Source organism: Pan paniscus, chromosome 8 (genome assembly GCF_029289425.2).
Source record: "Pan paniscus chromosome 8, NHGRI_mPanPan1-v2.0_pri, whole genome shotgun sequence".
Lineage (NCBI taxonomy): Eukaryota > Metazoa > Chordata > Mammalia > Primates > Hominidae > Pan > Pan paniscus.
The window spans coordinates 14,916,269-15,204,626 of NC_073257.2; the positions used below are offsets into that span (position 1 = coordinate 14,916,269).

General features: G+C 39.5%; 2 long non-coding RNA genes across 3 annotated transcripts; one reads left to right on the top strand and one right to left on the bottom strand.

Moving 5' to 3' along the window:
- Positions 1-48,137: 48,137 nt before the first annotated feature.
- Positions 48,138-104,587, bottom strand: LOC134731082 (uncharacterized). Its single transcript, XR_010113149.1, has 4 exons — positions 104,557-104,587; positions 103,428-103,485; positions 49,173-49,236; positions 48,138-48,836 (listed from the first exon to the last, which is right to left on the bottom strand). It is a non-coding gene; the product is annotated as an uncharacterized LOC134731082 (long non-coding RNA).
- A 327-nt stretch (positions 104,588-104,914) lies between these two features.
- LOC134731083 (uncharacterized) lies at positions 104,915-222,475 on the top strand. 2 transcript variants are annotated; one of them, XR_010113151.1, is made up of 6 exons: positions 104,915-105,051; positions 163,756-163,872; positions 170,485-170,576; positions 174,146-174,215; positions 219,226-219,383; positions 221,421-222,475. It is a non-coding gene; the product is annotated as an uncharacterized LOC134731083 (long non-coding RNA). The 2 variants fall into 2 exon arrangements; XR_010113150.1 differs by lacking the exon at positions 163,756-163,872 and having other exon boundaries at positions 174,146-174,271.
- Positions 222,476-288,358: the final 65,883 nt, after the last annotated feature.

A 288,358-nucleotide genomic window follows, 5' to 3' on the forward strand; every position in this document is an offset into this window, starting at 1 on the left:
TAAAGACCCCCAAACCCAACAACAACTACTTTTATGCTTAGGTTCCATAAAAAATGGACAGCTGTGTAGAAATGTGTTTGGACAAAAGGCTGTAACCTAGCCATAACAAAGTTGAATGACGTGAGGTCAGGAGTTCGAGACCAGCCTGGCCAACATGACGAAACCCCGTCTCTACTAAAAATGCAAAAATTAGCCGGGTGTTGTGGCGGGCACCTGTAGTCCCAGCTACTAAGGAGGAGGCAGGGGAATTGCTTAAACCCAGGAGGTGGAGGTTGCAGTGAGCCAAGATAGCACCACTGCACTCCAGCCTGGGCGACAGAGTGAGACTCCGTGTCAAAACAACTATCCAAACAAATAAACAAATACCAAAGTGAAGGGAAACCCAGCAAGGACTGCCTGTTCTGGGTCTTCTTGACCTCTTTGTATGTGTTCCTTACTCCCAGGGACAGGGCAGGACTCCTCTGGAATGATGGTCTTCAAAGGAGAGGGTTAAGGGAGAAGGCGACCTTCTAGGTGCCATGGCAGATGGATGTGTTTGGGGAGCCAGGGGACTGACTGTGGTAGCCACCTCCAGGATGACCTGCAGTCACCCTCATCTCCTGGTATTGACGCATGTGTTTGAGCCCCTCCAACATTTAACCAGGGCTGCTGTGTGTGAACAATATAATATGGTGGAGGTGACCATGCCTGACTTCTAGAGCTAGGACACGAAGGCATTGCAGCGAATCCTGCGGCCTCTTGGATCATGTATTCTGAAGGAAGCCAGTCACATGTGAGGACACTCAACAGCTTTGTGTGCAGCCCACACAGAGAGAAATTGAGGTCTCCAACCAATGAGCCTTTTTCATTGGATACCGTGAATGTCGTGGTTTGCAGACTCTCATCCTCTGGAGAACTCTGTTGTCTTGTTAAGCAGATACTTTCCAGCCTTTAGGCTCAGGTCAGTCATCAGAGCTTCCAGTGTGTTGTTACACATCTTTGCTGCTTTCCTTTTACATCCTAAACTCTCCAGGCTCTTCCTCCGACTCCATGGACAGAAGGCAGCAGGTTTCTGTTAGAAACCCTCACCGTGCTGCTCTATGACAAAAGCCACCCGGGGCGAACTTGGGTGTAAGAAAGAAAAAAAACCGCTAGGAAACTGCCCAGCGTTCTTTGCTTCACAATTGTGGATTCCCCTCAACACCAGCCTGCCTGGTCCTTAGGTAATTGTGTTTGTAAAAATGTTTTTCAGTAGCTTCTGAAGTAGCCTCTCATTCCCACTTGCTATAATCAGTTGTCCAGGATAATCACTGAAGATGTAAATCCAACCGTGAAAATCTCTCTAAAATATCTGTGACGCTCCATACTACCCTAAATAATATTACAACTGCTTACCATAGCCCCACATTTTAAAGAACCCATTTATAGCTCTGAGCAGGTCTTTACTACTCCTGTCTTCTTAACCACATCATAGCCACGTGACTTTCTCTGTTTTTCACATGAAAATGCCTCAGTGCTATTTTGCTCTCTCAGAAAGGTTTTTTTCTGAGCTTTTCTGTGGCCGTTTCCTTCTACTCACTTTTCATGTCTCCAAAGACCTTCTCTCAGCCCCATGTGTGAATTCCTTCTCCCTCCTCACTGACTGTATCTCATCCTTTTATCCATTCACACATTTATGGCTTTTTGAAACGACTTTATTGTTTTTAACTTAAAACATTCCTATCATATGCTTCTTCCATTAAAATTTAAACTTAATGGCTCCAGGTCTGAGAAACACAGAAGATTAGATTGTCAAGTCAGATTTCCACAGATCTGATTTAGCAAGTATCACCTTTACTATAGAGGCAAGCTGATGTCTGGGATCTGCAGCTGACCTCTGCAAAAGTGTTCTCACCCAGCTAACCAGACCACCTTGCTCTCACCCAGCTAACCAGGTCACCTCGCCCTCACCCAGATAACCAGGGCACCTCACCCTCACCCAGCTAACCAGCCTACCTCACCCTCACCCAACTAACCAGCCCAACTCTCCCTCACCCAGCTAACCAGCCCAACTCTCCCCCACCCAGCTAACCAGCCCACCTCGCCCTCACCCAGCTAACCAGCCCACCTCGCCCTCACCCAGCTAACCAGCCCACCTCGCCCTCACCCAGCTAACCAGCCCACCTCGCCCTCACCCAGCTAACCAGCCCACCTCGCCCTCACCCAGCTAACCGGCCCACCTCGCCCTCACCCAGCTAACCGGCCCACCTCGCCCTCACCCAGCTAACCGGCCCAACTCTCCCTCACCCAGCTAACCGGCCCAACTCTCCCTCACCCAGCTAACCGGCCCAACTCTCCCTCACCCAGCTAACCAGTCAACCTCACCCTCACCCAGCTAACCAGGCCAACTCTCCCTCATCCAGTTAACTGGCCCGCCTCGCCCTCACCCAGATAACCAGGCCACCTCGCCCTCACTCAGCTAACCAGGCCACCATGCCCTCACCCAGATAACCAGGTAACCTCACCCTCACCCAGCTAAATAGGACACCACACCCTCACCCAGATAACCAGGCCACCTTTGGCCTGAAATATCTCTAGTTCTAGACTCAGACAGTTACAAACTTACATAATATTTCCTAGGGAGACATGCCCCATTAATATAGAATTCTAGATGTGTCTATTATAAAAAACACTAGACAATCAAGCATTTTCTGCTAAAAGCACTCCATGGACAAGAAAATGGAAAATGACCCTAAAGAATAGCTTTCTTTGAACAAACTCCTCTGACAACTCCACACACAACCATTAGCATAATAACAGCTCTGAGAATTATGTCCCCCAAGTTTTAAAGCTCTGTGATTCAGGCTTCTAGAAACCTATTTAATCTCTGAATCCTTCTTTATAACACTGATTTAGAAGACTCAAGGTCTCCTACAGCTACCCAAAGTAATAAGAGGTGAGAGCTCACTATTCTAGCCTTTAAAGTCAGGGTGACGATATAACTCACTTACATTGTGAGTGAGAGGGGCACTGTTGCTGGTTATGTCGGGAAAACAGGCGGAAATGTACACTACCCAGGATAACACCCAAGTACGCTCGCTTCGTCTAAAGTAAATGAAAGCAGCAATATGTTTATTTTTAAGCAGTAATATCTAAATATTTCTACCCACATCAGCCCCTAAATTATATATGTTTATATATTATATATATTATATATATTTATATATATATGTATGTGTGTGCGTGCGTGTGTGTGTGTGCATATATATATATATATATATATATGCATTCTGTGAAAATAAATTTGGAAATACCAAAAAGCCTAGAGCTGTTTCAGCTGACAGATCAGCCCACGTTTTTGTTAGAAACATGAGTGCAGTGCAGGAGACAATGAGGAAGAATACAGCTTTGTTTGGTGGAAGCACAACATCGGGGCTCAGTAATCTCTCCTTTATTGTGTGTCTGAGTTGGAACGTCTGGATAATAATTTAGCCTAAGCCACCAGAAAGAGATGGAGACTTATATAAATCATACAGCTCTGAGTATACTGCTTGCTAAACAAATACCAACAGAAAGAATAATGTTTGCCTAATGGTGGTGAAATGTCACACGAAATGTGTGCTCAGCAAAGCAATCACCCTCAGCCTGCACAGAATGATCCGGAAAGCATGATACTCAAGGGTGTCGGGGGTCTTCTCTTCCTTTGATCTTCCTGTGTGAGAGAGAGCTTTTTTTTTTGGATGGAGGTGAAGCATTTTTTCTTGCTTTTACATCTAGATTAGTGTTTGTGCGGAAAAAAGTGATAAAAGATGAATTCAAAGACAAGGAAAAAAAGATGAAAGTAAGGAATAAAACAAGAAAGAAAAAGAAAGAAAGAGACAGAACCTTTGGATTAATGGAAATGGATTTCTTTTAAATAACTATTGTCATTACTCACTAGAATATAGGCCCTCACCACTCCATCCCCCTTGCTCCTGTTCACCCGTCACAGTGCCTCGGACACAATATGTACTCACAGATTACCGACGGGGAGAGGCAGAGAAGAAATTAAGACGTTCTAGAAAAATTAAAATAAAACACACCAGAGGTTGTGTCTCAAATATTAGCAACGGTACCATAGTATTTTCTGAGTAGATCTTTAGTTCAGTTCTTCATACTTTCTTTTCTAACTACAAATTTAAAAATGGAAAATACATCATCTGTTTTCTAGCATTTTCTCTAAAGTATGTCTTAAATTGATTTATTTGGAGATTAATATAAAAAGAGACAAGCGTTCTCCTTAGAATCACCATCTATGTTACAAATGGTGTGTATTTTATAACAATACCACTAGGTTCAATTAGTAGCTCATTTACATTAATATCTTAAAATTTTATCTGGAATATTTATAGTATTTTTTTAGATAACGAAGTCTATTTTGTTTTGCCATTTAGGTCACCTTTTAATCTTTAACTTGTAGTTGTATCTGGAGATATTTTCTGAGCTGTCATCTTAAGATATGAGCAAGAAGCATAATGTCTAATGTGGTTGACATTTCAATCTGAATTTGACTATTTTGTATGAATGATGAGCATATTGTTTTCAAGTAAACGATAACTTTTTATGGAAGAGGGCATTGTGTTACTATATAAGAATAAAATAAAATATTCTCTTTCTTCAAGCATCTTAGAATTATATAAACCACATGTGAAGAGATGTTAGATAACATGAAAGTTTTACTAAACATGCAACATTATTAAATGCTAAATGATAGCGTAGCATAAATTTGTAGCATGGAGCTAATATTTCACAGTTTATCTAGGAATTATCTCCGGAGAGTATGAAGTGTCTTAATGTCTGTCAAAAATATAACTGATGTTGGAAAATATGTTTGTTTACAAGTAAGTTGTGTGTGTCAAGGCATTTTGTAGGTTTGTCATTTGATAGAGGAACTCTTTGAATTGGTGGGAGGTACAATTCCCTAGTCTTCTAAAACTGGTTCTTGTTTTCTATGTCCTGGGCTTGAATAATGAGATATAGAGGCAGCACTTTCACAATGATTATGGAGAAGTGTGGAGGAGCCGACCCCAGCTCCTGAGAGTCTGTGCTAGAACAGCCTTCTCAGGTGCTCTGATTGAACCAAGTGACAACGGTGCAAGAGGGCATAGTGACAAGGTCTGTCCTGAGCCATTGTGGATGGCACTTTATGGCTTACAAGTGTCTTCAGGTGACACAGCCTAAAAATTCTTGAAAACGGGTCAAAGTGGAGAGAATGGGAGGATGAGAACCAGTGCTTTCCCCATCCCGTGCATCAACACTGCTATTCCTTGAATCTTTAAGAAGAACAGACAAAGTAGTAAAGTGAACACATCAAGGAACACTCCCGGCTCTAGATAGGCTTCTCATAAACCTTTGTTTAATAGTCTATTTTAACCAACTGAAGAGAAACAAACAAATAAATCATGGGGCCAGTGTGTGGCTCATGCCTGTTATCCCAGAACTTTGGGAAGCTGAGGCAGGAGGACCCCTTGAGCTCATGCATTTGAGACAAGCCTGGGCAACATAGGAAGAATCCATTTCTACAAAAAAATTTTTAAAAATAGCGGGGTGTGGTGGCATGCAGCTGTCATCCCAGCTACGTGGGAGGCTGAAGTGGGAGGATCACTTGAGCCAGTGGTAGAGGCTGCAGTGAGCCATGATGCATCCAGTGCACTCCAGCATCGGTGACAGAGTGAGGCCCTGTCTCAAATAAAATAAAATAAAATAAAATAAAAAGGAGAAGTTTCTTTCAATGTATAGCAAACACAAACATCAAAGTACAGTGGGTGGTATTAGGGTGTTTACAGAGGAGTTGCTTCTGCTGCAAGATAGACAAGAACTAAAGGTGGAAAGGAAGCAAGCTCCTGAAAGAGGACAGGTGCGGGGACATCCAAGACTCTCAGATTCTACGTCATTCCCTGCAGGCGTGGGGACTCTCAGATTCTATGTCATTTCCTGCAGGCGCAGAGACATCCGGGACTCTCAGATTCTACGTCATTCCCTGCAGGCACGGGGACATCTGGGACTCTCAGATTCTAAGTCATACTCCACATCTCACAGCAGGAGGAGACTGATTCTGGAGAGATTACCCAAACTGCTCAAGCAACCCACTCAATCTGCAACTGAGTGGGGTCTAAAGCTCAGGGCTTTCCACTCCTCATTCTGTATTCGTTCTTCCACCAGCACTTACTGTCTCTCCAGTGACTCAATGCTTGGGCCCAGATTAACACCTCAGGAAGGTTATGTACCTTGCTATGAGTTACAAGTACTGGAGGATAGCGCAGGTGCATTATACCAGTCTGATGTGAGGTAAATACGTGGTATCAGTGAAGGTTTATGGACAGTAAAATTAGGAGTGTTTGAAATACAGATGTTCTTGGACTTATGAAGGGGTTATGTCCCAATAAATTCATCCTAAGTTGGCAATATTGTCAGTAAGAAACGCATTCAATACACTTAATCTATGGAACATTACAGCTTAGCCTGGCTTACCTTAAATGTCCTCAGAGCACTTACCTTAGGCTGCAGTTGGGCAAAATCATCCAACACTACTACCTAGTTTCAGAAGGTTTTGCATAATTAAACAGCTATGTCTGGGAGTAACATCATGAGAAGCAGGCCCCTTAGGCTCTGAATTTAGATCAATGACAATTAGAAGACCTAACTCTTAAGGATAAGGGCTAAAAAGGGTTTAACTCTTATTTGTTTGTTTATTCTTTTTTTTCTTAAGACAAATGTTTTTTAGAACAAAAGGCGTAGGTTCTTCAGCAAATACGGGCATTTGTGTGTTACAATTCCTTAAACTCTGTGTGTATGTTCTATGGTTTTTGTTCATATGATGTATTTCATTAAAATACTTTTTAAAAGCAACTGACTTTTTTTTCTGAACATAGCACTATTTTTCAAATCGCGTGTTTTAACAGTGCCATAATCCCAGGAGGAAAGTGCTATTTGCAGCACCTGCCGAGCCGGGGGTCCTCAGGCACTGGGTTGATGTATTTACTAAACCCAGAAACAGACATCTTTTGATGTAAGATGAAAGAGGTTAGCCCACATCGTGATAAATGTTAATGTCTCAAACTATTTATAAACAAGAAAATGCCAGGGCTCCTATATGGCAGTCCAGGCAAAAGAGCCTAAAGAATATTTGAGATAAACACAGCAGGTGTTTATCTAATGACTCGTCTTGCCCCAGGGTCACTGAAGAAAGGGCTCCCATTGCAGCCAGGGTGGTGGAAAGCCTGGGGCACAGCGTCAATGGCAATTGGGGTACTGGCTGCACCGCAACACTGCATAAGCCCATGGCCTCGGTGAGCTTCCTCTCACTCAACAGCAAAACCGCCATCACAAGTAGACTCTGCTTCTCAAGCCATTAGCCAGTGCCTAGCACAGAGTGAGGACTCAAAAAATGCTGACTACCCGGTCAGGAATTATTTGCTGAAACACCACTGAGATCTATATTGCATCTTATTGGAAACAACATCATCACATTAAACATATAGGAGGATTTTAGAAACATTCTCTTGTGCAAAACGCCACTCTATTTGAGTAAGTTAAAACACATAAATTGTCAGAATATTATATTGACTGTAAGATATTTATGGTATCAGGAGGGCACAGCAGTTTAGGAGGCAGGATGGCAACGTACGTCCTCATGGAGAGAAACGTGAATGGACTTCAAGGGGATTTCTGGATTCGGATTAGCAGAGGAGACCGTCGAGAGCAGATTGGGGGAGGAGCTGCAGCTGGATTGCAGACTTTCCTTTTTCGTCATTGGATGTGTGGATTTGGATCAGTGCAGACTGGAACGCTCAGATCCACAACCAGTCTAGAGAGGTCCATTTCAGGCCCTGGGGCAGGGCACACAGAGAGACTGTTCATGTGACTCAGACACGCTCCACTCTTAGCACTTACAAAGCTCCGAGTATTTCAGAGATGAGATGCAATTTATGCCCAGTAGAAAGGACATGGTGGCTACCGTTCTCTCAGGGTCTAGAGCCAAAGTCCAGAGCCCTCAGGTTACATTTCCAGAGTCATTTCCAAAGTAAATTTCTGATAGGATTCTTGCTGTAGGATGACATCACAGGAACTCAACAAGGTAATTTCTGATAGCATAAACCCAGGAAGTTAGGCATAGAGACAGAAAGGAATGAGAGACAGCAAGAAGGTCACTGAATGAAATAAGCCAGATTCCAGCTGAGACCCCTCATCTTTTATATATTTGCTATGCTGGGTTTTAATCCCCAGGTTCATGGCCTGTGGTAGCTATACTTAGTCTAAATTGTGTGTGTGTATGTGTTTGTGTTTGTGTGTGTGTGTGTTTGTGTGTCTTTCCTGAATTTCTAGGGAGAAATGCTCTCATGGTCCCAGGCTCAAGAGAATGTTGGGCTCCTCTTAAAATTTTAATTACTCACTTAATCTTTCAGTTGAGAGTAATTTTTAGTGTCTCCTAGGTGTGGGGCACCTCTAGGATAGAAGTCCTGTTGGGTTAAAGGAAAGAACAAGTTACATGGGCAGATTTTAACTCCAGGGACTTCAGTGAAGATGATTTCATAAATGCTCACGCCTTCCAATAAATAATTGTGTAAGTATTTTTGAACATGAAAAATCTACTATATAGTTCACCATAGAGCATTTTCTGTAAGCTATAGAGTGAAAAGGGAAAGATTTTTTATCCATATCACTAAAGACATTACATTAATGAGAAGACTAAAGGAATGCTTATTGTTTGAAATGTCACCTACGGTGAAGCCTGTGTCCCTGTGTGAAATGGTATAATGTGTATGGATGACGCATTGGACATTGATGTAAGTTAAAACAAATGCAAAATCATAGGATATCAGGGGGTAAGTTGACCTTATACACTATCTAATTCAAATTTCTAAATCAAGACAAACACAAATTGAGGGAATGTATCACCAATAGACATGTCAAGCAAGGGATGTTAGAAAACATTCTTCAGAAACAAAGAAAAAGTTATAGTTCAGAAACCCAAATCTACACAAAGAAAGGAAGAGCATGAGAGAATAAACAAAGATAAACTGAAATCTTTTATATGTCTTTTCTTAGTTGATCTAACAGGTAGCAGTTACTTTAAATAACAAGGAGAGCAACGCTGTTAAAGGATGAGCATGAGGAATTGGGAATGTTCTGTTCTAAGGCACATGCACAGCCCATGAAATGGCGCAGGGTTATTTGAAAGAGCACTTGGACTTATTGTAAATGTATACTGCACATTCAAGGGCAACCACTAAAAATAATTTTTTGAAAAAAGCATAGTTGATATACTAAAAGTAAACAAAAATACAATCGTATAAAATAAAACCAGAGAAGGCAGAAAATGAGTGGAAGGCAAAAAAAAAAAAAAAAAGAAATAATAAGATTAACAAATAGAAAACAGTAACAGATGTGGTAGGTGTTATTCAGACTACATCAATAATGAGTTTAAATGTTAATGGTCAGAGTACTCCATAGATGAACGGGACTTCAGGGGCCCTTCTGACCCTGGAGGGACTGCCCCTTCCAGAGTTAGTTAATTCCCACATATAGCAAACAACCTGCCTGTAAGTGTGCTTGTCATTAGCAAACTGACCAATCCCGAGTCGAAATCCCCAACCACAGGCTCTCATGCTCAGCCCCACCATACCTTGCCCTAGTTACCCCAGGGCACATTTAGTTTTTCCAGTTTGCTTAAATATTTGGACATTTACACTTGGCATACATTTAATTCATAAATATAATATTGTAAATTTAAGATTTCAAAAAACTGTTAACTTGATTTTGAAGATACATTGAAATTGAAAATATACAAATATTATAAATGCCTAGCATTTAATAAAAAAATTAGGAAACTATAAAATGAAAATATAAGCCCCAAACAGGACAAAACACCAGCCACTAGGAACCGACGTAGAAATTATAGAAACCATGAAGTCAGCACATGTGCACTTTAAAGTAACTGCTGCAACTGTCATCAAATATTAAAAGAACGTTTTTTAAAAGTTATTTTAATCTAGCAATTGTCAACGAGATACCATGCAATAAAAATAACTCAGATAAATTTAAGATGCCGAATTCCTGGAATTCAACTCTTAAAAAATTCAACTCTTAAAAAAAATAACAGGGAGAAATATAGCTTAGATACATGTTACATAATCTGTTGATTTACAAATACAAATACATGTGTCCAATAAATAAGCATATTAATCCTCAATATTATTTAAGAATTTTTGGCAAAATTCTAATGATATCACATATTTGCAATATTTGGTAATTCTTAGGTCACCCAGATGTCATAATATTTTGATATAAATATATTTATTTTCACCTTATGTTTGATAACTGAATCTACATAAAGAAATCAGAGTTCATGATGTTGTTCTAATACTTTTGAATTTTTTATATCCAAATGCCGGTTTCAACTTTCAATCTTCCAGATGTATTACTTCAGATTCTCCTTGCCCAAAGTTAAGACTGTTAGTCTCAACTAACGTGATTCCAAATTTCATCACACCAGTCAAGGAGTTCTCAGCCATTGCCCACAGAAGCACTGTGGAACTACCCTGAAATATCCCATTCTTGCTGGTGATAATTTTCTTTTTGATGACAATAACTTAATCAACGTAACGAATCCTCCCCATAAAATAAATTTGTTCAACAACTAGAGACTTTTATGTGACCAGGAATCTTACATGTGTTTCTGTATTCTGAAGAGTTGGATGAAAACATATTGTGTGAAATATTCAGCAAACTAGGATCGAAGAGGAAGAATAATTCCTCCACGTTCCTGGCTTCAGTTAGATTTAGTCCACATTTTATTTATTTTGAGATGAAGTCTCGCTCTGTCGCCCAGGCTGGAGAGCAATGGTGCCATCTCGGCTCACTGCAACCTCTGCCTCTCTGGTTCAAGCGATTCTCCTGCCTCAGCCTCCCAAAAAGTAGCTGGGATTACAGGCGCGTGCCACCACGCCCGGCTAATTTTTGTATTTCTAGTAGAGACGGGGTTTCACTGTGTTAGTCAGGATTGTCTTGATCTCCTGACCTCATGATCCGCCCACCTTGGCCTCCCAGTGGCTAATTTGTCTATTTTTGTAGAGACAGGGTTTCGCCATGTTGGCCAGGCTGGTCTCGAACTCCTGACTTCAGGTGACCCACCTGCCTCGGCCTCCCAAAGTGCTGGGATTACAGGCGTGACCCACCGTGCCCAGCTTACTCCACATTTTAAAAAGATTTTGGATTCAAGATGTATATACTTGGTCTTAGTTCCTGATTCTCCCAACAAGATCTGAAACAGATGTTCTTAAATAGTTTTTTCATATTTAACTCTGTTGTGAAAATGTTTAAGTTTAAATATATACTGAATATAATTTAAAATTTCAGACACTGACGTTACTGAAATAGTATCTTACATTACAAAGCTGTAAGGAAACTACATTATCTTTTAATGTGTAATGTGATGATATGTTAAGGGAATGGGTAAATATTAAATTCAATAATTTATATATTTTTAAAATATATTAAGGGAAAGCGATATGAGATTAAAAGTTTATAAGGCTAATACTTTTTCTCAAATTGAGAAATCAGATTTCCTCAGAGGTCCATAGAAAATGAAAAATAACTTTTTTTACTTGTATTTTATGTACATTTGGTAAATAAATATGCTTCAATTCATGCCTCCATGGCTCATCAAACTATTAATTTAAAATATACTACAGCTGCATATTGGAATAACAGCAAATTTTAGAATTATTCAGAAGATAGTTTTGCCATGGTCAAGATTATTTATAAAATTAAGGTGCATAAAACAATTTAAAATATTTTGGGCCGTTGATATAATTGACGATAGTATGGGTGATACAAAATAAATCTTTGAAAAACTGCTGCACTAGATGGGAAGTTATTTCTCTGGAGATTGTAGCTCAGGTGTGTGTCAATAACTTCAAGTTTCAGTCGCAGAACACAGCTGAGACAAAGATGGGCAAGTGTGTGTGCACGTGAGAGAGTGTGAGTGTGCATGTGTGCACATGTGTGGGAGAGTGTGTGAGTGCACACCTATACCTGTCTGTGCGTATGTGGCAAGGGTGCACAAGTATGCATGTGTGTGCATCTGTGAGACTGTGTGGTGTGCACGTGAGTGTGATCACACACACGTGTGACTGTGTGTGTGTATAAGTGTGTGAGTATATACATGTGCACCTGGGTGTGTGTGTGTGTGATTGTGTGTGAGAGTGTGTTAGTTATGAGTGTCTGACAATAGGCAGCAGGGGAGGTATGGAGAAGATGATTGTAAATACATCTGAAAGCATCATGCTCACTCAAACATTTATTTACTTATTTATTTTTTTATTTTTTGAGACGGGATTTCGCTCTTGTTGCCCAGGCTGGAGTGCAATGGCTGATCTCGGCTCACTGCAACCTCAGCCTCCCGAGTAGCTGGGATTACAGGCACCAGCCACCACGCCCAGCTAAGTTTTGTGTTTTTGTAGAGACAACATTTTCACCATGTTGGCCAGGCTGGTCTTGAACTCCTGACCTCAGGTGATCCACCTGCCTCGGCCTCCCAAAGTGCTGGAATTACAGGCGTGAGCCACTGTGCCCGGCCTGTATCCCATCTTCAAAGGCTCTTTGGAAGCAACACGACACCAGCAGCACAGACAGACCATGTCACTCGGCTCTGCGTTAGGACTTCAGGATCGCGGCAGTCTCATCATTGTGGGTGGGCGAGGGGACAGGGAGTACCCATGGCCTGGACAGCTGATGGCAGGACTTGAGGGTGAATGATAATGCTCAGACAGCATCTTCTTTGATACAGAATTCTTGGGCCGATTCTTCTCAGCCGAGTTAATGCTTTTCCCCTTGGCCTGGAGAATACTCGCCAGCTGCGCTTGTGGCTGCAGCTTACGCTGAGATAACTCTGCCACGAAATATCTCGCTTTTATTATTTTCGCATCGCTCTACTATATCGATTTTGGAAATAAATCATTCTATTTAGAGCATTATGTATTTATTTATTTATTTATTTATTTTTTGAGACGGAATCTCTTTCGTTACCCAGGCTGGAGTGCAATGGCGTGATCTTGGCTCACTGCAACCTCCGCCTCCCAGGTTCAAGCGATTCTCCTGCCTCAGCCTCCCGTGTATCTGGGATTACAGGCATGCACCACCACGCCCGGTTAATTTTGTATTTTTAGTAGAGATGGGGTTTCTCGATGTTGGTCAGTTTGGTCTTGAACTCCCGACCTCGGATGATCCGCCCACCTCAGCCTCACAAAGTGCTGGGATTACAGGCATGAGTCACCGTGCCCGGCTTATATTCTATTTTTAGTAGTGGTATTTCCATTTACAAAACATAGTAATGCTCGATCACTGAAAATATCAAACCCTGGAAAACGGAGCATTGCTACGCGTGATGTTAACATGGTTCTCCAACAGTTGTTGGCGGAAGATTCATTTGATGAATCCGTTTTTTCCGACTTGGATGATTCTGATCATTCAGACGATTCTGATGTCAGTTCTCTTTAGAAATAACTCCAAGTGCAGTTTTTATATTTTGTTTTCGCACTGAAAATTAGTCAGATATGCTTCAGCCTCAGAGCATGTTTATGTAAAATTAAATGAGCGCTGGCAGAGAGCTGCACTTTTTTTTTTTTTTTTTTTTTTTTTACTAACAGGAAATTAAAAAGTTATCAAGGGGAAGCCTGTCCCATCTACATTCATAATTCCAAAGACACCTGTGCATTCCGCTGCCTGTGTAAAGTACACACCATCAATCTTTGTGGATTTACTCTTGCATGTTTGGTATACACAATTTTATTGGACCAGTTCCAATCTCAGAAACGGGAAAGTATGCTAAAGCAATAATTTTCTACAGTCGCTGATAGTCGTTATCACCTGGGGCTCTTTTTTAATAAATGCTGGTATCTGGACCACATCTCATGCTTCGGTTTCACGCGTCTGTGTGAGGTCCCGGCATTAGAACTTTAAAACTTAAGCAAGTGTGTTTTAAGAGGTTGCCAGGGGATGGGGGAGCCACAACTCTAGGAATTCTAACTCATGCTTTGGATTCTCTTGTATTGACAACCATATCTCAAACCACTCTGTCTTGCTTCCAGAGGTCTTACCATTGTCTTCCATTTTTTAACAGTGGCTATTCAATATTTTCCCTACTCCCTGTGTTTGTAATGAATGTTTTCCCTACTCTGTGTTAGTAATGTAAAATACCCCTTCCTTACAATAAAAATTGTTCTTATTTTCTCAGGGTTCTTGGAAGTTGAAATTCTGTTGGGGCTTTGGGGCCATGCTACCTGCTTCTCTTCCTCCCGGATGTCCGTGACTTATCCACCTATATTGCTCATCAATGCCTTCTCCTTGACTCTGCGTGGATTGTGCCTCCTTACTACCTACCCGTTAAGGCAATCTATCCTTATTTTGAGCAAAGAGACTTAACGTCAATTCTTCGTGGAATAAATAATTCTTTTGTCTGGAGTCTTCCTTCCCATCTGTGTTATTATCTTCCAAATGTGGCTTTATCCTATTCATGACCCAAGAGTTCATTTTCCCCGACTACGGTAGGCAGCTAAGCTTCTTCCACATTTGTGCCAATTTGTTCAATTCAACTTCAATGAATGAGGCCATGACCAGGTGTGTCCAAGACATGGCAGTGGGAAGCACATCACACAAGCTCACGAAGAGCTACAGATGGTACCATGGCAGCTGAATAATGCTGCAAAATAGAGGGGCTCTGCTTATGAAAATGAAAGGCTTTGTAAGTCTCAGTTTCCAGCAGAGAAGAACATCAAGGCGCCATATTCCAGTCTGTGCTATTGTTTTTAAAAAACTCATGGATGGACAATATTTCTTAGTTAGGCAGTTAGACAAAATGGCTAGGTGTCTGTGTTAATTTCCATGTATTTGCAAAACTATGTGCACCAATTTACAAACTTCTCGTGTATGCATATGGAAACCTACAGAATGAGAGGCTGTTTGTAGCCTGTTTCTCTTCCTTCTCATTTTTCTCTTCTTCACATGCAACTCTTAGCCAGCCATAAAAAATGAAATGCGGTTAAACCTAACAGTTGAACAAGTTGAAATTGTTTAAAAATATTGAGGTCAAATAATTATATTTCAAACAGATTAAAATCTCTATGAAATGAGGCTATATAAGAACTACGAACCTCAGAACCTCATTTTTAATTCACACTATGGAATTCTAAAGTTAACTGTATCTGTTATCTGCTTTGTTCCACGATGTTAAAAATCTAGGATTTTTATGATTGCCAGCAAAATATTTTTCTCTGGTAATGCAAGAAAGCGGGATGAGGAACAATAAGTTAGGGAATTGAATTGGCATAATTCCCAATTTAATAACACAAATGTCTAGGGACATAAGAACTTATAGAATTTTGTCAGGTTGAGATTTATTTTCAATATAAAGAGAAAAGTAGTCCAGTGCAAATAACAGAATATTGTAAAATGAGAAATTAAATCATTTTACAAGATGCAGAATATATTTATGTTTTCTACTTTGCAGTTGGACAATAAAAGAACATTATCTCAATAATGTTAATGTATTTTATTTCTAATCTATCTGATGACCAAACTCTAACCTAACAAACGTATTTTTATTCAACTAGTGAAATTCAAATCAGCTATATCTGTTCATTGTTTTATCTCATTTTAAGTTTCTTAATCCTTTTGGTGTTTAGGAAAAAAAAGTGCAGGTGGCTGCCAGCACTCATTAAAGTTTACATAAACATGCTCTGAGGCTGCAGCCAATCTGACTGATTTTCAATGTGAAAATAAAATATAAAAACTGTTCTTGGAGTTATTTCTAAACAGAACTCACATCAGAACCATCAGAATTGTCTATGTCAGAAAAATCGAATTCATCAAATGAATCTTCAGGCAATGACTGTTCAAGAAGGATGTTAACATCCACGTAAGAATGCTACGTTTTCTAGTTTTCTAGGATTTGACATGTTCAGTGATCAAGAATGACTGTACTTTGTGAACGGAAATATCGCTACTAAAAAAAGAATGCTATAAACAGAATGACGTCTTCTGTTTCCAAAGTCGATATACTAGAGTGATGCAAAAATAATAATAAAACCTAGGTATTTCATGGCAAAGTTATCTCGGGGTACACGCTGCAGCTGCAAGTGCCCTGGTGAGTATTCTCCGAGAAAACTGGTAAAGGGTTAAAAGGTTTAGCAGTGAATGATCTAGCTTAAGCCAAGTGGGCTTATGCTTTCAACATCCATAGCATGGCCAGTTGCCATCAGTTATCCAAGTCACAACTGGGGTGGCATAGAAGCCAACTCACATCAGCGAGCTTCCAAGGGACAAGGTGGCTGTTCCCTGTGACTCTACCCTCATTGATTTGGAGGGATCATATTCAATTTTCTTTCAGAATTTGCCTTATGCATAATGTGACTCCTTGGCGTCTATTGAAGCCCAAATCCCTTGCTCTCCATATTTGCTCATTCAATTAATCAAAACAAAACAAAACAAAAAGGCAAAAGAAAACTTTAACTAAAAAATACTTTGCATTCCAATTTTAGAAATAAAAAAATTTTTTGAAAAATGTCCACTTCCCAAAATGTTAATTTACGTTTTAAAATATAAATGCTGAGAAAGCAAAAAATTGCCCTTAATTTATACAAATTATTTGTGTATGGAAATGGTGTAACAGATACATTTCCTTTTCTTATAGTTCGGCTTTGCAGTTGGACGATAAAAGAACACTTTCTTATGGTGGAGGAAGAGAATAAAAATATGCCATGAATAATATTAATATTTCCTGTTAGCCCTGATTTTATATGACTGGCTAAATACTATCTAGTTAATTGCCTCCTGATTTCCCAGGAATACATTTTATATTTTTTTATATACAAGAAGTGGACATTTCTCAAATATGTATATATTTGCTTTGCTGCATTGCTTTGCTGATTATTTCCTATCGCTAAAGTGATCAAGTAGTAAAATTCACACTTGACAATTTCTGGGACCCCATACTCATGGCTTTAACTTATCTTAGAAGTGGTGAATTGCAATGCCTTCCAATGGGGGCTACTAGGGAGTCCTAAAGGGAGAGGCGCCTACTCAACAGCAACCAGGCGTTGGCATGCAGGAATGGGTGCCACGTCATCCAGAAAATTGATGTCTAAGTGAATCTCTCAACTTCACACGTGCGTGATATCCTCATGTGATCCAAATGGACCCATCTGAAATATTGAATCTGGGCAGTGGCCTTGCAGATTGCAACCCCTGCAAATAAGGCTGAAGTTTCAGAACGTCAGATCACTCCTTGTTCAAATTGTTCAAATTAAAACAGACTCAACGGGTTTATTGGGGAAGATCTCTACTTGCACCAATTCCACAGGAGAAAACGTACCTCTAGGGAGGATTTTAAGGCTGGAAACCCTCCTCTTCCATATTCATGCAGTGGCTGTAACACTGTGGATTCTCTCATAAAAAGGTGGAAACTCTTCTCCACCTGTTGCATCCAGGTTGGTGAAGTGAGTCACAGTAGCCAGACAAACATGACCTAGCGTGGTTTCAAAAGCACACTGGAGCCTTCCATCACTGTTCTTAGAACCCCACTACTGCCTTGGGAAGCGCCCTGGGCTAACCTGCTGGGTGATGATATACGTGTGGCCCCATCATCTCTTCACCCTAAAAGACAGCCTTCCAAACACCAGATATGCGACTGCAGTCACCTAGATAATCCTGTTGCCAGGGGATGCTCCAGCTATCCACAGGTGCATGAGGGAGCCCAGATGTTTCCAGCCGAACTGGCCAAAGCCCTGTGAACTTCCCGGCTGACAGACAAAATTTTGAGCTAAAGGAAAGGTTGCTGTCTTAAGCCACTGAGATATGGGAGTGTGGGGTATTTTAACGCAACAAAAGCTGCAGGTGCTTCAAAATCCTAATGTAAAGCCACATCCAGAGTGCAGAAGAAACAGGCATGAGGGGTAAAGGGTGGTTGCAGAAAGTGCTTTTAGTAGGGTCCTTTCTCTCCATCACAGCATCCTCAGTTGGTTGTTGTCATGGGTTTCCCCTTTGAGGCGAAAAAAAAAAATCAAAATCGCCCAATCAAAATTTGTCAGCTCTGTTCTGGGATAGTCAAGTATAAACGGGACTCAAATCTGGCTGGCTGGGGCTTTGGTGGTGCTAGCTTTAGGTGAAACGTATAAACCGTAGCTGAAAATGTAGCCCTCTCTCTGGGAATTAGTGTTACCGTCCTTGCTAGGTGACAACAATTGGAAATACGAGTCTACAGGGAAAAGCAATGAGGAAACCTATGTGTCTAAAATGTAAAAGATAAAATAAAATTGTACAACTTACCACAGAGAAAACAAAAAAACAGAAACAGATCAAGAAAATATAAGAAAGCTTTAAATATCCCAAAGTGATGAGATAATATTGGTAACATGAAATTTTAAAAAATAATTATAAAGAAAAAAATCCCAATTATGGAAACTACTGGATAGCAAATGCCGAACAGTGGAGATAAGCTTATCAGGGATAATTGTACTGAACAGCACAATAGATGCAGATTCCAAATGGATTTTCGAGCCGGAAGCTCTGTGGGGCCCAGCTCTGCTCCTGGCTTCCGGCCCCTGAGCTCGTGAGCTCCGTGGGAGCCTCACCTGCTCCTCCTTTCCTGAGGGTCTATTGACAGGTTCACCTTCTGGGCCTCCTGCCATGTCTTATGCTTCTGACACATTCTTTGAGATGCTAACATTATTGCATTTTGTCTGCAGTGTGTAGAGGAGAGGTTGGCATTAGCTGTGACTTCCCACACGATTCCCAGCTCCGTCTTCACCAAATGTGCAGCCTGACCCTGAACCCTAGAAAACTGCGCTGGCATTTCCAACAAGCAGGCCACCTTCCAATTCTGTCTTGCTGCCAAATCAAACATAAATATTACCAGGATAAATAAATAACTAAATAATTTTTAAAAATAGGATTGGGGGCCACACGCAGTCGCTTACGCCTGTAATCCCAGCACTTTGGGAGGCCGAGGCGGGCTGATCATGAGGTCAGGAGATGGAGACCACCCTGGCCAACCTGGTGAAACCCCGTATCTACTAAAAATAGAATAAAAAATAGCCAGGCATGGAGGCATGTGCCTGCAGTCCCAGTTACCGAGGAGGCTGAGGCAGGAGAATCACTTGAACTCGGGAGGTGGAGGCTGCAGTGAGCCAAGATCCTGCCACTGCACTCCAGCCTGGGTTTCACAGAAACTTGATACAGTCTTATAACAATTTAAAAGCAAGAAAGATTAGTTTATATTCCAATTAATCTTCCCCATTTCCACATCAATATAGCAATTACGTTATGAGTACATGTCAAGGGATTTCTAGTATCTCCAAGATGTACACAGTAAGAAATTAATCATGGAACATCACTTAGTATATGGGGTAATTTTTTCACAAATAATAAAAGTCATTCCTTGTTTTCCAGTCGGTGTCTCAACATGATGTTAACTGCAGACTTTAATACACTTAGAGCTGAAAAGTGCTTCCTTGACCAAAGTGTGCTTAGCAAAATGTAATTTAATAATAGTGCTCTGATTCTGGCTTTAAAAAAGTGTTTTAGAGCAGATGACATTGAAACAACAGAGCTGTTTAAAAGTCTAATTGATCTCTTAAATTGTTTAGAAAAACAAATTCAAAGGAATAAAGTGTATTTCTGCTTAAAATAAATGGAAAAACTGAATCACAAGTGAACTGCACCAAAAACAATAGAAATCAAAGAAAATATGCAGGTTTTATAACTTTTTAAAAATGCCTTTAAGTCAGAAATCCTAAGTTATTGAAAATTTTACTGTGTCATTTATTTTCAAAATTTTGTTATTTAATTGACAAATAATAATTGTTCATATTCATGGGGTACACAGTGACGTTTCCATACCTATAGTGATTAGACCAGAGTCATTAGCCCACCATCGTCTCAAAATTGATCATGTCTTTGTATTGGGAACATTCAGTATTCTCCTTCTGGCTATCTGAAACCATATATTATTGTTAACTATAGTCATCCTACAGTAGTATAGAAACAAGAACTTCCTCCCGTCCAGCTGAAATTTGTATCATTTAACACATCTCTCCCTATCCCTCCACTTCCCCTCCCCTTCCCAGGCTCTGGTATCTTCTGTTCTAATTTTTTTTTTTTTTTTTTTAGAGTGTCATGGAAACCTCAGCTATGGGGAGAATAGAGAGCTACCTGATGTGTATCTTCAGTGTTCCCAGAGTCCTTTATCCAGACTCTTCCCAGATTAGTGTGCATTTCTCTTGATGTTATTTATCAGTGTCTCCCAGGCCTGCTACTCCCCATGCCCAACCACACATCATGCAAACACTTTGAAGCCACAGTTTGGCTGAATATTGTTATGCTCAGAGTAGGAGAATTGTACCCGAATGTAAGCATTATTCTATAGGATGGGTTATCCTCTTCATACATTTTGAATATATTTTGGGTTTTATTGCTAAAGAACATGAAATCAGCTGATGGCCTCTGCTGAGTATGTCCTCCAAATTAATCCACTACATGTTCAAGACTGTCTCTTGATGCACATGGAAATCCAGGTATCATGCCTTTCCAAAGACATTTTCCTTCACTAGAATTGCTTTTAGTAACTTGTTAGTTATTTTTTACCCTTTTCTCTGAAAGCAGTTCATACAGTTTTTGAAGTATTCCTCAGTCAAAATGTGTAAATGCCTGTGAGCTGAAATAAGTTCTATAGAGAGATGTTACTGATTCTGCTAATAAACGAATTACTCAAGCACTTAACATTTAGAAGTGAGGTATATCTTCATGGCTTTCACGACATTAATTATTTCATATTCTTATTTTCAGTCCCAAGTAGGCCCTGTTATCTGAGTTTCTGTCTGTAAGTGCGCTGTTAAGGTTAAAAAAAAACTGACAGTCCTGGTCATATCTTAAAACTCCTCTTCCATACACAAATATGGTGACTCAGATGTGAGACTTTAGAAACGAAATCCTGCCCCATCAGCTCTCTTCCTTGGGTTCTTCACCGAGAAATTTAAATTCTCATTTGTGAAATCCTGACCAGAAAGAATTTATGACAGTTCTAGCCTCTTTAACATATTGATCCAGCTTGTAGGTTCAGTTTATCTTTGAAAATGATCATTGACCAGACATTCTACACAGTGGTTCAAAATAACATGTAGAGAAAGGACTGTTATTATCTCATAAAGACATGCATTATTCAACCCAGTCCTTTTAAAATAGCTGTTTTAAGCTCACATTAATTGACATTCCAATAAGGCAAGGAACAAAGGTTGGATTCTTTGGGTTAAGATAGCACTGCCTTGTAATATAAAATATGCATATAAAAACACTTGGTCTGTGGAATATATTTCCTAATTTCATCCTAAAAAACACATTGATGACACTTTCAATGTAGGATTAATGATATTATAATGCTTATTATTGATTTGCATAATGAGCGATGCAATGAGCATTAATGATTTTTCCATTACATTCCAAATAAAAATGTTCCTCCAGTAATAGAAAGTCTCCTTGATGAATGAGTGACCTGCATTTCAGTGAGGACTGAAACTGAATCCTATACATTTTTACCTTCTTCTCCCATTAGGCTTCAGGATGAAGCAACCAAGCTTGACGACATCAAAGAAATGATTCTAAATCAAGCATGAAGAATTTGCCAAGGAGGGATTGCCTGTTGAGGGAGGTTTTGAAAGTTCTTTACTGGAAATATGAATAAATGAAGTTAATTTCAATGGCAAAAGATGGTTATTATAAAACTAATACGTGTTGTGTGTTGAGTAATAGCTCCCCGAGGATATGTCTATGTTCTCATACTCAGACCTTGTGAATGTGACCTTCTTTGGAAAAAAGGGTTTTTGCAGATGCTCAGGACCTTGAGATGAGTAAGATCCTCCTGGATTACATGGGTGGACCCTAAATCCAGTGACAAGTACAAGTATCCTCATAAAAGTCAGAAGAGGAGAAGACATGAGCACACAAAGAGAGAAGGAAATATAACCATGGACGTGAAGATTGGAGTATGCTCCTAAATGGTCAGGAACCACGGGACTCACCAGAGGCTGGAAGAGGCAGGGAAGGATCCTTCCCTAAAGCCAGTGGAGAGAATGTAGGATTTCCACAAGATCTTCTGGGACGTGGTGCCCAGACCTTGGAGGAAAAGTACATGGAAACAAATAAAATAATTTGGTTGTGCCAGTGCATTTGGGAGATTTAATTCAGAAGATGCATTCACCAGACTGATCAGGAAAAGCAAAAGACCAGTATTTGCCTGGAAGCAAAAGTAATACTGTCACAAAGGCTGATATTCTTATCCTGCAAAGCCCCACATATTCTCTTGTATGGGAATCCCTACAGGAGAAACCAGATGGAAATCAAACATTGTTTGTTGAGCATGAAATCAGAACTAAAGGGTTTAGTTAGCCAATTTTATTATTTAATAGCACTGATATGGTTTGGCTGTGTCCCCACCCAAATCTCATCTTGAATTCCCACGTGTTTGGGGAAGGACCCGGTGGGAGGTAATTGAATCAAAGGGCAGGTCTTTCCCATGCTGTTCTCGTGATAGTGAATAAGTCTCATGAGATCTGGTGGTTTTATAAGTGGGAGTTTTCCTGTAAATGCACTCTCTCTTTTCCTGCTGCCATCCATCTCCTTTTTGCCTTCTGCCATGATTGTGAGGCCTCCCCACCCACATGGAACTGTAAGTCCCATAAACCTTTTTATCTGTATAAATTAGCCAGTCTCGGGTATGTCTTTATTAGCAGCATGAAAACGGACTAATACAATCACTGAAGCTAAATAGCCTAAACATCTATTCCCTGATAGAGATTTTATTGTCAATAAGATAGAATATTAAAAATCTACTTTTTAAGCCTCCCTTTTTTGATGTCACTGGGAGTGTTTGCTTGTGCACATCTTTTCACTTGTTTTTCTCTTATTTGGAACCCTGATAAGTCTAGCTCGTCTAGCAGCCCACTCATAGTTTTTAAGTGACTATTTTTTTCTGCTCTAATCCATTAGAAGTTGTTTTGAGGTTAACTGTCAGAGGGCATTTTCCCCCAATTACCCACTTCTGCTGCTAGCTCACTGCAAATCCTTGTTGGTTAGCAAGCTGCAATTCTGGCTGCCAAGGTGTGTACATGCCTATGACATTACGCTTATCTTTACCTATCTATAATCCAAATCCAGACTCTCAAAACTTTGTAGATAAAATTAAATTGGATGGCACAGGTAACTGACCTTTAGATAAAGCTATCTGAAAGAATTTCAGTTAGATGTGACAAAATAAGAACATAAAAATGTAAGGCTTCTCCAGAGAGAGATAGCTGATAAATGCTTAGAAAAGCAACTTCTTTTCTAAAATTATTCACTGTGTTATCAAAAGAAAAATTATCACATATTAAGCCAAATATGCTTTCTGAACATTTCCTACTTTGAAAGAAGAACTATATCTTACCAGAAAAAAAAAAAAAACTGCAACTGGAACATAGTCTGTGCCATTCACTGGAGACATTTAAAACCTTATTCATAAAAGGCCAAATATTAACAACGTGATAAAAACTGAAAATTAAGTTTTTGTTTTCATAGAACATTGTTGGCTGCAGTATTTACTACATTGTGGCTCTGTAATTATTCCGAATTTACCATATAAAAGATTTTCATTTATAGCTTTAGGATGAAGTGACTACTTAGCATGCATACAAATGGAAAATTCCAGCTTCTGCTATTCTAATGCCTTTTACTGATGAAAATGTAATTCTTATTTTTAGATTTTAGAAGATGGAAACTGTAGTCAGAAAAAAGTTGCTAGACTGCATTTGCTGTTCCACATAAATTAAATGATATCGCATTTATTCCTCAGGTAAATTGGTTTTCACAAGTATATACCAGCATATCAGACACCAGACCCTATTTCCCCCCACATATAATCTATTTTTGGTGACATTTTCCATCAATGATTAGGCATAGGGCCACAGATCTGTTAAATTATTAAATCACAGTGTACTAATGCAGGATCTCCTTAAAAAATTGTCATAGAATTTTTCTTCCTCCAAAGTAGTAGATCAGACAAAATGAGCTGGATTTTCTGAAAATGCATTTAATTCTGAAGCCTGACTTACAGGCTAAGAAGTGCATATACTCAGGGCACACACTTCAGTCTAGACTTAGAATGTATTTTTCAGGGTTGCATTTCTTAAGGACTAGAATCTATTGAAGCCAACTCTGGCATGTTACTTTTTAAAAGAAGGCTGTCCTGGCTCAAATGTCTGCTGGTTGTCTCTGTCACACAGCATGCTTCATCCTCCTTAGGACCAAATGGGTAGCTCAAGTATGTCTTTCTCATAGTGATGAATGCTGTGAAGAGAAAAAGCAAATACAATTGCACAAACACTTTCCCAGCATCTTCTTGCATCATATTGGCCTGGCCAAAGTGAGTCTTGGAACTGAGGCCAGGTGGAAGGTGGAACATCACTGCAATGTTCTGGGGGAAAGGGCGAACATTCTTGGAAGGGGACCAGATTTTTTTCAATCTGTGATAGTCAATGTTCTACCCATAATTCTCACTGTCTTCCCACTTTAAAAACATGCTTAAATCCATCACTAGGATCTTCTCACGTCGCCTCCCATGTTGAGTTTCATTTTGTCCAGGGTCCTGTGACCTGTTTTACATTCATGTTTCTCTCTTCTTCAGCTTGAGAACTGTGAACTAAAGAGACAATGATTTGCCTCTGAAACACAAAATGTACCTAGTGAGAGAGAGACGGATTCCCTGCAATGAACACTTTCACATGAAAAAGGAAAGCAATGATAAATAGCCGTTTCTGGTCCATAGCGATTCTGAAATCTGTTGAGTAAATGCTGCGAATCCTCTTTCACCTGGGGGCAAGGATTGTTTCTGCCTTCTGATAGAGCTTCCTTCACTCTTCTGTAAATACACTGGAAAAAGCACCTTCTATACAGCTTTCTACCATGGAAAGTTTTGGGTCCAGAAACTGTCGTATATTTTAGTCATTTTAATCTGCTGTTTTCTATAGCTTTTGCGAGAGCAACCAATTTAAGAAATAAGCAGTCAAATGAACAAAAAACTAAAAAGTCATGTATAATTTTTGTTTCAGATTTTAGTTTCCTTCTTGCACCAAAAGCCTTCTGTGTGTATGTATGTGTGCATGTGTGTGTATGTGCGTGTGTGTTTGTGTGTGTGCGTGTGTGTGTGCATATGTGTGTGTGCGTGTGCATCTGTGTCAATGCTTTACTTTCTAGACATGAATAAGACCTACCGTGGGTAGGTCAGGCTGCTATGGAACAATAAAATTAAATTTTTAGAACCTCTTTTTTCTTTTTTTTTAAGATTCAGCTAGGAATACCTTACTAGGCATCAGCTTGGTTTGTTTTTTTCAGATGACTTAACGATAAAGATATTTGGTTTTATTTTTACCTTGAGGCCATTTTAATGTGACACAATTTTCTTTGCTAGAGAGGAAGAGAAAGAAAAACATATTTACTTTCTAACCCACGGAAATCCCAGAATTTCTGAAATTTATGTAATAGTTTATTTGAATTATGCCTCAAAATTGGCTATTTCATTATTTATTTCATGTCTCTCCCGATGTTCAGTCATATATGCAGCTACTAAGAGACAGGAGATACTTTCATCCATATACTTACAGGTTCTCCTCTACAAACCCAAAGAGCCAGGAGGTGTGTGTGTGTCTGTGTGTGTGTGTGTGTGTGTGTGTGTATTTTAAATATATATACTTAAATGTTCTAAGTGACTATACGCAATGTTTTGAGTTTGTTTTCTAAATCTTCTCAAGTATTTAACTAGGGTTATTATTTTCTAAACTGTCTATAACATTTTCCTTGCCATTTTCCAACATTATATTAGGTTTTTTTTTTAATCACTTTTAACTTCCAACCACCACTTTGTCCCAAAACAAATGTCAAAATCTTAGATTTTCGTTAGGAAAGCACTGAGGTGTGATAGCATGATTGCTGATCTATTAATTGCCACAGTAGTACTGCATGAGAAACAACCATAAAACTTCTGACACAAGACACATAAATGTCTGCGGAGGTCACAAGCGTGCAAGCTGGCATTCTGGCTGTGGGCGGTGGGTGGCACGTTTGATTCCTGCAAGGCTTGCCCGTGCTCTCTGGAAGTTGACAGCTGAATGTCTGATGGGTCCATTGGATTGACATTGACAACTCAAATCCACTGTCTTCTCTCATCCTCTTCCTGGGATCTGTGGGCTAGTCTCAGGACGTCCTTCTTGTGGCAGTGACAGGGCAAGACCAGCAAGGTCAGACATCATTACACTCACACTTCTCCAGCTCTAGCCTGCATCACTTTGCTAACATTCCCTTCGCCAAAATGAGTTAAGTGTCCAGCTTAAGATCAGATTAGGATACCTCTGAAAGCCTCATGAGAAAGAGTGATAATGCTGGAAAAGAGGAAAAATAAGGGCCAATTTGGGAATCTATTACATAGTGAATGTCAGCTTCCAGTTTCTAAGTAAAGGTAAATTTCAGAACATTATTATGGTCCAGAGAGATGGAGTACAACAGACTAATATATGATGAAAGTGAATACACACACTTCGGAATGCGCAAATCAGTTTCAGAAATATGAGGCCTCCGCTATACAAGAATCGTGTACGAGTAAAACATTAAATCAAGGTCTGAAGAGTATAATGGATCCTTAAAAAATAGTATATTTTTCCTTTCATTATAGAGGAAGAACATTCTATTCATTCTTCCCTACTGCCTCATTCACAAAAGAGGGAAAAGGCCATCACACACACCAGAAGAAAACACTGCAACAGAAGTTTGAAAACAAACTCCGGAGGAACGGGAACAACTCTTATGTAGTTCATCTGGGGCCAAGTGTAGGGATTTGTGTCTAGTGAGAAGACTGAGCAACACTGTCTAGAAACATGGATTGCTTGATGGTGTTTCTTAAATTTCCAGATATTTTGACAATCTTTCACGAGTGGCACATCCACCGCAAGTGTATTATTCAAGCATATAGTCATACATGGACAAAGAATTTCTATTAATTAGGAATTACACTCATGTGCTCTGCTGATTAAGAGCAAGACCAGCGCCTCTCCAAGTGTGTCTTCCAAGCGTCCCCCGAAGATAGAATAAAATTAAATTAAACAGAAGCACCTCAAGAAGCAAGATATGAAAACATGAGTTTGTGTTAAATCTCTTGTTTTATATCAATCAAGCATGAACACTTCTGCTCTACATACACTCAAGTGTACAAACACACCACATGCTTTCTTCCCACATCTACATAGAAGACTGATGACCAGTGACAAGCACTGCATTTGAATCTCTTGTTTTATATCAATCATGCATGAACACTCCTGCTCTACTTACACTCAAGTGTACAAAAACACCGCATGCTTTCTTCCAATGTCTACAAAGAAGACTGATGACCAGTGACAAGCACTGCATTCATGCTTTGTGTTCCTCTATTTCTGGACACGAGGTAGCCGAGACAGGGATGTTTGAAGGTAAATATAGGAAAATACATAAATATATTTAAATTTATCAATCAGTAATTTTGCACACTTTATGGCTATAAATTGAAAAATAAAATTAAGAAAATTAAATGTATCTATAGTCCTAACACCAAAAATAGTCACTGTAGATATTTTATTGTGTATCATTTGAATATTATTTCTATGAATATATATATGCACTTCCAAACAAGAGAAGTGATGGTATTTTCTATCTATAAAATCTTTCAAAACTATATTTTAACTGGGTGGTAAATAATATCATACTCATCTTACAACATTGAGGTCTTTCTTTTTAAACCTTTATATCTCTCTTTTTTTAAATAATATTATTGCTTAGTTATATTTTTAGGTAGAAAATTTATTAACATGTCACAATTTGCTACTTTTGTGAATAATTTATATCAGTTTAAAATAATTAATATTTGACTGATTTTTGCTTTTCACTGTTAGCCCTTCTCTTTATTTTTCAATAAAAGATCTTTTTTTTGGCTTAAAGATGGAGAAGAAAGTATCCAAGGCAAGTGTTTTGTGAAAAGTCAAGTGGAAAAAGCTAGCAAAAGATGCGCCAGGATCGTATAGCAGTTCTTACAAGGCACCGCCAAATGCCCTGCTCTCTGGAAGCCTATAATACCAATTTCAGCTCTAAAGTCTCATCCTGCTCTGATTTCTGGCACAGTTCATTTGCTGCATCACTTCCTTGACACCTGAAGCAGGCCTGTGTCCGCTGTTGCTGCCGTCCCTCCCATAGGTCCTCCCTGGGACCAACTATGATTCCTGAGGAAAGCATGGGGGCCCTTGAAGCCCAGTGATGGAGCTCAGACCCTGTAGCCCCACCGCCTGCACTATGATTCCTGAGGAAAGCATGGGGATCCTTGAAGCCCAGTGATGGAGCTCAGACCCTGTAGCCCACACCACCTGCTCATGAACTCGGCCGCTACACTTGGACAGGAGCCCTGGGCATGCTACCCATCCTCTACATGGCTCATGGCCTGTCCCTGAACAATGAGTGAATAACAAAACCTTCCTAACAGGGTTGCCTGGAGGTTTGCAGGAGGTGATACGTGTGAAGTGTTCAGCACAGGGCCTGACACACGTCCAGTGTTGGACATGTTCTGCATTTTCATGATGAAAGAAGGTAGGATGTGCATGGCCTCATGCCTCTACTTTATCTGAGCGGATTAACTGGCTCTCCTCATCACTGGCTCCTGTGCTGGCTGCTAGATCTGCATGTGCTGGCTGCTAGATCTGCATGTGTTGCCCATCGTGGTTGTTAGCTCACTCTCAGTGCATGTGCAGATAGATGTGATAAGTCTTGAACCTTTATTCTTCCCATGAGGTTTTTAACTATCCCTGCATTCTCTTTCCTATCTCTCCTTCTACATTTCCCCATCCCTGTCCTCTTTCTGTTCTTTCCTTCTTTCATCTCCTTTCCTCCTTTCACTCACACATACACATCCATGATGAGCTCAGGCGAATTGGACTCTGCTTTGTCCCCACTCTGAGTTGTTGCTTATTGAGTCTCTCCTTCTGTGCTCAGCTAACATTAACAGCGCCTTTGTCAACCTCTCATTTTAGAAATAACCTTGCCTCTTACCAAAAATCTGATGCAGAAGCCACAGCTAGAGGGGACAGACTGTGGCTCATTTTGGTTTGCTGCAATGTCTCAAAGGACATTGTTATCTACTCTAAGAGCTTCAGTTTTCATCTACTGCCTAAAAGTGCACTCGGTAATTGCATGTGAAGCATCTGACAAAATCAACTCATTGCAAAAATGCTTTGCAAACTAGATATACAAGAGAATCTCCTCAACCTGACATAGCCCATCTGTGAAAATCCCACAGCTAACATCATAACCGAGGGTAAAAGACTTGAATGCTTTCTGCCTAGGACTGGGGAAGAACACGAGAAGTCTGTTCTATTTCTATTTGAGATTGTACTGAAGGCTGTAGCTGACATAATGAAGCAAGATGATATATAAAAGGTATGAGTCAGAAGTGAAGAAGCAAAACTGTCTCTTATTAGAGATGATGTGGCTCTGTATGTAGAAATCTCAAGGTACTTAAAAAGGTTATTAGAACTAATAAGTGAGCTTAGCAATGCTATGGAATACAAGGTCGATGTGCCAAAATTAGTTGTGTATTTCTATACACAGCAAGAGCAATTGAAAACTGAAATGTTTCAAGAGTGCCATCTAAAATATCAGTTAAAACAGAAACAAGTGACACTTAGTACTAATTTAACAAAATATGAGCAAGATCAGAAAAGCACAAAACATCATTGAGGGAATTAAATACATATGTTTTCATGAACTAAATGACTCAGAATAGTTAAGAAGCCTATTCTGTTCAATTTAATCTAAAAATTCAATAAAATTTCAATAGAAGCTTCACTAGTTTTTGCTTGTATAAATTTATACAAATATTTAAAATGCAATTTTAATTTAATATAAATTAAATTTAAAAATACATTTTAAATATATGAGGACATTCAGAATGACCGAGAATATTCAAAATCATTTTTAATAGCACAGGTAGAATACTAATGTTATTTCATTCAAGACTGATAATAACCCTACAGTAATCAAGCTAATGTATTATTGGGAGGAAACAGGTATATAGATGAGAGATAGACTAATAAACATTGAAGAGAGAGGAAGGTCCAGAAATAGATCCACACTTCCATTATATACTGTTTTTTGACAAAGAGGCCAAGTTAATTCAATGGAAAAAGGATAATTGTTTAGCAACTGATATTAGAAACACATATTTGTATGATGGAAAAATATTAGAAACACATATTTGTATGAGGGAGAAATAGCCTCTATCCTTATCTCATGTCATACAAGAAAACTAACTCAAAACTTAACAACCTCAGTATTAAAGTTGAAACTATGAAATGTATATGACTATATTGTTCATTATGGTGATTGCTAGCCACATGTAATTATTATACATTGAAAATACGGCTAAGTCCTACTTAAGATATACTAAAGGAGTAAAATGCACACCAGACATCAAAGGCTTAGTACTAAAAATGTTGAATAGCTTTTTAATAAACTTTATATTGATTCTATGTTGGAATAATATTATTTTGGATGTGTTAGATTCGATAAAATACTTTATTGAAATGAATTTTCCTCTTTCTTTTTACTCATTTAATGTGGCTACTGAAAAATTTTAAATGGCATATGTAGCTCACATTGTATTGTCGTTGGACAACATTGAGCTAGAAGAAAACTTAGGAAAAAGTTTTACAGCCTTGGGTTAGGAAAATATTTCTTGAATAAGGCATGAAATAAATTATAAGATGGCTTGATAAATGAGACTTCATCAAAATTTAAGTTTTCTAATCTTTAAAAGATATAGTTAAGAAAACAAGAAGGCAGTTAACAGACTAGAAAAAAATATGTGCAAGACACATATCAGAAAAAATAAACTTGTTTCTGGGAAATATAAGAAGTCATAACTCAAGAATAAGTAGATATCCAAAACTATTTAAAAATGAACAAACTGTGTGAACATACCCTTCAAATAAGAAGAGATATGAATGGCCCATAAGGCCTTGGAAGGCTCCTCAGCTCCATTAATTGTCAGGAATCTGTATTAAAATCATGGTGAGAAACCACTGCACACCCACTGAAATGGTGGACATGAAGAAGACTATCAATGTCCAGTGTTGGTGGGAGTATGGGGCAAGTGGAACTCTCCTGGGTTGCTGATGGGATTATAAAATGATACAGCCACTTTAAAACTTTTGGACATCGTATTATGAAGTTAAACCTAAGCTTACATATAGTAAAACTCAGAAATCCCACCTCTATGTATTTGCCCCAAAGAAATGAAAACATAAGTTCACGCAAACACATATACTCGAGTGTTTATAGCATTTTTGTTCATAATAGCCAGCACCTGGGAACAGCAAATGCCCGTCAACAAGGTCCTGGGTAAAAAAATTGTGTTGTTTTCCTACAATGGAAAAACGATCAATAATAAACAGGACTGAGGTATTGCAGCCTGCAGCAACATCGATGGATCACAGAAATATTTTTCTGAACGAGCAGACCCTGACACAAAAACAACCACACTAAACGGTACTGTGGGCAGGAAACTTTAGACAGGGCATGAAATCTATTCTGACAGCAAGTGTGGCAGTGTTTCCCTGGGCCCTGTGCTGGTGGTGGTTTGCAGGAAAAACACACAAGTGCTCTTTGTGGGCCAATGGAAACATCCTACCTCTTGAGTATGATGGTGGTCACACAAGGGCATCTATTTGTCAACACTCATCAAGGTGTACCCTTAAAGTGGCGCATGTCCTTGTATGCAGAACATACCTCAAAAAACCTAAAACAAATAGCAGGGCATGGCAAAATCATTTCCTTTAAAAGAAAAAGGAACAATTTTATACATTGATGTAGACTTTTGATGTGCAATTTAAACTCATAAGGAATGTCCTTGGTACCTCCATTTTACTGATAGCCAACTGAGAGACATCAGGACGTGGCCAAAGACTAGAAATTTCAGAGTCAGGCTCGGCATCTGGTCTTGGAGAGCACGTGTTCAATCCCAATCACACAGCCTCCCACAGTGACCTTGAGAGTCAGGCATAATGAGAGGCTGTGTAACTGCCAGTCTGTTTCCACGTCAGGGTCTGGGGTAGCCATGGATGGTGATTAGAAAGGCCAGTGCACTGTGGCCTACTTCCAAAGAATTGTGCACACTGTTAAATTCAGTCATAGAAGATATGTTATTAAATTGTAAGTCAGAGAGCTTTGTTTTCACAGATGTTTCTTACCACTGATTCATCAGGAAAAGACACTAAAAATATAAATAATACAGTTGCTTAAGTAGAGGAATACAGCCTCTGAGAGATGCGTAGGAGAAAGAGAGAAAGAAAAAGAAAGAAAGAAAGAGAGAGAGAGAAGAAAGAAAGAGAGAAGGAAAGAAAGAAGAAAGAAAGAAAGAAAGAAGAAAGAAAGAAAGAGAAAAAGAAAAAAGAAAGAAAGAAAGAGAGAGAGAGACAGAGAGTGAGGGAGGGAGGGAGGAAGGAAGGAGAGAAGAAAGAAAAAGAAAGAAAGAGAGAGAAAGGGAAAGCAGGAGAGAGAGAGAAAGGGAGAAGGAGAGAGAGAAAGAAAAAGAAAAAAGAGGAAGAAAGAAAATAAGGAAGGAGGGAAAGAGGGAGGGAAGGAAAAACGGAGGGAAGGGAGGGAGGGAGGGAAGGAAAGATGGAGGGAAGGAAGGGAGGGAGAGAAAGAGGACTGACAAACCTTCACACCGTAATTTATGTAATTTCACACAGTAGCTTGAAAACACTGAGGGGATTATTTGTTACCTGGTGGTTTGGCTCCTACGTAAACTCACTTCTACATATTTTTCTTCTTTACGAATACCATGGGGCCCCAAATCATGACCAAGAAAAACAAGAATCTGTCTCGCCTGAAGCCTACTGATGCAGATAAACATGAAGCCTTGTCTTGACATAGACTGACAGGTCTGTATGTGATGCAACCAGGAACCAGGACTCCATAGCAGCAAGATTTGACCCCATCTTACCCCATCACACTGGCCATGTGAGGCCACATCACACCCCAGCAGCCATCAGAACACCAGCGGCTCCCTAGCTGATGTGGAACAAGACAAACACACAGACAGACAAATGTGTTGTCACGTTTGAGAAGGGCAAAATAAATAGTCTTTTGTTCTTTTATTAACATGGAAGTTAAAATGAAGATCCAAAGAGAATGTAAACCAATATATAGTTTCAAAATGCCACTCAACAGAAATATGTATCTTTGAAAAAAGTACTTTCTATAAAAGAGCAAAATCTTACAAATTGTATTCTAAATATAGACACTAGAAGTTGGCTTTTTAAAATGTACTGAAGATGGTATATGATGTTGCAATTTCTTCAGAAACAGAAAATTAAATATTGATGCCCAATCAATAGATAATGCGCCTAAGGTGACAAGTTAAGTGATTTCAAATTGGACTTTAGACAATAATACAAAGTCCTCCTAAAGTCCTTGTTCAGTTGGCTCTAAGTACAGCATTTGTTAAAAATGGTTTTCATTTTGTAGTTTAGTGAAAAATCAAATATTTGATCCAGATCTTAGAATGCTTTTCTTGAAAGAGTTGAACTTTTTAACTTTAAAGATAAATCCATGCCCCTTTTCTTCCTTGAAGTATCAGTTTTCTGGGAGTGGTACCCAGTATGGACCATGCATACGCACGGTAGAGCACAGACATAGATCTACAAATGAGGTGTGCATCTGTGATTAACACCAGGTTCCATCTGGAAATGAATACAGCACATTAACAAATAAAATCATCTCCTGGCTCCGAAGGTCATCATTTTATAAAAGGGCTCTGAAATAGAAAGTTCTTCATCATTTTATTTTTTTTCAAACCTACAGGGATTCTGAAAATGATTCTTGCGTGCGTGTGTGTGTGTGTGTGTGTGTGTTGTTTTTATGAGCTGTGCCCCAGATCTGTATTTGCAACTGCCATTAAAATATTCAGTCATCTGTGTAAAAACAAAGAATCATGTGTTATATCCCAGAGGGAACCCCAAATTGTCACTGTCACATGAGTACAAACTGATGTTTGGCATCCACCGTATCCAAAAGGAGCAAAACTTACAACAGTAGCAATGAAGATAATAAAACTGATTTGAGTTCAACAAACGGGACAAATTTTAGGTACTTATTGGTTGGGGAAGAGTCAACTTACAGCCCTCGTAACCAGACTTTAACACATGGGTAAATGTGTAGGTTAAGAAAGAAAAGGGGTTAATTTACAGCTTCATTCAGAGAAATGCAATTGTAGAAAAATTTTATAGATACATATCTATGGTTATGTATATGTGTATGTACATGCATATATGTATACCTGTATGTGTGTACATGCAGTATGTATATGCGTGTATATATAGTGTATTTTTACCTATATATTTTGTATATGAGCACATAACACATAGTAACAGAATAAAAGTTAGAAACGAATGCTGAGCCCATGGATAGCAGCAGACAGTTGTCCTGTGTGATTTGCCTTTGTAGAGAACATAGACCCTGAGTAATATGAGATACTGAGACAAAGAGGGGGCTGGGGAGAGAATGGTGACCAGCTATGCTGAGCCACCATCTGAAGAAGAAAATGGGTGCCATGAGAAAGAGTCATCTTAAATATTCTCCTTGTTTCCCACCACCTTCTTGTCAATATTTCTGTGTCTTGCTTGAGTGGTGTCCATCAACGGAAAGGCCCGCAGAGCCCTGCTGAGCTGCCCTTTCGAGGAAAGCAACCAACTTGCTCATCATGGCTTCCCCTCCCCACTGGGTCTCCCTAGGGACTCAGGACTTGCTTGTTCACCCCCACAATCACATACGCCAATTTCTGGCAATAAATCTTTTTTTTTTTTTTTTTGAGATGAAGTCTCACTCTGTCGCCCTGGCTGGAGAGCAGTGGTGCAATCTCGGCAATCTTGGCTCACTGCAACCTCCACCTCCCGGTTTCAAGCAATTCTCCTGCCTCAGCCTCCCAAGTAGCTGGAATTACAGGCACCTGCCACCAGCCTGGCTAATTTTTTTGTTATTTTTAGTACAGACGGGGTTTCACCATGTAGGCCAGGGTGGTCTCGAACTCCTGACCTCAAGTGATCCACCCACCTCAGCCTTCCAAAGTGCTGGGAATACAGGCATGAGTCACTGCGCCCTGCCTGAACTTCTTAATATAGATCCCCTACTGGATCTGCTACCGTGGTTGAATCCTGACTGATGCATGCCTCTTTTGGGAAGCGGTAAAGAATCATAGTTCTACCAAAGAACAGCTGCCTTCATCATTTATTGTACAAGGTGACTATGAAGTTAGATTCCTGTTAGGTTAAATTAAAAATCATTTTTTATAAAACTGCAATTAAGTCTAAATTTTAACCTTTTGAAGTTTTCGAAGGCTGAGTATGTGCAAAGATATTTAATATCATATTTATGGTATTTTATATCACATTATGTGGTGAAGAAAAACAACTGCCTTAATTAGGAGTTAGGAGTCCAAGATCACTTTACTTCTTAGTGGGATAACCGGGTAACAGCCACCTCCGTTACTTACATTAGGCTACCTGATTGGGAAATATGATGCCTTGTGGCGCTGATTATACCATACAACGCATATGGGCATGTTTTATAAACAACAAACTCCTTGCTAACACGATGTGAATCAGGAGCTTGCCTGTAGGTTCCTGAGCCTAGAAGCTGTCCTGGAAATGTTCTTATTTTCAGCAGAGTGGGTTCTGCCTTGGGATGTCACTGCAGAAAGGAGACAGCCTCCTAGAGAAGCATGGAATGCAAGCTACTTTAGAAACCCATTAGAAGGCCGGACTCAATGGCTCATGCCTGTAATCTCAGCACTTTTGGAGGCTGAGGCGGGCGGGTCATGAGGTCAGGAGTTCGAGGCCAGCCTGACCAACATGGCAAAAACCCATCTCTACTAAAAATACAAAAATTAGCCGGGTGTGGTGCTGCGTGCCTGTAATCCCAGCTATTCAGGAGGCTGAGGCAGGTGAATTGCTTGAACCTGGGAGGCGGAGGTTGCAGTGAGCCAAGATCACACCACTGCACTGCAGCCTGGGAGACACAGCAAGACTGTCTCAAAAAAAAAAAAAAAAAAGAAAGAAAGAAAGAAAAAAAAGAAACCCATTAGATAGGAAACAATAGAAACAACGCAAAATAAAACAAAACAAAACACTGCTTGCCAGGTGTAACAATTTCAGCCCTACCATTTCCAGCTTTTCATATTCTTCAGCCATTGTTTACCATTTTCCACCTGCAATCTTGACTGAGCCCCCGGCTGAGTATTCCTCTAAATGACTCCTGCTTCACAGCCCTCATAGCGTATGTGCCTCTGACTTACTTTTAGGCTCTATCTCTCCTTAATATTGTCTGACATTTTCAGCTATTAAGCTCCTGGAACTTTTGAATTCTCCGCTTGACCCATCCAAAACTTCAAACGGACCATCAGCAGCAGTTGGAATTTCATGTTTCCATGTGATTTGTCCCAGAAACTGCCTCAAACGTTGAGCCTTCTCAAGTTGTTCAGTGCCAACTGAGAGCCGAGATTCTCTTCTCCATTAGCGATAGGGGATTGCACCCCAGGAGACGGGACTTTGGTTAATATGAGGGTTGTATGTCACTTTCTATCCAGGATGAGCTTAGAATTGTTCTGAAAATGCCTTTGCTTTTGCTTTTTCAGGTAGTGGGTGGAGGAAGGCTCTTGTTCTTTGTTGTCCTTGCTCTGCTGTAACTCAGATTCTAGCCCCAGTACTCACTTTCTTCACAGAAGATTAAATGCACCCTCTGTGGGCTACTTCTGCCCCTTTTATGAGTAAAATTGTCATCTGTGCACTCCACACTCCTGCGTTTACTCTCCAGTCTGGATCTGTTCCTAATCCCCAGACACGTGTCTAACTGACTAGTGGTCATCGCCCCTGTCCCGTGGGCTCCTCCAATTCAGTGCATGGAAACTAGGCTCACATCTTTCTCGAAGCCACTCATCTCAGTAAACGGGTGAGCATTATCCAGTTTCCCGAGACAGTGGTTCTGACCTTGTCAGGGATTCCTCCTGCCCGACCTCATATTTAAGCATCCGGATCTGAACGTCCAGGGTGGACTTAGCTCAGCAACCTGACATGTAAGACTTGATCTATTGTCCCTCAGCTCTCACAATTTCTTACTTCTTCCAGTTCCTGAAAATAGTACTCTGCATTTTGGCCAAAGTGAATAATTTCCAGTTCCCCAGCACACAATCAGGTAAGAAACAGAGAGCAGGATGTCCAGAAGATGATACCCCAGCTTCACGTTTGTCTGGAGTGAAGCTTGCACGTCATTCAACGGATCCCAGCCTCAGGTTCGTCATGGGAATATAAAACCAGATTAGATGATCTCTAAGGTGTGCTCTGGCTCAAACTGTAATCATATTTTAACAGAACTAAAGAAAAGATACGGTGCTCAACTTTTAAAATTAGTAGATAAATTTTTGGATTACCAATTGTACATTGGCTTACAGAACTTTGAATCATCAGATTTCAGTTCCAAAATATCTTACTTCCAGGCCTCATGTGTGTGTTTTGAAATAAAACACTATAAATGATATAAAGAATGATGTAAAAGGCTTTCATCTGAGAACATACATAAGTAGTCACAAAAGCTATCACCCAATATACATATGAATCGTTTCTGAAAATACAAATAAAATATTATTTGTCTATTTTATGAATAATGACTGTAATTATACACAGTTGCTTCTCTTTTAGCCATTACTATATTTTCTTAAACCATGTATTTTCTCATTTTGCTTAATAATTCTATCAATTATGTAAGTGCTATCCACTGTTATATTGTACAGTGGTACCATCTTCTACTTGAATTATCTCAATGGCTAACAAGGCCATAAGTTTCTAAAATATTCTCAGGACTAAATCTGCTTCTGGGAACTTAACATGACAAGTCTATATAGATGAAATAAATGCTCCAGACTCTAATTGTATATTATGTATACAAAAAGTAATATATATTTTATATATAAGACATATCTAATATAAAATGAGAGTCTAGGACATAGTCTAGAAGTATATATTATAATATATACTTTTATATTATATAATATATTATAATATATACTTTTATATTATATAATATATTATAATATATACTTCTATATTATATAATATATAATGTATAATAATTACATAGAAATTATATATATCATGTGTGATTATATAGATACGTAATTATATATTATATAATATAATATAAAATATATATTTGTGCAGACACACAATATAGATAGTAATCAAATAGATGCATATATGCACATAAAATATATATGGGAATCCCCTATAATAACTATGATTTTTATTTCACATTTAATTCATCCAAATCCCTGTTAATATATAGATTTTGGTCCTATTGTATTAACTAGCTAACATGAATGAAATTATGTATAATTTAAAATATCTGGGCGCGGTGGCTCATGCCTGTAATCCCAGCATTTTGGGAGGCCGGGCAGGCGGATCACCTGAGGTTAGGAGTTTGAGACCAGCCTGGCCAACATGGTGAAACCCCGTCTCTACTAAAAGTACAAAAAAATTAGCCAGGCATGCTGGCAGGTGCCTGTAATCACAGTTACTCTGGAGACTGAGGCAGGAAAATCCCTTGAACCTGGGAGGTGGAGGTGCAGTGAGCCAAGATCTCATTACTGCACTCCAGCCTGGGAGACAGAACGAGACTCCATCTCAATAATAATAATAATCTTTTGAGAAAATGCTACATAGAATGTGTACGTTTTGGTAAGTGGATGGTGGTTGGGAACACTGGATGTGAGGATGGCTGGGGAAGACACTCCCTAGAAGCAGTAAAGTGAACGAAAGAGAAACTCCCATGAACCCACCTCCCATCTCCATCAAGTGCACCACGCCTTTCTCCGCAGGGGGCAGAAGCCCATGCTGGTGCACCTGTTGCTCCTTCCACTACGGAGGTCGACACATGACCACCTTCTTGCTTGGATACTTTTTGTCATCCTGAGGGTCTCACCCCAAGAATATATTCTCCAGCATTCCTGCCTCTCCTGCCCACAGCAGACGTCTCTTCAAGTACCCATTTCACTATAGGGACACCACCGTGAGTTCACTCAAGAGCACATCTACCTGCAGGATTTGGTTATGCTTTAAAAGAAAAAGTTTTTGTATTGTTACAAGAACACTTGACATGGCTTCTGCCTTCTTAGATTTCTGAGGGTGTAGCACAGTATTTTTGACCGTAGACTGTGTTGTACAGCAGCAGGTCTCTAGAACGTATCCATCTTGCATGGCTGAAGCTTATACCCATTGATTAGCAACCCCTCATTCCCCCTCCTATTAGCCCCCTGGCAACCACTATTCTGCTCTCCGATTCTATGAGTTTGACAATTATGTATCTTATATAAAAGGAATTTCCTCTAAAAGTATACATTTTAATCCAACTACATGCAAAATAAGAACGCAAATAAATGCATTCTTTTCTTCCTTTTTTTTGAGTCTGTGAGACAAAACTTCATCTTCCAGAGGCCATACATGAAAATCAAGGAAAAGTAAAATCAACTCATCAGAACCTGATCGATGTTATGATGTTACGTATGTTACTGATGTTACATATGTAACAAGAATTTGGAAAATTGTGACTCATTCTACAGAGATAGTTACAAGTTAAAATATCCCACTTATTTACAGAAACATACAGTAAAGAATATACTTAATGTCCTTGGGAAGACAGTGCGATAGAAAGAAATACACAGCAGATGAGTGCTCAGATTTGAAAAAAAAAATTATAAAGAAAAAAAGACTAGTAATCTGATTTAAAATTTATCAGCACAGAAATGCAATGCATCTTAGAAGAGACTCAGTACAACTAATTAAAATTAATTCGATTGCAATTATTGAGTAGTATAGGAAGAACAAGGGGAACATTTTAGTCAGCATTTCCAAAAATATCATAAAACTTTCATGATATTCACATGCTGATGTTGAATGTGGTATGTATACAGTGGCCACTGAAGAGAACATCAAATTGACTTTTTATGTAAGAAATTGGATAAAGAACAGGAATCAAGTAAATCCAAAGTGTAATTTTCTCATGAACATGAATTGATGGGATGTGTTCGGGTCAAATATAATGTGTGTCGTTATACAGCTGAGGCAGGAATCTGACATTTCTTTGGCCCTGCTATAAAATTTAAAGTGACATGCTTTTATTTTCCTCTGGGACTGCGGCTACGATTCTCAGATGAGAAGTGGCCTCAGCTGGCACGGTTTAAATGGAAATACATGTGGATAATAACCATAGACTATAAAGCACTGCTGGCCAACCAGGAATCAAATTAAGGGTAAGTAAAAGCTTTGTTTGTATTTATTTTGCTTTTAAACCTTTCCAGAGATTTGATTATATGTTATTAGCATGAAGATTCATTGAATATGAACCCAGGAGACAAAATAGTATATTTAGCTTGAAGACTCTTCCTGAGGGGGTGTGTGTGCCTTGTTTGCATGTGCCTATGTGTTTGCCTGTGCACATCAATCTTTCTTTCTATGTGTGCAAGAATAAGAAGAGAACACTGACTTCTTTGTCCAGATCTCTTCAGTAGGGAACAAACCTTATCTAGGACCCAGGACAATGGCTTTTTAAACTTACTTTAATCCACTTCCCTTCGGGAAGGCATGAAAGGAATACTGTACTTTCAGTATGAACCCAGCATCGAAGTCTTGGAGCAAGCCTCTCAGGGGTCTTAATTAACAATCATGTATCTAAAAACAGTTGATGGTTTTCAGGATTGCCGGGAAATAACACCCCCTGGCATTTCCTGCCTGAGAACTTCCTCACCATTTCCAGTTCATGGGTGTGAAGCCTTTGGTGAACTGTCAGTCATGGAAAGGAGTTGGGGGGTGGGGGAAACGAGTGGACCCTTGACTGGATGTCCTCTTCACGCATACTGTACGATTTACGTTCTGTAGTGCACCGGTGGTGAGTCAGGCTTACCCCCATGGTAAAGACAGGGAAGCAGACACAGATGAAAGTGTAATTCACCTAGACCAGGGCAGCTACATCATTTGAGCCCTGAACTATGCAAGGTCAAAGGACGTGTTTCTCATACCACCCTTTGTTTATAGTCTCATAAATGTATGTGATTCAGGTTTCCACCGAATCTTAGCAGTGAATAGCGCTTGAATGCTCCAAGACACATTTTTAGTTGTTTTGTAACAAATGTCATTTTCCCATTGACAGAAATAAACAACACTGAGATATTTTCCCCATGGGTAGGATTCACATCAGAGACTATCACTTGGTCGGGAAGTTTATTCATCGTGCAATTCCACGAAGAGCCAAGTCATCTGCCGTTGTCATAGATGAGGAAGTGGAGCTGTGAGCACTGCCTGGCTTGCTGTCTGACAGATTTGGTGGTCCCCATGTGGTCCCTGCAGCAAGACGGCTTTCAGGCATGCACCACTGGCAGCTCCATGGGACATCAAGCAGTTCCCATTTATGCGCTGATGTCCTCCAAAGTTTCCTGACTTCAAACATCTGTATGTCGAGGCACTTTTGCAAATGAGGAAGAAAAACAAAAGAACAACAACAAAAAACTCTTGACTTAGGGAAAACTCATGAATATTTCCAAAATGAAAACCTCTTTGCTTTATCTTGGAAAATATCGTGCAGAATACAGCCATGATCAAATTTTTGGAAGAACTGTTTCTTAGAATCATAGTTAGCAGGAACCTGCTAGAACAGAAATATATGCCATCCTCTTCAGACTCTGCCATTTAACAAAGAAGACGTTCCATTGTTAAAAGTCTTTCACTGTTACTTCTTCCTTTGAGGAGGTTTACGTCTACATTTTCCCCTGCGTTACTTATTTTTCCCTTTGTTCTTCCACATATGTAACATCAGTTAGTGAATCCCACTGGGACACCAGTGTCACCCTTGTCCTCTGTTGTACAGATCTTCCTGTCAAATATTCTGAGTTTCCTCAATTTTCCCACATGGGATTTTGTTCCCAATGCTGGCATTCTAATCTCTGCCTTTTGCTCCTTCTCTGCATCCATTTGTAAGTACATTTCTTACACAAAGGCACCTGTGTTAGAACAGAAGTTTAGAAGTAATCCAACCTGCACCAAGACCTTATTAACCATGAAATAACCTTGATCTGAACACAATGCACTCATTGGCACAAAGCAAAGGGGTAAAAACCCTTTTTATGTGTCACTTTTTAAGGCCCGGATTGTGTTTAATTACAAACTTTTTGGTATTTTTCTTACAAATTCTTATGTCAAAAATAATTATCTTCTTATACAAATTAGGTTTTGAAATTAATTAAATGTAGCAATTTCAGTAAATGTCTATTAGTGTTCACCTTTAAAACATTACTACCTCAATTAATAAAAATAATTTAAAAATATGTTTCTCTTCCCAATATATATTTCATTCTATTTAGTAGCAAAATGACATATGATGGCAGAATTTGGTTGCTGTATCCAAAATTCTATATTTTCTGGTTGTTTCATCAACTATTCATCTTCTAAATCTGCATAACTGTGTTATTATGACTTTTAACTTAAGGAATTCTGATGTATTTAGATACGGTAGCTCCCCAATTACAACCCTGTAAGCCTTTTTTGTAACACACATGTTTCTATAACCTCTCTCTCATGCATCCCCCATCCTCTACAACTGAGATTCCTTACAGGCACCCTTGTATCCCGTTTGCTGCTATTAATTTACAAAGCCACTCATTAATCCTTGACAAAAGAGCTGTCGACTCACCTTTAATATTCACCTCCCTAGACTAGCACATAATTCAACTCTGCCCTTAACTCTGTCAATGGCAGTAAATTAAACTAAGAAACTTTCAGTGGGGCTTTAAGTCCCTTCTCTGTTAAGAAGAGACAGTGGTGGATGGGATCCTTGGAGAAAACTGGCCTCGTCACATTTTGCTGCGGCGGACAGAGGACTGGAGGACCATCACAGGTACAGGGCTATTGGCCGTCACGTGATGTAGCTGAAGTTCATTTCTAGTGCCCTAGTCTTCCATCCAGATTATCCCTCCAATTATAAAACTTTTTAAATTGTTTTAGAAAGTAATTATCCAGGTTTCCTCATTGTAATGCCTCTATGTGAATTCATTCCACCGTCAAAACCTACTCATCCAGTTATCAACTATGTAACAGCCCACTCTGAAAAAAATGATAGTAAAATCTGGCAGGTGTCATGTTCAATTTAATAGCTGTCTTCGACTTTTTGTTGAGTTTTACTCACTGAAGGTGAATAATAAGAAAAGTACTTTAGACAAGAACACTTTGTTAGTCACTTATTTTAAAAATTATTTTGACATTTGCTTTCTATTTTTGCACATTTTCCAAGTAACAGGTCATTTGAGTAAGGTAGACAAATACGGAAACAGAAACACAAAGTTTGAAAAGAATCAAATCCCACTAACTTTGTAAAGATCCACTTTGGGAGGCCAAGGCAGAAGGATCGCTTGAAGCTAGGAATTTGAGACCAGCCTGGGCAACAATGTGAGATCCCATCTCTACAGAAAATAAAAAATTTAGCTGGTGTGGTGGTGCACTACTATGGTCCCAGCTACTTTGGAGACTGAAGTGGGAGGATTGCTTGAGCCCAGGAGGTTGAGGCTGCAGTGAGCTGTGATCATGCCACTGCACTCCAGCCTGGGTGACAGAACAAGCAAAGCCTTGTGTAAAAACAACAACAACAACAAAAAAAATCATCCGCATCTTAAGTGCAGACTTACAAAAGAGATACTTAGCATTTCTGGATGGATGAGACCAAGGGAAAAGAGGTCAGGCTGTGTGGGTTGCTATTGAGGTAGAAGTGTTTTGTTCCTGTAGGAAAACAAAATAAGTTCCTTGAGACACACTTGCTACTCCACCTCCCAGGTTCCAGTGATTCTCCTGCCTCAGTCTCCCGAGTAGCTGGGATTACAGGTACACACCATCATGCCCGGCTAATTTTTGTATTTTTGGTAGAGATAGGGTTTCATCATGTTGGCCAGGCTGGTCTCAAATTCCTGGCCTCAAGTGATCAGCCCACCTCAGCCTCCCAAAGTGCTGGGATTACGGGCACGAGCCACCATGCCTGGCCTGAAAACAGACATTTAAAACATGAACAGCTATAGGGATTTGTGGGACAATAACAAAAGAGCTGGCCTTCCTATCACCAGAGTCCCAGAGGGAGAAGAGAAGGCAAGTGAGACTTAATATAACATTTCAGAGAATAATTGCTGGAAATCCCCCCACAATTTAGCAAAAGATATAAACCAACAGATTCAAGGAGCTGAGTAAAACCCCAACAAGATACCCATGCTATGACACATTCATAATAAAACTCCTAAAACTAAAAGCAAAGAAAAAAATTGATAACATCCAGAAAGAAAAGAAACGACGCATTGCTGATAGAAGTCCCGTTAGATTGACAGCCGACCTCTCAACTGAGACCCTGAAGGCTCAAAGGATGCGCCACAAGGTACTTCAAGCACTGAAACCAAAGACCTGTCAAATAAATTCTCTATCCAGTGAAAACACACTTCAAGAAATGAAGGGGAAATGCAGATGTTCTCCAACAAGGAAAACAAAGAGGAATTGTTACTAACGAGCTCACCCTTGAAGAATGGCTAAAGGAGCTTCTCCACACAGAAAGGAAATAACTGGAGAAAACCTGGAATCTTGTTAGCAACAACAACAGAGAGCACTAGAATGATCAAAAATCGAGGCCAATATAATAAACTGTATCCTTCACGTAAGTTTCTCAAATCATATCTGATGGTAGAAGCACAAATTCTAACATTATGTGATGTGACAATCAATATGTAAATATGGAGAGGAAATACATACGGCAATTATATGTAAAACATGGGGACGTAAAGGGATGTAAATGAACATAAGATTTCTATATGTCACATTAAGTGGTGGAATGTTGATATCAGTGGCCTGTGTTAGTTAAACACAGGTACTGTGTTTACTTAACCTAGAGCACTAAGAAAATTATGTGAAATTCTACACTCAAAATATTATGAGTAAATCAAGATGAAATCTAATCTTTCAAACTTCTGACCTCTTTAAGATTTTTCATTAAAATAAGTTATTTAAAAAGTGAATACATTTGAAGTTCAGCAAATTAGAGAGAGCAGAGGGGTCACAGTGTGGCAGGAAGAGAGAAAGAGGTGGACAGAGAGAACTGATTTTGCTCAAGCGATTCTCCTGCCTCAGCCTCCTGAGTAGCTGAGATTACAGGCATATGCCACCACGCCCAGATAATTTTTACATTTTTAGTAGTAACAGGGTTTCACCATGTTTGCCAGGCTGGTCTTAAACCCCTGACCTCAGGTGATCCACACCCCTCAGCCTCCCAAAGTTCTGGAATTACAGGCGTGAGCCAAGGCACTCGGCAGGAATCTTTAACCCCTTTTTTTACACCTCTTAATTCACCAAATCTTGTTACTTCTACCTCAGTGAAATAATTCATATCTGCCTCCACCTTTACCAAAGTTTAGGTGAAGAAAGGAGATACTAGCTCCAACGTGACGTTACCTGGAATTGACGCATTTAAAGCAGAATTTCTCTCCCCTAGTTACAGTCTCATCTCCATCACGCCAGGTTGCCCATTGTCCTTAGTGATTACTTTCTTCTCCCTCCAAGTGTTCTCTAAGGGATTATAGATAAGTCATTGATACTCAACATGGGCTTAAAGGAATGGGTCATGTCTCTCAGGTGCTTTTGAATTAAAAGCGTTATTGCTCGCTTTTGCATGAAAGACTGCTTTCCCTTGTATAAGTTTTAGTTAACTGAAAAGAAACTGGAATGAGATTTTGGGTTTAGCAGAAATTCTGTTTTATTCACTAAAGGCACAACAACACTATACAGAGTCAACTCCTGCACCTGTGAGCTGCCTCTGTGCATAACAGTGAGACTTCCACTTCAACAGCAGGCAAGCAACAAGAAGACCTTGCCAGGGAGGTCAGCAATCACCTGCCAGGTACGGCAGCTCACACCTGTCATCCACAGCTCTTTGGAGGCCGAGGCAGGAGCATCGCTTGAGGCCAGGAGTTCAAGACCAGCCTGGGCAACATTGTGAGTCTCTGTCTCCACACACACACACACACACACACACACACACACAATTAAAAATATAAAGAGCAGGGTGTGATGGCTTGTGTTTGTAGTCCCAGCTACTTGGGAGGCTGGAGGTGGGAGGATTGCTTGAGCCCAGAAGATGGAGGTTGCAGTGAGCTGTGATCTAAGATCCCAACACTGCACTCACTCCAGCCTGGGTGGCAGAATGAGTCTCTGTCTCTAAAACAAATAAATAAATTTAATTTAATTTACATAAAAAACTACCAACCCCCTTCCTTTCACCACGCCCTATGAAATTGCGATGCAATTGTTGTATAGTCCCAATTAATACCATTCTATGTCCCACAGGGAAGAAGCAGGCATGTTCTTCTCCACAATAGTATGCAGGTATAACAGATGTGGCAGCTAGAGAAAGGCATAGAAGAGGAGGGAGCAAACTAAGAAATCCAACGTTCACAGGTGACACTCTCCAGCTTCCCCTTTCACGTACAATATGACATATGCCTTTCTGCAAGACAGAACTTCATCTCCTTTGGGGAAAATATGGCAAGTCGCCTGTTCTGTTTGACTAGACCTTGATCCCAAGAAAAAGACACCTCTGCGACCAGGTCCCTGGAGAAGCTGTGTGAAGCCCGCCGTGTGGTCATGCCCACCCGTCACCCTCCCCACGCCCTCGCCTGCAATTCATTTCTGGATTTCCAAGGACATTTGGGCTTCAAGGCAGATGGCTCATAGTTCTCCTTATTAGTACATTTGTATGAATCAGACCATGGGGACCATTTTAAGTTTAAAAAATACACGAGGACAACTTATTTCTTCCATAATTGTAAAAGTCCCCCCAAAAGAATATAAAATTTGAGTAAGTCCAAAAAAAAAAAGACCGTGTTGTTTTGTTTTTTTGTTTTTCTTTTTCGTTTTTTTTTTTTTTTTTTCATGGCACAGTAGGCTGAAATATTGTTCTCCAAGCCTGTCTAAAAACCATCTGTCTTTCTTGGGCATGTGACCTTCTTCTGTTTATCATCCATAGTTGTTTAAAGCCCTGACTGTGGAAAGTCTGCTGTTAATTTTTAGAAAATGAAAGAGTTGTCCATTTTGTATAGACTTGGAAATAATTTTTGTCCAGTAGAGAATGTGATCCCCGAAGTTCTGGTGCTATTGCTGTGCAGTGTGTGAACTAGTTTTCTTTCTATCTAATTTAGCAAGCCCATTTCATCACTCTCATTTGGTAACTGACTGGGGGCATAGCCGTGTCTCGTGTTCTTCTCGGAACAAGCTTTTCATCCTGCTGGGCCCCTCGATAGCTGCCCCATAAATCTTTAACATATGTTCATTATAAATTCCTCTGAGGATTCTATTCTTCCAGTTTTGAAAATTACACATAGACAAAACAAGATAGAGAATATGCTAATTTTAAAATACATTTTCTCCATTAATCAAGTTTGCACTGTTGGGAAAACACTGTTCTGTGTCATAAATATTTTACCTAATTTTTACACGATACTTAGAGTATAGGGGCTTATTTAAGATTTGAGGGTGGTTATGATTTAAACGATTTATGCACAGAGAAAATAGACACACAATTTTCAGTTGAGTCTTCCATTTTGAGAAAAACTCCCAGGAAGACTGGCTTCTAATTCCCAATAGTTTATTCTCTCACTCGAACACTTTAAACCTTGTACAATGGCACCATTTTTTTTTTTTTGGTACTTACAATTAATGTTATTTCTCTCCCATTCTATTTTTATTTCCTTACAGAGTCAATGAAAGCAAAAAGTAGAGGTTTATTAAGCCAACTCAATGGCATTATGCCCCCAGGAAATCCAGTAGGTCAAGTGCTATAAATTATGGCCTTTTACATTGCATGAGTACCATGAAGATAAATGAGGATGCTAATGCATGACACCGAAAGAAGAAAAGGACACATTTCATTCCGAGTTTTTGTTCTACCGTTTATTTTTTATATCTTTGGGTAAAGGTAACATTCCATTACCTACGAGCAAATACTTTATACTACACCTTTAGCTATTTCTCCCATATAAATGACAAAATTGCCAATTCCAGAATATTGACACAAACTTTATAACACTGGACAGTCTTTCTGGCAATCTAAAAAATGAGAAATAAAAGCCCCAAATATTAAATTGATTTTCTGTGCATTTACGTATCACATATTAGAAAAATAAATGGTTATGACAGTCTCTGAAAATCCTCCTCAGTGTTTCTCATACACATTTGTAAATGCTAGTGTGTTTTCTAACTGTATTTACAGCTCTTTCGTGCCCATCTCTCCAATTCTACCAGGTAATGTACTTGGTCTTTTTTTTTTTTCTTTCTTTAACATTGTAAGTTTGTGAAGCAGGATGAAGGGAGTCCAGGTTTCTATTTCTGTACTTGTGCTCCCTAGAAGGAACAGAGTTTGGAGGACTGTAAAAGAAAAGTGGAGGTAAAAGTGTTTCCTCCAGATTGGAAGGAGATGCCTGAGGTGCAAGGGAGGAGCAGCAGGAGTGGTCAGTTGGATCATATCACAGCAGGTGCATTTCACTTTCCTGTAGCCTCATCGTCCTAGCAATGGCTCAGCATTCCAAGCATGGAAGCTGCAGAGGAGAGTAGAGGGACCCTGGATGGGATTTCCTGCAAGAAGAGAGGACACAGCAGTCTCGATGCCTCCACCTACCAGTGCCATGGGAACAACTAAGATGCTGGCACCATGGCATGTCACCAGAGGGGATTACAAGAATGATTGGAACAAAACATTATGAACTTCAGCAAGATTGTGGCTTGAAATACAGATTAAATTACATTATAAAAATATAAATTTAATGTGTATGGCACAATTGCTGTACAGATATTGGATAAGGTGTGGTTGTGATTACTTATTTTTGTAGAATGAGAATGTTTGTACTGTCATTGTCCTAATCATTATGATGAAGAATCTGTTTGGAAACAAGTGAGGTTTGTATTCACAACCTGCATGCCTTTGACTGATGTTTCTCTCCAGGACTCTCACATCAGCTTCATTATCCCTGAACGCCTGTCAGAAGGTGAAGGCTGAGGTCACTATTTGTTTCACCATTTATATTATTTTAATGAAGATCTGAAATAACACCATGACTATCACTATAAAGATAACTCACAAAACAAACAAACAAAATAAATCAGGACATAGAGCATTTTGAACCTTGGGATCAGGTGTGGGAGAATGTTGTGTCTAACAGTGTCAGTCTGAACTTGTTTTTAAGTTCCTAATGTCCAAAGTAATTGAACATGTGTGTGTCAGGGGTCAAGTCCATCACATGGTTAAACTGCGCTAGTGGACTGGGGATATAAATGAAATATGCTTTCACAGTCAAGAACATACCCCATGGCTCCAGCTTTTTTCCCCCTGAATTCTTTTAGATTTCACCTCCAGTCTACAACAAGCCAAGAACTTGTCTCTTCCCTTCTGAAATTTCTTTCAGAATCAGTTTCTATGAAAGCAATAACAGTGCCTGCATACACACACACACACAAACATACACACAGCCCACACACACACGTCAATACACAGGTACACAGTATCACTCACACATAGTCATGTTTCCCGAGGAAAAAAAAGTGAATGCTATATAGTCAAGTAGAAAGAATACTGTTAAAAGGCAAGCAAAAAACTGATTACCTTTTATCTGGGATATTCCTTCTTATATAATATTAACAGTGGGTTCTGAGTCCTTCCCTTCTGCGTCAGTTAGTTAAAATCCTGCTGACTTTATTCCCGTCTAAATTAGTACCATCCACTGGCCATTCTGTGCTTTCAGATTTTTTTAATGTGTATTTTTAATAAAATGATATTTATAATTCAGAACTCAGGTCATTGTGACCCTTTCCTTGCAATCTAAAATAAGATCTATAATTTTGTTTTGGAAGCATGTAGATAAGGCATTAGAAGTAAGGCATTTGTTGTACTGAAACCAAACTCCTAAAAGACACATTCCAGTAGTTACTTCAAATGGTTAGTCCCACCCACCATCCCTCTCCATTTCTCACTCTGATGATTTGCTGAACAGGGGTGACCCTCCCGTCTACCACAGTGAGGCCCTCAGTGGAGAATATCCATGTGTGTGCGTATCCTGAGCCAAATGATCACTAAGAGCCAGTTTCATGACTGTTTCCTAAGAGAATGTTGTCTAAGATTATTTTATTATCTATTACTTAGATACAGCCAAAATTCAGTGTTAAACCTGGAAATATAGTACTAGGAAAATATAGGACTCTTCTCTCAATGCCTAGTAGAAATGCACACACTGCATGTATATTCAAGCAATACATAAGTAAAATCATTCAAACCACTCTTTATATTATTTATGTTTCTGTTTGTTTCCAAAATTGTGAAAATGCGAAATATCAAGCTATTGGCCCAAATTCTACATCTTAACTGAAATGTAGAATTACATCTCAAATAAATATAATTTTATTGGTGGTTATGCCATGACATGCTTATGCACTCTATGCTGGATGTTTAAACTAACCAGATATACATTGTGAAAGTAAATCTTATAATTATTTCCATAATTCTAATATATAATTCTTATCACAAGTACATGATTGCTGGGTCTAAATCAAATAATAATTTTTATGCTCTTGATACCTGCTGGCAAGTTGCTTTCTTAAATGACTAACCAATTTATATTCCTCCAAGATTTCTGTGAGAAAACCTATGATTTTTGGGTCCACTTGACCACTCTGTGGCTTTTCCTATTGTAGTTTTCTATTGAAGGTTATTCTCATTGACTTCTTTTTATTTTATATTTTATGATGCACTCAATGAAAGCTGCTCCACACCAAATGCACAGCTTAATACATTTTATTTAAACAAATACCCGCATAACAACAACTCTGTGGTGCAAACACCACAGAGGTAGGAGGCCACCACCTTTGCGGGCTTTTCCACTGGCATTTTCTACAGTCTCCTTAACATTAACGCAATTTGTGATTTTATAAAAATCTCCTCATTCTCCTTGGTAGCTTTAAGATAAAATAATGCATTTCTAAATAAAATTACACCTGTTTCTTGAATTTCAAACACATACTATTCAAGAATATTTCCTCTCTTTAAAATGTCAATATAATGTACTATATTGATCGATTTTTAAATGTTAGGCAAACTTGATTTTTTGAAATAAATTTAATTTGGTTGTTATGTATTGTACTTTTTGCATATTGCTGAATTTAGTTTGCAAATATTGTGTTCAGAATTTTTGCATCTATAATTATTAGTGAAATTGATAACTTCTATATATTCTTTTGTGTTTTGATACAAAGCTGTTCATTTCTCTATTTTTTTAAGTTTATGGTACATTTGTTTTATTTCTGTAAAATATTTGTTTGAATTTGCTGGTGAATCAAGCTAAACATGGAGTTTTGGGGGGAAAATATTTTTAAAAATATAATGTCTATTTGTTGGAAACAAAATTACTGATATTTCTTATTTCTACTTGCATAATTTAGTAGTTATTTAATTTTCTAAGAATTTGTCTATTTGATCTACATGTTGAAAAGTAATGGCAAAATCTTGCTCATGATATTCTTTGTTTTCTTTTAAAAGTCTGTAGGATTTGTAGTGATGACTCTTTTTTATTTCCTTTCTATGCTCGGCTTCCACGAGTTTAACTGTGTGTATTCTATAGTTTTTAAGAGCAATGTATATATCTAAAGTAAGGTTTTATGTACTAAACATATTTTGCAAATGTTCTATATCCTTGCTAAGATTTTTTTCTTGCCTTTTTCTATCATTTAGACAGGTATGTAATATTTCTCACTCTAATTGTAAATATAATTTTTTGAGATTATAAAACATTTTGCTTAATATGTTATCAGAATAAGTAATGTGGCACATAATAATTTAGAATTATTCTATTTTTCTGATGAGTTGTAATTTTTATTTTTATAATGCATGTCTTTTTAATACAGATAATGTTTTATCTCCTCTATTGGTAGATTTTAATATCAGCTCTCTGGAGATCAGTGTTTTTGCCCTTTTCTTTTGATTTTCTTGCATCTTAATATTTTTAAATATGCTTCTTTTTAACAGTCTATTATTGGGTTTTGCATTTTTTTAAACATCCAGAATAGCCATTTTGAGTTATAATTGAAGGATCGTGTCCATTTTTTAAAATAAACTTTATTTTTTAGAAAAGCTTAGATTTACAGAAGAATTAAGAAGACAGTACAGAAAGTTCTTGTGTACCCCATCCTAAGCATTTCTGTTTTTAACGTCTTATCTCAGTATGATACACTGATACAATTAAAAAATCAGTCTTGATACATTATTAACTAATGTCCAGGCTTTATTCAGATTTATTTAGTTTTTGCACATATGTATTTTCTGTTCAAGATCCTATATGGCAGGCCACATTATATTCCATTGTCATGTCTCTCAATCTCCTCGTGGTTGTGATAGTTTCTTAGACTTTCCTTGTTTCCTCAAAACCTTTACAGTTTTGAGGAGTTCTGATCATGGTTCTAGAACATTCCTCAACTGAGATTTGTCACATATGTTTCTCATGATTAAACTGAGGTTATATGTTCTGACAGGAAGACTAGAGAGGATTAGTGTCATTTTATCACATCGCATCACATATAATATGTGCTATCAACATAACTTAGCACTTCCAATGTCTGCCTGGACTACCTGGCTGAGGTAGCATTTCAGGTTTTTCTGCTGTAAAGATTATTTGTTTCACAATTTCTGTACAGCCTTCTTTAGAAATAGGTTGCTTTATATAGTCCACATTTAAGGAATAGGATGTTACGTCTCAGCTTTTTAGAATAAAGTGTCTATATAAATTATTTAGAATACCAGATTCTTTTTTTCTGGTACTACAAGACGCTCTAGGGTCACCTGATATGTTTCTTGCCCTCTTCCTGGGATATCTAGGTATTTTTTTTGAAGAGCAGCATCAGAACCAAGATCTGGACACTGAGTGAGCTCCTTGCAACTGAGGTGTCCTTGACTTTGAGCCCTTTCACCTGACATAGCAAGAAAAAATATATGTGCACTAACCTGTGACTATGTACATACCTATAATTAGTTCTATGTAAAACTGTCTGTAACAATATTAACATTAACAATATTAAGCTGAAATTTCTATTCTGATCTTACAAACCCTAACCCATAACATGGAGCCTTCTAGACTTTTCCTCTTGCTCATCTGGAACCTCCACTCAAACAGGGGGAAATCAGGTCCCGCCACTCACACCCTTTTATCTAAATGTTTACTAAGTGAGTCAAGGTGGTTCGTGCTGTAGCCTCGGATCCCAGCACTTAGGGAGGCTGAGGTGGAAGGATTGCTTATACCTAGGAGTTCAAGATCAGACTGGGCAACACAGTGAGACCCTGTATCTACAAAAAAAAGAGAAGAGAAAATATTAGCCAGGCATGGTGGTGCATGCCTATAGTCCCAGCTACTTGGGAGGTTGAGGTGGGAGGATTGCTTGAGCCTAAGAGTTCAAGGCTGCTATGATCCATGATTGCACCACTGCAGTCCAGCCCTCTGGGCAACAGAGTGAGAACCTATCTATCTCTAAAATACATACACACATGTTTACTACTGCATTTGCTTTTAATGCAATGACTGATATCTGTAAGATTAAATTTACTGTATTACAACACTTTTTCTATTCTTTACCCTTTCCATTTTTCTCTTTTCTTTCATGTATTTAAATTGATTTAGTTTTATAATTTTTTATTACATAAATGTAAAAATATACAAACATTTATTGCTTTTCAATGGTTGCCCTAGAAATTGCATCACACATCTTAACCTATATTTATTTTATATTAATTGTTACTTTTCTCTTTTTTCCCAGAGCAAGACCCTTCAAACAAAACATTTAAATTATTTCCCTTCCATAATATATGCTACAGTTGTTAGATATCTAATTCTCTCATACACTTTGAAACCGAAAACATTTTAACTCTTGCTATATACTGTTGATATTTGTTTAAATTTATACATGTAAATTGTATTTTTTTATTGATCACTATTTTTCTCTCAAATCTCTAACTATCTGACCATCCCTTCTACTGGAAGAACAACCAACATCCAGTTCAGGAGTCTCAGTGCCAAAGTCTTTGGCTTTCTCTAAACTTATCCTCCCTGAAGAACACAACTATTTTCATTTTGTTTTGTTTCATTTTATACTTATTATTATATTTGTTAGGGTTCTCCAGAGTAATAGAAAAAAGTAGAAGACATATATATCTTCTACATATACATATATAGAAAGAGAGGAAAGTGAGAGACATATATATAGATAGATACACACATAGGCACACACACACATATATATGAAGTGAGAGAGAGAAAGAATTATAATATATAGTATTATAATACCTACATATATAAGGAATTGGCTCATGTGACTATGGAGGCTGGAAAGTCCAAATCTCTGGTGTGAACTGGCAGGTGATAGACCCAGGGAAGGAGAAAGTGCAGTTTCCTTCTGAAGGCCAGAAGCCCAGAGACCCAGGAAAGAGTCGATGTTGTATGCTGGCAAAATTCACTCTTGCTTGGGGGAGGTCAGTCTTTGTTCTACTCGGGCCTTCAGTTGATTGGATGTGGCCCACCCACATTGGGGAGGGCTATCTACCTACTCAAAGTCCACTGACTTAAATGTTAACCTCATCCAAAGACATTTTCATAGAAACATCCAGAATAATATGAAACCACATATCTTAGTACCCCAGGGTCTGGTCAAGTTCACATGTAATATCAACCACAACAAAATATAACATTATTTTTTCTGGAAAGATGATCTTTTTTGCAAGAAATCTATTAGGTTGATGCAAAAGTGATGGTGGTTTTTGCCATTACTTTTAATGTCAAAAATCGCAATCGGTTTTGCATCAACCTAATATTTACCAATAAAAACTTGGAATAGACTCTTTTTTTGATTACTATTGTCAGCAAAATGTAAACTATTTCACAACAATTGAGTGAATACCCAACTGATTTCAATATCTCTAATACTGCCATCATCAGGAAATTTAAAACCGCATTCATTCCTTCTTACAAGTGTAGACCTAAGGAGGGTGCATGCAAAGTAGGCAGAACCCAGGATAATTCAACATAATTTAGGGGCTGCCTGCAGTGAAAGTCATTTTGCACTAAGAACCGACTCTTTTGGGAGTAGCATCTGCTCCTCCAAGCCCTGATGGAAAGCCCTTTCTCCTGCGGACAGCAGCAGTGTGCTGAGTCCATGAGTGACGACGATGAAGGCAGTCCACATCCCTCCCTTCAGGTACATCCTTCCACTGCATTGCTGCCCCAAGCAAGAGAAGAAGGGCGATGACTCCTTTCTGTTGATCTCACCTCTATCTCTACTACACACTCAAAGCACAGGGTTCAACCAACTATCACAACCCGGAAAAAAAAAAAAAAAAAGCAGGTTTTGAATAAGAACATCTTAAAGTCTCGCGCGGGGTGGTATGGGAGTTCCATGCAGAGATAAAGGGAATATGGCAGAGGGGGAATATTGGGAAAATACGTCCCCCACATTGAGGATGGAGGAAATGTTTCTTGTTTTGTTTGTTTTATTTAATCACAGAATCTGGGGCACATCTCTAATAGATTCATTTGTCATTGTAATTCATGACAGCAGGCTTAAGACTTGAAAGAACTCCTCAAATTTACCTTCCTTTATTGTAACCAAACTATTTTTTATAAGACTAATATCTTCAGTGTGAAGCCATGTAAAAGGATGTCTTGGAAACCATATAAAGTGGATTTACTTCCTTGTAGCTTTAGCAAGCCATTCAAAAAAGTAATTGATAAGATTGCGTGAACTAAAGGTTAAAAACAATTGGGATTTTTCAGAATGATATATTCAATTTTGTATGCAACTATTACAATGTATTTATTTTTATCTTTTATATCTCTACTAGTCACTCTGTTCAGAAGGAATTATTTGGTTATCATGCAGCACATATTAAAAGGTACTGTGACTACAAATTCCCTATATATACATCTATATATATAATCAATATATATTCAATTTTTTGTTTTTGAGATGGGGTTCCACTCTTGTGGCCTAGGCTGGAGTGCAATGGCATAATCTAAGCTCACTGAAACCCCCGCCTCCCAGGTTCAAGCGATTCTCCTGCCTCAACCTCCCATGTAGCTGGGATTACAGGCACCCGCCATCATGACCAGCTAGTTTTTGTATTTCTAGTAGAGATGGGGTTTCGCCATGTTGCCCAAGCTAGTCTCGAACTCCTGACCTCAGGTGATCTGCCGGCCTCAGTCTCTCAAAGTGCTGGGATTACAGGCGTGAGCCGCTGTACCCTGCCTATATATTCACTTTAAATATTACGATAATTAAGAAAAGAATAGATTTATATTTCCTACAGAGACTATACTTTTAGTATAGTCTCCACTGCCATTCTGTCAATGCATGCATGCTCAATATTGTATCTGGGAAGTGTTTCACAGTATGGGGTGGTGGAAGCCAGGTTCGTAGCTAGTGTCTATTTTTCATGGGATAAGGACCCTCACCATGCGAGAGCTAAAGTTACCAACTTGGTATCAACTGACTTGAAATCTTGGAATTTTACAACTGTATTCACATTCAGGTGCCAGGCTAGAGCTGGCCCCAGCACAGCACTGGTATCTTTCTCCCTACCTGAATCTCTGTCCAGATATTGTCCTTTGCCTTTCTGTCCTTTCATTACATTAACTAATTAATTAATTGTGAAAACCAGACTCTTCTGAAGAACTCCACAATGTAGCTGGAAAATAATACTGACCTGTATGAAACAGAGACTGAAGTTGTAAGAGTTAGACAAAAGAAGAGAATATGAAATATGGAAAGTCAGTGCAATTGATAATAGCAGCGATATGATTCACCATTTCTAGGGCTCCTTCCTGGCACAGTGCCAAGTGCCCTACTCTTCTTACCTCATTTAATCCTCAAAACAGTCCTAACAGAATCATTCTATTATCAGACCTACTTTGCAGTTAAGAAAACTGATGCTTAGTAAAGTGAAGTAACTTTTCCAAGCTCACACATGGCAAATCCATTTACTTTCAAATGTCTTATACAGGTGAGAACTTCTTTGACTTTACAGATGGGTGAGGTAACTGTGGTTGAAATAGCCTGAGAAGAATATGTGGATAAGAAGGGCCTTGGATTATGAGTGAGACTTGAAATTCAAAATAAGTACAGTTGACCCTCGAACAGCGTGGGCATTAGGGGCGCTGCGCCAATCCCCTGCACAGTCAAAAGTCTGAATATAACACTGGAGTCCCCAAAACCGAACTACAAACAGCTACTGTTCATGTTACTGCTAACATAAACAGTTGACTAACACGTGTTGTATATTAAATGTCTCATATGCAGTATTCTTACAATATGGTAAGCTAGAGAAAAGAAAAGGTAATTAAGAAAATCATAAGGAAGAGAAAATATATTTGCTATTCATTAACTGGTAGTGAAACCTCATGAAAGTCTTCATTCTTGTCTTCACGTGGAGCAAGCAGAGGAGGAAAAGGAGAGGCTGGTTTCGCTGTTTCAGAGGTGGCAGAGGTGGAAGAGGTGGAGGGGGAAGAGGAGAGGCAGGCACACTCAGGATAATTTCCATTGGAAAAAAAAGGATAAGTGGACCCTCAAAGTTCAAACCCATATTGTTCAAGAGTCAACTTTATATACAATTAAGAGAGAAAGAAATGTCTCTTATTACATAAGTATTATATTGACAGTCTTTCTATTACTTTTTTACAATAACTATATCATTATCCTCATTTTAGAAAAGAAGTTAAATAATTAATCCAATGTTAAATAATTATGTTGTTAAGCTGTGACTTCAGATTCTTAGTGAAGGTTAAACATGTGTTCTAAACACCATGCCTCCACTCCTGGTAGCTCTCTCTGGGGTCCAAGACAAACAGGCTTTCTTACCCATGACATAAGTTCACAAGTTTCACATCATTTTGCTAGAGCACTTTCAGAGATCAAGTATTGCTGTACTTACTGTCAGCTCCCTATAGCCTTTTTAAAAAATTCACTTCAAACCAACAGTTTCTTGGAAGAAAAGAGTCAGAAACTCAGGGAAGCAGGTGAACAGAGAGTAAAAGGACAACAGAAGTTCCAGAGAAATTGAGCAACAGGCCCAGGGTCACACAGGTGGTAAATCACAGAGCACAGATAGGAACTCCTGCACCACAACAGCATTAATTCTCTTAACCACCATACTGTTTTGTACCTCAAAAATTCTATGTGTAATTTCACTAAGTTTAAATGTCACATGTCTGAATTAGCAAAATGTCGCCAAAAGTAATTGAAATGTATTTCTCGCCTTCATCTTCAATATTTACTTCTTATTCCCAACTGTTTCTTTCCAACTTACTTTCCTCTAACGTTCCAACAAACACACAAAAACAGTGCAAAATTTGTTTTTTTTAAAAGTAAAATAAAACAGGGAGAGAGTTTCTCTCCCTGTTGCAGAAGGAAGAGAAAAGTAATTGCCAGGAGAAGTATGTTTAGGTAAGAAAAAGATAAAAATTTGGCGCCTTAGCTCCCGTGTGGGTAGAGCAGCAGCGCAAGAGAGCTTTGTTATACACCGAAGTCCAGGTGAGAGTGCCACAGCTGTCTTGCTAATGCACCTGCAGGATCAGGGAAGATACAGAGACATACTCACAAGCCATGAGCTGCTAAGCAATCGGGAACCCTGCAGAGGAAGCCCTTTCAAATGGGAAGTCAACTGCCAAATGATCAGGAGGTGTGAAAGGAAGAACCAATCACAAAAGAAAAACAGAAGGCAACCTTCCACCTGTACCAACAGGTAGCCCACACATTTCATCCGACTTCAACTGGAATCACACAAAGCTGCCGAGGGAAGGAGAGCAAATATATTTGTTAAAATGTCATTTTCCTTAGCTGCAAAAAATTGGAAATAGAGTTGAACGTATTTCCTCTATCACTCCCTCTTGAAATTGTCTGATTTTCTCATTATAATTTGTTACAGATGCTGCTTTAGATCTCTGCATAGAAATGTGCAATTTCTTTATGTATTTCATGATACCATCTTTTGAAATAAAAAGGAAAATGCTCTATACTCTCTATCTGAAGTGAACCATTTTTTGCCTGTGCAATGCTAACGGCGGGAAGCATGCATAAGAAGAGCATTGGGCATTTTGAAATAAAATGCACCTAGCCTTGAAAACTGTGTTCATCCATTTCACAAGTGCCAGACTGGGCTGATTACTGGGGATTGGCTGGGAAATGCCACCATAACTATTCTTTGTTTTCATGGGAGCTTGGAGACTAGCAGGAAAGACATACTTTAAAGAAGTAATTGCAACCCACTGTACAGAAAGCGTGCTGACAGGGGCCCATGTGGTAATTCGGGAGCAAGAAACAAACAGCCCACTGGCATGTGGATGCCGTGGGAGGAGAGGCACCCTGAGGAGGGGGCACGCACTCTGAAACTCCTCCATTAACTGCATGGAAGCAGAGCCAGGGTGGCCTCCGCAGAGGGATGATACGTGGGAAACAAGGAGAAATTAAGGCAGGGTTGAAGAGGTTATGAATTTTTTCCCAAGAGAAAGAAGCAGGAAATTTGTGAAGGAATTTAAGCACAAAAATGATTTAAAATTTCTATGGAAAGATTTTGACAGTTATGTGGAGAATATACTAGGATAGATCCTAGGAGACCAGCTAGAAGCGTGGAAGTGCTTCAGATAAGAAGTGAAAATAAATTGGACTGGGAGAGGGACAGTAAGATTGGACAGAAGTGAATCACTTTTAAATTAAGATTTAATAAAAACCATGAATATAAAGAATCTGCATAGTACTAAGTCAACAAATGTTTCCCTCTTGATAAATAGCAACTTAGATATATTAATACTAACGGCTAATAAATTTTGAGCAAATAGTCTATGCCAGGTATTGTACTAAACAATATTGCATGTTTGGGTTTAACTTCACTATTACATATTATACAAATAAGAAACTCTTCCTTGGGGTGGGTAGGTAAAATGTCCTATTCAACTCAGCTTGTAACGTGGAAAGGAGCTTGAGTAGGATCCACACATCCTTGAGCTTCCATGCCACATCTATTCTCCCCAAACTCTGGGTGCTCCTCCAATTCCTCAGGCAGCTCAGTAAGTTATTCAGAGTGATTCTGAATAACCAAGATAGTATTTATTGCTTACATTATTTCTATTTAAAATATCATTTCAAATCAATAGTTGTTAGAATAAACAATGTCTAAACATACTACCCTGTCTGTATTCAAATATTTAAAAACATTATCAGTTGAAAGAAAAAGATATTGTTCATAATGAGGCTCCAGCTGGTTAAGTCTATGTGTAATAAAAGGAAGTACAGAAAAAGAGTGGAAATTTTCATTTTTTTGGTAACATCTAATTTATCGATGAGTTTTTTTGTTATTTTGTGGTTTTGGTATATCTTTTAAATTTACTTGATCCAAGATCAGAAAGATTTGCTCTATATGCTCTCTTCTAGGAGTTTTATAGTTTGAGCTCCTATATTTAGCTATGTGGTCCATTTCAAGTTCATTTGTGTATGTAGTGTGAGGTAGGGGTCCACAGTCATTCTTTTGCATACAATGTTCAGTTCTCCCAACACCACTGGTTGGAAAGATTAACTTTAACCAGTGAATCATCTTGGTACCCTGGTCAAAAATTAATTGACCTTCAATATAAGGATTCATTCATGGATTCTCAATTCTATTCATTGATCTTCTATATTTCTATCCTTAGCTAGTATAACACTGTTGCAATTATTGTGTCTTTGTAGTAAGTTTTGATATAGAAAATTACAAGTCACCCAATTTTGTTCTTTTTCTTCAAGAATGTTTTGGCTGTTCAATGTTCCTTGCATTTCTATATACTTTTTAATATCAATTTGTCAATTTCTGCAAAATAGGTAACCAGAATTTTGATAGAGATTTTGTTCAATCTGCACATCAATTTCAGTTCCATGTATTGTCTTTCTATTCATGTGCATGATATGCCATTTTGTTTACTTAGAAGTTTCTTACATTCTTTGAACAATGTTGTTGAGCTTTCAGTATACAAGCCTTATACTTCTTTCATTGAATTTATTTCTAAGTACTTTATTCTAATGCTATTTTAAATGAAGTCATTTTCTTAATTGTATTTTTGTATTATTCATTGCTAGTGTATAGAAATACCATTGATATTTGTATATTGATGCTTCTTGCTGCATTGCTGAACTCTTTTATTAGTTCTAATGGTTTTTATGGGATTCCTGAGAATCTTCATTGTACAAGTTCATGTCATATGCAAGGAGAGTTTTACTGCTATTTTTTCAATGTAGATGACTTTATTTATTTTCTTGCTTAATCTCCCTGCCTAGAACGTCCTACACAATGTTGAATTGAAATAGGGAGACTGGAAATCTTGTCTTTTTTAATTGTCTTAAGAAAAAAAATCATCCATAATAATCTATTATGTGTGATGTAAGCTGTGGGTTTTCTGAACATATCCTTTATAAGGTTGAAAGGTTTCCTTTTATTTCTAGTTTGCTGAATGTTTACATCATGAATGAGTGGTGAATCATTCCAAATGATTTTTCTTCATGAATTGAGATAATCCTGTGATTTACTTCTTTACTGTAGCAGCATTGCCTAACGTATTTATTGATTTTTTTGTAATTCAAACCAACTTTTCACTCCTGATGTATATCGTACTTGGTCATGGTATACAATCTTTTATAATTGTATGTTGTCGGATTCAGTTTGAGGACTTTTGTATCTATTGATCCTAAGAGACATTGTTCTGCAGTATTACGTTCTCATGATGGCTTTAGCTGGGTTTTTGTCATAAAGTAATACTGGCATCAGAAAATAAGTTGAAAAGTCCTGTCAACTCTATTATTTGGAAAAATTGAGAAGGAATAGTGTTAATTCTTTATTGTATGTTTGGTAGAATTTACCACTGAGACCACTTGGAACTTAGATTTGTGTATGTGTAAAATGATTTTATTTACTAATTCCATCTTTTCACTTGTTATGATTTTTTCAGATTTTCTGTTTCTTCTTGAGCCAGTTTCAATAGTTTGGGTCTTTCTGGAAATTTGTTCTTCCTGAGAATATACCTAGCTTTTTGAAAGAGAGCTTTTCATAATATTCCCTTATATATTTTTTAAAATTTCTGTAATGTCTGTAGTGATGTTCCCTTTTCCATTCTTGGTTATGGAAATATGAGTCTTTTTTTCTTGTCAGTATAATTACATTTTGTCCATTAAAAAAATCCTTCAAAATACCCTTTTGGTTTTGTTAACTTTTTTTTTTTTCCTATTTCCTATTTCATTTAGTCAGCTGTAATCACTATTATTTCCTTCTTTCTGCTTGCTTTTCATTTAGATTGCTCTTGTTTTCTAGTTTCTTAAGGTAACTAGATGAGCGTCTGGGTCCTTCTTTTCCCTGGGTCTTTCCTAGGAACATACACAAACTTGCACATGCATACAACCTTCTACTTCCCAAATAATATGTGTCAGATATTCATTAGGTTATTGGCATGAAATGTTTTTTTTTTAATGTAGCTGTTTACAGCTCTACATTTTCATTTAAACACTGCTTTAGCTGCTTAATGTAGGTTTGCATATGTCATGCTTTTGTTTTTATGCACTTTGAAGTATTTCATAATTTATCTGGTGACTTCTTCTATGATCTCTTGCTTATTTAGGAGTCTGTGGTTTATTTTTTACATAGTTGTGGGTTTTGCAAATTTCCTTCTGTAGTTTATGTCTGATTTTGTTTCTCTGTGATCAGCAAACATACTTTGTGTGATACTCATTCCTTTAAATTTATGAAGTCCTGTTTTATGACATATTGTATATTTATTCAGGAGAATGTTTCCTGTGTACTTCAAAAGAATGAAAATTCTGCCTTTCGTGGTAGAGTGTCATGGAAATGTCTCTTAGACAGAACTGGTTTTTAATGTTCAAATCTTCTACATTCTTATTAATTTTCTGCCCAGTTATTTTATTCATTATTGAGTTTTTAAGTCTCTATTATTGTTAAATTTTGTATTGGTTCCTAAAATTCTTTCCATTTTGTTTCATATATTTCGGAGTTCCTTTGTTAAGTAAATACTGTTCATAATTGTTATAATTTTCTGATGCATTGATCCTGAAAGATACATGATATCCTTCTTTATCACATCTAAAATTTTTGTCTTAAAATCTGTTTTGCCAAATATTAGGATTAGCTGCCAGAGCTATCTTTTGGTTACAAGGTTTATTGTGTTATCACTTCCATCCTTTTATTTTTAACCTATTTCTCTCTTTGAATTTATACTGTATTTTTTATAGACTGTATATAGTTGGATTAAAATTTTACTCTTTTTTCCATTTTCTGCCATTTATTTGCATAATTAATTCATTCGCATTTAATATAACTACTGACATGAGAGAATTTGTATCTGCCATTGTACTATTTTTTATTTTTCTTAGTGACTTTGTTGTTGTTGCATTGTTCTTTTACTCCTTGATTACAGAATTCTTTTGTACTAAATATATATTTTCTAGTGCTCCTTTTTATTTCCTCATAGTTTCTTTTACTGTATTTCACCCAGGTTTCCAATCAGCATTTTAACTTAACACAGTCTAGTTCTGATTAACATTATATTAATTTCAACGGTTTTCAAAAACTGTTCTTTAATATACCTCTGTTCTCATCCTTTGCTTTTGTGTTCTTTTTGTCATCCAAATTACATATTTATACATTATATCTCCAACAACACCGTAGTATGATTATTACTTTATGCAATTGTCTTTTAAACAGATAGAAGGCTTTCCTGAAAATTGGACTTTTGTAAGACTGTATTGTAACAATTCTTCATATTCCTCCCCAAAATTTGTTTTATTGTTAGGAGTTTTGTTTGCCTTTTGATTTTGTGTTTCTTGTTGATGACTTTGTGTTTATTTACTTTTCTGAAATAATTTTGTAGCTTTTATGTTCCCAAGAGTGTGCCATTAATGTTTCTGGCCAAATGTTTGTTTTTTTTAAGTTGTCCATTTTTATTTTTAAGTCTGGCTTCCCAGGGTTCACCTGGTTTAGTATAATTAAGTAGTCCTCCAAAGATTGATCAGAACATTTTCTTAAACATCTCCACTGTTTGTCTTCTACCTTTGGCCAAGAGGATCTGTGTGGCAAGGTATACCTCAAGCATCAGAAGGATTACGAGACAGACTTTGCTTTCATAACTGCTTGGCCAGAGCCTCACGGTGAGCCAGAGAAGAGTGTCTGAGTCCTTCTCCTCCCTAGGTCTTTCCTCGGCACATACACAAACTTGCACAAACACACAGCCTTCTAGTTCCCAAAGAATGTGCCTCAGATGTTCAAAGCTCTCTATGCTCACATAGTTCTCCAAGAATTAAAAAAAATCCAGCCAAGTTCTGGATTGTCCCAACTGAAATGACAGCCTCATGCAGCTGCAATATGGTGAGCAGCTTGCCACTGTATTGGTAACACTCTAGGATTAAGGTCTTTTTATTCACGGAACTTAGCTCTGAGTCTGATAAAATAACCAGAAAGTACTAACAAATCTGAGTCTCAGCTGATTATGAATGTGAAATAAAGCAAACATCAAACAAATGGCACACATCTTTTATTACAGCTCTTCTGTATTATGAGACTAATTCACATTCTCATAATTTTTGTTGCTCTCTGTTTGCTCTGCTTTTATGAACTCTATATGTTTATCATATGTTTTATTATCTCTTGCGCTTGTTGCATACGATAGAAGATAATTGCTTTATAAAAAAAAACACACAGGCTTGTAATTGATACAAAAATATCTGCTGACCTGGTAAAAGAAAGAAAGGCAGAATTAGGACACAGATAGGCAAGCTGTTGCGGTCGTCTCACAGCTGCTTTTTCTTTTTTTTACTGTCAGTCTCACCTACTTTTTCATTTTTCAAAACTTTCCTTATACTTTAAAGCATATTTTGATGGCTTTCGATTGTTATCTTTTACGTAATTCTTTCACAACAATTGTCTTTAAAATTTATATTATCACCAAATGCTTAAATGGAAGAAAGCCTTTTACTCCTGAAATGATGGTGAGTAACTTTGATTTTGCATAATTCACCAGCTATTGTGGTTGTAATATTGTAATGAATGTGAGGTTTACTAATGGCCAAACAGCTGAACAGCTTCATCATCTCACTTTCTAAGACTGCATTTTAGATGACTCAGGTTGTGTCACTTAGAGGCTGCTGTGCCATGTGCTATTTGGAGGTGAAAGCTTGGGAACAATTAAAAAGCAAAAGAATACCTTTTGGATCCTTTTGTTCTCCCGTTGTGTCCCATTCTAATTCAAAGCATACACATGGTCCTGTAATGAATGTCCTTGTTCTAAAATTGCTCTCATTAATTTTCCATCTCTCTGTTTCCCTTTGAATGACTCATTGTACTACAGGAAAATTTTTACTCATGGTGCCTGTCAAAGTCTGCTTACCAACCCTCCTCTCATAACTCAGATGTATGTATTACTTATACAGAAACAAGTAAACTTAGCCTCAATCAAAACTGCTGTCTTCTCAGGACACCATATTAACTTCTGTTCCCACATCTTGGATGGTGCTTTTCCTCTATCCTGGAAATTAATCTTACCTATCAAAGAAAGAGTACTTAAAGTTCAAGTCAAGCCTCACAGAGGAAGAGTCTATCATATTTTACCAAACACATCTGCCTCTTTATCTTAAATTTTTTTAAAAATATTTAATTTACCTATTCAGTAGGATTATTATTTCTAATTCTTAATTTGGAATTACCAAGTCATTTGTGAGTTGAAGCTATCTTAGATTTACACCAGTTCATTTTCTAGGTTGGTACTATTTAAAACTGCTCATCACATTAAAAGATATAACTCACATATGTTATATTAAATGAAATCATGATGCTCTATAACATTTTTGTTTCTTTAAATACAGTTTTATTTTAGAATAGTTGTTTTAGTTATAGAACTATTGTGAAGAAAAAGCATCCATGTAATCTACACCCATTTTCCCTTACTGATAGAGTGTATTAGCATGACATATTTCCCGCAATTAATGAACCAGTATCGATACAGCCTCATTAACTGAATTCTGCACATTATTCAGATTTTCTCAGATTTCTACATAATATCTCTTTTCTGTTCCATAATCCCAAGAATATCACATTCCATTTAATTGTCATGGCTCCTAGTCTCTGATTGGCTACAATGGTTTCTCAGTCTTTCCTTGTTTTGAAAGGCCATGATAATTATGAGCAGTTGTGGCTAGATTTTGCAGAATGTAGCTGATATTTTTCTCACAATCAGATTATGTGTGTTTTGTAGGAAGATGGCAGAGATAAGGCACTCCTCTTGTGACACCACCATGAAGTCACTGTTGATGTTGAACTTGATTACCTGGCAGAGGTCCTGTTTGTCAAGCTTTTCCCCTGCAGGGTTATTCATTTTTCCCCCTTTCAATACTGAGCTCTTTGGGAAGAAGCCACTGTCCACAGCCACAGGTAATTATACTTCACCTCCTTGACAGTGGGGTATCAAATAATATGTGGAATTCTTCTGCAAAGAAGATTTGTCTCTTCTCCATTTACTTATTCTTCTTATTTATATAAGTGTGGATTTATATATATTAATTTTATATTTTGCATTAAAATTCAATCATACTAATGCATATATTTTGTTGTTCAAGTTGTTCAAGCTTTGCCCATTGAGATATTCTTGGTTAACTCTTGTGACCCTTTGACACACCCCATCACTGTGTGTGTGTGTGTATGTGTGTGTGCATGTGTAGCACTTTTCTACTTTCTGATATTACCAGATGCTCTAGACTTGTCTTGTACATTTCCTACCCTGGTCCTAGAATCAGCCATTTTGCCAGTAAGTCATGTTATGCAGAATGGAATTAGAAACCATATTTTAAGACTTAGTGTGCTCATTGCTACTGGGAAATCATTACTTCTAGATTCTCTTGGCAGACAGAGAAAAAGAAGACATGTGTAAATAGACTTATCTATAAATATTTCTGGATATAATCATTTGTATCTGTAGTAAGATAAACATGCATTTGTAGTAATGTCTCTAAGTCTAATCTGTTTCAACCTGGGTCACTCTAGCTTCCTCTCCTCGCTTATCTGTAATCTCCTCACTCTAATAGTGGGAAAAGTGGCCCCTGTCATCCACCATTCATTTAGTTAATTGTTCAATTCCAGTGAACATGTAGAGTGGTTTCAGAATTTGTCAACTTGTTTCCTGTAGGTAAAAACTTTATCAATTAAAAGATCTTTTTTTTTAATGTACAATTCCTTTAGCCTTTAGTCTTGCATCCCACTCATCTCCAAATCATTCAGCTCAACATTTCCATGCGACCTTCCTTAGCAAGATGGTCTCCTTTGTTGATGATGCAGTTATATATTTTTGTCACATTCTGTTTTTTATCCTGAGATCTCCCAACCGCCTAAATATCCATTTAAAAATGCATACTTAAGGTTTTCTCTTTGTGCTCTAAAGATCTGAGTTTTGACAAGTGCATTCTGTCATACCTCTACCATTGCAGTATCAGAGAGCAGTTTGACCACCCTGAGAATATCCTGCATGCTTTCCCTGTTCACTCATCATCCCACAGAAACCTGACGTCCAATGACCTTTTTACCATCCTTATGGTATTATTTTCCAAAATGTCCTATCAAGGGGCTCAGAAAGAGATGGTGCTATTTCAGACTAGTGACTTTCACTCAGAAATTTGCATTAAAGAGTATTCATATGTCTGCATAGCTTGACAGTTTATTTTTATTCCTGTGTAGTAGTTCCTCTTACACCACTACTTAATTATCCACTTCACAGTTTGTTTAGTTATTATCCTACTGAAGGACATCTTGTTTGACACTAGTTTTTGATGATTATAAATAATGATGCAATAAGTATTTGCGTGCAGGCTTTTGTGTAGACACACTTCTTCAAATCAGTTGGCTGAAACCTTGGAAGATGATTGGTGTTCATATGTTGCACCAATAGTAAAAGTAAGCTTTGTACAAATTTTCCAAAGTTTTCCAAACTGAATATACCATTTTTTTCCTTCCACCAGAAATTAATGAGAATTTATGTTGCTCCAAATCCTCTCCAGCAATCGTATTGTCAGTCTTGGCAATTTAGCCATTCCAATAGGTGTGTGGTGAACTATTGCTGTTTAATTTGCATTTCCTAAATAACACATTATGTTGAACATCTTTTCATATGCTTATTTGCCACCTCTCTATCTTTCTATCTTTGGTGAGGTGTTCAGATTTTTTGCTCATTTTTATATTAGAATTTTTTTAACTGCTGGGTTTTAAGTCTTTGTACATTTTACATTTTTACATACAAATCTATCACATAAATGTTTTGCAAATATTTCATCCAACTCTAAAGCTTGTCTTATCATTTTCTTAACAATGCCTTCCACAGAGTATAAGTTTTCAATTTTAATAGTGTACATTCAAATTTTTTAATAGGTCACTAATTTGGTATTTTATCTAAAAACTCATTCTCATAGGATATAGGAATATAACATTTTTACATCTGTCCTTTTACCTTATCGAGAGAGATAGAACAGATCCAATTCTTCTTCTACGAACCAGCCTTAAGGTAGAAACAGTAAGACATCATGGTTCCCGCCTCACTGTTTTATTAGTTTGCTGCAAAAGTTAATCGTGGTTTTTGTCATTACTTTTAATAGCAAAAATCAATCCTTTTTATCCTTATTTTTTTATGTATGAAATGAGTTTCCTGGCTCCCATAGATCCTACTGTTTCCTCCAACCCTCTTAACACTATCTAAAGTCCAGGTTCCATCTCCTAGTGAGAATACTTTACAGGAGACTGTGAAACCCAAAAGGAGTGAATGTTGATGGGGGTCGGTCCTGACCCTTCCCAGTGAGGAAGTGACCACCCCTACTGTTAAGATCATGTTAAGATCATTGACTCCTCAATGCTCTCCTGTGTTGTTCTCCAAGAATTTCTCTGAGCTGAGCTGTTTGCCCTGCTTATGCCCCCACCACAAAGGCAGCTGTATCCAATGGGTACCTTGTCCTGTGGTCTTGGGACAACTCGAGAGGTCCATGCCAGCCGACTTCGTCACATTCAACTTGTTCTTTCACTTGGATCTGCTTTCCTCCCTCCTTTTCAAGTTTGTTCCTTAGAATACTCCCTGGCACATGTCCTCCAAGTAAATCACTGCTTCAGAGTCTGCTTCTTTTTTTTTTTTTTTTTTTTTTTTTGAGATAGAGTCTCGCTCTGTCGCCCAGGCTGGAGTACAGTGGCATGATCTTGCCTCACAGCAACTTCCGCCTCCCAGGTTCCAGTGATTCTCATGCCTCGGCCTCCCGTGTAGCTGGGATTACAGGCACCTGCCCCCACGCCCAGCTAGGTTTTTGTATTTTTAGTAGACACGGGTTTTCATCATGTTGTCCAGGCAGGTCTTGAACTCCTGACCTCAAGTGATCTGGCCGCCTCGGCCTCCCAGAGTGCTGGGATTATGGGCATGAGCCACCATGCCCAGCCCAGAGTCTATTTCTTATGACGCATCCACACGACCATGAAAAGCACAAAAATACACCGAAGAGTGAACTGCCATCATGAACTGCTCCTGGCTGCACATACAATGTGCTTGTCACAAACACTACAGTTCTGCTCTCAATAAACTCACATTCTACTGAGAAGGCTGCATAACCACACAAAAATGAGTACAGTTAGAATAAGAACAGAAAACCATGCAACATAGGGAGAAATTACGATATAGTGGCTTAAAAGCAGGCATTTTGGCCATTTAAGTTAATTCAACTTATTCTTATTTTAATTAGATTTAAACACATGTTGAAGTTTGTGCTTTAGTACAGAGATCAGTCATTGTCAGAACTCTCAAAGTTCTTAAATTACGTATATATGGATTTTATCTGATGAGAACAAAGTAATGCACTAGTAGGTAACACCATGGCTTTCTCAAATCTCGTCAATCTCACTTTTTCTTCCATCAAAGGTTGAGGTATCAAATTCTGCGGGGATGCTGAGTTGTTCACACATAGATAACCAGGCAGCATTCACCTTGAGTCCACCGGCCCCTACCCTGGGGCCTCTATCATGACCCTGAGGAGTGGTTCACCTGTGGGGATTATTTTATATTTAGACCTGAAATTCTGGCTCAGCCAAGGAGCTTTGACCAATGGGGGATGGGAGGCATTGGATAAATAGTTTACCCTTCTTTCATGCATGCACCATCCTGAGGCACCTGCCAGGTCATCTATGGAAGTGAGCACGTAGTCACACATAGCCCCTTAGGGGAGCATCCCTGTCCTAGCCCTCCCTCATTACCTGAGTCTCCTTCCTGGCCTGTTCCCCTTGCTCCCTGGATCTCATTCTTGAATGTGTTATTTGCACTGAGCTAGTGTCTCAGGTTTACGTTCGTCATGAGGAACTCGACTAAGCAACGTGTTACAAATTACAGGAATCAAGGAAGCTTCCTGAAAAGTCTTGGTCAAAAGGATATTTCACACATGGAGAGATGCATACATAATGCAACTTCCACTCACCTCTTCATCCCTGGCTCCCTCACTGCCCCTGGGACTCTGTTATTCTGTTGGTGAAATAAAAAAAAGAAAAGGAAAAAACCTTGCTTGTTTTTTACCTTTTGTTTTGGTTTTGCTTTTTACCATCGAAGACCTGTTTTGTAAGGAGCATCAACCCCACATAATTCATCTGTTGTAATCATATATTTATCACAGCAATGCTGCCTTTCCTCTTGATAACTTGTTTGTATTTCCTCTTTTTCCCCTCCTGCTGCTATTTTATTTTCTATAAAAGCAAGAGTGTTAGTGTTTTTATTTTTTTGAATTTGTTTTTTTCTTATGAGGTTCTGTTTTTATTTTCTTTTCTCTGCTGGAGCAAGTAGATCATCTCTGTTCTGCCGGACTAATTCCAAGCTGTCATTCTCTCTACCTCCAGCAGGTACCTCCTGCCAAGCCAAGAGCTGAGAAATCAAATTTTCTCAGCCATTGATTAGACCCAATTAACTATGGAGATCAGTATCGGTTATGAAGATGGCTGAAATGAATGGAATAGGTTAGTTGTGGACCAGTCTTCCAGCACATATAGACACAGATGAAACTGAAATAAAGTTTGATATTATTTGAGCTGGTTAAATGCTCTGAATGAGCAAAAGAAGTGTAAAGAGTTTCTATCCTTTTCTTGTCATAATACTATCATTTTATAACTATAGAATTCACACATGAGAGATTCAGAATTAAATGTTCTTATATGTGATGATTGGGTTAAAAGGAAATCATTACATACAAGAAATACCATGTTCAAATAAAAATTACAATTCAGAAAAATCTTTGGAAAGACACTTGTATTAAGGGCTACCATTCACTGGGGAATATCCACGTTACAGGCAATGAATACATGGCAAGAGATATAGAGATGAGACATATGGATAGAAATATAGATGTAGATATAGATATGTCCTCATTTATATCTATTTTGCAAAACTTTTTCTTACCTAACATGTTCAAATACAGAATATGATTATTGTCCATTTTGCCATTGAGGAAATTGAAAAGACATAAGGAAGAGGAGTTGAGTAACACATTGAAATTCCTTGGCTTAACTCACAGCAGAACACACTGAAATTCCTCGGCTTAATTCACAGCAGACTCACATGTGAACCCAGGCTTATGACCTCAGCACCAATTCACTGTAGCTTTCCAACTTTTAAGTAATATTATCCACTTCTTCAGTGACTAATGTTAACTGTTTTATGTGCTTTAATTCTATGAAGAAGGATATTCCAAGGTAAACATTATCTCACCATTTGACACATAAGGTACCTGAAGCTCTAAGATGCTAAGTCACTATCATGATCCTTCAGATGATGGATAAAGGAGGTGGCCCCTGCACCAGGCATGTCTCGCATTGCAGCCTGGAGTCTAAACTGTTCCACTCTGCTGCTGCTGTGCAATGCAGTACCAGTGTGCCCTCAGCCTCAGCCTCCCTCCATCTGTCTTGCCCTGGGAAGGCCGGATGTTGCTTCAGAGCCACCTGCATCTGCCCTTGTTATCCCCAAAGCTGGATGCTGAGCATTCTAGCCTTTCATCTGTCCAACATCAGTGAATTTTGTGTATGATCTTTCTGTGTTGTTCTTAGAGCAGATAAGTGCACGTGTTCCCTGGTGACAGGAGGCAGCACTAAGTCTCTTTTGGAAGAGACATTTCTCCTAGGAGTCGAGCTGACAATCCCAAGAACTATGCTAAGTAACAATACATCTGTGTGTGTGGTGGCCAAAGTGACTCCAAAGAAGGAGCTGTGTGTGTCACTGTCACAGTCGTGTTGAAAGCATATTGAGACAGCTGTGTTCAGATGAGAGGGTTTTCAGGTGTGGCTGCCGTGGCCAATGGCCTTTGTTCTCTACATATTTAGAAAGTGATGCCCTGAGTTAGAGTTGATGGGAGAACATTACACTTGACTTGCAAATGAACTAGACAACTTTGAGAAGCAGGTTGAGGCAGAAGGAAGAGATGATTCTTTAAACACAGAAGACTGATTATTAAGGCCAGATCCAGCTGTATGTCACGTGGAGAGATAAGCATTCTTTTCATGTTCCTCTGTTAATCTTTCTCAGACAAAGCATAGTCACTGCTGCCCCTGAAGCCACACTCTCTCTTGGGCACATTTCCTTCAATCCTGGGGGTACCAAGGTGTTAATAAATTATTATGTTTGATATTTATCCCTCCTACATGGCAGGTTTGTATTTGAACTAGGAGCTTCCAGAAAACAGAAAACAACTTGCTCAACAAATAAGAAGTGGATGTCTCCTATGAACTGAGCCCTCTCCTGATGCTGGGGAGGAGCTGTTGAGTGGCCCAAGCAGAATAGTCCCTAATAGTAAGGAGTTGATATTCTGCTGTAAACACTAAGCATTGAGGGTAAAGAAACCTCCTCAAGCAGGGAGGTAAAGATAATTTTATAAGTACAAGATCCTCAAATCATTCCTTGAAACTGTTTGCCTTTCATGCCCATGTAGACCTGGCCATAAGATTTATTTAAATACATTAATAATCAGACTCTAATAACTCAGGATCAGGAACATTGATGTGCTTTTTAAAAAAATTGGTCGCCATTCACAATACAGTGGCTTCTGAGGGCAGACAGACCTGGGTGGTGTCTCCTGTAGTGCTGAATGAGCTCCTTCCAGAACCTGTCATAAAAATTTCGGGATTAAAGCATCCCATTCCATCAGAAAGTCTCCCTCTAAATTACCACAGACTTGCATTTTACTCAATAAAACCTCTCCCCAATTCTGCCCACGTAGCTGGAAAGGCAGACGATGGCTGTGCTATATCATTATGTTCCTCCGGCTTCTGCCAACTCAAACGATTACAGGCAATTCTAAAACTTTCTGTCCTATTGTTCTGATAGGTCTGGAAATAAATTTAGAAATTCATTATGAGCATCAGTGCTCACATTCACATCTTTTTAACTGAGAAAACAAAGCACCCTCTCCTCCCGCTTTATAAAGAGAATTTGGGATTTGGAAAATGCTGAAAAATTAATGTTATTCCTAATTCCATATGCATATCCACACTTGTAAAACAATTGCATCCTTTTAATGTCAGACCATAAATTGCTTGGGATGTTATTTGATCTGCCTTCCATTTGTCAGCCAAGAAAATCATCTCATAAGATATGGGAAACTGTCCAATCTAAACACGTTTTACTTATACTTATACAGACCTGCCCCTTTTCAGAATCAATTCAAAGTGCCTTAAAACCAAAGGTTTGTATTTTGGAGCAATTATACATAAGCCAACTATAAACTGGATGTACTTGGTATGATAAGACTCTAAATTTGTCTCTGGGTTTCTTACAAATGAAGCAAAAAGAAAACCACTGTCACCTTACAGAAAAAGAAGGCACCCTTCCTTTTAGGAAGTAAACAAAGTTTTTTTCTAGCCTCAGACGTAAAACCAAATCTATTTCACCATCAAGACTTAGTATAGTAAACATCATTTTCGTAGTAGGCACATTTATAAACATTTTTCTCTTTCTTAGAAACATTAAAAAAAAAGTAAAACACTTTTTAAAATAATCCGTTAGTTAAAATATCTAATAATCCGTTAGTTAGATATTTACTAATTCAAATTCACTAAGTTAAGTTAGCAAGGTTCTCAGTAAGAACTTTGTTGTATTTATTCAGAATTTGTGCTAAATGAATAAATTGTAGCTGCTTTGCCACATGGACCACACAAAGGGTAAATAAGTGAGATGATGAATATGTTAATTTGCTTCACAATAGTAACCACTTTAATATCTTTATGTTCCTCATAACATCACATTTTATACCTTAAATTATGCAAAATAAAATTTATTTAAAAATAAAGAAATCAGAATGAAACAAAACCACAAAATACATAAGATGTGCATATACCTTTCTATAGACAATTAGTTTTGGAATGAAGAATGTGATTAATAATATTTTTAATCAAAAATGAGTCTTCTACTATGATCCACTGAGACAATCAAGCATTGTATCATAATTTTATCAATAGATTTGATATTAAGAATAGGATAGCACAGAATATTTAATTATCAAGACCACTTTAGATACATCAAAACAGTAAAATCTGGCTAGCTAAATTCAGTGAATTTGAATTAGTAAATGTTTATGTAACAGGTTCTTTTAAAAAAAGTTTTGCTTCTTTAATATTTTCAAGAAAGAGAAAGAATATTTAAAAATGTATCTACTAAATAAATGATCATTACTATACTAAGTATTGATGGTACAAATTTGAATTAAATATGGAAACTTATTTCCTGGGCCTTCTAGAGTAGAAGAGAAGATGAGTGAAATACAATGAATGAAATAAAAATGACAAAGGATAAAAGTGACATCAGAGAAAGATAGAATCAGAGAACTTCACAGAACATTGTTAAAGTATTAAACATTAAAAAAGGAAAGAAGTGGTAGTGAACATCAAAGATACTGATTCAATCACAGTATCATTATTAAGGAAGCCAGGAGCAAAAACCATTCTGAGATACAAGAAAGTGTATTTAAATTGTACCCATTTGAGTCGTGTCCTGTATGTATATACGCATACATGTGTTTGCATTTGTGTTATTTTCACTGCTTCTTTGGCTCATAAGTTATTTTCTAACTGATTCTGCTTGATTTGTTTGGTAAAGCTTTCACTTTATGCCAGCAAGAGGTTCAAATACGTCCAAATCTCTCAAAGATTTTTCAAATCTCTTCCAGGGTGGTTATGAGGGCTCAGGGTCTGCACGTTAGATTATTCAGGTGAGGGGTGTGTGTGTGTGTATGTGTGTGTGTGTGAGAGAGAGAGAGAGAGAGGTGGGACTGAATACAGAAAGAGACAGAACCCATTATTCTATATATACTGTTGCCACAAGCAAAAAACCATCACATCTCATTTCCCCTGTGATTATAGATTATAGTTTTTATATTATAACTATAAAGAAGAATTATCTAGTTGCTCTAGCCACTATACCTACTTCTTCACCCACCATTTCCTTTGACCTCACCTTAATCAGATTTTTGCACTCATAATTCTATGAATCCACTGTGTTTGGAGTCATCAATAGTTTTTATCCTTCTGTATTAGTCCGCTCTCATGCTATTAATAAAGACATACCCTAGACTGGATAATTTCTAAAGGAAAGCTATTTAATGGACTCATAGTTCCACATGGCTAGGGAAGCCTCACAATCATGGTGGAAGACCAAGGAAGAGCAAAGTCACCTCTTACAGGGTGGCAGGCAAGAGAGCTTGTGCAAGGGAACTCCCGTTTATAAAACCATCAGACCTCGTGACACTCACCATCGCGAGAACAGCATGGGAAAAACCCGCTCCCGTGACTCAATGACCTCCCATCAGGTCCCTCTCACGACACGTGGGGATTATTACAATTCAAGGTGAGATTTGGGTGGGGACACAGCCGAACCATATCACTTTCCAAAGAGAACGATCCGCCTTTGGTCTTCATGTTATTTGGCCTCTCCACTGCTCAGTGTGTCATACCTGCTCTTCCCTCACCTGGCTGCCAGGGTGTGCATCTCCACTGAGCTGAGTGTTTCAGACCTGCTCTTCGCTCACCTGGCTGCCAGGGTATGGCACAACCCAGCGTTTTCCTACACCAATGACTTCCCCCTCCCACCTGCTTTGCTGGTTCCCCTGTAAATATTATTGTATCCCAGGGTTTATTTCTGGGCCCTCTTTGCATCATCCGTATCTTCCTATACCACCTCAGGCAGATCCATGACTTCATGCAGCAATTCAGTAAGACAACTAGCAAATATATTTTTGTAGCTTCACTCTTTCCCCTGAGTCTACTGTATGGGTGATCGGGAGTGTTATCGAGTGGTCTGGAAAGGGGAGATGAAAAGTCAAACTTGATCCACATCTGACCTGGATCATACAGCCAGAAGGAGTGCCCTCGGGGGGACGTGGTATCGTTTTCTACTTCATAACTGAGTAATGAGGTCAAAATAAGTAATTTTCCACCCACTGAAAGTCCATCATTGTAGCTGACCTTTCAACCTTTGCTGCTAAACCCAGCACCCCGTGATGTTGAATGTTCTTTATTCCCAAAGTGACTTCACTGAGTGCCCGGCTTCGGTTTTTTTGTTTCCTTGTTTTCACATAGCTAACAACGTGTCATGTTCTTAATTCCTGGAGTGACCGAAGCTTGGGGGTTTTGGTTGTTTGATTTTACACAGTCCATGATCTTATTAAACCATTCATCAAAACACAGAAACCCAGATCCAGGCCCAGCATTCTGGACCCTACGTCCCTTAAGCTCATTGAGAGTTTCATTTACTGTATCAAAATCAGCATGGACCACTGAGAAAGCTTCCTGTACTTTGGGATCTGTGTGGATTATGTTTAAAAATATTTGTAAAAGATACAGCCCCTGCTGCCCAGACACTCGATATGAGTGCTGTGGGAATAGAGTTTGAACTCCACCATCAACTCTGTAACTGTGAGTAGAAAAGGGGCCAAGCCATGACATTGTAGATTTGGGAACCCAGGAGCCCTGTGTGGGTAGAGCAAAGGCATCTGGTCGAGTTAGGGTGCAGGAAGACGCAGAAAGAGGTTTTTGGAGACATGGGGCCAGACTCTTCTGTAGCAACTGAGGCTCCAATTAATACTCAAGCAGGGTTAGAGTTAGGGTTAAACAGAACTAGGCAGATGGTTTATGAGGGTGGAAAGCAGTGGAGATTGGGGTGGGAGGATCAGTCTGTGGGGGAGCAGCCTGTGGGTGTTGGAGGGTCACTGACTTCCCAAGGGGTCAGGAAGAAGAAGGGCAGTGGCCCAGTAAGAAAGGAATGGGTCCTGGATTAGACCCAGACTCTTGTCTCCACACTGGAACTCTCTGCACTCAGGCAAGAGAATTAATTACCTGAGCTTTTTTTTTCTTCTTTTTTTTTTAATTTATACTATGACACTTTTATTTCCTAATTTTCTGGCTTGCTGTAAGTTTCCCAGCATTAGTAAGGAACATTCCTGGAGCACCAGAGACTCACAAGATCTGCCTCTTCGTGGCTTCACGTGGCGCTCAGGCCTGTCTTCTCTCCTGGCTCTCCCTGCTGGCCCTCCTGCCTGCGTGTTCCCTTCCCACAAACCCCATGCCCTTCTCATTGTTCTGTTCTGTTCTGTTCTCCTTCTCGTTTGTCCTTTTCCTAGTGTCGTTTTTCTTTCAGTTCATCACCCTCTCTCTTCCCTGGACCATCAGTCACCATAAAGGCATGGCCTCAAGTGACCAAATGAAAGCTGATTGTTATGTTGTTATTTTTAACCTGAAATAAACCAAAAGAAGGAAGAAGGCAAAACCCGTGTTCTATGTCAGGAAGTCAGCCGGGCAATTCTCAGATGTCTCATTTAAGACCTCATTTAATGAAAACACATCTCAAGGGTAGTTTTGAATATGTCAGTGTTTGGGGTTTTAGGAACTTGAGGAAGGCCAGGTGGCTCACAGATGGAGAGCACTCCAGTTCTGCAGGCCGTAAGGACAGAATTTCCCCTGTGGGCCGATGGACAGAAGACGAGGGGGGCTGGTCCTGGATTGAGGTCTGTGCTTCACTGTGTTTTTCTCAGTGCGAAGTTGGAACACAAGAGAATGAGTGAAACTTATAATCGTGAACGATATAATTTACTGCGCAGGCACCGCCCAAGTTATGACTGGGAATTACGAAGCTCAGTCAGGAGGAACAGATTCTATCTTCTCTGACTCATTGTTTCATCTGGGACGGAGGCTGATGAGAAAATAGGTCCCGTTGTTTTTTTTGCAGGACATGGTACTCTCGGTTTTGAAATAGGGAGAGAACTTAATTTCATTGCCAGTTTTGCATTTTACCTGCCTATTCATTGCGATGCTCATTTAGAAACCTACTGTTTCCTTGGCAACTGCTCTTTTCTTTTCCTTCCATTGTGTCTTATTAGTTAACACACTGTTAAAACTGTGTTAAAGGAAAATTATAATTTTTAACAATTTATCTTGTTTAGCAATAACCTGACCATTGTCGTCATTCTCTCCACAGTTAACATACAGCCACGTGGCAGAGATAAATGATAAACCACGCTGACGATAATCTTAGGAGGTAAGTGGTCGGCAGAGTGAAAAATCACTGCACGGGAATCTAGCAAGATTTTTTTCAGACGTCTCTGGGGGTGTTGAAAAGGCCATGAGGTGTCCAGGCTCCTGGTACACCATGAAGTAATTTCCAGGGCTTGCTTGGCCATGGGTGAGACAAAGCCAGAAGGAGAGAGAGAATTATGGGCCTCTGGGCTATTCAGACTCAACATCTTGGAAACCTGAGGCCCAGGGCCCAGCAGGCCTCTCACTGAATATGACCTGGAACTATTTGGCTGTCCCCAATTCATTATCCAATGTCTGTCTCTCCAGATGGCATGACCTCTGCACCTGCTCCCAGTGGCCTCAGGGGTGCAGGGCAGAGGGTTCACTCAGCTCTGCATCTTCAGCTCACACCAGGAGGCCTTCCCTAGTGAATAACACACAAATACCAGGGATGCCTTCCAAGGGGCTGGCAGGTGGCTGCCTTTGTGTTCCATGTTTACTGGGTCTGACTTTCAGCCTGTGGCCCCGGCTGGCTTTTGAAGCACTGTTTGTGGCACCCAGCCGTCCATAACACAGCTAAGATCTGCCTGCTCACATCACATTGCACATGGGCGTTTGCTGTGATGAGAAGTCATTGCATGTTTCCAAGCAGCCATTCTCAATTTCAGGTGGCATTCGTTCCTGATGTTTTGGTAGGGAACAAAGAAGGAAGTGTTAAAAGAAAAACTTCAGCCAAATTAAATTTAAAGGGGTTTAATTGAGCAATGAACGGTTCCTGAATTGGACAGCCCAATTGGACCCCTGAATTGGACAGCAGATTCAGAGAGACTCCAGGAGCCTGAATTTAAATTAAGTTCTAAAATGAGACTTAGGTTGACTATTATGAGCAGTTTGATGGTATTCCCACAAAAATTCATTAGTACTTGTTTACAAGTAGATTTCTTTTAATTTTTTATTTTGAAATAATTATAGATTCAATTCACAGAATGTTGCAAAGAAAATGCACAGGGAGATCCCATGTCTTTTTTTTTTTTTTTTTTTTTTTTTTGAGATGGAGTTTTGCTCTTTTGCCCAAGCTGGAGTGAAATCTCCTGATCTTGGCTCACTGCAACCTCCGCCTTCTGGTTTCAAGCAATTCTCCTGCCTCAGCCTCCTAAGTAGCTGGGATTACAGGCACCCGCTGCCATGCCTGGTTAATTTTTGTATTTTTAGTAGAGACGGGGTTTCACCATGTTGGCCAGGCTGCTCTCGAAATCCTGATCTCATGATTCACCCGCCTTGGCCTCCAAAAGTACTAGGATTACAGGCATGAGCCACTGCGCCTGGTCAATTCCGTGTCTTTTTGACTCAATTTTCCCCAACAGACAATGGTGATATTATACATAACTATAATACAGCCTCAGAACCAGAAACTTGACATGGATAGAATCCTTGGCGCTTACTCAGATTGTATTAGTTTTATACACACTGGTTTGGTGTGTGTGTAGATTTATGCAGTGCTACTCCACGAGCAGATTCATGCCACCACCTCCACAATCAGTACACAGAACGGCTCCATCACCAGGAGGTTCCCGTTGTGGTCACACCCCCTCCACCCCATTGCTAACCCAGACATCCACTAATCTGTCTGCATCTCCACAATTTTCTAGTTTCAAATATTATATAAATGGAAACATAGGATATGCAACATTTGGAGATCAGCTTTCTTTGTTCAGCATAACTTCCTTGAGATCCTCCCAAGATGTTTGTACCACAGTTGGTTTTAACCCTCCTTCCCCTGAAGGACATTTCTGGGGTTTTCATTTTCTAGCTCTTATACATAGAGTTGCTATGAACATTCAAGTGCAGGATTTAGTGTGAGAGTGATTTCTGGGTCATATGTTAAGTACGTGTTTAGTTTTAGAAGAAACTGCCAAAATATATTCTGCATACTTCACCATTCCACATTCCTCCCAGCAATACGAGTGACTCAATGTATCAGTATCTTCTCCAGCATTTAAAATCATCACCATTTTTTAAATTTTAGCCATTATGTCAGGTCTTTAGTGATATCTGATTGTTATTTTAATTTGTGTTTCTCTATTTTTCTGTGTGCTTACTCTCCACCTGTGTATGCTTTTCAGTGAAATGTCTGTTCATATCTTTTGTCCATTTTCTAGTTGGAATGTTTCTGTTTTACCTTTGAGTTCTTAGAGTTCTTCATAAATCTTAGGTCCAAGGTCTTTGTCAGATGGGTATTTTGCAAGTATTTTCCCTAGTCTATAGCTTGACGTTTTGTCCTTTGCACAAGATCTTTCTCAGGGAAAAAGCTTTTGATTTTGATGAGGTCCAAATCATCAATCTTCTTTTTTACAGATAATGCTTTCGGTGTCAAGCTTTGCATAGCCTGAGGTCCCAAAGTTTTCTTCTGTGTGTGTGCTTTTCCCTAAAAGTGTTATAGCTGCAAGTGTTACATTTAAATCCATGACTCATTTTGAGTTGATTTTTGTAAAAGGTGCGAAACTCAGCTCAAGGTTCTTTTCTTTTATTTTTTATTTTGCCTATTTTTGTCTAATGCTCCAGCACCCATGTGCTGAAAGGTTTTCTTTCACTGAATTTACTTTATGCCTCTGTCGATAATCAATTGGGCATATATCCTTTTATCTGTTCAGTTGGATGTGTGTTTTTGACTTGCATTCATAAATTTCTTCTATAGTTATTTTTCTATCCAAGCCTACCATTCCTTGAGTCCATTTTAGGAATTAATATTTTTCCAGGAAATTGATCATTTCACTTAGCATTTTTAAAATTTACACACAGGAAAATTCAATCTTTGTAGCATATATTCATATGAGTTTAGACAATGTATAAAATTTATGTAAACAGCACAATCAAAATGTAGAAGCTGGGCACAGTGGCTCACAACCTGTAATCCCAGTATTTTAGGAGGCCAAGGCAGGAGGATCATTGGAAGCCAGAAGTTCAAGGTCAGCCTAGGAAACATAGCGAGAGATCCTGTCTCTACAGTTTTTTTTTTTTTAATTAGCCAGGAGTGGTGGTGAATGCCTGTAGTCCCAGTGACTTGGGAGGCTGAGGCAGGAGGATCACTTGAGCCTATAAGTAAGTTCAAGGCTGCAGTGAGCTATGATGGCACCACTGCATTCCAGCCTAGGCATCAGTGAGTCCCTGTCTCTAAAAAAAAACAAAATGAACTATGTAGAAAAGTTCCGTTAATCTCCCCAAAATTTTCCTGGTGCAGCTCCTTTGTAGTGAAGCCTTCCCTCAAGTAGTCTGCTTTTCTTTTTTATAATTCTGCCTTTTCCCTAATGTCACATAAATGGATTGTAAACATACAACTTTTTAGTTTTTCTTTCACTTAGCAAAATGCATTCAAGATCCAACCATGCTGCTTCACAGATCACTAGTTCATTCTTCTATATCGCCAAGTAGGATTCCACCGTGTGGATGTGCCACAGTGGATGTGACAGACATTTGGGTTATTTCGAGTATTTGGCCATTATCAATAAAGCTGCTAAAAACATTCATGTACACAGGTTTTTGAGAGCACATAAGTTTCACATCTCTTCAATAACCATCTAACAGTGGGATGACTGTGCCGTATGTTAAGAACATGTTTAAATTTATAGCAAATGAACCCACAGTTTTCCAAAGGTCCTATTCAATTGTCCACTCCAGCAGAATTAAAGAGAGTTCTCGTTCCCCGCGCCCTGGCCAGCACTCAGTCTGTGCTCCACTGTCTGAACACTGTTATTTCATGTGTTTTGCAGGTGTGTTTATGGTAGAAGGTGGCTCTCTACTATTCCATCATGATCAGAAGCAGAAATTTCAGTCTCCTGCTCCTTATCTTATATCATCAAACTCTCTGTTCCCCCTGCTCCCACCATCTGTGGGGGTCCCTGTGTCACTTCCACTTCATCCCATTATGCAAGTGACCCCATTTCACACATTTTTGTACAATCTGTTGGTCTCCATGAAAGAGTGTAGCTCTTGACTTACTATATTTTCATTGATGCTCTTATCTTAATTCTCAACAGGAATTCCTCCTCACTATTCTATTTCTTTTGCATCCCTCAAAAAACTTGTCACCAAATAGTGTTGACTTTTCCATCAGAACTTACCCAGACTGGGACCAGTTCTCACAATTTCCATTGCCCCAACACTCAGGCACATCTCATTCTTCTCCGTCTATGTTTTCATGGCAGCCTTCCTGCTGGTCTCCCACCTCCACAGCTGACTTCTCACAGGATTCTCAGCACAGGAGCAGAAGAGTCACCCACACCACTGCTCAAACCCTGTGTGGCTTCCCACCTAACTCCCTAAAAGCCAATGCCCTTCCAGTGGCTGAAGGCCCTGCATGCGAGGGGCCAAATGGCCATTCCGGGCTTTGCGTTGTCTCAGGTGACTGTCCTCATTCTTGGCTCTGCCCTGGCCACGCTCACAACCTAACATCCCTGTCACTAAACACTCATCTTCCCCTGCTGTCTATTGTTTCCTTTTTCTGAGAAGGCCTTCCCTCAGACATCTCTCCTTCATCCCTCCTGCTGTAGGACAGCTCTTACCTACACAACGAGGCTTCGCTTGGCCACCAGATTGAAAATGACACAGGGGCTTCACTTGGCCACCATATTGAAAATGACACAGAGGCTTCACTTGGCCACCATATTGAAAATGACACAGAGGCTTCACTTGGCCACCATATTGAAAATGACACAGAGTCCTCACTTGGCCACCATATTGAAAATGACACAGAGGCTTCACTTGGCCACCATATTGAACATGACAGAGTCATCACTTGGCCACTATGTTGAAAAAGCCACTGCATCTCTTCTGTTGGTCTCTATCCCATTTCTCTGCTTCATTCATTATTCTTCATAGCATGTGATGCTAGCCAATACATTCATTGTGTTTTTTATATAGATATATAAATATATCTACATAAACACATCTATTAGTATTACAATACTGAGCTATTAGTATTAGTTATAATATACTAATATAACTAGTATTGGTAATAGTATTAGTTAAATTATGGTAATATGTAGTAGTACTATAAATACATTACATAAATATACCTACATATTTATATAAATATATTATATCATATAGAATATTAATAGTATATTGTTATTCATAATGCATTCATATATATTAGTTAAGTATTATAAAATGTAGCATTATATATATTAATTTATATGTATGATATAATACTAAATATAATCTCCTATATAATACCATATAATTTAATTATCTAAAAATATGTAGTACTATATTTTTAAATTTTAAATATCATTTAAAATATTTTTCCAATTCAATGAAGTGGTAATTTGTAGAAACAGGTCCTCTCAAATCTCCACTTTGTTCACTCCACTTATTATCAAACTTGTCATTAGATTTCTTATATTTTTTTCCCAAGTTCAACCTGAGAGTAAGCTTATTATTTACATTCTTTCTCTTGGAACTTACCTCCTTTAAAAATTTTATTTCTCAACTGTGAGTTGTATCTTCAAGCAGATTGCTGTCTGATTCAGTTTATTAAAAGAACCACAGAAAAATAGCACATTATATTTCCATGGTTTATATCTTATTTCATAAGCTGTTCTCATGTGTCATTATAAAATACTGAACCTATTACTTACATAAGCCAGGAACTATAAATAAACTATGGCGAAAGAGAAGATATTAACTGACAAACCTAAAAGGAAAATCTCATCTTTGATGTGTTCTCCTGAAGAAAAATACAGATATTTAAAATGCTATTAAACACAATAGTACACACTGAGTATGCAGACAAAAAGAATACAAGATTACCAAAAATGAAAAATTGACACACTAAACTTTGTATAATTTGAACATACATGTTAATAGCTCAGAAAGCTTCAAATTTCATAAAATTTAGAGCAAAAAAGTTGAGAAGAAACTATATTATGATAAAAATGATTTTGTAACTATGCTGCATTGAATAGTGTCCCTCAAATATTCACCCAGAATTTGTAAACGTGACCTTATTCAGAAACGGAGTCTTTTCAGATTAATTTAAGTTAAGGCATATTTGTCCTTGGCGTAAGATGAAGCTTAATCTAAGGGCTGGTGTCCTTTAAGAAGATAAAAGGCAATGGCCTGGCACGGTAGCTCATGCCTGCAATACCAGCACTTTGGGAGGCCGAGGCAGGTGCATCACCTGAGGTCAGGAGTTCAAGATCAGCCTGATCAACACGGAGAAACCCCGTCTCTACTAAAAATACAAAATAGCCGGGTGTGGTGGCACATGCGTGTAATCCCAGCTACTCAGGAGGCTGAGGCAGGAGAATCGCTTGAACCCCAGAGGCAAATGTTGCCATGAGCCAAGATGGTGCCACTGCACTCCAGCCTGGGCAACAAGAGCAAAACTCTGTCTTAAAAAAAAAAGAAGAAGAAAAAGATAAAAGACAAGCACACAGGAGTGAGGCCATGGAGGATGGAGGCAGAGACGAGAGCAAGACATCTACAAGCCAGAGAATACCAGGGTCCTCAGAAACCCCAGAAGCCAGCAGAGACAGGCTGTGATGCTGCCTAGAGCCTTCAGAAGGAGCGTTGTCCAGCAGCGTCTTGATTTCAGATTTCTGGCTCCCAGAAAATGAGGAGATAAATTTTTGCTGTTTTAACCCCCCAGTTTGTGCTAATTTGTTAAAGCAGCCACAGGATAATAATACGGTTAGTTATCTTTTCAAGTTACTATATAACTCATTAAGGGAAAATATTAAAAGAAAAAAAAAGGAGACACGAATAGGTAAAGGGTTGGTTACTGAAAGACTTCTGGGATCTAAGAGTGGAATTTATGTGAAGATCTCATTCCAGGGCAGGCTTCCAAGTCTTGAGTTCAAGGAGCCTGTGATTGTGTATGCTGGATTTCAGGGACCATGCCCTGGAATTTCAAGCACAAAGGTGTAGAAAAGGGGGTTACATCTCCAGGGAACAGCCTTGGAGCACGTCTGAGAAAACTGGGAAGTGAGTCCAGGTCTCCCAAGTCGACTGTTTTACCTGTAAGTCGCTCCCCCAAACTGTAGAAGTCAAAAATTCCTGAACTTGTGGAACCTGTGAGCTACACGTTAGTCCATGCTCCTTATTTTACTCTGAGAGGACCGAGCTCCCTGTGCCGCTTCCAGAACACCTGCTTCATCTGCTTTATCCTAAATGGGGAATTTACGCAATTCCACACCCATTGACAATGTGCTCGTCTTCTAAGGGTGAGGTGAAAATGAGTAGTCAAAAGTTAAATGCAAAGCTTGGAACCTCCTAGATAAAAAAATAAAATAAAAATACAAATCCTGGCATTTGGGAATTTGGAAAAGGTGTGGACTTAGCTATTGATTCAATGACAGTGCGAGGAGGAAGCCAAGTTCACCATCAGTGGTTAAATGGCTCAAATGCAAAGGCTGTGATGAAGGGACTGTGTGGAGGGGTGGGCACGGTTAGGGGGAGAAACAAGGAATGAGTGCCTGGCAAAGGTGAGACGCAGCCACCACTCTCAGGGATGGAAGCCCAGGGCGGGCAGGAGGTTCCTTGCAGCCTATAAGGTAGAACCATAGAAAAGTCACTGCCCAGAGAGAGCTTTGGCCATGTGACCCCAAGACATGGTGTCCAAACAGAGAAGATGCGTGGGGATGCCTCTGCCACCTCACTTCCCAGGCTTGCCTGGCTTCTGTTGGTCCTCCCACTGGCTCAGCCATCATGACTCCAGCCGACCATGAGCCCAGACACACAATCTGTGGGATTCAGCCTCCCTGGCTTCACAACATGATAGAGAAGTAAAGAGAATGAATCCAAAAGAGCAAATCGGAGAAGCTGCTGCTACATGTGCAGTCATTTACTCCAGCGACATCTAAATAAACTCCCAAAGGTCCGTGTTTACCATCAGCCTCCTCCAGAGCCAGGACTGGATCTTCATCCTATTTGTGACCACGGGGCCCTGCAGCGTTTCTCACAAGCAATAACAGTATATAACAGCATAGTGAACATGAACAGAATGCCAAAGGCTATGCTAAGTGCATTATCTACTACACCTTGTTGTCTTTGTTTTTTTGTTTGTTTGTTTGTTTTTGTTTTTTTGAGACGGAGTCTCACTCTGTTGCCCAGGCTGGAGTGCAGCGGCGTGGTCTCGACTCACTGCAGCGTCTGCCTCCTGGGTTCAAGCGATTCTCGTGCCTCAGCCTCCTGAGTAGCTGGGATTACAGTTGCCCACCACCACACCCAGCTAATTTTTTGTATTTTCAGTAGAGACAGGGTTTCACCATGCTGGCCAGGCTGGTCATGAACATCTTTGGTTTTATAAGTAGATACTATAGTATTTATTATATATGAACATATTCTGAAATATAATATTCAGAAAAAAATTTGCTAGATGCCAGGTGTTTTTGGAAGTCTACACTCTTCAATACAGTAGCCAGGAGCAACACGTGGCGTCTGAGCCCTGAAATGCAGCCAACTCTAAGTTAAAATGTGCTGAAAGTGCCTAACCCAACCTGGGTTTTAAAGACTATGAAGAAAAGAATGGAAAATAGTTTATTATATTTTATATGGGTTACATTTTTAAATTATGATGTATACATCATGTGAAAATTTTAAAAAATTGATAAAATTAACTTTACCCATTTTTTTTCATGTTTTCATGTGGCTACTAGAAAGCCTGAAGTTAAATCTCTGGCTGACCTTCTTGGCCTGTACCATGTTTCTAGGACAAAGCTGCTGAGTGCTTTCCATGGATGTCAAGAGGCAGAAACTGGACTTGAATTGAGATCTTCTCACTGGAAAACCCACAGCAGAATCACCATGTTATGTTGCCTACATTGTTAATGAAAGAGTGAATGAGAACACATTCACCATCCTGAGATCCTGCCCTGTCCAAGGCACTAGAGCAGGCACTTTATCTACAATGCTCAGAGCAATCCTGCAACATAGATATTATTATATCCACTTGGTAGATGAAAAATACAATTTGGATGTAACATACTCTCAGCTGCAAAGCCAGCAGGTAGTTAACCAAACCGCAAACCTAATGCAGACTCCAGAACCCACTATCTTTAGCACAATGTTTTATGACCTTCTTGGTATTAATGTTCTAAAAAACAGGGGCAAATGTTGAAATCTCAGAGATGAAAATGAACGGCGTGTTTCTGAATATACTTAACACGCTACATTCTAGAGATGTTTAATAACTTATTCTATAATGGGGCATGATTAGCACTAGGCAGAATTTCTCATCCACGAATTTGTAGATTAAGAAATATTAATAAGGAAATCTGCATGATAAATAGCATGATGTGAAATACTCAGTTTATCATCAATCACTGAGTATTCACAATGTATGAGAAGCATCCATCATTCAGCTAAAAGAAGCTCGCACAAATACCTGCTCATGAACACAGCAATCCCTAATACTAGATATGCTTAATTCTCTATCACAAGAGACAATAAACGGTCCATGGGAAAGACCAAGGGGACGATCTCACAGCACGATTTTTTCACTGATTACACATCAGAAAGCTGTAAGGGACTATGATTTATGTAGGAAGCATAAGACATAATTAAGTCATTTAAAATCATCATCTATATACAGGAATTAAAAATTACACACAGAAATTAATATACACGAAGAAAATACTGGAAATAGCCTTCCCTATGATACGCTACTATTAGCAGTATAATATTGAAGTGAATTTTGCTTTCTGTTTCTCAGGATTTCTACTTTCTTTATGTTGTTATCAGTTTATTTTCCTATGAATGCTTTCTGTTTGCCCACAGTCTTTGTGTGCCCAGGATAGAAATGGTATCCACAATAGAAGTCCTTTCCAGAAATACTTTTTCTTTTTTTTAAATAACAAGGGATATTTCTATTAAAGTGTTGTCCAATTAAAATATATATATATATACTGATTCTTAATTTTAGAACCAAAGAAATCCATTATTTGTGGACAAATTTTAGAGCCTATAAGATGTTTTAGTACAAATTTCTTTTATGTGTGAGAGAGAGGCACACAGTAATATCACTGTAAATTTAATTTTGATTTTTATGATGACAATGAAAGAAACCTACTTGGGGAACATAGTTTTGTAATATTGCAAAGGTGGAATAGGAAGGAGGATAAGGTGAAATGGCATCGTTTGAAAACTTAGGGAAAAACCATCTTAAATTCCATACTTGCAACAATAGACATAATATCATAAAATATTTCTGGTAAATCTTAGAACGTTTTTATAGCTCATCACTCAAATTAAGCCAAAAACTTTACGGAAACAGATGTTGAGTTCAGAACAGTTGGTTGCTCAGTGCTAGATTCATGCTGGATCCTAAATGTGTACATTCTAAGCTGGTTTTGTCGATGGGAGGCGGTAAAAACAATGACCATTTTATCTGCCCTGGGTTTTGCAATATCAGAACTTGTGCTTAATCACCTTCCATCCCTCCAGAGATGACATCCTCAGTAGGAAATAGAGTAACAGAAATCATTTCCTCTCTCCTTTTTCCTTCTGTAAAGCATATGGCTAATCTATCCTGTGAAAACTCCAATTTATTTTAGCATTCATGAAACTTCATGACTAATTTCCTGAGCCAAACTATAATTACTTTAATTCTACTCTGCTGGAGAGAATTTGAAAACAGGACTTCTTTAGAAGAAAATTAACTTACATAATGAGAGAAGAGATAAATCATATTAACTCTAATTAAAGTATATTAACATTTTGGTTGCATATGAATAAAAATCAGACACAATGAAAGCAGGTTTCTCATAAAGAGTCAATTTATGGAGATTTATGAAGATTTTAGAAACTTGCAAAATTTCATTACTTAACATCTCTATTAAGATCTTTACAAGCATGCATAATGAAAAGCCTAATAAAAGATTTAATAAATGGACTTTTGCTTAAAGTCACACTGATTCAGTGCAAGCAAAGGTTTTAAACCCCTCATGGAGATTAAAATGATAATTGTCAATTTAAAAAATACATATGCTTTCCACGTGGTGAGAAGTGGAGAGTTAGAACATCAGAAAGTCAGAAAAGTATTCTTAGCCAATGTCAGTAATTCCACGGCTTTGCTTCATATCCCAAGACTGTGATGATTACCTCCGTCTTCCATATTATGTTATCTAGTACATCATAGATGACATATTACCTACAGGTAACATATTAACTGTAAATAATAGACTACAGATGACATATTAACTGTAGATACCACAATAACTACAGAGTCCTGGAAAAAAATATGAATGTTTCTTTACCGTGAAACCATATTTCAAATGCTCCTGTTTCACCTCAATACAAGATATTTAGCTCTGTCTCTATGTGTAGAACAAAAGTCTAACACAAATAGTAGACTTCCAGGTAAGCTTACTTAAGTTTAACTTGAGAGTGAAAAGAATTAATTTTTCTTCCAAAATGCTGTTTCTCCAAGGGTATACAATGAAACTGCTCAATGATTGAATTTTCAGTATTGCTCCTGAGTGGCTCGTAAGGTAGACGCTCTCAAACTATGTTGCAGAAAACCGCTTTGCCTGTGAAGGTGCACAGTGAGCAGCAGGAACTGTGTGTCTAATTCGGAGATGAGATTTGCAGCCACATTAGCCACAGTGCTCTCTGATTTCCAGCAAAGCATGTGTGCCTTTTGACGCCATTCAGAGCCACCACACCCCACTGGCCACCACACTTTCACCCTTCACTGCTGGGGTCCCCATGGCCATAAACACTCTAAGCAAGTCTCCTGTTCTGTCATTCACACCACAAGCTGCTTACAGCTGCCTTTTTTTAACAATTGTCAAATAACATGACATTACGTCATCAAGCATTTAAACCTCGATGCCTTATAGAAAACAGTTACGCTCCTGCTGCAAAAAAATATGAATTTGTAGATTATCAAATAATATGGATACAGATTTTAATAGAGAAAATTCCAGACTAAAGACTGTGGAAATGTATTCCAGTTTTACCATCTATACATCAGTAATTTGGTATTAAAAACAAAGGTTTGTTCATATCGTATTTAGTTATTCTTTTGCAGAGCTAAACATGACACTGCTGTTAACAGACACACTCTCATTTCTACATTCATCATCTCTCACACTCCTTGAAAATATTTATTGAACTGCATTTTAAAACAACTCTGAATTGTATTTCTGTACGTACAAAGAGTGAAGAAAGCAGAAAATGAAATTTTCAAAGAACTCAGAGAATAAATGGCAATTTAAAAGCAAAGAGAAGGAGGGCCGGGCACGGTGGCCTGCGCTTGTAATCCCAGCACTTTGGGAGGCTGAGGTGGGTGAATCACCTGAGGTCAGTAGTTCGAGACCAGCCTGGCCAACATGGTGAAACCCCATCTCTACTAAAAGTACAAAAAATTAGCCAGGTGTGGTGGCATGCGCCTGTAATCCCAGCTACTTGGGAGGCTGAGGCACAAGAGTCACTGCAGAGATTGCAGTGAGCCAAGACTGCACTACTGAACTCCAGCCTGGATGACAGGGGTGAGATTCCATCTTAAAAAAAAAAAAAAAAAAGAAAAGAAAAAAGCAAAGATAAGGAAAATATAATTGTAAAAGGAAAACAAGAAAAAATAATGATCAAAGGCTTTCTCATAGTGTGGAGGAAAAAATTCCTAAGCACAATAATACAGTAAACTGATTATAATTCTGGGTTGAATATATATTTTAAATGATATGTTGTAAATACTTAACTGAGATGTTCATAAATGAGAGGGGAAAAGGTAGGAAACCCCAGGGGTAAGAAATGAACAGAGATGAGGTTTCCCCAAGAAGGTTCCCGGTGTGGATAAGCTTCCTCAGGATAGGACTGCAGGGATCTGGGGCAGCGCCTTCTCAGGGCGCAGGGTCTGCATGTGGACAGAAGCAGGAGACCTGAAGCCCCAGCAGCTGTGCCCTGATGTTTCATGGCTTCCTCTGTCCAGTCTCACGCAGAGTTGAGACCTGAAAACACACAGCCAATGTGCCATGAAGAAAACCTCAAAATACGAACTTGTTTTAAAATGATCCTGGGTTTGCACTTCACACACGTAAAGGCAAATACTTGAGAGAAATGTGGTTCAACCAACAATCCCAGTGTTCCCTAAGATAAAGCACAATTGAACAAGGACTTAATATAAACTCTCTCTCGAACACACACACACAGAATCACACACCTACTCACATACACACATGAACTCACACACACACTGTCACACACACACACCTGCACATGCGCGCACATACAGACTCATCCACTCACACACACACATGCACTCACACGCATAATCTCCACTCACCAGCATAGCCATAAGCAAACACACACTCTCATACACATGCACTCACACACTCACACCCACCACACATGCGCACACACAGTCACACACCCACTCACATACACACATGCATTCACACACGGAATCCCACACACACACACATGCATACACAAACACACACATGTATACACACTCACACACACACACTCAGGAAAACAAGGCAGCATAAGCATGAGCTGGAAAACGAAACAACCCAAAAAACAGATGTAGAAAAGGACATGGGGCCTCTGAGATTCAGACAGTAAACTGCACAAATTATAAAGACAAGATTGAGATGCTTAACTATCAAATTAGAAAATGTCATTTATCAAAGACAAAAAGAAAGTGTGCTGTATCTTGTTTAGGAACCAGTGTTAAGTCTCCTAAGATAAACAATGTTCTTGTATACTATGTTCTAAAAGTTTTAACATTTGTCATTCATATTTGATTGTTTAAGTTACTTGGAATTGATTTTTATGTAAGGGGTATTGAAACCTAATTTTGAATTTTTATATGTATAAGCAAGCTATCTTTGTAATTTGATCATCGTAAGAGTTTTAAAAATAACACCGTGACAAATATATATATTTTTTATTACTAACATTTTGTTTGTATTTATTTATTTTAGAGACATACTCCCACTGTTGTTGTCCAGACTGGAGTGCAGTAGCACAATCATAGCTCACTGCAGTGTTTTTATTTTTATTTTTATTTATTTTTTATTATTGTACTTTAAGTTTTAGGGTATATGTGCACAATGTACAGGTTTGTTACATATGTATACATGTGCCATGTTGGTGTGCTGCACCCATTAACTCCTCATTTAGCATTAGGTATATCTCCTAATGCTATCCCTCCCCCCGCACCCCACCCCACAACAGTCCCCAGAGTGTGATGTTCCCCTTCCTGTGTCCATGTGTTCTCATTGTTCAATTCCCATCTATGAGTGAGAACATGTGGTGTTTGGTTTTTTGTCCTTGTGACAGTTTGCTGAGAATGATGGTTTCCAGTTTCATCCATGTCCCTACAAAGGACATGAACTCTTCATTTTTATGGCTGCATAGTATTCCATGGTGTATATGTGCCACATTTTCTTAATCCAGTCTATCGTTGTTGGACATTTGGGTTGGTTCCAAGTCTTTGCTATTGTGAATAGTGCCACAATAAACATATGTGTGCATGTGTCTTTATAGCAGCATGATTTATAATCCTTTAGGTACATACCCAGTAATGGGATGGCTGGGTCAAATGGTATTTCTAGTTCTGGATCCCTGAGGAATCGCCACACTGACTTCCACAATGGTTGAACTAGTTTACAGTCCCACCAACAATGTAAAAGTGTTCCTATTCCTCCACATCCTCTCCAGCACCTGTTGTTTCCTGACTTTTTAATGATCGCCATTCTAACTGGTGTGAGATGGTATCTCATTGTGGTTTTGATTTGCATTTCTCTGATGGCCAGTGATGATGAGCATTTTTTCATGTGTTTTTTGGCTGCATGAATGTCTTCTTTTGAGAAGTGTCTGTTCATGTCCTTCGCCCACTTTTTGATGGGGTTGTTTGTTTTTTTCTTGTAAATTTGTTGGAGTTCATTGTAGATTCTGGATATTAGCCCTTTGTCAGATGAGTAGGTTGTGAAAATTTTCTCCCATTCTGTAGGTTGTCTGTTCACTCTGATGGTAGTTTCTTTTGCTGTGCAGAAGCTCTTTAGTTTAATTAGATCCCATTGGTCAATTTTGGCTTTTGTTGCCATTGCTTTTGGTGTTATAGACATGAAGTCCTTGCCCATGCCTATGTCCTGAATGGTATTGCCTAGGTTTTCTTCTAGGGTTTTTATGGTTTTAGATCTAACATATAAGTCTTTAGTCTATCTTGAATTAATTTTTGTATAAGGTGTAAGGAAGGGATCCAGTTTCAGCTTTCTACATATGGCTAGCCAGTTTTCCCAGCACCATTTATTAAATAGGGAATCCTTTCCCCATTGCTTGTTTTTCTCAGGTTTGTCAAAGATCAGATGGTTGTAGATATGCGGCATTATTTCTGAGGGCTCACTTCTGTTCCATTGATCTATATCTCTGTTTTGGTACCAGTACCATGCTGTTTTGGTTACTGTAGCCTTGTAGTATAGTTTGAAGTCAGGTAGCATGATGCCTCTGGCTTTGTTCTTTTGGCTTAGGATTGACTTGGCGATGCGGGCTCTTTTTTGGTTCCATATGAACTTTAAAGTAGTTTTTTCCAATTCTGTGAAGAAAGTCATTGGTAGCTTGATAGGGATGGCATTGAATCTATAAATTACCTTGGGCAGTATGGCCATTTTCACGATATTGATTCTTCCTACCCATGAGCATGGAATGTTCTTCCATTTGTTTGTATCCTCTTTTATTTCATTGAGCAGTGGTTTGTAGTTCTCCTTGAAGAGGTCCTTTATTTTTAACCTTATTTTCTATGTAGTTAGAATGCTTAAGGATTCCTATATTTGCAGTACCAAGAAGGAAAATGAAAAAGCACCAGACAGATTATAAAAATAATAGAGGAATCCTATAAGGATTAGATTTACCATGAGTGCAAAGTGGATTTTTCTGGGTAGAGAACTTTTCAAAAGATTAAAAAAAAAAAGACCCTGTTTTGTAATCAAGGTCAGGTTTTCTCTGAGATCAGGGAGTCAGTAAGTTCTGTGCAGCAAGAGCTTTTTCTTACTCAAATGTAAAACCATAGTGTCTTATGCAGTGCTTGGAATGTACTAGCTATGCTACAATTATAAGTTGAACAAATGAAGAAATGACCTGGTTGCCATCCCATGTTCTTAAAGGTATTGAAATGTCCTCACTGATGATGTTGAAGGGCTCTGGATCTAGGTGTGGGTATGGAGATCACTCCATTGGTATTGACAGGGTGGTTTTCCATGGCCTCCCTGCTACAGCATTAGGGACAGCGTTAGGGAAGAGAGTCCCCCGGGTGCACTGTCTGCCCGTGTGCCAGTGGCTCATGTGAAGACAGAGGCAGTGAGATTGAGGACGGCAGAGGCAGCCCATGGACACCCTGACTGGCAGTTGCTTTTATATCTGGCTAATGTTAACTCTTGCTGTTAATAATTCCTGTGTAATACCATGCAGCAGGAAATAGATGTAATCTTAGAGAGACAAACATACCCACGGTGCAATTATTTCCCATAAGCATGTGTGTGTGTGTGTGTGTGTGTGTGTGTGTGTGTGTGTGTGTGTAAACCTCCAAAGAAATTTATCATTAGCTGTCACTTGTTTACTTTCCATGAAAGGTGTTTCTTCCATGAACTAATTTGTCAAAACCATGCCAAGTGTCACCATGTGCCTCAGGGAGGTCTTAGACCACCCAAGCCAAAAAGGGGGACTAGCAATGTTTATGTTCTTATTCTTGAGGTGAAGATTGGCACATTGAACCAATGAGACAGACAGGACTCTGTCTATTCATATTGATAATATCGTTAATGAAAATATAAATGTTCTTATATGCCATATTTTTCTTTTCATATGAGATTATTACAATAACTGTGGAAACTGAAAGTTGTATGTAAGTCAGAAACAAGCATTTCTGCCTCCAGTTTTAATGTGAGAAATACAAACAACTAAAGTGTTAAAGCAGAAACGTTTCAATTTTCTCATTGATATATGCTGTGTTTTGTTGCTCACAGATACTAAATAGTTCAAAAAGCTACTGAAAAATTATTATAATTGGTTTCTTGGGTCTCTAAACTATATTCATTGGCTTGTCAACCATTTTCACAGTTGAGTGATTTCAAGAGTATATCTGCAATTTTGCCTGCTATTTGTTATTTTTGGAATATATGTTCTATTTTTACTTCCTAGAATAAGTAACAGGACATGTATAAGGTCACAATTAAGTATGGAAGTACCCATAGTTAGATCCTGCAATTTATGTTGTGACAAATCTTTCTAATTACAAGCTTGGAAATACCCACACAGGTTACATCTACACACACAAAAAAATGCAAACGTATTTTCTTTGTCAAAATGTTTGGTATATTTACTGAGTGCATTTTCAAATGACCCCTGACACTTCTGGTAAAAAATGCTTCTATTTTGAGAGGGTTTTTGCAAAGTACACTTTTCTTTGATATCATATAAATGACCCTTCTGAAGTAACATTGAGTCAAAAACTTACCCAGTGAATTAAAATTATAAAATTACTACTTTCTCAGCAAAGTGCTGGATGAGTAACTTTAATTTTCTGAGTCTTTGGCAAGCATGTGACTGCATTAAAGAAGTCATCAATCTTTTTACCGATGACTCAGTGCAGTTCTCACTTCCATGAGGTCCATCCAGTGCCCTCCTGGAAGGCTGATATTCATTTACCCTTCCCCACGCCTTCCCCTGGGTGCCTTCGCTTACACCCTTTAGCGGGCTTATTTTGTGACAGTGGCCAGGGATAGGAGCTGAAGACAGTGGCTTCCATATTCTCATCACAGATCTGTGGGGGCCCCTTTACCAGGTGACTCAGAGGAAGGGCGTCTGCTTTCCTCACGTTTCTCTCACCTTAAATCCAAACAACCCTCATGATACTTCACAGATATGGAAAAGATAATCCATTTTTTTAGGAATTTTAATGAATTTTGCTGTTAAGGAATTGAATATACCCAAGGAAACTGAGCCAAACTGCAACTCTGACCCAAAGTTCAGCTGACCTGGTCTCCAAACTGAAATCTGAATGAAAGCTTTCCTTCCATTTTATTATACTACCAAGAAAGACAGTAATTTCTGCCCTCAAAAACATCAACATAGCGTAGACAAAACCCGATGTATTTTTTAAATACATGGAAACGAAGCAAAGACAGATATTTTTCTGGACCAAACCCGAGCCCACCCATTTTTTATTACTTTCTTGGATTCAAATCTAGCCGGTTAAACCCCCACCTTGTGAAAAAGGACACAGATGGTGTGTATCCAATTCCCTGCTTCAGTTTTCCTGTAGAGCTTCCCCTAAATGGGGAGTGTGACTGGGATGCCTCTGTATGTCTGTGTTTGTTTTCTATTGCTGTGTAACCAATTACCACCATTGTAGAAGCTTAGGCTACATGCAATATACTTTCCCACAGTTCTGTCCATGATCGAGCTGGGCCCTGTGCTCTTGTCTCCCCTGGCTGCAGTCAAGGTGTCAGCCGGCCTGTTTCTTTCTGGAGCTAGGTGGTCGCATTCACGTTCAGCTGGTTGTCGGCAGAATCACTGCCTTTCATCTGTGGGGCCGAGGCCACTGCCCTCTCGCTGGCTCAGCAACGGTCCCATGTCAGCTCTCAGAGGACACCCAGCTCCGTGCCACATGGGCTCCTCCATGTGTCCCCCTTGTTTCCAATTCCTTTTTCAGGAAGGGTGCAGTCCCATCCAGAGACTCACCGATGAGGTTGGTGAGACTAAGACAATCTCCCTTTTGATGAACTGAATAGTAGCCTACTCATGACAGTGACATTCCATGATATTCACAACCTCAGGCTGCACACAGCACAGGGGACTACACAGAACGTGAACCCAGGAGTAGGAAGCCTGGGGGCGTCTGACTGGGATGCCTCTGTCAGGCCTTTGCCCACCTCAGTGTCAGTGTGGGATGTGCTGAGATGTGGCTTTCCTTTTTTTTTTTTTTTGAGATGGAGTTTTGCTCTTGTTGCCCAGGCTGGAGTGCAGTGGCACGATTTGGGTTCACTGCAACCTCCGCCTCCCGGGTTCAAGCAATTCTCCTGTCTCAGCCTCCCTAGTAGCTGGGATTACAGGCGCCCACCACCACGCCCAGCTGATTTTTGTACTTTTAGTAGAGATGGGGTTTCACCATGTTGGCCAGGCTGGTCTCAAACTCCTGACCTCAGGTGATCCACGCACCTTGGCCTGCCAAAGTGCGGGGATTTGAGGTGTAGCCAGTGTGCCCGGCTGCGGCTTTCCTTTTATGTGATGACCATCTATTGGCTTCTGTACCCCAAAATTCTGGGACTAGGAGATTATTCTTTGGGACTACAATATTCAAGAACTAGAACTCAACACCAGTCAGACTAATGAATATGTTGGACTCTATTCTTCCCCAAAACATCTAACCTTAGTCTAAAAACATCAGAACACTCCCAGCTGAGGGGACATTCTACAAAACACCTGACCAACCCTCCTCAAAACTGTTAAGGTCATGGAAGACAAAAAAAGTAAAACAAATATATATTGGGTTTTATATATATATTAGACTAGATTATAATATATAATATGTATTAGATTTTTTTTTACTTTTCTTGTCTTCCATGACCTTAATAGTTTTAGAAGCATTGGTCAGGTGTTTTGTAGAATGTGTATATATATATATATATACACACACACACACACATACACACACACACACTGCCACAGCCAAGAGGATGCTAGAGAGCCAAGATGATTAACTATAATGTGGAAGAGAGAGGGAAGATGAAGCTATAACTCAGAAAATCTGAATACCACAGATATTTCGATAATAATAAATAACAAAGTATTCATCTTTGTAGAACACAACACTATTCAGTAATTGTAAGAAATGTGCTATACCAAAGAAGGATACTCACAGTAGAAATAGCTGAATGTGAGATTCACGGAAACTCTCTGTCCTTTCACCTTTTTGGTAAATGTAAGACTGTCCTACATTAGGAAGTGTATTTAGGAAGGCTGTGTTGGAGTTGTGGGCTTAGAGGTGGCAGGTGTGAGAGACCTGGAGAAAGGCTGGAAGCTGACAGGAGAATTGTGCAGGGGTCGGGGGCTGAGAAAACATATCAATTACTTTTTTTTTTTCTTTTTTTGAGATGGAGTCTTGCTCTGTCGCCAGGCTGGAGTGCAGTGGCACCATCTCGGCTCACTGCAACCTCCGCCTCCTGGGCTCAAGCAATTCTCCTGCCTAAGCCTCCCAAGTAGCTGGGACTACAGGCGTGTGCCACCACGCCCACCAATTTTTTTTTTTTTTTTTTTTTGTATTTTTAGTAGAGACGGGGTTTCTCCATGTTGGCCAGGCTGGTCTCGATCCCTTGACCTCAGGTGATCCACCTGCCTCGGCCTCCCAATGTGCTAGAACTATGGGCATGAGCCACCACACCCGGCCAATAAGTTTTTAAAATTAAGGAATGGATTTATTTCTTCAATCGTGTTTATTTCATCTTAAATATGTGCACTGAAACAAGTTTTTGAGGATTAGAAAATCCAAGACGGATTTTCATCCATACAACAGCCCAGGGTGGGAACTCTTTTGGATGCTGAGAATATACTCGCCCCAAAGGGAAGTGGCTCTGAGCCACAAGCGCACACTTGGCGTTAATTCCACTCACTGACCCCTTGGTTCCCCGCTGCAGAGAGATGATTTAAGGTTCCTGGAAGGTCACAGAGGTCTGTTCTTTTGCACCCTATCAGCAGACAGCTTGCCTGCTTAAACTATTCGAATAAGTAGAAGACGATGGAAACAGGGAAAGGGGCATATGTTTATCTGAAAGTCATTGGTGTCCCTACTCAAAGTCTTAGTGGCATCAAAGCAGACCTGTGTTTCCTAGAATATCACTCAAAATTGCCAAATCAACCTTTAACAAAATGCCAAAGTTTGTTCCTCTAGATACAGAATGTTGTAGGGTCTCCCTTAGTCAATTAACATTGTTTTATCTGTCAGTTATCACTGATTCTGAGTTGATGAGCACATTCTTGCAGTCTCATTTCTGCTTATCATCGCATACTCTTGTTGAATTATTCTGAACTCACACGCATTTTGAAAGGCAAGACACATTGATTTCCTCATTATGTCAGGAAATGGCAAGTTAAGCAAATTTCTAAACCCTTTCAAACACCAAGGTCTGTTCAGAAGTGATAAGACAAGACACTGCGTGGAAGCTGGTGAGTTTTTGTATAGAAATGGTCCTCAGCGGAAGCATTTTTGTCTTGGAAATGTGTCCTCTCTCCATAACGCAGTAGGAGGGACTGGATGAGGAGACAATTTAAGGGCTAATTCGCTTCTAACATTTCTTAGCATTTTCACACTATGAAAGATGTGGGGAGAGGGCTTCCTGCTTCATTGTTTTACAATTGTTTTCTCCGCACAATTTTTCTAACCTCCTTATAAAGATTACTGCAATACAAAACAAATTAGGCCCATTAACCACAGATGCATGATGACAAAAGCAAAAGTCACATCAGGATTTTTAATCCACTATTAAATATATAAGGTGCTGAAAATGTAAAAACTAGTCATTGCTTAAAACCTGAAGAATAGGAGATTGCCAAGGAAAAAAGATGATAGTTTGACTCGAAAGGTTTCCACAGGCCACTGCCAGACATTAAATCACACAAGGGCACTTTACCGAACAGGAATGACAGAAGTTGGTAAGAAAAAAAATAAGGAGAATAATAACAGTATCTTGGAAAAGTATACATTAAAAGGGCAGCCACCGGCTATCTGAAAGGTCAGAGGAATAAAAGAGGGTCTTCTGAGAATCACTGGTTTCAGAGTGGTAAGTGGAATTCTCCACAGCACAGGAAGTGGAAGGATTTTCATTCACGTTTGAAGGTTCTTTTGACATTTTCATTAACTGCAAAAAACACACATAACCTAATCTATACTGATTTGATTAATAAGTAGGAGAACACAGTACATTAAATGCTCATTTAAATGTTACAATTAAGCAGTACACAAAACATTGATTTTATTGCATCCTGGTGCTTTAAAAAAATTCTGCAAGTTTGTAAATGAGCAGGGACCATGGTCACTCATTTATATTTCTTCTGAGTCAGAAAATAGTGAAAACACCGATAAAGGAAGGCAGTGAGTTCCTAAAGAATTTTACAACGTTTTAATTCAATTTAACTTAATAACTCTGAGTTAATGATAGAGTCAATATTCTCCTACCTAAATACGAGAGCTTGGACTGGATGACTTCACAGTAGTGTTTGTTCTGTTGTTTCAACCTAAGCCTGTGATACCAGGTCCAGGACCATCATTTCGCCCTCTATTTTCTAATTAATGTAGTGCAACAATCAAGAAGTACAGGAAAGATAAACAACCTGAGAAATTTCACTCACTGTCATTGGTACTGAAATCCACATTGCAAGGATAGAGAGAGATTTGTGCAAGGTGCAGGGATGAGTAGCAATGGCAGCATTATACTTGTTTATGGGAAGGACGGGGGGCAATGGAAAAGCAAGCCAATAAATCTAACATGTAATCAAGCATCTGGCTAAGGACCAGTCCAGGGCAAAAGAAAGAGAGATGGGCATAGCACGTGACACTCGCATAGTCTCTTCACACATCTTATCAGATTGTGACTCAATTGCTGTACTAATCCCTCGTCCACAGTTGACGAAAAAGATGAACAGAGGGTTAAACGCGTTAACCAAGCTTGCATAGTCAGTAACCTTACAGCTAAGACTCAAACCCAGGTTTTCTGACTCTGAATTCAAAAACTCACAGACCAATGCCAGGGGCAACCAGATCTACATGTGATTTTAATGGGTTATTTTTAGGACATTATAAGGAATTTGCTAAGAAATTTTATTCTGAGATTTGGAAAATCAAGCCCTACCACAGTTTAAACACAATGGTCACAATTTAAATATATTTTAAAATTCATGTGTTCCAGTTTAGGGCTTTGTTTTCAATCATTTTTTTCTTAATTTTTGATTTAAAACAAGCTGTCTAAAGTTAATGGAACTCCTTATTCTGTGCCTTAAATAAGATGGGAGTTCCCTGAGAAAAGAAATGGAAGTTCTTAGCCCGGCAGCTCCGTTCAATACCGTGGAAGTCACGTGGATTCCAACACCCGCGGTCTTTCCCTTGGCTTTCAGGTGTATTTCTCCTCTAAGGATAGATTACAACAAAAGTCATAGGAAAGGAAATTTAATTTTTTCTGCAGACTGAGCTAAGCCAAAAAGATGTGTGACATGCTCTTGTACATTTTTCCCTTCTCTAAGGTAACTTGTAAAGGACCCTATTTTGTCAGATCACCTATATGTATTTCAACATTCCGTGATATTGCCTTGTCCTTCTTCATAAGCTTATAGGAATCCTTGAAAGTGGAATTCGTGATGTCCATCAGTGACTTCAGGGTTCGTGGAGCAAACGCTATGGTAGCACCGGGAAGAACAGTGGGTGAGAGAGGTGACCCCAAAGTTCAGGAATATTGCTTCTGACCCCACTTCCTCAGCTAGCACGTCTGGTGTGTCACAGCAGAGTCCAGCAAAGGTAACCAACAACAAACGGAAAACTAGACACAGTTGCCTGGAATAAATACTAAATGTAAGAACAAACAAAATCTGTAGCTGCTTGTCTGTTTAACAGTATAAGCCAATGAGAGATTGTAAACTCAGGGAACCACCTCCAGTGCACACACGTTCAGACGCACACAGGCTTACACACACACACACTCACACAGGCTCAGACACACATTTGCTCAAACACACACACACTCAAACACACACATGCTCACACACACGCACTCAGACACACAAGCTCAAACACACGCCCAAATATACATACCCACCCAAGCTCAAACACACTCACACACTAAAACACACAGGCTCACACACACACACACACACAAACACACAGTAAAATACACAGGCTCAAACACACACACTCTCACATACACACTAAAACACACAGGCTCAAACACACACACACTCTCTCTCAAACGTATACACCCTCAAACGCACTGGAGCTACGTTATTTGAGCAAGCATTTTAGGCCCCAGACCATGATTTAAGTATAAATTCAGTGCCTTCTTTTCTGAATTATGCTCATTTCAACGTAATATAATCTTTACTTATTTCAAATACAAAAAAAATCACTCTTCTCTGGAACTAAAGGAAACACAAAGTACAATCGCCCCACTCTTCATGTAACGCTGTGAAAGAATCCTGCTCATCAGAACGAATTCTAACAGGTCGCTGAATGTGAAGCTCACCTCACCAACACAGCGCGGTTTCCTCCCTCGCCATCCTTCCTCGTGGTCGCGCACCCGGCTCACCTCACCAACAAAGCGCGGTTTCCTCCCTGGCAATACTTCCTCGGGATCGTGCACCCGTTTCACCTCACCAACAAAGCGCCGTTTCCCGTTTCACCTCACCAACAAAGAGCGGTTTCCTCCCTCGCCAGACTTCCTCATGGTCGCGCACCCGTTTCACCTCACCAACAAAGCGCGGTTTCCTCCCTGGCAATACTTCCTCGGGATCGTGCACCCGTTTCACCTCACCAACACAGCGCGGTTTCCTCCCTCGCCATCCTTCCTCACAGTCGCGCACCCGGCTCACCTCACCAACAAAGCGCGGTTTCCTCCTTCGCCCTTCTTCCTCGGGATCGTGCACGCGGTTCACCTCACCATCAAAGCGCGGTTTCCTTCCTCACCAACCTTCCTCATGGTCGCGCACCCGGCTCACCTCAAGAACAAAGCGCGGTTTCCTCCCTCGCCATCCTTCCTCATGGTCGCGCACCCGTTTCACCTCACCAACAAAGCGCGGTTTCCTCCCTCGCCATCCTTCCTCATGGTCGCGCACCCGTTTCACCTCAAGAACAAAGCGCGGTTTCCTCCCTCGCCATCCTTCCTCGTGGTCGCGCACCGGTTTCACCTCACCAACAAAGCGCGGTTTCCTCCCTCGCCATCCTTCCTCGTGGTCGCGCACCCGTTTCACCTCACCAACAAAGCGCGGTTTCCTCCCTCGCCATCCTTCCTCGTGGTCGCGCACCCGTTTCACCTCACCAACAAAGCGCGGTTTCCTCCCTCGCCAACCTTCCTCGTGGTCGCGCACCCGTTTCACCTCACCAACAAAGCGCGGTTTCCTCCCTCGCAAACCTTCCTCACGGTCGCGCACCCGTTTCACCTCACCAACAAAGCGCGGTTTCCTCCCTCGCCATCCTTCCTCGTGGTCGTGCACCCGGCTCACCTCACCAACAAAGCGCGGTTTCCTCCCTCGCCATCCTTCCTCGTGGTCGTGCACCCGGCTCACCTCACCAACAAAGCGCGGTTTCCTCCCTCACCAACCTTCCTCATGGTCGCGCACCCGTTTCACCTCAAGAACAAAGCGCGGTTTCCTCCCTCGCCATCCTTCCTCATGGTCGCGCACCCGGCTCACCTCAAGAACAAAGCGCGGTTTCCTCCCTCGCCATCCTTCCTCATGGTCGCGCACCCGTTTCACCTCACCAACAAAGCGCGGTTTCCTCCCTCGCCAACCTTCCTCACGGTCGCGCACCCGTTTCACCTCACCAACAAAGCGCGGTTTCCTCCCTCACCAACCTTCCTCACGGTCGCGCACCCGGCTCACCTCACCAACAAAGCGCGGTTTCCTCCCTCACCAACCTTCCTCACGGTCGCGCACCCGTTTCACCTCACCAACAAAGCGCGGTTTCCTCCCTCGCCATCCTTCCTCACAGTCGCGCACCCGGCTCACCTCACCAACAAAGCGCGGTTTCCTCCCTCGCCATCCTTCCTCACGGTCGCGCACCCGGCTCACCTCACCAACAAAGCGCGGTTTCCTCCCTCACCAACCTTCCTCATGGTCGCGCACCCGTTTCACCTCAAGAACAAAGCGCGGTTTCCTCCCTCGCCATCCTTCCTCATGGTCGCGCACCCGGCTCACCTCAAGAACAAAGCGCGGTTTCCTCCCTCGCCATCCTTCCTCATGGTCGCGCACCCGTTTCACCTCACCAACAAAGCGCGGTTTCCTCCCTCACCAACCTTCCTCATGGTCGCGCACCCGTTTCACCTCAAGAACAAAGCGCGGTTTCCTCCCTCGCCATCCTTCCTCATGGTCGCGCACCCGGCTCACCTCAAGAACAAAGCGCGGTTTCCTCCCTCGCCATCCTTCCTCATGGTCGTGCACCCGGTTGGATTTCACAGTCATGGAAGTTCTGCTTTAAAATCCGTTTCTGAAGAAGTGTTAATGGTATTGTATCTCACCATATCTTTTTTCTTCTTTATATGATATTGGTTTTTAAATTATAACTCCTGGTGTATAATGAGATAAATTCACCAAAGCCTGGTTCGTGCCCCACAATGCCTTCGTCACTTGGGCAACTGAGCCTTCTGTTAAGCAGGGAGCTCGCAAGCCAGCTCTTTCCGTGTTGCCTGTGTTACGTCCTGAGAAAGGCTTATATACGTGTGGTCCTTAATCAGTGGTGAAGTAATAATGAAAAAGAAGTGCCCATTACGAAGCGCCTTCTATGTGTATGACATAGTATTTCACCACCCTCAATTGGCCAATGTTTCTGAAAAATAAAAAATATTATATGTATTTTACTAATAAGGAATCTAAGAATCTGCGACTAGAAATCAAGTGTCCTGGTTGGACCCTTTCCACGTTGTGCAAAGGGTTTTGGTGAGGGCTGAATGCTTCGTGGGCTCTTTCTGCTTAACCACACCCTATGTATTAAAAGAAAAACAGTGGTCTTGCCTCAGAATGGTAATTTTCAAATACTTTCAGTAATTGAAACTTTTGCTTTTTATTAATGTAAACAGAATGAAATTTTTTTAAATGAGTATATATTTTGGAAAGGATCCTTACTCAGAGACCCTGCTTCAATAATTTTAGAGAAACTTAGGTTTTCAATGCCAAAAAGAAGAAAAAGAAAGACAAGCTTAAGAATACTGTCAGACTAATGCATTTGCCTGACGTGTGTGTATGTATAAATACGCGCATATATAATTTGCCTAACTACCAACAAAATCTTTAGAGGTGAAGATAGAATGATGCGTTTCAAAATTTCATGATACCTAAAATGCCTTCCTAATTTTTTGTTTTTTATTAGTTTTTTTTTCAACTACAAAAGATCTCAATCATGATAAACTGCTTGCTAGACCTGGTTTTCTGTCGTTGTCACCTATAAGCAAGACAAATAAAACCCTGTTAAAAAAGCATTGGAAAACAAATATCTAAATAAACAATAGGTAAATGCTATCTGAAGGTCTGTATGTCAGTGGTTATATGAAGGTGATTAGAATCACTTCATTAAAATATTTTTATACATTTGGGAAAACAAATAAAAACCAAATATGCCTGGGAAAATGTTTCTTGATGCATGCCGCAAAATATTTATTTGCCCAGAATATTTATATGGATGATCTGAGAAATAAATATGGGTTACTTATTTTTCCGTGACTGTGTCAAGGATAAGAAAAGATTAGATTACTAAGTAAAAAAAAAAAACAAAAACCTTTTCCTAGTGAAAATGTCAGAGCTTATAAGATAAGAATAAAGCAATTCTTTATTTTAGGCAAAATACGTATTTCAGTTGAAAATAACACAATAGCTATCATACAAGGGATGGGAAAACACATTTTGGTAGTGTGCATTAAACCAATTCCTTAGAGGAATGGTAGCTCAGGCATTCACTGCTAAGGGATATAGAAAATAATCTATAACTCCACTGCAAGCACAGAAAAGGGCTCGTTACTCATTCTCAGCATGAGGATTGCAAAACACTAGGCAAGATTCCCTGGGGGCAGGTTGGCAGACACTCTGAACAGGACACAGCCTGGGGACAGGTTGGCAGACCCTCTGACCAGGACACACCCTGGGGACAGGTTGGCAGACCCTCTGACCAGGACACACCCTGGGGACAGGTTGGCAGACCATCTGAACAGGACACACCTTGGCGATAGGTTGGCAGACCCTCTGAACAGGACACAGGCAGACCCTCTGAAAAGTAGACCTCTGAACAGGACACACCCTGGAAACAGGTTGGCAGACCCTCTGAACAGCACGCAGATGGGCCCTCTAAACAGTAGACCCTCTGAACAGTACACAAGTGGACCCTCTGAACAGTACACAAGTGGACCCTCTGAACAGTACACAGGTGGACCCTCTGAACACTGAACAGTACACAGGTGAGACATGGACATTAGCGCTCTGCCCTCAAGCACCACCTGTCTGGGAAGCACATCCCTCGCACATATCCAAGAAGAGGACCCCGCTGAGGCTGCAGGGTTCTGCCTGCAAAAGGTTTGAGCAAAATAATTATGCAAATGGTTTATTGGTATATTCCGTGGCTGTGTGCTCCCCGTGTGGTTCAAAGTAAAGCTTTCACTTTGGTGTTAAAGATCCCATATGCCAGAATAGATCAGATTCTCCGTATGTTTAACCCAGCAGGTCATTAAGCTGGAGATCCTGATTTGTCAGCAGTCATTCCTCTATCCAGGGCCTCTCGGGCACCTGCTTATCAGTTTGCTATTGATCTGAACGGAAAGTAATTTAAGCAAAGAATTGTCTTCACCTCTGAAATAGGGCAAAGCTGAGAAGAAATAGAAATACAATCACATTTAGGAATGCGGCAAATCCACTTCTCTTATTTCCCTTCCAACTCCTGTTAGAGCATTAACATCCTGTGAAGAGCAAGAAATAGAAGCTAGATTAGCTAAATTATTTCCTCTTTTTTGCAGAAAAGGAGCTTGAAAAAAATATTCTTAAAGACGCCCTGATGAATTTTTATTATCATTCTCCCTCTCTGTCTTTGCTGATAATCATTCTCTTCTGAATAGTTACACTGAAAACTTTTGCAATAAAATTCAAATTAGTTATATAATTAGAGTCAATTATGTTAAAGGGGGAAGAGGGACTTCAATTTGCAGCTTTTAATTCTAGAGTTCTCCAAATAGTAATTGACACAGAATACAAACAATTCCAATCATGGAAATTAGAATGAGTACCCTCACCTGTCCCTGACGTGAACGGAAATTGGCAGGAGCAGCGCACACAGAATAGTAAAAGACTGTCCTCGATTGTAAATGGACGAGGTCCCGCAGAAGACTGAAATCTTGGGCCCAGCCCCACTTTTTCTATAACACATTCCAGGCTGCTTCAAGGCACAGAAATAAACCATGACGCTAGAATGCTGCCTTCATAAGGCTTTTCCACAGTCTCCTCATAATGCACATTTTTATTGAACTCACGGTGCATAGAACTCATGCCAGCTGTCTGTCCATTTCTCTCCATATGTGATTTGGATTGACCTTATTCTTGGTTCCATATTGCCATTTAAAAATGTGCTGTTACTGAATTTCTCAGAAATCAATCTGGTTACCCCAACTTGCTGTCGTGCTATTAAGGCGTTCTCACCTTAGCCTTGCTTGGATATTGAGCACTATGCTTTGAAAACTAATAGGTCGATCATAATTTTAATTTAATTTTATTTTATTATTATAGGTGTTATAAGGCGTGGACATTTTGTTCTGAATTTCATATCATTTCTAAATTTGTTTTCTGGCTTTTCACCTCTTGACCTGAGTACAGCCTCCTTGAGAAAAGGTTCAGGTTGCACTGCAGAACCAGGGGCCTGGTGGAGCAGATAATACAACTGGTTGACCTACTTTGTCATGGCATTCTGAACACCATCTCAAAGACCAGTGGTACTAAAATCTTAGTTACCTTGACATAGCCGATGAGTTAAGAATGCAATGATTTTAAGGTGCTTTAAAAAAATAGGCTGACAAAACCAGTTCAATCAGTGAAATAGGTAAGGCTCATTTTTGTTCCATAATTTAGTTTCTCTCCTTCTTTTTTAAAAAGAAAACTAGGTCAGCAAAATTGTGGAAGTGTTGTATAATAATCACTACAAATCACTTAGAGTTCTGGTTCAAGGGGTTTTAACCTGGTAATAAATTATCCTTCTGAGATGAGACTCAGAGTTAATTATGTCCATTACTCTAATTTTATTTCATATCTAGAGGGGAACTAAGGAGAAGAGATCACAAATAACTCACTACCAAAAGCAGCTACATTTTCCCTTTATTATACTAAAAATATTCTAAATGGACCACACCATCCCCAACAGTGGGCCTTTCATTTTATGCTGAACAAAGAACCAAAAAATTGACTGATAGGAGAGCTGAGAAGTAATTTTTCTATCTGTGACATCCATGAAAACCACACCGTGTCATCATTGCTCCTCCCAGGCCATTAAGTAAGAATCTGTCCTTCCCAGCCAGGCACTTTATACTAAACCTGGGATGGTGGGCTCCCTATCCAACGACTTGGGCTGTAACACAGGGAAAGCCTAATTATTAATCAATCCAAATTCTCCCTGAAGTTGTAGGTAGCTCACCAAATCATAATCAAGTAAGCCTGATCAGAAATTCAGACAAAAAATACCTGTATCCTTTACGGAAAAATCAACCTAAATATCTATGCTGTCTCTACAATGAAATGGAGTTTCTGAGCAATTACTCTATGAACCTCAAGTACTTCAGTCATTAAGAAGATATGATTATAAGTCTGTACTTACTTGTGATGGAAATGTAACTTGACTATTTTAGAATAATTTCTAAGCACTCAGCCTTAAAAACAGATGGCTTCTTAGATAGAATTTCTCATTGCTCAACAAGAATGCTTGAAGTTGTTATATAGTTCCTTAGCATTTAGGGTAATAAATGTACATGCTAGCTAGGTGCAGTGGCTCATGCCTGAAATCCAACACTTTGGGGGCAGGAGGATTGCTTGAGGCCAGGAGTTCAAAACCAGCCTGAGCAACGTAGAGAAACCCTTTTTCTACAAAATAATAATAATAACAATAAATTAGTTAGGTGTGGTCACGTGCCTGTGGTCCAAGCTACTCAGGAGGCTGAGGTGGGAGGACTGCTTGAGCCCAGGAGGTTGAGGCTGCAGTGAGCTGGGATTGTACCAGTGTACTTTCGTCTGAGTGACAGAGCAAGACCCTGTCATGGTAAATAAATAACTAAATACATAAAAGTAAACATTCATGCTATATATGCTGCTGTTTTGCAGTAGAGAACATATACTGTAAAATATACAAAATTTGAAATTTTTCTATGGGACATGTTACTTTTTTCAAAGATGTTAACATTTATGTCTGCCAAACTTAATCCCTCTTTTTCTGTATTCTTATTTCTTGAAAGATTAGACCAAATCTTCTCTTCTGTGCTGTGATCAACTAAAAAATAAGCCTGTAATGCCTTCATATGAAATTTGAAGATATATGTATATGAAGCATACAGGTCATTCTTACTCCAGCTAAGCTCTCCCACAAGAACTCTGTTTTTGAGGGGCACAAACATCAGATAATCTGAGCCGTGGGCCCCCAGCTCCCTTGAGCATATCTAGATATGGGTCATTCTAGTGGGAAGGTTTGCCGAATTATCCTGACTGGGTATGTTTTACACAAAGTAGCTCTGAAATTTTTCTCTAATCACTGCCCCCCAAATTGTTAAGTAAATCTCTCTTTTGTGCCTGGTAGCATGCCCTGTGATACCACCTTACCCAAGTGGCAGTACTTCCTGTGAATTGGTCAGTAAAAAGGAGCCTGGATGTTTCCACACTGATGGTTGCCAAGCCAGGGAGTGAGATGCCAGGTCCCCTTGCCTTGGGCCTGCTGTAGTGTGAGCAGCTAGGACAGGGCCCCCTCCTCCATCATCCCTCTGAAGGGGAGGAAAGCCTCTCACTCTTATTTTGGATGCTCCCGGGGACATCTCAGGCTTTCTCCCTCCTCTGCTACTGTCTTCTTCCCTAGACCTTGATTCTGTGTTTGCCGAGGGAGATACATTGATTGTGGGACCTCCAGTTCGTTTGACTCTTTATGCTTAAGGGCATAGGTGGCATCAGATTTTGTCTTTACAAGCTGTGTGTTTCATCCTCAATTTTGAAACCAAACTGACTATTCCAGGGCACTAAGAAAAGACCCACCCATGCAGAACATCATTGAAAGCAAGACTAGCAAGTCTGTTTATGTCTTACAAAGCGCCCAACTTGAGATTGCAGAACAGGGTTACCTCAGCAAATAAAAGAATAAAAGAATAAACAATTATATTAGCGGAGATTGCAGAACAGGGTTACCTCAGCAAATAAAAGAATAAGCAGTCATATTAGCAGAGATTGCAGAACAGTATTACCTCAGCAAATAAAAGAATAAGTAATTATATTAGCTTAGCTAATATAATTATGGCTGAAGTTTGCTTTAGCAATATAATGTTATATATAATGTTATATGTAACGTTATATATGTTGTGTTTCTATATAATATATATTAGCTAATAATTTGGGTACTTGCAAATTTGTTATAAACTAATTTGTTATATATAATAAATTAGCTTATAACAAATACATATAGTTATATATTATATATATTAGCTTACAACAAATTTGCAAATATACAGATAATAAAATATATTATTATTTATATATAAAATTTGCAATCATCCAGAGTTGCTTAAACAATTAGGTAAAAGATAGATGGAAACTCTGTAATAGATGGGTCAGACTGACAACACTTTAAACCACTGATCATTAGTTGATCACAATGAAAATAGAACAACTGGAAATTTTTTTCAGAGCATAAGTAAAAAATGAACTTCATACAAGAAAGATATTTAAGAAACATGCTAACCAAGTGAAAATTGTTTTGATATAGAATATTAAAAAATTATTTACTTTAAGTGTGAGGATAGTATTGTAGTTATGCTTATTTTAAAAAGCACTAATCTATTAGAAATACTAAATAATTATGGAAGAAATGATGGCTGAAGTTTGCTTTAAAATATTAAAATAAATAAAAAACAATGAACGTGTTATAAAAGAAGAAACAAGATTTGTGAATATTGATAATTACTGAAGTTAGATAATGGGAACATTACATTATTTTTTTAATTCTGCCATTTTTCTAGAGATCTCCACATGTCACTTCTTTTGTTTGCTTTGTCGGTCACTGTGGACCCCACTGATAACTCTTAGGCTTGACTCTGGCATTGTCTTTATTATCTAAACATGTTTCCAGTATTTTCATACTGTGCTCTTATGCAAAGCTGCCAAATCAGAGGTTAGCAGGTCTCGGTCTTGGCCTCTGGCAATCTTAGCAGGGTTTCCAATGGGTTTGTTGTGTGCAAAGTACCAACGATCATCCTTGGTCCCATAAATCATTAGCCACTCCTGAATTCCCACTAGAAAGCACAGAGCCACATAACACCTCTTCTGGATGCCCATCAGGACAATACTTGGGTCTCATTCGGAGGCTTCGTCCTGTGTGCTGGCTCAGATGAAAAGGGAGAGTGGAGTGAATCTTGGACTGATGATTGTAATCCACCATTTAAGCAGCCACTGCAGAGTCTCCAGGGAAAGAAAGGCTGTGTCTCTGCGGCAGAGGTTTGGGCTACATCTGCTGACTCAGAGGGTCCAGGGGAATCCGGGAGTTTGAGGGTATCATCCATCCCTTATTTCAGGGTTCTATTCATTCCCTATGAGATAGAAGACTCACAGCAGGACAGCTGTCAATGGAGCTTCCTTATATAGCCACGGCTCCTATAACCACATCTTGAGCCTTATTTTCAGCAGTCTTCCCTCAGCTGTAGGAGAGAATTGTTTAATTGCTGTTTGGAGACCTTCTGGCACTTACAAAATATGCTGAGCCAACCTCAGGAATGATGACTCACTGACCCATAGTGAACTTGGAAATTGCTGTACAGAATACCACAGATGCACAACTTAAACTCAAAAGCATATTTCTCAATCCTGGAAGCTAGAACTCCAGGACCCAGGTGTCATCAGAGTTGGTTCCTGGTGAGGTCTTGCTGTCTGGCTTACAGGGGGCCACATACTCACTGTGTCATATTCACTCACACACACCTGGCTGTACCTGTTTCTTCTCTATGTGTACAAAGAGAGAGACAGAGAGAGAGATCCAATGCCTCGTCTTATAAGGGCACCAGTTCTATAGGCCTAGCGAGGGCCCCACCCTTAATATCTCATTGAGCCTTCATCACCTCCTTAAAGGCCTCATCTCCAAATACAGCCACATTGGGAGTTAGGGCTTCAACATTTAAATTTGGTGGGACAGAATTTACCCCATATCAGACGGGATATAAGCAGACTGAACATTAGAAAGATTTTTACTTGAAGGAAAATAATAAGGGGAAAATAGATCTAGAAGATTGGAAAATCAGTAAGGGAGCTATTAAGAGATTCCACATACGATGTACTGGAACCATGGTCTGAACACTGATTAGAGTTATGTAAAAACATTCTGAGGAGATATTTAACAGGAATTAGTGAGTGATTTCGTGTGCAGAGTTGGGAGAAAGCTGAGCTATATGAGATGACCGTGAACCCTTCCATGAGGCCCTTGGTGTGCCAGGGTGAGCGATACAGAACAGCTGAGCCATACGAGATGACCACAGACTCTTCCATCAGGCCTTCGGTGTACCACGGTGAGCAGTAAGGAGCAGGTGAAGGAGGACATATTAAAGAGAAAAGAGGTGTAGTTCTAGGCATGTGTAAGTAAAAACGGAAACACAGGCGTGTACTTAAAAAGGGTTTGAAGGTCCAACTATGCAGAGAGGTCCTTGCGGGGAACTGGAGAAGCAGAAGAAAGGGAAGGAAAATCGAACATCTCAGGGTGGAGGAAAGGTTGCGGCTGACAAGCACGCAAGTGAAGGCCACCAGCAACCATTCAAACCACTTCCCCTCATGTGGGAGACACAGCAGTGGTTCTGTAATCTGGAGCTGGGACTTGGAAGAGGAGGTACAGTTCTTCTGTAACTTGATCCATTGTGATCTGCTGTCTCCTGAAAACTGGCTGACAGTGCACAGAACCAGGGCTTACCCTGCAAACGCCCGTATTTGATGCTAGAATGTTTGAGTGCAAGCCTATCTCTGTAGAAGTGAGCACTATGCTGTGATAAAATGTGTGTACCTGGGGTTTTGGAGGAAAAAAAAAAAGGCAGAATACACCCATCGCTATTCCAAGGCAGCAAAGAAATTGTGACAGCTTAAAACAGATACACACAAAAAATCTATTTTGTTTCTCTAATGGATCTAACGAGAGTGATGGTAGCAACAGCCAGGTAAGGTGAATGGAGATTTAAACATAAGTTCATTTTAATCTGCATACTTAATGTTTCAATCAAAATGTCCCATAATTAAACTTTTAAATAGTTCATACTCTGCAAGAAAAGCTAAGAAAAGGGGAGATGGAACCCTGTAATATTCAATGAAATAAATTAACCTCTGAGGAAATTCATCTAAAAACTCACACTGATAGAGATGCTACATTAGTTTTGAGATGCCTGTGGAATAGTCAGAGGAGATATGTATCAGCCCTTTCTCACACTGCTATGAAGAAATACCTGAGACTGGGTAATTTATAAAGAAAAGAGGTTTAATTGACTCACAGTTCCGCATGGCTGGGGAGGCCTCAGGAAACTTACAATCATGGCAGAAGGCAAAGGAGTGGCAGGCACCTTCTTCACACAGCAGCAGGAAGGAGTGAGTACAAGCAGGGGAAATGACAAATGCTTATCAAACCATCAGATCTCATGAGACTAGCTCACTCTTACAAGACCAGCAATGGGGAAACCACCCCCATGATCCAATTACCTCCACCTGGTCCTGCCCTTGACATGTGGGGATTATGGGGATTGCAGTTCAAGGTGAGATATGGGTGGGGACACAGAGTAAAACTGTATCAAGATACATATATACATTCATATATATTAATACATATATACATATATATTGTGTGTGTGTGTGTGTGTGTGTGTATTCTCTATCTACCTATCATTTAAAAAATCAAGCTAGAAAAAATATTCTTCTGAGTCAACCCTAAGATGCTTGTTCTCTGCAGCTCTGGGTAATGATGACGCTGCCCAGAGATGAGAATGCATCCAGGAAAACAGGAAGAGGCCAAAGTGAATCTCAGAGAAACTAAGCACATAAATCTCAGGACATATTACAACACTGAAAGGAATTATATTCCAAAAATAAGGTTATTGATCTAAAATTATTTTTATTAGTTTTCAAATTTACATGATGAAAATGTATAATATTTTAAAACAGAAAAAAAAAGTCAATGAGAGAAATTCAGGCAGAGGAGAACTTACCAAAAAATGCAAAACACAAACTAAAACCCAGTAAGAATGTTCTTAGTCACCCATGAGCTTCTGGCCATACATCATGAGGAACAGACAACAATTTTATGCTAAAATCAAATCTTTCTAATACCATAGTCAATATTGTCAGATCAATTTGGTGGTATTATTAAAACAATTACAATAACAAAATTGAAGGTCTCTTGGGCACTCTATAACATCAATCAAATATGATGACTTCTCTTTAAATCACCATTCAATAGCCTTTTAAGTATATTGATTTGAAGCATTTTATCAATGCTATTAGCATCAATGGTAATAACAACCATTGATTATGTACGTCACATTTGCTACCATAAGCACTAAAGTTTTTCTATTTATTATCTCTAATTCATACAAGAATTTTCAAGATGAGAAATGTTTTTCTTATTTTAAATATTTAAAAAATAAGGCTCAGATTAATTAAGTAACTTGGTTAAAGGCACGCAGTAAATGTTGGATTTGTATTGTGAATGCAGGTTAACCTGTTCCAATGAAAGAAATTTTTTTCCTATTTAGGAGCTCTTTTACAAACATAGTTAACTGATTTTTGAAAGAAAATCTCTGAGAATAGTTTAAATATGTATGAACCTTAATTAGTGCATAGTACCTAGTAGTACCATTGGGAAAGTAAGGGTTTCTTTTTTACATAACAGGACAAGAAAATTATTGTCATAGAAAAAAACCAAGCACTGGGTTTTATAACATATCTATGTAATTCTTCCTCTTTTTCTGCCTGCTTTGTGAAGAAAATGACATAAGCAAATGTGCTCACACACACATAAGCACAGCTTTTTCCAAGATAGAGATTCTGTCCTCTTGTTCTAATTTGGGATATTATAAAAATTGAACCAGAACTTTTGTTCTAATTTGGGATATTACAACAATTAAACCAGAGAAACATAGCTGAACATAAAACTGAAACAGAAGTGAAGATCATGCTGTCTGTTACATAAACTTCACTTTCAATCCTAGATCAATGCATTGAGAGAGAGAGTCAAATATTTATCTCTGAAAAATGCAAGAGGAGGAAAGGAAGGAGCTGGAAGGGTGATGTCCACACATCTTGCCATGGCACCTCTGCCTGTTAGAAGACCTTTGGGTTTCACCATTTTTTTCTTTTCATCCTAGGTCATTCTCTTCAGCACAAATGGTTGGGTCATACAAAGAAGCTACACAAATAAGAAGGGACATGTGGGAGTTCCTTGATTATTCATATCTCCCAGAACATTATTAGTTGCCTTTTATATGCAGACAAAGTAGTAGGTGTGGTGCAGGTGTATTGAGGAGGAGTGGGGGTTGTAGGTGTGGAGGTGGCTGGTGTGGTACAGGTGTACTGAAGAGCTGTGGTGGTAGCAGGTGTGGAGGTGGTAGGTGTGGTACAGGTGTTTTGAGGAGGCGTGTAGGTGGCAGGTGTGCAGGTGTTTTGAGGAGGTGTGGAGGTGACAGGTGTACAGGCGTATTGAAGAGCTGTGGTGGTAGCAGATATGGAGGTGGCATCTGTAGTGCAGGTGTTTTGAGTTGGCGTGGAGGTGGCAGTTGTGGTGCAGGTATTTTAAGGAGGTGTGCAGGTGGCAGGTGTGGTGCAGGTGTGGTGGTCATGGGTGTGGTGAAGGTGTGGTGGTTAGCCCAAACATCTTGTAGCATTAAAAAATCCATGAGGTAATGAATATACACACACTGTGAGCAGGGCATGACACAGGGGCACAGCCGAACCTCTTGACTCAGACAATGAATTTTGATTAAAAGACACAAATTGTCAAAGTGAATTTAAAAAAGGACCAGTATAGTTTGAAGTCAGGTAGTGTGATGCCTCCAGCTTTGTTCTTTTGGCTTAGGATTGACTTGGTGATGCGGGCTCTTTTTTGGTTCCATATGAACTTTAAAGTAGTTTTTTCCAATTCTGTGAAGAAAGTCATTGGTAGCTTGATGGGGATGGCATTGAATCTGTAAATTACCTTGGGCAGTATGGCCATTTTCACGATTTTGATTCTTCCTACCCATGAGCATGGAATGTTCTTCCATTTGTTTGTATCCTCTTTTATTTCCTTGAGCAGTGGTTTGTAGTTCTCCTTGAAGAGGTCCTTCACATCCCTTGTAAGTTGGATTCCTAGGTATTTTATTCTCTTTGAAGTGATTGTGAATGGGAGTTCACTCATGATTTGGCTCTCTGTTTGTCTGTTGTTGGTGTATAAGAATGCTTGTGATTTTTGTACATTGATTTTGTATCCTGAGACTTTGCTGAAGTTGCTTATCAGCTTAAGGAGATTTTGGGCTGAGACAATGGGGTTTTCTAGATATACAATCATGTCATCTGCAAACAGGGACAATTTGACTTCCTCTTTTCCTAATTGAATACCCTTTATTTCCTTCTCCTGCCTAATTGCCCTGGCCAGAACTTCCAACACTATGTTGAATAGGAGTGGTGAGAGAGGGCATCCCTGTCTTGTGCCAGTTTTCGAAGGGAATGCTTCCAGTTTTTGCCCATTCAGTATGATATTGGCTGTGGGTTTGTCATAGATAGCTCTTATTATTTTGAAATACGTCTCATCAATGCCTAATTTATTGAGAGTGTTTAGCATGAAGGGTCACTATACTACAAGGCTACAGTAACCAAAACAGGATGGTACTGGTACCAAAACAGAGATATAGATCAATGGAACAGAACAGAGCCCTCAGAAATAACGCCACATACCTACAACTGTCTGATCTTTGACAAACCTGAGAAAAACAAGAAATGGGGAAAGGATTCCCTATTTAATAAATGGCGCTGGGAAAACTGGCTAGCCATATGTAGAAAGCTGAAACTGGATCCCTTCCTTACACCTTATACAAAAATCAATTCAAGATGGATTAAAGATTTAAACGTTAGACCTAAAACCATAAAAACCCTAGAAGAAAACCTAGGCATTACCATTCAGGACATAGGCATGGGCAAGGACTTCATGTCCAAAACACCAAAAGCAATGGCAACAAAAGACAAAATTGACAAATGGGATCTAATTAAACTAAAGAGCTTCTGCACAGCAAAAGAAACTACCATCAGAGTGAACAGGCAACCTACAAAATGGGAGAAAATTTTGGCAACCTACTCATCTGACAAAGGGCTAATATCCAGAATCTACAATGAACTCCAACAAATTTACAAGAAAAAAACAAACAACCCCATCAAAAAGTGGGCGAAGGACATGAACAGACACTTCTCAAAAGAAGACATTTATGCAGCCAAAAAACACATGAAAAAATGCTCATCATCACTGGCCATCAGAGAAATGCAAATCAAAACCACTATGAGATACCATCTCACACCAGTTAGAATGGCAATCATTAAAAAGTCAGGAAACAACAGGTGCTGGAGAGGATGTGGAGAAATAGGAACACTTTTACACTGTTGGTGGGACTGTAAACTAGTTCAACCATTGTGGAAGTCAGTGTGGTGATTCCTCAGGGATTTAGAACTAGAAATACCATTTGACCCAGCCATCCCATTACTGGGTATATACCCAAAGGACTATAAATCATGCTGCTATAAAGACACATGCACACGTATGTTTATTGCGGCATTATTCACAATAGCAAAGACTTGGAACCAACCCAAATGTCCAACAATGATAGACTGGATTAAGAAAATGTGGCACATATACACCATGGAATACTATGCAGCCATAAAAAATGATGAGTTCATGTCCTTTGTAGGGACATGGATGAAATTGGAAATCATCATTCTCAGTAAACTATCGCAAGAACAAAAAACCAAACACCGCATATTCTCACTCATAGGTGGGAATGGAACAATGAGATCACATGGACACAGGAAGGGGAATATCACACTCTGAGGACTGTGGTGGGGTGGGGGGAGGGGGGAGGGATAGCACTGGGAGATATACTTAATGCTAGATGACGAGTTAGTGGGTGCAGCGCACCAGCATGGCACATGTATACATATGTAACTAACCTGCACAATGTGCACATGTACCCTAAAACTTAAATAAATAATAATAATAATAATAAAATAAATAAATAAAATAAAAGATAAAAAAGGACTAAATGATATGCTATCTAAAAGACTTCCACTGGAATATAAAGAATTATATCAGTTAACAGTAAAGTGATAAAGATATACCATCGTAACCCTAATCAAAAGAAAGCTGGAGGAACTATGTTAATTTCACACAGAGCCAACTTCAGAGCAAGGAAAATGAACATGGATAAAGCACAGCACTACATAATAATAAAGGGGTCAACTTTTCAAAAAGACATAAAAATCCTTAAATTGTAGGCACCTAAGCACAGAGCACCAAAATGCATAAGGCAAAATCTCAAAGAACTACAACAAGAAATAGATGGATCCACTACAATAGCTGGAGACTGCAGCAGTCCACTATCAGAGATGGGCAGAGCCCACAGGCAGGAATTCAGGAAAGACACAGATGAGAACTCAGCAGCACCATCAAGTAATGGGACATTATGGTGACTTCATCCAACCACAGCAGAATACACACTCTTCTCAGGACCACCTGGAATATTCACCAAGATAAGCCATATTCTGGGACATAAAACAAACAATTTAAAAAACTCATGTAAGATGTATTTTCAGACCAGAATGGAATTAAAGTACAAGTCAATAACAGTGAGATAACTGGAAAATTCCTAAATATTTAGAAACTAAACAGAGTAACTCCTATGGGTCAAAGCAGAAGTCTCAAGATAAATTAAAATATATGTGATCTAAATTATTAAAGAAAAACTTACATAAATGTGTGGCAGTGATCAGAAGAAAATGTTTAGTATGAAATGTATACATTAGAAAATAATAAAGATCTAAAATCAATAACCTAAGGTTCAACCTTAGGGAACTAAGGAAAGAAGACCAATTTAAAGCTAAGGTACTTGGAAGAAAAAGTAACAAAAATTATAACAGAAGCCAATAAAATTGAAAGTAGAAAAACAATACAGAAAATCAAAGAAAACAAAAGCTGGAAGGCCAGGCATGGTGACTCGAACCTGCAACCCCTGTGCTTTGGGAGGCCGAGACAGGGGATCACTAGAGGTCAAGAGTTTGAGGCATCATTGAGCTGTGATCTTGACACTGCACTCCAGCCTGGGTGAAAGAACGAGATCCTGTCTCAGAAAAAAAAAAAAAAAAAAAAACTGGTTGTTTGAAAAGATCATTAAAATCAATGAACCTCTACCTAGACTCACAAGAAAAGAGGGAGAATTACCAATGGTAAATTACCAACGTAAAAATGAAAATGGGGCCATCACTACTGATCTCATGGCCCTTAAAAGGAAAATAAAGGTAGACCACAAACAATTTTCTGCCCACAATTTTGATAACTTACATAAAATAGGCCAATTCCTTGAACGACAATCAACCAAAACTCACCCAAAGAGAAACAGACAATGTGAATAGACCAATATATATTAATGAATTGAATTAATAATTAATAATCTTCCAAAAGAGAAAACACCAGGCCCAGATGGTTTTACTGGTGAATTCTACCAAAGATTTAATATAGAAATAATTCCAGTACTGAACAATTTCTTCCAGAAATTTGGGAAAACAGATGGAACACGTTCTAACTTATTCTATGAGGCAAGCATTATCCTGATGTCAAAATCAGTTACACAATGCAAGAAAAGCTAAATCCACACTGGCATCACTCTTGACCATAGATGCAAATAATCAGAAATATATTAGCAAAATGAACCCAACAATGCATAAAAATAATTAGAAACCTTAAAAAAGTAGCATTTACTAGCCATGTGAGCCTAGTTTAAAATTTGAAAATAGTCAGTGTAATCCATCACATCACGCAGCTAAAGAGGAAAAATCATTTTTCTCAGTTGCAAAAAGAGATACACCTAAAAACATTTGTGACTATTGAAGTGGCATTTCAAATGATTCTGAGTTTCTGGGTTGCTGAAACAAAGAGACATGAACACATCTGATTTGTTATGTGATAGACTTATGATAAAAAGAAGAACGAGGATGAATTTTTTGTCTTCATAATATGTTATAATTAGAAATGATTTAAAATATAAATTTTTTAACATCGATCCAAGTTGAATTTTTATTTCCTTTTGTAGCTAAATCATATTATATTTGATAAGAAATAGAACCCCTTAATAGAAGGAGAAACTATAGATGCAGCCTGTTATATAATAATCAAGAAAGACTCAATGATATTAAATCAGCATCATTGCTTTTAAGCTTGAATTAGCTTTTATTTTACAAATGTATATAAAGAAGAATATGCAGCCATAATATTAATTATTACAGATAGTAAGTAGGGCCTTCATGCTTAGAAAATCTTTACTTTCATCCTATGGAAAATGGAAGCCTTTCTGGGACAATATTTTCCTCTTTGTTTCAGTCACTAGAAAACCCAGAGTCCATCCTAAAATTCAACTTTAATAGTCATGGAAAACCTCATGATGTATTTTAATGAACCAACTTCTCCTTATGTTAATTTTACTATTATATTGATTTTTCAGGCAGTCTTGAATGAAGGTTTCCTTACTGTTCTAACAAGTGTTGAAATAATTTTTTTCTTTAACAGAACTCAAAAAATACTATCATCAAAATAATAACTCAAAAACAGATGCCATTTAACAGTCATAGTGACATTAATTCTGTGGATGAAGCATGAGATTAGAAGTTACATCATTTATTTTCTCTTACACTGCAATGTGATTTCTGCTAACATTAATTGTTACAACATTTTTTTCTCTTCAAACCTTTTGTTGTTCCTCCTCCTCCTCATCTCTCGCCTTGGTTTTCTGCTTCTGCATCAAAGAGGCCATGTCCTTCTCCATCGTATGACAAACAATGTTTCCTGAAATAATACTCTGGCTGGTGTCACAGGGCTTTCTCACAGGTGTCTTCCCTCCCATATGCTTTCTGAAAGAGTAATTTTTTTTTATTTATTCAACTTAAGTTTGTTAATATTTAGTTTTCCACAGAGGAGAAAGCAAAGTTCTCTTGTCTCTGCACCATGTCTACAAGTCTAGAGGTAGAATCCCTCCCTAAGACAGGCCACATCAGATGGCCACTGCTCTGCTGGTTAAAACGATGCACTTCTGGCTCCCCTACTTTTATTTTTGATGGTTCCCATCATGTAATCTATTTACCTTGCAGAATCAGAGCACATCTTTTAAGAATACATTAAACAGCAACATTCCCATACCTGAAACCTTTCCATTCTAGCTGCCTGAGACTCCATCCTTGTCAGTCTCTCTAAATTTATCTTCGATCCTGCACTCTTTGTTCAGGAGACTCCACACACACTGCCTATCTCCTCCTCTCTTCCTCCTCCTTCTCCCATCTTCCTCCTCCCCCTCCCATCCCCCTCCTTCTTTCCATTGTCCCTCCCCCTGCCTCCTTCCTTATCCTGCTTCTTGTATTCTGGTAAGAACACTAAACTTGAAGTCTGCCCTATTAACGGATCTTTAAGTGTACAGTATTATTAGCTGCGGGCATGGTGCACAGCAGATCTCTAGAACTTATGCATCTTCTATTCCTGAAACTTTATACCTTTGAACAGAAATGCCTCAGTCCACCTCCTCTCAGTCACTGCCAAGCACCGTGCTACTCTCTGAATCTAACTTCTTTAGAAACCTCATATAAGTGAGATTATGCAGTATTTATCTTTCTGTGTCTTGCTGAGTCACATCTTGCAGGTTCATCCATGTTGTCCCACATGGCAGGATTCCCTTCTTTTTTAAAGCTGAATAATATTCCATCGCATACACACACACACACACATACACACAGACACTGCATTTTCTTCATCCATCAATGGACACTTAAGTTGTTTCCATATCTTGGCTATTATGGATTATGCTGCAATAAATAAAGAAGAACAGATATTTCTTCAAGATCCTGACTTCAGTTCTTCTGGATACACCCCCAGAAATGAAGTGAGATTGCTGAATCGTATAATAGCTCTATTTTTAATTTTTTGAGGCACTGCCTTACTGTCTTTCACAGTGGCTGAGTCATTTTGTGCACAACGTTCCGATTTTTCTTCATCCTCCTCATCGACATTTGTTATCTTTTGTTTTCTGATAATAGCCATTATTCCTAGAAAAATGTAGGAGAAAAGTGTCATGACATTGGTCTTGACAATTTCTTGAATATGATATCAAAAGCACAGGCAACAAAAACAAATGCAAAAGCAAAGTAAAACTACATCAAACTACAAAGTTTCTGCACAGCAGAGAAAACAATTCATAGAGTGAAAAGCTAACCTACAAAATGGCAGAAAATACTTGCAAACCATACAGCTGATAAGGGGACAATGTCCAAACACATGAGGATCTCCTAAAACTCAATAGCAGAATCATCATCATCATCATTATCATCGTCATCATCTTACTTGAAAATGGGCAAATGGCCTGAACAGACGTTTCTCCAAAGAAGACATACACATGTCCAGCAGGTATAAGAAAAGCTGCACAACATCACTCATCGTCAGGGAAATGCAAATCACAGCCGCAATCAGGACACCCCCACAGCTTCTCAAACACAGCAGGGCTCCTCCCTCTCAGTGGCACCAGTGCTTGGTCTCCTCTGAGAGGCCCCCTTACCCCAGGCCCATCCTCCCCACCCCCAACGGCCGACCAGTTCTTTCTCTTCCTGTAAGTCTCTGTTTAGCTTTCATGTCCTGGCTTTTCCTAACCTCTTAGTCTATGGTTTTATTTTTACCCCTGATTTTATTCCTTCATAACACTCATTTAAAAAATACATTTTTAAATTGATTTTCCTCATATCACACTAATCTTCCACTGGACTATAAGACCTCTTAGAACAGAGACTGTGTCTCTCCTGTTCACATTGTGTCCACAGCCCTGACACTCTTTCTCATACACAGCAGGTGCTAAATATATGCTTTTTAAGACTAATGTAGCCCAAAATTTTGTAGCCCACATGAGAGAATGGGAGATTGGAATTGCTCTCTTCTGCTTCGTTATTTCAAGAGTCACATGATTTAATCATGATTCACAGCAGGCACACATTAAGTCACCTAAGCAGTTTGTGATTGAGAGCAAAGATTTTGGAAACTGGTTTCCTGGGCACGTGAAAGTTCTCAGAGTACCTTAGGAACTGCTGCAGAAAAGGGTGGAACATGGTGAGGAGGTGTCGGCGGCAGGACTCTGAGCCCAATCTCTGCTTTTAACCAATCAGTGTCAGATGTCGTGACCTTACATCTCCAGATTCTACTTGAGTTTTCATGTGGAAGAGGAAGAGGAGGAAGAAGAAGAAGAAGAGGGGGGGAGGAGAAGAAATGTGCTGCTACCAAAAAAAGTCCTTAAAAATTCAAATCTAGACAAATTGAAGTTGATGATTAAGGATGCTTTCATCACTTCATGTGCGTGTTCATGAAGTGAGACGCAGCACTGGGTAATTCAGTTTTAACTAGAATATTAAATATATTAATAATTAAGATTTGGGGCATGAGTTAAACTATGCTGTATGCTTTTCAGCTTAACCTACATGTGCAGATTGATGCGTACCAGCTACGGCAGAGCTTAAACACTTGTTGGATATATTGCAGCTCATCACAGATCACACTCTAGGGCTGAAAGCAAATTAGTGACGCCCACTCTTAGATCTCTTGTCTGGCGCTTGGATAATGGTGGTTGCCAGGGGAAGAGGTTTCCTTAGCAACGGTGGGGCCTGGGAGGACCTCACTCATTCTGTCAGCTTTGAAGAGCTTAATATCCAGTTACCTAATATCCAAACATACAAGGGTCTCCTAAAACTCAATAGCAACATAATAATAATGATAATAATAATAAACTGGACTTGAAAACAGGCAAAGGGCTTGAATAGACATTTCTCTAAAGAAGACATATACATGGCCAACAGGTATAGGAAAAGTTACCCTGATGTATTGTATGCATTGTTGGCAGAAGTGTTTTATCTACCTGTCTGTCATGTGGGAATGATCTGATAATTCTACCAGAAAAGAAAATACAAATGACCTTTAAAATACCAAGGTTGCTGAAAGAGTCAGCAAGATATAATTTCTCATTAAAATCACCCTCATCGCACCATCATGGCATCACTTGACTTAGAAGTGGCTTCTAGCAGTTCACGTAAACAGAGAACTTGGTTCTCCTAGGCCATGGGGGCTGTTGTCCTTAGACAAAATTATCAGGTTCTGGATCATAAGTTGACCTCCACTAAACCACTTGAATAGGCCTGAGATAATTCTTACATTCAGGGTTTAATGCTGCCCAATGTCTGAGAATGTAAGGGCTCATCAAAGAAGGCACAGGGCTGAGATCAGGGAAAATATATGACTGTCTCGGTCATCAACTATACCTTCCTAAAGTTCAAATAGTGTCTTCAGAAACTCTTTAGTGCCATTGGTAAAGTCTATTCATGTACGGTCAATCGAATAATTGCATCTTAAGTAGTGCACAGTCAAAAAAATCCATATAGAAAATTTATTTTGAGGAAGATCAATGATGACTGCTTATTGTAAGTGTTTCAAAGTTATCAGAAAAGCAGAATTCATTTCAACAGAGGACAAAGCTGCAAGTGAGGCTCTGAGAAGTTTCCAGAAGAATGATCTGCAGAATAGAATGGACTGCATGACTGTGTCCCAGGACAGAGCCGTGGACGATGCATGAAACATTCAGCACCATGGAGGGAAGATGAGTATGGAAATCAGGAGACAGTCTCACAATGGAAACGAATGATGTGAGCCTGCTAACGTTGATTGAGAAATTCCATTGATTGGGCGAGACAAGGACGGATGCCTGAATAAAGGAGCTGGCATAATCGGAGGAGCAGAATGTACTAGGAAGGTGTTAGAAAAGAAATCTCCAGCTCTGTCAGAAAACTTGCTAAGTCATTCTCTCTCCATGGCCCTTTCATCAAATCAACAGATAGCAAAGAGGTAATGAAGACAGAAAACATCAAAAGCCGCCTGAAGGAATTGCTGGTGAGTGTCAGGAAGCCGCTAGAGACACCAAGAATGCTCCCCAAGATTTTACATCTGGAATTAAGTCATTAGTTATTTAACTATGTCAAAGGGGCTGAAGGAAAAATCTTTGCTTAAGTATAATAATAATAGAAAAGTAAAGAACAATTCTCTAGTTATTATTAATATTTGATTAGGGAAAAAAATCCCTGGGCTGGAAATCAATAGTCCAAGATCAGCCACTAATTACCTGTCTGGCCTTGAGTAAAATACTTAATATTTCTTGGCATCAGCTTTCCCCTGTATAAAAGGTGTCTGGCAATTTTCAACCTGACCTCTAGGGAACTGCCCGGGATGCCCAAGCACAGGGGAAGCTGGAGGCAGAATTAGCACTAAAGGGTGATGCAGAACCCCACCCGTACTCCCCAACACCCACATCCACACCTTATCCGGGTGACACCCACATCCACACCTTATCCGGGTGACACCCACACCCACACCTTATCCGGGTGACACCCACACCCACACCTTATCCGGGTGACACCCACACCCACACCTTATACAGGTGATACCCACACCCACACCTTATACAGGTGATATCCACACCCACACCTTATACAGGCGATACCCACATCCACACCTTATCCAGGCGACACCCACATCCACACCTTATCTGGGTGACACCCACACCCACACCTTATCCGGGCGACACCCACACCCACACCTTATACAGGCGACACCCACACCCACACCTTATCCAGGCAACACCCACCTCCACACCTTATCCAGGCCACACCCAGACCCACACCCACACCTTATCTGGGCGACACCCACACCCACACCTTATCCAGGTGACACCCACACCCACACCTTATACAGGCGACACCCCCACCCACACCTTATCCAGGCAACACCCACACCCACACCTTATCCAGGCAACACCCACCTCCACACCTTATCTGGGCGACACCCACACCCACACCCACACCTTATCTGGGCGACACCCACACCCACACCTTATCTGGGCGACACCCACACCCACACCTTATACAGGCGACACTCACACCCACATCCACACCTTATCCAGGCGACACCCACACCCACACCTTATCCAGGTGACACCCACGTCCACACCTTATCAGGCGACACCCACATCCACACATTATCTGGGTGACACCCATGTCCCACCTTATCCAGGTGACATCCATACCCACACCTTATCCAGGTGACACCCACGTCCACACCTTATCCAGGCGACACCCACCTCCACACCTTATCTGGGTGACACTCACATCCACACCTTATCCAGGTGAGTTCTTTGCCAAGTCTTCTGCTTTTCTGTGGGCTAGATTTTCTTAAAGAAGTGACCTTGCTAAAAAAAATATATATTTGAAAAGTAATGAATTTGACTCCTCACAACTAACACACCATAGATTCAGTCCCATTTTCATAAGCAGACGCTAACTGTGCTCTAAATGAAAATATAACTCCCAAAACCTGATCTTCCATTGTATAGACACATACTCTTTCACCGTTAGGAGAATGTGGCAAAAGAATTCAACTGGTATTTTCCCACTATCATTACAATGTATTGAGCTATGTTTTTTAAATAAAATAAATTATTCTAACAGTGGATATGCAAAGTATCAATAATCATAGACAACTTTGTACCAGTAACAGGTTTTAAGTCTATCCCTCTCCTTTGTCCCCTCCTCCCCCTCCTCGCTTTGCCCCCAGGACTGATGTCAACACTTACTCCTTTGCCTCAGTGTGTTTTTTATTTTCCTGAATCACTGCAACTCCCAGAGTATTCTTCCAGGTTCCAACTTTCTTATTTTAGCATTTAAAACAATTGTCATTCTTCTTTTCCATTTAAGCCTCATCACTTTGCTCAGAATCACCATAAAATATGCTTTCTTTATTTTTGCTGTAACTCTCCAACCTAGAATAGCTATGGTGGTCACTGTGGCTCACCAAGTATTTATAAATTTTGGCCTTCCTGGCCATGCCATAATTGCATTCTGTGATCTCTTGCGATTGGGAGGTGCCACGTGATTAATCTTACCTAACAAATTGTGAGCAGAAATAATTGCATGTCATTTTGAGCATGAAGCATTTAGTTGCTGGTGTGAAGCTCTCCAGAGGTCTATTTCCTTCTGGCAAAGTGACCTTCAGTGTCTAAGGTGGTAGCTGCGCTGACAGCTTGGGTTCTTGAGAAACTCCAATAAACACAGCCCCCAGCTAGCTTGCCGTGCATTTGCAGTAGCGATGAAACATACAGCTTAGTTCTTTAATCCACTAAGATGTGGGGGTTTGTATGTTAATGCATCAGAACCTGGGCTAACCTAACTGATAAAAGTAATTAACACACTAGGAAACTAAAACAGCCTGAAGTGTATCCAGTTCTATGAGTTCCGTGGGATGCATTCAGAAAGTAGCCTGTTGGCAAAGTGGCTTTTTGTATCTTCTCTTCCTGTTCCCTGAGTTCATCTGGGATAAAATTTACAGCTTTCTGATCACCTTTCAGTAAAAATGTGAGTCCTACTTTAGTAATTTCTCTTTCTGTTCCCTGAGTTCATCTGGGATAAAACTTACAGCTTTCTGATCACCTTTCAGTAAAAATGTGAGTCCTACTGTAGTAATTTAAATCATTTAAAATATCACTCTCACAGCCAGCCAAAGCATCTCCTATTTCCTCCCCACTCTCTCATCCCCAGTTCGGCTCTGAATCTGTTGAAGACCCGCGGAGGGGGAGGCCTGCTCCTGGTTTGCTCTGCCATTTCACTCCCACACTTACAGTTTTCTGTTGCTGCTTTTAATTCTACCAAGTCAGGGAGGAGAAGAGGGCGTTTAGCAGAAATGGAGTAAAGGCGTTAACAAGGTGACTGTAGCTCTGCAAGGAGCTCCCCAAGACCTCATGACCTAAAGGCAGGAGTTGGTGTCTAGGTGTCCACGCAGCAAGGGAGGCATCAGGACAGTCACAGTGAGAGTGGTCTCTGCTTTGTCTCGGACCTCGGCCGGGAAGACTCGGTGACTGAGGGTGACTTTGATGCAGAGCTGGGGTCCCTGGAGCCTTCATCACTCCCAGGCTCAGCATCTCTTCAAGATGGGGGTGGTTCCCCATGCTTCCTGCGGCCTCTCTGTGGAGCTGGGCTTCCCTACAGCTGGGTCCTGGAGGTCCTCAGACTCCTTCTGCGGATGGGGGGATCTGAGCTCCAAGTAAGAGCGGCCTGGCAGAAAGAGTGAATACTGTACTGCCTTCATGACTTAGCCTCCAGGGTCCCATAGCTCACTCCCAGTCTTCTCTACGTGTTAAAATAGCTATAGCCCCACCCACAGTCATGGGGACAGGAATGAGAACCACTTCCTACAGCGGGTGACCAGGCTGCGCTGTGGTGAAGTACCTGACAGAGGAAGATCCTGGGCCCTCCTGGAGATCAGAGTCCACCAGACTGGTGCCCCACCCCATCTGAGACCCACGCTCAGGCTCACGTGCTGGGAATGACGCAGGCTCTTCTCAAGACCCCAGGGACCTCAGCACAGGAGGCCTCATTGAGTGGAAGTTGCTTTTAAGAACCCCGTGGGCACCTGCCCCTCAACTACTTACTATGACTTGCTGGGAAGCCACTACCAGCTGCCTTGCTCCCCAGGGAGGGAGAGTGGAGCCGAGGCCGGCCCCGCTGCTGCTGCAGCACCCACGCTCCCTCGGAATCCTGCATCCTAAAGCACCAGGAGGAGCAGGGGACCCCGCCTATTGTCCCCCGTCCCTGTTGCCCCCACCTCCACTTCCACAAGATCTCCCCCACCTCCTGCCCCACTGCAAGGATGGAAAGTCCATGGCTCCAGGACTCACACCCCTGAGGGCTTCTACAACTCAGCTGCCTTCAGCTACGGAGGCAGCTCCGGGCTCTCCTTCTACCTGGCACCTGGAATCTTTGGCTGGGTGACCCCTCACTTGGCTCCGATGCTAGGGGAAGGGAAGAAGCACACTCTGCCTCGGCCAGCAGCTCATTACTGGATGATGAATGCTATGGACTGCAGGTCTGTGTCCCCCCAAATCCATGTGTTGGAACCCCAACCCCTAATGGGATGGCATGAGGAGGTAGGGCCTTTGGGAAGTGACGAGGTCATGGGGTGGTGCCCTGTGATAGGCTCAGTGTCCTTCTAAGCAGGGACACTGGGAGAGAGTACACTTCCTCCCTGCTCCCCTCCAGGTGAGAAGATCAGACACGGAACCACCAGCAGCTTCATCTCGGACTTCCAGGTGAGAAGGTGGCAAACCCAGGTGCAGGCCTGGATCAGACACGGAACCACCAGCAGCTTCATCTCGGACGTCCAGGTGAGAAGGTGGCAAACCCAGGTGCAGGCCTGGATCAGACACGGAACCACCAACAGCTTCATCTCGGACGTCCAGGTGAGAAGGTGGCAAACCCAGGTGCAGGCCTGGATCAGACATGGAACCACCAGCAGCTTCATCTCAGAGGTCCAGGTGAGAAGGTGGCAAACCCAGACGTAGGCTCTCATCAGACACGGAACCCACTGGCACCTTGATCTCGGACATCCAGCATCCTGAGCTCAGACAGCTACATTTAGATTTGTAACCACCATCTACGGTATTCTCTTATAGCATTTGAACTGACAAAGACAGCCGCTCCAGCTCCTGGGATCCCAGTCATCATTTGATCTGGGCAGGAGACAGATGAGGGCCAATTCTTAGTGGAAAGCATTTCACTGTCTTTAGACTCCCAGGGTAATGATACAAATTAATGATACACATTGTCTTCAACTTTGGTGACTTAGGCTGAAATTCTGAGAGAACTGAAGTCCCTTCAACACTAGTTACACAGCCGAATATAGGAAAGGACATTGGATTATCAGAAACGAAGAATTTAGAATATACTTTCTGCAAGATGCAGGGCATTCGGCTCTGAAAGGAAGAGAAGATGCCGTGACATGTGGTGGATCATGTCAGCGCCCTTCACATAGCTTTGATTGTAGCAAAGGATGCAATAAAAATTAATACAAAATTAATTCCCTGCTATTAAGCTTGAACACCAAACCCAAGTTCACAAGAAGAGCCAACAAAAACCTTAAGAGGGAAGGTCTTATTCCTCTCTTTAGTGAAGCTGTTTCCAACAAAGTCACCAGACCGCATGCAGTGCGGCATTCTCTTGTAAGGGTGAGAACCCGCAGAAACTCAGGGGCTGTGCCCGCTGCTGCGGCGTTCAGCAGAATTGCAGCGTTTCAGGTTTCCGGTTTTATCAATTTCCCTTCACAGCTTCTCATCCCAGCTCTGGTGTTTGACAGTTTTATTTCCTTAACTCATTAAATATTCAATGATTCATAATAACAATTTTCCATGTAATTTTATTGTTCTCATTCTGGCATCAAATTCTTGTACCAAATACCAAAAGTAGAAAATACCCACTTTAAATAAGGACATTTTAGTTGCCATTTTCCTTGCATTCTATTATCAAAAGGAGCTTGTTGCAAAAGACTTCCAGATATTACTGAACAATGTCTCACTATTGTAACTTGGTGCAAATGAGAATTATGAAACAAAAAAAGCCAGGAAGGCAGGAATATTCAACCAGTATCACACTAACTAGAGAGGAAGCTAAGAGAGTGTGAAATCAAAGAATAATCAATTTCCTAAAGGAACCAGGTGCTGCTCATGCCGTGGCAGGTTATTTCAAGGGCACAAGAAAGGCAGGGGAGGCTGCAGAAGTTTGATTGAGAGGAATATAGCGGAAGATGAAGAAGCAAGCCTGGGTTTTTCCACTGAAGAAAGCAGCTCCTGCCTCGCATGTACTGTTTACAATACGCTTCTAGAGTGTGACAGGATGGTGCTTTCAGGCCAAAAAAAAAAAAAATGCTAGTGTGGGTGCAAAAGTTACTCCTAATGGTGCTTGCAGGAGGCCATGAATTCTAGAATAGCCTCTCAGGAGGCCGAGCCACGGAAGGCAGTGTGTAGACCTGTCTTACCCAAGTATTCAAATCCTTGCTCTGTGGTTTACAAGCTGCCAGCTTTGAAGCTCAGATTTTTCCTGTCTTCATTTCCTTTTAGTGTAGTTCAGTGTCCAGGTTCCAACATTTCCACAGCACCCTCCAGAGTCCCTGACACTCCTTCTTTCATCCCCCCATGGCGCGAAAGGCGGCTTCAGTGGATCAAGGTTCTTCATGTTTTGACACTATGAGGAGAAGCCCCACACAGGGCAGGCAGGACCCACTGTCAATTCAAGCTCAACAGCCTCCAGTGAAATGTAAGGATGACGCCCCATGCTGGACAGATGCCAGGGGTTCCCCACTGCTCTTGGAACGTGTTCAAATCCCAAGTATACTTCCAGTGGGAGGTACCCCATGCCCTCTCTAGCCCCCTCCGCCCCAGTCACATGGAGGAACATTTCCTCCCATGTCATTCTCGTTCATCTGTCTTTCAATTTGTTAAAAAGACTTCCACCTTTGTTGCTTATCTTGGCATGAGGAAGAAATTCATGAGACTTTAATAAAAAGTCCAAAGCCAACACAACCATCTAAACATCCGAACAAACCTGTTCTGGTGAGGAAACTGCAGACGTGTGTTTTTCCAGAGGCAGAAGAGTTAGGAAATGAAGTAATCAGGGCAGAAACATCCTCGGATATGTAAAAGGAGGCCTGATTAAAATGGATGGCTAAGCCACACCTTAGTATAGTATTACTTACTGACAATATTTGCAGAAGAACAACATTGCTTTGAAGAGACTAAACTAGTGACTAAGTTGGATTTCTCAGGTGTTTTGAATCCCTCAAATTGCAATTATATGTCAGGTCTTTAAAACAAACAACATACAATCGTGGCCGGGCACGTGGCTCACGCCTGTAATCCTAGCACTTTGGAAGGCCAAGTCAGGCACATTGCCTGAGCTCAGAAGTTCGAGACCAGCCTGGGCAACATGGTGAAACCCAGTCTCTACTAAAATAGAAAAACAGAAATTAGCTCCACGTGGCAGCACGGCTATAATCCCAGCTACTTGGGAGGCTGAGGCAGGAGAATTACTTGAATCCGGGAGGCGCAGGTTGCAGTGAGCCAAGATCAAGCCACTGTACTCCAGCCTGGGCACGAGACTCCATCTCTTAAAAGAAAAAAAAAATTGAGTTCTATCAAATTGTCGATAACGGTGTCTCATTTCTTGTAACTGGCATTTTAAAATCCATTCCATCAAAGTAAATAAATACAAGCCAAATACTCCTATGTGACAGAGAAAGGCGATATTTTCAGAGGACATCCGTAAGAAGGAAGCCTGGATTCACCAAGATGACATTTGGTTGTTCCCAGCTGACCCCTCCCAGCAGGAGTTTCCTCGCATGACAACCCACCTCTGTGCCCCTCATTCAGCTTCACTTGCTCCGTGGAAACCGTTCGAGCATCGACTTCCTACAGCAGATTTCATGCACCATAGCTGTGCTGGCAAATCCTGCGTCCACAGGCAACTTGTGGCCATTTAAATCTGAGTGGAATTAATTAAAATTAAATACAATTAAAAACCCAGGTTTTCAGCCCCACCAGCCACATTTCACGGGTTCAGTCACCACCTGTTGCTGGGGGACGGACAGGTGCAGGCATTTCTCCTACAGAAGTGCTTTTGGACAGTGCCTGTCACGGCTTTTCCTTTCACAATATGCATGATAAGTTCCTTGACGTAGCAAAGAAAACTGGACTCCCCACAGCATCCACCTATTAGCTCCAAGCAGTATACATTAAAATAACACCTTGTTATTTTTGTATATGCTAGAATTTCAAACACTGGTCCAGCTGTTAACTCAGTAATAGGAACTGTCAGGCCCTCCCAGAACAGATACTCATTTAGTTTAGAAGAGAGCCAAACAATAATAGTCATTGTAATAGTAATAGCGGTAATAATTACAGTTAATGTTATGCAAATTACTGGAAAACTGGTGCTATAAAAAGACTCACTTCATAATGCCACAAATATATTTCAACCAAGGGCTTCTACAAAATTGCAGGCCACTTTACTATCTCTTCTGCATCTGTCTCTTCTGTTCTCTCTCAGTGGCAGCAACCTCTTATCTTTCATTTCTTTCCTCATTCATACAGGCATCTGTGAAATGGATACGTTTACATTTGATGGTAATAATAGCTAACATTTACTGAGCATACTATATGCTGGCCACTGCTACAAGGACAGCTCATATTGATCCATAACCATTTAATTCTCCCAACCACTGAGTGAAGGTGATGCAGGTATTAACTCCAATTTGGAAATACCAAACGAGATGCTTAGGATAAGTAACCTGTTTGCAGTCACTCCACCAGAGAGAAACAGAACCGAGACCTGAACTCAATCAGGGTGAGTTACAATAGGCAGCCTTAACTGCTGCCTCTTATTCCAAATACCTAACACAGAGACCACTTCTTCTTTTTTTTTTTTTTTTGCAGAGTCTTGCTCTGTCACCCAGGCTGGACTGCAGCGGTGTGATCTCGGCTCCCTGCAACCTCTACCTCCCTGGTTCAAGTAATTTCCCTGCCTCCGCCTCCCAAGTAGGCTGGAATTGCAGGTGTATGTCACCACGCCCATCTAATTTTTTTTTTAATGTATTTTTAATAGAGATGGGGTTTCACCATGTTGGCCAGACTGGTCTCGAATTCCTGACCTCAGGCAACCCACCCACCTCAGCCTCCAAAAGTGCTGGGATTACAGGCGTGAGCCACCATGCCCGGGCCAGTCTGCTCACTTCTTACTGACTCCTCACGTAGGGGAAAGAGGGCAAATTCCTTTCGGGAGTCTCTTTATAAGAGCACTAATCCCATTATGAGGGCTCCACCCTGGCTAACACGGTGAAACCCTGTCTCTACTAAAACTACAAATAATTAGCTGGTCGTGGTGGCAGGGGCCTGTAGTCCCAGCTACTCGGGAGGCTGAGGCAGGAGAATGGCGTGAACCCAGGAGGTGGAGCTTCCAGTGAGCCGAGATCATGCTACTGCACTCCAGCCTGGGGGACAGAGTGAGACTCCGTCTCAAAAAAAAAAAAATTCCTCAGGGTGATTCTCATCCAAGGTCCGCAAATTACGAGGCACTAAACCATATTAAACAAAAAAAAAATAGGTGATTCACAATAAAATATTAAAACTGTAAAATTAACTTTATAATTAAAATTTAAATAAGGTGAAAGGGATCTCCTTATCAGAGGCAGTTTTTCCCTTTAGTCTAATCGTTCACACGCATTATCACTAATTTCTTAATAAGAAAAATATGCATATGTAATGTTAACTAAGACTTAACCAACACTGAATTTTTCAAAAGTGCCAAGTGACTTTCAGACAAGAATATATCCATCAAAAGGACTTTCCAAAGGAGAAGAGGAAAATTATCCTAACTTTAAAGATGAATTATATCACTTTGTAGATTCCAGTCAAATGAAGCATTGAAATAGGATAGACTGAACATAAAACCAGATGAGGTATTATTTAGAAATGTCCTTCTGAATTATACTTATTCAGTGTGGAAAATGGTATCTGTTTCCTAATAGACTATGTGCTATTGAAGATAAGGAAGATGTTGTTTGAAGTTTATAAGAAATAAATTTTTTCATAATAATGAGTGAATTGTGTGTGCCTGACAAAATGGCTTAGTAATCACAGAATGAAGATGAAAGAGAAATTTGATTATCCTAATTAATGATGATACTACAAAGGTGTCTCAAGAGTAGTGCGAGGCATGTGCAGGATTAATAAATACTGCTCGATTATTTGCAAAACTGCTGCTGATTGTGCTGAAGTATTAGCGGATGTGTTGATGTCTTTGCAATTGCAAGGAGGCTGCCATTTTGCTAGACGGGGTAACCAGCTTCTGGGGGAGGGTGGGGGCAGCAGTGGGACCCAGATGGCCACAGCCTCCTGCCCCAGTCTTGTGGAGAATTGCATTGTGAGCACAGACAATCACTTTTTTTTTTTTGACATGGAGTCTTGCTATGTCACCCAGGCTGGAGTGCAGTGGTGCGATATCAGCTCACTGAAACGTCCACCTCTGGGGTTCAAGCCATCCTTCCACCTAAGCCTCTGGAGTAGCTGGGATTACAGGTACACACCACAATGCCCAGCTAATTTTTATATTTTTAGTAGAGACAGAGTTTCACCATGTTGGCCAGGTTGATCTTGAGCTCCTAGTCTCAACTGAGACCACAGCCCACCTCAGCATCTCAAAGTGCTGGGATTATAGGTATGAGCCACCATGCTCAGCTGGGACAATCTCTTTTATGAGCGAAATTGGTTGGAGATGAAACAGCTTACCACTCTGACTCTGAAGTGAGTGACACCATATTTTAGAAGTTGTGTCCTTCGAAAAAAGCCTTCTATAAAAACAAATTCATGCAAAGAAAGCAACGAAGATTTTAAAATATACCTTAGCCAATATGGAGTGAGAATATGAGTATTTTTGCACAAATTAGAAATTGTTGGTGTAAATCAAGCCAAGGGTGAGATAAAGAAGAAACTTTCTGGCTGTGAACAGGAGGAAAGAGTAGGCAGATATCTTTTTTATTATTATTATTTAGCTAGAAAATGAGGTGTTAATGGATGCCATCAAGTTTTTTGAGTTTTTCAATGTGGTGGAGGGTCTCACAAAGCTGCAGCCCTGTGTGCAGCTTCTCTGATATGGAGATTGGCCTGCACTGTGCTCCCCAGGGTGTGCTCTGGGCATAGCCATTCTGGAAGGGAAGAAGCTGGAAGGGAGCAACGTTGCAGGAGAAAAGTTGGCCTCTGATGCCTTCTCCACCAGTGCTTCCGGAGAGCCTGCAAGATGCAGAGGCTGGACGGCCTAGGTTACCCCTGCATCCACAAGCAGTTGATGGAGTCTGTCTGGGAGCAGCTGACTTTCTTCAGCCAAGCAATCCCTGAAGGTGGCTGAAAGCTGAGCTTCTTCTGGCTACAGTCACAGCAGCTTGGCAAATAAATCCTCAGCCTGACAGGGATGGGGCAGGTGCCTTGCAGCCTTCTCTACGACCAGCTGCAGTGGCAATGCAGGAATTCTGTTTCCAGCTGCATAGCCAACTCAGTGTGGAAACTGACCCTCCAATTGGAAACTAAATGGACAGAATATTAATAAAATACACTTTAATATTATTTTTATTGCACCAATAATTTTTTTAATACCAAGAAGATTCTGCAGAGGTCAACACTGAGTAAGAACAGGAGGAAAAGAGATGAACAAAGCTCTGACTTGTCTTTTACCCTGAAGATATTTTCCAAACACAAGTGAATTTAACCTTTTTCAGAGCTTTGAAGGAAGCTAGAGACAAGAGATTAAGTCTACCAGCCCCTAAAAATGATACATTGGATAGGACACCTTATAATAAACTGGAACCCAGGGAAACACATGTAAGGGTCATGGTGAACTAAGACTTACCACTCTCTGGGAAAAGAGGAAAGAAATGTGTGTAAATCAATTTTATCACTGGGTGGAGAGGTTGCTCTCTCATGCCGAGAGCTTGCACGCACAGTGGAGCTGCACATGGGTCTGCCACTTGCCTACTCCATACCTGGGTGGGTAAAATGAAAACTCACCTGGAAATTTAATTCAGAAAACCCAATTGGCAATATGCACAGTGAAATTGCAGAATCAACTGTGATTTTCCCTACAAGATTCCACATTTAACCTCAATCACTTCTCCGAGAAAAACTTCCATAAACAGTGCAAGTTCATAGTTAATAGTCAAGGTAACCAAACAAAAACAGCATACTAGGAGCAAGAGCCAGAAGGAACAATAAAAAACGGAATCAAAACTGAAAAGCCTCCAAATATTATAACACTGGCAGAATATAAAATGGATGCTAAAATGTTTAACGAAAAGAAAGTCTTAAATATCAGCAAAGGCTGTGAGTCCATCAAAAATCATCAGGTAGATTTGAAAAAAGTAATGTATCAAATAAAATATATATAAATTTAAAAAAATTAATATTAAAATATTATTACATGAATCTAACCACAGATTAGAGGTATTTGAAGAGAGAATATTTAAACTGGAAGTAAATTACAAAAACATCCAAAATTCAACATAGAGGGATGACATTGGGAAAACATTGAGAAATTAATTGCAAAAATTCTCATTTGAAAGAAATTATCATGCATAGAATTGAAGTCATAAAAAGAAAAGAAAGACAAAATAAACAAAACATAAAGCACTAATACCTGTGTGTGTGTTGCAGTGTGTGTGTGTGTGTGTATATAAATTGGTAAAAGAAATTGCTTTTCAAAGTCAGGAATTACAAAAAGACCCCAACTTAAATATACAAAAAAAAAAAAAAAATCCACAGCATCATAGAGAAACGAAAGAATACCATAACCAAAGCAAAGCAACACGTCATAAAAGCGGCTAGATAGATAGATGACCTACAAATGAAATAAATCTGTGCTGAAGTTGGTTTTTCAATGACAATAATGGAAGCCCTGAACCAGTGAGCGTCTTCAATACATTGGTGGAATAATAAATGTCAGCCTGGGACCGTGTGCCGTGAGAAAATTTGTTTCAGGAGTGAGGGCAAAAATCAAGGCTTCTCAGGAAATCAATGAAACAAACAAAAAAACTGTTTTTGCCGTCACTATCCCCTAATGAAAGGAACTTCTAAACTCCGTTTCCGACATAGCAAAAGCGACATCACAGTAGCTGAGTGTGAGGTGCAAGAGGCATGTCCGGCAGAGGCCACAGTTTTGGGAACTTAAACAGACATTGCCAATGTGTTCTTCAAGGTCGAGAAGCTCCTTTAGGATGAAAAACACACCCCCTGTGATTTTTTTCCAGGTTGGGAAGATGTCATGGAGTAGAAGCGTTCTTAATTTCCTTGCATCAAATTTCAAACCAAAATATGCAGATGAACACGAATAAAATAAGAACTAAAGCGGCTACTTTCCAAATTAGTTTAGGAGAAATATTGAAGAAGATTTAATAAATAAATCCAAAAGGAGAGCAGAAAGCCACGGGGCCGATGCAGTGGCTCATGCCTGTAATCCCAGCACTTTGGGATACCGAGGCAGGTGGATCACCTGAGGTCAGGAGTTCGAGACCAGCCTGGGCAACACGGTGAAAACTTGTCTCTACTAAAAATATAAAAATTAGCCAGTTGTGGTGGCGCACACCTGTAATCCCAGCTACTCATGAGGCTGAGGCAGGAGAATTGCTTGAACCGGGGAGGCAGAGGTTGTAGTGAGCCGAGATCATGCCACTGCATTCTGGCCAGGGTGGCAGAGAGAGACTCCATCTCAAAAAAGAAAAGAAAAGAGTCGTGCGAGATGCTGAACCTGTGATGTAACTATAAATAAAACAGTGAAGGTGAATCCAGGTCCTTAGGAGTAGAGGGCAGGCCAACGTATGTGTTGTCACCAGAGGTGACTGAAATCCAAGAAGGGAAGGCAGGAGGTCAGGGTCTGGAATAACACCTCTGCTGAAAGGGCCAAGGGCATTTTGTGGCCTTTTTAATATCTCAAAAAGAGACTTCAAGGCAGAACCTTGGCTAGGGTTAAAAGAGCTCTCACATGGTAAGAGTTTCAGTTCTTCAGAAAACCTAACAGTTATTGACTCCTGGGCTTTTAACACAGCCTTGGAACAGAAATACCTAGAATTGACAAGATAATTATGCTTAACTGTATGAAACTGGAGATATCCAATGCTTTTGACCTCCAGGAACAGTAATTACATATGGCTCAACCTACTGTTAATAAAAATAGACAAGTCTAACATAATGAAATATTTAACACAAATTTTTCTATAAGTAGATCAAGAAGAAAATAAAACAATAGACATTCGATTGGAAAAAGAGCAAACAAAAACATTCCCAAAGATCCTCCACAATGTGATTTCATTACATGATATGAAGAATATGAGTAGCTACACAGTGAATTGCTTAGGAAAATAGATGTGCATAGAAAAACTAGAGGAGAAAACCAGAGAACAACCAACACAAGAGTGGGAATTGGGGCTCCCATTCAGGGAAGAGATGGTAGCAGGTGCAGAAGGAAAAGCCTACAAAGGAAATTCCATTTTTCCAGTTCTGTATCCCTTAAGCCACACAGTGGGTACAGAGCCTCTGCGTGTCCTTTATATGCTGCCTACATCATGAATATTCATTTGCATCTATTAATAGTTTAAAATAATTTTTAAATAAAATTATATCAGTAAATCATAACAGCTCTACATTTAAGGAAAAATATTTCCTTAAATGTAAATATTCCTTAATAAGGAATGTAAACATTCCTTAAATGTAAATATTCCTTAATAAGGAATGTAAACATTCCTTAAATGTAAATATTCCTTAATAAGGAATGTAAACATTCCTTAAATGTAAATATTCCTTAATAAGGAATGTAAACATTCCTTAAATGTAAATATTCCTTAATAAGGAATGTAAACATTCCTTAAATGTAAATATTCCTTAAATGTAAATATTTCCTTAAAGTTGAAAATGGTGATTTGTCAGCATTTGAAAAAAAGATTAGGAAGTTTCCTGCTGATAACAGTCTGATGTGTAGCTTTGCCTTAAAAATGGAAATTGCAGAACTATCATCAGGAAAGTTGCAATAAATAGGTTGGGCACGGTGGTTCAGCCTGTAATCCCAGCACTTTGGGAGGCCAAGTGCTAAGATCAGGGCAGATCGCCTGAGGTCACAGGTTCAAAACCAACCTGGCCAACGTGGTGAAACCCTGTCCCCACTAAAAATACAGAAATTAGCCAGGTGTGGTGGCACATGCCTGTAGTCCTGGATAGTCAGGAGGCTGAGGCAGGAGAATCGCTTGAACCTGGGAGGAGGAGGTTGCAGTCACCTGAGATCATGCCACTGCACTCCAGCCCAGGTGACAGAGCAAGACTCCATCTCAAAAAAAAAAAAAAAAAGAGACAAGTTGCAATAAATATATGTAGAGAAATGTCTTCTTTAGATGGGTATACACACAGATAGATAGCTAGATAGACAGACAGTTGCATAGATAATTAGGTTCCTGACTATAAAAGCACATTAAGTAGATATTGCAATAAATGAAAAAATGAGTAATACAGATTCCTATATTCCATGGGTTTTTAGATGAATAGAAGACATAAGAACAGAGTTTCTAGACTAATAGAAGACATAACACAAGAATATAAGATAGTATGGTAAATTCTGTAAAAGTGATATAAGCAAGAATTAGAAGGTTCAGAGGTGGCATAGAGTGATTAGAGAAATCAAAGCAGGCTTCATGGAGGAGGTGGGCTTTGGAATCCGGCGGAAGAGCAGGAGGGTGCATTGATTTGAAGTTTCCTTAATTCTTTGTGGCACTCTTCTCCACTAGCCCGCAGCTTCTGAGAGCAGGAAGGACTGACTCCTGTTTTGTTCCTCTCTCTGACTATAGGCAGCAGTGAGCCCCCCTGCCTCTGATTGTCACCTTTGGGGGCCAGAGAAGTGAGCAGCTATCCTTCCCAGTCCCTGGTCCCTCCAAGCAGCGACAACAAAGAATGGACCAGGCGAGGCATTGTGTGTAGACACGTGAGACTTCTCATCCAGGGTCAAGAGGAGAAGCAGCGGATTAGGAGTGCCATGACTTAAAGTTAACCTCTTTAGAGCAGATGAGCCCTGCTTATTCTAGGGCATTCAGCTATGTCTAATCAGTCGCTCCTGTGCTTGGAAGAATGGGAACACGACACAGTTTCCCCTTCTTCCTTGTTTATCTCACTGTAGCGGTGAGATAGACGATGGTCACATTGGTACCATCATGGCGCTGCGGTCATAGCAGTCCCCATTTATCCCACAGGTTCCGCTGAATTCCGAGGCATCCCACATTTCACATGAGCAAATAGCCTTGACACCTGCCGCGTCTCCAGGACAATAGGCATTTCTGACCCACATGATCTGCACAAAGAAGAAAGCCTCTCTCTCTTTCTCATCACTGCATCCCCAACTGATGTGGACCGTGATACATAATTGGAGTTAAATAAATAGTTGAGGTTGTCCTGGGGGTCGTGCCTATTTAAGGCTATGTGATTATGCCAATTCATAGAAAACATGAGATGATTAAAAAGAGAAATAATTGGCCAGGCGCAGTGGCTCACACCTGTAACCCCAACAGTTTGGGAGGCCGAGGCGGGTGGATCACCTGAGGTCAGGAGTTTGAGACCAGCCTGACCAAGATGGTGAAACCATGTCTCCTCTAAAAATACAAACATTAGGCTGGGCGCGGTGGCTCACACCTGTAATCCCAGCACTTTGAGAGGCCAAGGCGGGCTGATCACGAGGTCAGGAGATCGAGACCATACTGGCTAACACAGTGAAACCATCTCTACTAAAAAAAAATACAAAAAAATTAGCTGGGCATGGTGGCAGGCACCTGTAGTCCCAGCTGCTGGGGAGGCTGAGGCAGGAGAATGGCATGAACCCGGGAGATGGTGCTCGCAGTGAGCCAAGATCATGCCACTGCACTCCAGCCTGGGCGACAGAGCAAGACTCCATCTCAAAAAAAAAAAAAAATACAAAAATTAACCAGGCATGGTGGCAGGCACCTGTAATCCCAGCTACTTGGGAGGCTGAGGCAGAGAATTGCTTGAACCTGGGAGGAGGAGGTTGCAGTGAGCCGAGATTGCGCCACTGCACTCCAGCCTGGGCGACAGAGTGAGACTCTGTCTCAAAAAAAAAAAAAGAAAAGAAAAGAAAAAGAAAGAAAAGAAAAGAAAAGAAATAATTGAAAAAATCAAAACAGCAAGAAGGGCTGCCACATAAGAAGAGGCTTAGAAGATTTCCAAGGAAGGTTAAAATCAAAGAATAATAGAGTTTAAATCTGCACAATCATGAAGAAAAACTATAAAAAACTACAAATAAACTATAGATGGTCTCTCATCTTACAGCTACAAAATTATAGAAAACAGAAATTATAGAAAAAGCTAAAGAAGAAAATGTCACAGCTAAAAATGGAAATATATTTCCAAACATTGTGATTGTTTCATGGGAACTTTAACCACAGTGAATTATTCGGAGACTGAAATGTTTGTGGTGGACCCCTGGGAAGCTCAGCAAGTATTCCTTAGGTGCCCCCCATGAAGTAAAATACATTTGGAGGCAAATCGAGTTCCCGACACGATAAGAGTTTAAGTAACAGAAGACAGAGTGCCCTTCTCCCAGCAACCAGCTGTGGATTTACTCGCAGAATCTCTAATACTAAAATGACTGAGAGGAGTTGCCAGAGGCACAAAGCCCTGATTTAAAATCAGCAGAACCTTTGGACTTTCATTACTGCAGTGATCCCAAGGTCAGATTGTCTTTACTTTTGTATTGTCAGTTTTCCAAGGTCAAATACTTCAGCATCTTTTCAACTGTTCCTTGAGCAAATGTAAAAATCAGGGCCAGGCGCGGTGGCTGAGGCCTGTAATCTCAGCACTTTGGGAGGCTGAGGCAGGTGGATCATGAGGTCAGGAGTTCGAGACCAGCCTGGCCAATATGGTGAAACCCCATCTCTACTAAAAAGAATGCAAAAATTAGCCGAGCGTGGTGGCATGCACCTATAGTCCCAGCTACTTGGGAGGCTGAGGCAGGAGAACTGCTGGAACCCGGGAGGCAGAGGTTATAGTGAGCTGAGATAACACCACTGCACTCCAGCCTGGGCAACAGAGTGAAACTCCATCAAAAAAAAAAAAAATCAGGACAATTTTTATAAGGCATTTCTTATAGAGATTTGCAGAAGAGAGGGGACACAAAAGAAGCAAGCACCACCGGTCTTCTGGGCACAGAGAGATGTGCCCCATGGCTCCTGATGCTCTCTAGGAGGGCCTTCCAATGAACAGCGGGCCTGGGAGCATTTGAGGGAAACAGCAGAAGCACTGACTCACTCCAAAGATGAAGGGGGTGTCCTTACTAACCCCAGAGTGGGTGCCTCTCCCAACACTGGGTGAAGTGATCAAAACCTCTCCCAACAGTTTTGGTCCTCTGACACCAGGTAGGTGATAAAAGGGAACCCACTTTTTACAGACACAAAGTAAAAGTGACTGTTGACTAATCATGATTATTAATAAGCATAAGACAGTCCAAGTAAAATTCCGATAGAGACTACATTATCAGGGAAGTGTATATATGATCACAATTTATCTGGGTCTTAGGTTTTTAATATGTACACACACACCCGTGTGCACACACACGTATGTAAGTTGTTAACAAACTAGGGATTAACAGTAAATAAAACATCGTGATTGTACAGTGAGGCCAAAGAAGTTACACAAAAACTAAGTGGAATGAAACTGAGCTTTATCATTTTAAAATTTGGGGGTTTTTTTTGTTTGTTTGTTTTTTGTTTTTTGAGACGGAGTCTCGCTGTGTCCCCCAGGCTGGAGTGCAGTGGTGCGATCTTGGCTCACTGCAAGCTCCGCCTCCCGGGTTTAGCCATTCTCTTGCCTCAGACTTCGAGTAGCTGGGACTACAGGCGCCCGCCACCACGCCCGGCTAATTTTTTGTATTTTTAGTAGAGATGGGGTTTCACCGTGTTAGCCAGGATGGTCTCGATCTCCTGACCTCATGATCCGCCCGTCTCGGCCTCCCAAAGTGCTGGGATTACAGGCGTGAGGCACCACTCCCGGCCTTAAAAAATTGTTTTTAATTGCTGAACAAATTTCTAAAAGAAACACTAGTAAAGCTGCCAACTGCAACGACACTTTCTTCGGATTCTATCAGAGGGATTTTCATTTGAGTTTCACAGCACGTATTTAGAATCGCTGCAGTCTTTTACAACCAGAGAAATGGCATCTTCCAAGCTCACTCTCCACTGAAAAAAGAGTCAAGATTTCCTCTCTGCAAGTATCCTAAAAATATCAACCTTGTAGCAGGTAGGCATCAGAATAGCCATTGTAAGGAGAGAGACTAAACCACTGGATCACCTAATAACTGCATTTCCAGGAAAGCTTGAACAAAAGAGAAAACAAGACACAGAGTGACTTATCTACCAATGCCTCATTACACAAAGAGCTTCCAGAAATTCTACCATGGATTATGAATTTATTTTGCCAAATAGGCAGACTTCATTACCTGGCCAGTTCTAACTGTGGTTTTTGGGACCTTCAGGATTTAGCATCACTTAGGAACACGATGCCACGTTTTCCTGAAATAAAGCTTACTGCTAAGTTTAACTACTTTAAACGATATTTAACAGCAATCTCTCAGTCCCTTTGATAGACAGTAATTAAGCATTTCCTGTGCTTCAGCAATGTGGTGCCTGCTTTTGTAGTAGATAAATTCACAACCTCCTGCTGTCAGCAGTCAGGATGTGTTATGGGGTGTCTAGCCAGGTACAGAGTATTTCACTTGTCTTAACCCCATGGTGAGGGGATGCAAACTCAGACTTAGTGCTCAAGTATTTTCCAAAGCGACAGACACAGTTGGTAGGTTGTGAGAATAACATTTGAACCTAGGTCTTTTTACCCTCTAAGCTTGCATGAATTTCAATTCTAAAATGTATTTTTACATCTTTGCTGTCTAACATAGAAGAATCAGCAGAATTTAACTTTGGATTTTCTTTATTATGATAACTCTAGAAGTATCATTGTTCTGAGAAGTAAAACTCTGATTTCTTTTTTGTTGTTGTTCAATAACCCATGTCTGGCACGGCTCTTCAACAAGTCCTCTGCAGTGCTTATGGGGCTTTTCTTGACTTAATTATAATGGCAGTTACCTTCAGAAAGCAACTTGAAGCTTTCAGTATTCTAGCATTTGATCTTCACAACAAGCAGGTGAGATGGTGATTTTACATAGTACATCTGAGCAAACAGGGTTAGACTGCGCCAGGGGTTTTACATTGGGGAGGACTTTATACGCAGGACTCTCATTACAAACCCAGTGTTCTCTCTGGGACTTTGAGGATTCTGTTACTTAACTGTGGTCTGGAGATGTGGAGAGTTTAGGGGCACTGGTGCTGGTGGGCTGACTTTGATCTACAGCCATAACATTTGGAGAAACATGTATCTTGTACATTTTTCTTTGTTTACATCAATTCTGGTGTATTTGCTTTCATTGTTTTATTTCTGGTTCTTTAAGGGATCATAATTCTTCAGCCTAAAAAACTTTCTTTAATTTACTTGTAGCACAGACATGCTCCAGAGAATTCTGTCAGATTTTCTTCATCTGGAAGCACCTTTATTCCACCATGGGATTTGAAAACATATTCAGAGGTGTTGAATTCCATCTAGAGAATCTCCTTTTCAGTCTTCCAGAGGTGTTACGCCATTTTCTTTTCAGTTGCATAAATTTTAATGAGAAGCAAGCTGTAATTGTTATATATTAAATTCTTATATTTGTAAATCTTATCTCTCAATTCTACATGTGATTTTTTGGCTGCTTCTTAAATTTTATCTGTACTCTCCGTTTTCAACAGTTTGAGTATCATTTCTCTCTCTGTCTCTCTCTGTCTTTCTCTGTGTGTGCGTGTGTGTTTGTGTGTTTGTGTGTGTGTGCGTGTGTGTGTGTTGTATTGTATTGTATTTATTTGGGTTGGACTTTACCTCTTGGTTTTGTGGTTTGATGTCTTCCATTATTTTTGAAAAATTATTGGCTATTAACTTCACAAATATTTCTTATATTTCATTTTATCTCTCTTTTTAGACTCCTAAGGCACTTTAGCTCACTTTATATTTTATCACAGACCTTGGAGGCTTAGTATTTTTACACCATTCTTTAATTATTTTGTTTCAATTGCTCTAATTTTTATTGACCTATTTTCAAGTTCACTGATTTTCTCCTTGCTGTGTCCATTCTACTGATGAGTTCATTGAGGGGATTCTTCATCTGTGAAAGCATATACTCTTCACCTACCTTTCTATTCAACTCATGCTTACATTTCCCTTTATATAGTAACATCCTCCAACTATACATTCATATTATTCACCATTTTTGTTTAAGCCTTTAACATAATCATTTGGTTACTTTTAAAAATTACAATAAAATTGTTGTAGCAGTTGAGTCTGCTCTGAATCTCACCTACTTGATTTTTGCCCCTTTCTGTCCCGGTTAGGTGTATGTTATAATTTTTTATTGCATTCTGGATATCATAGCACACCAAAATCCATAATATTAATAAATAGCATGCACATTTGTGAATGATGATACCCCTTCTACCAGGTCACTGGTGTGGGTTGAAGTCAGCCCAGGTGGTAGTTAAGCCTAGTTCATATTGTCTGATTTCTATGCTAATTGCCAGAGCACGAAAGACTTCAACTTTCTCTCATACTGCTATGTACTCAGTATGAAACTGGGGCATGATACAGTCACCTCACCCTGAGAGGTTACTTGGGTGACTTTGCTGTGTTTGTATTTTTTGAATGTTTTGTCCGACCTTTCCTTTAAGCTGTTTCACCACACAGGGCCTCTCCATTGCTGCCCTCCTCCCGCAGTGGAGCACCTCTGCCTAGCAAGTGTGTGCTCGGCCGGAGTCGGGTGTCCAGCGTGCTCTCCAGCTCCCTAGTCCAGCTGTCCCTTTAAGTTGGCTGCGCCTCTGGGTCTCCTCAATGGTACTTTCCCAATGCTCTTGCCGCTTCTCACCGTGGCAGCCCCGCGGTTCCTCTATCTGTGGGGCTTTTTTAGGAGAGTGGTTCCTGCTGTTCCCCATGTAGTAGGCGACCTCTGAGGGCACTGCTATAGGAAGCTGAGGTTGAGATGACTTCCAGTCCCTTCACCGTGGGTGGAGAGTTATGACTTTCATTTTTTCCTTAGTAACAATGGTCCGCTGTGTTCGGTGAGCTACAGGATTCATAGTCTTTCTCTCAGCAGCCTAAAATCTTTGTTCCAAATGAGAGATGAATCCAGGCCGTGTTCATGCCTTTCCTGCCTTCTCTGCACCTGCACCTCTAGGAGACCCTCTCCAATCCACTGTGCTGCCTCCAAACACTCTTGTGAGTTCCTGGTGGGGTCCATTTGAGATAATGTACAAATAAATGCAAACTTGCTTTTGTCTGAATTTCCAGGGGTTTTATACTTTACCCCAGCCTAGGCTGGGCATCTGCTGATTAGTTGTACATTTTATGACTTCTTCCTCCCTGTGTGGTGGCATATCTGTGTCCTGTGCTCCACCATGTGTGGGATCTGTGCACATTCAGTGTCTTATTTCTTCCTGGAATTCAGGCTGCTTGGTTTCATTGAGAACTTGGCTCTCTGATGGTTGAAAAACGTTATGTTTTTGTAAGTTATTCTACTATTTTCTTGTGGTTAGTGTGGGAACAACACTCATTCCAGCTTACATTCTAAACAGAATCAGAAGCTCACCAGCTCTTCCGATGAGTTGGTTGTAAGAGCTACTCTAGGCAACCATCACAGTACATGTGCAAACTTGCCAATTATTTTTCTTCAAACATGATCACTATTACTGCATGATTCCAATAAGCTGACATGTTGCATTTCATTATACAGGATCTTCAAAGTACAGTGGTCTAACTATTGATCATGGGGCAAAATTTGGGACCAGCAAAGAGATACAGGTCAGGCGTGGTGGTTCAAGCCTGTAATGCCAGCGCTTTGGAAGGCCAAGGTGGGCAGATCGCTTGACCTCAGGAGTTCCAGACCAGCCTGGCCAACATGGTGAAATCCCATCTCTACTGAAAATACAAAAATTAGCTGGGCATGGTGGTGAGTGCCTGTAATTCCAGCTACTCTGGAGGCTGAGGCAGGAGAATCACTTGAAACTGGGAGGTGGAGGTTACAGTGAGCCGAGATTGTGCTACTGCACTCCAGCCTGGGCATCAGAGCCAGACTCTGTCAAAACACACACACACACACACACACACACACAGAAACACAGATACAATGATTCTTGAAAATATTGGACAGTATATCTATTTTTTTGTTAAATGGATTGCAGTGGTGTTGTGAGGAAAACATTTTTGGGGAGTAACAGCTAAGACTGTACTATCAATATCTGATAAATCTCTGTTATTTTTCATTAATATTTTACATGGCATGCTGGAAGATACCCATCCAATGAAATCTCCTTACAGATTTCTGCTCAGTTATCTCTGGGGTCCTTTAAATTGTCCCAGAAATCCAAAAAATCACGGCTACTTCAATGGGAAACACAAGTGCTAGTTCTGGTGGCAAAATATCTTCCTGACTTAAAAATGTACTTATTTCACTCTAGCATTTTATTACTTGACAAATTTGGGTTCAGATGATGGTATTGACTTGTCTAAACTTTCCCAGCCACACCAATTCTCACTTATTCAATAAGGAAACCAACTATTTCCACTTTTTTTTTTTTTTTTTTTTTTTTTTTTTTTTTTTTTTTTGACGGAGTCTCCCTCTTTCACCCAGGCCGGACTGCAGTGGCGCTATCTCGGCTCCCTGCAAGCTCCGCCTCCCAGGTTCACACCATTCTCCTGCCTCAGCCTCCGGAGTAGCTGGGACTACAGGTGCCCGCCACCACGCCGGGCTAATTTTTTGTATTTTTAGTAAAAACGGGGTTTCACCGTGTTAGACAGCATGGTCTAGATCTCCTGACCTCGTGATCCACCCTCCTCAACCTCCGAAAGTGCTGGGATTACAGGCGTGAGCCACCGCGCCCGGCCTCCACTTTCATCTTCCACATATACCTTAAGGATGATGCACAGGAAAGCTAACGTGCGCCACCCCCACCTCATTTCAGGCCCTAATTACCAATTCCTAGATTGCCATAGAGCTCACTGGCCAGAAAGGGGAGGAGGCAGAGAGAGAAAAAGACAGAAACAGACAGAGTGTGTGAGTGAGAGCGAGGAGAGAGCCTCAATCCTCTATTTCAAACCTTTCAGGGGCTTCCCCTGGCCCACATAAGAAAACCTATTCAAATGTATTCTTATTGGAATGGTGTGCACAGTCGCTGTGATCTGACTTCTGCCACATATTCTATTTTATTATTCTGATGTCAGAACTAACTTATATAGATAGGTTGCCTTGGCTTTGCTTTATGAATGAATAATCTTGGGAAAATGTTTATAATGCCTTTTTGATAACTCTTCAATAGAATACAGCAAACCCCACTTATTTTTCTTCTGTGCCTTCATATTTTAATTCAGTTTGATATGCCAGACTTGTTTTTCCTTTTCAGACCCGCAAAATCTATTGTCCTTTGCATTTCCTCTATTTAAATTTTATAGAAAACATAATCTTCTTGATACCATCATTTTGGAGATGAGAAATGGCAACTACTTCAAAATGAATCTTCAACAGCAGTTGGAGGAGATTTAAAGACGATGCATGCATGAAGATGGGCATGAGATGCCAGTAACTCCATGAATTAGAGTTTCACACAAGCCAAACCCTCACAGAATGTCTGCAAAAAAACCGAAGGAAGACGGGGATAGTTCGACCTCAGCTGTCCACTGCTAGTGGAGAGTATTTAAGATAATCATTTTAGTAACTTTAGGATACAATTATTTTTAGGATCTTCCTGTGCTATTGGCAGTGGGCTGTTTCTCAGTTTGCTGTTGATTTTTGGTCAATAGCTGTTACATGTTACATGATCAGATGTTATAATCAATTAGTTTTATATTTTTTCTTTTAATTGTTTTCCATATTGAAACCCACGTGTCATAATCTAATAATGCTGGAGCTGCAGAGTGTCTCTAAGTTTGATTTTTGCAAAGACATTGATGCATTTCAAGAAACTAAAGATAATAATGGCATTGATAATAATTATACATTACATTAAAAAGAATTAACAGGCATGGGGTGGTGACTCACGCTTGTAATCCCAGTACTTTGGGAGGCTGAGGCAGGTGGACCACCTGAGGTCAGAAGTTTAAGACTAGCCTGGCCAACATGGTGAAAACCTGTCTCTACTAAATTACAAAAATAAGCCGGGCATATTGGCTCATGCCTGTAGTCCCAGCTACTTGGGAGGCTGAGAAACAAGAATCATGTGAACCTGGGAGGCAGAGGCTGCAGTGAGCCGAGATCACACCACTGCACTCCAGCCTGGGTGACAGAGAGAGACTCTGTCTCAAAATAAATAAATAAATAAATAAATAAATAAAAATAAAAGGAATTAACAAAGAATTTCTTGATGGTAAAATCACCCGTGTGTTTATATCGGTGGCCTTTATGGCTCTGTGTGTCTGTATGGTGTGGAGAGTATATCCTGAGCTATGTTCCTCTTATTTTACCTATAAGCACATGATCTGCTTTATTATTATATTTAAATATCCTTATTGAATTATAGTATGATGTGCATTCACATACATTTTATGTATTTCAATAAAGACAAAGCGGATATTCAACTTATCCCTTTGTATGTAACTAACTGTCATTGTCTGTTTGCCCCATGGATCTTAAAAGCCTTCAAGGCGAAGACCAAGCTAAAATTATTGATGTATCCCCAATACTCATAATAACATCCTGTCCAAAGTGATAGCTTAATAACAGTTTGAAGAGTAAATTAATAACTTCAAGATTATTTTATGTATTTGAAGCTTAGTCAATGATGCATTATCAGGAGACCATAAAGGATATCAATCTTGCAGACCTGGGAAACCAAGTTAAATAAAATGTACACTTTTCTATCATTCATAGGGGTGCCCTGTGTGGGATGTTTTGGCTGATTTTAAACCTGACAAAATCTGGCAAAGTTTGCCTTCTCTTGAGGTATTCCTGGCCGTCCACGTCTCCTGGCTTCCTGTAGATTGCACCCACCCTTGTCCCAGAAGAATGAATTACTCACTTCCAGAGAAAAGATAATCAAAGTGTGGTATAGAATGACGCTGGATAAGAATGTTTGTTTCTCCATAATTCTGTAACGTCTTCGAGAGTTTGGAATTTTAATGCCCCATCCTAGTTCACTTCCTAGCACATAGTTGGTATTCAAATAATTTCTTAAAGCATAGTGTTCAATAAATCTTTAGATAAAAAATTATGAAAAGTAAAAAGTATATTTTAATAGGAGTAAAACTAGACATTATGATAGAATCTGAATAAAAAGGGAAGCATGACCTTTAGCCTGGGGAAGAATATCCTATAAGAATTCCATAGAATATCTCTTAGTAAATGTAGTAAAAACACCCATTGATCAAAAGAAATTGGATCTATGGCTCATAATAACATCTCATTGATTGAAAAGCACTTTGTAATAGCTTTCTTCCATGTGGTATCTGTCAGGCATTAACCTTTCAGCCTGCTGATCATGTGAAAGGAATTCTTTGCTTATGCCACTGCTCATATGACCCCATCCATGACATTTCATAAATTGCATCTATTGAACAGAGATTTTGGGTTTTCTGGAACTGAAAAACCCATTGCCAAAGCAAGGCATTTCTCTATGGATTGTATGATAGAATTTAGCCATATGCTCTAGAGACCTGGAGCTATTTTAGCAAACTTGACTACCTCTGAACAATGACTACTTACAAAGAGATAAGTAAGTTTCAAATTTTAGAACATGTAGGGTTCACATAGAAATACATTTAGAAGCAATCATATATTTATTTACTCTTTAAAGGACACATTTAAAAACATAAAGTGTTCTTCTTATTTAAAGCAATGAGTTAAAATTATACCAAATTCTGTACCTAAAAAAGTGAATATGCTAATAAAATAGTCCACCAAGTTTTATTATTAACACCAGGAAATCAATCTGCATGTCCTAACAAATAAATAACAAAATAGATGAGCATTTTAACAAAATATAATCTCTTGTAATTCCAGCTACAAGCTTGTGTTGCTTTCTTAAGCAGAAATAATGAAGAGAAAGTAAAATAAATAAAAAGAGTATTGGCATATTTTAACAAAATACCTACATAATTTTATTATTCACATAAAAAATTAAATCTGTGAAATACAGGGTCAAGAAAACAAAATTGCATACACTTTCATGCCCTTCTCAAATGGATAAATCATCTTTCATGTTGATTGTCTATATTTTTCATGTAATTACTTTAACCCCGAAGAAGTAAAATTAGTGATTAGCATTTCAATTCAGGTTTGATTTTGAATCTGAAACTAACTGAAATAAATTTTATTGAAAATTCTCCAAAGGAATCTAGAAGCACTCAGGTTCAATCACACTCCACTCTTGTCAGTATTTTTGCATTAATATAACCACTCTCTTTCAAAATAAGTTTTAATGAATTCAGTTTGCAAGTGATTGCTGATCTTAATGGAAAAATAATTTCAAAGAAAATCCTTAGCTATTCAAATGTCACTCATAAATATAGCACAAAGAATTACAATGGAAGAGATAAGCAGAAAGTTGTGGTCATAAAGTTTATCTGCAAATTTGATAAGAATGAATCCATTAGGGCGGCAGGGGATTTTGATTATGGACTTGCCCTCTGTGTGGAAAATGCTAAGGTTGAAGACGACTTTCCTGACTCTTCTGTGACTTACGGCCGTCTCTATTCCTGTCATGCCCAAACACAGGGAGAGTCTGCGGAATAGCAAATAAGTTGTTGCAAATGAAATCATCAGGAAAATTATTTTGACTGCACAATTAAAAAAAGCACCTGACATATATTTTTACTAACTTAATACTTGATCAGAGTTTTATGTTAAATGAAAATGTAAACATCTTGAATTCAGTCAGTGGAACAAGGTTTCCCATTTGATCTGAAATAAACCAAACACTATAATTCACAACCAGTAGGCAGGAGGAAATTAAATATCCAGTGATAACTCAGATTTCTCTCTAAAGTGCCTCTCGATCCGTAAGAAGCAAGACTGAATAAAATTAGAAGTAATATGATCGACTAGCCCCCTGTCCTTTGATCAGATGGCTCAGAATTGTGCTGAAACTTTCTGAAGTGACCAGACAGAATGAGATTGGAGGAGCAATGTCTGCTGTGTGGTAATGGATGGCTCACAAACCCAGATGAAGACAGAGAGACAGAGACAGAAACAGAGAAAGGGAAAGAAAGACAGAGACAGAGAAAGAGAAAGAAAGAGAGGCAGAGAGAGAGAAAAACAGGGAGAGAGAAACAGAGAAATGAAGAGACAGGGAGAGAGAGGAAGAGAGAGAGAGAGGAACAAAGATAAAGAGGGGGCAGAGAGAAAGTCAGAGAGAGAAACAGAGAGAGTGAGAGACAGTGTTGGAGAGTTCCTTAAGAGACCGAATATCAATACACTGGTGGATTAGCACAGTACTCATTGGTTCAAGTAAACCAAAAAATAAATTTCACGGCACTCACAAAGTCATGGGATTTCCTCTTTAGTTTGCTCATTGATTCAACATCACCCTTGCACAACTGCTCTGGACCAAGCACTGCTTCTAGTGTTGGAGTTTGCTCATTGATTCAACATCACCCGTGCACACCTGCTCTGGGCCCAGCACTGCTCCTAGTGTTGGAGTTATACGCAGACAGAAAAAAGACCCTTGCCTCCAGGAGCTGCTGTCACCGTCCTTACCAAAGGAAAGCTTAGACATCTTCCCCTGAGAAATTTCTTCCTGGAAATGTTCAGAGCTAGTGTTTAGCACAGCTTCACACACACTGTGGCCTATTGGAGAGTGAAAGGTGGAAGGAGGGAGAAGTTCAGGAAAAATAACTAATGGGTCTTAGGCTTAATACCTGGGTGATGAAATAATCTGTACTACGAACCCCCATAACCCATGTTTACCTATGTAATAAATCTGCACATGTACTTCTGAACTTAAAAGTTTTTTAAGAGATTATTTGATAGCCTAATGTATACCAGATCAAATGTTTCCAAAAACTGCCAAGAACCTCTAAATAATACAGTTTGCTTTCAAATGCACCTTCTATTTTTTTTGTTTTAATTCTTTGTTTGTCCTACTTAAATTCATTCAGTTACTATAACTATCTTTACATATATTTAAAGGAGCAGCATTTTGCATGACTTTACTTGTATCTTTTAACACATTTTTTACCATTCCCTTTTCTTCCTGCTGCTATTAAGCTTCTTAACAACACTTCCACTGAAAATCTTTGATCACTGCAAATATGAAGTCTACTCCATACCCATCATTCATTCCATCAATGCTTAACAATAATAAGAATGACAACAAGGATAGCTCATACTTATTTATTATTTACTATATGCCAATCACTATTTAAGGGCTTTACATATACAAACACAATTAATTCTCAAACTAGTACCAGAAAGTGAATGTAATTAATGCCTTTATTTTACAGTTGAGTAAATTAAAGCACAAAGATTTAATTGCTCACTAAAGACATACAACTAGTATGGTAGACTAGATAGTTTAGAAGATATTCCCACCATAACACTAATTGATTATCAATAAAACATACTTTATCAATATATTGGTAAACTCACAAGAAATGTAATCTCTGAAAATTTCTACCTACAAAAATGAATAAAGAAGCTAATGATCAAAACAAGAGTGGAGGCCACAAAATAGCAACCAAACCCAACAGGTGGCACTGCACTGAAGGCCAATGCCAACATAATCAATATGATCAATAGACTAGGTCTTTGAGCATGCATGGAAGAGCTGAGTCTGACATTCCCACATTATGTCTAGGAAACTGGAGGTGAAATCTTTTGGCTGAAGTACCTTCCAGAAAGCAGGGGTAAAACAAAGGTTTTCATCCAAGTGGTATAATTTAAGAAAAAATTCCAGAAACAGGAAATACTAGGTAAATAATGTTATTGAAATGGCCACCACCATCAGGAACTGAATGCCAATCATCTAGGGCCCATTAAGGTGCTGATAAATGGTGGATCAAAATCTTCTGCCCAAAGGATAGAAGATAAATGAATTCATCCAGTGGATCCTAGCTCCCAAGTGTCAAGGTTTTGATCATGAGATGTTACATCCCACACCCTTTCAAGTTGAACATGGATGAGCCCCAAACCTTAGTGTCGAAGACACCTTGGGCACAGAATCCAAGAGTGCAGTCAGGAAGCCGAGATGAGGTGTTGCTAGGTGACAAAGGCAAAAAGCAGGTTGCCATAGCAATTCCCCTGGTGAGAGAATGGAGAGGGTGCTGGGACGGGCACATGTAGGCATTCGGCACATGGACGGCCGTGGTATCAATTCATGACCACCCTTGGCTTCCCGCAATAGGAATCGCACATTATCTCTGGAGAAGACTCTTCAATTTAGATGTGCTGGATTAGCACAGATGGAAAAGAAACCAATAGGAGCTGGAGAGTCAACAAGCACACGCACACAAAGCCATCATCAGTGAGATACAGCCATTAAAATAAGCCATAGATTAAGACATCTCTCTCCATAGAACTTCAGAATGTTAAATTCTCAATTACAAAAAAATAAATTGGGACCCAAATCCAGCCTCATCTTTGATTTTTTTATTGATCTTATATAGTAGTGCATCCAATCTCTTTCAGCAAAAGCTGTGGTCTTTACCTTGGAAACATATCCAGAATTTGACCACTCCTTGACAAACACCAGCGATTCTCCTGCCTCAGCCTCTTGAGTAGCTGGGATTACAGGTGCTTACCACCATGCTTGGCTAATTTTTTTGTATTTTTTTTCAGTAGAGATGGGGTTTCGCCATATTGGCCAGGCTGGTCTCAAACTCCTGACCTCAGTTGATCCGCCTGCCTCGGCCTCCCAAAGTGCTGGGATTACAGGCGTGAGCCACCATATCTGGCCACTTCTCTGTCTTTTTATTGTTGGTGTAGCCTCAAAAGAATGTAAGTTCTTTAAGAGCACAGGCTTTTGACTGTTTAGTGTAATGCATTTACTAAGTGGTAGACACTTAGTACAGTGAGGGGACGTAGCAAGTAGTCAATAACATTTGTTAATTAAAGAATAAATGAACTACTATTTATTAATAAATAAATGCCATCAAAAATGAAAAGACAAATGACAAACTGAAAGATGACATGCAAAAGAGTTCACTGGCAAATGGACAAAAACTGATGACCAAATTTTTACAGGAAACGAAGAAGCCCAGCAATCTTATCCTGTTAAAGGCACCATGTAGGCAGCAATGGGGTGTGTGCAAAGGGAGATCAGATAGAAATTGCATTCCACACTCACTGGATTGGCGGTGTTGAAGAATTCGGATCATATACCATGATCATGGACAGCAGGATGCCTGCTGAGCTGGGAAGAAATGTATGTCCACTTTTCTGGCACTGATTCAGATGCTGCTGTCTATGTGGATTTGCCCAGATTTCTGTTCTCACAGTTTCTGCCTGGGCTCCTTGCCAATCCTTGCCAATGCAGTCCCTGTCTGGGGCTCCCCGCATTGTACCTGGGCCACCTGTGAACACCTGGACAGGCCCACAGCGGTTCCCACTCATATGTGAAGAGTGGATGGTGAGGCAGTGGCTCGTATGGAGAGGGAAGTGAGCCCAGTGGGAATGATTTGGCTTGATGGCTCATTCCCATGACCTAGGTCTGGATAGTCAGGAATGTGTGCTCTTCCTGAGAGGACCTTAGAGACCATTAGTGGAGTCCAATGCCATTGAGGCTGGATGCACTGACCGCCTCCCACGGCATGCTGCCCTCAAGCTGATCAGCCCTGTGGAGCCACTTGTCATTTCAGAAAGGCCTCCATGCCAGGCTTCATTGAAGCCATTTCATCCAGAGAAATAGGGCAGCAACCGGATTTGCTTATTTGAATGCTATGGTCGTGCTGGGTTGAGAGAGAAATGAGGAGAAGCCAGTTGGATAGGGATTGAGCTAATTACATATGAGAAGTTTTATTAATATTTTGCATATCTCTATGACAATTATAGATAAGTAACAGCCCCCTCATTTTGCTCTGAAGGGAATGCTCTGTGTATATGATGCTGACATCGTCTGTCTTCGCTCAAGAATAATTTTCTAGATCTTCCTGTGAACTAGGAGTTCTTAAACTTTACAGATATCAAAGAGAATTAACTCTCACATTCAAAAATCAGCTAAAAGCATGAAATGTATTTTAAGTTTTTTAAAAGTTATGTCTGGTTAAACAGAGACTAGTACTTCTCCAGTCTTCTTAAAATTCTTTTTCCTAGAATCTGCACATAGAATTTTAAGTTCTCAAAGCTACAAAACCTACAAGTCATAGGGTATAATTAGTAATGCAGTCATTTAAGGCGTGATAATTAATGCTACAAATAGTATTATTTGTAACTAAATAATAGGAAGATCAAATTAGACATAGTGTATTTCCATTGTGATTTTAAAAACATAAAAGAATATCAGGCATGCTTGCTAAACAAAATTATCTTCACCACAGAATCTCTATGACATTCAGAGAAGCTCCAAAATGGAAAGTCATTTGAATAAAGACATAGGTATAAAAGAAATTTAAGAGTTATAATCAATTTTTTAAATTATTAAATGATATACATAAAATCATATGCTTCTCTTGACCTAAATAAATGTTTCAACCTAAGGATAAAGAAAATTAACAGGGCTCAGTATTGCCGCCTCTGGTGTGAATGTTGCCATCTTTTGATTTTGTCATGAATGTGTTGCTGTTATAGCAATCTTGCTTTCATAGCCCTGGGCACATTTAATTAAACACTGTGCTAGCCATTTAATACACAAGAGACCAGAGAAGTGCCAAGAAATCCTTTATCAATATGCTTGTATTAAAAAAAAGTCAGTAAAGAAAATTGCATAACAATTTATGGTGACTTTATTATTGAACTTTATTTGTACATTACTTTATTATGTATTTGTTAGCAGATGCTACCAAATAATAGAAAACGCTACTAAATAATGTGACATGATTTTTATTAGGTCAAGGGACAACAACCTGCATGACATAAAGATGTGGTAATCATAGGAAAGATGGCATACTCTAACTTACTCTAAAGCTATTCTGTGGCCTTGAATTATTAGAGTCATAAACTAATAAAATTATCCAGAAAAGCCTTAGAGACATCAAAATATTCCCCCATTTAAGCAGCAATATGTTGAAGAAAAAATTTCCATTTTTAGTAGTTCAGTTCTATTCTCTATAACCCCTAAAAGGCAATGCTGGTCGATATATCTTTGTAATGACAAAATAGTGGCTGTTTAGTGTGTTTATTTAACCAGCTAATGTTTATTGGCAGGCCTGCCTCTTAAGTACACTAATACTGTGTTGGATGTAATGTCTTTTATTATTTTTTCTTATAGGAATTTTGTTTGAAGCTTGAGGAAAATAATATTCTATAGAAGTTTTTGCCTTCCCTCACAAATGTATAGATTAATAGAAATAGATAACTACGATGTTGCAAATAAAATGAAAAACTTAGAGAAGTATTTCATGATTTCATAAGTACCAGTAACACTGCACAAAATATTATCCTCAAAGAAAGAAATTATGTATGTTTATTAATTCACTGAGGTAAAAGTTATGTTTGGTGACTTCTTATTAAATTTACAATAACATATTGCAAAAGAAAAGCTAACTTTTGATGTAAATTAAAGGCCAATCAGAGCTTTTTTAATGCCATGTATCAACATAATGCTAATTTCAAATATCAAATTTCTTAAGTAATGATTAATTCATCTTAAAATCTTGGCTAAATGAGTTAGGCATCATTTCTTACCTGTGATTTTATTAAGTATTTTTAAGGAGATTAGGGTGTAAGAGGCTAAACATGTTGTTGAGAGTGAACAAGTCTGCCTTAGCCTCCCAGGTTCTTTCTCTGGAGTCTGGTGTCTTCTCATATGCGTGTGTGATTGGCACTCAGCTCAAAGTGGGTTCCCTTTAGATGTACGTCATTCTCTCTCTGCAGAACTCTCCTCCTCAGTACATTGCCTGCAAACTCTGGGTTCTGTGGCTTCTCTGGATTCCCAGGTCATTTGTCTCCTAGCTGGGAGATGTTGTGCTCTTCCTGGGCCAGCTAGTTTATTTCTAGTATCTCAAGAATTACTGTCCTTCCTTGCCAGACACCAATGTCTTGAATTTCATTGTTTTATTTATTTGGTTGGTTGAGTTTCTACTTGTTTCTACACTATATTCTGTTTTAATTATCTCTTTTTCTGTTATTTACCAATGCCACACTGTCTTGATTATCAGAGCCTTTTAGTAAGCCTTGAAATCAGATAGTGTTAGCTTTCAACTTTGTTCTTCTCTTTCAGTGATGTCCTGGCTATTCTGGATCTTTTACGACTCTCTCTGTAATATTTAGAATGAGTTTGGTAATATCTACAAAATAACTTGCTGAGATTTTGTTTGGGATTGTGATGAATCTATATATTAGGTTGGGAAAAACTGACATCTTGACAACATTGAGTCATCCTATCCATGAACATTGAATATTGTTCCATTTATTTAGTTATTCTTTAATATATTTCATCTGAGTTTTGTAGTTTTCCTAACATAGATCTTGTACATATTTTGATAGATTTATACATAAATATTTCATTTTGGAGGGGTGTTAATTAAGTATTAGTGCTTTTTTTATTTCAAATTTCACTTGTTCATTGCTGGTAAAAAGGATTGACTTGTACTTTAACCTTGTATCCTGCAACCTTGTTATAATTGCTTATTTAGTTTCAGAAGATTTTTGTCAATTCTTTCAGATTTTCTACTTAGTCATTTCATCTGTGAGCAAAGACAATTTTATTTCTTTCTTTTCAACAGGTTGAACTTATTTTTCACTATATGAAGCTATATATAAAATAAGAGAAAATTCAGAACTCTTCAATAAATAGCAATAATTTAAAATTATGCTGAAGTTAGAGATGATTAGTTGCCCAATAATGTTTAATTTGAAAAAAATCATGAAATTATATATTCATCCATCTGCCAAATGTTTTGTTACAGTGATAGCAATGAATGTGTATTACGAGAAATTTTGAGAGTTCTTGTTTTAATATTTGAATGTTGATTCATTAAAAACACATGAGCATATTAATGTAAACTGTTGTTTAATTTTTTCTCTTCAAATAAAATGTCAATTAATTTTTTCCCTGAATATTTTAACCCTTTCCAGAGTTTAAGCCTTACTAGTCACTGATTTTTATGAAATAATATCCTTACTTAAACAAAATTAAGTTATATAGGAAATGGACCATTTTTCAATCAAATTAGCCCAGGCTCATAATGTAACACAAAGGTGCACTGTGCATTCTATTTATTGGTTATGTATACAGGGAAGTGAAAGAACATGGCCAGAAATCATTAACAGTGGGGTGTGTGTGCACACATGTGTGTGGGTCTGTGCTTAGGTTTGAGTGAGAATAATAACATGAGTATTTAGCCCCTAATATTAGTTTAAAAAAAAGAAACAGGGATACTTTTCGGTAGTTTTTTAAAAAACAAATATGCCACACAGACTTTATACCCTAAGATGAAAGTAAACTCAACTTTCATCAAGACTTTTTGGCAAAAAAAAGTTATAGAAGTTGATGGATATTATCATATGAAACAGCAGCAACTGCTTTCAGTGAAATAAGATGTCTGAACTAAGCCTCCTTCCTTCTCTCTTATTCTTTTTCTTCCTTTGGCCCTATTTTTTTTATTTCTGTGTGTATTTAGTTAACAAAAAAATGCCAAGGTAATTAAGGTATACAGTCCTAACTTTTTAAAAGGCAATCAACGACATAGAAAAAAACATTTAGCATATGTGCTTTAGTATTTTAGTCACATATTATCTGTGTAAATTATAAATATGAGTATATTTCAGTTCTCTGGAAACTTTATTATCTTGAATCTGTAACTCCATTAACTGTATTCCTTTTTTATTTCCAAAAATAGAAATATGTCCCAAAAGATAGAAATGCCAACAAAATAATGAAATAACCTCTAATATCAATGTCTGTGAAATAAAATTAGAATCAAAAGAGATTTTTCCTTTAAGTACATTTATAAAAATGTACTGGGCTGGGAGTGGTGGCTCACGTCCATAATCCCAGCACTTTGGGTGGGCAAGGCAGGAGGATCAGCTGAGGTCGGGAGTTTGAGATCAGCTTGGTCAACATGGTGAAACCCCATTTCTACTAAAAATATAAAAATTAGCTGGATGTGGTGGTGTGCACCTGTAGTCTCAGCTTCTTAGGAGGCTGAGGTGGGAGAATTGCTTGAACCCGGCAGGTGGAGGTTACAGTGAACCAAAAGCATGCCGCTGCACTCCAGCCTGGGCGACAGAGCAAGACTCCGTCTCCAAAAAAAAAAAAGTACTAACTTTGACTAATTATTTATCATAAATATTAATGCCAATTTTTAGAAACAACATTTCTTGTATTATTCTGTCTCTGAGCTTTGGTAGGAGTAGGCACGTTTAAGGAAAATACTGCTGATGTTATGCCACTGAAAATAAGCACATAGGCATACAGCAGCTCTCTCAATCCCGAATGAGATGCATTTGCCCCTCAAGTCAGTTATTTCTCTATTCAGTATCTAATTCATCATACAAGACATATTATTTAAAGGTAACACCAAAACTTTTATGAGCTTGTTAATATAATAATAACATAACTGCATTTTGTCGCAATCCACAAACCTAAAATCAGGGATTTAGTGTAGCAGCAGAGTTGCTCACTGATGCCTGCCTATCTTTCTTCTGGCACAATTATTTTGAGCTTATCCTAAGCTTCATGTGAGTTCGCTGGATATCCACACAAATAATCATCACGCAGACAAAACAGGAGTAATACGAATAAACAATAAAAATATTTTTAAAGCTATTAAAAGTTGTTCCTAGGTAGAAAGTATGTTTAAGGCAACCACCAATAATTCATTCTATACTAGGCTCTAATAAAATCAATCCAAATGTTTACAAACTGAAAAATCAATTTTTGCTGATCATATTTTAATAAATCTGGAAATTAATTGCAGCTCTTTAATAAGTGAGTTTTCTACAAATACAAGCAAGTTTTTAAAAAGATCCAAAATAATTGTTTGGTCAAAGAAATCAGAAAAATAATATCAAAGTATTTGAAAAACAATGAAAAAAATCTCTATATATCAATATATACCCAACATAGTTATGGCAGGCATGTTATGGCTACCAAAAATATGTTTATCGAAAGAATTCTTAAAACCTACTCCTAGGTTAGGAAACGTGGCAAAGGGAAATCCGGGTTGCAGATGAAACTGTTTGTTAAGCCTCTGACAGTAAGAAGGGGAAATAGTTCTGTATCATCCAGGTGGGCCTAATGTCAGGAACAGGGTCCTTAAAGTGGAAGAGAAAACCAAAAGACAGAACCAGAGAGATGGGATCTTGAGAAGGACTTGAACAGACATGGCTGGCTTTGAAGATTGAAAAAGGGGCTGCAAGTCTACGAATGCAGGTGACTTCTATCAGTTTGGTACAAAAGCGATTGCACTTCTTGCCTTTTTAATGCATCAAGAAGCTCAATTACTTTTGCACCAACCTAACAGAAGCTGGAAAATGCATGTCAACAGATTCTTGCCTATCACCTGCAGGAGGAACACAGCCTTGCTGATACTCTGATTTCATCCCAGTGATACCTATTTAGGACTTCTGAGCTCTAAAACGGTAAGACAATAAAGTTTATGCTGTTTTAAGACGTAAGGTTACGGTAATTTGTTACACAGCAATAGGAAACTCATTGAAATATGTTCTAGCTTCAAATATTTTTATGCAATAAAAACAATCTAAGCCTTCACCTCATATTTCTTAAGTTCAAAAATATGTTAAATAAAAACCAAAGTACCCAGTGGCAACAATACCCCAGTAGCAGCAAACACACTTAACACCCATCTTGGTTTCTAAGACCATTCTCCAATAAAATGAACCAGCACACTTTCAAGAAATGGTAGATTCTAGGACTGAAGCAGAAAAAATATAAGATAATTCCAGAGCATCTTGTAGTGCCAGAAAATAAGGAAGTTCTCAAAACAACAGCAACAGAAAAACAAGTCAAGCAAAACACAATATTTATAGTCTGTACTGTTGATATGAGTTTTAAAAAATGGTATTTTAACTCTCTAGTTTTTCTCTCCAACCCCAATCTAGTATAAGAAAAACAGCAGACGAACACCAGGTGAGGGACGGTGTATTAAACACCTGGACGGTACTCCTCAAATATGACAAGGTCACCAAAGACAAGTTTGAGAATCTGTCTCAGACAAGGTGAGCCTAAGACAGCATCACAGTTATAGATAGGATCCTGGAGTAGAAAAAGGCCCTTAGGTGTGCAACAAAGTAATCTCAATGCAGTATGCACTTTAGTTAACAATAACATGTCAGTATTGATTTATTATTTATATCAAAAGTACCATACTGATGTAAAGAATTATCATACTAATGTAAGAAAAGAGAACGTGGGGTATATAGGAATCTACTGGTTTTTTTTTCTTAAAAATTGTTCTAAAATTAAAAAGTTTATGTAAAAGTTGCATAAGAAAAAAGGAAAATAAAATTTTAAAAACAAATAATATATTAGAAAATGTTAAGTTAAAGTTGTAAGAAAATAATAAAAAAGTCTGGTTCTTTATAAAATATAATCACATAGAAAAATCTTGAATATACTCATTCATGTGAAAATGAAATCATTAAGTAGGAAGAAGATAGAAGAAATTCAAAAAATGCTTTAGAGGCTTAGCAAACAATTTAGCAAAAAATAAAAATTTAATATAATTTTGCACATGCATTTTTAGTTTATATGAGTTATAAGATGTTGTGGTGGACCCAAGGGTACTGAATCGTTATTCTTACAGTTGACAAATAGAGAGAAAAGCTAGTAGGTATCCTGCCTTCTCTGAGCTATTACTTTAGTGCATTCAAATAGTTGATGGGAAAGAAACCCTTCATTATAGACAAATTCCAATTAATTATAGAAGGACCAACAATATTAGAACATCACAATTTTACAATCCCCGATGAAATCTTTTTTAAAAGAAACTATCAAAAACAGCTGCTAAAACCATTAATCAAAACTTTGTGAACCTGTGCACCTTATTTGAGCATCACCATTAATCAAAACTTTGATGTGAAACTTTCCACTAGGAATATGAGGCTGAGCACACTGATTTAACTTTGGTATCAGTAAAGTGGGACAATCAGAAACCATGGCAAATAATGTGATGAAAGGGAAAGCTCATAGCCTTGCCTATGAATCCTTTTGTGTTCAAACAATTAATCCTGAATCTAAGCAAAACATTTGCTCTTAATACTAGAATATAGAAAAGTGCTGGAAAACCCTTGGCCAAATCATAAATGTGCAGGTGGACAACCGTCCTAGTGCCCCACGCTTAGATGAACATGGTATTGTAATAAACCACTTTGACCAATACATGAGTGGTATAGCAAAAAAGATAGGAAAAGGAAGGCCCAGGAGTTGGGCATTGTTACTATAGCTGCCACTTAGGAAAGAAGAAATCGGGTAGTGAACTATCAGCCAACTCCTCATTGATTTTTAGCATTTTCAGACTTCCTTTCTTCAACCATGAACCTTAATACCAACACCATAAATAGCAGATTAATAGATCATTTTGTATCAGGATATCAATTATAAAAATCCTGTAGTTGGCTGGGGACGGTTGCTCACGCCTGTAATCCCAGCACTTTGGGAGGCCAAGTTGGGCAGATCACTTGAGGTCAGGAGTTCAAGACCAGCCTGGCCAACATGGTGAAACCCCATCTCTACTAAAAATATAAAAAATTAGCTGGTGTTGTGGCACACACACACCTGTAGTCCCAGCTACTCAAGAGGTTGAGGGTGGAGAATCACTTGAACCTGGGAGACAGAGGTTGCAGTGAGCCAAGATCGCATCACTGCACTCCAACCTGGATGACAGAGACTCCATCTCAAAAGCAAAAACAAATCCTGTAATTGTATCATTTTAACAATTAGTTTTCTTCATTCTTGCCGGGGCCAGAGTATTATCCTTTTTTATGTTTCCCATGTGAAATAGGATTTATTTGACGTACTCACATCTGAGTTTCTCAATGAAGGGTTGTAACTTCAGAAACATTAATAAAATACAACAATTCCCTTAGCATAAGGTGTGAAACTTTAATTAAAAGATGCTTACTTAATTTATAATTGGAAAAAGTGAGTTTGCTACCACTTGGTGTTGAAAACTTACACAAGGGGAGGTTCCTGGGTCCTCCACCTTTCAATGGTGTCAAAACTTACACAAGGGGAGGTTCCTGGGTCCTCCACCTTTCATTGGTGTCAAAGGCTCGTATTATGATTAGGGCTATGCAGGCTACATGGAGCTCATCTGCAGACAGTATCAGGACAGGAAGATCATTCTACCCTCCTAAGATTTACAGTTACATGAGCAGAAGGAAATGATATGGATTCTGAATTTCTACTAAATAAATAAAATACTTCACTGGCTTGTTCTGTAATACAGCTGGTCAGACAACATTTAATTGCCTTTAATTCATGCTTATCTTAATTAATGTTGCCTGTCAGCAAGTGGCACTTATAGGTAAGAAATTCTTCCCTAGCCTAAAAAACAAAAGTGAATCTCACTGACTGGCTGGTTCATCGAGAAGCATAAATTCTACTTCAGAATGGGGTTTCTAAAAGATTAGAATCCAAATAATGGGAGATTCACTAGAAGAAATGGTCAGTTGGTTGGACTTTCCTTGAATGACTAGTCTTATCTAAATCAGGCTGCAGTGTTATTGAGTTAACATTTTGCAGAATTAACTCAAATAGAAAATTTGGTTTATCAATCAAGTGGAAAATGCGGGGCTAAGAAGTCATTAGTCTTTTGCTCTTTTTCATTTTTCTTTTTTTCCTGTCTTGGAATGAATAAATGAACTATGAAAAATTTTAGAAAAATCGACTATGATACATATATATATATATATACATATATATAAAAGAAAAATCGACTATGATACTTTTTTCTTCTTCTCTTTTCATCCTTGAATCTTGACAAAGCAGATCTCATATGTATTCCTAAAAGGGAACTTGCAGCACTTCTCCTGAGAATATGATGCTCTAAAATATCAAAGGAGAATAAAGCAATTTAATGTGCTTCGTAAGTTCCTACCCATGCACATCTTCCTGCTTAATCGTGTGTTAAATCTTCTTACCTAATCACACACAGAAAGTCAGGTTTGACTTCCTGAATGCTTATAACACCTGTCTAGACTTGTCTGTTTTTTAACTTATCTGCATAAAGCACTATGCATGCTTCTTATATACTAGTATGTTCTCATTTCTATGTCCTTAACTAAACAATGCTAATAACATTTTACATCAGGACCACTGGTTGTTATAAATATATTTACTCTTTATTGTGCTACTGTTTTTAGCTCCACATTTGCCTTGATGATGCTTCACTGCAAACCATCCCAAGATTCAGTGGTCTTAAACAATAAGCCTTTACTTAGTGCATGAGTTGGAGGGTCAGTGACTGGCAAGGTTGAGTGGTCCTCCTGGTCTGGGCTGGGCTCACATGTCTAGGTTGGGCTGGCTTTTGACCTAGACTGACCTTAAAGATGGGCAGCCAAGTCCTTTTCCATTCTTCTCATCTCTTCTGCTCCAGAAGGCCTTCGCAGGCTACTGGGAAATGGCAGAGGAGACTGATCTACCCAAGTGATCTGCCCAACTTGGCCTCCCAAAGTGCTGGGATTGCAGGTGTGGGCAACCGTCCCCAGCCAATTACAGATCCTAAGGCAAATGCACAGCCTCCAGAGGCCCAGATCTGGAATGGGGACATCTCCACTCTGCTGGGTGGTCTCGGCCAAAACAAGCCATTTTACGGGGCCAAATTCTAGAACAAAGAGGAGACTGTGACGGTTTAATTTGAGGGACCACAAGGTCACGTGGCCAACAACATAGCTAGGGAAGCTTGACAAATAGCAATATTGAAGCAACTAGTCTATTCCAGCTACCAATGAAGGATTTTAATTCAACCCCAAGGGCCCCAAAATTATAAAAAGGCCAACATCATTTTGTAGGAATAAAACCCCACGGTAAAGAATATAACTGATAAAATATTAACCTGAAAACCAGAGTCTTAATATATGTATTAAAAATCATCTTCAATCTTTTATTTACACTGGAATGCATCATCACAGTTGATGCATGCAACACATTCACCGTTTGCCAGCTCTGTCCCAACAGGTTTCCAAACATTAACTCATTTAATCTTCGTAACACGACCGCTGTTAGATCTACACTATGCCAGGCACGTGCGGCTTCCCCATCCACCTTCCTGCCCATGAAGGCAAGCTGCGTTATACATGAAAAATAAAGAGCTATGTCAAAATAGATCAGGACTAATTTCCATTCACCTAAAGTTTGTCTACTGAATGTGTTTCTTTTTCTGTCCAAAGAAATCAGTTCATTTACATTTTCTGTAAACTTAGTAAACAATCAGGTTTTCATCTTTTTTTTTTTTCAATTAGGCTATAACTAGATAGGTAGAAAATAAAAAATATACACTTTTTAACTGTGAAGTTAAAATAAATTGTAGAATGGGCTGCAAGAAGCACAAAGGCATTTCATTTCATTTTTCAAGTACCATTTGCAGATGTGTTTCACATATTTAATATCTTCCTCCAATGAAGAAGAAACAATAAACAGGAAGGCTCAAAATGGGCTTAAAAAAATCCTTGAAAATCACCAGGTATTATCAGAGCCAGTATTGTAATCATCATGCATATGGCGTCAAATGTAGCCTTATCGAAATTAAAAAAAAAAAATGGCAACAACAAAGCCCAAAATCTTCATGATGTTCTGTAGCTTGTTCTATATTATGAATGTACTAATCTCATGCCACCTTTCTAAAAATGCTTCTACCTATTGAAAAAGCTATGCCAAGAATAGTATCAGGTTATTTTTCTGGTTCCTTTTCGTAGGCACTATTCCTTTTCATAAGTAAATTATGAAACTCGGCACTGCCAACTGTGTTACTAAATTATATGATTGTGATCTCCATCAAAGAACGGACTACACTTGTAGCAGAATGGTTGACTGTAGGAAGCACTTTTAACTTCCCACATAATTCCATGATCTGATTTCCCCATAGAAGTTTTAACCATAGCATATATGTACATTCAGACTTCTTATGGCAAATGAGTTGTCAGATTGCATATTTGTATATTTTAAGGAATATTTGTCAGAATTTAGGCAAATAATCTATCTCTTCTAAATATTAACTTTAATGTACAACTTAAAATTCTTAGATTACTCTTTAATCATGCATAGAACATTTTTTAGTGTATCTTTTGTTTATATTCCTAACCATACCCTTTAGGATCTTTAGAAACTAAACATTTTCCCAAATATTTTATAATGAATATGTATAGTTTTCATAATCAGAAAATAGACTAAGTGTACCATTTTAACTATGAAACCTGGGAATTCAATCATGTTTAACCCTCACAATTTATTTCCTTTTTTAAAAATGTTATGCTTAAAGGAAATGTAGGGCCCCACGTTTGGGTCTACATGGGCCACAGTGCGAGCAGAATGCTCTTCCCATTCCGATATCAAAGGAGTGGACGACGACACTGAAGACCTCATTCCTTACCCTAACGTGGAACCACAATGCCAGATAACCCCACATTTCCTCTGAGGATGTGGATTCTGTTTTCCAGTTCTTTGAAACTGGCTCACCCTGTCTGTCGTTGGATGATGAATGTGATATAAATAGCAGTGAGCCGGTCCAAGCCTTGGCTGGGGGCCTTGGTGTTTCACTTGCTCTCTCTCGCACCCTGTCCTGCCATCACTACGGGAAAATGCCCAGCCTTGGAGAATGACAGGTGCGAGCATCCACATGGTCTTGTAGGGAATGCCCTCCTCAATGGGCCAACAGCCAGCTGACACTCTGGCCGGTGAGGGAACTCCACACATTCAGCAGGGCTCCCCCAGCCGCTGTCCCCGGACGCAAGCACAATTCATGCTTGATGTTGTTTAGCACTGAAGATTCCTGGCTGTTTGTTACACAGCCTCATGAAGGAAAAGATTATTGATATATCAGGGTAATGTTAGTGAGTCTGAATTTGGAAACACAGGATAAATGAGTCTTTGCATAAATGAAGGCTTTCAACAGCCTTCAAAGGCCAAGTCTCAAAGCTTATAACCTAATCAGAGTTAATTGTTTTAGTCATTTTTATGAATAGAAATCATACGGGTGTTTTAAATGTATATGCACCTAACATTTTCCAATTATTAAGAATCACCTTTCATAAATATTTTCTTTCCTTTTTGACAAGACCATTCACAGCGTATGTCGAGACATAAATGGCCATATTTTGCCTGTGTTTTTTTTTGTTAGCCTTACAGAAAAGAAATGCCTAGAACTGAGAGTTTATCAATCAGTCTCCAATGTCTTTGAAAAGGACAACCATTTAGTATGTATGAGGCATATAGAGACTTTCACTGTAGTGGCAACTGTATTGGCAACTAAAGAGACTCTCATTTGGAATCCCAGCTTCTTAGTTATCACACAACGCAATAAAATTATCTCAGCTGTATTTGCCTCACTTGTAAAATGAGAGCAACAAAATCACACATAGAAGAAGTGTCATGCACCACGTTATTCCACTCAGTTGTGCACTTACATCTATTTACTTTACACGCAAGGGTTCTGTAAACTTTCAAGCACTACGTTAACGTAAGTTATGATCATTGTACCGCCTTGTCAAATATTTCAAGCAACTTTTGCCTCTCCTATCAATTTTCTTTTCATTATGATTTGAGCTCTATTTATTTGGTTTAATGTATTTAATTATATGATAGCGATCACTGGCTCCTTTTCCTTTCCTCAGATCTTGACACTGCTGACCAGGGACAAAATGTCCCATTGACAGTCATGCTCTGGAGCGGGATGGGCAGTGAGAGACCAGAGACCACAGGATGGGTAAGAAATAGCCCAGCTCAGGCTACTGGGTTGAAGAACTGCCAGAGCGTGATCGCCGACATGCAGATTTCTGATCTACGTGTAATGTAGAAGCTGACTGTTCTGTATCTGACGTTTTATTTAGAGTCTGTGAAGTAGCTTAGGCCAATTACTCATAGCCGCCTTCCCCTCCTCAGTTACCTGGACATATGTCTTGTGTTCTGGAATCAAAACTAATTCTGAATGCATATCCTGAAAACATGGGACACTTACTCAGATTTCACTCTTGGGTGTCATTGGCCTTTTAATTATTTTCTATCAATAGACCGACCTTAGATTTACTTGTCAAAAAAAGTAAGGTCATTTTATGAGCACTTTCATTCCAATTTCCTAGATGTCTTTTCTGATTAGAAAAACCTATAAACTATGTAGCTTTGAATTTATAGAATCATTATTCCTGAAGGTTTTGCTGTCCTTTGCGCTCAGAGATGGTCCCACTGACCCAGGATGGAAGAGCCTGTGATCGCAGCTCCAGGGGCCCTCAATTCATTTGTTTCCCTGCGTCTCCATCTCCCCATGTTATCCTGTCACCCCAAAAAGCACCTGCCTGCAACACGGTCAACAGAGTCCATCCATAGAGTCCCGCTGGTTCAGCTGGTTGTTTCCAGCTTTTTGACTGTGACCCACCGTGGGAAGCTCATCTTAACTAGCAATGCAAATGACACACTTATACATGTGCACACACACAGAGCACTTCAAAAAGCAACACTTTATTAACTATGCTACTTCTAACGCATTTTAATCCCAGCTCTTAACTTTTGCAGAAAGTGTTTATAAGCATTCAATTGATTACTATTCACAGTTAGAAAAAAATATATTGGTCACGTATGTGGTAATAAAACTGCAAAGTGTACCGAGCATCGGTTCTTCACACAGTAATTCTTCACAACAACCGTCAAAAGGCATCAGAGGCATACTAAAGTGAATGGTGGTCTGAACTCACAGCCTGTGGGTGGCTGAGTGGGCCAGTGAGGGGCTGGTCTGGCTGGAGACCGACGCCCCTGCAGTGAGTTGCGGGTTGTTCTGTGCACCCATCTGCACCTCTGCATGTCAGGGGCTGCCTGGGAGCCAGTCTAGAAGGGCCAGAGCTGGGAGAGTGGAGAAATTGACTCTGTCGTCCACCTTGATAACCCAAATATATTCTTGGAATCGCGGGAAAGGTCAACAGAGACAGGAGGATTTCTCAAGTGCGTTTCAAGGCCTCCACTTCCTTTATCTCTCCTAACAGCTCCTTGGATACAATGTCACAAATCTTGGCCTGAGCAAGAATGTGCAAGTGGGAGCGAGGGTGAGAAATTGGGGTCATTCGCATCATCTATCACAGAGTTTCATAAGGAAAACAGCTGTGACTTCCAGTGCAGTGTGCCATCCTAAGCCAAAAAAGCTACAAGCAGACCCTGGGTGGTCTCAATGCTCTGGAATGAAGCGCTCCAGTGGCAGTGTCTCTGTGGAATCTGTCATGGAAGTCAACCTTCTACGCTGCTCAACGTCTTGAATAAATGGGGAGAGGAAGAGGAGATTTAAATGCCTTAACTGTGGAAGAAAATACCATGTATATTAACCGTGATGTGGCTTAAAAATAAAGGCATTATTTTAATTTACACACTGGATAGGGAAGACACTTCCAAACTCCAATAGCCTAGTACAGCAAAAGAAGTGGATGGAGAATTCAATTTCACACCATTGAGCTAAAAGGTATTTTTCTTCCCTAGCAACCACTAGCAATCGCAAATATCTATTTCTCTGGTATATTATAAAAAATAGCTACAAACAGGTCTCAGCATCCCTGGCCAGGTCAGAATATTTTTGATTCAAACTTAGCAATGAAGAATTATTTTCCCAATATACACATTATTTTTTTATATTGATTTTACCAATTATTAACACATGCAATTGATGTGGCACAATTCTATTCAAATTTCTTTTCCAGAAAAACTTTTGTTATCTAAAATTTATGTGGTGGGATCTTATGTTTGTAGTCTTTTCATATCACGGGCTATTTCCATTACTTGCAGTTTTCATAAAATGAGAATATCATTTTTTTAATGCATGCTACCTAATGCTAAAAGACGAGTTAATGGGTGCAGCACACCATCATGGTACATGTATACATATGTAACAAACCTGCACATTGTGCACATGTACCCTAAAACTTAAAGTATAATAATAATAATAATAAAAAGTGGAAAACAAAATATTAAAATGTTTGGTGCTGTATGAATTCAAACAATGTCTTTTTCATGCAACTTGCTTTAAAAAAATAAGGCAGAGATGTGGCTATGGCTGTCAGTTATTGAATAATAGAGCATGCATTTAGCTATCAGAGGTCTGTATTTTTTGAGATCACCAAGCTGTTTTGAAGCATTTGAAGATGAACATTGATTAATCCTCTCACGCAGCCTAAGGTACCTACTGGCCATTGGAAAAGTGCCAGGAAATGGGTTTGAATCTACAGAGGCTCTCGATATTTACTTGAAGAGCTCCAACATAAAACAACTGATTAATGTTTAGAGTGACCTTTAGGAAACAGCACGGAGCACTGGAAAATCCCTTTGAAAATGAGACACATTTGGCCGGGCGCGGTGGCTCATGCCTTTAATCCCAGCACTTTGGGAGGCCGAGGTGGGTGGATCACGAGGTCAGGAGATCGAGACCATCCTGGCTAACACAGTGAAACCCCATCTCTACTAAAAATACAAAAAAAAAAAAAAAAATACCTGGGCGTGGTGGTGGGCACCTGTAGTCCCAGCTACTCGGGAGGCTGAGGCAGGAGAATGGTGTGAACCCAGGAGACTGAGCAGGAGACAGCTTGCAGTAAGCCGAGATCGCGTGCCAGCAGTAATCCGAGATAGCGCAGCGCTGCACTCCTGCCTGGGCGACAGAGTGAGACTCAGTCTAAAAAAAAACAAAAGAGACACATTTGGCTATAATCCCCAACAACATTACCGAGTAATGGTTTGAACTTTGGGAAATTTACTTCCATTCTGATTCCTGATTCCTAATCCATAAGGAATGATGAAACCCACTTAAGGAGGGCGGGCATGTTATTTATGCAAATTGTGTACTCTAGAAAATAAACTCAATCAATAGAACATTTTAAATGAATTTTCTGGAATTAGAGGTAGTCTGGGCAGTGACTCTAGTTTATTCTGTCTGATGGCATTATATGTTCAGTGATTTTTGACTCCAGAACTTGGCGTCACAAAGAAATTGCCAACTATAAGGCTGGACTGTGTTGCCAGTGCTAGAAAATTTGATCTAGAAAAAAAAAAAAAAATGAAAGCAAGGGGATACATTCATAAAAGTTATCTTATGGGTGCTCCATAACTACCAGCGTGAACGCCCTGCCCTCTTCAGCAGGATGGGATGGTCAGCCTCACTGCTAAGGCTGGAATCCTTCACGAGGCTTTGTCTGTGGTAATTAAAAATGATTGACTTTCTTAACGATGACTTTATATTCTTAATTTTATTTTTGTGTAAACAACTTACAAAATTAAGTCACAAAAAGTTTTTTTTGTTGTTCATTCTAGTGGAAAAGCCAGGAAATTTGTGAGCCGACCAAACCGGATTTGAATTCTCTTTCTGAAAATAAGTAATTATGTGAGTCACTCATTCTCTGAGCTTGAGTTTCTGCATCCGTAAACTAAGGATGATATGTGAGTTTTGCTTGTTTCCCTAAGACAAGTTATGCAAACTGATAAGAGCACAGTAGACCCTTAGTTAATGTGTTTCCTTTTTTAGTAGTTCTTAATTCTTCAATTTCCATAAGAATTTAGATTAAAAGATGTAGTTTTGCTCAGATGATGCCAAAATCATATGTGCATCTTTTTAAAACTGATTATCAAATATAATTATGTAGTCAGTGAATTAAGCAAGAATAAAAACGACAGTGAAACAAATACAGTTTCCTTCATGTAAAAATGTGTGTAGAGTTTCTTTCATGTAAAATGTTAATTTTCCTGGAATGCCAGTTTGCGAAACTCCTTATTCAGATGTCTTTTAGAAAAATGCAATACCCCAAGAGACCACCATTTTCTTTAGTAAGTTCCCATTTTTCTGTTGCTGTTTGTGATTCCTGGGCCACTAAGTTAGTGTTTTATAAGCCTTTGCCTTGGCTCTTCCTTGTTTCAATCCTCTAAACCTGTCAAAAATAACTTAACCTGCTTTATTGTTCCCATAAATTCATATGTAACTAGTAGCTAAATCCAATTTGTATCAATCTGCCTTTCTTTGTAGCCTATTCTAAATCTCCCAGCATGTTTCCCAAAAGTAGAATCCTATTAACACCAAATAACCAGCTCTGTATTTTATTCAATAGTTATTATAGACCTTCCAGTGTCACAGTGCAGAAAGGAGCCTGATCTCACCACTGATATATTACAGCAAGAATTCCTAAACTCATTACTCTGAGTGTGTGAGAGCATGCGCTGTGGAGGTCCAGAGTGTTTTATAGATGTTTATATACATACTGCCTTTGCTTCAAATTTAGATTATTCCCAACACCACTTAAAATCATTTGACAAGGAACTTCCAGATATTATGGAGTATAAAATGGCTCCACATTATAAAAATAAATAATTTAAAATTTGTAATTGAATATATATATACATATATATATATGTATATATATATTTGTGTTTTTTTTTTTGAGACGGAGTCTCATTCTCACCCAGGCAGGAGTGCAGTGGCCTAATCTCGGCTCACTGCAAGCTCCACCTCCCAGGTTCAAGCCATTCTCCTGCCTCAGTCTCCCGAGTAGCTGGGACTACAGGCACCCGCCACCACGCCTGGCTAATTTTTTGTATTTTTAGTAGAGACAGGGTTTCACTGTGTTAACCAGGATGGTCTTGAACACCTGACCTTGTGATCCACCCACCTTGGCCTCCCAAAGTGCTGGGATTACAGGCGTGAGCCACCGCGCCCGGCCTTGTAATTGAACATTAAGTGTCACAAAATAATATGAAAGTTGAAAAAAATATTTTAATTGAAGTATATGATTTGACTTATTTGACTGACGTGACCTCAAGGGAATACCATATTTGACATACAGTATAGATGAAAGTAGTTGCATGTGACCATCCAATTTACATTAAAGGGACATCAAATGCATAATCTAACAGTCTGAGTTCTGCTTTGCATATTATCTAATGAGCTTGACAATGTTTATTCAATAAGAGAGTTTCAGGTTGGATTAGCCAATACTGTTAACTATAGAATGCTTAAAAACAAAACTGTTATTACTTTTGAACGTATTATAATTTAGACTCTTTAATTTATTACAACTTAAACTCTCATGTTTATTGCAACATAAAATGTATGTTTTAATAGTATTATTATAAATACATTTTGCATTATGCTTTGGCAGATATATTGTCATATTTAATTAGCATAAGAATTGTGCCAAGAAGACATTATTCTTATAAATTTAGCACCTTCAGAAAGCTGTGTTTCCTATTAAACTATTTAATCTTTTTATCATGTTGTTTAATTTTAAAGTATCAAATTAAATTTAGTTATCAAATACTAAGTTTTACAGGTAGTCAGTAGGAAGACCAAATTCTGCCCATCTTCTGTCTGACTTATAAAATCAAAATTCCCAAAATATGAATTAATCATTATTTAATCACAAAACTATAAATTCAGAAAAATAGATATTTTACACTATTAATATTTTGGATGAAATTAAATTACCATGATTATATTAAAAATGTTCCAATACTGATATATAAGAAGATCAATTTGTCAAAATTGTGAGTTAGCATGAAGTGTATTGTCCCAGGTATAGCTTGCCTTGATACAACTGGAAACAGTAGGAGGAATGTGGTTTCAACAAACTGTGTTTGCGTCCATTGCTGCATCACACATCACCACACACTTACCACTTAAAGCAGCAGCCACTTACTAAGCCACAGAGTTCAGATACCCAGGGGCTCAACTGGGTTCCCTGCTCAGGATCTGACAAGGCAAAATCAGCCTGGTCAGCTGATCTAGCCTCTCATGTGAGGGTTTCGACATTCTCAACATTTGTAACATTTCATTATGTGTGACAGATAGAGTCTTGAGTCAGTTTGATTTCCACTTATGTCTGTATTTGAAGACATATCCTTACCAATTTTATCAATTTTCTTGCCATCTCATGATGGTTTCCAAATAAAATATTCATATCCTAAAGGGAATAGTGATAATATAGTTTTACTTTAGAACAGCACCTACAGTGTACATTCCTGAACTGGTAAGTGTTTCATAGATGGAGAACAAACTTTGATAAGAACTATAGTGGACTTTTCATCAGATATCATGCAAACAAAAATACAGTGATGTGAGATGTTTAAATAGTTAAGTATTGAAAGAAAATAAAAACTTCGAACTAGAATTTTATGTCCATTGAAATTACCCTTGAAAAATAAAACATGATTTTTTTTCTCAGAAGAACAAAACCTGAAGGAATCTATCACCAATAACCTCACTTAAATTAACTTTATCTAATTGACATTTATAGAATATTTCATCCACCAAAACATAATACACATCCTTCCAAGCTCACATGGAACATATACCAAGATAGATAGACCACGTTATGAGTCACAGCACTCAACTAAACAAATTTAAAATAATATAAAGCTTACAAAGTATATGCTCAAATTATAATAAAATTAACCTAGAGATCAGTAACAGAAATAAAGACATAAAATATTTAAATATTAGGAAACTAAACAACACGCTACTAAGTAATACTTAGGTCAAGAAAAATCTCAAGGTAAATTCTAGAAATATCTAGTCTACATAAAAATGAAAGTACTACATATCGAAATTAGTGGAATACAGTTAAAGCACTGCTTAGAGGAAAATTTATGAAATTAAATGCACATATTTGAAGAGAAGAAAGGCCTAAAATCAAGAAACTAAACATCCACTCTATGGAACTAGAGAAAGAAGAGAACTGCAACTCTGAATTAAGCAGAAGAAAACGAATATACAAATTAGAGCAAAAATAAGATGGGAAAAAAGTATAATATTGAAAATGAATGAAAACAAAAGCTGATTCTTTGAAAAGATCAACAAAATTAATAAATCTCCAACCAGAATAATCAACAATAACAGAAAAAAAATCTCAGCTTCTCTGGATGTTGGAGTCTCCCCATGCCCAGCTGCTATGTGCTTATAATAAATAGTAGGTGTGCTAATGATTTTGGAAGGAACCCTTAGAACCGTGTATCAGCAGCCTCCCTGCCTTCCTAGAAAATGTGCAGGGATCGTAAGTCATTTTTTTGTTGGCTTGCCAGGTCACTGTGATGTACAGTAGGTTTTGTAGGGGGCATTTTGAAAGCAAGGAAGGAAAAGATGGTGGGCTTCTATAGTTTTATCAATTTGGGAGCACTGTGAGCCACACACCCTGTCTTCCCTGGCATTCCTGAGTCCCAGGCGCTCTGTGTCTCTGCAAGTAAACAATTTCTCTTTTTGCATCTTCTCCTCCTCCACATACTTGCAACCGGTGATGCTCAAATAAGGTCCACAGGTTCACAAACCGTGAGTTATTGCTCTAGGATGGGATGAGACCAGATATTCAGGGAAACAACTGAGAATTTTCTATAGCAATTTCACAGAGTAATTTTATGTCTATTGGATGTAATAGTAAAAATGCTGTTCCTGAGTTTTTATGTCATTTTATTTTTCCACTATTTCCATTTTATTATATTATACAAAAGTATTGATCTGCAAGAGATTGTAATGCAAAAATGAAATAAAACATACACTGAAACAAAACAAAAGTACTCTTTCTCCATGAATACTTTGAGAGGCGTGGCTTCAGTCTAGAATCCTTTACCAACATCTTCATCTACAGAAATTGGTTTACATCCTACATATGTTTGATGCTTACCTTCTTTTCCTTGTGTTAGGTTTATGTTTAAACATAGTTCAATCCGCCTTCCTGAACCAGCAATTCAATTATTATCTCTGTGTGTGTGTGTGTCGTGGTGGTGGTGGTTAGAATTTTAGAAACATTTCTTTTTATTCAGTGTGTCTAACAACAGTAGCATTTGTATAAATTTGTCATTAGAAAGAGCTTGGATTCCAGAAAACTGCAGCAAAGCATTCGGTATAAAGAAACAGTAAATAGGATTGCAGTGATGAGCTGCCAATTCTCTCTATGTTCTAGGACGTAAGTCTGAGTGTCTGGAATCTGCAACAATGTTAAAGCCTGGCTCTTCACTGTGGTGCAGTAGCTGATACATCTTTTAATACTTCAGTTTTCCAGCTCCTGAATTTCTAGCTCCATTTCCCTTTCCCCATCACTTGTTAATGTAAGCATATCAAAACTCCCATCTTCTTGCTGAAAACTTCCATAATCATACTTGCACCAAAGATTCCAACAAATACAGGTGTATATTATTAGTTATTTTATGTAAGTATATTCTAGCTAGAATTTAAATATTTCAGGAGAGAGATGCTTGTGTATGTTTTTTTTTTCATATCTTGAATGGAGTGAATGTCTGAACATATTCACTCTTTGAGCCAGAATAACAAGATTGAACATTCATTTAGGAGTGCAGTGACCTCAGTTCCATGAATTCTATCACTATAAATTGATGAGATCATTCTACTTCACAAAACTTTTTTTCTCATCCACAAAATGGAGGTATTGAAATATTTACTGGTACTACTAAAATTAAAATTCTGTTTTGCAACAAATTAAAAAATATTACACTAATCATATACTTTCTTTGTGGGAGTGGGAGAGGTAGTCTTGGTTCTTATTTTACTAATAATATATTTCACCTTATCAATGAATCAGTGAGCTGTAACTGCTAAGGTGCAAACCAGGCCACATGCTTCCGTGTGACCTTGGACAAACTTTATCTTTGCTTGCAAAGCAGAACTGCGGCCATGGTCAGGCTTTTGAAAGAAGGACAGCAGGAGGCAGAAGACATCGGAACTTGGCGTTCCTATTTCCGTATCAATACCGAGGCTCTTTCAATGATAAGGAACTTCAAATTAATGCTGGGGTCAGGAATCTAAAATCCTATAGAAAGTTCTGCATAAATCTTATTTAACTCAATCAATATTACATAATATCAAAGTTTAAAAAGTTAGTTAATAGCTTTCTGAAATGTTCCCAACTGAATTTAGGGAGATAACGGGTGACAAAGGATGGGCGGTAGAGAGAGAGAGTCAGGAGGAGGAAGGGACCCTTAGGGAGAACATAGCTTGTGATTCAAAATATTTCTTTTTAAATACAATTTAGGATGGAGAAAAAAATCTTTCTTATGTAAAAAATGTATTTATATACATAGATATACGTGTCTGTATATGTATAATTAAGAGTTTGTATTTTAATTTTCTTAGAATAATAACCTATAAATTCAGATTAATTGAAGAGAATAGAATCATTGAACATGTGAGTTAGATAATTTTTCAAAGATCTGTAATATTATCATATATAAAATAAAGACATGATAAAATAAAAGGTTTTCCTAATTCCTAATTTTTAGACAAGCTTTAATAAAGAGATAAGAATGATAAGTAATTAACACACCACTATTTTTACATAAATAGAGCTTTCTAAGTGCTTCTACAAACAGTTGTTTTCTTTATTTAGGTAAGTGTATTAATATAGTCTTGTTTATATCATTAATTCTCAGAGTAAAATCTTTATTCACACATGGAAAAACAGCAATAACCTCCGAGTTTGAATTTCTGAGTTAACTCTATATCGGAATTTAGAAATCAAAATTAATAAGAATTTACCACATTAACATTTGCTAATTACATCATGGATGCCCATCTTTCACTTAAAATATGCTTATGAGAATGTAATTGCAAAGAAATAATGATTTCTGGATCATAAAATGCCAAGCTAAGTTACCTGAAATCTTCCTGTAGCTTTTAAATACCCCCAGATAAAACATTTTTAATGTTCAGATGAGCACAAAAGACAAAGGAAGAAATCCCTAATGTTTCATAAGTAAAGGTAAAATGCTGCAGATGCTCTGAGAGGGAAAGTTAACTGGATGGACAGGGTAGATTGCTGGGAATATAAATTCAAGGGCTGGTGTTTTATTCTCTGAGGGACAAGAACAGAGCCCTGGGGCCAGAGGGAGAACTATGCTTGGCACAGAAGAGCCACTCCATATATATTGATATTCCTGAAGATGTGGTGGTGGGATTGGAACTGAAGCCCAAGACCCTATGAGGTAGGAGGCAGGACTTGACTCTGGAGGTGGGGCTGGGACACTGGACCAAATTGAGGACTGGCTAGAACAGGTCCCAGATGAAGCAGCTTTCTGTAAAACACACCACCAGGGTGCCATGTCATTTTACCATTGCCATGGCAACACCGGAAAGTTATCACCCGCTTCCATGGACACAACTCTACTACTGGGGTCCTAGACATTGCTCATAGCCCGCCCTTTGATTTGAGTATAGGTAAAAGTGGGCATAAATATGAGTGCAGACCCACCTCTGAGCTGCTCTCTGGACAAACTGCCTGTGGGGCAGCCCTGCTCTGCCAGGAGTGGGACCTCCGCTGAGGCTGAGCACAGCCGCATCAGTCAAAGCTCCTGTTGAACACCATTGCCTCGCCTTTGAATTCTTTTTGGGGCTAAGCCAAGAACACTCAGGACTAAGCCTCAATCTGAGGGCTGGGCTGTCCTGCAGTACCTGTATTAACCCAGGACTATAGAAGGCTATACTTTTCAGCAAAATGTTGACAGGGAAAAAAGCATCTCCATATCAATACAGGAGTCCAACAAGAAAGTGTGTCTGACTGCCTAGGCTCTGAGAGAAAATAAATAAAAAAATAGTAAACTGCTTTTAAGAAAATCACAGTCTTGAACTTCCCTCAAGGGGAGAATTCTAAATATGTATCGTTGTGAGGCAAGACTCCTATTAATATAAAAAATTAGCAGTGGGCAATGCACCTAACAAAACAGATGCAAAATGCAAAACCTGCCTGGGTTCTCATAACCCGCACTTTGATTTGCATATAGGCAAATTCTAAATTCTAAATAGGTAAATTACCTAAATTCCCATGGGATTTACATGGAAAAACCACCTAACTCGGTGAAGATGAACCCTAAGAAAACAACTACAAAGTGCAAAACAGAGGGTAAAAGTCATTCTGTAACGACAATTCTAAACAGTGCTAAAGCGTTTAATGAGAGTGGCCTGGGCGTCCTCCCACCACAGCCGCTGTGCGCAGCGGAGCAGAGGGAGGGAGAACCCGGGCAGAGCTGCACACCTGCTGCGGGAGGGGCTGCGTCTCGCACTTCTTCTGTCCGGGGAGGCGCCTTGCTCTGACCTTCCTCCTCAAAACACGGGCGCGGTGGCTCACGCCTGTAATCCCAGCACTTTGGGAAGCCGAGGCAGGCGGATCACAAGGTCAGGAGATCAAGACCATCCTGGCGAACACGGTGAAACCCCGTCTCTACTGAAAATACAAACAATTAGCCGGGCGTGGTGGCGGGAGCCTGTAGTCCCAGCTCCTCGGGAGGCTGAGGAAGGAAAATGGCCGAACCCGGGAGGCGGAGCTTGCAGTGAGCCGAGATCGCGCCACTGCAGTCCGGCCTGGGCGAAATTGCGAGACTCCGCCTCAAAAACAAAACAAAACAAAAAAACACGCAAGTGGAATTCCAGAAAAGTCACCACGTCTGCACAATGAGAAGTCCAGGGTCTCCTGCCATTGTCAACATCTGCTGGCCTCTCAGTTTCGCTGACTCGCTCCTGGTGCCGGTGTGAGCAGACAGACTCCAGAGCTGGAGCAAGATGTCAATGGGACAGTCACGGAGTGACCTGGGCTGTTTCCACATGACCAAGCAGAGATATCCCATGAACCAGGAGACCTGAACCACGTTGCTGGAACCAGCATGAAACGAAGGAGCCTGTAGTGAGTGAGCTTCCAACCACAGAGGGGAGGCTGGAGCTGAGGGGAACTGGGAGCCATGGCGCCCGAGCAGACCCACCAGTTACGGAATTGTGCAGTGAGAGGCTCCTGAGTGGGCCTGCAGAACTCACCCGTGACCTCCTGAGGGCCACAAGGACGTGCCACTGATGGAGAGACTCAACAGGATTAGGTGCGGGAGAGATTCAACAGGATTAGGTGCGGTAGAGACGCGTGTCACTGTCCACTCCGCCGCTCTCCATCTCAGCACACCCAGAAGGTAAGCCAGAGAAAACAGCAGCAGAAATGAAAGAGCATGCTACCTATAAAATACATACAACTATTTTAGGTGGTAATACAACAAAATACCTCTTAAAAATGACTGTGTATGTCAATATAAAAAGAATTCCTAAGAAAAGAACAGAACATTTGGGAAAAGGATGAATTTCAAAATAACAAAACAGAGTTTCTAGAAATAAGTAGTAATCATTGCTGAGTTTGAAAACTCATTGAATGCCAGTGTTCAGGGCAGATCGTAGAAACTAAGATTTTAAACACAAAGGAATTGAATATTGGAAATTAGATGCTTAGGAATGGGCAGGATAACTGCAGGATGAGAAGGAGAGAACACTGATCACTTCATTCATTCATCCCAAGCTCACTGCATTTGGAATTACTGAGATGTAGGCATGAAACATGATGTTGTGTTTGCTGTACCTCGGTCCCTGGTAATTAAACTGCTGCTACAATCACGGTGATCTTTCTATTTTAAAAGCTGGTAACTAGACATAGGAATTTAATCCAGACAGAATATAATAATTGTACTTAGACCTCCAAACTTCCTTCCATTTGGAACAAAAGTTGGTGCCCTGCACTTCACTTCTGCTTGCTAAATCTTACATCATAATTTCACCCCGGTGCTACTTAAATCTAGAAGTCTGATTGCAAAATAATACTGGTAATACAGAATTGAGCTTTCCACTACTCTGGGGAAAATTACACATTTAATGTTATGGTCTATTGACTCAAATATGAAAAACCAAAATGGGATCATGTATCTACAGTAGAGCTTAAAGAGAACTTAATAAGAAATGTATAGTAGATTCATAATCATTAACTATGGGCTTTTTAAAAAGAATTTTTTCTTTACTTTGCTATTCTTTTCTTTTCTTTCTCATTCTTTCCTTTCCATTTTCAAAGTCAATAAAAGGACCAAGAGAAAATTTCCCATGAAAAATACATGTTTTTATTCTTTAGTTCAATTCTGCTCCTAAAATGTATAAAAGCCAATAGGATTCAGGAAGAAGAGAGGAAACACAATGAGTTCTGATTTTTTAACAAGAAGTTATTCTAGCAAAGAAGATAAGAAGAAGAAACTTCAAGTCACCAGTCAGGGTAAATCTCCCAAATCACTGGAGAGTTCAGGTTTTAGAAGAATAAGTCAGAAAAGTGAACAAGGAGGTTACTCAATCAAGGGCAGTTTCAGAGAGTGGTGCAAACCTGTAAGGTGTGTCAGAAAGACTAATGAAGTACATCAAATTAAAACCCAGAAAGAGCTGATGCTTGCAAAAAGCATTGATAATGACCCAAGTGTGATTTTTAAAAAGGAACTAAAGCTTTTAAAGAGACAATAAAAAGAAAAAGAAAGGAAAAAGTGATTCCATTTATTGGGGTTTATATAACTTAACTGAATGGGAAAAATTGCTTAATAGAATATGAAGTTTATGTATCTTCTTCTACAACCAATATTCTTTTAGTTACCCAAACAATAAAACAATATTGTAGGTGTGGCATGGATTTGAGTTCATGATGTCATGCTCTAAGCTTTATATGACCTGAATCAAGCTGGTTAACTTCTCTACCTCACCTTTATAGATAGATGATAGATAGATAGATAGATAGATAGATAGATAGATAGATAGATAGATAGATGATAGATAGATAGCTGGTTTTTTTCATGGTTATTCCAAGAGGTTGTTGTAAAAAAAATGAAATATTGGTAAAAATAAACAACATATGATTATCAATACTATCCTGCTCTCATCTTTATGTAGAAGAATGTTCTTTAGGTTTTTCACAGTAGACCTTACATTATTATTATTTTTTATTAATTTTTTTTTGAGACGGAGTTTTGCTCTTGTTGCCCAGGCTGGAGTGCAGTGGTATGATCTCAGCTCACCACAACCTCTGCCTCCAGGGTTCAAGTGATTCTCCTGCTTCAGCCTCCCAAGTAGCTGGGATTACAGGCGCCCGCCACCACACTTGGCTAATTTTTGCATTTTTTAGTAGAGACGGGGTTTCCCCATGATGGTCAGGCTGGTCTCGAACCCCCAACCTCAGGTGATTCGCCCGCCTCGGCCTCCCAAGATGCTGGGACCACAGGGGTGAGCCACCGCGCCCGGCCAGACCTTACGTTATTAAAGGGATACTGAATTCCAGCTTAGATGAAGAGATAGAGAAAAAATAATAATTTAAATTAATGTAGATTTAATATATTCTTATAACACTAAAAAGATACAGATAATACTAGAAAAATAATTTTAATGATCAATTTAAAATCATGTGTAAAATGGAAAACAAATATATATATATTCTCATTTTCAAAGGGCAGAAGTAGAGTTGACCACATGAACTCTAAATGATGAGAATGATAATTTAGAACTTTAAATGAATGATCATTTAGAACTTTAAATTAACTTTGATCAGAATATTTCTGAAACTATATTAAGAGGCATGGGGAAAAAGCAACAAATAATCATTACTGTATCGCAGGAAAATAATCACCCTATCCTAAAGTCACCTTACTTTTTAGTAGAATGTCTATACTGAAGTACAAGAAAATTCTGTAGACATTGAGTACATTATTTGTTTTCTGTATAAAAATGTATTGTACCTTTATAGGCAACTGGGGAAAAATCTGCCTATATTTAAGCGAAGTATTCTATGTTAGAACACAGTTGGCCAGAATTTCAGTGAATAAAACATTTTTAAGTGGAGTGTAGGTTTCCAGGGGAGGGCTACAGTGAAGTCTTTGATCCAAGCCTGCTCTGCGTTCAGACAACCTTGATAAAATTATTGTAAGATTGGTTTTTAGATCAAATATGATAGTTATAAGAAGTATGTTAAATATTTTGAATACTGTATTATCTTAATAATTTTAAGTATTCTGATTAAAAGTATAAAAGATATCTGTATGGGGAGAAATTTGGGATTCATTTCCCATACTGAAAATAATTATCACTTAAATTGAGAGCAAAATGATAAAGATGCTTAAATAACTCAGACCTTCTCTGAGAATATTACTAAAGGAAAGGCTGTAGCAAGAAGCACTGTGTGAGGTTCAATAAGTAATGACAAGAATAAAAGTCTAGTTTATTATTACAACATGTAAGTAATTATTTATTATTTGATAAGTGATTCTTGGAAAATATATATTTATAGCAATATTGTCTCATGAAGGAAGAACATTTTTGTAAAAGACTTAGAACATTTAAAGAAGCAAATGTAGTAGAAATTTGTTAGTTTTTGGCCATGAAACATGGATACCAGATTCCGAAAACAATCTAAGTTTAGGAAGGTTAAAAACAAAGCTGAGTACCTGGAAATACATGCCACCTTCAATGAAAGATTCAATTTTGTAAAATATCCATTTTCTTGATTTTTTAAAATCCAAAATGTTTCCTCATTTACTCCCAATCAAGCCCTTATCATTAAGGGATTTGACAAGCTGCTTCTAAAATTAATATAGAGGAATAAATGTGCACAGACACCATAATATACAACAAATATAACAAATAGTTGAGATTCATCCTAGCAGATATAACAGTACAGTATAAGAAAATTTTTTTTAATTAAAGGGGGTAGTATTTGTTTGGAACAGACAAACAGATCAGCAGATCTATTTAGAACATGAAAATGTGTTTTCCTTTCTTGGTATCAGTTAGACTTTTGTAAATCTCCAGTCTGCTAAACTCTAATAAAATAATTTCCCTTCATGAAAATTTAGTATTTAATATGCCTTAGAAATTTTTAAAAGCTGAATAAGTTGTACTTGGTAACAAGAACTGAGGTAAACAGGCCTTTAGCACGAGGTTTTGTGTTAATCTGACTAGGGGCGAGGCTGTGCTTACTTCTTGCTATAGCTGTATGTGTTAGAGGCTAAAATTCCCTATGATGTCCTTGTTTATGGCTCCTCCATTGCCTTTGGGTTTCCCTAGAGACTTCTTCTTAAATAATGTCTGAGACATGCCATTTTGTCAGTCATGTTCTCCTACTATTTTAGAGAGCCTTGCTGAAGTGGAGGTGAGGAGTTAGGAGGGAGACACATTGCACATTTAATGTTTACTCAGCTTTAACAAATTTCTAAGGCATACTAAAAGACAAACACACACACACAACCACAAGTTGAAGAGACACAGTAAGCCTCAAAAGAAGACTGAGACATGATATGTTAGAATTCCTGGTCAGACCAGGAATCACAGTGCTTGTTACTTACCCAAAGGAGCTGAAGACTTATGTGTACAACAAAACCTGCATTCAAATGTTTACAACAGCTTTATTAATAATTGTTCAAATTTGGAAGCAACCAAGATGCCATTCAGTAGGTGAATGGATAAACAAACTGTAGGGTTTTGTAATACTAAAAATAATATTACAGTGGAATATTATTCAGCAAAAAAGAAATAAGCTATCAAGCCATGAAAAGACATGGAAGAACCTTAAATATACATTATATAAATAAAATGTATATTATATAAATTTATATATTAAATATATAAATATATATTATATAAATTTATATATTCAATATATAAATATATATTATATAAATTTATATATTCAATATATAAATATATATTATATATTTATATATTAAATATATAAATATATATTATATATTTATATATTAAATATATAAATATATATTATATAAATTTATATATTCAATATATAAATATATATTATATAAATTTATATATTAAATATATAAATATATATTATATAAATTTATATATTCAATATATAAATACATATTATATAAATTTATATATTCAATATATAAATATATATTATATAAATTTATATATTAAATATATAAATATATATTATATATATTTATATATTAAATATATAAATATATATTATATAAATTTATATATTAAATAAATATATATTATATAAATTTATATATTAAATAAATATATAAATATATATACATGTACATTACTAAGTGGAAGAAGTGTATCTGAAAAGGCATACAGTCAATTTCCAACAATATGACATTCTGGAAAATGAAAAACTATAGAGGTAGTAAAAAGATTAGAGGTTGCCAGGAAAGTTGGGGAAGGGCAAAGAATGGATAAACAGAGCACAGAGGATTTTTAGGATTGTGAAACTCTTCTGTACAATACTGAGAACATGTCAGTACATACTTGTCAAAACCTATAGAGTGTACAGCACATAAGTGAACGCTAATGTACAATATGGACTTTACTACAATGTGTCAACACTGGCTCATCAATGGTAACAAATGCACTGCATTGAAGATGTGATGAATAGGGGAACCTGTGTGAAGATGAGGTGGGGAGGTTAAGGAGTAAGTGGGAACTCTATATTTTCTGCTCAATTGTTTTGTAAATCTCAGACATCTCTAAAAATTAGTCTATTAGTTAAAGCAAATCCAAAAAGCAAAACAACACACAAGCCAGTGTATGATTCTTAATTTTAAAGAGGTAATTTCCATAAATTCTCTGGGAGGTCATCTTTATGTGAGACCCTGTACAAGATGGGCAGAGAATACCCAACCAGAAGAAGCAATGGGAAGGAACAGGAGTCCATGTCAGTGTACGTGGGGGCACAATGGGGAATGGAGGGCACATAGGACATTGTCTGCTGTTTTTCTCAAGGAAAATGCATTGGCATATGTGTTCTTTGTGTAATAAGCATTTCAACTGACAATAGAAAAACTAAAATGAAATCCATAATTTAGACAGAAACTAAAAACACTACACATGTAGAGTCAGGGAAGACTCAGTCAAACAGCAATTTATGTGCCAGAGTTCTCTAGAAGTTTTGATAGGAACAATAAATCATATTGTAAGCTCATAGCATGTAAAAAAATAAAAGATGATGCAACCTCAGAGATGCATTCATAAAATTCCGATGTCCAAATCAAGAGGACTGCCTGATGCTAGGCATTCAATATTTCTCCAATAGTGGATAATTGGTTAGCTTGTCTGATGTGGAAATGTTTGCATCCAGCTAACCTTGATTGAACACTTCCTCCATGCCAAACACAGTGCTGAGTCTTTTGTGTGCATCTCCCTACACCAGGAGCCATATATTCTAGCAGTGGAATGCTTATGGAGGTTTATTCATTGTCAAATAACAAGTAGAAGAGAGTCAGAGAAACTGCTGCTACCATCTGTCTCCCCGTCCAAAGGCCAATGCTTGTTTTCTTTGTTATTATTGCCATTATAGTGGCTTTTAAAAAACAAATTCTAACATGTAAATTACTCATCGGTTACTAAAACGACTGTAAATTAGTTTATTAATATTCGTAGACAAGTGGAAAATTGCAGAAGAAATGGCCAACATGCACATTTAGGGTTAGGAGTCATATCATCCCCTGAGAAGGAGTGAGAATTAAACTAGGAATGTGGTGCCTTCTCTCCTTGTTCTATTCTCTTTTGTGGAATAGGTTCTTGCTATCTCAGATTGCTTCTCTTTTTCCACAGTCCATCTAGAAGTTTTCTTATTTTCATCAGCAAGAAAGGAATATGGGATTTCTAGTTAAACACACCATGGTTGGAATCCCAGATGTACCACTTAGTAGCTACACAGTAAAGCATTGGACTTACTCATCCTAAGTCTCACAACCTTTATTTCTAAGGGGGACTTAATGATGTGTGACTTAGGTGATCATTTTGAAGAGACATTGGGAATGCTTGACGTACTATATATACTCTATATGTATCAGCTTTTATAAGTTATAATCAGTATTATTAATAATTCTATATCCATGTATGGATTTTTCTACCTGCATATAGATGTTTAGCCAAACGCTTTAGTAAGTTACTACTCAGAATTCTCCCATTCAAAAGAAAAGGAGCTCCTTTAGATACTTCTATTCTAATTATCTTGTCATTACTTATGTCGACGTGAAATGGCTATATGATTCTGTTTTATAAAAGTTTATCAGGGATGCTAAAGTCCCAAGTCTGAACTATTCTGATTTCCATCTAAAATTGATTTTACATATATTATATATGTATATGTATGTGTGTATATGTGTGTATATACACGTCTATGCAAAACTTAAAAGGCTACATTCTTTGAAGTCTGTGGAAGAAATAAAAGACATCCATAATAACATTAAGTTGAGTGTTCTTTTATCTTTGATGATCAATAAGCAAGCTAGAAAATGACTTAGAAATTTTGCAAGCCACACAATTTTGGCATTGAAGAGAATCGTTCCATTATGTACTTTTGATGCTATTTGTGGAGTCAGTCACCTCAGTCACACTATGACACACACATGAAATGCAAAGCTGATGGGGGTAGTGAAATATGCTTTTGCCTATGAAGGTTCCTATAAAAGAAGAGAATCAAGCTCATGATAGATGCAGAGAAATCCAGCAATTTCCTTCGGAAACAATCCCACTTCAACTTGCCTACATTTTTGTAGACAAATTCCATTACAATTGACCAGAACAAAATGATTTTTTAAACCATGCAATAGCGTGTTCTTAAGTGAAAACTCTCATGGCAAGTTTAAAAGAAAGTGAAAAGTTTGTTTATATGGCTTTTTTTAAAAGAATAGATGGCCTATGGGTACCAAATTATGTTCCAGAAGACTCAAGTGGACCATGATGGAGGAGCCCTTATGTTGAAAATGTTTCCCACATTAGTAAACACTTCATCTTAAAAACCAAACTGTCTCAATTTAATATGATAAATAAGCTTTTATTAAATGAAAAGTAAGAGACATCCAAAATACACAAAAACTATTCTGGATAAATTGTTTTCCTGAAGAACAGCCCCAGCTTTGGTCGCTTCTATTTTATTTATTTTTATTTTTATTTATTTATTTTTTTTTGAGATGGAGTGCCACTCTTTTGCCCAAGCTGGAGTGCAGTGGCATGAGCTCGGCTCACTGCAACTGGCCTCCTGGGTTCAAGTGATTCTCCTGTCTCAGCCTCCTGAGTAGCTGGGATTACAGGTGCGTGCCACCACACCCAGCTAATTTTTTTATTTTTAGTAGAGACAGGGTTTCACCATGTTAGCCAGGCTGGTCTCAAACTCCTGACCTCAAGTGATCCACCCACCTCAGCCTCCTAAAGTGCTGGGATTACAGGCGTCAGCCACTGTGCCAGGCCTGGTCACTTCTTTCCTTTTGTCTAGGACTATTCTCATGTTTATTTCTCCTCTTCTGTTTTTTCTCCTTGCGTTATTTTTCTGGGCTGTAATCCATAAGGATAATTTAATTCTCCCTAGACCCATCAGGGTTTAAATACCTGGAACCATCCCTACATTATGGACACTTCACCATTAAAAATACAAGATAAACCTTTGTTATTTACTTTCCTGAACAAACTACATTTTACAAAGCCAAAAAAAAACCCACAACTCTTTGTAAATAAAAGATTATGTAACTTATAGTTAGCTTCATTTTTTTATAGCACAAAATTTCCTCCATAGAGGAGTAGCTAGAACCCAGCAATCTCTCTGCGGGTGAGATCATCATAATCAATACTAGCAGGATTATTATCATATTTAAGTGATGCTTGATTATTTCTTAGAATTTCACTTGTATGTTCCCTTGTGTTTTCAAAACTTAATTTGAAATAAAATGTCTTAAAATACATAATTTCTTTAAAGATTTTGACTTAAGTCAAGACCTTGGTGTAAATTCACACAGTATATTTGGAATATTATAATTGTTGATCTCCCTGCCTCTATTTAATACTTTATATTTTCTGCTTTCTTGGATATCAAATTCATACTAAAACTCTTAGTCTTGCAGTGTTCATATTCTGCATAGAATGTAGAGAATGATGGCCATGATTTGAAGTCTTAGAAGAAATGAATAGCTTTCTCTCTTGATTAAAAACTGAAGAAAAGCACAGACAATAAGCTGCAAGTATTGTTTCTGATGTTGTTGTAGTTGTTGTTGTTTTGAGCCAGTCTCACTCTGTCGCCCAGGCTGGAGTGCAGTGGCACCGTGTCAGCTCGCTGCAACCTCTGTCTCCTTGGTTCAAGCAACTCTCCTGCCTCAGCCTCAGGAATAGCCGGGATTACAGGAGCCCACCACCATGCCTGGCTAATTTTTTAATATTTTTAGTAGAGATGAGGTTTCACCATGTTGGCCAGGCTGGTCTGAAACTCCTGACCTCAGGTGATTCGCCTGCCTCAGCCTCCCAAAGTGCTGGGATTACAGGCGTGAGCCACTGCGCCTGGTCCTTTTTAATTCTTTACATACTGTTTGTGTGAACAGTGTTGGCAATATGTAAATACACAACAAGAGAAGAGAAAATAATTTCAAATCTGGGTCCCACCCTGTGATGTGTGTGTATTTGCGGGGAGGGAAGAGGAGAATGGAAGAAGATGGAAAAACTTGCTCTTGGAAGCCCTTTTTCTTTCAAGTAATTCCTATGAAAACATCTTTTTCCCATAGGCAAACGCTTCATTTTGTGAAGTTATTTGCATAACCTTGTGCAAAAAGTTAATTCCAAGGACTAAATTCCTACAGTTATGTTCTGCCAAGTATATTCTCTGTTGCTTCTGGTGAATTTTAAAGGAGAAACCACACTTTTGTAACATTATCAAATTCAGTGGTCAATAGTTAAGACCCTGTGATGAATAGTTAAAACTATTGACAAATAAACAGGGTGTCACCCAAAGTCATTGTCTAGAAGTAGCTGGTTTCCTAAGGCTGTTGTGGGAATTCCTTGATTAATTGGGACAACTGACAGATAATCTCTTGGGGTCTTTCCAGTGAAAGTCCTGGGGATTCTAAATTTTTCTTATGAACATAATTTTGGGAGAGTTTTCATTTTGCAAGAAAAGTCATTCTGTATGAACAGTGAGCTCAGTGGATTCACGACCAAATTGGATTGTCTGATAATCACCAAAGCCCAGAAGCTTTACACCCACAGACAGTGTTCGTGGAGGTGGATACGCTTTACCTGGAATAGCACATCAGTGATTGCATGGAAGTCAGGAGCAAGAACATGAAATGAACCGATGCACAACATTCTTCCAACCCAGAAAACATTTCTAAGTGAGGAAACATGGTAAAAATAGTAAAAGAAGAACAGATGGTTCTGTTAAAATAACCATATTGAGTCAGTTTCATTTCCATTATCCATTTAGATTTTAAAGTAACCTGGGGTTTTGTGATGTATGTAATAAATTTTTTTCAAATAAATAAATTTAACTTGAAGTTATTTTGCCTTGTATGAAATATAATAAATATTTTATAAAAGGTATAAATGTATGATGAATGGGAATTCTAAAGATTCTTCAGGTTGAGATGGAACATTCTAAGGTATGAAAACAGATTTATACAGCTTACTCTGACTTTTGTTTATCTCTCATTTTTTTTAACATCAGTCAACAAGAAAACTACATTTGGGGATTCCCTGCCTGTTGTTTTTCCAGCTGCACACCAGGAAGATGTTCAGTTGTACACACATATCATAGTCAAGCAGTGAGCTGATAGAACCTCAATAGTGCCTGGAGCAAATGAACAAATGAAAAATGCAAATTTTAGAATAATCAGAACTTTTATGGTTCACGTTCTCCAGAAATGTAACATAAGTTATATAGGTAGTAAGTGAAAGCAATGAATAAAGACATTTTAATACCTAACACAAAAACCTAACATAGATTTTGTCTTAAAATCTCAATGTTTGCCCATCAAATTTGAGATTGTTACAACATCTCTGAAAACTACTGTAGATTAGTGTTTGGGGGAAACCCATTCCCCTGCAAGTTCTTGTTCACCCCATATTTACAGTGTTTATATGAAGAACTAATAATCTTATTGCTGAGCCCTTTGAATCAAACAAATATTTGTTTAAATAACAGAAAAACTGGCAAGTTAATGTGTGCCAGCTCTCCACTACCTGCAATTAGTACAGAAATAAAGCAGAAACCTCCCATCCTCTCAGGGAATTCTGTATCTTGTTGGAGCGAGGAACACTGAAGAAACAAATTACAATACAGAATGCATGCCTTCAGGTGGAAGTCCAAATTCCTAAGGAGGTGGGCAAACCTTTCTGGATCTGACCCTCGTATGCCTCTTCAGGACCATCTCCCAATTCCTAAGGAGGCAGGCAAACTTTTCTGAATCTGACCCTTGCATGCCTCTTCAGGACCATCTCCCAATTCCTAATGAGGCAGGCAAATCTTTCCAGATCTGACCCTCGTATGCCTCTTCAGGACCATCTCCCAATTCCTAAGGAGGCGGGCAAACCTTTCTGAATCTGACCCTCGTATACCTCTTCAGAACCATCTCCCAATTCCTAAGGAGGTGGGAAAATCTTTCCGGATCTGACCCTTGCATGCCTGTTCAGGACCATCTGCCAATTCCTAAGGAGATGGGAAAAGCTTTCTGAATCTGACACTCACGTGCCACTTCGGGACCATCTCCCACCTCCAGAACTCACTGCAAGATATTCTTCCTTTCACTGGAGGATTTTCCATGTCCGATGCTTCCTTCTTTACCTTTCCAACCTCTACTCATCCTTCAACACTCAGCATAAAGTCATCTTTTATGGGAGGCTGTCCCTCACCTGTTACTTCACCTCATCCATCTCAAGACCCAGTCGTGGAGATCATGGAACAGGTGACAGAATCTCCTTCCAGTGAAACAATCCTGGAAGAAACGTGATTCGGCAACAGTTTGTTATTTCAGGGCCATACACGTAAAGCTTCATTACGCTTATCAAACAAACCCAAACATGGTGAGGACCTGAGACAGTAAACATTCCCCAAAATCACTAAAAGAGGAAAGGGAATCAGATCACAGATGAAACTACACAAAACCCGTGCATTGAATGTGCCATAAAATATAATCCCTGGTGATGTTTCTGGAGCACCGAAAGCCAAGGTACACCCCTGCAGAAGGCGGAGCACCTGCCCCCATCAGGGCACAACTTCTCCTTAGAGGTCCCTGCTCAGGGTGAAGCAAGGGTCATGTGAGAAGCCATCGCCTCTGATCTGGTTTGGCTGTGTCCCCACCCAAATCTCATCTTGAATTGTAGCTCCCATAATGCCCATGTGTTGGGGGAGGAACCCTGTGGGAGGTAATTGAATTATGGGGGTGGGCCTTTACTGTGCTGTTCTCTTGATAATGAGCGAGTCTCACGAGATCTGATGGTTTTATAAAAGGCAGTTCCCCTGCACACACTCTCTTGCCTGCTGCCATGGAAGACCTTCCTTTGCTCCTCCTTCACCTTTCACCTTGATTGTGAGGCTTCCCCAGCCATGTGGAACTGAGTCCATTAAACCTCTTCTTTATATATGACTCAGTCTCAGGTATGTCTTAGCAGTGTGAGAACGGACTAATATAATCTCCACTCACTTCTTGAGGGAAGGGTATGTGCCAGACTGTCACTCTGCTGGGTCACAGGACCTGACTTCACACCATGACTCTTTGATCCTCCCACCCTGACAGGGTGCATCACAGACTCCAGCAGCCAAACCCAGTGACCAGAGAGTGCTGAGTCAGGCAGAAAGGTGAACTGCAGGGACAGAGGAAAGGAGAATGTGGCCTGGACCTCAACAGCCCAGTGCATGAAGCACTGTGTTGGAAACTGTCAGCAGGCTAACATGATTGTGTTTCTACTTTCATCCGAAGTGTGACAATTCTCCTGCATTGTTCCCATGATAGAGGTTTCTCGCCTGGCCAAAGAATGTCCTAGACATGGTTCTGGACTCTCTGAGGCCTGGGAGGGCCTCCTTTCTGGTCTGCTGAGCCTCGCAAGGACACACTGGGTGTCTGATGCATCGCATAGCTGTAAGGGTGGACACTCTCACCATCCGAGGGGAGTGCGGCAGGAGACCTGGGCACTTCGGGGCGCAGCCTTGGCTTTTAACACTTGCTTGCAGGAGCATTTTTTGTGTGTTTTTCCAGCCTGTGAATGTCTTCTATATGCATTCTATTTCCACCTTAATGCTCTGTGTGTATAACTAAAGATGGGTGGTATTAGTTCAATTTTCGTTTCTTAAAAAAATGTTTTCAAGTACAGTTCCCATAAATTTAAGTGCTAAAGGCTTTAATGCACAGTTTTCCTACAGTTAAGTGCTAAAGCCTTCCCTATCCTCCCACATCACATGACTGTCTCTTACATCCAACAGACACAGAAGCAAAAGATGAGCAAGGCATTGTTCAAAGCCAGTCATCTGGGAGTGCTTCAATACCGGTGAAAATATAACTAAAACCCCACCATCACTGGTACACTTTTAGAACATTATACCCACAGGACTCACTTATCTCAAAATTACAGTCTGTATTTCCTTAACATGGTGGCAGATCACAGAAAATAATTGGTCAACCTGTATTATCAAAATACCATGCTAAAGATAACCTCCCATCCAAAAGGTAATTAAGACCTAAATCTAAGTATATTCAATTACCTCTCCACACGGCTTCTGTAATTCTGGGAATTCTGCCCTAAGAATGAGCTAAAGTTCAGCTTGGGTTTTCTCTAGAGCACTGATACGGAGAGAGGTAGGCAGCAGTTAATATGTCTGCCCTCCCTTTCTTCCAGATCCTGCTTCTGTAGGTTGCAGCGAGCTCTGCGTTGCTCCTAGTTTAGGAAGAAGGATGACAGCCAGGCCCACATCTAGACAGGCAGATTTATAAAGGCAGCCACATTCAGTTCCCTGCTCAGTTGATGGCTGTGTTAAGCAGAAAACACTGACAGTGTCTACATCTTTAATGGGGAGAGCTAATGATAAAGAAAGACTGCAGGCATTTGGGGATTATGTTTGTTGGAAGGGACAGCTAGATTGTTCTGTGATTCTTAAATCATAACAAAATTGATGAGGGCTGACACTCCTAAGAGTTGGCAAGATGGAGCTAAAAGTTGGAAAATCTAAATCTCATTTTCAATGCTGCTTCTGCTGTTTGTGCTTTCAAATCTATAACCATCAAATGAGAGAATAATAACTACTGTTCTTTAAAGAAGTCCTGTAAAAAAACAAAAACAAAAAATGTGATGATTGAGCCAAACACTTCTTACACTGAAATTTCAACCAGGATCTTAGGTTAAGAAGAGAGACAGCAGAAATTCCTTTTAAAAATGCAAACATGTTCCTGTGAAAGAGATATCAGATAAATGTGATTCATCATTAATAAACAATGAGGACTAATATGAGATTAACTCACTTTAAACCTCATGGTGTAAAAACACAGAGATGATCAGTCAGCTTGCTTTTGCAGCTGTTTGTTTTTCTGATTAGAAAGGTAATTCATATTCACTGTAGGAAATACACGAAGTACGGAAAGTACAAACAACAGCATCACTATTTGTTAGCTTCTTGCCGGACTTTTTGCTGCGTCCGTGTAACCTTATGTTTTTAACAAAACTGCATCCTGACTTCATCTCCAGTTTTGAAGTAACGTGTCATTACACATGTGGATATCCAGTATTTCCCCAGATCATGGCTGATATTTCCAGGCAACAGAGACTCACCGACAGTGTTTCATTCTCCGGTAAAGATAGACAGAGTGCAGGAGGAGAACTCTGCAAAATCGTGGAAGAATAATCATTGTCATGCAAAAACATATCCTGAGCTTCTTCAGATGAAAAAAGAGAGAGATGACATCTTTTACTCTGTTTTTACTCCTGATCTCCATTGTGAGGGCTCAACCTCTGAACGGTAACTCTTCCCTCCAAGAAATCCACCTTCTTCCCCAATCCTGGGTTCTATTGTCTCAGCACAGGAGCACAGCCAGCAAAGACACAAATGACCAGAGGACAGCAATAGGCAGTGCTGTGCCTTGCATTTTCCATGTGAATTTCCTGCCTCATATGCCTACACTGTGACTTTCCTGCCAGGGCACCTCTTCCACCCCTTTTTTTTTTTTTTTTTTTTTTTGACGGAGTCTTGCTCTGTAGCCCAGGCTGGAGTGCAGTGGCGCGATCTCGGCTCACTGCAAGCTCCGCCTCCCTGGTTCACGCCATTCTCCTGCCTCAGCCTCCCGAGTAGCTGGGATTACAGGCGCCCACCACCATGCCCGGCTAATTTTTTGTATTTTTAGTAGAGACGGGGTTTCACCATGTTAGCCAGGATGGTCTCGATCTCCTGACCTCGTGATCTGCCCGCCTTGGCCTCCCAAAGTGCTGGGATTAGAGGCCTGAGCCACCGAGGGCGGCCCTCTTCCACCTCTTTGGGCCAACGCTCAGGGGCCCTGTGGACTCTGACTTTCCAGCCACACTTTATGTTTATCCAAAATGCTCCATGGTCATATTTGAGGAAACTTTGGCTTCTTTAACAGAAAAGGTTCCATGTGGGGGCAGCAGAAGTGAAGGACGGATCTCTTGGAGGAGAAGAAAGACTGAACCTCCAGCCTCAGCACGCTCTGGTCTTGGGCCTCCCTGTTGTCCATGGGTTCAGACCAGCACCACTCCACAGCTCTCCATGGAGCAGACTTCGCTGAGAGCCTGGGGAATGGTAAAGGCAGTTACGGCCAGGAGCCTCGGGGCTGGCTGGCAGATGTGGCTGCTCTCTGCTCCTCGTGGGCACAGGCCATCTTCATGGGATCCCAACAAGTGCCCACCATGGCACCAGCCAGCTTTTCCTCACTTTCCTGACAACCGCCACACAAAACGAATCCTCTGAGCCCAGCCAAAGGAACAAGGCTGCCCACGACCAGCCTCAGACACAGTGGAAGTCTGGCTGTGATGGAACAAGGGACAGAGATGCTGAGGAGGCTCTGCCCTGAGACCCAGGAGCTCGAGGCCACCTGCGGCCAAGGCTGTGTCAGGAGAGCAGGGACAGCTGCATGGGCCAGTGCACACACAGCTCAGGAGTGGGTGCAGACAGACCCCATGGTGGGCAGCACAGCCACCACAGTGAGCTGAAGGCAGAAGAGGAAGCATGAGAATAACCTTTCCACATCCCAGGCTCAAGGATGAGCATGAGGTGAGAGCCACTCACACACAAGGGGAGTAACAGGACTGCCCTGCAAGGATGAAGTGCCTGCAACAGTAAAACCCAACCCCGCTCCCGCTCAATGCCTCATGTGGTTTGACTGTGTCCCCACCCAAATCTCATCATGAATTGTGGCTCCTATAATTCCCACATATTGTGAGAGGGACCCGGTGGGAGATAATTGAATCATGGCGGCAGTTTCCCGCATACTCTTCTCGTGGTAGTGACTAAGTCTCACCAGATCTGCTGGTTTTATAAGGGGAATCCCCTTTCACTTGGTCTCATTCTCCCTCTTGCCTGTCGCCATGTAAGACGTGACTTTCTGCCAGGTGTGGTGGCTCACACCTGTAATCCCAGCACTTGGGAGGCCGAGGCAGACAGATTGCATGAGGTCAGGAATTCGAGATCAGCCTTGCCAACATGGTGAAACCCCATCTGTACTAAAAATACAAAAGATTAGCCATGCGTGGTGCTGCATGCCTGTAATCCCAGCTACTCGGGAGGCTGAGGCATGATAATTGCTTGAATCTGGAAGGAGGAGGTTGCAGTCAGCTGAGATTGCACCACTGCACTCCAGCCTGGGTGACAGAGCGAGACTCAGTCTCAAAAAAGAAAAAGAAGGCGTTCCTTTTGCTTTCCGCCATGATTGTGAGGCCTCCCCAGCCACGTGGAACTGCGAGTTTATTAAACCTCTTTTTCTTTATAAATTACCCAGTCTCAGGTATTTACTCTGACCTGAGGGCTTGGTAGGAAACCTCTGGGCCCAGCAACTTGAACAGCAGTGTGAAAATGGACTAATACAATGCCCATTGGATTGGCACAGCCCTGCCTCCCACTAAAGGCCTGATAGGAAGTGGGGCTCGCTCTTCTAGGCCCAAAGGCTATTTTCCACAGTTTTTACTGTTCTTCCATACACAATGTCCAGAATTCAATTAAATATCAAGCGATCTTCCCACACACAGAAAGAATAAAAGCTGCTAATTTTTAAGATAAAAATCAATCAGTAGCCACATATGTAGGAATGGCCCAGATGCTAGAACTGTGAAATCAGAACTGTAAAACCGAGGGTTAATATGTCAGAGATCCAATGGAAACAGTGTTGCATAAACATATGGGGACTGTCAACATAGTTATAGAAATTATTTTCAAAAGGGGCATGCAAATGAATTATTGGAATAGAAAAGCACTATTTCAGAAATGATAAATTTCCTTGACAAGCTGAAATCAATACTCATTTTAAAGTCATGCATACAGGGTTACTTCATTTTCAACAATAAGACCAAGATGAATCCGTGGGAAGGGGATAAACTTTCCAACAAATGTTTCTGGAGAAAGTGAACATCCACATACCAGAAAGACAACCTGGCCCCTTGCCCTGCATCCATGAGAAACCAGCAGCTACCATCACCCCTAACGGGGAAGGACCGAATGCTTTCCCCTGAAAGACGGAGAAAATGCACATTCCTGCTCTCACGGTTTCTATTTAACATTGTACAGGTGCTTTTAGTCAATGTAATAAGATTAAAATTAAAAATAGGAATATAGATTTAAAATGTTTTAAAATTGTTCTTATTTGCAGAACACATGATCACCCATATAAAAATCTCGATGAATATAAATAATCACTGGATACAAGGTCAATGTTTAGAAATAATGTGCTCCTATATGTCAGCAAAGAATCAGTGGAAATTAAAATTTAAAGAATAACACTTATAATAATTTAAAAACATAAAATATCGAGGGTCATTTCTAAGAAAATATTTGTGGATTTGCATATGGAAAACCATAAAGTATTTATGAAAGTACTTTTAAAAGACCTAAATTAATAGATGAACCATTCATTAATTGAAAAAATTCACATTATTAACAATTCAGTTCTCCCTGAGTTGATCTGTAAACCCAAGGCAATTCCAATAAAAATCCTAAAAGAATTTTTTTTGGCAGAAATTAACAAATTGATTTTGAAATATTTCTTTTGTAAAAGTAAAATGCTTAAAATAGTCACTTCTTATTGTTTTTCATTTTACTGATTTCTAGTTATCTACTTACAGTTTGAAAGACATGATCTTGAATTTGACTAGCATTTCTGGTTTTCTATTGTTGGTGTGGGTGAGAGCTGAGTCAGTGCCCAATAATCACTGTGGTTTTATTTAAAACATGTCTCAGATGATACTTTGAAATAACATCTGTTTCTATCTTTCACAAAGCTTTCATAATTCTTCAGTGTCCATTAAATAAATTACAGAGTCATTATTCTTCTATTTGAAGTCGTCTGTACACAAGCTCAACCTCGCAAGCTTGTATTTTGAGACTACTTGCTATTCATCTCTATTCCACTGAAAATGATTTTTGATCCAGGATTTACCACACTTTGTCTTTCTCCTGTATTACCTTCTATCTTGAATACACTGATTTGCACTTCCATTTACCTCAACTCCAACCATCCTTCAAAGCCCAGCTCAATTTTAAACTTTCTCCAAAATCTCTCTAATATCAAGTCAGATTTAGTGTGCATGTCCCCAGTATTTCCCTAGCGTTTCTGAAGACAGTCCTCAGTTCCGTACCCCTCGCAATGGTGCATCTCTGTTCAGTAAATACTTGCTGAACTGAATTGCACAGTATCCTGGGATGAACCTGCTCAGGAAAAGATTGAACAGAGCATGAAGAACAGCTAAAATGAGAACTACGACAGGGCTTCCTTAGTGTGAGAAGCTAGATTCCAAACACATAACAACAGCTGAAAGAGACACATGAAATAGGGGTTATTTGCATTCTCATTAACTAAGATTCTTTAATTCAGGACATAGTCTCTGAACACAAATAAAAGGAGAAGAAAAAAATTCCTTTATTGACTTGAGAACGTATGTCAAAGTTGCTTTTTATTTTAAGAGCTATTTTTAAGAGTTGATGAAAAAAGCATTGTATCAAACAGTAAGTTTCAATTTTGAATTGCAGAATGCTTTTAATCCAAAAAAAATAGTTTTTAGTGGCATAAAATAAATTATTGGGAAATGCTATATTTGTGTGGTAGAGGAACTATTTTAATATAAGCATACTCTTTTTATTTCATTGGTGATAAGGCATATTGTCTTTTTAAAGATTATCAGCATATATCTGTTTTTCCCATTCAAAGGTAGGAAAAAATTGTCATTATTTAATGGAAAATAGCATCTAGAAGCCATTTCTGTATTATCTATATTTGAAGCTGCAATTCTACATAAATCATCTTCAATTCTAAAATACAAATGTTTGTCTAATTTAGCTTCTATGTGTGTTTTCAAGTTGAAAGTTCCTCCTACCCATCACTCGTTCTTCGAGAACAGTGACTTAAAGGAATTCAGAATAATCACAAGAGGAATTGCTCTTTCAAATCTGAACTGGAGATCTGCGGCTCAGATTACACTGAGAAATAATAGCACCAACCACATTTTTATGTATGTCGATCTATTTTCATGACTTCTAGGTAAAACATGACATGGCAGCCCACAGTGGTCCATGAAGACTTGGCTCCATGGAGCCAAAATCAGGACCTTCCTAGAGACCATGGTCAGCATGGGGACAGGGGCTTTCCCAGGGAGCCTACACAATTGATAGCTGAGTGTTTACATGAGCTGTCTTGTCTCGTAGGTTCTCAGAGAAGGCACAAAAATTGGGTTATTTAGGGTTATTTGATGCTCTGTAACCACCTTTTAAGCAATAGATTGCTGCCTCATTTTAATAAAGGTCGAAATAAAAGAAGAGATGATTTTCACAGAATAATATTTTCAGATTTAAAAGTATGACATTGAAAATATAGTGTAAAAACAAAACTACACGTCAAAAGGAGCCCAGTTGCACATTGGATCTTCTTTGAATCTTCTTTCAGCCTTCCCTAGATCAGCTTCCCTATTTCCCACTAGAGAAATGCCCTTCTCTAGAGAAATCCCTTTCTCTAGTGTGACATTTATTTTTGTTTCATTTTAATTGTATTGATAGGAAACCTGAGGAGAAAACACTTTTTTTGACTATGGTGTCTCCGTATAAATCATGACTACAGGTAAAATCAGCTGACTTTGGTTTGCAGCCAAGACGGAGCAGCCCCACTCCTGTTGGGCCCTCCATACACGCAGGACAAGCACCAGCACAGCACACATGCGGGCCCCTGAAGGGTGGAAGCAGGAGGCACCCGGGGGTCTTGGGGCTGAGGAACCAGCTGCAATGGGTCCCTGGGCTTCTGGGGGCTTCTCACGTATCCTGGACAAGGTGCTTCAGAAGCCTCCACCCAGAACTTTCAACAGGCATGGACCAAAAGAGCTCCAAGGAGCGCCTGCTCCCAGGCAGGTCACGGGGAAAAGGACCACCTCCCGAAGGAAGGCAATGCCCAGCCCGCTTCAGCCAGACTGCAACAGAACAACAACCCGACTCCGTGTCAAGGGTGCCCAGCAGGGAGCGGTTCTCCCAGCCATCCCTGCTTGCTACAGCAGGTAGTGGCAGCACAGTCACACCTGGGGGGTGGGCAAGGCAGGGAGCTCTGAGTCCCTACCAAGGTGGGTATAGCAGCAGGTTGCAGATGGGTCCAGCGAACTCCGAACATCCACACCCCTCGGCAGCGGGCAGGGCTGGTTGCACTTGACTGTACCACCCCGATCACAGCAGGGTACAGTGAGAGGCTGAGCCTCCACCCACTCGAGGCAACCATGTCACTGCCCACTTTCCCTGGGAAGGAGTCAACCCGGCTGAGGGAGGCTGAGTTTCATGCCTGGCAAGGAGACGCTAGGAGTCAAGGCCCACCATGGGAGGGAGGTGTCAGGGCCCCAGTGGGAAGCTACACACAATCGCCCAACGGGACCTGCCCCTGCACCTCCAGAGAGCAGCACCTGCCAAAACAGAAGATGTGTCTACTTAACATACACTAAAAAATAGAAAATCTCAGCAAAACATAGAAATTATAACCAGAAAAACCCACGATGAAATCATATAGAACTGAAAGTTACATTAACCAAAATTAAAAGGAAAAAAGCAAACGAAAAAACCTAAAAAGCAGAAAATTGCCTCACTAGATGGTCTCGCTAGTAGAGCAGAGACGACAAAGATGGAATCAGCGACTCTGAGGACACATTGAGATAAGTTATCAAATAAGCTGCATGGCAGAGAAAGGAGAACAACGACCACAAAAATGAACAGTATCTAGGACCTTTGTGTCAATTTAAAGAAAAGTAACAGGATAGCTAACATTTATATAATGGGAATTTCTGACAGAAAAGGAGACTAAAAAGTATTAGAAAACATAATGCCTGAAGCCATTTCCAATTTGGAGAAACATATGCTCCTGCAATTCAAGAGGCTAAGTGAACCCCAGGGGGGATAAACCCCCAGATCCCGTGATAAACACATCATAATTAAACTTCTGAAAACCAAAAGCAAAAAAAGGGAAATAAATATTGAAAGCAGCCACAGAAATAGGACATTTTCCTTGAAGAGACCACAACTTCAAATGACAATGGATTTTGATCTCCAATCAGAACAAACTGGTGGGAGAGGGTGTAACATGCTGGAGATAGTCTGAGTGATTTTTATGGCGGCCTTATCAACATCCAGATATACTATAAAACCTGTTTAAGGCATTTTTGGCAGAAAGATGACATGGAAAGACATCTCCCAATATAAAAATACAGCAATAAGATAAGGTATCTAGGAATGGTGGAGTCTATTTTTCTCTCTGGGGTACTGCCCCATTTTGCTCTGTTATAACTGACCGAAAATGACCCCTAGGACTTACCTCATTTGAGATGCCTCCACCTAATCCCCAGAGAATTTCACTGTGCTGACTTCTGATCATCTCTACACATGGCTACAGCCAGACATGATGCCATATTTGTGTACAGTTTCTCCTCGTCCTGTGCACTCCTCTTTGCTTTTCAGAGTTTGCCATTTTTCCAAAAGATGACATTGTCTTCGGCTAAGAAAATCATTTACTCTTTTTATTAGCATTTATTTTATTTTATTTTACTTATTTATTGTTATTTATTTATTTTTGAGAGACAGAGTCTTTCTCTGTCACCCAGACTGGAGTGCAATGGTGCAATCTCGGCTCACTGCAACCTCCACCTGCTGGGTTCAAGCGATTCTCCTGCCTCAGCCTCCTGAGTAGCTGGGATTACAGATGCACGCCACCATGCCCAGCTAATTTTTTTGTATTTCTCGTAGTGATGGGGTTTCACTATGTTGGCCAGGCTGGTTTCAAACTCCTGACCTCAGGTAATCCACCTGCCTCAGCCTCCCAAAGTGCTGGGATTACAGGCGTGAGCCACAGTGCCCAGCATTAGCATTTATTGTTACTTATATGTGCATCTTCTATTTACGAGATTATGTTAAAGATTGAAAATGTGTATAGACTACCCTGGATAATTTTTAGAATTTCACAAGAATACACTTAAGGAGAGTAAAATACTAAAATTCCAGGTAGCACCAGTTCAGAATACATATTTAACTCTTGTGCCAGTCACATGAAGTGTGGTCCATCCAGAAGGTATTTGATAAACCCTTTTGAATACATTTAGAACATGGTAAAGCTTTCTCTCCATCACAGGTTCATGCTCGTTGGTTCAAAAGCCAGTGGGAAATATTATTTATTTCATGATGCCTTCAAAGATGACAGAGTAATAAAGAGAGTAGCCAAATGTTTTAAAATATAAAAGAGAGGGAAATTTTGAATTATTTAACTTCAGTTAGGGAAGAAAATTGATGAGGTGACGATGGAAATTCTGAAAGTTAGGTAACGAGATGTTACCTTTTTGCTATTGTGTTTCCTTCCTTCCCTCCTTCCTTCCTTCCCTCCTTCCTTCCTTCCTTCCCTCCTTCCTTCCTTCCCTCCTTCCTTCCTTCCTTCCCTCCTTCCTTCCTTCCCTCTTTCCTTCCTTCCCTCCTTCCTTCCTTCCCTCCTTCCTTCCTTCCTTCCCTCCTTCCTTCCTTCCCTCTTTCCTTCCTTCCTTCCCTCCTTCCTTCCTTCCCTCCTTCCTTCCTTCCTTCCCTCCTTCCTTCCTTCCCTCTTTCCTTCCTTCCTTCCCTCCTTCCTTCCTTCCCTCCTTCCTTCCTTCCTTCCCTCCTTCCTTCCTTCCCTCCTTCCTTCCTTCCCTCCTTCCTTCCTTCCCTCCTTCCTTCCTTCCTTCCCTCCTTCCTTCCTTCCTTCCCTCCTTCCTTCCTTCCCTCCTTCCTTCCTTCCCTCCTTCCTTCCCTCCTTCCTTCCTTCCCTCCTTCCTTCCTTCCCTCCTTCCTTGCTTCCTTCCCTCCTTCCCTCCCTCCTTCATTCCTTCCTTCCTTTCCTCCTTCCTTCCTTCCCTCCTTCCTTCCTTCCTTCCCTCCTTCCTTCCTTCCTTCCCTCCTTCCTTCCTTCCCTGCTTCCTTCCTTCCTTCCCTCCCTCCCTCTCTCTTTCTCTTTCTTTTCTTTCTTTCTTTCTTTCTTCCTTCTTTCCTTCCTTCTTTCTTTCTTTCCTTCTTTCTTTCTATGTGAGAGTGGTTTCAACAGAATAAAGTAAAATTTAATTGGCATAATATCATATTCTTGCTTAAATATTCCCACTCATTAGAAGAAAAGTAATCGGTATTCGGATATGAGTGAAAAAATTTGAATCTATGGTAGCAGAGAAAGTAGTAAATGACATATGTGTTGGGAGGTGAGACAAGGGTGTGAAATTATAAAGAGCTCCAACCTTTCAAAATCGGTGATTAAGAAACCATCATCTGCTGAACCAGGAGCTCCTACCCTCCCACTCACTTGTCTCACACCCAAGATGACAGTGAAGATCAATTTCCATCTCTCTGCTGCCCACATGTTTCAGAGGTTGCCCTTCCATAAGGTAACAAACTTTGGTAAAGCTACCAGCTTTCTACAACTTGGAATTACTGTTGATTATTTGAAGAATTGACATTGTACAGGAAGAAGGCTTATCCAGCTATGTAAGGAATGCCATTGCCATTTAGATAGGTCATCCAGAGGTAGAAATTAGACATGACTCAAACAAAGGAAAAAAGTCTGTGCAAAACCAAGAAGGAAAGACAGAGGCAAACTCCTGGGATAATGGTAGACAAGCAAAAATGATGACAGGCCAGAAATTAAGGAAATTAAAGTGGTACATCGTCAACTTAGTTTTGAAGATAGTTATATATATATTATATATACATATTATATATATAACATAGAATTTAAAATAGCTTTAAACCAGTTGTGCATCATGTGAGAAAACATACCTACTGTAGGTGTGTAATTTATTATTAATTATATGTAGCTTGATTTGAAAACATACAGTCACGGTAACTGGGACAATCACCTAAAGCAGTTCTTTATGTATGGTAAATAGAGGGTTCCTGGAATACGAAGATGTTTGAAGAGTAACTGGTTTTATTTGTTGTTTAAAGAAAAAAGAAGGAATACATGAGAGATAATTTCCTACACTTGAAGAATAAAGTAAAGTCGTTACAACTATTCAGTGCTTCCAAACATTCAGAGCTATCTCTGTAGCAGAATTCTCACTTTCTCATTAACTTGTTTGTAATGTAATTTTCACGTTCTCCTATTAACTGGCTATTAGTAAGATCCAGTATAACAGTCCATAGCTGAATGAAACTATATATAGCTTAATAATTCAGATGAATATGACCTACACAGATGAAATTAATAATCTACATTTTAATAAAAATATACACACTTTAGAAAATAAATATATGAACAATTTTAATTACAGTTACCAAATCTGATGTCCATCACGCCTTTTATGTGATGCTATTTAAAACATGTCTTCAATAAATTTGTAGCTAGTTTTTTCAGCAGTTGAATCACTTATAGGAAGGAAAAAAAACTCTCTATCTGAACAGAGCTTCCCAGGTACAATAGCAATTTCTGTAAAATCTTTTGTTTACTATTTATTATGTTCAATAAGAAAATGACCTGTACATAAAAAAGATGTAATATTTGTTTAACACATAAACCATGAGCTAAATTAAATTTAACAATTACTTTTATTGTAAGGCTTGCGCTCATCACTGTGGTGGGTAGCAGCATCAGTGAAAAACAGCCTGTAGGCTTCATAATTCCTTTTAAAGAAATGTTTCTGCATGCAAAAATATTTTGGAAACCACAAATCTCATTAAACTCTGAGTTTTATTCATAATAAGAATAAATCAGGCTCAGAAAAGTGAAGTGAGGTGCCCCAGGCCCTGACCTACTTGGAGCAGAGTCAGTCAGACAGGGTGCATGGTCCCCGTCTCGGTGCGGGTGCCCCAAGTCCAGGTGCTGGGAGGTTTCTCTTCATGGCTCCATGTCTATACTCGTTGCGTGGAAAGTCGGGGTGACGAAGGAACTGTCTCCTTATTGTTGTTTCTGGACAGCCAAGATCATTAAAAAAAAAAAAACAGGGAACAGATTGTACCAACAGGTTGTCATGTTTTATTTTTTTATCGTGCTAAAAAATAAAATAATATAGAAAAAATGCTATGAAGGCAATAGAACAGCACCTCATTCCCTTTGCTGTTGTGCTGGGGCCAACACTTCAAGTGTTTCTAACTCTGTTTCTCCAGAATTTTCTCCCAACAGTAAATAATGAACACATACCACTATAGATAGATAGATAGATAATAAATAGATAGATAGATATCTTGCTATAAAATATAAGAATTAAATTCAGTTATGTTATTTTTGAGCCCTTTTTCCTCAATTTGATTTGGCTTAGTTGGTTTTTTTTTGATTATCTTTTTTTCTGCCAATTATGATTTTGTCCCCGTATTGTCAAACATATTCTTTATATACATTTTCATATTAATTTTGCATTGTTTTATTGATAACAAATATAATACATTTTAGTTTTATCTTTTAAGTCTCAACGGTTAAAAATGTAAGAGTGCATTACAGTATGGTAATTACATGAGTATCGTTCAGCGCAAGGTCTAGTTCCATGCTGGGACCATTACTCCTTTGTCCATGAATTCTTTGTCAAGAACCCTGCAAACTCCAGGGTAAATGTTCCCAGCATTTGAAAATCCATCATTTTCTCAAAACTGTGCCCACTTAGTCCCTGTTCACATAAACTAAATTTCTCTTGAGATATTTTTTCCTTTATATTGTAATCATAAAGTTTCTGTACCATTTGTTGAACTTGGCAAAGGGACTGTTTGATTGATGACATCACCAATATTTTTCCACTTCTGTTTTATTGAGTCAATTCTATCGGCTTCTCCGTAGGTCCCTGGCTCACTCCTCTGGTCCATCACATGTCAGAGGCACAACTGTCATCCAGGGGCTTCATTTTCCTGGTGTTTTCATAGTTTCTACTGATTTTTATTTATTTATTTATTTTTGTTTGTTTGTTTATTGAGGGAGCACTAAATAATTTCTTCCAAAGTATTACATCAAAGGAAAATTGTCTTGAAATATCTCACTGACTGATGGCATGGCTTGGAATAGACTACAAGGTCTGCAATTTTAGAACATTTGATAGACAGCACAGGTGACAATATTAACATACAGATCTCTCAGTGTATTAGTCTGTTCTCATGCTGCTAATAAAGAAATACCTGAGACTGGGTAATTTATAATGGAAAGAGGTTTAATTGACTCACAGTTCCAGAGGACTGGAGAGGCCTCTGGAAACTTACAGTCATGGTAGAAGTGGAAGCAAACATGTCCTTCTTCACATGGCAGCAGCAAGGAGACGTGCAGATTGAAGAGGGGGAGGCCCCTTATAAAACCATCAAATCTCATGAGAACTCACTCACTACCACCAGAACAGCATGGAAATAACTGCACCCTGATTCAATTACCTTCCACTGAGTCCCTCCCATAACATGTGGGGATTATAGGAACTACAATTCCAGATGAGATTTGGGTGGGGACACAGCCAAACCATATTATTCAGTATAGTTTTAAAATTAAAATAATCAAAAATCAACTTCCATTTGGGGGCAAAGCTCTCCCCCAAAATATCTGGGTTTTATGGAGGTGGGAGGTGTTATCTTCATGCTTACAAGCATGACATCTCACCAACAAAGCAGCACCCTGCAGGTGACTTCTCTCCGACTCTGCCCCACAATGTGTGGTCTACACCTGAGGCCTCCACCCCCTTGAAACCAGGTGAGTTTCCTCTATCAGCCCCCAAGACCACACCAGAGCCTGCCCTCTTCTCAAGAACACAGAAGGGCTGCCACTCATGAACTGAAGCCTTCAGCCACCCAAGGCTTGCTGGGATCACTGAAGCTTTAAAAGCTTTGGAGCCTGCTATAGTTTGGATGTTTGTCCCCTAAACCTCATGTTGAAATTGTGTCCCCCAAGGTTGAAGTTGGGGCCTAGTGGGACATGTTCAGGTTACGGGGGTGGATCCCTCTTGAATGGCTTGGTGCCATCCTGGCCGTGATGAGAGAGTTCTTGCTCTATTGGTTCCCCTGAGAGCTCATTGATTAAAAAGAGCCTGGTGCCTTCCCCACCATCTCAGCTCCTCTCTGGCCACATGATCTCTGTACATGCAGCTCCCCTCTTCCTTCCACCATGGTTGGAAGCTTCCTGAGGCCCTCACCAGAATCAGATGCTGGCGCCATGCTTCCTGTACAGCCTGCAGAACTGTAAGCCAAATAAACCTCTTTTCTTTATAAATTACCCAGCCTCAGGTATTCCTTTAAAGCAACACAAAACAAAATTACACTCATTTCCCACTAACACCTGGAGAATTCTGCCCTCATAGCTACTTTGTACGGTGCCCAGTGGGTCTCAAAGCACCACTGTTCTGCATTTACAGGGCTCTCTAGGACCTTTAATGAAGCCATCCTTTCATGTTGTGAAGACAGCCTGTCTCTATGTAGGATCCAGTATTTGTCAAGAGCTGGGTTTGAGGATGAATCTGAGGGAAGACACAATGTGCACAAATCCAGTGCCCATTCTCTCAGAAGACTGGCTCATGATCTTCAAACCATTCTACATTGCAATCTCTTTCTCATGCTTTCTGAAGAGTGTTTTCCTAGAAGAGCCTTCCATTCTTTATGCAGATAAATTCCTGGAGACACATCCATATAGGTGTACGTGTTACAGAGACCCCACACACAATGAGGTGTTATGCATGCCTGCAGAGTGAAAAGGTTGGAGTTAATATATATACGGTGATATTTTATTTAAAGGACTGAATAGAAAATATTGAATATTGATTGTTTCCTTTAAGACAAAACTTTAAAACTTGAGTCATGATTAAATTTGAAATAATGTATCTATTTCAAAGAAAAATATATTTAGGAAATTTAATGTTATTAAGTAAATATATTATTATTCAGTCAGAACTAACACATTAGTAACAGATGAGAAATGCACATTGAGATTAAAAATTATTTACAGATTTAAAAATGTAGATCCCAGAGAAGGTAGGAGATAATCAGCACACCTTTTTTTTATGCTTTTTCTTCAACGGGTACTTCCCAGCAGTGGGTCAATTTCAAGAAATTGAAAAAGTATAGTGGCAAACTTCCAAAACACAAAATAATATTTCAAATAAGCAACACAGTAATCTAATTATTATAAAGACTTATCACACTCTCAATTATTATTTGAAGGTTAGTCCAAACACTTTTTTATCACCTGAGGTCAGGAGGTCAAGACCAGCCTGGTCAACATGGCAAAACCCCATCTCTACTAAAAATACAAAAATTAACCTGGCATGGTGGCATGCACCTGTAATCCCAGCTACTCAGGAGGCTGAGGCAGGAGAATCGCTTGAACATGGGAGACGGAGGTTACAGTGAGCCGAGAGTTGCTCCAGCCTGGACAATAGAGCGAGATTCCGTCTCAAAAAAAAAATTATGTTTACCAAATGCCTACCACTAATTCAAATTCTATAAGTGCAAAGCATAAAGAAATGTGAGATTCCCCTGCCTTCCGGGAGCATCTACTTATAATGAGATAGTGTAATTACTCTTCATGCTTGAAAGACCATGCATTTGCTGTAATCAAGATCCTAATCAACTCCGCAAAGGGCACTCACTAGCTCCTTGCTCCTAGCAGTAAATTCGGTGGTCAGCTTGTTTCTGAGTTCCGTTCTTCTGATCCTATTAATGAAGACATCACAAAGGCGAAAATCTGCTTAGAGGCCGATTTAGCCTCCACTGATTCACCTCTGAAAATGTGGAGATGCTTTTTACTGTAAACATTAAGATTATCCACTGACCTTAATTGACAAATTACTCCAAATAGTGAGTGATCAATAATGACTGTACGATAACATACGATGTACTAAATCGTGTCACTTAAACTTTCAGAATTATAAAACAGGACTATCCTGTCATTTTCAAACAAATATTTTCTGAGTCCCTGACAGGTATTAGGCTGTCAGGGACAGCCTGAAAGAAAATAAGAAGTGTGTTTTAATCTTCATATGGTTACAATCTAGTCAAAATTGAGATGCCTGTATAATTACTAGAAAAGACAGTAGAGGAGAATTAGCTGGTTACTGTAGGATGTGACAAACTCAGAAATTCTTATTTTCATTGGACTACATCATACCATGGTATTATTTTAGTTTTTCATAATGAGATAGAAATTGCAAGAAACCAAATTACAGAGGTTGAAGAGTTTCTTGCACTTGCAGATCCAATGGCAATGGAAATCCAGATATTTGTAACTAACCTTCCAGTGGGAAGGTGGTGACATGTCATAGCCACAGCTTACCCCCTGCCATGTGTAGCATCAGCCCCACACAGCCCAAGGCTGCACACTCAGATGTCAACTTCCCATTCCCAAGCTTCAGCTGGGAGGGGCAGAATGAGCTGAACTTATAAATAAACATGGATTTATGTAGAATTCCTGGAAGTAAAGGAAAAAAAAATACTCACCTACAAGGAATAACATTCTGTTGGCCATTCTAACCCCATTTCTTTCTTTTTTTTTTTTTTTTTTTTTTTTTTTTTGAGACGGAGTCTCACTCTGTCGCCCAGGCTGGAGTGCAGTGGCGCGATCTCAGCTCAGTGCAAGCTCCACCTCCCAGGTTCATGCCATTCTCCTACCTCAGCCTCCCGAATAGCTGGGACTACAGGCGCCCACCACCACGCTGGGTTAATTTTTTTTGTATTTTTAGTAGAGACGGGGTTTCATCGTGTTACCCAGGATGGTCTCGATCTCCTGACCTCGTGATCAACCCGCCTTGGCCTCACAAAGTCCTGGGATTACAGGCGTGAGCCACCAAGCCCGGCCAAAAACCCGTTTCTAGAGACACTTCAGGGAGACTCCCTGTTCTCTACAGCAGCAATTGTTGCTAAACTAAACCAATAGCTACACATCCTTAAAAGGTAGAGCAGTTAAACCCATCCATGTATTTTAGTATTAAAGCAATAAACAAGGCTCCTTTGACCAGCAAAAAACTTAAGACACACTGACAAACGAAGTGAAGAATAAAAGCAGTCAGGAGTGAAGAAGTTGTGGCGAACAAAAAAGGTATTCCCCTGTGTGAGCATTCAACACATTTAAATCAAGTTCTAAGGTGAAAAAGGGCAAAATTGTACCCATAGAAAGAAAACCATGTTACAGAACTTGACGAATTAAAAATAGTATATTTCTGACTTTTGAAGTTCTGTTACATGTCTACAGCCACGGCCCATGCCGCTACTCAGGAGTATGTCCCTAGTCAGCAACTTGTGTTTTTAAATCAATTTTGCCTGCTTTTTCTCAGCAGCTCCTCCTACTAGACCAATAGAAACAGGAATACGATGAGGAGAACCACAGTAATTGTTGGAACCTGTTTGGTTAAGGACCTCGGCTCTGTGAGCTCACAGCAGGTTGTGAGCCAGGTCTGCCAGCTCCACACTCTTATTTGATTGTTGCCTGTGTTTTGAACTTTGGAGATCAATGGCATTGAACCCTCAGTGCTCCATTCTTTGATTCTATTGGTTCTAAAATTTATGTCACGTTCATTCCCTTAGGGATTGGTTGGGATGAAGAGAAGGGAAGAGAATTCTGTGATCCAATTTCTCTGTTTCCTTGCACTTGAAAGTAGAATATATAGCATATAATTTTAAAAATCAATAAATGATATAAAAAATTACCTGTATGCCTTAAATTCACTAAAGGAAAGAAAAGCAAACACAATCTGTCTCATTAGCAGCAAATGGAAAACAATACAAACAGCAAGAAAACATCAAAAAACCTTAAATGATATAAATGCTTCCAACAGAAGAAAAATTAGAGATTAACTCAACAAACAAAACCAAACTCTATGCTATCTCAATATGACACATTGAAAGCAAGGACAAAGTTGACAAATTAGACTAATGTGATGAACACTAACTGTATTATATGAATGAAGTAAAAAAAAAGATGAAAGAACAAAAGAAGGAAAAATATTTCTTTCCACTTAATCATGAACAAACAAAATTGGAAACAAAAGGATTAAGCAGAAAAAAGAGAGTCGTGTGGCAGCATGCGCTATATAACCCACAGATAAAGAAAGGACATGAGTGAATTTTCCATACTGATACCTTGGGTGGCACGGATACAAAATATGCAAGATAAAAGAGGAGCAATTGACAGAAAAAGGAATCAGAAAAAAATAGTTTTGCTAGATTAAAAAAAAAAAGAACTTTCAGCAAGGGAAAGATTTAAGCATTCAAAGGAAAACAAGCACTCCAAACAAAAACAAGAATAGAATATCAAAACACAACAATGAGTTTAGAATACTAGTTATCGGAGCAAACCCAACACAAAGTGAACTCACCTGTCATGATAGGGTTTGTGAGCTATTTACTAAAATAAATTCTCATAAAACCAGAAAGGAAAAATAACATTGCTCCTGGAATGGCCCAGACAACAAAAGAAATTAACCAAAGAAATTAACAAAAGGCAATTGTAAGTAAAACAACAAGAAAACACTTATGTCAGCCCCTTTTTGTTATGGTCCCCTCGTCTCTAAAATGTAATAACCTTGAGGGAACCTTAAACCGAATTCCTCACCTTTCTCTGAGCTGAAGATGAGGAATCCCTGGACTGTGTCCTGAGCACAGACACGTGGCTCCTCCCAGACAAAGTTTTACTGTAGTCTACCTGATCTGGCTCTAGTCTAGCTATTTTAGAGACTGGAGAAAACCTGATACAAATTAATGAAAAGACGTTAATGCTGGCAGATGGCTCCAGAGTACTTGGAGCTGTTCTAATACCTGTTTTACAGAAGTAATCTGCTCTGCCGTTATCCTCAGCCATTGTGAGCTGATAATGAGCCGGGAGAGCAGAACGAGGCCTGCGCAGGGCTGCCACTTCTGATTTCATTAGTCTTTCACTGCAGGCAAAATGAAGGCACTAAGTGGTAAGTTAATTGTTTCTTTGCTGCTGTACCTCCCTTGGGTGCATTATGTCATTGTTAACACTGATATATTAAGATAGGCACTTTATGGTGGTTGCCAGCAACACAACACTAATGCATTTTTATTTCTCCCAACTGCAAAAATAAGTTCAGCTCATTTCCCTGAGCTTCATATTGTGTTGAGGACTCTCCTTCACTGAAAATAGTAACCCTTCCATCTGAGAGAAAGGCTTGCTTATATCATAATTTCTATAAGATCTCACTGAAAACTGTGTAGACTTAGGATTTACTTGTGTTATTAGAATAAAAGGAACTCTGGCTTATAGGAGGGTGGCATGAGGAGCCTGTGGACCTGTTTCCAGTGAAACAATTATCACTAGTGAAAATTATTTTAAAAATAGTAAAAATAAAGTTTTTTGAATTGTAGTAAATGAGGAAGCATTTATTCGAGAAAATATACGAAGACTCAGTAAGAACAGCAGGAGTCTATTCTACTTGGGCCATGATTGCTCCCCAGCCATCCCTCCCTCACTCAGCTGGGCAGTGCTGCACTCACAGTGGCTGGGACCAATGAGATAAGGATCTTCTTTTGCTCAGATCCCAGTTAAGGGCTACAGTATCCCACCAAAAAGGGCATGCCACCAGCATGTCTCACCTACTCAACCCCTGAGTTTCAGAGTCTAAATTACTGGTGCTCATGGCTGAGAGGCTGGCAGTTCCCTTCCTCTACCCAGCCCCCAGTAGAGGGTGGAGGCTGTACTCCAGGCACAGCAGGCAAAAAAGCTGGGGTCCTGATAGCCCTTGATCCAGCACTTGCAGGAAAGATTTTCTATGCCAGGAAAACAAGGGAAGAGAGCCAGAATCCACTCCCCTCCACGGAACCAGAGTCTGCTCCCCGTCTCCCACAAAAGTGGCTCAGAAGAGAGGAGGCAATCTATAAGAACAGGAAGCACTAGTGTTCTCCCTACAGCAACTGACTTGATTTGAAAAAATCTGGGGAAGTTCCAGCCTAAGGGTAGTCTTAAAAACAAAGAATATTTTGCTGTAAAACAATTAAGTGGATAATTACAGCAAATAAAAGCAATGAAGTATGCATATAATGCCTAGTTTATCAGAGATAACTAATATAACTATTAAGAACTAGTAAAAAAAAATACTGTCCTCAAAACTACCTTTGCCTGACAGTAACATCAACAGTGTAGTAGATGTGAAGTCCCAGCTCTTATTCCCCTTTGAAAACATCAAAATACAGCAACAAGAGAATGATCAAACTAATACACAGGAGCTCTGGAAAGCAGCCTAGGGTTTAGAGCAGCCAGGTGAATCCTAATCAAGAAAAAGCCATCATCAAAATGCTAGGAAGAATGTCGGAGCATTTTACTTATTCTTGCCTCACCCTCTACCTGGTGCAGAGTGATCTTGGTCTATGGGATGTGGAAAAATAGTCTTATTTCCCACAGTATAAGCTGTCTAGGGGCTACCTGAAGAATGGATCTTGGTATAGCCTAACTCAAATTCTAGTTAGGAAAAGTAGTGAGTCCTACTGTGGAAGCTGCCATGAGATTAACATTTCTGGGGCAAGAGATAACTGCTGGATATAAACAGCAGAACACTCAAGGCTTAAGGAAACGCTGGGTGAAACTCTTTAACGAAAAAAAAAAGACATTCAAAAGCAGCCACATGTACGGGAGAATTGAGAAAGCCACACACACAGGCCAAGGAAAGATACATGTTCCAAAAAAGTCCTGAAAAGACTTCAAGCTTATTCCTTCAGCGGATCCCCAGGATCAGAGCAAATCCAGCTAATTGGAGAAGTGCCGGCCAATGACAAAGTCAGTGTGCAAAATGTAGAAAGGGCTTTTGTTTTTCACGTGCCCATTCTCCAACAACAATAACAACCACAAAATTCCAAAGCGTAGAGAAAAAACGGGAAAAACAATCAGCTTTCCGAGAAAAAAACTAAGTTGACAGAAATCATCCCTCAGGAAACTCAAATATCAGTCTTACTCAAAAAGTACTTAAAATAAAACTCTTAAATATAACCAAAGAGCTAAAGAAAAATACAGACAAAAAAAATCAAAGATATCAGAAAGACAATAAATGGACACAATAAGGATATCAAATAAGAGACATAAATTATTTTTTAAAGGTATGAAACAAAAATACTGGAGCTACAAAATGGAATAATTGCAATGAAATATTTATTAGAAGGGATCCTTAGCAGATTTGAACAGGCAGAATAAAGAGCCAACACACTTGAAGGTAGGCCACTTACAACTAGCAAGTCAGAGAAGCAAAAACAAAAAAGAATGAAGAGAAAGAAATGAAGCCTAAGGGACTTTTGGGGCATGACCAAGTGGTTCAATATACACATTATGGGGCTCCTGCAAGGAGGACAGAGAGCTTATTTGAAAAAGTAATGTTAGAAAACTTCCCAAATCTGATGAAAAGCATTAATCTATACATCCAAGAACATCAGTGAACTCCAAGTATAATAAATGAAAGAAATCACAACCAGCCACAATATTTAAAAACTGCTGAAAGGCAAAGACAAAGAAAAATTTGAAAACAGCAAGAAAATAAAACAACAAGAAACCTCCAAGGAGATTAGGAATTGTCTTCTCATTAGAAACAATGAAGGCCAGAAGGCAGTAGGATGACACATTCACTGTGGTGGAAACAAAAAACAAAAACAATCAAATAAACAAAAAATTAGAATCTATATCCAGCAAAACTACCATTTAAAAAATAAGGTAAAATAAATGCATTCCAAGATAAGCAAAAACTGAAAGAATTTGTTGCTCGTTGACCATTCTTACAATAAATATTTTAAAAATTTTTAGGTTAAAAATAAGTGATTCAAAATAGGCATTTGAATTCACATTTAAAATAAAACTAAGAGAACTGGTATAAGTAGCTATGTAATTTCAAAGACTGTATAAGCACATTTTGTCTCTTAACTGATAGAAAATCAGTTATATAAAACAATATGCATCTAATTGTATTGCTGAGCCTATCACAAAGAGAAATGCAATGTATTTGACACTAACAGCATAAAGATAGTGTGTGGGAGAACAGATGTCTTCTAATAGAAGGAAATGACACCAGATGATATACATAGTCCACTAAAACAAATGCCAAGAACCAGAAAGAGAAAATAAGAAGGTTAATGTAATAAATTCTATTAATATATATTTGCTCACCTTCATTTTCACAGTATTTTTAGTAGAGACAGGGTTTCACCATGTTGGCCAGGCTGGTCTCAAACTCCTGACCTCTGGTGATCTGCCCGCCTCAGCCTTCCAAAGTGCTAGAATTACAGGCATGAGCCACAGCGCCTGACTTATATTGGGGAATATTCTAAATAATAATGAGGAAGACAATGCATTCTCATAAACATTTAGGATCTGAACTGTCCAGTAGAGTACCCAGTAGCTACCTGTGGATGTTTAAATTTAAATTTTATTGAATTGATATTGGATAAAAGGTGAAAATGTGTCTCCTCAGTTGTACTCGCTGCATTTCAATTGTGCATTAACCACATGCAGCTATGGGAGGCTGTTCTGAAGGTCACAGGTACAGAACGTTCCCATGGGTGCAGAAGTTTCCATAGGAGAGTGTTGCTCTGGGGCTTTTGGTTCATTTTTAAAATGGAAAAGATTACATCATATTCAATTTACATTAGCACTTAAAACCAATGCCAAGGAACTGTGGCATCCGAGAAGTTTTCAAAGCATACTCCATAGTTTATAGAACTAAATTAGAGTTAGAATATATTTATATACATCGGCAACTGTCTACTGGGGTGCTGGTGCTGGGTATCTCAGTCTGTCCGGGTTGCCATAACAAAACACCATGGACTGGGTGGCTTAAACAACAGACATTTATAGCTTATGGTTCTGGAGGCTGGAAGTCCAAGATCAAGATGCCTGCAGATTTGGCGTAAGGTGAGGGTTCACTTCCCGGTTCACAGATGGAAGTTCTCACTTCACCCTTACGTGGGGAAAGAGGTGAGGCAACTCTCTGGAGCCCCTTTTATTACAGTATTAATCTTATTCATGAAAGCTCCACCCTCAGGACCTTCTCACCTCTCAAAGGCCCCACCTTGGAAAACCACTACTTTGGGGTTAGGATGTCAACATAGAAATTTAGAGGGACACACACATTTCAGACCATAGCATATGGCAACAGGAATAGAACTACATCAGTGCAGCTAAGATCTCTGTGCTTGGCCTTTTGCCTGTTGAATAATTCAAAAATATCTTCATGGCAGGGGAAACACAAATGCTGACCTCAAGGAGAAGCTGAAGCCAAGAGTATTAATCACAGTGGTGAAGATAAGAAAGATGACCCCAAGTAAGAAAGCCCAGAAAGGCACTTGCTGTTGACTCCCTCAGAAAGAACACCACGAAAGACCATGGATCATGTAAAGTAAGAATGAGACTTACTGCTATAAGGGAAATGAACGTCTTAACAGAGTCTTAGTAGTATCTCGAAAAGGGAAAATAATACCAAGATATTTATAGGTATTTAAGGCCTAGGCTGGGTGATTTAAAAGTAGATTATCCAAGGTCAAGAACTGGTTCAGGTTTCAGAGAGTTTATGACAATAACTCTGGGCTGGTGAGCAGAACAAAGCAGGGACTGTGGGTGAGTGGTGATGAGGAGGATGTCAGTTCTGGTAACTAAGGTGCTGATGCTATTTTAGTTGCTTCTCAGCCTTGTCTTCTAGAAGTAGTACTTCCTGGAAGCCATAACCCAGGTATGTTTGCCTCATCATGGAAGTGTTTAGCCCAAAGTCCGGGAGAATCCTTCATCCCAGAGTTGTTTATTACAAGAGCATGAATGTATGGTTAGACTGGAACTGCTTAACACAAGGACAGTAAGTTATATTGGTTTAGGTTCTCAAAGTTAGGTCCCACTGTTAGAGACAGATATTGGCAGCTGTTCTTGATCTACAATGTAGTCCAGAGAGGCCACTGCAGTAAATCCCAGGTAGGAGACAGAAATATAGAGGGAGATAGAAAGATCAAGACAGAGGTATGGCAATTGACACCATCACAATGCAGCTAGTGCTAATAAAAATTCATAAAACAAGTAGTCATTAAACGACCAAGCACATGCTTTGGAAGCTGCTTAGTCAAGTGAATAATACATCTGCAGTCCACATGTGAGGAACCGCAAGTGAGCATCCCTCCAGGGCCACCTAGAGGCCACCACTGCTGGTGGGGCAGGGGTGGCTATGGGACACCTGGACAGCCCTGTTCTTCATGCAACAAGGTGGACTGCAGGTCTTGTACAGAAAGCATCTGCAGAGATCACCCAGACATTCCACCGAGCTATGGCAATCTCAAGCCTAAGTGTATGCAGACCCCAGACCTCCCCATGATCCATTCTCAAAGAAGCTGTGTGAGCCCAGACCCCACAAAGGTAAGATCCATAAGGAGAAAGATCAGCATAATCAGACAGAGGATTGCAAAACAAGTCTGAAATTTCTGGAGTTCCATTTTATGCCAGAAAATAGAACTGTGCCAGAGTTAATGGGATCTCTCTTTCACAAATCAAATATTTTCTCAAAAATTGGTATTCAAAATTTCTTGCAAAAAACTCTAATAATAAAAGTATAAAAGGCAAACTATAAATAATGAATGACATTCCTTAGTAAAACATATATATATATACATATATACACACACACACATACATGAATATATATGTGAACAAAGAGAAAGAGACAAATTTAGGGGGATTCATTAATATAGACTCAATCTGTCATCTTTTGGGATCTGATGGCAAAAATAAATGGGTTGCAATGCAGAAAATATTAAAATAAGAGTCAAAGTACTGAGTGAAAGTAACATACTCCTGGCAGTTTTCATGTAACTTTACATAAGCAACTTCATCTCTATCCCTTAATTCTTCACCTAGATATGGGAGTGTGGGATTCACACTCAATTTATGAGTGTGAATATAAATTATAATTATAAATTCTATTCACTCAATTTATGGCTAGACCCAAAATATTAATAAATGTAAGAGTTCTATCCATAACCAAAAGAACAATGATGCCAGTTAAACAAATGAGAAACACAAAATACATTGTTTGGGGGGAAAATAAAAGAGGTAAAAGCCATGATGATCACATGTTTGGTTCACAGAGCTCAAAAGATATATAGCTTGTGATGGACGTTTGGGTAGGTAGAAGTTCTAGTGCTAAGGAGATGTCATTTCTTGAAATATAGTTATGCCTAGAAACAATGTTAGAGGTTCTGAGAGTATAGAGGTATTATAAGGAAAGAAGTATGAATCAGTGATTGATTGAATAATCCTGGCCAGTCTGCTCACTCTAACCAAGCAGATACAAGTATGCCCTCCAAGCAGAGATGAAAATAGGTTTTATAATAATTTTGTCTAAGTGATTCTAACATGTTTTTTTCATTGCCCCCTTCACCTCATTGCAAATTGCTAGTAAGAAGAAGAAAGAAAGTAAGGAAGAAACACCATACCTTGTTGAGAGCTGTAAATGGTATGATATTTTACTCCATGTGGAGCTAACAAACTAGCCTGTCACAAGTTCAAGGTTGCTGTTGGAAGACACAAGATTCCTGGGTCAGAGACAAAGGACCGAATCAACGATGGCAGTGCCTGGGCATCCCACATTTGTGTTTATTCTCCTTGCCGAGAAAAATGGTGTGGAACGCCCTCGATGAAACGTGTACACAGTGGGTTGCATGACAGGAGAAAATCTCAGAGACTTAGGAACCCAAATATGTTATTATGAGCAGTGAGCATTGCTTCCCTTGGCTCCCCGGGAAGACAACATCTGTATCTTCCAACAGTGTTAACTGCACAGACATCCTTGAAAAGATAGTCCAGAACAGGATGGTTAGTGCCTTGCTGGCAAAATGTGATAAAAATATGACACTCTTTGAAATTATCGTCCAATGTGTCTTTCCCATATGAAATAGACAACACTTTAAAAATAACTTTAATTAAATTTTTATACATTCCAATTTGGGAAGCAGTGATAATTTAAATTATGACAAAATTCACTGGATGGCAGTGTCAGGGAGAGAATGGGGAGGCCATGCTGAGAAAATGTTTATACGTGCAAAGGAAGAGAATTGCGTAGGACCTCATAAACAGCTTTTGACTTTGCCAGTGACAAACTCAAGTGTGCTACGGAAGAGTCAGCTCCTGCAACCTGGAGCGGAGGCAAGGGGTCCGTCCTCAGTAAGTGTGGTGGGTCAAATGGTGCCCCCAAAAACCTCAGCATGTGACTGTGCTTGAAATAAGAGTCTTTGCAGAGACAAACGAGACACAGAGAGACAAAGAGACAAAGAGAGGAGGGTGATGTGAAGATGGACGCAGAGATCAAATCCATGAAGCTAAGGAATTCCAGGAAGCGGAGAGAGCTGGGACAGAAATATGGAACAGACCCTCTCTCTGAGCTTCCAGAAGGTGTGATTTTGGACTTCTCATCCGCAGCTCTGGGAGAGAATAAATTTCTGTTGTTTTAAGCCACCCAGGTAGTGGTAATTTGCTATTGGTTGAGTGCATGTGTGTGTGTGTGTTTGTGGTGTATGTGTGTGTGTGGTGTATGTGTGTGTGCACGCTTGGGAATGGTGGCATAATTGTGGAGCATGTGGACTGAACTACTGAACTGTGATGGGATTGCAGCTACAGGACAAGGAGGTGCAATCACATATCGTTGTCCTGACTAATGGAGGCGACGGCTGGGTGTTCCACCTGCCCCTTCTTACAATAACTGTTTGGTGTCACTCTGTTTCAGGGTAATACTGTCTACAGCAGCTATTCATTCTAAGAGCTGAGTGGTGCCAAAAGTAATTAGCAATGCATTTGTCAAAAACAGTGTCTCAATTCAGGTGCTAGAATTTGGCAGAGGCTCTAGGATGATGTTTTATAACAATGTTTGTCATGAGTCAGGAAACACATCGACAATGTTTCCGTTTAAAATTGTCTTTAGTTTTTTAAAAAACTGTCTTTTTAAGAAATATAGTAAAGGATAATCTTATAATTTTTCTCTTCAATGTTTGTATAAACCCCCTGATGAAATAAGCAGAGATTATAGTCCAGAATGATATTTAATTAATGTGTCCCGATACAATATTTTATAATCAAACGGGGAAGAGACATTCTATTTAAACTTTAATTGTTACCAATCATCGCGGGGTATGCTAAATAATATTTTCTGGTTATTTCAGTTTTCATTGGAATTTCAATTTCCATGGGCATAAAATGGAAGTTTTGGGTGACTACTAAGATCATAGGATCATGGTCCCCGAAAGCACCAATGAGCAGCCACTCTTCAGAGGAGTGTGGGGAAAGCTCCTCAGTGAATCCAGTAATTACAAATTTGAGGTCTGCACCAGTAACTAGTCACTCCCTCCCCTTATCCACAGGAATATGTCCCAGGACCACTAGGGGACGCCTGAAACCCCAGATTGCCATCAATTGAAATACATTGCTGTTCATGTCTTCCACCCACAAATGTAATGCCCTTTCTATGTTAACTAAGCATTTATCACACACTGTGCCTGTACATTGTGCATTTTGAGATGTAACAACAAAACTGGCATGAATTTCTTTTTCCTTCTACACAATTTCATGGACAGAAGATTCATTCTTACAAGAAATCTTAGCAACCTCAGTATATACATATATATATCTTTTCTTTCCTCAAGTTAAGAACTTCCGCATTTTCACTTAAAGGAAGCATTTAATAACTCCTCTTTGGCATCTCCAAATTGTCAGCCTCACTACTCTTGCGCATGGGGCCACTATTAAGTAAAAGAAGGGTCACTTGAACACCAGCTGCGATATCAGCACAGTCAGTCTAATCATCATGGCAGCTGCTAAGTGATTAATGGGCGGGGAGTGTCTGCAGTAGGATATGCTGCAAAAAGCAATGATTCACGTTCTGGGTGGGACAGAGCAGGATGGGGGCAGATTATATCACACTACTCAGAATGGAGCTCAATTTAAAACTTATGCATTGCTTGTTTCTGAAATGTTTCATTTAATATTTTTGGATTCCAGTTGATTGCAGGCAACTAAAACCACGGAAAGCAAAACCGTGGATATGTAGGACAGCTCTCCTCTAAGGCCCACCACCACTGGCTCAGCATTAAAGAGCAGTAGGGGAGCCATGGTCTCAGCAGTGGCTGGACCGTTGTCCCTGAGACCTGTTCTCAACAATACTTCCTTGTTCTTTCCAGAAGCTTAATGTACCCAAATTGCTTACCACTATTTGGAAGTTAATTTGCAAATATCTTTCAAAATCTAAAACACATTTTCTTTGACACGTCAGTTCTATTGCTAATAATTTAACTTTATTGATATTTTTAAGAAAGGCCAGGGCCGGGGTGCAGTAGCTCATGCCTGTAAATCCCAGCATTTTGGGAAGCCGAGGTAGGTGGATCACCTGAGGTCAGGAGTTTGAGGCCAGCCTGGCCAACATGGTGAAACCCCATCTCTACTAAAAATACAAAAATTAGCTGGGCATGGAGGCTCATGCCTATAATCCGAGCTACTTAGGAGGCTGAGGCAGGAGAATCCCTTGAACCCAAGAAGTGGAGGTTGCAGTGAGCTGAGAGGTTGCAGTGAGCGCCACTGCACTCCAGCTTGGGTGACAGAGTGAGACTCTGTCAAAAAAAAAAAAAAAAAAAAAAAGAAGGAAGGAAGGAAGGCCAAAACAACAACAACAACAACAAAAGCTCCTAAATATCAACCCCTGACCACCCCTTCCTCTTGAACTAAAAGTGAATAATGAAATCCTACTGTGTTCCTTTGGTATTTGGCAGGCCACACAAAGGGCTGAGGGGCCTCTGCAGAGCTGGCTGATACCTGCACATTCTGTTAAACCTCATTCTCTGATTGAAACTCTATTTACTTTTAGGTTTGTAAAATAATTTCAGGGTAATCCCACCTTGTGGTGTCTGGAACTAATTTATGTATTCCCTCATTTGACAGCCATGTAATACTCTTCTGTCCTGAGTCAAAAGGGTCACAATTGTGTATATTTTTGGGTACTCAACTTCTACCCTGAGGAAAACAAAAAGTGTGGAGGCATTGCGAAATAACCCCCCCCTCCCCTGTGTACTAGGATGTGTTTCACCAGCCACTCAGTAGCTGCGGGCCCAAGACAGTCAGGGTGATGAATAAAACTTCATCCTCAGGCACTGAGTGGATTACACCACAGAGAGATCTAGGAATTAATTAACGGCACTGTCAGGAAGGACCAGTCTTTGTCTCTTGGTATCCTAAAATGTTCCTTTATTAATATCCAAGCAATCATAGTATGGTTGAATTCCAAGAAGAAATTCCAAGTTTCACAGGCACTAGCAAAATAAAGGTTCAAAATTGCACACACACGCACAAACACCCACACACACTCATCATACAGTCACACACACACAAATGCACATAGAAACACACACACACCCCCAAACACACACACTCACGCATACTCAGAGAGAGAGAGGAGAGAAAATCCCAGAATTTTGGGTAACAGAAAAAACCTTCTAAAATACCTACATAAATAGGCAATTAATATAAAACCCATTAAAATAAATTATGATTAAAACAGATTAAAATAAATATTTATTTCATAAATTATGAAATTATGAATTTCAATACAATGAAATGCAATCAACCTTCAAACAGGATGAGATGGTTCTCTAGGTACTGATAGGAAATGTTCTAATGTTTCGTTAGAATATGTACAAAGGTACATATGCCATTTGATTCTATTTGTGTTAAAACGAAAGCTATCCTGTTGACTCGTACTCAGAAATCCTTTCAGAAGGAACACTAAGAATCAAGTCAATTGCTACTTAGAGGAGAGTGAATGGAGTAAGGAATTTATGGCAAATTACATTTTACTTTTCAGTGTAAGCCTTTATTTTTTTACTTTGTGCATAGACTAAAATTATGTGTGTGTGTGTGTGTGTATATATATATATATATATATATTTACACATTTCCATGCAGAGAAGAAACTGCTCCTGCACTTCACACCCCCACTTTGAGATCCGTCCTGTCTAATGCCTTCCCTGTGCGTAACAACCATTTCCTTTCTTAAGGCAGTAAATAACCATATCACTCCAAAATTGTTTAATAGTGGGCTGTCTCATATTGGCAGCTGTTTGGGAGTCTGTGGTGCTTCCCAGGACTGTCATCATGCCCACAGCGTGAACCACGCAATCTACTTCTCATTTTCACTTTACAAGCCTTCGTAGAAAGTTTAGTGCATAGTGGATAGAAATCAGTATGTTTATTCATATGCAGTCAGAATATCTTTCGGATGAAAAATAGCAAAGATTTCAAATGACATTCACATCCATGGTTGTCACGTTTGTGGACCTTAAATGTCGACTCTGAAGACAGAGGGGACACACAGAGAGACCACCTGGAGATTTTGCCTCTTGCTCCCTAGGCTTCGAGGGGCTGCTTTTAAACTAGTTTGGTTTGGTTTAATTCACTGAGGATGGTTCATTATTTCATTCTTTGTATAGACGTGCTGTGAGTGGTCACTGTGCCCTGGCTTGTTCCAGGTACGGGGCATGGAAAGATGAACCAGACTGGCTGTGAGGGTGTGCCCATGATGGCACCAGCTTCACAGCCTGTGGTCAGTGGTCCAGCCAAGTCTCATCGCAGTGCATGTTTCCCAGACCAATCCTGGTACCTCCTGGGTTAGCTCAGGTCCTTTAAGAAACAGGAGTGAAACCAACGTGTAAGAAGTCTATTGGGGAATATGCCTGTGAGGGATGAACTAGGGTAACGGGCTGTCAGGGAGCACCTTCCACCATGGGTCAAGCCTCACCACCTGAAAAGGGAGGGGCAGGAAGAAGTGGTGCAAGGTAGGAAGAGACTCAAAGGGACACTCTAAGAGTGGGTAGGCTCCTCTGAGAGGTGGCCTTCAGCTAAATCATCCAAGAGGGATCTGGTGACTGCGGGAATGGGAGGCACAAGCACCCCATGGTGCTGAGTCATGGACTGGGGGCTGTCTGATGGAAACAGAGCCCTGGTGTGAATACAGAGATAAGTCCAGAAAGAAGTTGTCAGATAACACCCTCCCCACACCTGGGCTGTCAGGTAAACCCCTCCCCACAGCTGGACTGTCAGGCAGCCCCTCCCTGCAGCTGGGTTCTACAAAGGATACCTGAGCCAGGCCCCCCACAGCAACCACACTAACCAAGTTCCAGCCCTGTTGTCATTTATTGTGGAAAAGACATTTTGAGGTCATTGTATGCATATGTAGAGTAAGGACAAGAAGTCATAAATGTCACTAGGGTAAATAAAACAAGATACAAAGGGGAACCTTTGGGGTGCTGATATTTGGGATGAGAAGAGCCAGGCAGGCATCAGAAGGCAAGTGCAGGTGTCCAGGAAAAGGGTCGAGTGACCCAGAAAAGGATGGGGATCAGGAGAATGACTGGGACTGAGATTCTGGGGTGAAGGGAGAGCCAGCAGGGGTTGGATGCAGACAAGGACAGACCCCATGGGACATGTCCCTGGACATGACAGGGGGAGGGAAGCAGGGACTCCACAGCATCTGGGCTGGGCACCTGGGCGGTGGCCGCCCCATCCACTGCTGCCACGTTGACCACCTGCGGTGGGGAAGCCCAGTGGGTTCTGGACTGGGTGGGGATGAAGGTTCTCTCTGGGGCTTGTTACACTTGGGAACAAGCCGACGGGGGCCCCACAGGGCCAGCATTGTTCCTGGGGAATGGGAGGGAAACAGCTGTCTGGGGTCAGTGGCTACCTGCTGTCTTGAGAGCTCCACATAAGCATTGCTGACTTGGCTCCCGTGGGCACCGGGGCAGGGCTCTGTCTGCAGAGATGAGGGCAATCGTGTTTCCCCAGGCCCAGGCCGGGTGGGGGCCAAGCTCCTCAGCCCTGCTGGGCTGCCCATCGGCCAAGCAGCATCCTCTCTCTCCCTGCGGGTCTCTCGCCTCAGGGTATCTCCCCATTTTCTTTCTATTTTCTTTAATTTTGGGGTTTCATCTTTTCCCTTCAACATTTCTCCATAGCTGTTTTTCTGTGACAGGGGGTTGAGTCACCAATAATGATAGTTCTGCTCCTGTAAGAACCTCAGAGTTCTCTGAATATGGTTATTTTATCACAAGGCTTACATCCTTTCAGTTCTACCGTATGTATCGGAGAGGGAGATCGCCAAGTTTGGACCTGCAGGGCGCACAGGAGGGTACTGTGTGTGTTCATTTCACAAAGGCCGGGTCTCAGTCCCTGGAGCTGCACGCGGTCAAGGCCCAGGCCCTGCCTTCCAGGGTCCCCTCCGAACTCCAGGCTGGTGCAGTGGCCGCTGCTCGAGCCGCTTTGCTGACTTCCTTTATGCCCTCCAACAGGAACAAAGCAAAAATGTTAACTCACTTCTGCTCATAAAAGTCGCCAAATAAATGAAAATTCGATAATTTACTGCAGTGCATTCTAGACAGAAAATGGAGAATTTGAGCACGTTTTCCTGGCTCCTTTCCCTGGTCCCACCTGTATCTCTATTACAGGGACAAATGGGGCTAATCTCACTGATGCGATTCAGCACATGAACATGTGTCTGCCGAAGCAAGAACAATTTAATCGTTGACCTGAAGCCCTGGCTGCAATGAACAAGCTTCATTTTCCTAAGCAGAAGGTAGCGTAAGAGGCAGAGGCATTGAGACCAGCTGCACAAGAGGAGAAATCTGGCGTACGTGGAAGTGGAGGGAATTTAGCTTCTTTGAGAAACCTGGTGAGGAATAAAATGTACTTGTTTTCGTCCGAGTTAGACTTGCTGGACGGGCACATGATTATGGACACCACCCCCATTTCAGTAACGCTGTTCTGTGTCTAGCTATTAGGACTATGTGCCTAATAAATGGATAAATCACACCTTTTCCTCCCTTTAAAACAGGGAATAAAGATAGTTTGAGAGTGCAGGTCGAGACAGAGCAATGAAATGTCCAGGATGAGGCATTTTGTTTAAGAGACACGCGTGAAGCTCAGCACTTGACGAGACAGGAAGGCAGAGCTTCACGTGCGATGGACCCTGATTGACAAGGCTTTTAAAGCATGGCTTCGCTGTGACTGACAATCATGCTGGGGAAGAGATGAACAGGTAATTGCAGTTCTGTTCTATCTTTGCATAAATACTAATGCCCTAAATAGTCCTGCCAGCTTGGAAAGAGATAGTCTGAATAAAGGCTGCCAACCAGAAACTCCACCCTGGTAGAGAGAAGGTCAGACCCCAAACTGCTATGAAGCAACAGACGCTTTCAAATTCCTTAACTACCAGTGGGATGCACATTGCATTTGGAGGCAGAAGGCTAGAGAGAATCCCAGACTCATCACTTATTTGTGCATTTCCCAAGGGGGGTAATTTCGACTTTGACTTTCAGTCTTTACTCAGTTAAAATAGGATTGAAAACACGGAGGCTTCCTAATGCACGCAGGTTCTATAAGAAGCATGGAAAACCATACACAGAGAAAGACTTGGACCATTGTGATGGCTGCGCTCCAGATTCCATGAATGCATTTACCACATTGTATTAAAAATTGTACATTTATTAAACTAGCTAGTTGGATGGTGATTTTCTTAAGTAAAACTTTAGCTAAGTCACTGTTGTATCCTATGGATTTAGTATAGTGCTGGTAAAAGCAGGAGAGTAACAAAATATATAAATGGAATAAACTTCAATCCTTATTCTAAATGCGGTTTTGAAATCTAAGAAAGTCTCCAAAACTATAAATAGAAAATTTCTATTCACTCTTCTGTTCATTCATGGAATGTCCAACAGCAAATGGGTAAGTCCTGGGTGGAATTCTCTTTTCGACAGTGTGACAGTTCCTCTCGGTAAGAAGCACAGGAATGGTAAAGAGGGTAAAAATGACAATCCCCTATGCAACCAAGATTACAATAACTAAAAAGTGCAAGCTCCTAGGAAACGTCGTTGAGGTCACCTTCATGCCAACTGCTACATTTCCTGCTCCTTCTGCAGGTTCCGCTGTGACTTCCACGGGGCCAACCCTCCTGGAAGCAGGTTCCACTGAGCCATCCATGAGGCCAACCCTGCTGGAAGCAGGTTCCACTGTGACTTCCATGGAGCCATCCCTGCTGGAAGGATTTGGGCCAGGAAGTTTTGATCTTCAGTGTCTCCACTCCTTACCATTTCTATTCTTGGAAAGTTTATTAAAATAAACCATAAAATTATCTTGGAAGATGAAAAAATAAGGTTCCCAAAGTGCTGTGCACACCTGAAATGTGAACGTTTGGGAGGGTTGTTGCCGGTGAGAGACCCACATTTGTTTCCCCTCTGGGGTGGCTGCTGCTGTGTGCTGTTGGCCAGAGAGGATTTCCCAAGACTCCCCAGGACCTAGCATGTGCAGCCCTGTTGCTCTGTTCTCCCACCTCCTACCAAGAGTCCAATGAATTGTTGTTTAAAACAAAAAGTTCTGAGTTTTATCCCCCATCGACACAATTAAACCCACAAATTGGCCTTTAGAAAACCGTCCCAGGTAATTTTTAGGCCTATGCAAATGTGAGAGCCTAATAATGAATTCCAATCATCATTTTTGATCATCGTTATTTTTCTCAGCAACTGCTTCCTGCAGGTGACCTATACCTTGTCTGCCACCTGCTGACTTCAGCCCAGCACCTAGGATCCCAGCCTCCCTGCCCGAGTCCCACCATCCTGCCAAGAAGCCTGTGGATAAACAGCATCAAAACCAGAGCCTCAAATGCGTGACTGGGCAAACGCATGAGTGTGGAAAAGTCCCAGTAAGGAAGTGGCCAGTTGGAGGTAGAATGCCTAGAAAAAATTCTTGGAATTTGTGAGCCAAGGCCTCAGTTTCCTCCTGTGAGCACAGCAGGATTGAATAATTTGCAAGTTACTATTCTGGTCAAAGACAATTGCCTAGATTGCAAGTTGGCTTCTGGAGGAGTGTGCACATACTCAGCGAGCAAGCAGCCACCAAGGCCCCAGCCTCAACCATGTGAGCATGCCACATGGGGTTGAACCAGTCAGTGGGTTTCAAGAGAGTATTTCTCACATCATCTTCATGCATTATCAGAGTACATGTGTAAACACCAGAATCAGTGTCTAGTTAAAAATAAAAACACCGTTTTCCTTACCCTCCTCAGCTTCCTATGTAATCAACACTTCATGCGTATTTTTCCTTAGAGAACTTGTATTAAAATACAAAAATATGAAGTGAATATCTATTAGAAAAAATAAGTAAAAGTAGTCCCTTGTATCATTGGAATTTTGTTGTTAAATCTCAAATGCATAGTGTGGCATGCTTGCACTCTCTTTTTCTCTCTTCCTTTCTCCATCTTCCTTGTCTAAATATGAGACCCGTTTTGCCTGAAACATTTTTAGTCTAAAAATAGAACTACCAGAGGGTGTTTTTTTTAGAGTTTGTTTTTAATGGATCAATTTTTCTTGAGAAGGGGAAAAACAAAACTTAAATGCTCTTAAAACCTATACAGGTTTTCAGAACGAAATGCTTTCCTTTGGTGAATATTAAACGATAAGTGTTGAGTTTGACAGAAGAATAGTTTAAATTAGCTCTAAAAATATACTTCCTGATTTTAGGAATTTGGAGAATATTACTAAGATATTCAGTCAATGATTGATTATTTTTAAGCAGATGAACCGTTTTTCACTTTTATAGTCACAAAAACTGTGCAATCAAATGCACTTATTAAAAAATACTAATGACTAGTAAAGATGACTACATATTAGAAATCATTTACTAGCTGGAGTTTTACAAAAATTAATAGATACTATTCTCCCATTTGAAATGACTCTCTTGATTGTTATGTGCATGCCTATCTACTGGCAGCTAACTAGCTACATGCCTATTAGCAGCTAACTAGCTGCATAACTGTCTAGCAGCTAACAAGCTGCATACCTTTCTACTAGCAGCTAACTAGCTGTCCATTTACTGTGAAGGGGAGAAGGATCTGATCTATTAGTGGGCACTCCTATTTCCTGGTAAACACATTATTTTTCCAAAAGCAAATAGAAAACTAGAGAGGTTTTCCGCTCTTTCTACTCTTGCCTTTTAAAAACTAACAACATGAGAAGAGCAGGGAACCAGAAATAGAAGAAATTTTGAATTAAAACATGGGCCTTGACTTTGAAGACTTGCGTGTCTGAAACTATGAGAGCTTAACGTCAAATATTTAAAAGACTCTAATTAAGTACTAGATAGATTCGGCATTCCGCTTCTGCTGTATCTGAGCTTCGTGTAACAAACAGCAAGGGAGTGGAAGACCTAAACGGAAACCTCCGATTTCTCCCTGACGAGCTTAATGGTTCATTCAGTTGAACCTGGGCTGATGTGCTGAGAAAGAGCAGCATGAACTGGGGTGGCTGAGAGCGGACAGCAGGGGTCCCTGTTTGGACTCCCACTTCAAGTGGACTCCATCACAACCAAGGTCCTGAGAACTGGAGAAGACGAGGGTGCCAAGGTTTATTTTCTCCGATGCCACTTGCAGACACTATTAATCTCACATAGCAGTTTCCTCCAAAGCAAAGAAGTGACCTCAGAGGCCTCTCCACCAATGTCCAGGCAGCCAGCACCCATCAATCAGAAGTGCCGTGCAGAAAGATAGTTGCTGCCGTCAACAGAGAATTTCCACCAGACAACTTGGAAACGAGAGCTAGCAACCGGCAGAGTTGACGGCTATTCCATGGGCCTCACTGCAGTACTCAAAAAATGAAGATCTCAGCTCAAAAAAAATTTGTTTAGCCCAGCAATCATAAGCTATTTTAAAATATAACTTATTTTTTCTACTTTTTTTAGTTTATATGATGTTTTGTGTTATAAAATGTCAAAGTTATAAGTAGGTTCCTAACTATGGTATGCATTTTACATGCTTACATATCCTTTTATTCACTTATTTTAAATGTGTCATTTTGGATAATGGAACGTTGAATACTGATGCAATTGCCTTAGCTATATATTTAAAGAAATGTAAATGCCAATCTCCCCTAATCTAAGATAGATATGGAGATGTAACACGTGAGGGTAGACCAAAAGATATTTTATCCTTTATATGTGAATTTCCCACCCACGTGAGTCTCTACATAGAGCAAATAAATGATCAGCGCACTATGAGAAGTGGAGAAGCTCACCTAAACTTGTTTTCTAAACTTACAGCCTGAGAGACACCTGCGTCTCACAGTAGGATGACATCAAGGGCATGCATCTCTTGAATGCAGCTACTGCTGTTCTCATTGGAGCTGAATTTCACGTGGGACTATCAAGAAGTCCTCACCTTATCATGGAGCACAGAACCATGATGTCCTATTCACAACTTAGGAATACACCATTTCTAATTGCAGGGTGGAATTTTTTTTTTTTTTGAGACAGAATCTCGCTCTGTCGCCCAGGCTGGAGTGCAGTGACGCGATCTCGGCTCACTGCAAGCTCCGCCTCCTGGGTTCATGCCATTCTCCTGCCTCAGCCTCCCTAGTAGCTGGGACTACAGGCGCCCGCCACCACGCCCGGCTAATTTTTTGTATTTTCAGTAGAGATGGGGTTTCACCATGTTAGCCAGGATGGTCTCAATCTCCTGACCTCGTGGCCGCCCGCCCCGGGCTCCAGAGTTGGGTCGTGGCTTTCAGTCTGGGTTTGGATCTTTTGTCCGCTGCATATTGGCAGCCTAACACAGCGCCCTGGCTTTCTCCTCGACGGAGTGGAGAATAATAATACGGACCTGACAATATTTTGTGAAGATGAAAGGGAAGTAAAGAGCCTAGTGTGTCTCCACACACATTCTGAGTGTTCAACACTGTTGATTTTTGTGGTCCTAGTTACATCTGCTTGACATTAACTACTGCTGTAACTGAAAAGACAGAAAGAGTTCATAGTGAATCTCCATAAAAGAGCATACCATTTTCAGTACTTTCTCTTATACACATCCAAGAGGTTTGTATTATATGTATATATTTCAGAAATATTAAAAAAGTAAACATGACAATCCAAAAATGCAATCAGTAAACTATAGGATTACTGTTTCTCATGGCATATATTCCTCATAACACTCCTGTAAACATTGAACTCCATTTTTATAATAAAAGTGTCATGTTTTAATTTATGGACTAACTAAAGCTTTGCAGATGTGCATCTGGTATATAAAGTTGCTCCCTAACCTTTTGATTTCATGCTTCATTCAAAATCGACGTACTTCATACAACAGGAAAAGATTTCAGAATTATTAGCAGCTTCTGCTACTTTCTAGAAGAATCTAGCTCTGTGCAGTAGGAACATATCAGGTGATGTGCCCGTGGAGAGCACTGCTGCTATTCTCACTTGCTCTGGGTAATTCCAGCTGGGAGTATAGAGGTAAAGAAACTACATTGAAACTCTTTAATGGCCATGCACAACTTGCCCACATGATTTCAATATAATTTATAAAATTTGTTTGACTGTTTTTTCGGTACCAACCAGAAAACGTTATTGTCTGATAAATTCTATATACTGATGGAAAGAAAGAGGATGGAAGCCACATACTTTGCATAAGGGGCCTCAGCACGCTGCATTTCCATGAGTCTCAACTGCTCCTTTATAGAAGGCCCAAGAGATGATCACTCCTCAAGAAAAATTTTCGAAAGTCAAACAAATATAAGAACTTTTTCATTTAAATAAGAAAAATAACCTAATAATGCATTTTATTTTTTGAAAACGATCAAAATATCTTGGACAGATTTCCTGTGTGGTTAACAGAACACTCTCAGATATGCGCAGCTTAGGGAGGAGTTAGAAAGGAGGATAGAAAGATATTGTTTCCCATGATAGCATTTGGTACATATTTTAGCATAATATAAAATTGCTAATGTGAACATGTCAAATATCAATTCACGAATCTCAGATAAATGAATAAAAATGTGAGGTTTTTATTTAAAAAGCTTTAACTCTCTTGAAAAACAAAGATAATGACTTTTTAAATGTCTAATGAACACTGATCTATTATCCCAGGGGTTTACCAGGAAAACAACATTTTGTAAAAGAACTCTCTTGTTTTAAATGCCCATTACATCTCCTAAATCTCCTTGGATATTTTTTTCTACTGACTATAGTCTCCCATTGATGAGGTTGGGCAATCCATAAACACTCTGAATGAGCCTAAACTACTGGTTGAAAAGTGTCCTTTGTAATTTTTGTGCCTGGTTAGATCACACCCAATTTTTGCTACTTACCACTTGTAAAGGAAATCTATCAAACCCGTTGAAACATTTATAATGACATTTTAACTCCCTTCCATTGAAAATGCATTGAAAAGTATTCCGTAAGTGCAGTATTTAGAAGGAAGCTATTATTTGGAAGAGGAGGCAAATGTCTGAACCTGCTGTTTTAAAATTGCTTTCCAAATTCAAGGAAACGTTTTACAAAAGAGGTTCATAATGGAGTCTGAGCCGGGCCCCGGGGACGTGAATGCCATATTCCCTGTTGCAGCATCTATTGACCCTCAGACGCCTGATAAAACGGAAGACAGATTGCCCTGGTCCTCTATGTGTTTAAGTATCAAGCTGATCCATAACTTTCACAAGAACCAGAAATCATTTATTGTCAGTGCTGTCCAGAATATATCCTGACAGTTCAGTGGGAGTTTCACTGCCATTTATTTTCAAATCAATACTCAATTACGAAGAGGAAGATTCACTCCCTTGCCCATTTTCAAGATGAAATTATGGACTGGAGCCATAACACTTAGTCAAGGCAAACCACCGTCTATTAACTCAAGATGGTACTGGGAACCAGCCAGATACTTTATTAAAGTTCACTCCTCTCGTTCACTCTTTTTGGCTTTTAATTAATCATTGTGAAAAAGGCCTTTCACATTGTGACTGATGACCAGAGAAAACAATTTTCTCCTAACTGCCTTTTAATTTCAACTCTGGGAGAGCACATTGACCGAATCTCACAACAACCCATCAATGCTAGTTTTTAATGTGTTTTCTTCTTTGTTATTGAGAAGAATGGAGCGCGTTGAAGCCCCATGCTCCTCTTCATAAGTCAAGTAATTGATTCAGTAAATGCCGCACATTTGCTACTGGATAAAATGTGCTGTCAATGAAGATACTAGGTACTATATAAATTACTCCATTAAGCAGAAATAAAGCTATTTATGGTTTTTAGAGCAAAATGCAAGTAATACTAAAAAGACAATAGAAGAGTGAGATTACATTCATTTCCCTTTTCTGTATGCCACTCCCTGTCTTGGCTCCATCAGTTATTTGGATAGTAATTAAAATAATAAAAAAATTGAAAGTGGAATGATAACAATAAAAGCTATTCCTCATGGTAGCAAATCTGAACAACCAGATTGCTACTGTGTACTTCAATTTTTAAGCTTTGTACACTAAATAGTTGTCACTGAGTTTTAGATTGGTGGGTAAATACACACCCAGTAAAATCTTTCGAATGCATTTATTTGATAGAAACCTTTGAACATAGGTGCTAGTATGCACTTCAAAAGATATTAAAATCCAAGCAATTAAAACTATCTGCTGTTTCACAGAAGAGCATATTTCTAGCAATCAAAATTGAGTACAACCAATCACAGCATAGCAAAGTCATAAAGTTTTATGGAGATGACAGCATTTGAGTGAAATCGCAAATACAGCAAAAGAATACACTTAGCAATTCTTTCAAGAGAACAGGTTTCATGTTTGATTGTCTCTGACACTGCCTGTTTGAATCAGAGCTATTTTCCAAGACATTCTCCTGGCTTTGTGAAATTGTTACTTGCACCAGATCAAAATTGTTCAAAGTCACTGATTTCCTTCCAGGAAAATTATTAGGTATGATTGGAAGGGATTTACTTATTTGAAATCCACACCTTCCCTGCCTTCAAAAAATCCTCCACTCTGAAATATAGTCTTGCATTTAAAAAACCTGAAATTAAAAGTTAAGGAAAATCAGAAATAAGAGAAGGAAGTAAAAATTAACTGCACCTGGAATTTGTAATAAAATTGTTTCTGCACAATATTCAATTGGCATCACATTCCTAGCAATCAAGAGAAAAGGGAAATATAAATTGCTATATAGTTTTTTACTTAAAACATACAAGTTCTTGTGAAGGAAATTTTCATCCACAGTCTGCTATTTTAATATTATTTTCCCGTATGCAAAGAAAAATGCTTAATAAACCTTAGATGTTTCATAAATCGCTGGACACATAGATGCAATTAAAATGAGTAAATATATAGGAGAAAAGGGAGAACAATAAATAAAATGACACTTTAGTAGAAGGCATCCTTCAATGGCTGGATCCTACTTTCACGAGTTGTCTTTAGGGGTGTAATATAGCGTAGTGCAGTCATATGGCTCTGTAGAAGTCCTTACTCTGGGAAATAACCATGAGCACCTCAATGGTGGAAGGGTCCCTCCAGCTTTCTTTAGCAGCAATCTTGTTAACCACATGCTTGCTCTGACAACCTTATCACTTGCCAAGTGCAAGCAGCAGTGTTTGCACTCTTACTATCTCTCACCCACTCTTACTATCAACCACCCACTATGCACTGCGTCTGTTTCTGAGTCTCTGTTTCTGAGCTCAGCGCTGCTTAATGCTAGATAATTCGTGTTTCCCATGTTACCGTTGACTCCAGATGAAACAAAGTCACACAAACAATACTCAGCAATATTCCTCGGGTTCTCATTCCCAGCCTCAGGTCCATTTCCAGTCAGATCCCTCTCATTTAGTGTGGAGTCGCTGGGTGGTGTTTTGCACGCACACACACACACACACACACACAATTCCAGAAGGTCCTCAAGTTGGCTCGACGGAGCCGCGCTCTGACTGCCGTGGCTCCACTTCTCAAAGCCGCATGAAGGCAGAGACAGCAACAGCATCCACACGCTGCGCATAAGCTCTTAGCAACCAGTAAAGCCACCGAGGTTGACAAGATGTCATGACACTGTGACCAAAGGGAGCTGAAGACACCCAACCAAAAATCCTCCTTGATGCCCTGCATGCAAAGCACACCAACTCTACAAGCCCTGAGTCCCAAAGAAATGCTGAGTTTCGATCCCGAAGTCACACAGATTCTTCTTTCCAGTGTCTGAGCTGCTGCCCTTTAGCCTCAGAGAAATTCATGGGATTAACTTGGAAGGTAACGGGAGACGCTGCACTAATAATAACCTTCTCCCCTGCTTATGAGAGTGTTATAGTAGACCCTGGGTATACGCAACTTGTTTGCCTTAGAAGGCACATCCTACAGAAAGGCTGCTGAGAGCCACGGAGTCTCCAGACAGTTCCAAACCCGCAAGTGACTGCCACTTCTATGTGGGCTGGGGCACTTTATTCTCGAATAATGATGTTTCCACATGGCAGATAAAATGGCCCAAACTAGCTACATCATCTGGGCTAAAGTGCTAAAAGTGGAAGAATGGCAGCATTTTTAGCAGTATTTTCTAATATTCACCAGTCTTTTATTTATAAAACATAAAATGGAGGCGTAGGGAGATTAAATAATCTTCATAAGATCACACGATTAATGAAAGGCAGATCCAAGACAGAAATCTCCTTGGTCTCTCCTGATGCTGCCCTGACCTTTTCAAATTATGCTTTTTCATTGAATACACAAATATTACAAGTTGTCCTTCGTAATGTCCAAGGACTAGAAAAATGTGCAGATGTATATGAGACATGTATGGTTCAGCTCATTTATATTTTAAACAAAAGTAATATCGTCCCATTTAATAGCAATCCCTATCACAGGTTCCACATTGGATAAATTCTTCATCTGAAAGCATCTAAGTAATGAGTGAATTTCAGGCCTCATCTGTCCACTTCTACATCATCTTCATCAGAGAAATGGTCAATATAAAGAAAAATTTCAGTTTGAGGCCATCTTAGGGTGGTGGAGCTAAACCTAGTCTTGCATGTGTAGAAAATGGTCTCACTAACTAAAAATTATCCTACAAGTTGATTATCCTTTAAATCCATACAGAAATGTACACAGAGTTATTATATGATGTTTTGCTCAAGGACATTCACTTGCAAAAAATCACCTCCTACTGGGGTCAAATTCAGGCAAAGAAAAATTTAATTAAGAGACTACCTCTGAGTATCTTTGGAGGGAAAGTATCACAAACTTTCTAGGAATAGGAGCCAGCTACAGAGAAAAAGAAACGTATATATATATGCATATATATGTAAGTATATGCATATATCTATGCATATTTATATATGTGAGTTCTTCTCATCAGATGAGATGTCATCATAAAAGTTTAATTTTTTACAAGACAGGTTGATGCTTTCTGATCAGAGAGGTATTGCTATCAAAGTCATAACCAATGATTGAACATCACTGATTGTCTATCTGTAAAAAAGCATTTACGTAGCCTGCATAGTAGGCTCTATGTAGACGCTAGGAATAGCAGAAGAGACTCCAGCAAGGGGGCAGTTGAGGAATAGTGCAAAATACTCCTGAAGGTTCCCCCTCGCTGGCTCTCATGCTCCAACGTGGCTGACTAGGTCCTCCTGCTTGGCACCTGCAGGACTTTGTATGCCCTGGCTCTTCTAGGGCTCAGTTCCTGGGTCCTCCCACTCCCCCAGCCTCAGGGCTTGTGCAGGGCGCCATTCTCTCAGCAAGGATGGTCTTCCCTGCAGCTCATTCTCTTGTCTCTCACAAGTTTTTATTTAAAGGTCACCTTTTCACAGAGCCCTCCTCTGACCACTTGTGTAAAATTTCACTTTCACCTGCACCCTCTCTCCACACCTCTAACCAGAATCATGCCTCTCAATGTACACATTATTTTTTGGAAAACTAAATAATTTTCTGTTAAATAACTATCTCTCCCCCTATAACAAGAGATTTTTAAAATAATTTTTCCTCTTGCTATTTACCTACCACCAAGAATAGGACCTGGCGTATAACAGATAATAAATATTTGTTCATTGAATACATAAATATTATTTTAGAGACATATACATACATATTTTAGAGACATATACATATCCCCAGAGATAAACTTTACTAAGCATTGCACAATGTATTGATTTATTTGAGTGTCAATTATGCTAGACAGCATACCAGGTTCTGGGGACATAAAGGTAAACAGAAAGAGAAGATCTCTCCTCTCTCCTTAGGTAGCTTAACCACCTAACATCTGAGAAGGATATGTATTATATTTTCATGCAAAAATAAGTAAAATTTCAATTGTTGTGAGTTGGAAGGATGATGATACGGTTTAAATGTCCCCTCCAAAACTCATATTGAAATGTAATTGCCATTGTGATGGTATTGAGAGGTGGGACCTTTAAGAGGTGATTAGGTGAATGTCTAATCTCTGGAATTAATGCGTATTAGGAAAGGGCAGTCCAGACCCCCTTTCCTTATCTAGGTTGCACCCTCACCATGTGATGCCTCCTGCCATGAGAAGATGTGTAAGAAGTCCCTCACCAGGTAGAGCCCCTTGATCTTGGACTTTCTAGCTTCCACAACTGTGAGCCAAATAAATCAATTTTCTTTTTTAAATTACCCTGTCTGTGCTACCCTATTACGGCAGCAGAAAACAGACTAAGATAGACACTTAGTGCATTGAGCACACATGGCTGGGTGAAGAGAGAATGATTCATGAGGATGGCCACAGAAGACTTGAACTGTGAGCCAGAAGATGAGCAGGGAAAGAGCCTGGTCTTGAGAGCAAATGTGCTCTGGCAAAAGGAGGTGCTAGGTTGGAGTCAGGGAAGAGACCCGCATTCTGAATGGCTGATAAGGAGGCTGCTTAGGTGAGAATGGAGGTGTGGGTAGCTATGGGACAATCTAAGGCTTTAGGTTCTACTTAGAATTTTGCAACCACCCTGCAGACAAGAAGCCATTAAGGTGTTTTACGGTGGCTCATATCTGTAATTCCAACACTTTGGGAGGCTGAGATAGGAGGATTGCTTGAGCCCAAGCATTTGAGACCAGCCTGGGAAACATGGCAAAACCCCATCTGTACACAAAATACAAAAGTTAGCTTGGTTTGGTGATGAGCACCTGTAGTTCCAGCCACTCAGGAGGCTGATATGGGAGGACAGGCTGAGCCAGGGAGGTTGAGGCTCCAGTGAGCCTATATTACACCACTACACTCAAGCCTGGGCTGCAGAGTAAATCTCTGTCTCAAAAAAAAAAGAAAGTGTTTTAAGGATGGGACACAATAGGCAAAGAGCAGGTTACATGATTGGATTTGCATTTTACAATTATCCTTGTGGATTTCCATGGGGGATTAGGCAGGAGAGCCATAGACCGTGTGAAGATCCCAGCCAGGAGGCTCTTACAGCAGCCGCAGGGAGCAACAGTGACGGTGGGAAGATGAGGGAAGTGAAGAGAGTCGAGTGTCTATGTGAGTCAGCTGGAAGGGATCAGTGATTCAGGGAGGAGGAGACACCAAAGATGGTGCATGGTTCTGGGAGTTCACTGAGGTGAGTAACCTGGGTGGAGCTCTCGAATAGAGTGGAACTCTTAGGGTGAGTTCCTTCAGAAGGAGAGGAAAAGGACAGTCAGAGGGGAGGCAGACTGGATAAGATAAGATGAACAGTAAGCATGGGCAAGGTGGATGGCTTGTAGATGAGATGCTTTGCATGTCCATTTTATATAAAATAGGAAGTAAGATCATCTGTAAAAAGTGATGCAGGAAAAGGTTTGAAATATTGCACCTGTTTATGTGGAGATGGTGAGCAAACAGAGCATAGAGACACACTAGTTGATTCTGCCTTTATGAACATGAAAATGAAACCCATTACTTCTGCTATAGGACACTGAAGGCAAATGATTAAGTAGCTGTTATGGACTGAATGTTTGCGTCTTCCCAAAATCCATGTTGAAATCCTAACCTCCAACGGAAGGGTACCAGCAGATGCAGTCTTTGGGAGGCAGTTAAATCATGAGGTTGGAGCTCATAAGATGGATTAGTGCACTTCTAACAAGAGATAAAAAGACGGGCTATTCCTCTTTCTCTCTCCACTGTGTGAGGACACAAGCAAGAAGATGCCTATGCTTCACTCCAGGTATCCAGGTAGAGTGCCCTCCCCAGACGCCAGACCTGCCCGCTCCTTGAACTTGGATTTCTCAGCCTCTAGAACTATGAGAAATAACTGTTTGTTGTGTAAGCCACCCAGTTTATGGTAATTTATTATAGAAGCTCAGACTAAGACTGTAGTAAACACCTTTTCTGGTATAATATTATATTAATTTGCTTGAAAAACAGAAAATAGGGCAGGCAGACTAGAGTCCCCAACTGTGAAGTATCCGCCTCCAGTGGCTTCTTTGATGAACAGAGCTCATGGTAAGTCCCCTCAAACTGCAGGATCCATGCAGAAGTTGAGCATATTCAAACTGCAAATTATCATACTGTTATTTCTATCATGCTGCCATGGTCATCCTTAGACAACATCTGAAATAACGTGTCTAAGAATAATTTGGTTAAGCTGTCTGATTTGCCAAGCATAAAAGGTGAATTTTTCATCTAAAAATATTGTATTAAGCAACTAAATATACATAAAATATGGTTGAAAAAACTTGAATATCTGGTCTGTTTTCCACAGTCACAAAATTTGCTAGCTGTCATTACTTCAGTAAGCCTTATAATTGCTGCTTATTCAGAAAGAAAAATTATCATGTAAAATTATATTTTTAAATTATATTCACTTGAACAAGTGAGATGAAATAGATACCTTACATGATATTCCAAGGGTTTTTGAAAATTATTAGTGCTCAGGGTACTGAATACAGGCTCCTATGTATAAAAGTTCTCAGTATGTGCAGTCTGGATTCAGTCTTCCCAGATTCACTCTTCCACTAGGCATCCTCATCCTCTTTGCTGCCAATTTTAATCAAAAGTTGTTAAAAGTATTTTTTAACTTTAGTTCTTAACGTTAACCAATGACTATATATCTTTCTTAATTTTTAAAAACATGTATGCTAAAACATGCCCCTGCCATTCATCATTCAAGTCTACTCTTCAAAAGGACAGGTTGGAGATTCTGATAGAATCAAGAATAGATTTGAAGGAATCTCTGGTTTATACACTTGGGGAGCTCAATAGTAGTTCAATACACAGAGCTCTAATTCTTTTATTCTGTCAGTAATTCTTTCAACAAATATACGGCAAACAAAAGAGAAAATAGAAGCATTCGTTAGGCAACCAGGCAACAGCCATGTGTTGATACTAAATTGAAAACAATTGTTTTTGAGATTTAACCATGCTGTCCATCCTATGGATGGGCACTGGTTTACTGCATGACCATTCCACAGGAAGTGCAGCAATTGTCCTGTTCAAGTACTCTTTCTAGATTTTGACTATCCTGAACAAAGCTGATGTGGACATTACGGTAGCATTATTTTGGTAGAGATACATTTTTGTTTAACAAAATAAGTATGTAAGTGTGATGTCAGTGGGAATGCAGAGTAAGGACATCAGAAAGCCACTCCTCAACAAAAGAATGAGAACACCGTCAAAATCAACTGCTTTAGAACTTTCAAGATTCACTATAGAGTTTAATCTGTGGAGTATTGATTCAAAAACAAAAACAAAATGGCAGAATGTCAGTAAGAACAGTGAGAGTTGTGGCATTTTAATTTTTCTTAAACCATCCTCCTCTCCCCGAGCTTTTCAGTAGCCTTGAAAACCAACAGCCTCACAGTCCACATAAAAGCCAGCAGGCTAGTGGCCGCTGGAGAAAGCATAATGTGTTTGTCGCTTTCCATCAAATTCTCAGGAAGTTGTTTTAATTTGACTTGTTCTCACAGTTTCTTGAAAACCCCTTGATATGGTTTGGCTGTGTCCCCACCCAAATCTCATCTTGAACTGTAGTTCTCCTAACACCCACAAGTCGTGGGAAGGAGCGAAGGTAATGGAATCATGGAGGAGTTGCCTCCATGCTGTTCTCATGATAGTGAGTAAGTTCTCAACGAGATCTGGTGGTTTTATCGGGGCTTTTCCCCTTTTGCTCAGCACTCTGCCTTTCTGCCACCCTAGTGAGAAATGACATGTTTTCTTCCTCTTCTGCCATGATTGTAAGTTTCTTGAGGCCTCCCAGCCCTGCAAAACTGTGAGTCAATTAAACCTCTTTTATTTATAAACTCCCCAGTCTCAGACGATTCTTTATAGCAGCATGAGAACAGACTGATACACCCCTGTTTGCAGGACTTATCTTTATTTGACCCGACTCAGACCTTACTCAGTGCACATAGATATGGGATGTTAGTCGGACATTTTTAGCAATTGTTGAACGTAGCATCTTCCTGAGGTGGTAAACCTCAGGAAAACAGAAACCTTTGGGAAAACAGAAAAAAAGCTGACCAAAAAGCTTAAAAAGAAAAGCTGTGGAGTGAGAGGTTCACAGGGAGGTTTCAAAAGTTCCAATACATTTCTGAGACTCTAGAAGTCCACGTGCATGCTTAATGCTGTATACATGCCCAGCGAAGACCTGTGGAAGGCCTAAACTCTCAGCTCTGGTTGAATTTAAGGATCTGTGCAAGCAGAAAGTAAAGGCAAAGACAGAGTCAAAACCACACATGTTGAGTCTGGATGGGGTGATGAGACACACACAGTCAGAGAATCCTGGGAGATGTATTGTTCTTGGAAATTTAAGGAAATCTTTATTAAATCATGGACTTCTCACTAAGCCAACTGAGCAGAGACATTATTAACAACAGACAACAAAGAGACCAGATGCTACCGAGTTGGCTGAGGATAGTCACTGAGCAAACAGCAACAAGACACCCTAAGAGGAAACTTGTTTCTAGAGTTGCCGCACTACATTATTTAATATATATGTTTTTAACAGCAGCAACAACAAAATGATAATGCATGTGAAAAAAAACTAGACAGTACAGCTCACACACCAGAAAAGAAGCAGTCAGTTGAAATTCTCCATGAGAAACCCCAGAGACATTAGACTCACTAAGCAAATAATTTAAATGAGCTGTTTTAAATATGCTTAGAGAACTAAATGAAACCACATTTAAATAACTACAGAAAAGTATATGAACAATCTCACCAAACAGAGAACATCAGCAAAGACATAGAATCACACAAAAAGAACCAGATAGAAATGCTGGAGACAATACGTGAAATAAACAATTGTCTAGAGGAGCTCAACAGAAAATTTGAGGTTACAAAAAAATTAGTAAACTTCAGCCAGGCGTGGTGGCTCATGCCTGTAATCCCAGCACTTTGGGAGGACGGGGCGGGTGGATCACCTGAGGTCAGGAGTTTGAGACCAGCCTGACGAACATGGTGAAACCCTGTCTCTACTAAAAATGCAAAAATTAGCTGGGCGTGGTGGTACCTGCCTGTAATCCCAGCTACTTGGGAGGCTGAGGCAGGAGAATCACCTGAACTTGGGAGGTAGAGGTTGCAGTGAGCTGAGATCATGCCATTGCACTCCAGGCTGAACAACAAGAGTGAAACTCTGTCTCAGAAAAAAAAAAAGTTAGTGAACTTCAGACAAGTCTGTTGAGATTATTCAGTCTGAAAAACAGAAAGAAAAAGCATAGGTGTTAGTGTCAAAATAAATATCCCTACTCAGTTAAATCTTAGCAAGGAAAAATGATCTCCGGCTCTAGAAGGTGATACCTAAAACATTGTTAATGCTATGTAAATGACAAAGAAATACCTTTTAAAATGATGTGAATTAAATGTGAATATTCCGCTAAACTTTTGTAACTCAACGTAGTGCTGATAAATTAATTTTCCCTCATTCATTGGGAAATTGTGTGACAACCAGGCACTTTGTTTCTTAATAACCATTGCATCAGCAATCTCTAATTGTATATAGAACTACTGAAAATATCCAAATGAATTATAAAACACCTTTTTCAGTACCTTGTTTCTCTTCTCTTCATTTCTGTTGTTTGACATCATAACACCTCAAAATAAAATGAACTAAAGAGAGTATTTTACTCATTTGGTGAAAGAAATTGAAGTATTCATTTCCAACTAAAGCAGCCTGAGTACGAAAAGACAGGTTCAGTGGATAATTTAAAGCAAGATTAACCAGGAAAAAAAAGGCATAATGACACCTGATTTGTGTTACTCCTTCCTGATTCATTCTTTACAGTTAAGCATCAATTTCATATGTAGACAGAAAACTACTTCTTTTAAAAAACAAAATTCCTAACCAAAGCCAGAGGAATGGCAAGAAAATGTTCTGGCCCTATTCCACTCTATGGCAGAAGTCTAACTTTTTACAGCTGCCATCAAAAAATTTTATATCCTAGGGAGATTTTATCATAATGTGTTGCATTTCGGTTATCTCAGGGGAACAAAGATTATGGCTCGCTTTTATGCTTATTGACAGCTACTCTACTTGATTTTAGTTTTAGTGATATCTTAGCTCCTATTATTTGCTTTTATAAGGTCCACAGGATCCTAAATGTTTAAGCATTTTATATTTTTAAAGAAAAAGTCAAGAAGAAGCAAACTATATATCAGTAAGGGAAAACAAGACATAAATTTAGCAGAGGAGTTAAGAAAAAAGAGAAAATGGTCAGTTTGACTAGCAGCTTCTTTTAATTAGATCTTCCCACCATGGCATCATTACTATTTGATTTGTAGGAACTGTAGATTCCATTACTAGCATATTCCTTAATATATTTAAGTCAGGATATTTTAAAGTCAAATATATTTTTCCTTTGTTTTTTATTGAACCCATATATAACATATAAAGCATAAATTAAACCAAAAAGAAAGTATCAGAATATTAATTTTCAAGATAAATGAGTTATCTCTATAATTTTTCACTCTATAAAACCAGACTGTACTAGATTATTAACAAATAGAAATAAATAGAACCATCAATTGATTCTGCTTCAAGAATGAAGTGAAATTCATTAACCATTTCACTCTAATTCCTTCTGATACGTAGCTTGAAATTTAGCAAAAGATAAGATGAAAGGGACAATAAGATGTTATTAAGAGCAAGAATGTCCCTCTTAAAACTAGCATCTTTTCCCTATTGGTGGGGAGCAAAGAAGTCTGTGACTGAAGAGGTTCGGAGCTGTCTTCCCCTCCTGCTCTGTTTCCCTTTTTCCTCTCCCCTTCACTCCCTCCCCTCTCTTTCCTTAAGGTTTCTCTGAGCCACAGGAAGCAGCATCCAGACTCCTTCACACTCCTTATTCTGGCATTATTATGTGTATCTCACAGAGGGTGGTCACAGATTTTCATCTCCATCAACCTAGGAGGAAAACACTACTTTTCCCACCTTTACAGGTAAGCAAACTGAGGTGGAGAGTTATTAAGCCATAGGCAATAGGTCACGCGGTTGTCAGGTGACGGAGTGGAACTTCAGCTCAGATGGTGGCTCTGGTGTCCAGACTTTTTTTTTTTTTTTTTTAAGATATGGAGTTGCCTAGTCTCAAATTTGGCTTAAGAGATCCTGCCACTTGGCCTCCCAAGTAGCTGGCACTACAGACACACAGTTCCTGGCTAAGACTCCAAAACCTATGCTGAGTCTCTCCCAGTGGCTTTGTGCTCGTCAGGCTGTACAGCTATCACAGAAGACGGGGGTGGTGGTGGTGGTCGCCCCTGGTTTAGAAAACCCTCACTTGAGCAGGACTGTTTCTAAATGTCAGGTAGAAGCCAGAGTCTGAGAGGAGTGTCTCAGGAGGACCCCCAAGTCAAGAAGAAGAGAAAAGAAAAAGAGAGAAGTCTCAAAAACTTGGGGCAATGAGAAGATTTGGGTATTTATCTCAGAGAAGAGCTGCTGGAATTGAGAGACATGTTACTGTTTCCATTTAGAAGGAGATATTGAGTCTTGACAGTGTTCAAAAAATTTAGTGAAAATAAGGAAGAAAGTGTCTTGCAAAAGTATAGAGAGTCTGTGTATCTTTTCCTTCTCCTGACCTTGTCAGTTTCACTCACTAGTCCTCACTGGCAGTTAGAGTGGCTTGAGCACCACCTGGGCTGCAGTTAGAATTCACCTTGCAGGAGGCTGGCAAATGTTTTTGTGGATGGAAACTGAGAAAACACTCATCAGTCTTCATTTCTGATACTAAACTGCTGTTTTAACGTTGTCTTTAAAACAAAAGAAATGTGGAAAGAAAACAAAAACTGCAATGCTTGTAAAATTGTTTTTAATTCTCAAATGAAGTCTTAGAAACTTCAATGAGTGCAATTCTCATTCATTGTCAGCATTGTTAGTATGGATTCAAAGTGTATGTATGTGTGCATGTATGCATTCATCTGTCTATAATCTATCCATCCATCTGCTTATTCAACCATTCATCCATCTGTCCATCTGTCTGTCAGTGATCTATTGTCTCTTTATCCATCCACCCATCTGTCATCCTTTCATCTGTCCATACGTCTACCTCTCATTTATCTATCATCTACATATATATCCATCCATCCATCCAGCCATGCATCTGTTCATCTATGTATCTGGCTGTCTGTCCATCATCTGTCTGCTCATCTATGAATCTGTTCATCTATCATCTATCTGTCTATCTATCTATCTGTTTCTGTTCATCCATCCATGTATCCATCTATCCATCCATTCATTTGTCTATCCATCCATCCATCCAACCATCCATCCATGCATCTGCTCATCTATCTATCTGTCTTTTTGTCCCCCATGTCTATCCAGCCACTCAACCATCTATCCATGCATATGTTCATCTATTTATCCATCTGCTCTCTATCCCTCCATCCATCTATTCATCTATCTTTCCATCTCTCAAATTCTCTTTTAAACCTATGTTAACCTTATTCATCCCTTATTAATTAGGGATTTGAACAAAACTTTTGAAATGTGTTCATTGTTTGTTTGCATGAGAGCAATGAGTTTATCTTTTAGAAAATTATACTTTACCAGGGAGGAATTCGTGTGTCCCATGTCCCCTTCTGTCCTCATTCACCTCTGCAAAGGTGAGGGTGACTCTCACCCACCCCCTTTTTGTGCTTGGTTCATAAACTCAGACCTTCCTGTTGCAGCCACTGGGTTTCTACTGGGTTTCAGACATTCTTACTTGCCACAGTTGGCCATTCTTCCTAAGCTACACAGGGATGGGAGGGTTTCTGTGGGCCCAAACCCCAGTGCAGTCTTCCAGACGTTCTGGATATTCATCCATCCTCTACTTCCCAGGCGGCAGGAATGAGTCTGGGTTTTTCTAATCTGCTTTCCCTTAAGCTAAAGCTAAGACAAGAGGCAAGAGGAGTCTCTATTCATTGACCTTGAAACTGCCAGGCCTTTCTACAGGTTGGTGCAAAAGTAATACTTTTGCGCCAATCTTCCCTACCACCCTCTCCCACATGGCTTCACCCCAAGGTGCTGTGATGCTGGAGCCCTTCTCAGATGCTCAGACATCACCTGAATTCATGTTGCACTCCTGCGTCTCCCTTCTGCCTGTTGTTGGACTCCTCATGCTTTGGGAGGGGACACACCTTCCTTCTTCTTGGAGTGTCCTCAGCTCAGTGGAGGATAGCTACATCTACACTCAGCATTCTCTCTGGGTATTACTATTCATATTCTTAGCTAAGCTACTTTAAAATTGAAGACATAAAATTCCTTCTCAACAAAGCCCAGCCCTAGAAACTGAAAGCGCTTTGACTTACAAATGATTGCTCAGCATTAGTATTTTTAAATGTCTAATTAGAGCTCAAAAATCAAGAGGTTAATATTTATTAGGTTCCTCTGTGTTCTCTTTAAACTAAGGCAATGAAGTTTACCTTTCTACTGTAGATGGAAGATAGAAGAGGATGCAGGATTTAAAATATATTTAAAAGTAAACATATGTACGGTGTGTTTCCAAAACACTATCCCACAAAAATGCACAAGGAGGGAAACGCCCCATGCTCCCACACCTACTTCTGTGCCCACCACCTCACTCACTTGTACTAAAAGGGGTAGAAACTCCCTTCTTCTCTAAGATTACGAGGGAGTGTCCTAGATCCAGCCACTTTCCTCCAGCCTTCAAGGACTTTGTTCTGAGTGATTCCATTTCCTGTACTGTTCTTCTCTTTGTTAAATCAGTTCTATTCGTACGCACGTGCTTGAAAATATCTCTTTCCAAAACTTCAAAAACACAGAAGTACACACATCCCTGCAATCTCTCCTCTCCTCTCAGACACCGGCAGTTCTATTTTTCTAGGCAGATAGGCTAAGAGCCTTCACCTTGTCCCCTTCTTTCCCTAGCCTTCCGGATATTCAGTGTATCAGGACATCTCATGGGATCACTTCTCACTTCTTGTGCCACTTCCTTGCTCCAAGCCACCATCATGAACCCAGCAGTCCATGCCTTGCTTTCTCCGCTAACCAGCTGGCCTCCCGCCGGCTGCTTTTGCTCCCTGCTGGAGTCTGCTCTCAAAGCCGCAGTCAGAAAAATCCTATAAAACCCTAGGCTTGATCCTGTCTGCACAGACTTCCCGATGGGCTTCCATCCCACTCAAAGTACAGGCCAACTCCCCCCACCAGGACCCACAACACCCACAGGTATCTGAGCCCCATCTCCTCTATGCAATCATCCACTACTGCTCCGGTCTCTGTTCTCAACACTCAGACACGATTTCCCTCCTGTTGCCCCTCACTTTTGCCTCCTGTGCGCTGCACCAGTGAAAAGTTAAGGCATTCCACGAGGCCATAGTTAAGCCTTTCCACCAGGCCATAGCCGAGCTGACTCCTTCGGTGACTGCTGTCTGAACTCTAAAGTTGCCTTACTTACCTGCCACCCTATGGAACATGCCAACCTCCATCGCCCAGCATTCAGGTTCGGGCGTTTTCCCTGCCTGAGCCCTCATCCCTGTCACTTCCCGCTGCCTCACCCACCATCCTTTTCATGGGTTTCCCTTCCTTAAAGTCTACCTCTTCAGACAATGCAAGCTTAATGTGTTCAGGGAAAGCATATTTGAATCTCCTGAATTTAGAATATTTTAGAACACGGTCCCATATTCACTGAAATAATGTTTGCATTATTGATCATTTTAATAAAGATAAAAAGTCTTATTTAAATGAATAAATAAATAAGCTTCACTATAGCACTATAAAGTCAATCAAAAATAATGCTAGTTTGTCTTCTCTGTGAAAGACATCTCTTCAATGAGATGTTAAATGGAAAATACATTCTTGACTCACATTTTAGATATGCATGCCATATATTATATGCTATTTGTTAATATTTATTCTTAAGTCCACATCTTCTGCAAATGAATTCTTTAGATTTTATTACAATTGAAACATGTTTAAGTATATGTTTATATTTGTGCATTTAATTTACCATGTAGCTGTAATATGAAGATGAGAAAAACCAACTCTTGAAAAAATCTCGTTTTAAGGTCACATAACTACCCAAGACAACAATATTCAGGTTTTAAACAATTAAAGGGATTTATCCCAATGACTGACAATGCAGCTTCAAGCTAACACTTAAGGAGCATGACAGCAGCTGTGAAATCCCGGAATTTCTCCCTTCTCCTCTATGACACCTTGATAAGGCAATTATAGCATAATTACCTTAACAAGTGGCATTACAGGAAATTATTGTCATTCTCCTGTTAAAATAACACATAATCATCGGCAAGTGAATTCTAGAATCCCCAATCAGCATCTCATTACCTGCCGTTGGCTCTGTAATAAGCACAATTGTTGGGCAAAATCTCACAAGGTATTTGAAGGGAAAAAATATGAAAGAGGACGGTTTAAAAAATTGACAGGAATACAACCATCTTAACCCCCAATGATCAAATTTGCAGTTAGTCATCAACATTTACTGGTAGTTAGAAACCTCTGCAAACCTGACATCATCTTTGTTTTCCATAAATATGTTTACTTCCCTTTCCTGCCATCTTGATTTTTTCCAAGACAGTGACATTCTTCTATGAAGCAGCAAATTTTGAAGCTATATCCTATAAATGACAACATTCTCAATCGTATGTCACTCCAGTAAAAACATTTATTTAAGCCATTCACTTCTTGATACAATAATTTACTTCCAAGTGCAGTTCAGTTTTAACAATAGCAGACATTATTTTAAAATAAATCTGTATAAACCGTTTCTTGTCCCTTAAGGCCTAACTTTTCACCCAAGATCTTAAAGCAGTGTGATTGAAAGAAAGGCACAAAGCGCCATCGTGAGAAGATTCAAAGTTTCTTTAAGGTCAACAAATATGGGACTTTATGAGGATGGCCACACACAGCAGCAGACACCCACCATGCTCTTGGAGGGGAGGGTTATCTGCTTGGGTCCCCCAAGTCTCCCAAGAAGAACAGTCTTTTTGACAATATTAGGGGTTTTTAAAATTTTTTATTTTCATTGGTTTTTGGGGAACAGGTGGTGTTTGGTTACATGCGTAAATTCTTTAGTGAAGGTTTGTAAAATTTTGGTGTACTCATCTCCTGAGCAGTATAGACTGAATCCAATTTGTAGTCATTTATCCCTCACACCCGTCCCACCCTTTCCCCCTGAGTCCCCAAAGTCCATTGTGTCATTCTTATGCCTTTGCATCCTTATAGCTTAGCTCCCACTTATGAGTGAGAACATGCAATGTTTGGTTTTCCATTCCTGAGTTACTTCACCTAGAATAGTAGTCTCCAATCTTATCTAGGTTGCTGCAAATGCCATTAATTCATTCCTTTTTATGGCTGAGTAGTATTCCATCATACATATCACAGTTTCTTTATCCACTCGTTGATTGATGGGCATTTGGGCTGGTTCCACATTTTTGCATTTTTGCAACTGCGAATCGTGCAGCCATAAACATGCATATGCCAGTATCTTTTTTGTAAAATGACTTCTTTTCCTCTGAGTAGATACCCAGGAGTGAGATTGCTGGATCAAATGGTAGTTCCACTTTTAGTTCTTTAAGCAATCTCCACACTGTTTTCCATAGTGGTTGTATGAGTTGACATTCCCACCAGCAGTGTAGAAGTGTGCCCTGTTCACCACATCCACACCAACATCTATTACTGTTTGGTTTTTTTATTATGGCCATTCTTGCAGGAGTAAGGTGGTATCACATTGTGGTTTTAATTTGCTTTTCTCAATAGCATGGTTTTTCACATACTGCTGGCCGCCCTCTCATCTGGCTGTCCAGATGACTTTGATGGCAGACTTGCCAGGAGGTAACAGGAAAATGCCCAGCACAGTAACCCCAACAGGCCCCTGAGCATTTGCCACAGGACAACATAAAGTGAAGGTTTGTCTTTCCTCCGTATTTCACAGTCTATGCCTGAAACCTGCCTGAGTTTAACTTTTCCAAAGAAACTGAACAAAATAATTACTTGAACCTCTTACTCCATGTGATGAGAAAAATAAATAAATGCCACAAAATACAGGGAAAAAAGACACTCAACCATAATAAGTCATTCTCTTCACTGTCTGTTAGTTTCTTCCAGGTCAGCTATGATTTTTTAAAAAATGATAAGAATAAAAGAAGCAATTTTTAAGATCATATTTTAAATAAGCCTCCTCCCCTTCTTTTAACAGAGATTTCAGGTTGACCTCATTCATTTAAATGAGCAAAGCATTTGAGAGCTTGGCGGCTATGCCAAAGAGGCTGTTTGTGGCCACCATGGTAAAGAAGAGAAGGTGCATTTCTGTGAGTTACCAACATAAGTAATAAGAACAGGAAATGATGGTAGAATGCTTAGCTTGGTGAACTGACATAGCAGTTTCTAAAAAGCCACATGATACAGAGAAATTATGGTACTCAGCCTGAAGACCTTGACCAAGGAGATGGATGGATGCCACGTCTCATTCTTTCTGGTATTTCTAAAACACAGTTCTGTTGATGCTGTTTTAGTATTTCATAGGTGGAAATAATTAAATGAAATTTCAAGAAACACAAAAGGAGACAAATACACTCCCTAAACCTATGTCCCATTTATACAAACATCAATGCCAAGATCAGAAGGTCTAGATTAAAGAACTCAAATTTACTTAATGAGTGAAGAGCATCAAGCCAGTCTGGGACACCTAGGAACCCAGCTGCCATGGTGCTACTGTTCAGAACTTTTTAAAGTTGCGCTGCCTCTGGATAGAGTCTTGGCTGCCATCTCCCAGCTGGTGGACTAGTTCAGCCAGATGGATGAGGTCACATGTCCAAAAAGCAATGAGCTAGGTCAAAAAGTTTGCTCTATAGACATGGCCCATAAACTTAACTATAGGAACATGATTAAAAATCACAGCAATACAATGCAGTTGACAAGATTCATTCAGCACAAGTGTTAGACTGTGAAATAAATCAATTATTTCCTCTGACTTTTGTTTATAATGAGTACACTTCTGGGAGAATATTCTTTTCACTTTATTCACTTGCACCAAAAATTAGAGTGAACAGATATTTGGTACTAGTTAGTAGAGTCAGGAGTACTGTCTGTACATTTGAAATGTGATTTCTAGAGAAATCACTGCCCTTTCTTTTTTTTATGATTTCCTTTTTTTTCTTTTCTGATTTCATGTTTATCTTGTTGCATCATCACGTTCTGCAATCCAGTATCTCTCTCCGTCCATCTCTTCTTTATCTATTCATCCACTAAACATCTAACATAGTTTGGATATTTGTCCCTATCAAAATCTCATGCTGAGTTGTAATCCCCAGTGCTGGAAGTGGGGCCTGGTGGAGGGTGTTTGGGTCATGAGGGAGTTTCCGTCATGGCGTGGCACTATCCTTGCAATAGTGAGTAAGTTCTCTCAAGATCTGGTTGTTTAAAAGTGTGTGGTGCCTCTCCCCTACCTCCCATGCTCCTTCTCTGTCCATGTGACCTGCCTGTTCCCCCTTCACCTTCTGCCATGATTGGAAGCTTTCTGGGGCCTCCCAAAGCCCAGCAGATGCCAAATGCCACACTTCCTGTAAAGCCTGCAGAACAGTGAGCCACTTAAAACTATTTCCTGTATAAATTACCTAGTCTCTGGCATTTATTTATAGCAGTGCAAGATGGCCTAATACGTCCATCATTTTTGTTAAGTTCCTACCTTAACTGATGCATTCTTGGTAGTAAGGGGGACAAAGGCAACTTCGTAGGACATGAGTACAAATAAATACAACAAAGGCATGAAGTTAAAAGGACAAACTATGTTTTGAAAATGATAGGAAACAAACATTTTAGAATTTTACTTTCTGAGCAATAGTACTTTTATTTTTATTTTTTTCTCTGTGGTTACACTCATTTCTCCTTTATTCACTAAGTTTTAACAGAAATGGAAAAACAAAGAATTCAAAAGATATGTAAGTTAGAGTGGATGCAGCTTAGAGCATCATTAGCTTTGGGTAAGTTCTGATTTAGAAAATAGGTGAATAGTGGTTTCTTTTAAAAGTATGAGAAAACACAAGCACAGAGCAAGTTGTATGGAGAAGACATGTTGTATTGTGGAAGTTGCTTAATCTAAAGAGCCTGTGGGACACTCAAGAACATAGATCAAGCCAACTGTATAAGTGTCTTAGGCTCCCTGGAGAGCTTTGGGCTGAAGATGCTAATTTGGAAATAATATTTACAGAAACAGCAAGTGAAGTTACAGGCATGGAAAGGGTTTCTGGGAAGAATGGGAAGAGAAGACGACCAAGGGTAGACTTAGTCAACAATGTTTAAAGAGTAAGAACAGGCAGAGAATTCCACAAGTGCCACACTTAGGTCAGTAACAACTAGCATGAAAGGGTATGTGTTGCATTTAGCAACCAGAACATGGGGATGATAACAACGTGAGCCTGGGATTATGGCCTTGAAAGAAGAAATGTGGAGTGAGAGTGGGATTTAGGGAGTGAGAGACACACTAGGTAACATGTGGATCTGAATGTCTTGCTCTGAAACGCTTCTTTAAAAACACAATTCCTCTGGTTGAAAAAGTATCTACACTCATTACAAATTGTTATGGGAAGCACAGAAGGGAAAAAGAAAACAAAAATTATTATTGCAAGTGTATTTCCTGCATATAATTGAAACTTAGTATTAGCGGGATAAATAAATGTTCTGTTTCACAAAATAAGACCATCATCTGCTAATATTTTTGCATATTCACTCACTATTGCAACCATTTAGCAATGTTACATAATGGTTTTCCATGTTACGAAGTATTCATTTGTTTCCTCATTTTGCTTCCTTAGTGCTCTGAGGCTCTTGTGGGGAGGAACAGGGCGGAAGAAAACTCACTTATTTACTTTGCATGTTAGATTGAATATTAGAATAACTTTGGAGAAAAAAAAAGCTTTGCTGCTGAAATTTAGAACTATTGTTCAGAAGTATTTTGATAGCTGATATTATATCCTCTTTTATGGGACTATTTGATACATTCACACTTTTTCAAAAGTCCTGTTTTTTTTTCTAACTATGCATTTTTATTTTATAAATAACACTTCATGGAGCATGCTTGCAAACATAATCTTGAATATACTGCAGAATTTGGTTAGTTTTTACCTTACTTAGTGATTTCTTATCTATTTGTGTAATTAAATCGTGCTGTATTTTTCTGTGTAATATTTTGAGAGATTCTGACATCAGTATTAACCCAGTTGCACAAAACAATTTGAAATCCATACTTTTATCAATCATCAGTTACAGTTTGTATCCTATTAAAAGTACAATTCCTTAGAAAAATTGGAAAATATAATTTGTTTTATTAACACAAAAAGTAATTCAAGTACAAAGCCATAAATAAAAGTAATTATTGAAATTTTAAAAATTAGTCCATGGTTTATAATTTTTCAGATCTATTACATTTTGAGATAAGTTCACCATTTGTAGGTTTCCTATAAAGAAGCATACATTTTACAGAAATTTGCTTATGGGCATAGAGTAAGACAGTTTATTCTTGTAAATATCGTCTTTTGATATTGTCTTTCTTTCCCAGTTTATGAACAAATTTATGGACAATATGGAAAAATTCAACTCAGTTGATCGATGTCATGTGTCCTGATTGTTGAGAGAGGTAGTATGTTGTATTGCTTATGATCACAGACTCAAAAACTACACTCCTTGGGTCCAAGGACAGGCTACATCTCCTTGGTCAAGTTCTCTAAACTCCTCAAGCCTCAGTTTCCTCACCTGTAACATGGGAATAAAAGCAACGTGAGGCTGGGACTGTGGTGAGAACTAAACATGTTAATGCCCTCAGGTTGCTTAGAGCAGTGCCTGGCACATGTGCAGCTTCTGATAAATGTGAATCCTCATTGCTATCAAAATGGCTTTGACGAATTTGAGGTCAATATGCTTTCTTTGCCAAATGTGGGCATGAATATCTCATCTACTTTGTATACACATGCAAGCATGGACTCCTTTCAAAACGGAGTTTTTGGAAGGCAACTAAAAAAATTGCAAAAGATAATTTTAAAATAATAGCAATGAATAATGTGAACTCTTGAATGACTCCACTGAAAGTTGTACCCAAATTTGTATGTATGCATCGTTTCATACTTACCTCATATTTACCTGATTAAATTTGTGTGTATGCATCGTTTCATACTTCATATTTATGTGATTAAATTTGTATGCATGCATCGTTTCATACTTACCTCATATTTACCTGATTAAATTTGTATGTATGCATTGTTTCATACTTCATATTTATGTGATTAAATTTGTATGCATGCGTCGTTTCATACTTACTTCATATTTACCTGATTAAATTTGTATGTATGCATTGTTTCATACTTACCTCATATTTATCTGATTAAATTGGTATGTATGCATTATTTTCTACTTACTTCATATTTATCTGATTATATTATAGGCTATTTCCTGTGCTTTCAAAGTCCCTCAACAATTTCTATATAGTTATAAATCCAACGGCCAGATTCTTTCTTAAACTGCACATAGATAGTGAGGAGACCCCTCCCCTTTCTGTCTGAAGAGATGATTTTCATGGTGACTGCAACTTTATTCTTGTCAAAACACTTGTATGTAACGGGACAGCTGCCCTGTATAATGCGAGACAAAGCAAATCATCACTTTCTAAACATACAAGTCATGCTTTCTTAGTCACTGGATCCCACTGCAGATGGAAGGTTGAGAAACGTGGAAAAGAAAAACACGAACCGAGATACGAAGGGTGATACCGAGCTCCCGCGATGAGAAGCAGCTTGCAAGGCTTCCAGGGCACAGCACCTGCCGCAGGGACCCAGGCTGCAACAAAAAGAACAACGTCAACTCCATCTGACACGTCTCCATTCATCATTCCAAACGACACACCCAGCAGCAGAAAGAAATACCTAAGTCTAGTTCGAAAATGTTTTAACAGTAAGAACCTGTGCAACAGATTCGCCATAGGATAGGAGGACTTGACCTGGATCCCAAATGGCAGTGGAGGGAATGGCATGCGAGGACCTCATGGAGGTTGAGTGAGTCTCTTCTGCAGATTCATGTGGTACATAAATAAACAGGCATAAGGAACACTTCCATAGCAACTGTGTTTCTTAGGAAGAGGAAGAGCACGGCAATGCTTGAATGTCAAACTCTCAAAGAGAACTATTATCAGGGAAAAAAAAGTATATATATACATATATATATTTATTTATATGCAACCATTCAAGTCCATGGAGGGGTAGGGAAAAAGATTATTTGCAAATACGCAGAAAAAACAAACGAACAACAAACAAAATCTTGTTTCTGATCCCTACACAACATGCTTTACTTCTTACATTACAGAAGTGAATCACAGAGGATCCTGACAACTAAACCTTATTTGCTGTTTTGGAATAAGCCCTTTTTCACGTGTCGCTAGAGGGGGTTGTCTTATTTTCTTTCTTTCCTTTCTTTTCTTTCTTTCTTCCTTCCTTCCTTCCTTCCTTCCTTCCTTCCTTCCTTCCTTCCTTTCTTCCTTTCTTTCTTCCTCTTTCTTTTTCTTTCTTCTTTCTCTTTCTTTCTTTTTCTTTCTCTCTCTCTCTCTCTTTCTTTCTTTCTTTCACCTTTTTTGAGACAGACTCTCACTCTGTCGCCCAGGTTGGACTGCAGTGGCACAATCTCGGCTCACCGCAACCTCTGCCTCCTGGGATCAGGCAATCCTCCTGCCTCAGCCTCTTGAGTAGCTGGCACTACAGGCATGCGGTACCACACTCAGCTAATTTTTGTATTTTTATTGGAGATGGGGTTTCACCATGTTGGCTAGGCTGGTCTCGAACTCCTGAACTCAGGTGATCCGCCTGCCTCAGCCTTCTGGGGGTTGTCTTTCTTTAGCAGCCTGTGCAAGGTGTGACTGGCCATGGCTTCTAAATATCTAAACAATGATCACTGCTGGAGAGTAGGACCTTGGCCACAGAGGTGAATGAATATTCAGCCTGTTATTCTGGATTAATTGGGAATTGATTAAATTAGTTATCTGAAAAGACTCACAAAGTCCAGTAAATGCTTTCACATTAAGCAGTTTGGAGAACGTTGTTTTATGATTAAGTCCAACTGAGGCAGCATCTTCTGAATGTGTCTGACACCCACATCCAGCTAGAGGAAAGAAGAGACCAAAGATTGAACTCCAAGGCTGATAAAACAAATTGCTTGTTTTGTGACTTGACTTACTGGTATAAAATGCTTAATTTAATTCAGGTAAGCATGAATAACAAAGAATTTAGGGGTTCTTTGTTCAATCTCTAAACACACGCATCAACATTGCCCAACCCTGTGTTTCCAACCAGAGCAGCCCGTACCTGAATTCCACACCCACAGGGAGATTGTCTGGCATGATGTCTCAGATCCTCTCTGTTTTGACTTCTTCCTGGCCAGGGAAGGTGGACTCACCCATTCATGATTTGAGAGGAGGAAGTAAGCACAGCCTAGCTCTGTGCTTTCTGCCCCCCACAATGACAGGGAGTATTTTGTTCTGTTTCACTTTTAGTGAAGTTGGAAGCACAGCCTTACCAGGGGAGACCTACAGATTTCTAGTGCTACCTAAGACTGGGTGGACACATTGTCCTCTTTCTCAGGTGTGGAGCAAACCACAGAGGAGACAGGCGGTATCACGTCCTCCACCCCCGCGTCCCCTGTGGCGTGGGTGATGGCCTGCTCTGCACCTGCCTCTCTTTGGTCTTTTTCAGTTTGTTCCAAACTGATTTGAGTAAGAACATGCTAAGTGTTCGAGATTATACAACTGACACCACATGCATTAGGGATGCATATTCAAAATCTCTTTTTCAAATTTAATTCCAGCTGTAGAGGTGTTTTATTGTAAAAGAACTGCCTCCCTTGTTAAAATAAAATGATTATCTCATGTGAGAAGTGAGCAAAGCCTTTCAGATATTTCCAGGAAATTTTCCTGCCTTTCCAGTTCTTCACATTTTGAATCTCTCTTCACTAATTATATGCAAAATCATCTCTTTTTTCTGTTTTCATTATTTTATATGAAAAAAGCTCCCCAACTCGAAACAAAACTCATGCAAAATTAACAAATAAAAATTCACAAAAAGCAAAGATAAAATAATTGCCATGATGCATACATTTAGTCCTACAAAAATTATGCTTTAGTCTTAAGGAGTATTATGCATTTCTGGGAACACTGGTGAGTTTCTTTTCCTTCCACACCACCTGTACTCATACTTGAAAACATCTTACTTCCTAATGTCAAATCAGTCTCCTGGATATTGAAGACCTTTTTTGTGGAAAAAAATAAAAGTGCCCATATGCACTTTGACTTCTCCTTCCTGTTGAAGAAATACTTTTAACAGCAGCGGCATCCCAGAAATAGCAATGAATGCTAAGCACCAACCCTTGGAATAAACTCGCACAGTCACTGAGAAATACATAAAATTCATGTGTTTTGCACGGAAGAGTGAAATGAAAGGAGATATTCCTGCAAGTGTGCAAACAACGACCCCTCCCACACTGCCCCTTGGAGACCTTCACTCATAAGCTCTCCACCCTCCACACGTGGACATCTGGGCCTACTGTAGGTTGTTGTAAAGAATTCTCTCTGAGGCATGTCATTATTAATGGACATTAGCACTGACAATGTCCTCCCTAGCCATTCATTCGCAGTGGCTTTCCCTGAAGGGAACGGCCATCGAAACCCCTCCTGGAAGGTCCTGAAGATTAACTGATGGGGCATATTTTAAAATTAATAAGATTTCCTAAAATTTCAAGAACAACATTTTGGGCTTTTTAAAAATTAAATAGACTATTCACTGGAAGAGAAGAAGAAATGCTACATGTAGGCAGGATTTGGGAGAATAGCAAAGTGATAGCGGACTCTGTTATGCTCCGAGATAGACTGCGTGGTTAAGACTCTTCTCCTGCAGCACCCTGCGACCTCGACAGTCACTGTCGGAGGCAGAAAAGGACAGGTGACTCCACAGACCAAGGGACCCGCACACTTAGTGCTGAGGGCCAGGGACTCCTGCTGCTCCCGGGGACTGGTATATGTGGACACCTGAGCTGCATGCTTCCTAGGGACTGCCTGCAGAGTCTGGGTGGTGCAGCTTGAACTTGGGAGAAAATTAACCCTCTGGGCAGAGAACAGCTTGAGCATGGGGGAGAGAAGAGGTTCACGAATAAATTAGTTCCCTTCACCTCCCCAGATGGACTTCCTGAAGTCCACAGTTCATACGACCCTGTGCAGATGCCCCGCTCAGACTGAGCTGTGCTTGTCACAAAGCCCTGGCCAGCCAGAGAATGCACCCTTATATCTGCTCTCCCCACTTTCTGCTCCCTCTTCCCTTGTTCCCTCCTCTGGCTTTCTGGGTTTGCACTCCCCATTAGAGCATTAGTATGGTAAATTTTCACTCCTAGCTCTATTTTATTAAGAATCCAATCTGAGATAGCCAGATTTTTTAAAAGTTTTATTCTTAAGAAAAAAATAGTCTTTTGAAAAATTATACAAATTTCTCCAAACTTGTTAAGTGGCATATTGAAGACTGTAACTCAGAATTTCTGAAGTTGTTTCCATAATATGGGCACTTTGAAAAGAAATATGAATCATTGAAGCACTTTATTAGTGCATTGTTATCCCTGATGAGCCAATATTTACCATATAATTATTTACACCTTTGCTAATAATATGGGAACTAATAAAAATCTTCGTGTGGGCAGAGTAATTGCATTGGGTCACCTTGAGTATTGTGTTACTAGATGGCCTCCAGCAGGTGTTCATTTCATCTGATGTGTATCATTTCTACTGATGTCAGTTACATTTCATCAAAGCATAGTAATTATGTTACATAGCAAAGTAAATTCTGCAGAATATTATAAAATGATAATCATAGGCTTGGTGAACATATGAATAAGATACTAGTCCTCTGTATTCATGGTGTAATAAATAAATATCTGGAGACTGTTCTATACAAGAAATAGAACTAAAAGACTGGCAAATATTAAACATATGATACATAAAAATAGAAAAAGATTTTATTATATTGCTAACTTAAAGATTAAGTTTTCTATTTATCAACACAGTATCATTAGATTTTATCATTTACTTATCCAGAATATACATAAGAAATGTTTTTCTTAGGCTTGGTTTAAAATGATCAACTATGATTGTGCATGTACTTTTAATTCTCATCCTTCCTTTGTCAACTGTCATATATTCCTGGGAGCAAACAATTAGGAAATAGTTTAGCAAAACAAAACCTGCTGTGGATGGAACACATCACATTATTATATTGAAGACTATTATATTTAAGATTTAATTTTTGTGACTTTATTGCCAGAAATATTTGTTCATGCTAATATAGAAGATTTTTCTTTCCTACATATATAATCAGCTTTTCATTGTATTTTTTAAGTGGGTTGTTTTTTAATGCCTCATGTTTTGTCAGTATAGTGAAATAGAAAAAGAAGATGACCATATAAAACATCATCCAAAATTTTTAAGTACGATCTTTACTTAGAAAACCAAGAATCCCATGAAAAATAGAACTACATTACATTGTGCAACAGAAGACAGGTTATAAGTCATCATATTAGTGAACACATAGATTCATTTCTATTACCAACTCAAGGAACAAAACAAAAATAAAATCTCTCTTCCTTCAATTTGCCTTACTTCTTTATTTAACCTGCATGAGATGTTGACTAATTTGCAAAACAATAGTAATAAGCCTAGAAGTCTTTTTTAATATTTCGCAGTCTAGGAGTGTTTCATGCTTATGTTGGATTTCTAAGTCAGTTTACCCATTAATTATAATATGACATTAAGAATACCATGTACTTATATCAAATCATAATGTTGCATTCCTTGAATACATACAACTTTTATTTATCAATAATGCCAAAATAAAGCTGGGAAAAAGAACCCTAAAGAATCTTTATCTACTTTGCTAACATTGAAATATGTTGAACACTAAGTATAAATATTCCCATGAAAACCTAAGAGGAAAAAAAAAGCCTTAGTTGTCTATTTTCCAAAGCCTCAAGAAGCACTCGTATGCATTTGTATTTATATATTAACATAGGAATTTTACCAGTGTTTTCTAGTTTAAATTTTCAATTTTTAAAAAGGTTTATTTTAGCTCTATCTTGAGTGATAGCTGTGGTTATGTCACTTTCTCATTCAAATACTTTCACAGTTTGTCTTTTCCTGTAGATTATTGTCCAAGTTTCTGATTGTCGTTTTTCAACTGACAGACACACTGTGACCCTACCTACTATTCTGATCTTATTTCCATTTTTTCTTTCCTTTCACAAAGTTATAGAAAAATTGAAGGACCTTTTCTACTTATACACTAAAAAGTCTCCTCCTCCCTGAGTTGACGTTTGAAATATTTAACAGGAGATGATGGTTAGGTAACCACCAGTCAAAACAGGCACCCTAACCAACCAGAATGACATAATCCATGAAACATTAGTTCAGCTGTACCTATTCTGGGCCTCTAACTAGAGGATGTCTCTCTCCGTTTTATATTCTATTATAATTATTAGTGTTTTTATTTAATACCACAATAACCTTTAAACTCCTGGAAGAAAGATTTGACACATACTTTACCTTTATAATAATGGATATTCCTGAAATATTTTTTAAAAGGAAGAAATAAAAAAGGGGAAAAAGAAGACAAAGAAACAAAGAATAAAAGCTTTACAGAAACATTTGCTGAATAAATAGACTAAGACACAGTTTGAAAATGCGATTTGCAATTGAGGTTTCGGTGGAAATTTCCATTTAAAAAGGAGTGGCAGAATCGAGTCTAATGAAACAGTCAACTTGTATTTTAATACTACTAATTGAAGAGAAAAGTTAACAATTTACTTGGTATTTTGTGGATAAACAACCTAGAAGTGTTTTGTTATTGTATATGAAATTCAAGTGAAGAAATACATCAGAATTTCTGAGCTAGGTAAGTTGGCACACAAGCACTCTCAGGGCCTAAAATTGTAACCATGTATCTTTCCTCCAAGAATGCTTTCATTTGGTCATAGATTTGATGTCTAAATCTTCTAATTAAGTGCTCAGCTTTAAATGTATGCAAATGCAATGGAACAGGCATTTCCAAAAAACTCAAATTATATCAAAGTCAAAAAGATGGTACACCTATCTTCTTCAACCCCTTCCAAGATACAACTAAAGAGAATATCTCTGTCCCAAGTTCAAATAATGAAGCTATTATCCATTTTTGCCCTTCAGGGAAATAGTCATTTATTACATTAAGAATGTATAAAGAAGTGAGAAAATAAATAGTTTGGGGGAAAAATGGCCATATCTTGTCCTGTGCAGACACATGGACAACTGCAAGGCAGGTTCGTGGTGTCTGCAGTACTCATTCCCCACGGTACAGTATGTCAGCCTGAAATTGGACCATTCAATTATTATATTTGGGTTCTCCTTTAAGGTGCTGTTTTGGAATTTGATGTATGTGGTTATGCAACTTTGAGAAAAGATGAAATACTGCTAATTTTTTAACTTATAATTTTTAAAATTATGAATTATGATGGGATTAGTGGCCACATAAGAAGAGGGAGAGACACCAGAGCTAGCCTTCTCTACATATACATTGAAAAATGGCCATGTGAGGACAGAAGGAGAAGGTGGCCATCTGCACAACAGGAAAAGGGCCCTCACCAAGAAGGGAATGGGCTGACGCCTTGTTCTTGGACTTCCAGACCACAGAACTGTGAGAAATAAATTTATATTTTAAACTACCCAGTCTATGGTATTTATTTTTGGCAGCCTAAGTGGACTAATACAAGAGGGAAATGCAAAAATCAGTCCACAATAAGACAAGACATACTTTTGCATATTCCCCGCACAAAATACAAATAAAACTCCCAAGTATTCTATATAAAATGAGCATATAAAATGAGCATAAGAAAGTTCTAAAAGGGGAAGAGAAGACAGTTGACCTAGGGAGATTAGGAACCAGGCAAAACACAATGGCGTATTTCCTGGGGTTTTCTTTTATCTTATATATTTGAGACTTATTGAAGAATCCGGCAACTCAGAAACACCAATAGGTGTGGAACAAACCTCACCCCCACCACCGCTAAAAATATGGAAAAGGGAAGCCTACAAGGACAGAAACATTTTAGACTATAATTGTTCTACTCCTGACAAACATCACGGAGAAATGTGTGGTCCTGTCACCACCCCACCAGCAAAGACTGAGAGAAGAACAAGGCTGTAATGAGGTGTCCCAAGACCCCCGCTAGAGTGATGTCAGAGAAGGTCAGGTGGAAGCTAGGACTTTCATTCCTGCTGGCTGTTAATCAGCCCCAGCACCACAGCAGGGGACCTGGTTTTCTGCCTCCATCCGACAGTGACAGGATTTCCTGCCTAGTATCCATTAGGGTGATGTCAGAGGAGTGTCAGAACTTTAACCACTGTGTAGGGATAATGAGGTCACCTCCACTGTGATGACAGTGAGATCACTTGGGGAGCTAGAGCGCCCACCTGCCCCCAGTAACAAGACGTCCGCCTCAGTATAAATGGACACTGAGTAGGGAACCTAGACATCCAACTACACGTGGCTGTAATGAGCGGTGCTTCCCCTTCCTTTGCCAGCATAGTGTCCAAAAGCAGCTGTCAAGTCAGAAGCATTAAATACCTCTAGAATCTCATGACATCAAATAAAAATGCTCAGCCTTCAATAAAAAATTACTTTCCATGCCAAGAACTAGGATGAATTTAAGCTGAATGAAAAAGACAAGCACGAGCATACTTTGGTATGTTAGAATCACCTGGCAAAAATTACAAAGTATCCGTGACAGAAACTGTGCAGGCCAGCAGGAAATAGCACCATATTTTTCAGATGAGCAAAGAAATATCAATCTAGAATCCCACTAAAAATATAACCTTCAAAAATTAAGTGGAAATCATGGCACTCTTCAATGTATACAAACCAAGAAAATTAGTTGCCAGCGGACCTACTCCAAAAGAATGACTAAACGAACTTATGTAAACAGGAAGCAAAGAATCAAACAAGGAAACTTTAACCATCCGGAAAAAAATAAGACAAATAAAAATGCAGACAAATAAAATAGGATTTCCTTCATTCACTTTTTTGATTTCTAAATTATGTTTTATGATTGAAGAAAAAATTACAATACTGTCTGATGTAGTCCTAAATATGTAGAGAATATGTTTAAGACAACTATATTATAAATGAAGGAGGGTAAAGAAAAGTAAAAGGCTGTTTTACTTCCTCCAGACTGGCAAAATGATGACATTAATATACTGCAATAAGTAATGTAATATACACTATATACAAAGCAAACACTTAAAAAAGTTGTACACACTGAGACACTTAAAAGTGGTATAGATAAATCAAAATGGAATTTTACAAAATTCTCATTACTCACAGAAAAGTGACAAAACAGAGAAAAAAAAATACCAAATATAAAACAACACACAAAATGACAGACTCAAGTTCCACTATGCCAGTACTTACACTAAATATAAATGGCCTAAATACATCAAGTAAAAGACAGAAATTGACAGGGTTAATTAGATCTATGATCCAATTATATATTGTCTACAAGAATGTAATCTCAAATATAATGATATAAGTAGATAAAAGTGTATTCTTCTCTATATTAAAAGATAAATTTCTAAATAACTCATAGCTAAAGAGCAAGCAAAATATAGATTGCATTGAACAAAAAATGAATTTAAAACCTATCAAAAATTTTGATATGCAATACTGAGGGTAATATGTATTGATAAATGCATGTATTATAAAAAAAGAAAAGTCTCAAATTAATATTTTCAGCTCTCAACTCAACCTAGAAAAAGGACCACAAAATAAACACAAAGCAAGGAGGAAGAAAGAAATAATAAGAGCAGAAACCAATAAAATTGAAGAGAAAAACAGTACAGAAAATCAAATAAACAAAGACATGTTTCTTTAAAAAGTTTAAGAAAACTGACAAACCTCTAGCAAGACTGACAATAAACACAAAAGACACAAATTATTAATATCAGGAAATAAATAAAATATTGCCACAGACCCTGTAGACATTACGAAGATACTGTACTATAGAAACACTATAACCAATTCCACATATGTTGATGTAACAAATTATATTAAATGGACAAATTTTTCAGACTACCACAACTACCTAATTATCCACAGTACTGAACTACCTGAAACACGAACTACCACAGCTCATCCAGTTTAAAACAGATCGTTTGAATAGCACATAACTACTAAAGAAATTGAAATGGAAAGTTTAAAAAATCCAAACAATAAATCTTCAGACCCAGTTAATTTCACTGGAGACATACTAAATGTTTAAAGTATTAACACCAATCGTATATAAAGTCCTCCAGAAAATGCAAGCAGGAGCACTTCCCAATTCATTTTAGGAAGCAAGCATGGCTCTGACTACAAAACCAGAAAAAAACAGTGTAGAAAAGAAAACCAAAGGCTAACAGTTCCCATGAATATGGAAAACAAAAATTCTTAACAAAATATTGGCAAATAGAATTTGACAGTATGTGTGTGTGTGTGTGTATATATATACACACACATTATATATACACATTTATGGTATATTTATACATATATACACGTGTGTGTATGTGTATATATGTATATATACATATATGCTTGTTTTGTATATGTGTATATTACACATGTATATATACATGAATATACATATGTATATACATATGTACATGTATGTATGTATATATGTGTGCGTGTATACATATGCCTTTACATATCACTCACTTCGTCAGGGTGTACTCTATATATATAGTGTATATATGTGTGTGCGTATATATATGTATATACATATCACTCACTTGGCCAGGGTGTACTCTCTATATATAGTATACATATATGTGTGTGTGTGTGTGTGTGTATATATATATATGTATATACATATCACTCACTTGGCCAGGGTGTACTCTCTATATATAGTATATATATGTGTGTGTGTGTATGTATGTATGTATATACATATTACTCACTTGGTCAGGGTGTACTCTCTCTATATAGTGTATGTGTGTGTGTGTGTATGTATACACATATCACTCACTTGATCAGGCTGTACTCTCTATATATAGTATATAGTGATAGTCCAGATTCCAGGGATGTAGGTCTGGCTCAATATTGAAAAATCAATGTAATCCACCCTATTAACACACTAAAAAAGAAAATGACATGATCATATTAATCAATGCAGAAAAAGTATTTGACAAATTTTGACAACTTTTTATGATTAAAAACTCAAAAGGTGAAAAAAATGGTAACTTTCTCAACTCAATAATAGAGAAGCTATAAGAAAATCTACTGCTTAAAAATGAAAGACTGAATGCTTTCCCCCAAGATCTGGAACAAGATGATCATATGTCAATATTCTTACTCTACATAGTATTAGAGGTTCTAGACAGTGCAGTAAGTCAAGCCTGCCAAGTAAAGAAATAAGCAGTATATAAATTGAAAAAGAAGAAAATGAAACTGTTTATATTTGGAGATGACGTAATTGTCTACATATAAAATCCCAAAGAATGTACAAAACAAAATTCCTAGAACTAAGAGGTGAGTTAAGTAAGGCTGCAAAGTACAACACAGGCACACAAAAATCAATTAGCTTTCTATATATTAGCAATAAATATGTAAACAATAAAATTAAAAATATAATACCTCTTAAATTACTCAAAAAAGCAACAACCTCTGTAAACCTAACAAAACATGTACAGGACTTATATGCTGAAAATTGCATACAACTGGTGAGAGAAATCAAAGAAGTTTTTGACCTGACACCAGAAGCATGATGCACAAAAGGAAATAATGTTAAATTGGACTTCACCAAGATTAAAAACTTTGCTCTGCAAAGTCCCCGCTTAATAAGATTAGAAGAAAATCTATGGGGTGGGAAAAAAATGTTTGCAAACTACGTCTGCAACAAAGGACTAGTAACTAGGATATTTAAATAACTCTCAAAACTCAAGAATTAAAGCTGAACAGCCCTAATAGAAAATGGAAAAACATATAAAAAGATATTTTACTCCTGAAGGGAATATACAATTGCAAATAAGCACAAGAGAAATTGTTTGATATTATTAACCGGTAGGAAAATGTAAACATCTTATCAAAATATGTAAAATGTTTAAAAAGCAACAACACTAAATGCTAATGAGGTTGCAGAGAAACTGGATCAATTGCACATTGCTGATGGAAATGTAAGATAGTACAACTAGTTGGAAAAGCAATTTGGCAGATTCCTAAAAACTAAATATGCGACTGTCATATAACCTAGGTATTTACGCGAGAGAAGTAAAGACTTTTATTTCAGACAAAAGCGTGTGCATTTATAGTAGCTTTATTAATATAGTCAAAAACTGAAAATGACCCAGAAATCTTTCATCAGTTAAATTTTTAAACAAACTGTGGTGCACAACATGAGATAATGCTCCTCCTTCCTAATAAGGGATATAATGAGGACATGGTACTCGAGACAGAGCACCTCGCACAGACTCGGCGGGGACATTGGTGAGAATGCTCTCCCTCTGTTACGGAGAGTCTCCCGGTAACGCCTTTCCTAATCCCAGTGAGATCGCAAATTCACTGAAAGGAGGCACCATGTCTGTTTAGTTCCCATTCCCTTAGTGCTTAGCACTTAGTACGTGTAGCATTTATGAAGGATAATGTAAGAACAACTCATTTAAAGACAGAGGGATTTATACAGGCTGCAGCCTTTTAATACACACATAAGTGTGTGTGTGTGTATATATATATATATTTAAGCTCAAAATTAATCACCAAGTTAAATCTAAATTTAAATCTATGTATATACATGCACACAGATATATAAAAATATGTGTGTATATATACATACATATTTATTTGTATTTATATATTTAAATCTTTTTTTCTCAAACTTTCTCTTCACTCCAAAAATTGACTGCCCCAGAAACCTTCACTTACTTAATAAGTAGCAGGCAAGGAGAGTTATTTTTTACTCACCACGGCCTGCTAGATAGGCCAGTAAATGACAAGGCCCAGGAAATGTCTATCCTTTTGTCTCTGAAAGCATTCAGCATTCTACCACACAGGACCACACTGCACACATTTCTGGCTCCATTTTCCACTCAAGAACGTGCTAAGATACTAAAAGGGGTCACAGAATGAATCAATTCTATAGGAAAATACTTAACATTTCTCAGAGCTTTATACAGAGAGCAAATGAAATAAAATGTTATATCTACCCATGGAACCGCCTTATAAACTATAAGAAAACAAACTTGAGAATCAATCTTAATCCATAGAAGGTCAAGGACCCTTGCATTCACGGTTATGTGTTCTTTTACTCATATTTTGCTAAGTCCAGAGAGAAAATGTACCTGAAAAAGAGGTTGAGAAAAGCAGAATTCATCTTGTTGATATTCACCCCAATACTTTCATCTTTTGCTGCCCCTTCTCTTCACTGCAAAAATCTTTTCTTTCTTCAACTAAGAGGGTAAATAACGGTCAAGTCAATCATGGAAAAGTTTTTACTGCAGAAAGCAAGCAAGCAAGAGAGAAAGAGGAAGGAAGGAAGGAAGGAAGGTAGGAGAAGAAGAAGAAGAGGAAGAGAAGGAAGGAAGGAAGCAAGGAAGAAGAAGAAGAAGGGAAGGAAGGAAGGAAGGAAGGAAGGAAGGAAACACAATAGCAAAAAGGTAACATCTGGTTACCTAACTTTCAGAATTTCCATCGTCACCTCATCAATTTTCTTCCCTATAAAAATGTAGTAGGCTGCAATTCAGGAACTGGTCTCTTATGACACAATTAGCTGTTTGTCTTGCAGGGCAAAATAGTGCTGCTATTAAGGCATCCATGGTCACTAGTCCAGGACTCAAGAAAGAAAGTAACACACTCTCAGCAGTGCAAACTGAGCCAGCCTGTGATTTGCAGCCAGTGGAAATGAGGTGATTTTCAGGGTGAGGACATAATGGCGTTTTTTTGGGGGGGAAAACATCTCAGCTCTTCAGATAAGAGAAAAAGAAACCAAACCTATCTAAAATATTTCCAAATTTGATCCACTTACACTTTAATGCATTCAGAATAACTCTGCTTGTTCAATAACGCTTGTTGACTTGCTGATGGAAGCGTTCTAAGGCCTTCAATTATATTCTCACTGCCTGTTTCTTTTACCTTTGATAGCCATATAATCACAGTCACAAATAGGATAAAGGTCTGAACAAAATACATATGCATGTCAAGCACTTTGCAAGGCTTAAATTATGCGTTCTTCACAGTTTAAAAACAAATAAGGAAATAAATGCATTAGCATTGCAGAGTAGAAATGCATATGAATGCAATTGATGGTAATTCTCAAAAAGACTTAAGGGAAACTGCTGAAATTTTAATTTTAGTATCCAGAACAAGGACCGCACGGTGGGTTGAGGAGGGCTGTTATTAACTTTGTCTTTTCAATTATTCACACACGAGAAGGAGAAGCTGTGAAGAATCTCCGCTTGCCCTCTTCAGACGCAGGGTAAGTTCCTTTTTCTTGATGATTAAGCACTGTAATTACAGACTTTCCCCACATCTGTTCCTATATATTCCTGGACTCCAGATCTCACATCACTATCAGTCTTTCCTGGTTGGTAGAGAAGAATACTTGACATTTCCTATTTTACAAATTTGAAATGTTTAAAATGAGGTCAGATAAAATTTGGTATTAAGTTAAAGAGCTCCTAATGCCCACTTGCCTATTGCAAGAGAGTCACTTTTTCCCATGGGGATTGTTAACCTGAGTGTGCCTAGAATCTGGGAGTGTGTATTTCCAAGAACTTGGAAATAAGATGGGCAGGTTGTAAAAGTCCAGCGTTCTCCACCATATGTGCCTGACATCTGGCCGTCACGTCCCTGCCCCACTCTGCCTGCACACACACTATCTCTGTCTGCTGTGGGGACCAAGCAATTGTCACAGAGGAGAGAACAGGAGATCGCCTTTCCCTCACCCATGGTCTATAGGCCTGGCTCCCCAAGATATACTTTTTTAAAAAAATACTTGCATTTCTTTTTACACACAAGTGCTCACAACCGCACACAGACAACACTCCGCATGTCATGCCTATGGCCTGCTTGCTGCAGCTAGAACGAATCCTCTCCTAGGACCGTGAGTGGGGTCAACTCTTTCCCAGCGTCATCTCCGAGAGGCTCTGTGAATTTGTGCTCTAGGAGCACTGCTACTGCAGACACTACAGATGTGGGGAGTGAACAAACTAGCAGCTCACGACTCTCCTGCCCCCTGGACCCCCTGTGGAGGAACCTGGGCTGTCTGCTTGCAATAACTATGCGAGTCTCATAGCCTCCCAAACCTGCCCGTCTTATTTCCAAGTCCCAGGGAAATCCCTCCCCACCTAGTTTTCTGCCACCAGAATGATTTATACTAAGAATGTCCATCATCTTCTCTGCATAGAGACGACCTGCAGACTCTTGGTCACTCCTGTGTACTCCAAGCTGCAGCAGTGACCGTGGTTTGCCCAGGGCCACATCCTTGACATGTGCAGGTGCAGTCTCTGCAGGAGGCCACAGCTTTGTGCCAAAAGCCCACAGAGTGTGGAGGCTAGGCTGGTGGCATCACTCCTACCCATTGTCACACTGCGGCTAGCTTGGGGCAGAGTTGATATGTGAAACCAGGCTTCCTCTGGGTTCTGAACAATTTGTAAAATAAGAGGAGGGAAAAGGTACAGACCAAGGTGTCCCCTTCCCTGTCGATACAGGCCAGGGTGGCAGCAGCTTGCCGTGAGAGCCTCAGGACTTAGCTGAGCTGCAGCTTCAGACTTTGGCTGACCTATTCACCCATCACAGAGATGGCCACCAAGGCAGGCACATGTGGACACTACCAATGCAGCTGGCAGCATAGAGCCGCTAGGGAAATCCTTCGTCCTTTGAAGGCACTCCCAAGAGGATCCACAGCAGAGCCGAGATGAACAGCCCTAGGCTTTCCTCTGCATCTTCTACTAGAGACATCTCAACCCCTTCTCAATGCTAAACGTAAGCAAAGGCAAGGAGGAAGGCTTGCATGCTAAGGGTGAGCTTGTCACCTGAAGTAGCCCAGAGTGGGGAGGAGGTGTCCCATCTACCCACTCCTGTGTAAAGTAGCCATATGAAAACTGGCCCAGGACAACAGGTAATTTAATTGTTCACAATTTAGTAGCTCAGAAATTGAGGTTGGGTCAGCTGGGTGGTTCTTCTGCTCAACTTGCCTGGAGTAACTCATGCCAATGGTTGTCCAGTGGTTTGCCACAGCTGGGTGGACACATAGAGCCTCACTGTGGTGTCTGATGGTGATGCTGGCTGTCAGCTGGGTCACGTGGGTCCTGCTCGATCAGGCATCTGCCGAAAGCCAGCTCAGACATGTTCACTCGGCTATTTCATGGCAGCAAGAGAGGAAGCCCAGAAGTTCAGAGCCTCCTAAAGCTTACAGTCCAAAGTCTCAAACCATCAAAGCAAGTCCTAAGGCCAGCCCAGACCTGTGAAGGTGAAGAGACAAACTCTGCCTGTTGACGGGAGGAGCAGCAACATCACATGTGGTCAGGCACACACACAGGACAGGAGGGCTGTGGCCCCATCCTGTGCCTGGACCATAGAGCACTTGTGGCCAGCTCAAGGCAAATGTAAGTGTGTTTGTTCCATGACACAGGAAAGACAGGAGAAGGAAACTGGAGACAAAGAAACACCCTGGAAGTACTCCTAGATGGCCATGTCCAGTGTGTGGACAGTTAACAGACACCACCAGGGCTTTGTACAAGGAGCAACACCCAACTCTCAGAGCCCCTGGAAATATAAATTTGTGTCACCTCGATGGATCAAGAAACCTGACAATCTAAATAGCTAGTTGAGAACAAAGAGAACACTGACTCTTACTGGGAAAGAAATATTATAAAGACTCTCATGATCTGAGGATGCGTCATAAAAATTGAGATTTCAATTCATTTACTTTCATGCATCATTGTGTGTGTGTGCGTGTGTGTGCACATGTGTGCTTAAACTAATTTGCCATACTTATTTCTGCCTCTTTCCTGCCATTTTATATAGCATATGTGGGAGATAATTACATTTGTAATCTAGTCTGTGAGTTTCATAATATTAAAAAAAAAGATTCTGAAGGTACTCAAGGATAGATAGCTAGTCCCCAGAGACCTGATACTGTGCACATCAACTTACAAAACATTGAGTTGTCTCTCCTTGTAGACAGGAAAAAGGAGTGTTCAGTGGATAAGAGAGGACAGTCTTAGTTCTGGTGTAAGCAGCTGTTTTGAACTTTAACTTTGGAAAGAAGAATGGCTGAATGTTAAGCAGAAGTGGAATCTGTATAGCACTGACCATCAAGCACGCGAGCGTGCACATTCCTTCCTGTCGAGGAGACCTCTTAAGGTAGATGAGGAGTATGGCCCACCTACTAGGGCGCCGTAGCGAGGGCCTTTCTTCTCCCTATACCTTGGCGTTACAACACGGGCTCATAGCCTGAATAAGCTGCTAAGACGTGTGTTCTGTTACCTCGAGTGTGAGGGGTTATAAAGGCATAGGGCTGACTTGCTATGCCTTCTGAGGAGTTGAAATCCATGGTGATGAGCGCCCAGAAGAGCATGAAAACAGCTCAGCCATGAGCGGTAGCAAGACCCCAGCTGGCCTTGACAATACTTTCGTTTTATGCCTAAAGTATTTAGAGTTGGTTTTGGTTATTTACAACCAAACATAGGGCACAAAGACAAAGACACAGCAATCAATTCTGAGCTTAGCAGGTGAGATAGGGATCAAGGAAGCGTTTGTGTAAAACATTAAAAACAAAGAACATGGCGAATGCGTGCAACCAGTGGAAATTACTTGTTTTGTTGCTCTTACTCAGTTCTGAAATCAGCAGTAGGATCCAAAACTTTTTGTATTAAGTATTCACATCCTGATAGCCACTTGTGCTTTATTTGCCTTTATTGCTCCAGAGACATACAAGGGTAAAACAACAGAAGAAGATATGTAAATTAACCTTTGGTTAAAAATTTATCATTAAGAAGAGAAAAATTACATTTTCTATGAAGATATATATTGTCAACGTGTGCATGTTTATATTTGATTATACTTAAATTAGGTAAATATTTTGAAAATAAGACATTTATTTTATTTTCAATAATTGTGGTAAGAATAATGAAAATCAATTATAAGAAGTTTTCTGCTAACATGTAAATGAGAGATTATAATTGAAAATCTTGATTAAAAAGTATCACTTATTTTTCCATAGAATTTTTGAATAGCATCATAAAATCCTCTAGGAATTCTCAGAGAACAACCCTGTTACAAAAAGCCTGTTTATGTTTTACCCTTTCTACATTTTAAGTGATTCATTCTTGCAAAGCATGCCTTTACTGCAGTTCATTAATTTTTAGAATCTATAGGTTTGTAGAACTCAATTTCCTTAATCATGCATGTAAAATTAATTATTAGAATTTTTTATTTTGCTGATTTCAGCAACTTTGTGAAACTACACAACATAGCCCTCAGCCAAATATGTGGCATCTAGCAGAAAAGGGAAAAATGATTCTTATACTTTCTTAAAATGAATTTTCTATTTCAATAACTTGTATTCATATCATTAGGGAAAACATATTACTTTATTTTCTTTTGTTCATATTTTCAGCAGCAAATTGGAAATAACATTTGGACCCATTCTCAAATATGTAACTATATCATGAGTGATGTAATTGAGTTTTCTAAGAACCTAGGCCTTACAGGTATATGCATTTTAGTTGAAGATAATTTTAAGTAAATCAAGCAATTGTATTAGTCATTCCGTTTCCCATTAAACACAAAATTTTAGAAAATATAATATAGAAATTATCACAAAAGCACTATAACCCAGAAAAATAAAATGTTACTTGGATCCAGGTGTAGTCCTAATTTCTCCACCCAAGTACTAATTACATAAAATTCTAGTATGTATGATTTGGAGATTTTTATTTCACTTAATACTCTTTTTTTAAGAAACTGTTACTTTGGGTACAAACGCTATAGAGAAAAAATGTGAATGACAAGGCAGCCCCAGAGGTTTTGTGTGAAATCCCTGTGTAATCTCAGCAGCGTGTGGAAGAGCCTTCTAAGCATTGGACGAGGCAAAGCGCATTTCTGTGTCTTGACCCGAGTCTTTGCCAACAAATGTAAGCTAAAGTCTCAGCAGCCCACGCGTCTGCACTCCACAGCTCCAAAGATGGGAGGGTACCCACTGCCTTCTCCTGAGACCTCCTCTTCTGTGACCTGGAGGAAAGGAACCAAGTCCTGGGCTTGAACCAGGCCTCAGTTCCCCTGATGAAAAGTGAAGAGTGCCTTTTATCTCACCTTCCAACCTGAGTGAGCTTTGTACAAATCAGTGTAAGATTGGTGTGTGCTTGTTTCTGTAACCAGAGGGTCCTGTGTATCCTTGTCTTTTTCTCTCTTAAAACTTTTATAAAGATATCTTAGAGAGAAGCCTTTTTTGTAATGTGTACTCTCTTGCACTCCATGGATCAGAGCTGGGAATATAGAAATTCAAGAAAAACAAGGAAAGACTCCACGGGATTTTAAATTTTAATTTTGTTAATTTTTAAAAGCCACTGAGAAAGTTTGTATATTGTCTCTTCTAAATCTCATGTTGAATTGTCATCCTCAGTGCTGGAGTTGGGGCCTGGTGGGTGGCCTTCTGGTCATAGGGGTGGATCCATCTGGCTTGGTGCTGTCCTCACAGCAGTGAGTTCTCGTGAGATCTGGTCCTTCGAAAGCGTGTGGCACCTCCCCCTCTGTCTCCCACTCCTGGCTCTCCCTTTGTGGGACGTCAGCTCCCACTTCACCTTCAGTCACGATTTTATGCTCTCTGTGGCATCCCCAGAAGCTGAGCAGATGCTGCCTCCATGCTTCCTGTACAACCTGCAAAAATGAGGCAATTAAACTTCTTTTCTTCATGAATTACCCAGTCTTAGATATTCCTTTACAGCAACACAAGAATGGCCTACTACAGCCACCTAAGATTTCCTGCCTTCCCTTCACCTGAACGCACAGGGGCAAGGTCTGGAGAAGATTCCAAATCCTTCCCGATCCTTGCCTGCTGCTATTTCTCTCTGCTCACCTGGAGGAGCTCCCAGTCTGATAAGATCAGGACTTGGTTTTCTGGGAATGATGGAAACAAGAGGACCCTATAACTTCACTCTATTTCCTTCACTGAATTGTCTGGAAAGGCAATTTCCAGATTTTTTTTAAAGGGGGGAAAATGTAAGATCTGACTTGTAATTGTGTTCAGGGGATTTTTGTTAGAATCTCTTTGATTCTGCATCTAATTTAAAGCTGGAGTATATGGAAAGGCTTGACCCTTGACCTTTATCCCATCCTAAATTCTTCATGAGTTTAAATTTCTCTGAATCTTACACTTAGCCACATAGTCTAAACCAAAATAATGTGAAATACTATAGACCACACCGATGCTCCAACTGAACTCTGAAATGACAGAGTTGCTGAGTCAGCTGTCTACTGAACTTGTGCATTTATTAGGACATTGAATTTTTTTCTTAAATATTATAAATAAATGCTAAAGTTCTTCACCTAGCTGAGTGTGGTGGCTTACATCTGCAATCCCAGCACTTTATAAGGCCAAGCAAGGCATGAGGATCGCTTGAGCCAAGGAGTTTGATACTAGCCTGGGCAACATAAGAAGACCCAGATTCTACAAACAATTTAAAAATTAGCTGGGCATGGTGGCACGTGCCTGTGGGCTACTCGGAAGGCTGAGGCAGGAGAGCCACTTGAACCCAATTCAAGGCTGCGGTGAGCTATGACTATATCCCTGCACTCCAGCTTGGGCAACAGAGTGAGACTCTGTCCTTGAAAAAAAAAAAAAAGAAGAAGAAGAAAAGAAAAAAGGAAAGCAATGATGTCATAGGCTAGAGATGACACCAAGATGGTAGACCTCAGCCCGAGTTGTCATGAAAGAGAGAGCTGAGGCCCCCACGGCAGAAACTTAAGAAGGTTTGAGAAGCAAGGACTAGCAGTAATCACAAAATTAGAAGACAGTGAATATTTGAACAGGACACACTATTTTGCATATTTTTCCTGCCATAAAATAGAATTTCTAGCATCCTTCATCAACTGTGATATGACAAGAACTGAGAAGAGTCTGAGATTGTACCCTACTTGAAAGATAATAAATTAGCTTGCTACAGTTTCGTGGATGCTGGCAAAAAGACAGGAATGAGAGTCCTGGGTCAGAGATAAAGGACAATTTGTTGTTCACAGCAGTAGCCCGTGGCAGAGCATCAGTGTTGGTTTTAATGTTAGTTCCCTGAGCCTGGTTCCCACAAGGAGAGTAGAAGGGGACCAAAGGACACTTGTACCCACATCAGATTGTCTCACTGTAGAGAAGCCCCAAGTTTAGGGACCCTCAACTTTTTAAAATGAGCAGTAAGCATGGCTGGCCTTTGCTCCAGATGGAAACTTTATTTGGCTGCACAGTATGTAAGCTTCGCTTTACTCCAGAAGTGGACACTATCACCATTTTCCAAAGCTGTTTACTAAACAGTCATCCTCGAAAAGATAGTCCAGACCAAAGGGAAGTCAGTGCCTTTGCAAAACATGCAGAAACACAAGAGCCTCATGGAGTACTGTCTCCCTCCCTGGAGGAAGAAAATGTATACACAGGTCCACCCATCCAATGCACTTTTTTTTTTTTTTTTTGAGACAGAGTCTCTCTCTGTCCTCAGGCTACAATGCAGTGGCATGATCTCAGCTCACTGCAACCTTCGCCTCCTTGGCTCAAGTGATTCTCTGGCCTCAGCCTCCCAAGTAACTGGGATTACAGGTTCCTGCCACCATGCTGGGCTAACTTTTTGTGTTTTTAGTACAGACAGGGTTTTGCCATTTTGGCCAGGCTGGTCTCGACCTCCTGACCTCAGGAGATCCACTCCCCTCAGCCACCCAAAGTGCTGGGATTAGAGGCGTGAACCATGGCACCTGGCCCAAATGCACATTTATTAACCACTTGCAATGAGTCACGAGCCCTGCTGAGCATCAGGTGCACAGTGGGGACAAGATAGACATAGTCCAGTGTCATGAACGGTGAGGACGGTGGGAGGTAAGCTGAAGCTAATTAAATTCTGCCAATTATTACTCACTGTGTTCACAGTATTTTGTATTATATTTTATTAGTTTAAGGAGGTAAATAATAAACTACTTCTAAAGGATTTAATGAGTTTACTGATATATTCTGTTATCCAATTCTATTTGCCTGATAATATGCAGATTTTCTCAAAAGAAAATCTTCCTACCATATGTATTTCAGGACTACCATCTTCCAGATTTTGAAGGGAGTATGCTACTTGAGTTTATTTCATACTGTCTTCTGCCATAGATCTCTAATTCATAATTCAGAGAATTTAAAACTGTGTCTGTTGTTACCAAGCTATTTTGGTCCTTACTTGAATGCTTACTGCATAAGCCCACTCAAATTAGTAGACATAAAAAGACCTAGCACTTACAGAAGTTTACAAAGTGTGTCTCCTATGTCTTTGCAACAATCTTAGAGAGATGATTATATTTATTTTTCTATTATAGGTACCTACACTCAAAACATAGAACAATTATGCTGCCTGACCATTATTCCTGAGTTCAATTTGATCATCAAGGTTACATAAGTGATTGAAAATAACACAACTTTCTCTTCATGTTTTCCAAAAATGCCATCATACCATTATAGCAATACTATTTTATTTTCTAAATTGGATGCAGTTTTCTTAACTATTATGTAAAAATACTAGGGAAATATTTCAGTACACATTATATATTTAAACAATTCAGATACATTTGATTTTCTTTCATATTAACACGGGTTGAGGAACACTGACTAGTGAGGCTTCTACCCACATCTAAGAACCTAGCAGGCCAAATAAATAGTTTTTAGGTTTTAGGTTTTATTATTCTTAACAATTTGAGTGCACAGTAAACTTTTTCAATGAAAGAACAAAATACCAGATTAGTGTAAAACAGAGTTCCCACGTATAGCTATATTAATATTCTCTCTGAATTACTTTATATACTTTATATAACTTTGTTATATGAAAAATGTTTAATGGGCCCCATCTTACAGTAGGAGGAAAAGCACTTGTCACTTTTCCTCCAAGTGACAAGAAGCAATTTTGAAACATCAAAGACAGAAAGCCAAGTGTAAATGTTTTCTTCTGCTGGAAGCTTCCAGTCCAAGCACATAGTTAATCAGGTGCATGTTGATTTCAGGGCACTGGGTCATATTCGCGCTACCTCCTCGTCTTCCCTTCCCACTTTGAGTTTACAGATTGATTTTACACGTGTAGCAGATGAGGTCCTGGCAGGAAAAGACAGAGCATTTGAACTGAATAGCAAAGGATAGTTAATAAAATGAAAATTTACCAAGATTGAACAAGTTTAGGAAAACGCGGATGATGCAGAAAACCAGGACTAGTAAATATCCAAGGCCACGAGGACCCAAGGCCCACGAGAGGAGGGGAAGAAGGCAGCTACCAGGACCTGGGGGAAGGAAACATGCAGTTGGGGGGCACTGGCACAGCCACAGTCTTAGTGGGAGGGTGCTGGCCTGACCCTGCTGACCGCTGCTCTCCCGCAGCACCCCCGTGGCCCACCTTGAGCCGGAGGCCCATGCACAGAGATAGGCTCCCAGGGCACAGAGCCAGTGGAGAAGGGTGGGCCATGAGCCCAGGGGGTGCAAGAGGCCTGCATCGCACCTTGAGTCCTCCGTCATCCCTTGAGGTGGGAGCTGGGCGGGCCGCTCAGTGGACAGGTGGATCCACCAACACAGGGTCCGTGATACCAGGCAGAGGCCGCTGGCTTAAGGAACTGGGCACAGAGCCGAAAACCAAGTGCAGTTCAGGAGCCTACGCCCAGCTCTGAGGCTGGAGAGGGGCAGGGACCTGACTTCAGACCTGGGAGCTGGGGATGCCTTTTGCCTGCAGTTTGCCTCCCAAGGGCATATCACGATATTATGGGGCAGAGTGGAGCTGTCTTCACAGGCTTGCACAAATCAGTGAAGAAGGCTGGTTGGAAAGAGAGGGTGAGAAGCCAGGGGGGACAGCTCTGGGGAGTGAAGCAGGAAAGTCAGCCCCACCGGCTCACCTCTCCCTGTTGGATCCCCTGTCAAGTCAAACCTGAGATCTTGAGCTGGACACATACTGGAGGTAAACGGGGTGTGCAGAAAACACTGATGCCCCGGCCCCACCCTGAGACTCCGCTTTCATTTGTCTGGTGATTGTAATCTTCAGTGAAAACACTGATGCCCCTGCCCGTGCCCTGAGACTCTACTTCCATTTGTCTGATGATTGTAATATCCAGTGAGGGTGAGAACCAGGGACATGGCTCTTGGGTTGGTCTGCAGCCCCACCCTGACTTGGGGTGTGAAGGTTTGAGCAGCTCTGGCCAGAGCCGGTGCACTCCTCACTCACCAGCCACCCCTTCCCAAGCCATCACTCGGAGGTGATAACTCATCGTCAAAGTTTCCCACTAATTCAGACCCTGCCTTAAAATCCTCATCCACACAGACCCAGTACTTACAAACCTATGGGATCAGCGGGACCAATCTGTGATCTTACTGCTGTGTTAACTCCTAATCCTCCATTCCATCCCCTTTCCATGCCGAGTCACCCTCGTCACACAGCGTGGATACAGGAATGCTCTTTCTTGGGGAAACTGACAAGACAGGATCATCAAGGAGAGGCGGAGATGCTCCGATTCTCTGGTGCTCCCTCAGATAAGCATGTCCGTTTGGTGTCGTCCACACAGGCAGCTGCAAGGCAGGGCAGGAAGAGTTGCGGGGACATTCCCAGCCCAGCTCGAGGTGAGATTTGCAGCCAAGAAGGCTCAGGTCCAAGAGGCGAAACAGCGTCTCTGAGCCAGGAATCAAAACAAAACAAAGCAGTGATTCTTTCCAAATTTACCAGCAGGATAAGTTCAAATAGACAGAATTTTCTTACTCCTAGGGGAGATGTTTAAGGGAATTCTTCCCCATGGAAACCATGAAAGAAAGAAAACATCTTTCTCTGACAATAAATTTCTCAATTATCTTATGTAGATGTATGTAACTTGGCAATTGAGGGAATGTTAGTGATTCAACCAAATAATGCCAAAATCCCGGAGGAGTTGCCAGAGAACAGTGTCCAAGTGGACTTGAATAAGCCACGCCCTCAGGACAATGGGTGGAAATGCCCCAAATGCCACCAAGAGGCTTTCGTTGAGAATCCAATGAGGTTTGACTTACCTAGTAGTTACACTTCTAGGAAATGTTCCTAAGAAAAACATTCAAAAGTGTGCAAAGCAGCTTACACAAAGAAAAGTTCGTCAAAAAGCTGTTTATTCATGCAGTCAGATAGAAGGAGTAAGTTCTAGTGTTTGAGAGCACTGTAAGGTGACAATAGCTAATAATAACTTATTGCATATTTCAAAATAGCTAGAAGACTTGAAATGTTCACAACACAAAGAAAAGATAAATATTTGAGGTGACGGATGTCTAGACATCCTGATTTAATAATTACACATTGAGTACATTCATCAAAATGTCACATGCACCCCATAAATATGTACAATTATTAAGTAGATCAAAAAAATACTTTTTATTATATTAAAACAGGAGAATGAAATGGGGAACTGAGTAAGTCAAATAGCGAAATAGGGAGTTGTACCTTAGAATAGGATGCTGTTTTCAAATGGGTTAATACATGTGTGCATTTATTTATCAAAACCACGTAGGTCACAAAGCCAGTTTTGTTAAAAACCTATTATTTCTGGAATGTGGCAGATTGAGCGCTCACTCAATAGCCACGTACCCACCAGCAGGCCCTAGTCCTTTTGCACAAAGACAGAGCTGGGATGGTGCCAGCCAGCAAGCTGGGAACTGAAGGAACACAGTGAGATCTCATTGTTTCTTCCATTCCACTGCTGCTGTCAGAGGCTGCAGGTGGAGGTGGCAGAAGGTCAGGAAGGAAGCAGCCTGGGTCCCCAGGTTGCCTCCGGCAGAGCAGCACTGTCGGGAATCACAGGACACTCTGGGAGGGAGAAGCACTGACCCAGCACAGTGTGAAGTCACTGAGATTTCAAGGAGAATTTATCCCCATCACACAATCCAGTCCCTCTTTATATGGAGAGTATATAAATATATGTATAAAAATTTATTGCTAATAGTTATCTCTCAGTGGTAGAATTACAGATGTTTTTCAGGTTCTTCTCTACTTTTACGCATTTTATATTTAAAAACTAATGCACATGACATCGTATGGATATAAATGCAGTAAGTATATTTTTAAATGCATTTGATTGTTGAATTCAAGGCAAAAAGGCCCTCGGGAATGGCCATGTGAGAGGATCTCAATAAACATGCAAAAAACACCAATGAATTGATAAATTATTCAGTTTACACACAGCAGAAACGTAGACACAGTTAAAAGACAAGTATTTTCTAACAGCATGCTGTTTCTCTTCAAAAGGAGTTTTCTAGGAATCACAAAAACGATGCCAACTTTTCTCATCCATTCCAGCTGTAACTGATTTGAGACGCTCAGATTTTGATTGGTGATTCAAAGATTCATAGCATCAATTTGTAATTTTATTGCCACACAAAGGCAATAAAATTCTTGGAAATTTTTAAAACATTCAGCATTTTAACTGTGAACAGATATAAACACAAGTAATATTTTCAAATTGTATTACATATCATTGACATGAGGTCACTCTGCTAATGGATATAATATGAAATACGTATGCAACATTATACTTTAATCTAGACATACCTAGCTAGCTTCTGTAATGAACTGTACACACCCCCTCCAACTTGAGATCTTATTTATGGTGAAAATCATAAAACTCTTTTCCCTCAGTGTCAGTAATTAACCATGTAGAAGTTCTTTATGAATATCTGCTGCACAGAAGAAACATTAAACGATTGCGAGTCTGCCTTTTACAAACTGCTAGTACTGCGTATGACAATAATGTTGATCACCTGATCAAAGGTAAAAATGTGTACCTAAGATCATAATGAGTGAATACATACAAAATTTAGGAGGGACAGTTATGTAGGAAGGATACACAGTTTTTACATCAGGAACCAACGATTTTAATTTGGAATTAAGGGTAGTCTTCACTTAGCCACATGAAAACATAGACTTGGTTTCTTTTCCCCCTTGGGGGATAGAATCAATGGTAGCATTCATTAGAAAAAGAGCAATTTAGAGTTAAAGATCGAGTTTGGAATAACTTCTGCACTATTTACTGTTGGTGTGAAACTCAACCAGAGGTTGCACATTCCTTTGAGATGAGGTTAGAGAAGATGCCGTTCTGGTGTAATCCACTGGAGAGTGGCAGGGACTGGGGAACCACGTGTGGAAGACACAGGAATTCAAATTTAAAGTATGAAAATACAGCTCAGACTTAAAGACTGCAAATCCAAGACTACAAAGTGATGTTTAGGTTTTAACTTAAACTCACAGTAGACTTACCCAGAGCCACCTTACTCTGCTTTAAGAGAGGAAGAGAAACAAGTTGTTGGTTAAACAAAATATCATAGCAACTTCATATGAAAGGAATGTGATAGTACCATATGCACTCATAGAAATGATTTACAAGATATATTGTGAATCAGGAAACATACATATCCACGTAGATTTAGCCCATACACATTTGTCTGAATGTAGTCTATGGTAAATCCTTATAATGCTGGTCACCCGTAAGTAGGAATTGGAAGAACAGTTAAAAAGTGAAAAAGTTATCTTTTCTGCTCCTCTGCCTTCTTCCAACCTCAAGTAGAACCCAATGTCTGCTGTTTCCTTTTTGTGTTCATGAGTTCTCATGATTTAGCTCCCACTTATAAGTGAGAGCATGTGGTAATTGGTTTTCTGTTTCTGAATTAGTCTGCTGAGGATGATGGCCTCTAGCTCCATCCATGTTCCCACAAAAGACAGGATCTCATTCTTTTTTATGGCTGCATAGTATTCCATGGTGTGTATGTACCACATTTTTTTTATCCAATCTGTCATTAATGGGCATTTAGGTTGATTTCATGTCTTTGCTCTTGTGAATGGTACTACAATGAACATTCACGTGCATGTGTATTTATAATAGAATGATTTATATTTCTCTGGATATATAGCCAGTAATTGGATTGCTGGGTCGAATGGTAGTTCACCTTTTAGCTCTTTGAGGAATCACCATACTGTTTTCCACAATGATTCAATTAATTTACACCCCCACCAATAATGTATAAATGTTCCCTTTTCTCTGTAACCTTGCCACTATCTGTTATTTTATGACTTTTTATTAATAGCCAGTCTGACTAGTGTGACATGGTATCTCATTGTGGTTTTGATTTGCATTTCTCCAATGATCAGTGATATTGAGCTTTTTTACTTAATATGTTTGTTGGCTGCATGTATGTATTGTTTTGAAAAGTGTTTTTTCATGTCCTTTGCCCACTTTTTTAATGGGGTTGCTTGTTTTTCTCTTTTAAATTTGTTTAAGTCCCTTATAAATGCTGGATATTACGACTTTTTTCAGTATATTAATTAACTTAAAAAATAAAAGGAAAGCCTACAGGAAAAAAACAGCCACTCATCTATCTTCAGTCCGAATCAATCACATCCATGAGTTTAATTCAGACCATGAGACACCAGTTCACACACCTGAATTCTTTTCTAAATCTCAATATATTTGTTTTTTACATGGGCAGCCATTCCTTGCTTACCTGATAGTATTATTTCTTAATCAAATATAAATAATGTGCAATAGATAGAAAACACTTTAAAAGTGTAAATAATTATGTATTTGCAAAACATAAAGGTGTCTCATCTGCAACAGCAACAATGTTACCCTGATCTAGCTCCCTGATCTAACTCTGGAAAACAGACACAATACATGTGACACTTTCTACTTCGAGACTTTAGCATTAGTGAATGCGGGACATAAATATGGCACAGAAATAGAAAACCCGAGAAGCTACAAAGCCTACAGTGTCTTTAACTTGGGGGGTCCCCGCGTGTTGTCTTCAGTTTCTGGATTTCTTGCTGAGAAGTTAGTAGGAATCCCTGCTGAGCTCTTTCTCTTTGATTTTTATTACTGAGATTGAAGCTTTTATTCACACAGGCAGATATGATAAAAAAAAATTACTGAAGAAGTGAGCAGTGAATGAGCAGATTGACGGGTCCTCCCCATCCTTCTGTTCCCTGTGGTCAGTTGGTCTCAGAAGCCCCTCTCTCTATGAGGACAACCACCCAAGCAAGCTGCCCACAGGAGGCAAAACCCTTGTGGATGATAGGGATCAATACTGTCTCACCAGCTGTCACTCAGTCACAGGACTCTGTCAAGGTCCTCCAGCTGGATGCTCGTTCCAAAAGCTCCGTGTCTCACCCAGAGTCTTCCACTTTGGCATCATGGAATGAGTGAAGAGATAGAGCAGCTACCAATGCATGTTCTTTTTGGTGTTGTTGTTGTTGTTGTTGTTTGTTTGTTTGTTTTTCTTGAGACAGGGTCTTGCTGTGTCACCCAGGCTGGAGTGCAATGGCACAATCACGGCTCACTGCAGCCTCCACCTGCCAGGCTCAGGTGATCCTGCCACCTCAGCCTCCCTGAGTAGCTGGGAGTACAGGTGTGCGAACCATGCTTTGCTAATGTTTTGTGTGTTTTTTTCTTTTTCTTTTCTTTCTTTTTTTTTTCAAATGGAATCTCACTCTGTCATGCCCAGGCTGTAGTGCAATGGCATGATCTTGGCTCACTGCAGCTCCACCTCTTGGGTTCAAGCGATTCTCCTGCCTCAGCCTCCCAAGTAGCTGGGACTACAGGATTGCATCACCATGCGCAGCTAATTTTTGTATTTTTAGTAGAGACGGGGTTTCACCATGTTGGCCAGGCTGGTCTCGAACTCCTGACCTAAGGTGATCCACCTGCCTTGGCCTCCCAAAGTGCTAGAATTACAGGCATGAGCCACCATGCCCAGCCATTTTTTTGTGTTTTTTGTAGAGACAAGATCTTGCCATGTTGCTGAGGCTGGCCTTGAATTCAAACAGTCCATCTGCCTCTGCCTCCCAATGTGCTGGGATGACAGGTGTGAGCCCCGCACCTCGCCCCAGCGCATCTCCTACTAAGTTCTGTAGATCACAATGAGCTCTTAGTCAAAGAAAGTTTGGAAGAGGACAATACAAGAAGTAATAATACTACAAAGATTTACACATTTTTCTCAGTTCCAAGTCCCACATTTCTTAATGCCAAGACCCCACAGCAGACACAACTCTGTGTGTCTAGATGCAACGTGGGAAATAGAAATCGTATGAAGTTATGGAAAAAATCCCAATCAGGAATTTCGGTCAGAGGTCTGATCACGTTTCTATCACTGAATTCCGAGGGGGTTGGTTAATTTCCTCTTCTGTAAACTAAGAGGTTTAGAATAACAGGATCTCTTTTCTTCCTTCTCACTTCTGTTATCCTCTGTCAGACTCTGTTTTAATTTCTAATATTCTAAATTCACTTCCACCTTTCTATACCCCAATACGTTCTATTGTAATATCTTGATACTAATTCATATTTCAAAATATCCCATACATCGGATCATTCCTTTAGAGATAATATTAAAAATCTGTGACACCACCACGATCTCTGATGATACCAACAGATGTTTTGAACAGGGTTGGCAAATGAATTCCTGTGGCCCAAATCCAGCTCTCTGGCTGCTTTGACACCACAAGGACAGCTGACTAGTGTTGATGAAGATGTTAAGGCCAGCAAAGGCTGAAATATTTAGGATCTGGCCCTTTCCAAAAATGTTTGCCAACCCCTGTTTTAAATGATCAGGGCATCGGTGTTACATTGTCTTGTCTAGGGCTGATGCTATGAGTTTAACTTCATCTCACCTGTTTGAGAATTGGCAAACCTCATTCTGAATGCGGAGGTCTGGAGTTCAGTGATTACCCAAAAGAGACCAACACAGCTGAAAAGCTTGTGCTCAAAGGTCCAGCTTAGAGTTTCCTATTCCTAGCTGCATGGGTAAATAGCTTTATTCTCCTGTATCTCGATTCTCTAACCTGGAAAATGGGTGTCATAGCCACACCACCTTGTAGGATTCTTTTGAGAATCATATAG